At 37.6% G+C, this 288,358-nt stretch overlaps 6 protein-coding genes and 2 long non-coding RNA genes across 16 annotated transcripts; 2 read left to right on the plus strand and 6 right to left on the minus strand.

Annotated features, from left to right (window-relative positions):
• Nucleotides 1-22,288: 22,288 nt before the first annotated feature.
• On the minus strand, nt 22,289-59,772 carry mao (monoamine oxidase). The gene is given in 16 exon segments (XM_048193386.1): nt 22,289-24,417; nt 24,532-24,594; nt 26,084-26,195; nt 26,311-26,338; nt 26,341-26,407; nt 26,487-26,544; nt 26,637-26,690; nt 26,799-26,895; nt 27,875-28,034; nt 29,706-29,855; nt 31,484-31,625; nt 31,714-31,805; nt 33,347-33,451; nt 40,324-40,461; nt 42,201-42,295; nt 59,621-59,772. Coding segments are annotated over 16 exon segments (1,614 nt in total). The 5' UTR covers nt 59,718-59,772; the 3' UTR covers nt 22,289-24,261.
• Nucleotides 59,773-64,700: 4,928 nt separating this feature from the next.
• Nucleotides 64,701-73,855, plus strand: LOC125270125. Of its 2 annotated transcripts, XR_007185258.1 has the most exons (5): nt 64,701-64,836; nt 64,972-65,045; nt 65,438-65,488; nt 67,406-67,676; nt 73,721-73,855. It is a non-coding gene; the product is annotated as an uncharacterized LOC125270125 (long non-coding RNA). The 2 variants fall into 2 exon arrangements; XR_007185259.1 differs by lacking the exons at nt 64,701-64,836; nt 64,972-65,045 and adding an exon at nt 65,200-65,344.
• On the minus strand, nt 66,186-73,960 carry LOC125270124 (norrin cystine knot growth factor NDP). Its single transcript, XM_048193387.1, has 2 exons — nt 73,615-73,960; nt 66,186-67,660 (listed from the first exon to the last, which is right to left on the minus strand). Exons 1-2 carry the CDS (start codon nt 73,804-73,806, stop codon nt 67,436-67,438), a joined length of 417 nt encoding a protein of 138 aa, XP_048049344.1. The 5' UTR covers nt 73,807-73,960; the 3' UTR covers nt 66,186-67,435.
• Nucleotides 73,961-85,848: 11,888 nt separating this feature from the next.
• Nucleotides 85,849-97,008, minus strand: efhc2 (EF-hand domain (C-terminal) containing 2). Of its 2 annotated transcripts, none has more exons than XM_048193396.1 (15): nt 96,890-97,008; nt 96,357-96,545; nt 96,114-96,264; nt 95,797-96,020; nt 95,477-95,728; nt 94,145-94,252; nt 93,853-93,991; nt 92,543-92,708; nt 91,455-91,597; nt 91,173-91,369; nt 90,866-90,999; nt 89,344-89,538; nt 87,693-87,785; nt 87,496-87,598; nt 85,849-86,050 (listed from the first exon to the last, which is right to left on the minus strand). In XM_048193396.1, exons 1-15 carry the CDS (start codon nt 96,929-96,931, stop codon nt 85,940-85,942), a joined length of 2,247 nt encoding a protein of 748 aa, XP_048049353.1. In that variant the 5' UTR covers nt 96,932-97,008; the 3' UTR covers nt 85,849-85,939. The 2 variants fall into 2 exon arrangements, with proteins under 2 accessions (XP_048049353.1, XP_048049352.1); XM_048193395.1 differs by lacking the exon at nt 85,849-86,050 and adding an exon at nt 87,121-87,386.
• Nucleotides 97,009-97,577: 569 nt separating this feature from the next.
• On the minus strand, nt 97,578-99,656 carry fundc1 (FUN14 domain containing 1). 2 transcript variants are annotated; one of them, XM_048193399.1, is made up of 5 exons: nt 99,519-99,656; nt 98,777-98,939; nt 98,595-98,670; nt 98,363-98,491; nt 97,578-98,181 (listed from the first exon to the last, which is right to left on the minus strand). In XM_048193399.1, the coding sequence occupies exons 1-5, from the start codon at nt 99,535-99,537 to the stop codon at nt 98,104-98,106; spliced, it is 465 nt and encodes a 154-aa protein (XP_048049356.1). In that variant the 5' UTR covers nt 99,538-99,656; the 3' UTR covers nt 97,578-98,103. The 2 variants fall into 2 exon arrangements, with proteins under 2 accessions (XP_048049356.1, XP_048049355.1); XM_048193398.1 differs by lacking the exon at nt 99,519-99,656 and adding an exon at nt 99,034-99,054 and having other exon boundaries at nt 98,777-98,955.
• A 564-nt stretch (nt 99,657-100,220) lies between these two features.
• Nucleotides 100,221-163,118, plus strand: kdm6a (lysine (K)-specific demethylase 6A). 6 transcript variants are annotated; one of them, XM_048193390.1, is made up of 31 exons: nt 100,221-100,721; nt 100,859-100,922; nt 109,921-110,029; nt 110,112-110,161; nt 112,708-112,766; nt 115,304-115,348; nt 124,320-124,440; nt 137,601-137,655; nt 138,143-138,177; nt 140,323-140,416; nt 142,032-142,158; nt 143,797-143,895; nt 144,960-145,179; nt 145,474-145,608; nt 148,069-148,206; nt 148,295-148,372; nt 148,477-148,581; nt 148,756-149,142; nt 149,402-150,174; nt 155,487-155,616; nt 155,888-155,993; nt 157,514-157,719; nt 158,600-158,661; nt 158,749-158,823; nt 159,691-159,839; nt 159,954-160,068; nt 160,184-160,371; nt 161,039-161,180; nt 161,307-161,433; nt 161,854-162,024; nt 162,134-163,118. In XM_048193390.1, the coding sequence occupies exons 1-31, from the start codon at nt 100,564-100,566 to the stop codon at nt 162,164-162,166; spliced, it is 4,356 nt and encodes a 1,451-aa protein (XP_048049347.1). In that variant the 5' UTR covers nt 100,221-100,563; the 3' UTR covers nt 162,167-163,118. The 6 variants fall into 6 exon arrangements, with proteins under 6 accessions (XP_048049347.1, XP_048049349.1, XP_048049345.1 ...); XM_048193388.1 differs by having other exon boundaries at nt 100,222-100,721; nt 148,066-148,206; XM_048193392.1 differs by lacking the exon at nt 115,304-115,348.
• A 1,810-nt stretch (nt 163,119-164,928) lies between these two features.
• dipk2b (divergent protein kinase domain 2B) lies at nt 164,929-174,154 on the minus strand. The gene is made up of 5 exons (XM_048193397.1): nt 173,810-174,154; nt 172,259-172,523; nt 168,291-168,464; nt 167,627-167,915; nt 164,929-165,412 (listed from the first exon to the last, which is right to left on the minus strand). The coding sequence occupies exons 1-5, from the start codon at nt 173,989-173,991 to the stop codon at nt 165,066-165,068; spliced, it is 1,257 nt and encodes a 418-aa protein (XP_048049354.1). The 5' UTR covers nt 173,992-174,154; the 3' UTR covers nt 164,929-165,065.
• Nucleotides 174,155-193,327: 19,173 nt separating this feature from the next.
• LOC125270131 lies at nt 193,328-207,302 on the minus strand. Its single transcript, XR_007185260.1, has 3 exons — nt 205,447-207,302; nt 198,120-198,185; nt 193,328-194,159 (listed from the first exon to the last, which is right to left on the minus strand). It is a non-coding gene; the product is annotated as an uncharacterized LOC125270131 (long non-coding RNA).
• Between the last annotated feature and the right edge of the window lie 81,056 nt (nt 207,303-288,358).

The raw sequence follows: 288,358 nt of genomic DNA on the forward strand, positions 1-288,358 counted from the left end.
TGCTTTCTATTTCAAGTACTCTCACCAGTAGAGTGTCACCAGTAAAAGACCTTGTCACAGTAAATAGCATCATTAGTTAAGGCAGAGAACTTGAGATTTGAATGTGCTTAGAGCTGTCAATGGGCACACAGCAGATCTACACTGCTGACATTTCACACCTGCTGCTTTAATAAGTTCTAGCACAATGGTACCTGCAAATACATTATACTTATACTGCCCATGTTAGTATTCTCAACCTCACTGCAAACAATGAAGATTGCTGAATTAGACAGCCATAATTTGTCTTCTTAATTGTAATTTGCTGGAGCAGCAATGTGTGAGTGAGGAGAACTGTTTTAAGGTAGAGATTTTATAGTTTTATTGTTGGTAACCTGAGTAAGATTGATTATCATTAGGCAAATACCATTATCATGAAGGCAGTACAACAGCTTGTGTTAAAGGGACTTTTATATCATCTAGACTAGAGTCAAAAAACCCTTTTAAAGTAGTTAAAATACTACACTACAAACAAGAGTAGCTAACTACACTAATCAGGGTATCTTCCGTTCATTCATGTTTTGATTTGATATTGAAATCAGAAAAATGAGAAAACCGCAAATTTTTTCGTTTTTCATTTTTAAAATGAAAACGAAAAAACAAAAAATTGGCTTGATTTTTCTTTTTTCGTTCTGGGGTAGGAAACAAATAAGCAGTTTGAAAATTCGATCTCTACATGTGGGCGGGAATGAAACGCCTCTTTCCGCTGATTGGTCAACCAGACATCAAACCATGTCATCATCAGTTGTTCATCGGTTCAGCTCAACAGAATAAAAGTCCCTCGCTCTATAGCTGTACAGATTCTTAACGAGTTTACTCTACATTTAATCTCGTTCTATTGAAATATTAATTTACTTTGCTGCTGCACACAATTACCCCCATTCTACAACTTTAGCACACTGTCTGTTTTATTGAAGTGACCAACTATAAAAATCTAGCGAAGCTGCTCAAAGCACTGGGCAGCGAATGTATAGGCATACATTGAATTAAAAAGTGCAAATCAGTAGCCGATGTAAATATGCAGCAGTCATAACTTTTGTTTTAGACAACACCCTGAGTTTTGGACATGGGATGAATTTGAAATATGACAGATATGAAAATATATTACATGTTTACATTAGTTCATCAAAGCGGTGCTATAGAGAGATGGACTTAAAATGTGAATTGGATGATTTGATGACGGAGGTGAACTCGTTTATGCCAATTTGAAATAGGCTATCACACATTTAAAAAAAGTAAAATAAATAAAGGGAAAAATGTTAAAACGGTGTTAAATTTTATTCAATTATATTTTATCAGTATTAGGCTATATATCAAAACCCTGAAATAACACTAACAGTAATGAGATAAAGAGTATTTTTATAGCCTATTTATTGTCATCTGTCTGTGTCAGAAATTAACTGTAATTGATTTAATTGATTTTCAGGGGATTTTGGGATTTTTTCCTAATCTTATTAAATATGTATGCTTTCTTTTATGTTAAGTTCTTAAATTTAGTCAATTAAATTAGAATAATATGACGCTATAGGTTGTTACCAATTAAATCAGTATCAACCAACGGGCTTGCAGAGGTGGCAAAGAAGCACCACCTGCAGTTGCTTTTAGATTTATGAGTTAGATTGCTCAGAGAGGGCAGTATATGTGTAGGAATTACAGTTGCATAATGTAATGATATTAATGTTTTACACATCATTTTGAATACAGAAAATTTTAAATGACAAAATGAAACGATAATTGGATTATGAAATTAATGTTGCCAGTAGGTGTCAGCAAGTCATTGTGTTAATGATTGAGTCATTTATTTAAGCGATTCGTTCAAAACGCTGATTCATTCAAGAATATATCAGTTGGATCTCTATAATCTTTTGGACCATTGAATCACTCAGTCAACTGATTTGTTCAAAGACTCTGATTCATTCAGGAATGAAGCACTGCTCTGTACGCTAGGAGTCAGTCAGACAACGGTTCTGATCTGCATTGGAAGTTTAGTCGGCAGAGAAATTAAAACACCGGTTTGTGTGACATTCATTAATACTCAGTATTAATAAATAATGAAATAAACTCAGAATATTGCCTTAAACAAAAGTTATAACTTTAAGAAAAGGAAAAAATAGCATCTTGCCTATTATATATATATATATATATACACAAGGATAACTGAATATTTGACATTTGACATGTCCTACACTTCTCTATGAAAAAAAAAAAATAGAAACAAAATAGAATAGGCATAATATTCATAGCCCCTCTATCATTTCATATCCATCCCATGTTGTCTAAAACAAAAGACATTTTTACACTCAATGTTTCAAACTTGTAGGCTGGGGGTAGTTGTGTGAGGCTGCAAAGTAAATTAATATTTATGAGATAAACTAATATTTCTCATGATGAATTAATGTCTACACAGAATTAAGCCCCGACTCGAACGATTTGTGTCAAGCCATTCACTAGTATGGCTATTTGATGAGAAAGAGATTAAATGTAGAGTAAACGCGTACCGCTGAATCCGTACAGCTGTAGAGCGGGGGACTTTTATTCTGTTGAGCGGAACCGATGAACAACTGATGACGACATGGTTTGACATCTGGTTGACCAATCAGCGGAAAGAGGCGTTTCATTCCCGCCCACATGTAGAGATCGAATTTTCAAACTGCTTATTTGTTTCCAACCCCAGAACGAAAAAAAAAAAATAAAGCCAGTTTTTTGTTTTTTCGTTTTCATTTTAAAAATGAAAAATTAAAAAATGTGCGGTTTTCTCATTTTTCTGATTTCAATATCAAATCAAAACATGAATGAACGGAAGATACCCTGATTTACACTGAAACAAACTACACTGATGCTATTAAATGAACAAATGGAATTACTCTGACTGCTTCAAGCATAAAACTTTAAAAATAGAATAGATATGTCACAATCCCGTTGCTCTCTTGTGTTTTTCAGGACTTTTATGTTGAAGTGTATTCTCGGTTCTTATTGTTTCTGAGTTCATTCCTGTGTCCTTTGGCCATGTTTGTAGTTTTCCCTGTTGATTAACCTTCCCCAGGTGTGTCTTGTGACTTGTTATCTTGTTTAGCTTGTTTGCCCCTGTGTTTAAATACCCTTGTGTTTCATGTTTCAGTTGTTTTTTGCCAGTTGTTTTCTTTTCATGTTCAGCTGTCACAGTCTTTGGATGTTGTTCCTGTTTCTGGTCTGGAATTTCTGTGTGGATGATCTTTGTTTGTGTTTGCAAATAAACTGTGCTTCATTCTTGGTCCTTCTTGTCCCTTCGCAACCGTGTCAGAAACAATAAGAACAGAGAATACACTTCAAAATAAAAGTCCTTACAAAACACAAGACATAAAAACACAGCATCGGGATCATGACTGTTTAACTAATATTCCACTATTAAAAAGACATGTCCCGTAGGAGTAACTTTTTTTTAACCTTTTCATTGACATTGACACTAGAATGAATCGGACTGTCCAGACATATCGTGAGAGACTGCCGTTTAGGATGAACAAATGTATTAGTTGATTGCTTTTAAACAATAGCTAAACAAACAATATGATAATATTGAGCAATGTCACATTTTAGACACAATATCCAATGAAGCTAAAGCAGGAACAACCGTTGAAAAGAAACGGTTGAATGGTGTACTGCTTGTCGCCACCTACTGGCGGATCCATGTAATTTGCAGTAAGACTCACTGATATAAGAGCAAGAAAAACCTTATGCTTACTTGGGGTTAAAAATGAGCTAGGGTTGATAATAATAATAATAAAAAAAGCTGCTAAACGATTCAGTCTGGACCTGAAGCTACTTTACTGACCCTCAAGTTTTAATTTTGTGGACTCAAGATGGAAATATTTTATTTCCATCTTAAGGATTAAGAACAGTGTGCACATGTAATATGGGCTCTTCTGGGTGAGAAAAATGCAAAGAAAATAAATTGTTCATCCACTTACAATGATAATCTTCAGATCTCTTACTGTAGAGCAAGAGGAACAGTTGGTGAGGCTGCAGAGATTTCCTCTAGTCACTGAGCTGTGACTGAACTCAAGATTCAGAACCCAGCATGAAGACACCAACTGTTCTGGATCTGTGTAAAATGCAGAGCTGTAGTCGACTGTCTTTTGGGTTTATTTCATTACATTACAAAACTCCTCTTCTAGGTCTGTGTTTGGATTTCATAACGGATACCTATATACCTTAGTGACAATTAAATAGGCAGAAAGCTAAATTAAGCATTTTTTATTATACATTCTATAGATTCTTTCGCTTTTTTAAAAAAAGTATATTTTTATTTTACTTTTTTTATGTTTATTTATTAATAATACACAGTAGGTTATTTACATTTACTTTGAAATGGGTAAACATTGAACTTTAAGCATGCATTTTTTCCCCTCATGATCAATAAATAAATAAATAAAGCAAACAAGCTGTTTCAGGGCTACTCCTTCAACTGTTAGGATCATATCACAATTTACACGCATTTCCTCATAAGCCTGCTTTTCCATGATAAGCTGATGGGCGAGGGAGGAATAGACATGCTAGGCTGTTCATGTGGGAGAACGATTTAATAATATTACCTTTCTGAGGTAATTATGATATGTTCTGAATCAACCCTCCATCAGAAGTGAGCAGTTATTAGCATTATCAGCTATAGTGTCAAACATTTACCCACTTGTCCTACTAAATACAAGACAGCTGTAATCATGCTCTCTGGCACTCCAGGGAATGATTTACAATCATAATATATCAACATGAGATGGAGTGCTGGCCTGGGTAATGCAAAGTGATTATTTCTATAACTTGCGTAAATAGACCTACATAAATGCATAATGTACAACTAAATTTTTCATTGCGGAATGAAAACCTATCTCTTTTAAATGAATAAATAGGCTACTAAAATAAATGGTTACTGAATTTTTTGATTGTAGCCATTGCTTAATACAAGGCAATGAAGTCATAAAACTTCCCTACTACCTGACAGATCACTGGAAAAGGTGTCCTAAATCACACCTGTTTCTTTGACAGCATCCGCGTCCTAACCCTGCGGTCATGACCATAGACATAATAAATACATAGACGCCTCATTGGCTACTTTGGACCATTGCTGCAATGTGTCAATGTGTCAACCTGAATGACACACACCAGAAGCGCTCTCTTGATCCCAGTTCTTTCAGCGCGCGATCAGTTCCCCTTGCATCTGAATGGTCAGTTGCACATAGTTTTACAAAATGTCATTACATTGTGTGGAGTATTTCATGTAAATACAGTCGGTTATAACGTATGGCTTCAGTGGACGTAAACAGGTGGGTGAAAATCGGATATGTGTCAGTATATTACATCCATGAGTCTTAAAGGGACAGTAGCCTAATTAAATATTTGTCTGTCATTAATGTTAATCAATGTTAATCAAATGTTAATCTTTGGGGGAGTCCCCCCTAACAGAGTATAGAACCCAAGAGGCGACACTCTGATAATTTTTGGGTAACAGCCACTAGATGGTGCTCCGGTAGAGCGGCCGCCATTATGGGCTGAAAATACTAACTGGAGCTGGACCATTGAATCCTTCACATCTTACGCACCCAAAATCGGTGAATTTCACTGCCAAATCAGAAGCGCAATAGAACAGTTTTTTAAATTAAGTCACCAGTAAATTGTATGGCTCCTACAGTAAATGTTGTATTGTCTTATATATGTTTTATTTTACCAGTTGTCCAACCATTCATCCATCTGAGGTAACATAGCCTACTTTATTGAGTATTTCCATTTTATGCAACTTTACACATTTATTAATAGTAAATTAATAATTAATAAATTTAATATCATCATGTTTGCAGCGAACAATATATTTCAGACCTAGTGGAGTAATAATAGTAGGTCTGAATTGATTTTGTACGTTTTAATGGATCATGCTACAACATAATGATCTTATAATACATGATGCATTGCTGTGTCCGTTATCCCATAATTCTCACTTTTGCTTTTACTTTAAAGGGCATTAGATAACACTGCAAAATCAAGCTGTTTTATTCATATATTTATTATTCCCAGTTTTTCTGATGCATGTCCTTAATTTAATTCCATATGTTGGTAATAATTCAGTGTTTATAAGCCTTATAAAGAATTTAACCCAAACTGACTGGGTTTCGCAAAGGTTTTGTGAAAAAAAGTGGAAAATAAACTGTTAAAAGGATTTGATGATCACTAGTGATAGTATTTTATTCTGTGTTGTCATCATTCAGGTTGGATTTCAGCTTTTTAATTTTTAACAAAGCAGCTGATATTGCCATAGAAACTAGTGGACTGCCGACTCGCTTTCACCCCAAAATGGCGGAAACGCAGGGCTGCTGCTGGGCGCTGGTGTTTCAGTGGAACTTTCTGTTGACTGTCGCTTCTTGTTAGTGTATATTCTTTGGCTGAGCCCGCAAGTTTGCGAGCTACGCAGAAGACTTTACCCGGCAGTCAAAGCGGCATTACATCACAAAAGTGCAGACTCAGAAGAAGACCTTGAGGGTTTAGGGTGCCATTTGGGATTCAGCCGATATGATTCAAGATTTCAAGTGCTTGTTATGCTTGCTATGGGTTGCCTTGTGGATCCTGTGGAATTTGTCATGTAATATATATTTTAATCAGTCTGTAATATACATGATTAGCAGTTTTCAGTGAGAGCGGTTTTACCAAACGCAGCAGAAACAGAGAGCAAGGACTTTATCGTTCATCACGATCACTGCTGGCTAGGAGAAAAACTAATTTAATTAAACTGAAATAGACACATTTGATAGTTGTGTGTGTGTGTGTGTGTGTGTGTGTGTGTGTGTGTGTGTGTGTGTGTGCAAACATTCCACTAGGTTGAAAACTAGTTAACCAGAGCTGCTCTTGTTGTCATTCGGCATTCATGTTTCTTTCTCAGTGCTTCTGCTAGCTGCCTCCTTTGGTTACTCTCACTCAAATTTGACAGTCAAATATCTCCAGTAAGGAAATCAAGATGTTGGATAGGTGGAGTCTGAGAAATCATTAATTTTCATCGCTTCAACAGTAGCCAACTTAATATGATTAAAGAAAGACATGATCTTTTTTGCCTTATTTATCAGAGCAAAAGTTCTTGTTTTTATCTTTTATGGAAACTAAACTTGTTAAACCCAGCATGGAGACCACAGCCATTCTGGAGCTGAGATGGAGAGATGTAGTCCACAAACTTTTGGTTTTGTTTCATGACAAGCTAAGAAGAATGGAAACGGATACAGTCCTCCTTGAACCAGGCCCTTACGAATTAATTTCATTGGACATCGTGCTCATTTATTAATATTAAATTGTTTCTTTGGCTTGAATAAAATCACTATAGAACTGCCTCCTCTGCAGTATTTTAATCCCCACTCCGAACAATTTTTAGACTATCAGGAATATTGAGTGCTCTGCAAATATTACTTCCCACTCTAAAATCCCATGACTGAGTCAGGCTATTAGACTCTGTAAACTTGTATTGCTCTGACATTGTCAGCATGTTCAGCTGGTGAACTTTGCAGACACTCTTTTATTCACTCTTGTCTCAGCTGAATTATTTTAATCACTGTAGAGTTCAAGGTGCTCTATTTACCAAAAGAAATGTTTCCATGGAATAGATGCAAATCAACAAAAGTCACAGTTGCTAGAGGTGCAATACCATAGCAACGGTGGACCCTTTTTTGGAACAAGAAGTAATTCGTAGAATAAACTGCTATGGCATGGGAGATCATAGAAAATATAAGACAAATCAATAACAAATACATCTAAAGTCATTGTATAATTGACACACTAACAGCACACCTAGAAAAATAGAAAACTGACCTGTTTAAAAGGAGAAAGAACAATTTCTTGTGGCAATATGGCAATGAACATCACTCAGTAATATCAATGAATTGTGCACTTCTGTTTGTCCTTTGACATAGAAACCCATCAGCAGAAAACCAATTATCCACCCACTGATATGCTGATGCTAATGACTGAGAAGTAAATGAGACAGTCTGACACATAACCCATACTGATTGATGTTGATCATTTTTCTCTGATGATCAGAAGGGTCTCACCTACTGCTAGATCTAATTCAGGCTAAAAACATCTGACTAATGGAGCGGGACGTAATTGCTTCCAAATGAAAAGCACTACCACAGGCCATTCACATTAGAAGTCAAAAGACCTGAAATTGTTTATTAAGACAATGTTTAATGCCTAATGATATGCATATATACATTATTGTATTTGCATGTTCTTCCATTTTGCAGCACTGTATGTTTTCTTTAAGGAGGATTTTCACTGCTCTTCTCTTTCATTTTCAATGTTTTGAGCCTCTGCTACTCTGCTTTATTGTTTGCTGGAGATTATTTTCCTCCAGAGCATTTCTGTTTCTCCAACTCCTTTTTCACTTTGATTACTTGTGTTTCTTTGTGCATCTGCATCGTTCAGACCAGTCCAATCCTCCGGGTAATGTCACTATTTGTTCATTTAGATTCATCCACTCTATTTCAAAAATGTTCATTTTTTTAAGGATGCTTGACCCTTCATGAGTATTCTGTTTGATGTTGCAGTGAAACTGTTTCGGTTCATCGTGTGGATATCCCTGGAATGGTTTAACAGAGAGTGCAGATCAAACTTCATTTCACTCTCTTTCCTGAGGGTGCACAGCACATTTACAATGAGATTTGTTCTGTGGATGTATCCTGCTCTCTTCTGGGCTCTTCTCAAAGAGTCCTCAATATATGCTGATGAAAAACAATCTGAGAGGGGCATTTAGCATGAAATTGCCACAGTTGTCAGATAGCAGAGGGCAAAATGTGACATGGTCTGGGTGCTGTACACATTTGCATGAGCCCTGACTAGAGCTTGAAACACAACACATCATTTCATGACTGATTGAGAAACAAGTGATCAATGTCATGTTTTATGGGTGTGGAATGGATGGGCTTAGAAGGCCTACATCATGTTATGATACCAACTTCAATATGAGTTTGTGGTTTAATTCACACAAAAAACAAGCAATCTAGCTGACCTTGGATATCATAACATGATGTAGGCCTTCTGCAAGGTGCTGGAAACATTGCTCAGATTTTTTGGTCTTGAAATGATAGCATCACCAGTTGCTGCAGATTTGTCAGCAGCACAGCCATGATGCAAATCTCCCATAACACCACATCCCAAAAGTGCTCTGTTGGATTGATCTGGTGATTTTGGAGGCCATTTGAGTTTAGTGAACTCATTGTCATGTTCAAGAAACCAGTTTGAGGCTACGTCCACACGAAGCCGGAGCTTACCCTAAACTGATCTTTTTTTTCCTCGTCTCAAAAAATATCTGTGTCCACACGAAACCACTGAAACGACTCAAAATGATGTAGTATACATGCCAGACCATTATGCGGCGCTGTAATTCTGTCACAGAAATGCAATTAAAGCAGCGAAGAAGACTTGGAGCATGCGTATAAACCTTGCGCGCTGAATACAAACTATATCAAAGCTCAGTAGCTTCTGCAGCACAAACACAAGCATCTATAGTCTGCTATTGCTGTTGTTGGTGCTGTTTTGTGGTGTTAGCGCGTCTGACTAGGGTCGACACGTGGGGTGATGATGACATCATCGTTTCAGAAAATATACCACACGCAAAGACGGCGTTTTCAAATTTTTCCACTCTGGGACATGTCTTCAAAAAATATCGGTTTCACCTTTCGAAAACGCCGTATCCGCGTGGACGAAACGCCTATCCGATAAAAAATTTGTGCGTATTCACAGAAACGCGTCTCCGTGTGGACGGGGCCTGAGATGATTTGAGCTTTGTGACATGGCGTGTTATCCTGCTGGATGTAGCCATCAGAAGATGGGTACACTGTGATCATAAAGGGGCCCAAAGTGTGCCAAAAAATATCCCAAAAGATGTCAATATGTTGATACAAGGCAGGATGGATCCATGCTTTCATGTTGTTTACACTCAATTCTGACCCTACCATCCGAATGTCACAGCAGAAATTGAGATGCATCAGACCAGGCAACACTTTTCCAATCTTGTATTGTCCAATTTTGGTGAGCCCCTACAAATTGTAGCCTCAGATTCCTGTTCTTAGCTGACAGGAGTGGCACCCGGTGTGGTGTGGTCTTCTGCTGTTGTAGCACATCTGCTTCAAGGTTCAACATATTGTGCGTTCATAGATGCTCTTCTGCAGACCTCGGTTGTAACAAGTGTTTTTTTTAAATAAAGTGTTGCCTTTCTGTCAGCTCAAATAAAGTCTGGCCATTCTCCTCTGAACTCTGACATCAACAAGGCATTTTCACCCAAAGAACTGCCACTCACTGGATATTTTCTGTTTTTTGGACCATTCTCTGTAAACCCTAGAGATGGTTGTGCTTGAAAATCCCAGTAGATCAGCACTTGCTGAAACACTCAAACCAGCCTGCCTGGCACCAACAAACATGCCACATTCACAGTCACTTACATCACCTTTCCTCCCACTTTGATGCTCAGTTTGAACTTCAGCAGATTGTCTTGACCATGGGTGCATCAGCTCCCTACTTCAGTATTCAGGGCACTGCTCAGGGAGTTTGCCGTTTTAAAGGCTGTCTCAATTGCCAAATCCTTGCAGTGCACAAAAACGTTTGCTCCCTTAAATAGTCTCACAATTCACCATGTAAGGGTGCAACAATGTGTGGTCCCTCTGGTTCGTACTTGCTTGCTCCAAGCGAGACACGAACCCAGGCCCGTCCGTATGGGAGTTGGGCGCTCTAACAAGGAGGCTAAAGAGCGCAGTCTCTAGCATCAGTCGCTAGAGTACCTATTGAGTTCAGGGGAGTGAGGCTTACATGCACAGCTCCCATCAGCCTACGTCTGTTACAGATGCTCACTATGTTCCCAAAACAAAAATCACGGTAAATGTAACAATCAAAGTATTTGTACATAAATACCAGCGGTGACGTTGTACAACAAGAACTTTGTCATGTCATCAGAAGTCTCCCAATGTGTAGTGAGTGAGGGTCCTTACCACTCTTACCAGTGCCCAAATTCGTGTATACAATATACTGATTCACGACCTAAACCAGCAAGCAATAGCCACACTTTCACCGTCTCGGTTAAATATAGATCCGATAGTATTGGTTTCATTTCTTTGACATGTTCTATGCTATTTGAAGCCCACTTATAGTCAGAACTGATTCATTAGTTTTTGGCCAGGCAGCACATGAGATTGTTGATATCTCATCATGTTTGCAATGTCAATAATATCTACAAGATAAGTGTCCTTTCATGACATGGTCGATCTGCAGTCACGATTTAGCTATTAAACAGCTATTAGGCGGCTATTAGACTTCTTTTAAATGCAAAATTGCTTGCTGGGAGGGAGCTAGGGAGCTGATTGAGATGCATGTCTACATGCCTAAATACATTGGGTTGCTGCCATGTGATTGGCTGATTAGATATTTGCATTCTCGAGCAGCTGAAAACGGGTAGCCTACCTAATAAAGTGGCCGGTGAGTGTATAACTGCGTTTTGGCATAGCTAGCGAGATCCGCTTTGAAATGATGATCACAGACAACCATCAGATTTATCTGCGCAGAAAGCTGGCTTAAAAGAAAAAGAAAAGAATAAGAAACACTTCCTTTGCAAGTAACTTGCGATTTTGTGTTTCACCCACAGATGTCAGTATAAATACAATAGCTACCCTTTTTGTTTTAGATTTTTTATTCATGTTGATATTGATACTTGTATGTAAAAGCTCTGTTCTATTTGCAATTGACTGTTTTTAACTAAATCTGTTTTAGTATTACACTTCCATTTAATTGTTTTCTTTGCTTTCAATGTTTGCATGTGAATGTGATTTCTTGTTCAGATTCCTATGGCCTGCTAGTTTGACAGATTCTGGCAACATCGTTATTCATTTAGTTGAACACTCAGGATGACAGTCCAGGAAAGAACTAAGAATCAATGTTCAGCTGTCTGCCCTCATGCTGTGCTTGTGATTAACTCCTCACTGGTGCTGTATTCACACATCTCTATCTGTCTTGTCTCGTCTAAACTCCCACTCATGGCTCACATCTGTCTGTGATCCACTTAAGACTTTCTCAAACATATGTGAAATGGACACCCAATGAATGGCTGTACAGTTTTCACCTGTGGACATGTTCAAACCAGTAGTGTGCGGTGGTGTTTTAAACTGAGGAGTCAAAGTCCTCCAATTTTTTTTATATCAAATGTAAATTTATGTCTCTGTTACACTTAATTTTCCTGGTTAAATAAACATTACATAAAAAGAGAGATGAAATACAATTCTGTTTTGTATTTTTACACTAGGCTATGTAATGTTCTATTAAAGTAAATATAATCAAGTTTTTTATGCATTTTTACATTTATTCCAAAATAACTAAAGGCAATAATTTGAACAATTTAATTTATATAAACAATATATATTAGTTATGAACTAATGTTCAGCTTTTCTTTTAATAGTCATCTTATTTTCAGCAGTCATCAAGCTTGTACGCCCTGGTCACAGACCCAGACATGAAAATGTAGCCTACCAAGTTGATTGCTCACTAAAAACCAAAGACTGTAGATATAGAAAGACGGTTCACTCCTATTAGTTATGAATGGGAGAAACGCCTTCTAAATAAAAGAGCCAATCATTGATTGATAAAGTCGTTGCGTCACTGCAGAAGCGGGTCCGGTTCCTATATAACCTGAGACTTGCGCATAGGTCTGCACATGTGCACTGGCTAGTATAGCCCGAAAAATAAGCTTTTTTATTGCTAATTGAGCATAAGAAACAACATTTATGGGACTGTTCATGTCAGATTTTGTTGCTGATTTGTTGATTTGTTATTTAATTGTGAGTTCGTCAAGCAGTTTTTGAGATTATAGGATTCCCCCAATTAGATATATAGGACTTGGTCTTGGATGCCTGAAATAGCTGCCTGGAGGCATTGCAAATATGGCCGCCAAGTGAACAGACTTTCCTTGAAAGGGACTTATCTAAAAACCAACACAGTCATGTTTTCAGGCCAATTCAAGTTTGATTATTAAAGTGGTGATATCTTATTAGCTAAATATCTGAGTTGTTTACTTACTTTTTAATTAGTCTTCCCATTAACGGCATCATTGTCTTCATTCAGGCCGATTTGAGAACACGCATGAAAACGAGGATTTTATCACATGAACCAATCATATTCAATCACAACCGAACATATCCAGTCATAGCACAATAGAGGCATTGCCTCCTCTCAAGTGACTTTCCCCCATTCATTCTCAATTATTCCCATAAAACCCATCGCTCGCTTTAGGGGGTCTGTTTAAAGTCAATGGGCTCAGGAGAGGCAAGCCTCCAGCTGTAACTCTACCTGCAGGTGTCGCTGTTAGACAGTGTTACTTTATAAAAACAAGTGACTTTTCCACTTTTTAATGCCACATTTAATGTAATTTTTGCATTGTTTTATTTTTGTCCTTTTATTTTCTCATCCACTTTTGTTTCTCTCACCCAGACACTGCCTCCTTTGCCTCTGAGGAAACACCTCTGGTTCAAATCCAGGAGCTAGCACTTTTAATTTTCAAATGAGCCAGAAAAATCATTTTTCAGTGGGGGAAAACAATGATGACATTATCCGGCTAATATGGTGACATAAAAGCCATTATTTCATTTAAAGGGATAGTTCACCCAAAAATGAAAATTTGATGTTTATCTGAACGCAGTTGGACATAGTGGTGTATTAAAGGTAAAAAATGATATAAATACTGTACGTTTTCTCACACAAACTGATCATTTAGTGTCTTAGGACATCAATGTGTCGTCACGAGCCGCAGGGTTTAATTTGGATTTGTCTATGCATATTTTTTGACTCTTATAAATTGTGTTACCATTCACTCGCATTATAAGACTGACAGACGGCAACGGTTGGAGTTAAAAATCATTATTTGTGTTCTACTGAAGAAACAAAGTCACCTACATCTTGGATGCCCTGGGGGTAAGCAGATAAACATCAAATTTTCATTTTTGGGTGAACTATCCCTTTAAGAGACACCATTGCTGCTTAGTCTTGCTCAATGAGTTACAAGCCTTTTAAAAAAATATAAATAAATGAGCAGGTACTGTGCCTTCTTCACTGCTTGCTGCTTTTTGTACACTTTATTCTAAAGCGGCACCGTTTGTCTGTTCTGTGGCACTACTGACCCTTTCCCCAGTGGTTTCGCGCAGTGCCTGTGCTTCTGTTTTCTTTATTATAGACCTCACATTCTCATTATGGGCCAAATTATTAGCAGGTCACATCTGAACTCCTTTGTTTGCTTTTTTCATTCAGAATCACTCTGGAGACTCCAGATTTGAATAGACTTCATTAGTCCAACAATAATGTGTCTTAAAGCAAGCTGCAGCATGTCTCCAGTGGAATGGACTGTACAATATTGAATCAAAGGCCCTGTTCTGTACACCCGATATTTTTTAAAGGTGCCGTAGAACGTCTTTTCAAAAGATGTAATATAATTATAAGGTGTCCCCTGAATGTGTCTGTGAAGTTTCAGCTCAAAATACCCCATAGATTTTTTTTAATTAATTTTTTTAACTGCCTATTTTGGGGCATCATTAACTATTAACATAACAAAATCTATTAACAAAATCTAAATTTTGTGTCTTTTACTCCATATCTCTCCATGGATAAAAAAATATTGATGACACTTCCTGCACCATCAATTTTCCCTCCTACTAATGCCAAGCGCTGTCACTCACAAAGCCCCAAAATTACTTTTCCCTTTTGTTACATTTCAGAACAATATTTTTCAAGCACAGCTCAGGAAGAAAATGCAACCAAATGAGGATTTAAAAAAAAACTGCCTCTTTGAAACTTTTCAGTTAAAGTTGGATTGGATTTATGACACATGTTTGATCTTACTATTTGAGTGAATGAAAACTGTGGCAGGCTGCGAGAATGAAAAACACAGGAAATGAAACTTAGACATTTATTGGTACAGACTGCTGCATTTACATTATAGATGTCTCTTTCATTCTATACTCAATGAAAATAATTCATACACAGATGGTGTCATGTATGTTGCAGGGTATGTATGGATAATTTAGGAGCCGTTGAAATGATGGATTGAACCACAACATTTAGACGTAATATCCTCCATTTATCTCAGCAACCAGTGCACAGTTTGATCCAACAGCAGATGGTAAATGTCACAATTTTCAGCATTGGGACAATTAGACAGCACTCTTAAGGTTCTGAATATTCACTTGGCATAAATTAAGAAATAGCATAACCCACACACGCGTACACACACAAACAGAGGATTCATGTTCAAGGAGACTTGTGATTCATCTGGGAGATCTACAGCTCAGGCTTTTGTGGAAGATTATATGATAATTTGAATGTCGGAGGCACATTTTCAATTCTTTTGTCAATCAGGACATGAGATGCATTAAAAATGAACAGTCTTAATTTAGTCAGACTCTGGTTTGTGGTCTTTCATAGTACTAAATTAATTTCACTTTCTAAATAAAATCAATCCACTGAATGTACAATTGAATTTTAATAAACCTAGAATGGCCTACAGTTGCTCAATTATTCAGCAAATAAATAATACATAACTTGATGGTGGCAGGATTTAGATACGCTTCAGTTATGTAAACCCTCAAAGATCACTCAACTTCAAAAGTTTTCAAACTTTAAAAGCCCTCTAATATGAGGTTCCATTTGTGCCAAAAATGAGTTGACTGGTTTGTACTATACATTTGTCCTTGTCTACTGTCATTGCCTACTTTTTCAGATAAATTATGTTGATATGTATGTTCTCTCTGTCAAATTGTTCTGCTGTCCTTACTGTCATCTTTCTTTGTTGTCCTTACAATAGTCTTGTTCTGTCATCTTCTTCTGTTGTTTTTCTCTGTCTTTACTGTCGTCTTCTTCTGTCATCTTCTTGTTCTCATATGAAGAGAAGAGTGAAAGTCCCCATGTATCTCATAAGATACTTCAGAAAAGTGCACATTTTCTGAGTATAATGCCTAATAAAGTAATTTTTTTAAGCGCAAAGCTGCTTTGTTCTCAGTGAGAACCTGGGAAACCGTTATATTTCTGCCGTTCCATAAGTGCCACCTACTTGTCAGAGAGTGAATAATATATAGATAGATAGATAGATAGATAGATAGATAGATAGATAGATAGATAGATAGATAGATAAAATTATATATGGGTGTTTCTGCAACTACGGGCACTTTTGACTGTCCCATTTTTAAAAAAAATCAACCTCTATGAATTTACATTTTAACCATCACAGTCTGTAATACATATAAAAATGTACACAAAATTGAATGTAGTCGTTAAGATTTTAATCTGGAACATGTTTATTTTTTTGTTTTTCGGGTCATCTTCTTACAAATGGTCCTTACCGCAACATTACAATAACGTTCATTTTATACATTTTACTTTATTAATTTCTAAAAAAATGTAATATATTTAAATAGCTTTTTCAAATTTTATGCAGTTTTGTAAATACTAATGTAAAAAAATAATATACAAAATAGGGAATTTCATGTTTTTTTCTATGCCATGTAAAAAAATTACAGTAACCTTAGATGTCAATTGTTTCCATACACACAAAATATAACATATTTAACTTTTTATGACAGATGTTGAAATTTCAATGTGTAACTCATTTCAACTTAAGTGTTAAAATATTTTTTTGCAAATGAAACTGTAAAAAAAAATAGAAATAGGGCAGTGCTGCGGTAATGACATCTTGTGTCGGTAAGGACACAATGTTAAAGTGCCACGAAATCAAAAACAGGCTACTGTAGAGACCAACAATGAAAGAAACAAACAAAAAGAAATTAACAGACATTGCATGTGTAAGATAGTAGCAGTTTTGTAGTAAATAACACTTTTAATGAACTATTTTAACTCTTTCAACTGCTTCGGAAATTAACTGCATCTCTTTTAACTGCATCTCACCACAACGTTACATTTTTGTACCATACCGAGTTATTTCTCATTTCAGACTGAGAAGTAATCTCATTGTAATATTTAGGCTTTTGGTACATGTACAGGTAACTAATTAAAACGAGAACAGAGTTCCTTCCAAACTGAGTCAGTAAGCTTCATGTGTCTTGCTGTCACTGGTTGTGGTTCTGGCACAAGCCCAACAACATTCTCATGAGTGTACCAGATCACATCATCCTTCATTGGCCAGAAAAACCTATTGGCCCCAACCCTGTGCATTGTTTTGACCAAAGCACAACTTTGAGTATCAACATCTTGGATGATGCCTGGATATGGGTCATTGTCATACACAACGACACACCATTTACCAATCAGCCCCTCGTTGACATCAGAAATGGTTTTTATCGCCATGGGAGACAGTTTTTATCTGCCCACTTTCCTTTCTCTTTTTGTAGCGCTCTTTTTCCTTCTGCAGATAGTCTGCATATCTCTCTGGGTCTTTTTTCATTTCCTCTCTGCATTTTTTTTATCGTATTGTTGATGAATTTGGTCTCATCTAGGGTTAAACAATGGCATGTTAATATATATACTAATATATATACTTCAGTACTAATAATATACTGAATATTTGTAATTTAATATACAGTAAGCATTGAATTTGTCTGTACCGCAACACAAGGTCTTTACCGCAACACCTAAATTTGCTGCGGTAAAGACATGTTGCGGTAATGACATTTTGGCTAATATTTTAGCTAATTGCAGCTAGCAAGGCCTACTACACTAGTTTTAACTCTTAGCATCTTAATATACATGAATTTAACAGTAATATACATTTATTTTTAAAATTTAGTTCAAAATACACAATTATTAAGCTGAATGGTAAGGACGCACAATAAATACTATGTAGAAAAGATGAGGCTTACCTTAATTTTTTGGCATCTTCTGAGTGAAGTAGTGTGGTGGCCCAGTCTGTCAGCAATGTGATCATGTGATAATTTCTGTTTCCATAGAAACTAGACTTGTTTGTGTTTGATAAAATTTCATAATAAAAGCTTTTCTTCATTGTCGCGGTAAGGACTCAAAAGTGTGGGACAGGCACATTTAGTTAAAAAAATCATAAAAGTGATCAGTAAATAATACAAAGAATTTTAAGATGATTTAAATTAATCTGTATATTCAACAATTCCATTTGAAATAATGTCAAATTGTAATTAAATTAGCTTATTTTATGTATCTCAACATTGAGACCACAGGTGTGGGACATTAACAAAAATGGTGTTTTGAGCTATAAATGCTTCATAATATTATATTAAATCACATTAATTAGTAATCATATTTTTTGTCAAGGTGTGTAATGGCAATGAGAATATATTTATAAAGCATCACATGACAAATTTTAACATAAATCTAAAATTTCACTGCTGGGACTTAAAAGTGCCCGTAGTTGCAGAAACACCCATATACATGAATGAATGGAATTATTTTGTATACTTTGGCATTTCCTCAGTATAATGCCTAATAAAGTAGTGTTTTTAAGTGCAAAGCTGCTTTCTTCTCAGTGATAACCTGGGAAACCGCTATATTTCTGCTGTTCCGTATATGTATTTATATGCATGAATTAATGGAATTATTTTGTTTACTTTGGCAGATGGGCCTAAGACTTTTATTTTGTTTTCTGTTTTTATATCACATTACGGCCAAACGCATTTAAAAACAGACAACAGAACAAGACGACAGTAAAGACGACAGAAGAAGACTACAGGAGAACAGAACAATTTGACATAAACAGAGAACATATCGCGCAAGTTGAAAAATCTGAACTTTGGCGAATTTCCGCGCCGCATTAACCAATCAGGAGCTTGCTCTAGTAGTGACGTGACGTAGCGAGCTGAGGCAGAAATTCGAAACAACAATGGAGGACAAAATCATCGTCGCTATACATCTTCATATATTTATAGAAACAGAAATAAAAAGGATCGTGTTTGAAAGAAAGTGAGTGAGAAGGTCGGACAATCTGATAAGTTGTAAAAAACGGTCTTTACTCAATTTGAGCTATATATATATATATATATATATATATATATATATATATATATATATACACACACACACACATATTAAGACTACAAGCCAACTAAAGACGACCAATTTAGCTCATTCGCTGTAATTTACAATTATTTCCCCACTGACAAGTTGTGTTTATGCAGAGGAAGTGTGCAGAAAGCAGTGGGAGAGTCTGGGACACATAAAGGAGCGGGAGAGCCCCTCTCATGACGCGAATTTGCGTCTGTTGTGAAGGGATTTTCACGCGCGAATGAAGCGAGTAAACTCAAAATGTTCAAGCGTCCAACTACGCGCGAATAGCGCGATTTATTCGCGCAAGTCGCGTCTGGTGTGAACGCAGCATGAGACAGGGATGGGTAACTTCAGTGCTGGAGGGCCATTGTCCTGCAGAGTTTAGCTCCAACACTGATAAAATCTCACCTGCCCTTTAGCTTTCTAGTTACTCTGAAGACCTTGATTAGCTTATTCAGGTGGGTTTGGGTTTGGGTTGGAGCTAAACTCTGCATAACAGTGGCGTCCAGAACCAAAGTTGCCCATCCCTGCTCTAAGATATCAGAGAAACAAATCAGCATCTCACCACCTTTCATTAATATTTTATGATCAACTCTCAAGAGTGGTTTGTATTATTTGTATTCCTCTGAGCATATTATATAGCACAGCCTTATGCCTTAATAAAGATTAGCATGAACACTAAATTCATATAAGGACCCCTGGTCATCTCTAAATTTTAGTCTTCAGGGATAAATTCTTACTCCTTTTATGTGGGATTTGCTCTCCCACGTTTGATGATGTTTGGTGATGCAGCTTTTGTTCTTTTTCTCCTCTTTGGTCTGGAGGAGAGTCTTATCCAGTGCTTATCGCACAAATTTATTCGTATCCCCCCCCTCTCTGCACTTCAGCCCATTTTCAGCATCTACAACTTCAAAGTATAATTTGGCGATATGATATCCCAGCATCCCTTATCTCTACACAACACTGATGCTTCTTTTGAACATTTAGCTGGAATGTTGAGAGACATTGTTGGGAGTGACGATGAAGCATAACATTTGGCAGATTCACAAGTTGACATCTCGTTTCCAATTTCTCGCTGTGTTCTCATAGAGCAAATAGTGTTGGGGTTGCTAATCATTCATAAAATGCGAATTGGCATTTACCTTGCCGTTGTTTAAAGACAAATAAGAAAAATGACACTCTCAACTCAGCAATGGCATTTTTTTCAGCACTTGCTCAGTAAGTTTTTTTTATGATGAACACACATGCGATTGTTTTATTTTCTGAGACATTTTCTACCAAAATTATGAGATCACTGTATGTTTAATATTTTGAATACTCTGTTAAAAATATGTTGCTTTTGTTTGTTTTTTGTGCATTTTTAACAGAGTATTCAAAAGGCCTACATAGGCCCAGTTTCACAGACAGGGCTTAGCCTAAGCCTGGATTAGGCCTTAGTTCAATTAGGGCATTTAAGTAGCTTTTATAAATGTTCACAAAAAACAAAAACAAAAAAACATTATGCATCTTGAGACAAAATGAAATATTTTAAGATTTAAGTTTTAAGATAAGTTACTTTAAGTTAAAACAGCTCAAACATGCATTTTAGTCTAGCTTTTTTAGCTTTTTTTTAAGCTTTTTTTTTTTGCATTTTTAGACTAGCTTAAGCCTTGTCTGTGAAACTGGGGGATAGATAGATAGACAGATGCTTGGATAATGAAACTGAAACACTAGCCAATATAGAGGTTATAGGCCTATATGTGCATGGCCTGGTGCAGAGCAATAGCACAGCTGTACATAAAATATTGCAATCCACACAACACAATGGGAGACAGAGTTCAAAAGAGGACAAATTGTTGGTGCGCATCTCGCTGGCTCATCTGTGACCGGGACAGCAAGTCTTTGTGGTGTATAGAGAGAGCTATGGTATCCAGGTAATGTCAGCATACCACGTAGGATGAATCACATCCAATGGCAGTAACTGTTAATGCCAAGAGCAAGCTGTCTGAAAGGGATGTCCAGGTACTAACCCAGACTATCCAAAAAACAAAACAAAACCACAGCTGGAATTAAATGTGGACCTCGAGTCCTCAACTCTACTGTTTCCACCAAAACTGTTCATTGGGAGCTCCACAGAGTCAATGTTCATGGTCGGGCTGCTATAGCCAAACATTTAGTAACTCGTGAGTTGTGCCAATGCAAAATCTTAGTTTCACTGGCACCAACAGTGCAAATCTCGGGCTGTGGACAATGTGAAACATGTGGGCTACTGATGAGTCCACTTTCACTGTCTTTCCCAGATCCGTGGGAGTTACGTTGTGGAGAAGCCCCAAAGAGGCTTAAAGGGATAGTTCACCCAAAAATGAAAATTCAAAAGTGATACACAGGAGTGGATCAGTTATAGTTGGGCAGCAATATCATGGCATTTTCTACTTTGCTTGATGGGCACATCTCTGCCAAGGACGACTGAACCATTCTGAAGGACCATGTGCATCTGGTTCAAACGTTGTACCTTGAAGGATGTGCAGTGTATCAGCATGATAATGCACCAATACACACAGCAAGACTTGTGACAGAATGGTTCGATGAACATGAAAGTGAAGTTGAACATCTTCCATAGCCTGCACGGTCATTAGATCTAACTATTTTTGAGCCGCTATTTTGAAGGAGCAAGTCAGAAAAATGTTTCCTCCAACAGCATCACATTGTGGCCTGTCCAATGTTCTGGAAGAGGCCCTCTGGCCTCTGTGCAGGACTTGTATCCCAAAACAAATTGATGCTTTATTGGCCACAAAATGAGGCTCTACACCATGCTAAAAATGATTGTGGTCTAAAACTAGGTGTTTCAGTTTCACTGTCCAACCCCTGTAGGTATAACTATTATGGTTACATCTTTGGTACACGGGCACCCCTAATGGTTAAACCAAGTGCTGAACCTCTTAAAAGCCATATTATTTCTTTTCTGACATCTTTTTCCATCGATCAGCTGTTTTTTTCCTCTGGCATTTAATTTTGAAATAATGTATATAAATTGAAAATCATAGAAAGACAAAAGATCAATGAAAAAAAGAACAAGTTGTACTTCCATGTTCCCTAAGGAACTTAAATGAGTGGCTGAGTCAGTCCATGCCCTGCTGCGGCTGAAATGAGCTCTCTTCTGCTGGAAGACCCACATCTGTTTTCTCCCATGAAGGAGGACGTCACGCTAATCAGGAAGCTTGTGACTCAGATGAGGATTTTGCATGCAGACAGATCACAAAGGAACGGCATACTCAGGGACTGGTGGTAAATCACACTTTTATTATCAGCTTAGTCGTTGAATTTGTACAAAGAGATCAAATAATGCAATTACAAGACTAGACCATTGGACATTTTGATACGCACACAAAACCAGACAAAGGGGCCTGTTCGTAGCATGGCAGCTATTCAAACCGGAACAGACGATGACAGATTGGGTAAACAGGGCCATGTTATGTGGTCTCGGAAAAGCATTAGCAGCACACAAACACAGAGGCACAATTCACTAGCACACCAGGTGGCGGAGTTACAGCAACTACAACATGTCAGGACAAAAGAGTCACCACATCGTTACTAAGTTCACAGTTGACCAACCAAGATGAGCTGTAGGTCATGGATAGTAAGCTTTCTTATCCAACATTATAATCAACAGTCAAGAGCGGCTTTGCCTCTGATTCTGTCAGTCCTGAATCATCAGTGGCTTCTTCAGGAAGCTGTAGTGATTGTACAGCATGCTGGGGGCTAGAGCAGCACACAGTGAGTCTTTAAATGTTTCTTCGATGCAGATTTATCAACCAAAGATCTTCACAGACTTCTGAGAAGAAATTCTGGTTATGACTGTGTGAAAAGAGCTTGTTTTTAGAAACCATCACCTAAAGCAGCCAGTGACCGACCCAGACTGGAGGAGCGCATCAGCACAGAGGCACTTGAGAAATGAGGAATACTACATCAGATTAAGGCACCACAAACAACAGTTACAATATATCTTTGGAACAACAAAATTTACACACTTCAGTTTTACACACAATACATTTTATTTTCAAATCTGTCTGTTTTGGGCAGCATTACCTCCTTTTCAGTTAATTGCAACTTTAGATGACGAAATATTCTTTTGCATTTCATGGTAAATTGTACTTATTTTAAATTTTTATAGAAATTTACCATGAAATGCAAAAGAATATTTAATTGGAATATAATGAATACATAATATTATAATTGTTCAGGAAACAATATTGCACAGGTTACTGCTACAAAGGTGAGGGAGGGACGCTTTCCACTTACATGTGTCTATCAATCAAGTTGGTGGATTGAAAAAAACCCTCATTAAACCATTTAGATAAACTGGGAAAGCCTTTATATTTGTTTAAAAATAAAACATTTAATTACATTTTAATATTTTTTTTACTATTATTAATATATGGGATTCTTAGAGGATTGTTAAACAATGGATAGTTGCATGCCAAAAATTCATATTTCAAGTATACACTGTTCTGTTACATAAAAAAAAAAAAAAAAAATCTAATATGTAAAAGTACATTCAAATGCTTTCATATGTTTCAATCAGAAACAATCAATCACAGCAGCTTTTAGAAATTACATTAAACACTGGGACATCCTTCAAATCAGCTCTCTATGACTGATTAACTTCACGTCATTATACTACCAGACACAAAGACAGTCTGTACTAATTGTCATTTGACATTGTCATGGCATGTTGAGAATCGAGAGTAAATATGAACAGCCTCTGCTTCTCTCACGAATGATATAGTGAATTGTGCTGAAGCTATTATAGCTTCTGTGTTGTGATGTAGAGAAGATATTCTCTGTCATAGAGTACAACAAAATGCATTGCTAAATGCTAATCTAATCTCTGTAGTTACTTCAATATTTTGGAAGGTTAATTAATGAGTTCCTGAGAACAGCACCTGAAATTAGCAGAGGTAATCAATAAGACTGGTGATAAACACACACATACACACGCAATGAAAGGTTGTGGAATGTTACCTAATTTGTGAACTCTTTGACAGGGTGATTTCCACATTAACAATTAGTAGCTACTCATTATGCCATTAAAATCACTTGGTTAATTTTAAACAATGACAGAGCAATTGTGTGTCAAATCTCAGCTAAGTAACTCAGCCACATACCCAGGCAGTTGTGGCTGTGATTAGATGACTGAACGCCACAATCACAAGGCCAGGTCACGGAGAACAGGGTGTGAAAGTGGGAGGGGCTTTAGCTACGTGGGAGGAGCCCCTTTTTGAAGGCGACCACTCCTGCCGCTGTGGCCAGAGCCAGGAAGGAAGACACACCCATAAACGTGAGGAATCCTCCAACCGATGGCAAGTTTCTTTCCCAAAATGTGGTGACAAACGGCCGGGCTGGGACATCCTGAAGAAAGGGTTCAGAGTGGTGTTTGTTTAAGATCCAAAACAGGCCTTTTTTTTTAAAAATTTGTGGCATCAATGAAAATGTTTCTTTAAATTCAAAAGTACAAATTCATACCAGTGATTCAGGCTCTGATTGCCAGATCTGACTCGCATGGAGTTTTCCCATTGCATACAAAATCTGGAAGAAAGAAGCATATAGTAAGCTATTTTGAGTTTTTCCCTTCGAGTAACAGATGCTAATATGCAAAACCAGGCATAAACATACATTAACATTTACATTTAAGTAGGGCTGTGCGATTAATCGTAATTGATTTTCGATTTCGGCTTCCAACGTTAATGAAAACAAGATAATCGAGGATAAGCAATTACTGTGTTCCGTCCAGTGCACATCCTTTCCTTCACAGCGGTGCGCTTTCGTTCCTCCCTAAAAGCCTCAACTTAACATTCAAATCAGCCAAATTGGCGAGAGTTGTAAAATGCAGTCTACAGTCGCTAAACTGCTGGACATTTTTGATATTAAACAGTGTTATTAAAAGCGCATTAAGCCGCAAAAGAGACATTGTTCCCCAGGCAGCTTATTGTGCTTATATATTTTGGGGCATCATTAAATATGAGCCGATTCAGGCTGCGGCCCCTTTAAATGCTTACGCTCCCCGCCCACGGAGCTCACACTTGCCTTTAACAGCATAAACAAAGTTCACACAGCTAATATAACCCTCAAAATTGTTCTTTACAAAGTGTTCGTCATGCAGCATGTCTAATCATGTAAGTATGGTATTTATTTTGATGTTTACATTTGATTCTGAATGAATTTGATGGTTCTCCGTGGCTAAAGCTAACATTACACACTGTTGGAGAGATTTATAAAGAATGAAGTTGTGTTTATGGATTATACAGACTGCAAGTGTTTAATAATGAAAATAACTACAGTCTTGTCTCCATGAATACAGTAAGAAACGATGGTAACTTTAACCACATTTAACAGTACATTAGCAACATGCTAACGAAACATTTAGAAAGACAATTTACAAATATCACTAAAAATATCATGTAATCATGGATCATGTCAGTTATTATTGCTCCATCTGCCATTTTTCGCTATTGTTCTTGCTTGCTTACCTAGTCTGATGATTCAGCTGTGCACAGATCCAGACATCCTGCCCTTGTCTAATGCTTGAACATGGGCTGGCATATGCAAATATTGGGGGCGTACATATTAATGATCCCGACTGTTACGTAACAGTCGGTGTTATGTTGAGATTCGCCTGTTCGTCTGAGGTCTTTTAAACAAATGAGATTTATATAAGAAGGAGGAAACAACGGTGTTGGAGACTCACTGTATGCCATTTCCATGTACTGAACTCTTGTTATTCAACTATGCCAAGATGAATTCAATTTTTAATTCTAGGGCACCTTTAATAGACACAATAAAATCTAGAAGTAATAAAAGAAGTCAACACAATATTTATGGATAATAAAGTTTTGTTGATGAATGTGTAGAACACAGTGTGATTCATAATGAGCATGCTAATGAAAGTCAATAAACATGACGAGAGCAGTTTCGTTTCCTGCTTTGACATGTCATGTTGAAACAGGAAGTTTAGGCAGAACAATTTTTAAACACGTCTTGGATCTCAGTAACTAAACCCTAACGGCTAAGAACCTACCTCTCTAGTGGCTCTCTCGCCTGCCTGCACAGCCCCCTCCATGTAACCGCTCCACTCTGTGGCCGTTTCAGTTCCTGCAAAGTACAGCCTGCCCACCGGCTCCCGCAGGACCCTGAAATGGAGAGAAACATCTTCTCATATTGATTTCTGCTCTAGTTTACTCAACAAAAGCAGGCTAGTACAATGCTGAATCAGAGATGCTCCATCTGGAGGTACTGTACACTAACCTGCCATACTGTGTCATGATTCCAGGGGAAAGTAGGCGGTGTAGCAGCCACCAGAGTATTCCTCCTCACACCAGTTTTTCTCCTCGTAGTGCACAGGCTGAGAAAGAGACCGCCATGAAAAGTTAGCATCAAAAAATGATGAGACTAAAGGATGATTTCTGGTCATGGAGACTCACATGTAGTGCTTCCTCTGAGCCGAGCACACGAGAATAAATCTCACAGATCCTTCTCTTTCTAAAAATGATTGACAACATTCCGGTAAGAAAAAACACGGTTTCAAAGTATAGTGAGATTTTGTATTAATATGAAAACAAAGACACTTCTACCTCTCATCTTTCGTCAGGCCTGCTAGTTTCCTAGATTTTCGTGCCAGGATGAAACTGTAAAAGAGAAAGAACCAGCTTACTGTTCTGTCACCTCAGGCATCTCACTTATTTTGTGAGTAGTTTACGTTCATCCTGCAACAGAAAGCTCATCGCTTTATTTACCCCATTATAGCAGGCACAGACCCATCAGGCTTAGTGTCGTCAAGCGTGAGACCAATAGGCGCGTCCTCCTCCTCGATCACCATGCTGCCACAGAATCCTGAAAAAAACAAAACAGCCATGTGTAGCCAGTGTCATTTTAGTATTATTTAAATACAATTCTATCTTTAATTTATACTTAGTTTTAGTAATTTTAGCACTTCAACTTACTGTTATTTCAGTAGGTTGCCAAGTCAACATTTTAACAGTTTTTCATCTAAAATTATATTTTTTATTTTAGCTTTATTTCATATAAAGAAAATTATTATTTTTTATATATAATTTTACGTTTTAAAACTGTGTGTAGCCACTTTGTTTTTAAGGGCGTGTTCACACTTGGCAAGTTTTGTTCAATTAAAACGAACTCAGGTGCGATTGCCCTGTTAGTGCGGTTCATTTGATTAAGTGTGAATGCTGCCATCCAAACCCTGGTGCGCACCAAACAAGTGGATCGAGGGCCCTGAAAAGGTCAGCTTCCAAACAAACTCTGGTGCGGTTTGACTGAAATATGAACGCAACCAAAATTAATGAACCAAAAACACCCCAAAAAGGACAGAATGCTGAAGCATACCTGTTTTTTTCTCAGGAGCTACGCTGCCCATTACAGTTCGGTATAGGTGTCAGATGTCAGTTGTCTCCTTGCAGCACATCTTTGTTTGTGTGCAACGGAGGAATTCTTGCCACTGTTTTGACTTCTTTACACATTTAGTAAACTCACTTAGCTGGTCAAAATGCCATCATATATATGCACATACAACAAGCACATTTAGCCCAGAACACAGCATTTTTTTGGACGTTCATTAAGTTCCGTCGCAATATATATATATATATATATATATATATATATATATATATATTTTTTTTTTTTGTATCTTTAGGTTCGGTCTTAAAAATGACAGTTTGAATTCTAAGCGAACCAGGGCTAAATGTATTATTTTCTTTTTTTGGTTCAGACCAAAAGAACCGAACTGCAAGTGTGAACACTCTTAAATGGCTTTTAAGTGATTTAATTTAATGGAAAATAGGCAAGAGGTACAGACCCTTCTTCCTCCAGAAATTTTCTTTGTAGTACACCATGCATTTGATGACTGAGCCCATAGGCACTCTATGAATGAGTTGGTTCCTCAGAGGGGGCAGTTCAGGGTTAAAATGGATCTTCAAGTTCAGCCCGGGTGGTATGGCAAGTATGACATATTTGGCCTACAAGAACAGAGAAAAAGAGAAAAGCCATTAAAAAAGACCAATTTTTACAAATACAAGTGATTTCACATAGTTTACTGTTAAAAGGACTGTTGAAGTTATGGGTGGCAGGATCAAACCCCATAAACCATCAACGACGTTCTTAAAGTCGACATGAAATGGAAGTTGTGATAGTCTTTTCTTCCCTATTGTGTAACGTATATCCGATTGAAACGTCTTCTCGAACAAGAAAAATTTAGGGCGGGACTTGATTTAGTCCATCCAGAATTAATTGGATGTTTGTGGTTTGCTATTGCTGTGATGTAATGTGAATGACAGGTTGTCCCGCCCTCACACCAGTAAACACATAATCAGAGAAGAGATGCCGTTACAAAATGGACAAATAAATAAATAATGGGCAAATAATAATAATAATAAGAATAATAATAATGTGCACGGACAATAAACTGCAACATTCAATGAAAAAATAAGAAGCGTCAATTTTGATTTCATGGTGACTTTAAAGCTGCTTTAGGTGATTTGGGTGCTGTAGGCTTTTACTGTGTTTTTGAGCAGATAAATGCAGACTTGGTGAGCATAAGAAACTTATTTTAAACATTAAAAAAACCTTACCACCCCAACATTTTGAACTGTAGTGTATAATCAATCAGTTTTAGATATAAGGACATATTGTTGAATATAGTCGTTCCAGCGTCCCCCCACTGTTCCTCCCCAGAGGGTTAAGCAGCTCTACAGCAGCCTTTAATAAGCTTTCAGCTCAGGAAAGAGGATGTGGCCAGGACAGGGGGATGAAGAGCGGCTTACTGATAACAATCCACCAAGCTTACACACACATGCATTGTGATACATACTTCAAAGTAGGACATTTGTCCTTCAAATTAGCCGATTTAGCATGAAATGTAAAATACTGCCTATTTAGAAGAAGCTTCATCACTGGTTACTGAACTCATAGACTAACATACTATGCTACTACCATTTGTGCAGTAAGTATATTGTGTGTATTATGCACAAAATAAGGGGTGACCTACTACTGAAATGTATTTGAGTTGATCTTCCATTTCCATGTGACGAATTTGATCGGACCGCCAAAGTTAAGACATTTTACACAACTTTAAATTAAGTTTTTATACACACAGTTCGGGGTCTGTAAGAGTTTTGTGCTTGAAAAAATTGTGCTCACCAATGCTGGATTTATTTTGATACAGTAAAAACAGTAACATTGTGAAATTTTATTAAAATTAAAAATTTTCCAATTTAATGTATTTTAAAATTGTATTTATTCACGTGATGGCATAGCTACATTTTCAGCAGCCATTACTCCAATCTTCAGCATCACATGATCTTTCAGAAATCATTCTAATATGCTGATTTTGTGCTCAGGAAACATTTATTATTATTATCAATGTTGAAAATGGTTGTGCTGCTTAATATTTTGGTGTCAATTTTGATAAAATTGTAACATTATAAATGTCTTTACTGATATTTTTATCAAATGATTGCATCCTTTCCATTATTGTTTCCTAGACAACAACTGGACATGTGACATCAGCGTAGCATGCTACTGTTTGAAATTTTGCATAATGCATTCTTTCACATAGCTCGTTATACCGTGTATTATGCAGTAATCATTATGCTAATAGTCCATTCCAAATGTTTTGTGCACCTTCTCACCTTGTATGTCTCCTCATTAACTGTTCTGACTTCCACCAGGTCTCCAGTCTGGTCAATGCTGTAGACGGCTCTGCCCAGCTTCACACGGTCACCCAGCTCCCTCGCCATCGACTCACTGATTTGATTGGCACCTCCGGCAAACTTGCGCTCCTGTCATATGTGGCAGCAGAAAATAGTTTTCCAGACTTAACAAAAATATCTCACACATGCATCATACTAAAGTGAAAGTGCACTCTTGTTAGATATAGGTATGATTAGTTTAATAGTCATATACATAAACATTCACATTACGACATGCAACTGTAGTTCTTTAATCCACCAATAGGTGTCTCTATGTCTCAGAGATAGAATGATGGCAGAGTTGTATAATACTGTCCACCATGCACATACCTTATCAGACACATTAGTAATATAAAAAAGTGTAAATAGAACAGTAACAGGCAGACCATGACAGTTTATTAACAATGCCATCCCATTTCTTTAATAAGAAAAGTTCAAATGACAGTTTGTTATTAACTTAAAGAAAACTGTCATTTGGTTTATTTGTGTACCATCAAATGACACATTTGCTAGGAGGCTCCTGCTATATATGTGACCCAGATACAGTGGCCACTATTTCGGTATGTTACATAATCAGTTCTGTGAATGGGGACGGCACAAGGTAGTCTCTCTTGAGAAGTATATATAAGTATGTACTATAATGAACTTACTTAAAGAGTAAAATTCATCTTCATATGAGATTAGTGGCTTGACTGAAAAAATACTGCGAATACATTATGACTGGTGGAGAAGGATTGAAAATTGTTTTTTTGGTCAGTGCTGTTTTACCAATATTCAATATTTAATTTAATATTGGGTCTACAAACAGACCAATTTTAACAATATGTACATATATGTAGCTTAACAAATTAAAATTATTATAAATCAATTCAATTATAAGTATTTCATAAATACTCATATTTAAATCCTATTTCTAAAATATTATAATTATTTAAATGAATAACAATAGTATTAATAATAATAACAACAATAATAAATTACTATAAAATAAAATTAAAATAATGACAAAAAAAAAAGGTTTGGAATAGCAGTTATTGGATATTTAAACAAATATTCGTATCTGTCATCAAAAACATTGGATGATCCCTAGTGGTCTAGAAGAAATTAGAAGAAATATGAGAAATAAAAGCATCAACCAATCATTGATGTCTAACCTGGCATTATGCGTCATTTAAATATGAATATGCATAGTGAATATTTCCTTTGTACTCTGTACAGAAAAACATTTCTCTTTCTTCCACAGAAAGTCAGCTTTTTGCCTTCCAACTAGACCCATTTTGAGAGCTGTGGTTAGCTAAATTAGGGGTAAAGACTAAATGGTGACAGTGACTATTGGACTTGGCAGGAACATTAGATTGAACAGCCACTGCTTGATTTATATCACTATTTCTAACACCTGCTTTCCTGAACTGCCAATATTTCTAAAAAGACACTGTGGTGTGAGGACGCTAAAGCCCCCATCTCTCACTCGCTTACCCTGTCTTTCTCCCGCTCTCCCACAGAGAATGGTAATTATACTGTAAACACAAGAGCTGGTGCGGTGAAAAAGCCAAAGAGATGCACAAAAACATGCTGTGCAAAACATGGATGTCAGGGGGTTCATATGTCTGGTGTATAATTAACACTGCTCTTTAACAGAGAATTAGCCAACTGTAATAACATAGTATCCAAACTACGCAACAGGCCTACAGCTTCTATGAGCTACAGTAAAAACTTACCTGGCCTCCATTGGTGGTAGAGAAGATTCTCATGGTGCCTCCGCACTGCTTGACGTACCAAAGGAACCACAGAGCAGACACCTCATGGGGCTCGGAGGTTACGTTCACATTGACGAACAGAGTTGCAAAGCGGCGAGCGGCCCTGAAAGCAATACGTTGGTTAAAGTATATGCCATCAACAACCAATATGCCACAACAATACTTGATTTTAATTGGTCCCTTCTCTGTACCTGGTCCAGCAAATCTTGTCAAAGAGTTGCTTCATGGTCATCTTGTCCCACTCTTCGGCATGAGGGGCCCTCCATGGAGCTTCTTTAGGTATCTAAAGTGCATATTTGCTATCAGGCACTCTGACTGTTCATTTACTTTTAATAATTGATTCTGGTTCCATTAACAATACTTATAGTAAGAAACAAATGTTTAAGAAAAATGCATTTTCATTTGCCAAATGACGAGATAATTAAAAATGTAAAAATTTATAACACTTCTTGGGAAATGTGTTCACATTTTTTTCATAGTTTGTTTAGAGGAGACAAATCCTTTAAAAAAAGCATTAAACAATACTATTATTTAATTAATTTATTCATTATTTATAAAATACAACTGAAAATGCACAATTTTCTAAACCAATTTAGGTCTAAGCTATAAGTTATATGTGTTTTATTCACCAGAATGGACTCATTTTTTTGGAAAGGACTACACTGATCATGCTGTATGTATTGGATTGACTAAAAAGAACCAACTCAGAGTCATTCGTTCAGAAACTGGACTACTCTCCTTGCGCCGTGTGTATTCAATTTACGACACATTAGTGTCATTCATTTGGGGAATCAAACTACACTGGTCACTTTGTTTGTTTGATTCATTTAAAGGGGTCATCAAAAATCAAAATTTTCCTTTATCTTTTGACATATAAAATCTTTGTATCATTAAAACATCCTCCTCACTATAAAATGGGACTCCAAAAATGGATCTGAATTGTGGGATCTGTGACATTACATGGGCAAATAGTACATTTGCATATGACTGTCTCAAGAGCAAGATATCAGGCTTGTTCGAGATGCATCGGCACTGCGCAGACCGATTGGCGTATGGCATCAAAAAGTAACGCTAGAGCAATTTGAGAGCAGACGACTCCTTATGCTTTTGAATCGCTCTCAAGGTACTTTGATGTTATATGCCGATCGGTCTGCGCAGCGCCGATGCATCTCGAACAAGCCAATTAACAAACAGTTTTACATCACACCCTAGGCTCCGCCCACTTGCGTCCAGTCACTTAATGGCTGACACCTCTCTGAGTGTCATGAAACCGTCTACATTGGATAAAGTATACACATGCCCGTTCAATTTCGGACTTACTTCATATGCTTGAGTCGGCTGACAACAGGACAAAATGTAAGAGTAAAGTAGCGTTCGCTTTGATACATACTGTTTAAAAACTGCTGGTTTATGTCTCTGTACAGACTTCAGATTCCAGTGTCAGGAACATGTGGATGCTTTATTTTTAATGGCGTCTCGGAAAGCGAAGGAGGATTATATGTTTGTTCGGAGCATTTGATTGCAGATTGATTTGGACTGCACTGGTTTTGCTGTACGTGGTTTCACTAAAAAGTCATTAGTGTCATTCTTTCAGAAATCAGACTACACTGGTCACCCGTATCTGTTTGATTCACCACTAAGAACCAACTCATGAGAGTAATTGGTTCAAGAATCAGATCACATGTGTTGCATTGTATGTATTTGAGTCACTAAAAATATTTACATATTAGAGCCATTCATTCGGGAAGCAAACTACCCTGTTTGTATTCTGTTCTGTAATGTAGATTTAGTATGGGGCCGGTTCTGATTAAAAATGGCCTTTACCTCCATTCCCATCTTGTCCATTGTCCTCCAGAGGTTGTTGTAGTCCATGTAGGCGAAAGGGTTCCACATTGGAGGGAAAGGCCCTTTGAATGGATATGACTTCCCCTGGGAAACAAGAAACAATGTCTGTAAAAAAAACATACTACCTTATCACCAAATAATGAAAATTGTAATTATGATTTTGTCATTGTTGACGTAATGTCTTTATCATAGCCATCATGACCTCATTATCATTAGAAGTGTAAGCAGTCTGGAATGGAAAACGGTCTTCGTTGCCTAAAATATACGTAACTGCATCTTGCCTGGCTTGGAATCAAATAAGTCAATGGGGGGCCTCTGTTCACAGCCTTTACAGTTTGCATTAATACAACCAGAAGATCAGAAACAACTTGACCTTATCAAGTCTCAGTAAGATTTTATGATTTTCACATAAAAAAGTGACAATCTTCTTCATTAAGAGCAGGACAAAGACATATGCTCATTTAGAGAACATACAATAATGAAAAAGTACCTATAAATAACGCTAATACAATAAAAAGGAAATTCATAATCACAGATAATGACAATATTAGCCTTTGGCAAACAGCAGCTATATGACACAAGCTGTTCACACATCGCTTGCTTCCCACAGTAGTGGAAACGCTTAGTCAGTATGATCATTCTCTGCGGCTGGCCAATAGGGTAACTATATGCAGACATTACTTCATACCTGGATTGCTCTGTTGCTGTGGGGCTCTTAAATAAGCACCGTTGGGCTGATTGATTAATGTTTGACTACACTTCTTCAACATTAAGCCATTAATGATTGCTAAACCCATAATTAAAATGAAGTCCCTGATCTAGAGTGACAGTCAAAATTGTACTAAAGGATGTTGCGACATTGAATGAAGCAACCTAGTCAAAACTGCTGACAAAATCAAAGACCTGTCACCTAGAAGTATTCTCACGCACCCCTGGGTTTGATGTCCAGTGTTCACTTCCGAGCAATTTGTCCTTTGTCATAATGACTCGTGCATTTTCAGCGCACCGTTTTGGAAAACCCTGTTATTTTATTGCTCGCAGAAAACATCAGATGGGAACCAGAGTGGTTTTTGAGCAGTACTAGAATGCACTTAATAGGACAGTTAAACGGTTGAACACTTCAAATGGCAAACCACGGCAAAACATTTGTCAGCAACGCAGGGATGCCATGCTCCTTTTGTTTTGAGCGGCCACCATGGTAGTTCTGGCACACCTGGCGCCCTAGACAAGATAAAACATGACCAAAAAAAACAAAAAAAGAAAAATATGACAGTTTTGGTAGTTTTCATTTAGCATTCTATGGTTCAAATCTAGCTTATTATATAAAATTAAAAAAGGCAACTTGACAATTTTGTAATCTATATTATCAATGCTTAATTCTACATTTACATTGATGTTTTTTGCTAGAGGTACCTAAAGCATCTCCCATTGCATTCAAGGTATACATTTATACAGTTTTTGAGCAACAGGAATGATCAAATATACTTTTTTCCCCATTTAAAATACACATCTGAGGGGGCACATGCATGACGTTTCTCTAGCAATTGAACCTATCTTTCTTACTATAATGGTCTCTGTGGCCTGAGGCTGGGTTTTTAAAAAAAAAAAAGCATATGCATATTGCTCTTTTATAATTTATGACCTTTTAATGTGACTTAGCCAATTGCATTCTGAGCCAACTAACACTACAGGAAAATATGTTCAGCTAAATAAGGCACCATGACATTTCCATATCATTTGTGAGGCTGCCAGACCAATGCAGGAGAGGACACTAGATCGCTCAGCATCCAGCAACAGGTCTGTTCCCATAGCGACGGAATTGAGGTAGAGAGATGGAGTGCATCTTTTATGATATCCTTTCAGCCAGAGCAGAACCTAAGCCTCTCTACTATCACTAACCTCATACTGCTATATATCAACATTGCCGCCCACCACGTCAGTCTCGGTTACAAGCAATGAGATGAGACCACATCCTGTCCAACGCAAATGTATCATCTACTGCATCAAGTAACATTCTGTTTGCCTGTATGTTACAGTATAGACATTTTGTGCACTTGTGCACAATGTTTAGCATTTTTTGCAATGATATTGGCCCTGATACAGATAAGCTGATAATTATTTTCATTTTATGGCCGATATTCAAATTCTATAGATTTTTTCTAAATAATAAAATAAAATAAAAAATTTAAATCTAAACTGAAATAAAATTAAAATGATACATGTGAATTTAAGCATCACATTTTAATGTAAAGTACGAAAAAATAGTTATAGTACAAAGATTATTAGTGCTTTAAAGATTAACTTTAAGTGAGCGTTAAATGACGCCCAAACTAATGTCAAAGTAAATACAGGAAAAATGTGCATGAACAATTAAATATCCAATATATGTCTAATTCAACCAATAAAATATGAAAAAAAAAAAAAAACATCTAATATCGATAACCGATATATTCTCCATTCCTAGGATACTGCAATTATTTTTGCAAGTCCGTTTGGTGCTGCTAATTGTGTAGAAATTACACACTGCACCTTAAAATGTGGAAATAAAAACCTTTATGTAAAACTTGAGGCATATATTACATGTGACTATAATTAACTGCAATAGTAGCATTAGCATTGCTCAGAAACCACCAATGTAAATACACAGTAATGCAAACACTGTAAATTACTAGTATTAGTATTCATTTTTAACAACACTGCCTTTGCTGCTCATGGACCGAGGCAGAGGAAACTGGGTCTGGCCTTTAGGATTACATAGAAAAGCTGATTACACGGGCGCCTTGGCTGCACGCTCACCTTAATTATAAAATGGTCTGCTCATTGTAAGACCCTTATTGGCTAATACTTGCTTAAGGCCAATACGTGATTGCTGAGTAACAGGTGATACTATAAAAGCAGTTGTAAAACTTTCAACAAATCGTGCAGACGCAGATGTGACTGACTACGTGAGGGACTGATAAAACTACCCTATGAGCCTCTTTCATAATACTACACACAGTTCAGCCAAAGCAGAAAGTCTTTTGATAACACCCTGGATGAATTCAAAAGTCCACTGTCCTTAAAGTCAACCGAGCCGAGATAGTGAGAGCTAGTAATTCATTTTAAAGCATAGTTGTGTTAGTGAACCAACACGATTATGGTTCGGTCACATTAGCAAAATTCCTGCAGTTTCTGCAAAATTTCTTAATTGTCGATAGTGTAGCGATGTATGACACAGACACAGAAGTCTCTTTCAATGCAAGTGGCTTTCTATTGGTCAACACAGCAAATCTGCAAAAAAGCTTTATGAACGTCACATGAACATACAGGAAAACGGGTCTCACTGGAGAAAGTGTTAAAGTCGGAGAAAGTGTTAACGGCAGCACGAACTGATAACGTTATCTATTGGCTTTTAAGATGATCAGCTAACCTAACTAGTCCTTTTTATTGTTGCCATTTAAATATCTAAATGTTAGTGAGAAGAACAAATAAAAAAAACTTTTAGATATCTATCTGTATATGCGATGGACATTGGTTATGCTCATCTTTGCTCGCTCCTTTGAAGGTATCTTGAGTAAAACAGCTCTATATTTAAAGGTTCTCTAAGCAATCCTGGGTGGAGTAACTTCCTGTTGACGTTCTTAGTGTTGTCAAACAAAACAGAGGCTAGCTAGACCCTCTCTCCTCCTCCTCCTCCTCCTCCCCTCCCATCCGTGCTTCCTGAAACAGTCATGAACGCTCATTTAAAATCATTCTTGTCGGTTATTGGCTGGAGCATGTTTATTATGATTCATGGTCCAGGCTGCACCAGTTTGTTTTTGTTGCCGTTTTTGGAGCTTGTGGCGACTACAGAGACTGCGTTTTTTTACAGTGTGTTCAGGGGACAGGCAGCTAGCGGATAGTGAGTTGATGTTTGCTGTATGTGACAAAAAATGTTTTGGCCTAAAAAGTGTGACATCGCTTAAAGGACCTTTAATGAAGCACATACAAAAGATCTGAACCGAAAGCAGTGCGACCCATTTTACAGAATACGGAAGTTTGTAGCACATAACTTCTTAATCGGTTGCAAAATTGTGGAAATTTTTCACCTCCACGCAAAATTCCTGATCTTATGGATTCCTATTAAAATGATTTTGGCTGCAAGTGCCTTTCTATTAGTCAACACAGCAAATCTGCAAATAAGCTTTATGAACGTCACATGAACATACAGGAAAACAGGTCTCACTGGAGAAAGTGTTAAAGTCGGAGAAAGTGTTAATGGCAAAATTCCTGATCTTTTGGATTCCTATTAAAATGATTTTGGCTGCAAAAATTCATCGAATGATGGCAAATGTGACCGCACCTTTAGCTAGAAAATTTACAGTGGTTTACTAATTAGTGGGTTGACCAACAGTAAAAACCTTTGTGTCTCTGAGAGGGAAACGCCCCTGATCCCAAATACACAGCCAGACATCAGGGTGTGAGAACGTGAGAGAGAGAGAGAGGCAGAGAGAAAGACTGCGTGTCCCCTCAATCCTGATAGCGATAGTCTTTTGATGAGGAGTGCTGCCATGGTAACCCACAGGGATGCTCCGATCAGGAGATAATGGCATGAGGAGAGAGGGGAAGGCTCCTTCAGAACATACACAAACACACATCATCATTAATCATTAGGACAGACACATTCACGTTCATTCTATTTAAATCAAAACACGTACAAAGAAGCAGCCTGTAGCAAGACAGACCATAACGGTATTGGTTGAAATGTAGCACAGCTCCGAGCCTCTCCTTTATTTTCAAATAGCATCATTGTGCCTCTGAACAGCAGCTCTCTTACAGATGCTGATGCATTCTTCACAAATGAAGCCTTGAAATCAATCAGATATGCCTACATGTGTTCATAGTCTCTTCTTGGTGTCTTTTTCTGCATTAGTGCCTTTGGGTATATTCTGTCAAAACCTGTTACGGAACACCTGGCTTGACACTGACAATGATTGCGCGGTCAAACTGCACAAACCAAGGAACACCAACCAAGGATCATTTTCAAAAATATAAAATTCTGTCATAATTTACTCACCTTCATGTTCTTTTGTCGAACACATAAGGTGAATTTCTGAAATATATACTACAGTTCAAAAGTTCGGGGTCAGTAATTAAAAAAAAATAATAATAATAATATTTTTATTCAGTAAGGATGCATAAATTGATGTTACAAAGGATTTCCATTTCATAAATGCTGTTATTTTTTAATATCTATTTAGTTCCACAAAAAAATTAAGCAGAACCATTTTCAACATTGATAAGAAATGTTTCTTGAACACTAAGTCAGCATATCAGAATGGTTAGAATAGAATAAAACAATTTAGATGAAAACAATTAGACAGATTAAACAAAGATGTTTCTATAAATTATAATCATATTAATATCAATTTTATTAATAATAATCTAACAGTATTACTGTTTTTATTTTTGATCAAATAAATGCAGCCTTTTTGAGCATAAGAAGCTTTTTTAAAAACATTTTAAAATCTTACCCAAACTTTCAAATGGTGTTTCTTGCCCACTCTTTTCAATATAAAAGATATCATAAAAATGTCTTCTGTAAGCCTTCTTAAGTCATAAAACAGTACAACAGTGTATGAAAATCTTGAGAAAAGTAGCTATGTCTGACTCTTTCGTTCTGATGTGTTCAATGAATCGTTATATTCAGTTCACTCAGACTCAACTCACTGATTCAGTGATGTCACCACAGATAACAGACCACTGAAGCAACACAAGCTATCATATTACTTGCATTATGGAATAAGGTGTTTCAGTTATTTGGCCCCCTTTTATGATATTATCTGTTGTTTTTGCAACTTTTCGAAGCTTGAAAACTCCATTCATTGTGATTCTGCATTCTGAAAAAAAAAAAGAAAAAAAAAAAGTTCTACTATTGAGTTCAACGGACGAAAAAAAAAGAAAAGAAGTAATACCGGTTTTTCATTTTTGGGTAAACTATTCTTTTAATGAGATTCTACTACTTCCACATTCTTTATTTTTAATATTGAGAGGATTTAAGATATTGAGACCGAAAGCAAAGTTAAAGTTTCAGATCTTATAAATACCGTACTTAGCATCAACCAAATGTTTACAGTGATAATGTATAGATAAAGAGATGTGATAGTATGGTGTTACACAGTTAACTATTGTGCTAGGCAAAGTGAAGGATTATGGGAAACATGCCAAAGGGCCTTTTCCATGGCAACTGCAATCCGTTTCCATCCTGACATGATCTACAATGAACACTCCAATGAAGCCTCACCATGACCTTTCCCTTTGTGCACACCGCCTTCCTGAGCATGTGTGAGCTTGTCGGTTTGCCGGTCTCCATCTCAAGAAGCTCTTTGATTTAGCTCGAAAACTTTAAAACCACCTCATGTGTTTGTCTTATGAAATATGACCACAGAAAGCAGTAAAGCTCACATGATAAACAGCAGTTCTAAGAATCCAGTGATTTATCCTGGTTATAGCAGGGTCAGAGCGGAGAAGACACTGAATCTACAGCCAAATCTAATAAGGTCATGCAGCGTGCATGTGCTAAGGGCAGTGATGCGTCTACTCAAATTGGATATGGGGCAGGAGGAGGGGAGGCTGGTGTCTTGAGTTCCGCCCTTCTTACCCACTCCAAGCATCTGAAACCATATTACAGACTTCCTTCAGGCAGCGATTAGCATCTCCAGGCTTGAGCACAGCACACTAATGTGAAGGAGGGATTCTGCATTCAGCCCTGTTCAGCTGAGCGCACTGGGCCTAGCTCTGACTTCCTGTGCATTAAGACATGAGTGTGCTCAAACAAAAGGCTGTATTATTAGCAGAAGCTCTGCCCTGAGGCTCTGAAGAGAGCTGGATTTTGTAGCAGGGGAAAAATCTTGTTTTAAATTTTGTAGCTGTTTTTCTTTGGATTTGGTAATTAGTCTAAGCTGCTACATGTGTAGTACGCCTTCACTGAAGTTTACCTTCACATAGTGAACCAGAGACTCCTCCTCGTTGACTTTGTATGTTTTCACCCCATACTCTTTGGCTATCCTCAGGATGCGGTTTTGAGTGGGCCCAATGTACGCTCCTCCCAGATCCACCCATTTGGTCTCCTTATTCTGAAAGCACACAAAATTTGTGCAGATTGACAATGAAATTGTTATTAAAAGCCACACCAAGAGCAAAGTAAGAAAAAAAAAAAAGGAAGTGGTATAATATGTATGCAGAGACAGCATATTCCTTTCCATGCCTAGCCAACGTCCCACTAGCCAACTTGAAACTCGATTTTGATTGTTTCGCCCTTCTGTCGACACACTCGCCGTGGTGGCAAGCATCTGACTTGACAGGAATGACTCCGTCATTGAAGTTCGTGAATGAAAATCGAGTGAAAAAAATCATCTAGTGGGACGCCAGCCTATGGGACAAAAGAAAGATGCGACTAAGAGTGAGCAATATCGACTAAATCCTGATATTTTTGGGATTTTGTTGATAGCAATAAGCTGAGTGTGTTTTTGTGCAGGTACCTTGGTTGATTAAGGGATGTCATAGACAGCTGACTTCCAAAACTTTTCATTTTCTTCATATTCTGCACAGCGGCTAGTTTGCAGCAGTGACAGAAATGAACATTTCTGTTAAGGCGCAATATTTGCCCCCTTATATTGACTTCCTGAGGCCTTTTACCTTTAAAAGGGCATTCTTCTTTGATGTATGCAACACCTTTATGTCAAATTCTTACATTTAATCATTACATTCAATTATAATAAAAAGGCACTTTAGGGCTTTTTTTCATTGCAGAAATGGCATAGAAGCTGCATCTGAAGTGGCATTTAGATGTATTTACAGACTGCTGAATGCAGCTCAGAGGTGGCATAAATTGCAATATCAATTACATAAATGTTTTAAAGGTCCCGTTCTTCGTGATCCCATATTTCAAACTTTAGTTAGTGTGTAATGTTGTTGTTAGAGTATAAATAAAATCTGTAAAATTTTAAAGCTCAAAGTTCAATGCCAAGCGAGATATTTTATTTAACAGAAGTCGCCTACATCGAACGGCCAGTTTGGACTACATCCCTCTACTTCCTTCTTTAATGACGTCACTAAAACAGTTTTTTGACTAACCTGCGCCCACAGGAATACACAAGAGTTGCGTTTGTAGAGTGTGTTTGTTGCCATGTCGTCGAAACGCTGTTATTTTCATCCCGCAGTCCAATCACAGGGTCTGATTCCGGCTCAAATTGATAGGGTAAAATTAAAGACATGTTTACAATAACACTGAGCGCGTGCATCTCCACGTTATGGTAAGAGGCGTGACCTTTCCGGGCAAGGAGCGCTCAGAGCTGTCGAATCACAACACAGGAACCGCTGGCACAATCAGAACTCGTTACGTATTTCTGAAGGAGGGACTTCATAGAACAAGGAAGTCATCAGCCCGTTTTTATGACAGTGGAAACAGCGGTATACAGATAAGTAAATTATGTGAAAAATACTGTGTTTTTTTACACGCGAAACATGAGCACATGTTTATTGCACACTATAAACACAATCAAAGCTTCAAAAAACCACGAAAAACGGGACCTTTAAAAATACACTTTTGAATATTGAAATATGACCTAAAAATGAAATTATTTTTCTAATAGGCAACATCACAGTAAATGTGTGGAGTGAGTTTTGTTTGGTTTTTCCAAAGTGAGTGACAATGTTAGCTCGCACATACAGTACGACCTTAATGTAGGCAAAACTTATCGCACACCCCTAGTTGTGACTGGTCAACAGACCCACGTTCCGTAAAAGCAGACCGTGTGTGCTGCAATGAAGTAATTTCATTTGTTTCAGAATTTCGATGAGTTGAGTATCTTACCTGAACAGTGAAGGTTCTTCCACCAACACGGTTCCTGGCTTCCAGGAGGACAGGATTCAGGCCGCTTTCCACCAACAGCTTGGCAGCACTCAGACCTGTCAATTGGGAGTGTAGAAATGTAGAGTTTAAGATTTTAGTAGACATATGCTCCAATATTTACTATACTTATTTTTAGCGAGGAGACGACAGGAAATGATGAGGAGAGAGAGGCAAAAGAATCTGAACTTGTGTCACCAGCATGAGCACAGCTCAGCACTTTGGCTAACCGCTAAGCTTCAAAAACCTTGGGAAAACTTTATGCTGGAAGCTATTACAGTCCTTATAATATTAAAGATTGTTCCTGTCTTGACAACATAGTTCCTTTCTGACTGCATTGCTACTATTGTCACTGGCTTTCTATTGTGTGTGAACTTATGAATGGCCTTCTAAAAATAAAATCTACATCTTTTAACCTCTTCTGTGTGAACAATATTAATAGTTTGTATATCATTTGTCTCAACCTACAATGGGAAGGAGCTTTGGTAAAATTTTTGGTAAAATTAGTCAAATGAACCTGAGAGTGCTATATTCATATTAGCAGTTTTGGGTAAGTTACTCTAAAAACGTAATTGAATAAAAGTATTGGGTAGGATCAAGGATGTAGAATATGGTCATGCAGAATAAGGCATTAATATGTGCTTAATATCCTATTAATGTTCATGCTAATAACCAACTAGTTAATAGTGAGAATTGGACCCTAAACTAAAGTGTTTCCATTATTCTTATTAGGTATTTAAAGAGAGAATAATACATAAAAACTTTAAATTTTGATGTTAAATCAACTATTGTATAATATATAATTGTTCTACAGTCTAAACACAGTATTTAGTTCAATTACATCAGAAGTAACTGTAATTAAATTACAGAAAAAATAAGAGTAATCCCTTTACTTTTTCAAGGGGATAGTAATTAAATTGCACTAATTACTTAGTAACTAGTTACACCCAACACTGCATATTAGTAACCAAAAGTATGATCAAATAAGCCAATAAGCATTTAATGAACACGCAAGGAGTGTGTGAAACTTTGTGAATAGTGTGCGTTTCCAATTCTGTGGAAATCTGTAGGGCTTAACAACAATGTTTTAATGCAGATCTGGTTTGGCCTGTAGTTGTTTTTTGCTCTGCCAACATTTCCCAGGAACTGCCACACACATGATTAAAAAAAATAATGTATCTTATGCTCACCAAGGCTGCATTTATGTGATCAAAAATACAGTAAAAACAGTAATATTGTGAAATATTATTAAAATTTAAAAGCAACTGTTTTCTATTTTCTTATATTTTTAAGTCACCCGGTGACATATTTAATCAGACCAATCTCACAATAACAGTGTTCAGTCCATCACAGAAAGCCAAATGTTAAAGTTTCAAGAAATATAAACAAATGTTCATGATCAAAAAAGTAATACATAGTGAAAACACAGCACTGGGCCTATAGTGCAAATTACATCAACTGGCTTGAAACTCTGTCAGATTAAGGCCTTATTATTGAAGCATTTGTGTAATGGTAAATGAAAAAGAAAAAAAATCTTCACAGATTCTAAGATGTCCCTTGAGGAAAAACATTAGTAAAAAAACAGTTATATTATCTTTGCATCTTCCTTGTAACCACTGGATTCCTGTTAAACCCCTGAGGCGGTGTAGTGATTTTGGTGTCAGAGCAATAAACTCACAACTGGAAGAACTAGGTTCCCTTTAAGAAAAAAAAAAGAAAAGTAAATTCACAGAAGTTTCCTTTCTCCACACACACACACACACACACACACACACACACACACACACACACACACACACACACACACACACACACACACACACACAAGCACTTCCTCTCCTTTCAGAGGAAGTAAAACGGCTCCTGTGAGTTTCTGATGATGAGGACATTTCTAGGACATTTCTAGAGTGCCCTCAGCTACACTAAAAGTAGCATATAAATAATTGTTTGACAACTTGTTTTCAAAATTTATATTGTTAATTAATAATAAATATATTTAATTTTTATTTATAGGCCTTTTGTCCCCAGGACAACCAATATGTGATTATAAAAACTGCATATAAAATAATTACACAACATTTAGATAAAAGCAGTTTAAACCGTTTCAGTTGGAGTATAGTACATTGCAGTGGCATGTCAAACATAAAAAATAAATAAATACACGAATAGGACCTAATAACCTATTTTTTAAATGCTGTGTGGTTACAGCCACAGAGATTTGACAATGCAGCAGAGGACATCTGAGGCAAAAGCACGACCTTGGAAGCTTATATAACACTACAAACTGCTTTTGATATGTGGAGAAAGTGGCAAACACCCAGACAAACAGCTTACCCAAACACCCAGGACAAACATCTGAAACACTCTCCATGATTTGGCTTCTGTGGCCGGTAGTGACCCATATCATGCACTGCTGCTAACACTCGCAGCAGCACAGATACAAAAGAAACTGCAGAGGCTTACAAAACCTGGCCACAGCTGTGAAGCCTGATATCTGACAGCTTTGAAACGATTGTTTTACTAAATGACGTTTTGGTTGAGCCACAGAGCTAGAAAGAAATCGAATATAAAAACCTCTAAGGCTTTGTTCACACTACACACAAATGCAATTTGGTTTTCAAATCTCATATTTAGAACTTACTGTCCATTTTGCAAGTGACGAAATCTGATCTGTTTGTTCAGACAGCGTAGTCAATATTACTATAGATATGTGTCAGCACGATGTCAAGAGAGTCTCATACAACAACAGTGTGAGCTGTCAGTGTGAAAGAAGAGGATGAAAAATAGACATTTTGTTTCTGCTCATGTCATCCCATCTATCATGACATCCCACCTTGATGCTGAACTCACATGGTGAAATTTTACACATTCATGCATATACGGTGTTCAAAAACACGCACTACATAGTGAATGTCACATAGTTCACTAGGGACCAGATTTCATAAACAGGGCAAACTAGCATTAAAAACGCTGATGGGAGTGGAAATTTTTCAGGTGATCTACTGACAACGCGCAAATTAAATTATATGTCAGGTGCAAAATCGGTAAAGACGTTTTCATTGGGCGGTAAATAATAGAGCAAATACCACTGAATTGACCACCACAAACCTTACACAGTAAAATTCCTAGAGTTAAATCAACTCTGCTCAGAGTACATATGGTCCCTCTCTAAATAGTGTTAAAGTAACACTGAAGCAGAGTTAAAGTTAATGAGATAATGAAGCAATTAATAAGGCTGTGACTGAAGTCAGTTACAGTTCTTGTGTTTCTCTTTTCTTCAGTGATTCTGCTTGTTAACAGCAGGTGTTCATCACTAATTCACAATCATCACTTCATTAATTGTTTAATTATCTCATTAACTTTAACTCTGCTTCAGTGTTATTTTAACACTATTTAGAGAGGAACCATATCTGAGCAGAGTTGATTTAACTCTGGAGATTTTGCTGTGTAGTAAATCACATTGCATGATATATTTAAATACTCTGCCCATTTAGCGGTCTGAAAGGAAAACTCCCACAAATGCCTATGCAATAAGGCCAGGCACAAAACAAACTTTTCATCGCTAATTTCTCACTGCGTGTCTTCAGTAAATCCTGAATTTTTAATCGCAAAAGAGGGTTTGAGCTGACACAAGCTGCTAGTAAATCTGTCCCTATATGAGGAAAAGGTAAGCAAAATTAATGTATTTGGACACAGCTCTGGACATTATTACAAACTTTGCATGATGTAACATATGTATCCAAAATAAGGAAACAAAAAAGCACATGAATTTCCAGCATTCAGACTAAAAGAAGTCTGGTTTGCATCAGGTTTGTAAACACTGGATTTTAATGCATTTTTGGTGCTCAGACTACCAAAAAACATAGGTAAGTTGAACACAGCAAAAAAAAAAAAAAAAATTGCTGCCCTTCTGAACAAAGCGGAGACACAATACGACAAATAAGCTCACAGACAGATATGCTGCAGTGAAACCTGATTAGTTAACCAGGTGGCATGAGTAGGCGGTATACAAGTCTCATCCCATAGATATGGAAGATGGAATCAAGAACAAATTAAACAAAACCTCATATTTCACACGTGTCTGCAATTACCGGCCTATCTGATGCTATTATATCAAGGACAGTGCAAACAAAGTCATACACACTCATAAACACACAGATCCGAAAGCTCTGTGATGTGTATAAAATATTATATGATCCATATGTGGTGTTTTTTTCTGTTTGTAACTGCTTGGCTGAACTGAAAATATTCTTTTAACATAAATAGCTCTTGTGAGAGAAAGATCGGTCTCACACGTTTGAGAAGGCTGGCTCACAAGCATGTATTTTCTTCTTTCAGGGACTTAAAATGGTCAGGAAAAGATGGAAAAACACTTGAAGTTGGCAGAAACACAATAGTAGCTGTGGTCTTTGTCATTCGAGTGCAGCACTGAAGGGACCACACTGACTGAACTCAGCCACTGCCAAGTAAACACACACAAGTGAATACAAAAATGAAGCTCGCGGTTTGCTAAAAACAACATGTTTACAATAAATACTGGAGACGTTAAGGGTAAAAGCACAATAAACATCCCAGTGTGGTCAAGCTCAAGAAAGTTAGTTTGACTTTCATTAGCTCACAATTGTAGCCTTTCTCACAGGGCACATTCTTGTGTTGTGTCTGCTAAATATTGGAATTGTTGGTCTTTGTACACATGCATTTGGTTACATGTTTTTTGGTCATGTTTTTTCTCTCAGTGGGGGCTCACATCTGTGCAAATGTATCAGTCATTCAACTGTCTCAGAGTTGGACATCCTGCCAGTTTATATATTGATTCAAGTACTTTTGGCATTCTAGTACTCCTCCACCCTTATTCTTCAAGCCCAACTTCCAGCCTTCACTTCATCACGTCTTCTGTTCATTGTTTACACACTGTGCAAACTTCTTAAATAACACAAATCAATGGTTTTTCTATAGTCTTCATGAACACCATCACCTTTTGCACAAGTATGATGAAAAAATGACAACTGCCAGATCACATGAAAGTGAGTAAATGATAGAAGAATTACAATTTTTGGATGAACTATACTTTTAGACTGATTATCAAGTTGCAGTTACTCAGACATTTTTTATATTTTTTACTCATAGGTGCAGAACACTCGAGTTCATTTATGTAAGTGAGGATAGCAAAATAAAGTAAACTATGACATATTATTCCCAAAAATTGTTCATACAGTGGACTACCAGTAAAACTGATAAAAATTTGGAACCAAAAATTATTCAGACACTTTGATCAGACCATGTTTTGCTTAAGTGTTATTTGACATAATTAAGATTATTTTTTTCTAACAGTTTAACTCTGAGATCTTATCATTTTTTAAACTATAGTGAATAAACTGTATTTCACGAGTTTGTGTGCCCATATAATCTTAGCGTAAGTGGTAAACAGATTTGGCTTGCTGTCTGCTATAGAGGGGCTCGGAAAGAATATCCTACTCGAGCTCCGATTGCCCCCCTATAACAGGCAAAAATAAGTACAAAAGGAGGAGAAGGGGAGGGATGCCAAAAGAACTAACAACAGGAAGAGGTAAGATGCTGGTTTTATACCTCGGTATTAATTGGAAGATTAGATGGGCGTACTCCTCCCGAAATTACATTTATTAACTTCACTAATAAATGGAATGGTGAAAGGGTGTCTGAATACATTTTGGTTTGACTGTATAAGCAAAAAGAACAAATTTTGGTCAAAAATACAGTGGAAATACACACAATTAACTTTGAGCGGTCAATCTTGTTAAAATTCGCCAAGCCAAATAAGCTTAAAAGATCATCCCTTCAATCACGATACTGCTACTGAAACACAGTCTTCTGTGAAATAAGCCAAGAACTAATAAATACCAAAGACTAGCTTTGATGCCAAATAATACAGAAATAATGAACGAGTCTACAATGACAGAAATTACATAAGTAGGGGCCAAAAGTGATGTCTGGAGGAAATGTTTGTTTTTAATGACCCTACAATTTCGATTAAGCCATCAAAAAATGGGGGAAATATTTTATATGTTTTAATTATTTTAAATATAAGCGTAGAACAAAACACTAAACTTGGTTATAGTATTTAACTGACAAAATTATTTGGCAAAAAAGGCAAACTACAGCTACAGATTTTACTTTACTATGCAAAAAAAAAAAAAAAAAAAAAAAAAAAAAAACTTACAGGTAATAGCATACATTTACTACAACATAACCAGTTATTAATATTTCATTGTTCTCTCTTGTTTTTGCATGCGTTTATAATTTCTTTGTATGACAGCCTGCACAATTTGGCATGGTTCATTGTGTTATCACAAATAAAACAATTGACTCCAAGCACAACTACTGTAATATGCTTACAACAATTTTAACAAATAATATTTAAATAAAGAGTGAAGATGATAATTTTCCTAGGCCAGACATCACTTTTGGGAAATACAGTACCTAGCTACTATTTTATTATAAATGCCTCTTAATAAAACTGAACTTTGATGTACATCCTGGCTTTACAAAGCCACATAAAGCAAAACTAATTCAAAGCATGCAACAGAATAACATCCACCACAGAACGGGAGAAATGACCTCAATGGGACTGTCAAACCACTGAAGAAAAGGTCAAACTTTCTTTGAAGAGAATTCTGGGAGATCAAAGAGCTTGTCTCTGACTGGAAAACTAGCTACGCTCTCTCTTTTCTTCCATTCTTTGCTTTTCCACCCATTCCATTTTGTATTTTCCCATCCATTTAATTTCTTCATCTTAAAATGTTGCATCTAAACTAAACAATACGATGTCAAAATCAAAACAGAGTGAAATTTATACATTTGAATTAACTTTTTTTTTTAATAAATACATTTAAACACCCAGATGATCTTCTGTGGATATGGGAAATGTTGCAAGTAATAACAAGCTCCGGTAGGAGAAATATATCTATTCTAATGGTGATATTTTACAAGCAGTGCTTAATTTTTTTGTGCTATAATTGAGGATCTAGGGAACAACATGCAACTGTGTTAGGCTTTGTTCGAAAAACTTCCTCTGACCTTGTTCAAGAGACCTCGCTGATTATGATAAAACAACATATTTAGGATTCACTTCCTTTGTTGGCACCAGTTCAGGGGGCCATTTACGGGGAAACAAGAGTCTGAGGGTGGATTGGGTTTCCAAGGCAACAGTACATATAAAGATGCAGTCGCTTAGCAAAGGTAAATCTACACCAATTACCTCCCTGTATTCACTGGGAACAAGAATCTGCTGTGCACTCTTGCTCTAAATGACATGACATAACAAGGTTAGGGTTTTCAATAAGACAACAAACTAAAGGTTAAGACAGTAAATCACACATATCAGTTTATAGGCCTGATCTGGATCTTATGCAGCACATCAATTTGTTCTGTAAGAATAGGGTGACACTCTTCACCTATTGCACAAATATGAGATGCTGCTATTGACCACCAAACCATCCACACTTAACTAAAATGAGCACTAAAACTAATTTTAAGGCCAAATGTTATTGTTTTATTTATTTACAAAATGTTTAATTATAAAATTTGAATCCATATTTAAATCTAGGACTAAATATGTAACCTAAGTGCATACATGCAACATTCATGGGCAATGCAAACAAGTAATAAGAAAATCTGACATATTTGTGTTATTTACTGTGCATTTATGTTCGTAAAATTGGCAAGAGAATTTGCATCAATGTCACATTAATAGTTATAACAATTAACCTGTAACTGTATAAGCATCAAGATGTCTTTTCCAAAACAGGCCGGGATTAGTTTACAACTCAGTTTGAAAGGTCAGGTCTAAAACTATATCAGATTACAAAACGCCCTGTATTAATACCACAATCTAAACCTAATTGCTTTGTTTGCACTCTAACCACCCCTGATTAAACCTGATATTACAGACCAAGAAGAATCACATTTAAGAGGCTATGTCTGTCAGCTGTGGTGGTAATTGCACAATCACATTATCGCAACACATTAACACTGACCAAGCCGTAAATTGGAGGTGACACGGGCCACCTTTAAGTCTGTGGTTCATCCCTCAAGGAATTTCTCACTTAAAATGCTAATGTCAGCTTGAGCAAGCAGCTCATTCATCAATTATCCCACAAGACAAAAGTAACCAGTACTTTAAGGGGAAAAAAGGTAGGAATGGACTGATATAACAATTCTATCCAATACTGATAAACAGATAAATATGTTCATGTTATTCCAGTAACAATAAATGTTCAATATGGAAACTCTTGTACTATCTTGTCAAAATAAATTAAAGCTAAAGTGAATTTTGGCATCCCAACATTATAATGTACAGCATGAAAATGATAATTATAATAAAGAATAAACATCCTTAGATGAGCTAAAAATTATATTTAACATCTTTATTAAAATTAGTGTTTTTTAATAATTCTTTATTTAAAAATCTGTAATACTGTCTGATAACCAGTATTGTACTGCTATATTGTGCATCCCTAATTAAATAAAAATAAAGAAATGTACAACTCAATGACTGACCCTACAAGGATACTTTAAAGGCACAATAAGTAGTTTTTCGCCGCTAGAGGTCGCCTATTCAAAAAAAAAGGCATAGCTTGATGATGCCGAGATTAAGCACGGAATCATGGGAGATGTTGTCTTTACCTCATAGCCGGTGGAAAAGAATTGGGACAGGACTCGGGCAGAAATCATGTTCATGGATGAGATTATTAATTTACTGTAGTATGAAGCAGAGCAGGGCTGAGTGATGATGGGGGAGTGGAACGAGGCCTCTGGAGCGATTGCTAATGAGAGACGAGTGCGACAAACGGCTTGAGAGCAGCGGAACTTTTATTATGCCGCAGTCGCTTCTTCCGGTCAAGCGTATGTGGGGTAATGCAGCGCTGCTTTATCATATTAGATACATTTGAGTGTATTGAAAATGATGTTATAACATTACTCTGTGCGTTCACTCGGCGGCTGCTATGAGACACTTGTTGCACACTGTAAGATAGATTGATATTAGAATATCATATTAATAAATGCTGGATGGCGTGTGTTGATAAATGGCATGCAATTAATTTTAAAACATATTGTATGATGGAGAAAATTGCTGTATCACTGTTAAGACTAACAGTGTTGAACTATATAACAATGATTAGTTTTCTGTCTATAAATGTATCCAAGCAGTTGTTCCCTTGTCTAATAAAACATGTAATATATTAAAGTGTCTTTGGAAATATCGCAGGTTATGATATCATCGATAGGCTGGTTAAAATTGCTTATTTCTCTGGATTTAAACATTCTTGGAAACATCTAAGATAATATGAGTACACAAGTCAACAAAATATCTAACACTGCTCTAGTGGTTTATTGGATATTTTAATCCAAAAATCTTATATATTGTGCCTTTAACAGCATTACAGAGATACTTGAAAATATCATACACTGCATAAAACAAATTTTTTAATCAGTATTTTTGTATCGTTGTCCAGCACAAATCTAAATAGCCTTAAAATGGGATAAATTAGCAGTATTATAATAACAAAGTGATTTGAAATGATCCCCAGCTGTACAGCTGTAACATGCTTGGACCATGCAATCCATTTTTCTGTCCTTTTTAAAGCATGCTCAATCCATTTATATAGTTTAAATATGCACCAAGACAATCCAATAAAAACAAAAGCAGGTTTTCTTGAATTTAATGTGGCAAAGAATCACTTGAAAAAAAAAAAAAAAAACATGTACGTGACTGCGAGCACAGTTCATGATGCTTCATGCTCTTCTACAAGCAATTGCTTTCTCCAATATGCCACAACATTGACGTTTGGATGCATTATTGAAAAGCAATTACAAAGAGATCAGCGAAATGGCATGTTCTCCTGGCAACCCCAAGGACAGTTGTTCGTCTAAGAGAGGAACAGAGCAGTATTATCTTAAGTTGCATAACGAAGCCAGTCAAGCTGGAGTCAGGCTCGGCATGGCTCAGTTGGGGAAAAAAAAACCCCAATGACGTTTGTTTACACAAGCTAAGAGGACACGGCAAAAAGGCATCAGAGTATTTCCCTAGCAGTCTAAAAGCATTATGCAGACATATTTTTCCATGTTCAGATGTTTGTTTTACCACTATCAAAGCACTGATTATAAATGCATCAAAATGTGTTGAGCTCTAAAAATCAATGTTTGCAATTGTGTTTACATTGATCTTCAGACAGCCACAGCTGCATTTATTACTGGAATAAACATTGTTTTCTTTATTTATATCAGGAGTTAGAAGATTAACCTCGGTAGACTTGAACTTGATAAATGGTGCATACTGACGTCTTTCCGCGTTTTAAACAACATTCCTTCTGATGTTCATTCATGTTTATTTGATGCTATAAATTAACTAGTAGGAAGAGATGATCGGTTCAGTGTCCTCTTTGCTCCGCGATGTATTTTTTCCCCTCTGTGTGGCTTGACAGCACCATGGCTTGTCGGACGAAGCAACAGTAACTAAGGGGGCGGGTCTTTGCGAAGGGTCAATTGTAAGGATTTTTTTTTTCCCACCGTAAAACGAATAGTGCAGACAAAACTGTAAGGCCTAGAGACTTGAAACTCAGCCAGATGATAGGTCTCAATTTGGGGAAAGGTTGACAGAGTATGACCCCAATCGGCCAATAGGTGGCGCTACAGCAATCAAAAGTTCAAAATCGCTAATAACTCATAGACCGTTTGTCATAGTGTCTCAAGTGTCCTATATCATTGTAATCCTTGGCTCAAGACGAACAAAACTTACATCTCCGATTTTATTTCCGACTGAGAAAAGTTTCTGCCATTTTGAATTTTGTCCAAAACCTACTTTTGTGTCTGCTAGTCCTAGGTTTTTCACCCGATCGGAAACAAACAGGTGCAGAAATGTTCTCTGGAGTCTGAATATCAATAATTATCAAACAAAGTTTAAATTTTGATTCATGGTCGCAAAAGGGGCGCCAAAACATACGATGAGGGTGGAGCCACTTTTACTAAAATGGCTATAACTCAAGAACGAAATCAGATATTTGCACCAAACTCGGTACACATGTGTAGGGGCTCAATCTTTGGTTATGATAAAAAAATTGTGTCCATTGGACACTAGGTGGCCTATAACTTGAAAAAAACATGAAAACAGCCATAACTATGCAACCGTTAGTCCGATCAACTTGAAATTTGGCATGCAGTGTCTTGGCCCAAGGGTGCATGACAGTCTATGAGGACATTGGCGTATCTCAAAAAACATGGCCGCCGTCGGCCAATTAAGTTTGAGCACCTATTAGACAAGGTTAATGGAGGCCGATCACAACGATACCAGACTTGCCCAGTTTTGGCTTATGGTTTGTGCAACATTGTGATTTAGCACTTAAAAAAATATCTTCGAAACCGTTAGTCCGATCGAGACGAAACCAGCATAGGAAACATAGAACCTAAGTTGGTTAACTAGATGTCACTGCCCAAATGTCAAAATTTTGATAGGAAGTGGCAAAAAAATCAAATCAAAGTCGCTCATGGGTCATTATTATTCTCTCATATATATGTATAAGTATCTATAACTTCAAAATAAAATGAGATATTTTCACCAAAATTAACACGCATATGTATGGGCACACTCTGAGGACACCCCAAAAAAGTGATGGGGATTGGGCAATAGGTGGCGCTATAACCGTCAAAAAACCTTTAAAAACCATGTTTTTCCTTACTAAATTGCCTGTATTGGCTGTAAATGGTCTTTTCCATCTATGATCTAAGTGCTTACATGCTTGCTAAATAAAATATAATACCTTTTTCTGTGCTTAAAGGCCTTAAATGATTGAACAATTTAATGAAGTTTTGAATGGTAGTATACATCTTTGCAAATCCATCATTACAAAAACACACTTAAACAGGTATATGCAATATGTATCAATAAGTATAAAACACACACTGTTAAAGTGGCCTATTCTGACACACCATAAAAATGGCCTGTGATTCTACATGTTTCCTGTATTTTCTGGCTGACTTCCAAAGTAGGAATGCCGAAGTTCTTTAGCAAGAGCAGGGCACTCACCAGGAAGCGTCAGTGTCAACAGCCTCGGCAATTAGATGTGGAATTCCTGCCTTTCACTTGTACACCCCATGAGAGCTGCTGCTGAGACCTACTAGAGCTCTGAGCAAAACAACTCCCTAATGCTTTTGTTATTTCAAACACTTCTCAGTCTGTTCAATTGTCAAACTATTTCTGACAGCTATTTGTACATGTAAGCACATAAAGGTAAAGAAATTATATAAAAATTTTTTTTACTTTCTCAGTTTGATATGCACATTTAGTATAATCTCTGTGGTGTTATCACAGAATCATTCCAACACATTAAAACTGAACTGGCTCAACCAATGGTAGGAGCTTGGGGGCTGGACTATTTAGGCACTTTTCCATCGTCGGGCTGAATTGTTCTAAGAATAGTAAGGAACGGTTCCAGTTATAGCTTGGTTCGGCAAGGCACGATCACAAACCACTGGTAGAATGCGTGAAGTGACATCGCCACTCAGGATTGGTCACATGTCTGTTGCATGGTTACCAGTTTCTCTGTAGCTGGACAGGCGGGCTATTTAACTGAAGTAAACATAAGTTAATAATAGAAATATCTGATCATCCTCCATAAAGTGGTCGCTATTTACATCTCATACCATCTGTAAACTCTTGCATTGCCAAGGCAATGATTGACACATTTGTATTACATTCTAAAGAGCTATGTTATCAGCCCCACAGTGGAAATTTAAATATAAAGGGACGGTTAAGCAATGAGAATGGTTTGGCCGGATGAAGCGGAAAAGTGGCTTTTGTTTTTCCGACCAATGACAGTGAGAGGGAAAAATTAGAACAAACCCCAAAATGTAAGCAAACTTTGCAATGTTACTCGCTCCTCACAATTTATGCAACGGACTTGAAGAGAGGTGCGCTATGACTTTTCGTAGCAGTTTTTGACTGATTTGCGATTTTTATTTTAAAATGGCCAAAAAATCCAATAAACTTAAATTAAATATGGTTTGAGACTCTCCTTTAGAGACCAAATGTAACAGAGACATGGGCTCTTTTGTTTCGGGCAAGAAATTATCCACCTGGCAACACCCTAGCAACCAGAACACCTTAACAACCAAATGGCAACATCCTAGCAACCATCTAAAACATTCTATTATCATGACAGCAAAGGAATCATATTATCATCCTAAAACATCCTATTATCATGACCTTTTCCACAGGAAAGTGCCACCTATATTTTAGAAAATATAGTTTATTATTAGGGATGTAACGATACCCTCATGTCACGATACTGAACTCATGATACGATATTACTGTGATACTTCAAGACATGGTAAAAGGTTAACAAAAAATTAACTATTGTTAATAATAAAATAAATTTTGTATTACATTGGGGGTGGAAATGAATAGGCTTAGACTTGGTGCTAGTAACTCAATGCACAGGAAAATATTGATACCAGAATAAAAATATTCATGATTCTGAAGCTGAAAATGCAGAAAAATAGTGCACTATGTCCTTGACTACGTATATTTGAAATAATGTAGGCCACTTTTTACTTGTAACACAAGACATTTGGCATTATCAGGAACCACAAATATCCCCCATTGCATTATTATACATTATATTCAGCATTATATATAGTAGTTTAATGTAGTACTGACACTAAAATTCTGTAAAGTTGAATTTTTTCTCACAAAGTAATTTCATTTTGGGTGAACTATACACAAAACATATTGTCACTATCCACGACACATATTGCTGCATTTTTGTATTGCGATATATTGTGACACGATATATTGTTACACCCCTATTAATTACCCAATTCTGTTTGACACTAGTGGTACGGAAATTACATTTTACATTTAAGAATTTAGGAAATGCTTTTATCCAAAACGATTTGAACATTGCATTTAAGTTATACATTTTATCAGAGCATACATTCCCTGGGAATCAAACCCATGACCTTGGCGTTCCTAGCGCCATGCTTTACTCTTTCAGCTACAGGAAATGACACACATTTCACATTTAAATAATAAATAAGGAATAAATGTAAACTGTACAAGAGTGACAATTTACTTCAGTTGCTGACATGAAACAATAAAGTCACAGGTTTAAATGTGTCATTTCCATTGTTTAGCTGAAAGGCTTCAGTTGTCTCTCCTCTATGTCAAGCACAGCCCCTGTGGCACTAGACAACAGACACAAATACACATTTGCTGTCACATGTTCTAGGATCCTGGGGAGCATAAAAATGAGTTGTCAGTTTTGTTTACCACTTCTGCCAAAGTGCTGTCTCCTTGAGCACCTCCAGTGGCTTTGCAAACAGTAATTGGATTTACAGGGAGTGCTGGGTCGTTATTAAAATGTCCCTAAAGCAACCCATTTTGAGGTTTGGTTAGAATAAGAAACTCTGATTTCCTTCAAAGGCCAACAGGTGAAAAACATCTGCATATTATTCAACAACCAATGTATCCAACCATCTTTTGTCTCTTTATACTCCATGTGCCAAATTCACTCAGTCCTGGATCCTAAATTGCAATGAAAAAAAGTGCAATACTGTACAAATCAGATCATGCATATCATGAAACATAACGTATGCCACTGCAGGAATTGCACTGCAAATTTTGACCTTGAATGTGTAACTAGCCTCACGCTACGGATGACGTGCAATATTGCACACATGCACGAATGACAAATGTTTTATAGACTCAAAAGTGCAGTCTGTTTAGCATTGACTGCTAGAAACTTGGCAGAGAATCAAAGTTCTGATGCTGATAAAAGGTTTTATAGCAATGGATTGGGTGATACTGGGTCCATGGTGCACCATGTGTTGCATAATAGTGACTGATTACATTCATTAACTTTTTTCAAGCAAAGTAGTATGACTGGCACACCAGTGGCACACCTCTGTTTTTTTAAACAAAGTTAGACAGTTTTTTTTTTTAAGTAAGAGCGGGTGTGTCCATTTGCAGCTTAAATGTGTGAGGCTTTCAGTTATTTCAGCTGTACAAAAACTGGAATTTGTTATAATTTTTTTTTAATTTATCATCGTAATCATAAACACTGATTTGTACCACAAATATTTTTATTGTTTACTGCACTTGTTATTCTTCTAGTTTTATCTAAAAAAAAAATTACCTTAATCAGAAGTCTTGCATATTCACAGAAAATAGCTTACTTCCATGTAACAAAATAAAGTGGTCATCCTGAGTTAGTAAACTGTACACCACTTTGCAAACAGAAACTTTAATATCCTTCAAATCAGATTTAACAACATAGACTAAAACATCTGACTTGAGTCTGTGGTCCTCTTGCATATACTAAATCAATTACAAAACCGCCTGTATGAGGAGAAATAATGTTTCCAGCAGGTTATCAGAAGGACATCTTGACCCTGTTTTGCTCGATTCTATTTCCAAGAATGTCGCTCTAGCACAAGCAATATTTCCTTCAGTGTGGACTCCCTCTGAGTTGGGTTTAAATGGTCAAGTCTATATATTATAATGCATATTCACTGTGGGAACAAGTCAGTTTACACGACAGGAAAGGAATTTCCTGTTAGGTTATAACTGTAAGGACACTGTGCTATGCTTTCACACCACTCTACACAAAATAGGTCACCCAACACACGCTAGGACTGACTAAAAAAGAATACTATCACGTAGTATTTTCTAATCAATTCTGCATCCTATTGTAGTGCAATATATTAATAAATCTCTCTACAATCTCTGTAAAATAAACTTGTGTTAAAACACTGATATCTCCACTAGAGCCAATGCACATTATTCTTATCACTGGGGTTTTTTTTTTGTGATACCAAAGTGTTAGACAGGTTTAGGCTTTTCACTCTACACTTATTCCAGAGTTAACGTCTTATTTAAACCTGAGCTGCATAAAAATACTTCAAAACAACGTTTCACACTTCCAATTTTGAAAGGGTTAACACTATACGCTATGAAGCCCTGCACCAAGGCATTGCAAGTATGTGCATGCGAGTACTGCAGTGTGTCTGGATAGCTGACGCATGTTTAAGGAATTTTCTTTAGAGTCTGTTTAGATTTAAATTTATATTAATATACAAGGGAAAGTGTATGTTTTAGGTCCACCATATTCTTTTTGACAGTTTTAAACAAATTTTTTTGCATTCTCTAGTTAATTTTAAATGGTCTTGCAGTGTGCAAAAAATATTTTTTTAAAGAACATATTTTTTTATATATTTAATCTTATATGAGGCAATAAAATCTGCTTGCATAATAATTATGAAATAATAAAATAGTTTTAAACTGAGTATACAATGTCATGGATACCAGGATAGGCTCAGCCATATGACCCTTCAGAGGTTGTAAGGACGTTAGACACAATGTCATACAACAAGACATGTAAACTACCAATCAGCAGTATGAAACAAACAAAAAACTAGTGTTAAATATGTTCTTAGCTTAATAATTTCAAGTGTAAAAATGCCTATATTTTGAGAACCTGTTGCATCTAACGACTATTATTACTAAAGTAAATATATGGACATTTAATATTGATTTGAGTTATTCTGTTAAAATTATTCTCACACATGGATGAGTGAACAGTTCTACAACATTGCTGGTCATTATTCAGAAATATTTAATGAATGCAGTGACTGACCAATCAGACTCAAGTATTCCAGAAAGCCATGTAATAAGGATGGGTAGTTGACACTGAAAACTGGGTGTCTAATGTTATGTAGTTTGACACAATTCATCTAAAATTATTAATAAAAGTTACATTTTTCTATCACTATTATACATGCAGTGTGCATTACGGTACAAATAATAGATTATTTATCCTTTTCAAAAATGTATCTGTCATGTTGCAGGACCTTTTTAAATAAACAAACCAGTGAAGGTAGACGTGATTTAAAACTAAAATCTTGATGTTGAGTTTAAAAAAAGTTCACTGGCATGTTATATAGCAAACACACAGATACACTGTTGCATGACACTTAACGGTCTCTGCCTCTGGCGTTATGAATATGAAATAGCTAATCATGTCACGGAAGTGAAAGAGCAAGCTCAGGTGACATCGGGAACAAATCCACTTTAAGTCAGCAGAACTAACAGTGTCCTATTTAAAACGTTAATATGCATGATTGTTTTTAAACGCAGCTGTAATACAGTGTTGTTATAAGGCGTCTAAGCGTCTTAGGAAATGGAATAGTCGTTCAGCACGGGTCAGTCGCGCGCCTATTACTCAATAACGATGATCAGAACTGTGCATTACTATCATCAGCCAGTAATCTTCATTCATACAAAGTTTCTTTAAGAGCCCGTTAATTGCAATGAGATTATATGAAGTTTTATGCGCTATTTCGATGACACTAACCTGAGATGCCTCCGCCAATCACAATCACGTCGTATGCGTTCGCGGTCATGGTGCTGTTCGTCTCACTGGCGCTCAGAGCAGAAGAGCCGCTCCGCATCTGTGTTCAAAGCATTCTGAGCCCCGCCCCCGCCTCCTATCAGTGGGAATGACAGATTGGAAGAGCACTGGGGTAAATGCACCGAAGCGCCCTTCTACATATGTAATTAGTTCGAAGGTCACCGTAATTTTGCCAAAACATGTTCCTGGATCAACATATTTTGTTGATCCTGGAACAACGTTCCTGTCCGAAAATGTAGTCCTATCCCTGCCCCTAAACTTAAAGAATTAGTCCACTTTCAAATAAAAATTCCTGATAATTTACTCACCCCCATGTCATCCAAGATGTTCATGTAGTTGACTTCAATGGCCTCCAAACGGTTGAAGGTCAAATTACAGTTTCATTGCAGTTTTAAAGGGTTTTAAACAATACCAGACGAGGAATAAGGGTCTTATCTAGCAAAACCATTGGTAATTTTAGAAAAAAATATAACTGTATATGCTTTATAAACACAAGTGATCGCCTTGCACATGCCTCCACTTTCTGTATTCTTCAAAAAGCTTACGCTGTCTGTCCTACGCCTTCCCTATTCAACTTACGGAACGAATGTGGCGCCAGTTCCGTTTTTTCCGTAAGTACAATAGGGAAGGCGTAGGACATACAGTGTGAGCTTTTTGAAGAATACGGAAAGCGGAATGGTGGAAGCACTTGCAAGGCGATCACTTGTGTTTATAAAGCATATACAGTTGTATTTTTTTCGAAAATTACCAATGGTTTTGCTAGATAAGACCCTTATTCCTCCTCTGGTATTGTTTAAAACCCTTTAAAACTGCAATGAAACTGTAATTTGACCTTCAACCGTTTAGAGACCATTGAAGTCCACTATAAGGATAATAATCCTGGAATGTTTTCATCAAAAACCTTAATTTCTTTTCGACTGAAGAAAGAAAGACAAGAACATCTTGGATGACATGGGGGTGAGTAAATTATCAGGAAATTTAAATTTGAAAATGAATTAATCCTTTAACTCTACACATATCACTAAAATCAGAGATAAATGATAGGTGAATAACAGTGATCTAAAAAATCACCTAACCCTAGTTGTAAGCCTAAACATGACATAAACTGTAGACTTGTCCCTCAAATCTGATTGGTTGATTGGAATGTTGTTGCAGGATCATCAAAGATGTTGATCCAGGATCATATTGTATTTGGTAAAATCGCATTCACCTGAGTGGGAACAGGAGCATGTTGACATTTTTACAGTACAAAATTATTGTGCAAATAAATATTTATAAAATAACACCATCAATCCCTGTAAATATATGAATATTTGGTTCTACAATTGCAATAAAAGAATGTATAAAAGTATTGTAATATATATATATATATATATATATATATATATATATATATATATATATATATATATATATATATATATTTTTTTTTTTTTTTTTTTTTTTTAACAAATTATAGAATATTATTATTTAAATAATATTAAAGCCATAAGGCCCAAGAATCAGTGGTTTACAGTGAATTTAGAACAGCTAAGGGGGTTGTTAGGAAGTGGAGTGGAGTGCCTAAAGTGTGAAGTGGAGTGTGAAGTGCAGTGACAAAAAAACCCCCAAACTGTTCTAAAGTCAATGTAAACCACTGTAAACACTGTAAACCACGGAGCTTATTGCTTTTATAAAACGGTTACCACACAATTCATATATTAAAGGCAAAATATGTGCATTAATGTTACTTTTTTAAAGAGATAGGAGATGCACTTGAATGCCCGAGAGGTGTTTCAAAGATAGCCGCCGAGTGAATTGACTTGTCTTAAATGGACTTTGGTGACAGTAATGTTCTTGGGTGTAATGCCTTATCTGATGGAGCTCCAAAAATCTGATGGAGACTGGAACTGTTTCTCATGCGCTGTTTTATTTATTTACACAACACATTATATTTTCTCACGCACATACATCTGCTTATCTCTCAGCAAATTACAGTAGGCTATTGTAAACCAGAACAGTTTTTGACATAGCGCACGTTCGCCCAAGAAGCATCATTAAACAGTAAAGGCATCTTTACACAAAATTCAGAGCAGAGACAGAGCCGCTTTAGAGCAGCCTTAATTCGGCTGTGTAAAGATGCCTGAACTCGAACATACAGTACCACACCTGAAAAAAAAACATTAAATAATATTCCCTCTGCACTTCGGAAACTAGGTGGATTGTGTGGATTACTGTTATTAATGCGTTTTTGGATTGTTCTGCTGAGGAAACACTGCAAAAATAAATTTGTAGACAAAAAACTCCAGCCAGCATGAGCTGTGGAAAATTATAAGTGATCTAGGAGCTTTATACAGTTTATTTATTTATTTTTACTACTGAAACACGGCAAGTCTATCCATCGCAGCGCTCAGGCAGTGGCGCAGTAAAACCAAAGTCCCTTTAAGACAAGGCATTTCGGCCATCTTTGAAACGACTCTTGGGCATCCTGGGCATCCATGCAGCTCCTATCTCTTTGAATGGGGAAACATCAAATTCTCTAAAGCTGTTTGCCAAGCTTTCGATTAAATTTCATATTTGAAATCACCAATGAAATCTGAAAACAACTGTCTCATAATTTTTTTTCCAAACGCTCGAATCATGACAAAAAAACTATTTTTTAGGCTGGGTCAAGCTAATGCGCATGCGCAGACCTAAATGCGCGTCTGACTGTTTCTATACAAACCAGAGCTTCTAGCGGCCGCTGCAGTGACGCGATGACTATACCAGTCGGCGATTGGCTCTTATTTTGAAGGCGGGACTTATTTCGCCGTATTGCGCGTTACACTTTATCCCATTCAAAACAATTCAAACCTGAGTTTGCTGTCTTTTTCGCCGAGTTTACAGTCTTGTAAACATGTTCATGCGTTATATGATGTAAAACACAAAGCTTACTTCATTCGTGTGCAGCAATGGATGACACGAGGCTTTTATTTATTTATTTTTATTTATTTTACGTTTATATATGTGAGTGTTGTAACTTACACCTTGCATGTTAACAAACTTTCAAGGCTATCAAGTTTAACAACGACCAATTATAAAAACAAATTTATAGCTGTCTTTGTAAAGAAATGCTCACTTTATATGCAGCTTTGAGCCGCTGCTGTGACGCTGTACAAACGCTTCCAGTGTGAATACTCGCGCGTCTCTGCAGCTGCAGTTCACGCTAACGCGCTGCTGCCGCTTGCGGTGTGAACCCGGCCTTACAGTTTTTGGCTGAGGGTGAGTTCACCTGGAGTCAGCAGAAGCGGGATTTTTGCGGTTAGAAGCGGGCTGTTGAATTTCTCGACGTGGCGGTGCCGGTGTCGCTCAGCGCGGTGTTTCTCTCAGTAGATTTCAGAGAACAGAGAAAAATGGAAAACCCGGGGTGGATCTGAAGCCGATTGGGAAAGAAAAGCTCTGTCGCTCCGCTCCACTATATTGTATTTCATTCCGTGTGTTGTTCTGTGTCCAGTAAAACAAGCGGCTTTGGTTTTGTTTCCATTGGCAGAAAAGTATGCGAATAAGATGGCTATTTTTTTTAACCTGAAATGTAAGTTAACGTTACTTGATATTAAATCCTTTTTTATAGAACTTTGTCTATCCGCTAAGATACAAATGGCCATTTACAGTGTGCAAACAAATCTACCTAGCAACAATGTGAACGCTGAAACAATAGCTATTAAATTAATATTAATATACTGACGTCCTCTGAGGTAATATTCACTACAATGAAAGTAGCCTTGGTTAGCATTTACCCGGATGAGTGGTCTGACAAATGGGTTCAGCGGTTCAGCGTAGTATTGACAAGACTTCCAGATCACATCATTAGGGATATGTTATGAGACACTTTACAGATTTACTTGAACACTTATTAATATTTTAGGCTCCTTCGAAGGGTTCAAGAGGCTCGGGTTCCGGGCTATGTTGTATAAAATGCAGTGAATGTACTGAAACTCTGTTATTGTGAGCAATGACATTTCCATTTCAATTTACTTCTAAATTAATGATGCAGTTTAGGTGTCCTAGCAGAGTAACCACAGGTGTAGACGTTTGCCAACTCCGCCAGGTGTCCTGTATACTTTTTTATCTTTAAAACCTATATATATATATATATATATATATATATATATATATATATATATATATATATATATATATATATATATATATATAAAAACAATTTTAATTTTCTTGAAAGTGTATATTAGCCTACTTGGTTTGTTATTTTGTTGTGTACCCTAATGTTTTTTTTTTTAAAGTGTTGTTTTGCATGCACTGTATCTGATAGAGTTTGCTGCCATCTGGTGGATGTAGTCATGTAGGTCGTGCCTGTACTCACATTGCTTTGGGCTGTGAGACATATATCTTCTTTAAAGCTCACTCACTACAGGATGAGCCGGTCAGGCCATACATTATAATGTCTATAATGAACATCTAATCCAAATCCATTGTTGATCTTATTTGAGTAAGCAAGTTACCAATACCTAACACAAGCACGTCTCTCTGTCCTCTTTAGGGCTGGGGGGCACACTATATATAAAAGACTAGGCCTGGTTTCACAGACAGAGCTTAGATTGAGCCAGGAGTAGGCCATAATTTAATTAGGACTTTTAAGTTGCTTTTATAAATGTGCCTTAGAAGAAAACATTACTGATGTGCATCTTGAGACAAAACAATGGCACTGACATTATATATGTCAGAGCAAGTTGTTTTCAGTTAAGATAGCTCAAACATACATTTTAGTCTGGGACTGTGCTTAAGCCTTGTCTGTGAAACCGGGCTTAAGATATTATACATATATTAGTGTCCTATATCCCACTTCTTCTGCCTTTCACTGAAATGTTAAAATGTCACTAAAAGGTCTGTGGTTACCATTACTTGGAGAAAGTTTCATGTTTTATTCTGTAAAATGTAATTACCTCAAGGTTGTGAATTTACTGTATGTGCTTGATGAATTGGACAGCCACAGCAAGGTTACATCTTAAACTATGCAGTGGTTTCTGAATTCATGTTCAAATTATGTTATAGAAGAAAACATGAAAATCTCTCCAAGTATTGTCACAACCACAGATCTTATTTTACTTGTAAGTTGAAAACCAATATCCTCCGTTTCAGGGACCTCATAATTCTGCCACCTCCTATTTGAAAATAACATCAGGGTGAGTAAATGACAGAATTTTCATTTTTTAGGTAAACTGTCTCTTTAAGACTTGGGATATAGTGTAGGGTTCAATGTGGACTGTGGTGCTGTTGTCATTTTTGGACCTTGATACCCATATATGCTTTCATTGTAGAGAAAAGACCTGCATTAACATTCATGAACAAGTATCTCTTTTTGTGTCCATGGACTAAGGAAAACGACTTAAAGGTGAGTAAATAATGACAGTATTTTCATTTTGGTTTAAATATTTCTTTGAAGGGAATGTAAAAAAGGACAGAAACGGTCCTGATACTGTCGGCCACAAGAGGGCGTAGTTGCCACATTATTCATAGCGTGCAACAGTGCAAAAGAAGATGTCGACGAAATAAATTGGCGTTATTTTAGGCTATACTTCTAGTCATCATATCATAGATTAAATGTACATAATAATAAAAAAAAAAAAACGTTTTGTTGGCGACAAACATTCCAACAACATTGTTCAAATAGGATGTTTATAGCTGAATGAGGTGCAAATCCTTTTACAACCAAATTTTTTTGATATGCAGTTTTTTTTTTTTTTTTTTGCTTTTGGTGAAATAATTATTTTTCTGTTTTTACAGAATTTTATTGCACAGTAGCAGTCCAGTGAAGGAGGATTGTTTCAAAGAAGAGTGAGTAGTAAAAACATAGGCTGATATTGGCTTCAGTTTAATGAAGTTAGCGGAGAAAATATTGGTATCTTATGAGAGATCAAAAGGATATTGCAGTCAGAGGGGATTTAATGATCACAATAGAGCAATGCTGTTGGGCTTCGTCTTTTAGTCATGGAATCTTTGTGACTTGCTCTTTTACAACATTTTTGGCAGGAACAAACTTACCTTTTTGTGTTTTAGATGGTTAAATGTGTTTTTTCCCCACTCAATTGGACACCACACAAGAAGAAAAAGTCAAACTCTTTGGCCAAAATTGGGACTGTATTCAATTAATACTAATCAGGTGGTGTAGTTAACCCCATTCTGTTTGAATCACTTGTCGGTTTTGCTTGAATTATAACTTGCTTGAGAGAAGATAAAGGCAGACACGTGTACAACACCTGGAATGTTCTGTTAGAATTAATGGAAGGTCAGAGAACAACATGATGTGTCATTTAGTTAGGTGCCTCGACTGCAGCCGATCCTGTAGGGAGATGTCTTAGGGCAGCCATAAAAATTACAGAGAACTCAACTGACAGCTATTATGTGGACTGTCTGTCATGCTGTCAAATTAGCCATTAAGTTAATTATAGCCCCACTCAAAGTCACATTGTATCGAGGAGCCAAAGTATGTGTAACAAGACAGCTAGCACAAGGCAGCCAGTCAGTCTTTAAAAACAAAAGGGTACTGTTTATTAGATTCATGTGCAGAGCCCAAAAAGCTGTCATGTTTGTAGTGGAGTACAAACCTGTCCAGCAAGCAAATTGTCATAATTTCCCAGCGGTACAATTTCAGCAGTTTGTAGAGGGTGAATTTATTTCCACAGACTTGAGAAATTTGAGGAACAATACATTTGCTTTCATTTTTTTATATATGGTATTTGTCATTTACTGTACAATTCCACAATGCAAACATCATAGTTATTATAACTGTACGTGATTAGCTTGACAACTTGCTGCTATTATGTGTCATGAGCCATTGCGCGACTTTGACGATGAAATAAACAGACTTAACGCTGACATTTTCCACATACAGTCTGGCATGGTAGATGGCTGTGAACCCCACAGGAAAAACCTGTAGGAGATTTACGAAGTCTAAAATTGGCAATATGATTTTTACAAGAGTATTTTTCATTGTTCAAATATTAAGCCGGTATAATGAAGCAAAAATGTGTGCCGGAACATGTGGGCAATTCCAGAGACCTTAAAGGGATAGTTCACCACCATCTCTTGTTGTTCCAAACCTGTTTTTCTTCTGTAGAATGCAAAATGCATTTTGTTTTGTCTATACAATTACAGTCAGTGGGCTCCAGTGTTGTTTTGGACTCCACTGACTTTCGTTGAATAAAATAGTTAAAACAATATTTTGTGTTCTGCAGAAGAAATAAAGTCATTCGGATTTGGACGTGTTTTTTATTATTATTATTTTTTGGTTGAACTATCCATTTAAATTCTATCCTAGTCATAAATCAAACTTTTATAGTTACCACTTGCATTGTCTATGCAAAAAATCCAGTCTTCTGTCCTGGTCTGTGTTTCAAATCTCTCAGATATTGTAAAACAGTCCGCCAAAGTGACTCCCCCTCAGCTTCATCAAATTTCTCTCAAGATTTACAGTGTTGTTGTCGGCATCCGCTATTTTACACGCGCGGTGATCAAAACAATGGAATGCAATAAAAGTAAATTGACTGGCTGAGCGCATGCGCAGGTGCGACGGGCGGGCCGACATCTGGAAATCCGAGTGTATGGGCCGTTTTACATGTGATGTGATTCTTCTTGAAGTCTTGATGGGTTGTTGGCAACATTTGTTGCAGTGCTAATGAATCGTATAATGGTTGCTCTGAATCATCAGTAATAAAGTGTACTTTCAATTTTTTTTTTTTAAATGTGTTTCAGCCAGAGGGTCTTTCTCCATGGCAAATTTATTCAGCTGCACTCCTCGCAGCTGCACGCAAGGATGTAACGGTAAGTAGCGGTTATCCGTGTCCCGCCCGAGCATCGCAGACGTACTGCCTTCAGTTTGGAGGTGTGTGGACGGCAGCAGAAACACGTGCTTTTGAAAGGCTGCTTCAGGACGGAGCTGAAAGAGATCAGCGGGTCTGAGCGGGACGTGTGGCTGCAGTGACCCTCACAACGAGCCAAGAGGACCATCTGTAGAGCAAAAAAGGTTCATTTAGTTCCATGTTTGAGTAAAAGGGTGTCACTGTCTTTCTCTTGTCACACATTAATTAATGTGTCTATCTATCTATCTATCTATCTATATATATATATATATAATTTTTTTTATTAGCTATAACTGTTTAGCACAAGTTCAAAGTTCAAAGCATGAATTTATATAACATATATAAATAAAAAAACGCGATACTTGCATATATCATGTATCTATCATATATCATATCTATCAAAGATATACATCTAATTGTCTGCCAAACTGTCTAACTATTTTCTGTCTGTCAGTCTATCTGTACAGTATGTATCTGTCTAACTGTTTATCTGTCTGTCTGTATGTCTCAAGGTTCCTATGCACTATGGAAAAGTATGGAATTTGATTTGAGTAATTTCCAGATCTGGATCAAGTGGCAACATCCCCCATTTCTCTTGAAGCCAATACAGAAGTGACTTAGGGTGTACTCACAATAGGCACGGTTGCCTTGAACCAAGACGGAGCGTGATTGTCCCCAATCCCCCGCTGGCCTGCACTCACATTGCATTTAACGTTCCGGGCCGAAGCACGCTTATGTCATATACGATGCAACTTTTTGTGTGGAAGAAAACAGGAAGAAATGCACTTTCACTAAGAATACTGCCTTATATTTATCATTTATGCCGCGCAGCAATTTTCACTTGCACGTAGCTTTACTCGCAAACTACAATTCCTGTTCATCAATAAGGTGAGAAGCAGACCCGTTATAAACCCAAATACGCTCAAATTAATTACATGAATTGAAAAGTGTACTATCGGAGTAATAATAAAGATGTTTGTCATCGTAATGATGACGTTAGCGCACACAAAAGTAGTAGCTGTTCCGTGCTCAGGCACGGTTAGCGCTCACATTGCATGCAAACCGTGCTCGAGCCCAACCGAACCGCGCTCTGGCCCACCTCTTCCAAGCGGGCCAGGGACGGCTAAACGAACCGTGCCAGGGCACGGAACGAAGCGCTCACACTTGTCAAACGAACCGGGCTTTGAGGGTCAAACGATCTCGGGCACAGTTCAGAGCGCCTACTGTGAGTATACCCTTAAACTGCATTCATCGACTGGCCGCTAGGGACAGGCTCCAAAAGAGAGCAGAATCTCATTGAGCCCCATGTTAAAATGCCCAACTTTACAGAAGAAAAAAAATATGTTTACAGCGTGGTACAAATTGTGGTTTTGGTCTATACAGCTAATTTTACCCTTCATGACAACTGTGAGGGGGGTGATTTTTTTGTATTTTTATAACTCATCTATTTAAATTATATTAAGCCTTAAAGTTCTGCATAATTAAGGGCGCGGCCGATTGAGTGACAGGTGGATTGCCGCTGCTGTCACCACTAGCCGTTTGTCTGCTGCTGTCACGTCACCTCAGCTCCACCCACGTCCCACCTCCTTGCCCATTTTCCATTATACGGAAGTGACGCGCTGCCAAGATGTTAACGGCCGGCTTTAGGCTTCAAAAATGCTCTTCAGAAACCTACGGGTGACGTCACAGACACTACGTCCATATTTTTTTTTACAGTCTATGGTCTGGATAAGTAAATATTTGTGTTTTAAGACTATTGCCCCTATTCAGTTTTCTAAGAAATAAAATTAAGATATTCTATCTATCTATCTGTCTGTCCGTCCGTCTCCTTCTGTAAAATGTTTATATAGGTATATATTGTAATATTTTAGTTGGATGATGCCATACAACATTTTTTGGTAACACTTTAGTTTAGGGTCCAATTCTCACTATTAACTAGTTGCTTATTAGTATGCATATTACTAGGATATTGGCTGTTTATTATTACTCATAAAGCACATATTAATGCCTTAATCTGCATGACCATATTCTACATCCCTTAATCCTACCCAGTACCTAAACCTGTGAACTCATTTAAAGAAATTATTTTCAGTCTTCTTTTCTGTAGTCCCAAATTGAATACATCAACAGAAAGATTTTCTGACTAAGTAGTTTCACCAGTAGGCAGAGCACCTTCATTGTCTACACAAATATTTTTTGTTATTATAAAGCAAGAGTCCTGTTCCATCCCTAATTTGAACCCTGTGTCAGGACTAAGATAAGCTTCCTGAGAAAGTTTGCAGTGTTGAACAAAGAAAGCTTGTGTACTCTCTCACTTTGACCTTGCACCTGCATGGTGATGGGAGTGTGGTTGATCTCTCCCAGACCTGGATGCTCAGGCTACTTGACTCCCCCAAATACCTCAATCTCACAAATTTGCCTCATCTGCTTTGTGAGGATTGTTGTGTGACAGATGAAAGGCTTTGCACTTCGCAGGACCGATTTATAGGGGTCAGTGATCCACCTGGCTACATCGCTGGAGTTCACTGGCTGATAAAGAGAGATTCGCTCATCAAGAAAATCCCCCTTTGAAAAGCTCTGTCCTACATAAGAGTTCTCTCATAATTAAAGGTTAATGAGTGATGCTCATCTGCAATGATAGACACAAACGTGACCCAGTTCAATGGTCTACTGATTCGGAATATGAGGTGCTGGCCAGACCGCGGGCCGCCACATTCCTGAACACTCCGTAAATGGACTCCTATGTCATGTTGTCTTTCAGCTGCATAGTGTTAGCGGAGTGTCACCCCCATTATAAAGAACACTAGCCTGTCTGAGGCCAAAAAGCACCCGATATGCATCACTCATGGTCCGACATCCATGAATGAAGCGGCATTGACTTGCTGCTTTTAGCTGATGTCATTATTAATGTCACCTGAAACTGTAGGCATACGGCCATGTTCGTAAAACAATCGGAGGATAGATGTGGGGGATTTCAGAGGGGGGGTGCAGTGGAGGTGTGTGGCCACAGAAGATGAATATCCAAGGAAATATGGCAAGGTGACAAAAGCTGGGCAGCAGATGTAAGCTCTTCTTCCCCTCTATATTTATCTCAGAGTGACTGCGCAGGTGGATCCTATTGTGTAGCACTGCTGAAATTTGCATGGAAGCAACAGCCATCCTCATAACTAATGCAATGTGTAATAAGCTTCTTTAAAGGTGACTGAGTTGAGCTTAATCCATTGTGCTGCTTTTAGACATGGGCCTGTGTACATGCCGAGGTCTGTCAATCAGAACCTGATGGGTTAGTTGTTTGATACAAAATGGTCTGGCAACTTGTACTGACATATCTTAAAATATGTCAGTGCCATTGTTTTATCTCAAGATGCACACCAGAAATATTTTTTTTTTTCAAGTGTACATTTATAAAAGTTACTTAAATATCCTAATTGAACTAAGGCCTAATCCTGGCTTAGGCTAAGCCCTGTCTGTGAAACCGGGCCATAGAGTTTCAAGAATGCAGTCCAACAACACAGTTTGTATCTCTCTTATTGTCTGGATTTGTTTTGAAATATTAACTTGGTTATTGAACTGTTGTATAAAAGCAATATCACACAATTTTTTTGTGAGTGGTACTACACTGGTTGCAATGAATGTGTTTGATTCACTAAATAGAACTGGCTCATAAGAGTCATTTGTTCATGAATCTGACTAGTTGCTCTGGCTGTTTTTGATTCACTAAAAGGGATATTTGTTCGTGAATCATACTAGGCAGGCTGTATGATATTAAGTGCAGTCCCCAAGGACAATGTAGGTACACTACATTTGTTGTATCTTATTTCATTGAAATTCAGACTGCAAACTCACATAAAATATGACAGCTGCTTTATAACTGATGGTCCTTCGTGAACGATTTGTTCATTGTGTCTGTCACTGGCTTAGGACTCGGGAGGTTATTTTTCTCATAATTTATCGTTGGCTAGGGTATATTATAATAATTTTCCTAATTTGGAATATCTGGATCGGATGTTGATTGCATGTTTAGGGAATATAACATCCTATCATCAAATGGACAATATGACTTGGAAAAAAAGATTAGGTAATTTTGCTGAATAAAGTTCATAGATAAAGACTGTAAACGGATGAGAACAATCCATTCTTCCCATCACCAGTGACTGATTTGAGTACAAGCAGTGTGCCACTGAAAACGGTGCAGGCAACATAAAGGATAGCTCTTGGGATTTTAGGAATCTATAGAGATGCAGATTATGATTAATTGGAATATCAGTATTTTTTACCAAGCCCTATTCACTAATTCGTGTCTGGAAGCAATCATGTATGCAGTGCCTGTTTTAATTACTTTAGAGAGATTCAGCTGCTTTATTTGGATCCTTGAAATAAACCATTCCATTTTCTACTCACTGCTTTTGGATAATCAGGTTGTTTGTCTGGTAATTAGAACATACAGTTTGTGTAATACTTGTAGAATGAAGATTTTTAGCTCCAGCACAGGTGGCTGACTAGCTCATCTTCAGTTTATTGGAAGTTGGATATTTGTTAACACAGCCCAGCTGGGTTTGTAAGAGCGAGTGCCTGAGAAACTCAATTCACGATATACAGATCATAAGAGGCTGTTCTTCTGGGGTACAGGTGAATCAGAGCATCTGGAACTCATCCCACAGTTTATTATCGATGGCTTATTTTGAGGGGATGTATCTGAGGCACTCTATTGTTTCGATAACCAAAAAATGACTCAGGCATAGCACTGTGTGGAGCCCTGGAACTGTGCCACCTCCAGACATTTTATGCACCTCATGAGTGCTTATTTCTGGCGAGGCTTTAGGCCGCACAGGCAGGCAGTGTTCCTTGCCAAGGTGTCAAAGTAGTTAAAGGTAGAGGTCATTAGACAAGCCGTCCATGCTATCTGATTCAATAAATGAAAACAAGGTTTCTTCTCAGCCTTGGGTTCTAATTATGAGGGACATCCCTGGGGTCAGTATTTAAATGTAAAAACGTCTAAAGCATCAGGAGACTTGATTTTTTTTTTTTTTCAAGCAGCTTGTTAGCAGAAAAGTTGTGGGTGTAGAGAGTGTATCGTCTTACAAGAAGACCTGACCTCCCAAACCATTTTTGTAATTCAATAAGCAACATGGGAGCTCAAATTTTGTATACTTTTCACTTGAATTTTAATAAGGTTTTTTTTTTTTTTTTGGAAAATAAGACCACAAGAACTCTTTCATACTGATATGTGACAAAAAATGTGTAACAATAATCTGAAATCAAGTCGCCATTGGTGCAATACGGGAAAGCTTTATGTGTGTCCATATGCGGTGTCATCAAATATCATCTTGTGCATGCTAGTGTTTCTTAACATTGTTATTTAATTATTATTTACATACTATTATAGTATTTGTTAAGATTTGTTTGGCTTTTATTTTTATATTTTCAGTTTTCTTAACAATTTTAGGTTTATATATTTCTGTATAGCCTTTTTTTGGTTTTAGTAATTTTAGTACGTCAACATATTTTAGTTAGTTGCCAACATTTTTTCATTTTTCATTCAAGTTTTTCATTATATTTACTGTATATTTCCAGCTTTATTTCAATTACAGAAAACTCTCTTAATAGTTTTCATTATAGTTAACGATAACAACACTGCAGAACAAAATGACACTAAACGCAACAACAACAGCACAAGTTGTTGATTTTAACTCTTTTGACTCTTTTTAATGATTACGCCATTCTTTTTAATAAGTCAAAAAGATTTGCAGCTTTTTAATCGCTTGTGTGTTAGCGGTTCGATTCAGACTTGCGTAGTCAATTGATTGTTCAGAGCCTGTTCTGAGTTCACAACTGACTCCCTCACGGAATTGTGAATCATTGTTCAGTCACTGCATAAGTTATTGTTTAGATATGATGGATTGTTGTATAAATGAATAAAGGCATTCTAAATTTTACAAAGAATATTACTGGATACCAACTTCTTTGTTTGACATTTTGGAACAAACAGGCAGAAATATTCTTATATTCTTGGGGGGGGGGGGGGGGACTTTTAACATATTTATATGACACAAATACAATCAGGATCACTAGAGTGACCGCATACTAATTTTGTGTTCTTACCTTTGAATTGCATTTGTAGATAGGATGTGTGATGGTCTCAACAAAATGATGTCTCATACACCTGTCAGGATCACTGTCCCCTAAGTGTCCACTCTCTGCCTTACAGGTGACACCCTGCAGGATAGTCAGCAGAGGACATGTGACCAGAAGAAGTAGAATCCCAGGCTGGCCCAAAACGACTGAGTTCCTCATATTGTCCACAACTTCCACAGGTAAAACAAAAGAAAGCTTGACTGTCTCCTACAGCAGACAATGAAGAGGTCTCCACTGTGTTGTTGATGCCACATACGTGAACCGAAACGTGTAGTGAGCGTTCTCTTTAAACTCAGCCATCCCCTTGAGTGGCCTGGATGTATCTGTGGGTAAATAAAGGAACCATGGTTAGCGCAGGATGCAAGCTGCAGAAAAGACACCCACCTGAGAGCGCAAGATCAGGTAATGTTTCGCTTGTTACGCCCTGTTAGTGGAGCTGTTTAAGTTGTTATTGGAGGGACTGGGCAGGTGAGGTAAGGTGCAGAGTAAGGGAGAGTGGGAGTTTGTCTGCGTGAGAACCCGTCAGTGACAGATGACCCGAGACAGACGTCTGTTGTGCCTCTGCCAGCTGGTTAAGGTGATTGCTGCCATGTTTCCAGCCAGGAATAAGTGGGTTGTGATGTATGAGGAGTTCTGGCAGACCGCTGTACTGTTATTCTAACAATCCCAACACTGAAAAAACATGGTGTTTTTATTACACAGTGAAGAAACCTAATATATTAATAAACAGCCTGGAGCAAATTTCCCTAGAAATGAATTTTTCATAAAAAGAAATAAGTCTCCGCTCAAGTTCTCTCATGACAGTGAAACAATTGCCAACTTAGGTACACATACACTTATTTTTTCATGAGCTTAGTGCTTTACAGTCCTCATGACAATGTTTCGTGTGCGGCAGTTAAATTCACTGAGCCACGACTGCTAAAAGGTTTGGTGTAATGAGAGGGAGAAGGAGTAGCAGAGCCCTTAGGGTAACCGACTCCAAAAACCTGGATCAGACGGAGAGGAAATTATCATTCACTAAAACAATGTCTTGCATTATGTCTAAACCTCTTTCAAATTTTATTTCGAAAGCCGCAATTGCTCCGAAATCGCAAACACATCAGGCTAATTTAAAACTTTCTTCTTGTGTTTTTCTTACCAGAGCGACTCATTTAACTTTAGCATTCCTCGTGTAAGGATTTTAGGTATCAATTTGCCTGTTTAAATAAATACTCCCTGAAATGTTTAACTGCACCGGAGAGCATGTGTTGCTGGGTTTACACAAGCACACATCACAGTCTGTTCTTAACTCGGATGCTTCGGATACATTTATTTAATATCGGCATACCAGCCGCCGTCTTCATCATCATCCTTGTGCCCAGGCACGACTGTTGACATTCAAACCTGGTCGAGAGAGCGTCTGCCGTACTAATCTGTAGTCACTGTAATGGGCCTTAACAATGCAGTGTAGACACCCCAGCTCAAAAGATAACTACAGATCCAATTTAGTTCATAAACAATGAGACGGTGACCTCATGGCGCAACCATCCATGGCAGCTTCACCAGTTAAAGGCTTCTAGTGCTGTAAGGGCAGTTGTGGGTGTATTGCTCCCCAGTATTCAGTGTAAGGTAATGTTGACCAATACAGCGTCCACACCTGCTTCAGCCTGTAGATTTATAAAGCCCAGTGTGTCTACAAACACAGAAGGACTTACAATCCTCTCCATCTGAGATGACGTTCCACCACATCTGTCCACCTTTGACCCGAGGAAATGTTTCCCTCTCTGGCTTCCTATCTCCTTTTTCAATTTGTAAACTAAAATTTTTGAGTTTATAGACTAGGAAAATTAGCTTTGACATGCTAGCATCTGACCTTGCAACTATCTGATGCAAGCTGTACTCGAATGTTTCCTTTAATTAGATTTTTTTTTAAAAACTTGTTTTTCTCAGCATAGACATTTTTGGAGGTGTCTAAACTTAAGTGTTTAATCCAAATATTTTTCCCTCCACAGTATGATTTATTATAAAACATCTAAAAATGAAAGTCCCTGGGAAAGTCGGTTCACTCAGTGGCCATATTTGCAATTAATGACTCCAGGCAGCTATATCAGGCATACAAGACCAACCTCTGTCTGTTTGAATGGGGAAATACCAAAATCTCAAAAACTATATTAAAAAAAACCCCATTTCAAATCAGCAACAAAATCTGACATGAAATGTCTCATTATGTTGTTTTTTATGCTTAAATGACTTTATAAAGACGTATATTCGGTCAAGCCAATGCATATGTGCAGTCCTAAGCACGAGTATCAGGACAACTGGAGCTTCAAATGGCAGCTGGGATAAATTTACCAATTGGTGATTGGCTCTGTTATTTCAAAGGCAGGATTTTTGACATACTTTGCATTGTGGTTTCTTCCATGCATAAGTAATATGCATGAACCATATTGGTATATATACAGCTTTTGCATTTACTCACTCTCATGTCACTCCAAGCTGATATGGTTTTCTTTGTGCAGAACACAAAAGAAGATTTTGAAGAATGAAAAAAGTGTTTTTGTCCATACAATAAAAGTCAGTGTTGTTTTGAGCCCAGTGACTTTTGTTGTTTGGATAAAAGCAGTTAAAACATTCTTCAATATATCTTCTTTTCAGTTTTGTAGAAGAAAGTCATTTGAATGACATGAGGGTGAGTAAATGATTTTGAGTGAACTATCCTTCAAATATTTCCAAGTTGCAAGATGCAAAACAGGGTATTTTTCAAATTCACTATCTGCCAAATATTATCCCACAGGAAGAAAAAAACTATAAACAAATTTAAGAGGAAGGCAGGAGCCAGGACTGGGTGAGACATGCCAGAATCCCGTTGCACTAGACTCTCAGACCCAGACTGCTCGCCTAGGGACTGTGTCCTAACCGGGAGTCCCGTCAGTGGCTATGACGCCACTTAGGGAGCAGACCCCTGGAATGAACTGTCCCTAGGCACAGCACTGGTGGTTGTGGAAATAGAGTATAGATTATTTGATCGTGGCTGATCCTCTCAGGCCATAGCAAGGCTGGAGAGGGGCCTCGCCGTCTGCACCACTAGGACTGTGAAATTCCTGACATTCAAAAGCAGCCACAGGTTAGGCAGGAGTCGTTGCACACTATTCAGTGTTGCTTCTCACTTTATCAAAGTGTCTATTTCATTTAGAGATTATAAAATGCCATGGGAACACCATGAGCTTTTCATGTCAGGGCATCTTCACATGGTGGTTGTTCTTTGCAGACACTGAAAGAACTCAGGGGATCATGGGTAGGCTCTTGATATCTCAGTCTCTGTCTCCTGTTCTAACCCTTGCTGCTGTTTCTGCTGAAGATAAAGCACAGACTGTCATTTTAAGGGCTTGGATTATGTGGATTGAGACAATTGAATCCACATTATTAGTTATAGCTTCCCCAACATTGTTGTGTAGAAATAGGCTTATTTGAAGTTAGAGCTCAATTTTTAAAGTAATCCATGTCAAAGTTGTCTAATCCCTTCAAAACAAACTATGCTGAGAAAATAATTGTATTGGGAGTACATTTAATCATAACGATTAAGCAATAATGTTGTATAAAAGCAATAATAATACTGCTGTTCAATGAACAAAATGTTAATAGTGAGTATCTTATTTTAGACACAATATTGGATATTAGAAAATACTTCTCAGAGCAACACACAGTAGTCACATTCCGGAATTATTCAGTTTTTTTGAGCGAATCGATTGAGTAAGTGATTCAATGACTCATTTATAAAGCCACTAGCTGGGTCTGAAATATGCTGGGTACTCAAACTGTCAAAGTATGTACTTCGCGGCTGTTAAAAAAATTACATTCTATTATGTAGCATATATAGTATGAATGAAATCCGAATGTACTACATCCGCCATGTTGTCTTTTTCATGTGACTTCCACGGTCAGTTGCATGGCTTCACTGCCATTCACAATTAGTAAAGTGTCCATCAGAGATGTAGGTAGTAGGTCATCCGGGTACTTTCAACCTACTGTTTTATGAATACTATGAATTTGGACTACTCTTTTCACATATGTTTATTTATTTATTTATGTATTTTTTGCCAACTAGTAGGGAAGTACTATATTCGTTCCTGAATGAATCAGCATTTTGAACGAATTGGTACAATAAATGACTCAGCGACCTTGTCAAGCATTACTTGTCACCACTTACTGGCATAACCATGTAACGTGTAGAAAGAGTCATGTTGTATAATTATAATATATATTATAATTAATCTATTATAATAAAGTATATTTGTTGGTTATACAAAAAAAAAAAAATAGGTTCATGTTCTCTGTGAATCAATCAGATTTCATTCCGTTGGATAGATTAAAATAAAAAAAAAGGATATCAAATATCAAAACTTCAGAAGGGTCTGACAGCAGCTGAGTCCACAGTTGTTGAGTGAGGCGTGTGGTCGCTTAGTATTTGCCAATAAGCAGAATTGTCTTCTCAGTCACATTGACATGCCCAAACCCCCTCCTCCGGCGAAGGGGTTACGTCACTGTTTTCTGCTTGTTTAGCACCCTATTGTTTGACCGGCTTTTAATAAACCAAAGGGCAGATTCCTGCAGGGATCACCCCGCAGCCCTCCTCCCATGCCCATCTGCAACCCAAGCAGCATGCCAGGGGCACTGCCACCACACGCAGACGCCAGTAACCCGCGTCTCCAGAGCTAAACCCCACACTAAATATATCCCCTGTGATAAAGATAAGACAAACACAATGGATTTGAACGTAGCTTGTTGCCAATAGCCAGGGCACCATGTGAGCCATTGCTAAACTAATGTTAGCTTTACATTTAGCTTCTCAGAAAAGCGCCGGTCTGATTGGAATGCTAAAGGATGAAAGGGTCTGCGCATAGCAAAGCTGTGGTGGGGTTTCCAGCTAAATTAATTAGAGACCCTGATATGTTGTCCTGTTAACCTTCCCGCTTTAATGTGATGTGCAAATTGATGGCTGTCGTCATCTTCTGAAAATACCTCAGGCTTTAAAAGGCACAATATGTAATTTTTTGCCACTAGAGATCGCTCATTCAAAACAAAGGCGTAGCTTGATGACGCCTTGATTTTGTGGAATTATGGGAGCTGTTTTTATGTCTGCAGCCAGTGGAAAAGAATCCGATGAGACTCGGGCAGAAATCATATTTATTGATGAGCTAATGTATTAAAGATTTATTAGCATTACTGTAGTATGAAGCAGTGTGTGGCTGAAAGACGTTGGAGTGGAACGAGGCTGCTGGAGCGATTGCTAATGAGAAACAAGCGCGACACACGGCTCAAGAGCAGCGGAACTTTTATTATGCCGCAGACGAGCGCTTCCACTACTTCCGGTCATGTGTAAGTGGGATAATGCAGCACTGTTTTATCATATTAGATACTTTTGTTTATTGAAAGTTGTTATAATACTACTCTGTGCATTCGCCCCGCCAGCTACTATGAGACACTTGTTGCACACTGCAGTAAGCTAGATCAATATTAGGCATGGTAAAACATGGTACTCACTGTAAATCAAGAAAACAAGATTTAAACAATAAGACTAACAGTGTTGAGCTATATAACGATGATTTTTTTTCTGTCGATGAATGTGTCGAAACAGTTGCTCACCTGTCTAATAAAACACATATATAAAATAAAATAAAACCGGGGGTAACACGGGTATGATGTCATTGATAGGCGACGCAGTGACACGGTCCTTGTCCTGGTTAAAATTGCTTATTTCTCTGGATTTAAACATTCTTGGAAACATCTGGGGTAATGTAAGTACACAAGTCAACAAAATATATAACACTGCTCTAGTGGTTTTTGGATATTTTAATCCAAAAATCTTACATATTGTGCCTTTAATACTTAAGTCGTCAAAGGACTATTGCATAGTATTTGATTATGAATGAGTTGCACACATAAAACTGGTTGACATTGCCAGCTTTTACATTTAACATCTCGGGGGAAGTGTGTTCTAGCTCACCTCTTCCTTGAGCTCAATCCTCAGAATATCTATGATTTCTCTGGCTTAGCTGCTTGTCTTGCACAGACAGGGACCAAATTCTCAATATAATGCTGATGACGTACCTTAGCAACCGATCTCCCTCAGCACACATTAGGTGAGCCTCATCATATTTAACATAGCCGTCTTACTTCGGCTATGAGTCACTCTGAGAAAAATCACTACGTATTTGATCTAATCTAATTAATATGCACCGTCACTCTGAACTAAGAAACATCAGATAAAAACTGGACTCTTGCATTTGTGAGGTCGATTTTCTTTAGTTTGCTTGTCAATTCTGGCTAAGAAATCACATATATATATATATATATATATATATATATATATATATATATATATATATATATATATATATATATATAAATTTATGTAATAAATATAAATTGTATACTTAGTAATGTATGCGCTGCTAAAACAACAAACAGTAAAACACAAATGTACAGTGGTAACCTTGCAACCAGTAAAAAGTAACTCTGATGACCTGGTCACCTTTACAACGCTGGTGGTCTTACCTTCTGCCTGGTGCTGTTTAACCTGCAATATCCAATCCCAGCTGGCTCCTCTAGGACAGAAATGAAATTTCTTAAGCAACAATTGCCTTTAGATCTCTCCCTCTCCCTCATCCACTTGCTCTCTCCCCTCTCTCTGTTTCTCTTTTACTCTCTCTCACGCATGCCGATTGTGTGTGAGCTCTGATTCCTTCCCCTCCCTCTCAGCTCCCCTCCCCTCCGCTTCGACATTCACACCCCCTCTTTTATTGAGGAATCACATGGAAAAGGGAAAAGGATGGATGATGTACATCTTGGGATGGTTGTCAGATGTGGAACGTGACAAAGCAGTCGTATATCACCTTAGGGACACACACATACTCGCCCCCAGATGCCACACCGACAAGCAAATGGGAATTCCAGCGAAATCAGAGGACTTGACCAAAAGTCTGGCCCTCCTTTATGAGGTCCAGGTTATAAAACTGTTAGCGGAGTTAGTTTACTTAAAAACAATTGGTCTGCAGGGTTTCTTGCTGTATTCCATGAGACTTGGGAGGTGTAACTCAATTCAGCTGGAAGCTATTTTGAAGTATGTATGTAGTTATATGTTGCAGGAAAATGGAAAACCAAAAAAAAAAAAAAAACTATTTTCTCTACATCGAGAACAGTTACAAAGGGGTAACGACAATTGCTGTATTAAATTCACATCTTTATACACTAGCGTGAGTCTTGAAATTCTTACAAAATGCGAAGAAATAGCATTCAAATGCAAAGCACATAACTCTATTCTTGGAATATAAAATAAAAAACAGATGTGCAATTATGAGTTCCCAATGAACGCATAATTGCTATTTCACATCTCCTACATGGAGAGAATCCAGCAAACATTTCTGTTTTTCTCAAAGTTTTGTCTTCCTGTGGCCAAAAAATGTCCCTTAAAGATCATGGTGAAGGAGGCAGTTGAAATTAAATTACTGCAAATATTGGCACTAGAGGGAGAAAAATTTGAGATATGGACTTCATCCGAAAGGGAATTGAGGGTTTGTGGCTTGACAATATCTGATTGTCAGATCTTACCAATTTTATCCAGCGGTTTCCATGATGTGAAGTTTAGGAGGGGAAAAAAACTATTTAAAAACAACTCAGTTTGAAGCTTCTCACATACACCTAGAAATGAACTTTGCAAATAAAGAAAAACAGCAAATGACTAACATACAATCTTACAAAAGAAATGCAGCAAAAAATGTGATTATCATCATGCAAAGTTGCAATCCTCTTGAGAAATAAAGGCTGTGCTAAAAACTCAGGAGGTCAAAAGTTGACTCAACATAAATTACCTGCAAGACTTGGTGTGACCTCACAAATGTTCTCACCTTCTATCTGTTGACCCCTTGACAGCACCATCATTAACAACCAGCAACTCCTGTTCACACACTGCAAATCTGAATTGAAGTAGATTAGCACAATGCTAATCCAAAGTGGGCTGATCATGACAACAGGGTTGAGTTACATGGTACTAGCTGGGTATTTTAGTGAGGCGCACATATACACATGCATACAGTAAAAATAAATCATTTCTCTGAATCGTTTCTATGACTGCAAGACAAATGAAGACTGCCGTTGACCTGGTCTGTCAGCGAGAGCAAAATAGCCTTAACAGAGATTTCCTCCAAAAGCTTCCCATCCTGGAAGTGAGCCCTTCTCATGTCCATCATATTTTTATTGTATCCAGGAGCATCTGTAGTCTTTCAACACTCAACTATTCTTTCAACTTCCGTTTTGCAATTTGATGTGGCACAAGTATCATATCAAGTGATTTATTTGTCTGCAAATACGCTATTATTGTATTCAAACCTTTTTACCGATGAACTGAAATTTACTAGAAGGACAAAAGGGGGTGAGTTTTTCGAAAGACATTGTGTTTGCCTGCCTTGATGTCTTCTTACATGACAGTATTTATCCATGGATTTCATCCACAGATTCATATCTGTCTCCCTGTCAACTGAAATTGGCTTTTTTTTTACCCACAAGATAGTTATAAAGCAGCTTGTCAAGTGAGGAACACAAAGTGAGCCAAAGTTTTCAAGCTCAGGATTTGATCATGAAGTCTCATTTCAAGCTACATGACAAAAAGGTCTCGTAATTTTGGGTGATTTATATTGAAACAATGCATGCTGTCGCACTGTCTTCCAGAAATGAGCTCCGTCGGGATTGCTGACCTGGATGAAAATAGTCCATAGTCCTAATTTACAGCCAGCGTAGAAAAACTTGTCTTCCTCTAGCTATTTAAAACAATACTTGCCAAAGACAACCTTGCAATGATCACTGTACCAGGTTTGGCAGGGAAAAACGCATACCTAGTACTAAAGTAAGTACTTTGCAAGGAAATAACAGGAAAATACAGATATAGAATTCAAGCTTGATTAAGATTTCTGTATGAATTAGTCAAGAGAGTGCAGTAAAAAAAAGAAGAGCATCTAAAGGCAAAACAGAGGAGAATTTAACTGTATCCCTATGTGTACCTGAGGCAGCAACTGGCCTCCTAAAAAAGACTTAATTCTGGCTGTTTACTATGCCTGTGCCAATTTCTGTGAGCATTGTCAAGTCTCTGTAGCTGAGGAAAGGACAAGGCAAAATGACCGTCCACTGAGTTTCTGCAGCTATTAAATGTATTAAATGAAATATACAGTATACTTTTTTCTATTAAATGTAAACCCATCTGAAAAATAAGAAGGACAATCTCATTTAATTGTGTTGTCTTTTGTAGGCAGTTGCTGTAAGTGATATGTACTCTTAGATGAAACTACATTTTTGAAGTGAAAGATTAGCACTCAACATACTCAGTTAAAGAAGTCACCGCTCCTCACAGATCAGATGCTATTAAAAAAAGTAATTTTGTCCACTGCCATTTCAGACTAAGTAATGAGATGGGTCACATGGGTGTAGTTTTTACGAGGAGATAATTAAAATTTTATGAGGTTCTCTTGTTCACTGTGAACCCAAAGGAGTCATGTATTAAAGCTGATATTGTGCGTACATTTTTTTTATTAGTAATGTTAAAAGGATTTTAATATGAAATAGTAAGACTGCAACAAAAACTGGCAGAATTTCTTTTTTGTTGGAAGCCAGTGAAATTTTATATTCTTAAAGCTGAAGTGTGTAATTTGTGGATCACTACTGTTTCCAAATGCAAAACGACTGATTTCAGACAGCTTTCTCTAAACACTCCCCGTCTGCCATTGGTCAGTTAAACAAGTAGCCCCACCCCAATGTATGCCATTGGTTGAGGGGCTGTTGCTGCGTCTGGCTGCTCGGTGCCCAAACAAACAAGAATGTTTTTTGACAATTTTTGGAGAAACTAACCTACAAATGGCATACTTATTGTCTCTTCATATTAATTTCAGATGTATGTATTTTAACAAAATACATAAACACTGTAATGTTCTACAATATCTACCATGGTTTACTTACCCTCATGCCGTTCCACACCCGTAAGACCTTCGTTCATCTTCAGAACACAAATTAAGCTATTTTTGTTGAAATCCGATGGTTCCGTGAGGCCTGCATTCACAGCAATGACATTTCCTCTCTCAAGATCCATAAAGGTACTAAAAACATATTTAAATCAGTTCATGTGAGTACAGTGGTTCAATATAAATGTTATAAAACCGAGAATATTTTTGGTGCGCTATATAACGATTTATATAGTGATGGCCGATTTCAAAACACTGCTTCAGGAAGCTTCGGAGCGTTATGAATCAGCGTGTCGAATCATGATTCGGATTGCGTGTCAAACCGCCAAACTGCTGAAATCACGTGACTTTGGCGGTCCGAACCTCTGATTCGACACAAAAGATTCATAACGCTCCTAAGCTTCAGTGTTTTGAAATCGGCCATCACTATAATAGTCGTTATTTTGTTTTTTTGGGCACCAAAAATATTCTCGTCGCATTATAATATTAATATTGAACCACTGTACTCACATGAACTGATTTAAATATGTTCAATGGATCTTGAGAGAGAAAATGTCATTGCTGGCAATGCAGGCCTCACTTAGCCATCGGATATAATCAAAAATATCTTGTGTGGAACAGCACGAGGGTGAGTAATAAATTACATTTTTGGGTAAACAAACCCTTTAAATCTGTTGGTTCAGATCTTTCTCTTCAGTAGTAAGTTATTTTGGACAAGAAAGTATTTGCTAACGAATTAACTAAAGCAATATGACTGGCTTTGACTACAATACAATAATTAGAATGTTTAGCAACCACCAATAGACCTTTAAAAAGTTCATTGGAGATCTTTTGCACCAGAGACTTTTATTACATTTTCCTGTACAGAAACTTAGGGAGTCTCGACTAGAGACTGAATAAACATCAGTTAAACAAGAGCCAGGAAACATTAAAACGGTGAACGGCTCTGAAAGGCTGTGTAAAGCCTGTAGCGGGTGATCCATAGGTTCTTACTACACTTACCTTAGTTTGCTTTGGGTGAATTGTCCCTCTAAATGTTGCACTGTAAGTTTATTAATAATTTCTACTAACATTGTACATCTCAATAATTTGTAGTCTAGGGGCTCCGTAGACTTACTATGCCACAAAAATGACTTAAAGTGCGGTCACACTTACCCTTGGTTGCGGACAAAATTCAGTTATTTCAAAAGGAATCCAGGAGCTCGGGAGTTTGGCGTGGTTTTCATGCTTATAGTTATTTTAGTTGAGCACCTGTATTAAATAAACGTATATGCTTAAACATGATCTACATGTATTCATTTACCAGACTTTGTTTTACACACATTATCTGGCAATTTCTTGTAGTTGCCTGACACACATTAACATTTACACTAAAAATACAATGTGGTCACATGATTTTTGACTACTTCAGAATGTGGTTTGAGAGTGATCAGATCCCAAAACAATTTGGACCCAATTTTATACCTGTATTTAATGCTGACCACAGAAATGGATGTTAATACCAGATGTAAGCGGGGTCATTGTTGCATTCTAGGATGTCAAAGTGTGGCCTCATTCCCCATTCACTGGAGCCAGGCTAAATATGTCCTAGATGCGTCAGCCTTTGTGTTTCAGACAGAAGCCTGCTAACTCATGAGGCTAATATTTTAGTAAGTGTGAAAGCTAGGAATGAAGACTTGATAATACCGGTGTGATGTAATGCACTTCTTCTGTCTTGGCCAGGAACTGAGGCCTTGAACGCAAAAGCTCTGATTACAGACATGCTCAACCTGTCTTTTTATATACAGCATTAGCATTTATCAATTGCATAATGTGCCAAATCAAAGTGTGAACAGTCAGTGGAAAGGAAAGCGTTTAATGGTATCATTTTTACCATTAATCGCTTTCCTTTAGCTAAATCATGAAAAGGCTTTTGGGAAATATGAATTTGGGTACTGTATAGTGGGCAGTTATTTTCCCTCGTATAGCAATGGCATGTTGTCATATTATATTGACGGCTTTATCCACACAATCACAGCAAATGTGCATGTCTGTTTGCCTGTATATGAAATATGGTTTGATTTAGCAGCTCGTATTTTTAACTGCTCCGCGCTTGGTCCCAAGGCACATTAGGCACTTCCAAACAGCTCTCATTCCAGCATGTTTTTGATTTTAAGTCAAATAAAAATACACATAAATGGTATTATGACATTCATGCAGCAAAGCAGAAACAACAACGTGCAACAATGTGAATTTAATCAGTGCAATACACAAACTTGAGCAGATTTCTCGACTTTTCTCATGTTATTGAGGATCCCATCAGGCCGTTCTCAGCTGTCATTAATGTTTGTGGCGCTGCCAAAGACATCCTCCAGCAAGAGTGAGTAGTTGATGGTTTTAACTGCAGGGTCTGCAGCTTCTCCCCTCCAGTCTACGTCAAGCTAAAAACAACAGCAAGGCAGGGTTTGAGAAACAGTTTGCAGAGTTTCCTGGAGCACATGTGTTTAGCTGGCACTCTCATTTCATGTCTCTCCAAATTAAGGCGCACTGAGAGATAGATTTATCAGGCTGGATTGACTTTTCCACATGGTAAATGTCTTGTACTAGCTATTTAAAAATGTATGACAAATGTTTAACGACTTTGCGTGCTTCAGTAAATCAGACCCGTAATCATCTTTTAAAAAGAATTGCAGCAGATAAGATTTTTATTGCTCAATATGTTAAGGTGACCAGATTTTTGAAATGAAAACCGGGGACATTTCTAGTTCAGCAGTCTATATATCATTGAAATATCCAATGTAATTATCAATTAATTCAAAAAGGGGGACAGTTTTGTGTGTTTTGACCATGGTAAATGTAGTACTGCGATAAAATATGGTATATCATACTCTGACATACTACCATAAATTAGTGTAGTCATCAACACGCACGTATGAACTGTAATAACGGTTTAGAGTAACTCGCAGCATCCGCGTTCTCCACAAACTAATGCTTGTCAGTGAAATGATACCAGCAATGTTTTTTATTGTCATCTAAACCTAAAACTACTGAAATTGAGCTAAAATAAAATATAAATAAAAGATGAAAACATAAACAAGAATTATAAATGTTGCCTTGGCAACTAACTGAAATAAAATAAATTTAAGTACTAAACATGAAAACATGGCTCTGTTCACTAGACGAGAACGATTAGACTGATCAATCGATCCTTACATTTTCAGTGTGGCACTGAAGGCGCATATTCTTCTTTCTTTCATACTAAGAAGTGTTTGATATATGCAGGGTAATTTACCATTGTGATGGCTGCTAGTTCAACGAGGGCCACAGGAAATGGCTGGAAACTGGCAAATTTAACAGTCAATAAACAACATGAAATGAGCTATGAGAAATGAACGAGCAAAGCAAAAAAACAAAAAAAAACCAGAATGCTTGCTTCTCATCGTATCGCTATGTATGCTTCTGCAAGCCCTGATAAAATAGAAAAGACAGCAGAGAGAAACTACAGAGACGATTCAACTGCTAACTCCCCCTGCTGGTCAGAAAAGACCCTGTAGAACTGCAAGTCTTGTCGTTGTGAGTCAGTGAGCAGATGGTTCTGCTTAGGTTCCAAGCAGGCATGCTAAATTACTGTGCTGTAATAAAAGCTCCACTTCAGAGTAGTTGTTGAGTGGGTTTTTCCCAAGGCTGATTTACTTGAGATGAGGCTTGGAGGTGCTCAAAGCTTGTGGGGCCCACGGCCTGGACCCTGACACAAACACTCTCATGTGCATGTGGCGGCTTTAGCAAACGACAGACAATGACGTCTCAAAGTATGTGTTTGGTGACAGAACAAATGGACTATTTTTCTTGATAGTAATCATTGCATCCAGACCACGTTCAAACTCACCTTCACGGTGACATCTGGAAGCACAGCAGGGGCGGGGTTTTCTCTCCAGTTGATACCTGATAGGAAGGCGTGATAGTCAATCTTCTCAGACTCGTCTTGAAACCTGGATGTGAACATGAGAGATGCAGGAAATATGGATGCGTTGTGTTGAAATGTTTCATGGATAATAAATGGGAGTTTTGCTCTGTTGACCCTACTTCTCAAAAAGGGCTCGTAGTAGGTCATCAGAAAGGGGCAGTCGGAAGGCTTTACAGATGATCCGTGCCTCTTTAGAAGAGAGGTGTCCAGATCTACAGCACAATTTGTGTGAACAGAAATGAGAAAAAAAGATAAATGAGCAACTTATGTGAGAAAATTCTTTAATAAACATATAATTTAATATAGATGCAGACGCACACACTACCATTTCACTACGTTTACCGTTATTGAAAAACATCTTTTATGCTCACCAAGGTTGCATTTATTTGATCAAAAATAAAGTAAAAACAGTAATGTTGATAAATGTGATGAACAGATTTAAAAGAACAGCATTTATTTGAAATATTAATAATTTTCTAACATTAGAAATGTCTTTACTGTCTCTTTTGATCAGTTTAATGCATCCTTGCTGAATAAAAGTATTAGTTTCTTTAAAAAAAAATAATGAATATGGTTCATATTATAAAATATAAGAGTATATAATCGATTAGAAAATTATAATACAGTCTTATGGAATTCATGATAGACAGCTGCAGACGTTCTAGGTTCATTATTTTCAGAACATTTTGAACATCTTAAAATAACTAAACTTTCCACAGGGTGACATAAACAGGACAAGCACGTTGACCTGTCGGCATTCTTCCTCATCTATTTCCTCTGCCTGCAACATGCCACAGGTCTTCATCTGTTTCCAATGCTACACTTGAACCGCTGGAACTAATCGCACCCCCTCAATCTAAGGCAGATTGATGGTTATTCTACCTCACTGTGATTGTTAGAGGTCCACATCAGTGCCTGCATGAGAGTGTATGTCCTTAAGGAAAAGTGGGGAATGGTTTTGTGGTTCTGTATGAATGCATGTTTATGTCAATGTTAATTTCATATTATAAACATTTGATCATATGCATATAGTGCTACAGAGTGTATATGCACAAGGAAATATACAGTAAACTAGGACAAAGTCAACATGCTAATTTATGAGATTGTTTAAACACGGGTGTATATTTTAGAAATCTAGTATTTAAATCTGGAAACATGTAAAACAAAAAACATTCTGAAGTAAAATGCATTGTAAATAATTAGGATAGACTATTTTGAGGTCATTAGTAAAATTTGATTCAAATTGTTATGCAGGTAAAATATATTTTATTTTAAAATGAAAAAAAAAAAAAAAACAATAAAGAAGTGGTGGTCTCAGACTTTTAGAAAAAGAATTTGTTTTAATTTACATTACATTGTTTTAATTTACATTACAGCTACATTTTAATGTGTTATCAATGGTATGGGAAGAAAGCCAAAGAATTGACATATTTGATATATTACTTTGTTTCCTTTCCTTAAAAGAAGAACTGAATGCACAAAAAATGCATCCCATTTTGAAACTAAACACATATGCAGAAAAATCTAAATTTAAAATTCATCACGCTATCCCACTAATAAACCATGAGAATAAATATTGTCTCTAAGAACCCTATTTGCAGAATTGCATGAAATTCATAAAAATAATTATCAAAATTACATATATTATTATTAATATATGTATTTAATATTTATTTTATTAATATTATATTAATATTTATTTTAAAAAGTTAAGATTTGAGACTGAAATTGAAAGATGATTACAAGAAATAAACCCTGATAAAGCTCTACCTGTCCCGGTCCTCATGTGTGAAAGCACGGATCATATCTGAGAAGTTCTCAAAGTTTTTCTTCTTTAGCTGATCCTGAGCCACAGCAAGCATGAGGCCCACGTCCACCTCTGGCTGTTCCTGCACTGAATAATTGCGACCCAGCGTCATGATCTCGTGTTCAGACAACTGAATGTCCATATCTGCCAACAGAGTCCTGTAAAGAACACAATCATGAATTTAAGTTTGTGTGCAATGTCAGTCTAAATATTTTACTCATTACTTTTAAAGGGTTAGTTCACCCAAAAATGAAAATTCTGTCATTTATTACTCACCCTCATGCCGTTCCACACCCGTAAGACCTTCGTTAATCTTCGGAACACAAATTAAATCCGATGGCTCAGTGAGGCCTCCATAGCCAGCAATGACATTTCCTCTCTCAAGATCCATTAATGTACTAAAAACATATTTAAATCAGTTCATGTGAGTACAGTGGTTCAATACTAATATTATAAAGCGACGAGAATATTTTTGGTGCGCCAAAAAAACAAAATAACGACTTATTTAGTGATGGCCGATTTCAAAACACTGCTTCAGAAAGCTTCGGATTCGGATCGCGTGTCAAACTGCCAAACTGCTGAAATCACGTGACTTTGGCGCTCTGAACAGCTGATTCGACACACTGATTCATTTGTGCTCCGAAGCTTCCTGAAGCAGTGTTTTGAAATCGACCATCACTATATAAGTCGTTATTTTGTTTTTTTTGGCGCACCAAAAATATTCTCGTTGTTTATAATATTAATATTGAACCACTGTACTCACATGAACCGATTTAAATATGTTTTTAGTACCTTTATGGATCTTGAGAGAGGAAATGTCATTGCTCCCTATGCAGGCCTCATGGAGCCATCGGTTTTCAACAAAAATATCTTAATTTGTGTTCCGAAGATTAACGAAGGTCTTACGGGTGTGGAACGGCATGAGGGTAAGTAATAAATGACAGAATTTTCATTTTTGGGTGAACTAACCCTTTAAGGCCAATTCACACTGCATCGACAGACGCCAACCAAAGGCACATTTGTTGAGTCCTGTCAAATCATTGTGTTACTGCTGTCAGCATCTGTTGGCATTGTTCGGCACTTGTTTTTGCCGATTGAACATGTTGCATCTTTGTTTGTTGGGTCTTGAAATGTCTGAGAAGTGATGTAGACCTACTGTAATCTGATGTAGACCTACTGTGGAGTGTGATTTAGCCTTTACTGCTTCTATTCGACAATATTTCTATGACAGAAGTCAGTGCTTCTTATAGTCTTGCAGGAACAACGTTTTTTTGTTTTCCCCCAAAAAAAGTTTTTCCCCAATCAGCCATGACTGCGACAGGACATTTTGCCAGTCAGTTCTATTTAAGCAGGTAATCCCACCCACAAAACACAAAATCAGTGATATTGGTCCAAAATCTCACTCAGTATAACTGTATTTTATATAGCAGGCTAGAAAAGGGTGTTATGTACCTTTTATTTGTGTTTTTTTGGCCGGCTCCTTACCTGAATGACTCATATGGAATGAAGCCAGTGCTGCTTGGGTCACTCATCATGAAGTACTGTTTTACTTTCTTCTGCTGTTCCTCACTGATGGATTTTACCTTGCTGATAATGGTGCCAATATTGGCCTTGGGGAACTGAGTAATTGAGAAACATAAGGGCTTTCAATGAAGTTTCTGTGTAGAAACATATATCTTGGCACAGCTTAGCAAAAAAGTTGGATGATTTGTTCATTAAAGACTAATTTAAGTTAATGAAAATAGGTTGTGGAAAAGAGAAAAGACAAAAAAAGTTTTGTTTTGTGTGTTACCTCATCAGCATGCTGCTCCATATAGTTGAATGTAAATTCATCAGCATCCAGCAGCTGGAATGGCTGACTGTTCAGATCCAGTCGAGCTCCCACATACAAATCCTGAGCTGTGAAATACTCAGACATCTCACTCTTAAACAGCTCCTGTCCTGGCTTCTTCACTCGACCTCTCTCTAAGAACTTACCCCCAATCACACCTTAAACACAAGAACAATGGAATAACATTAGGCAGAATCTTCATTATGGTTTTTTCAGATCTGAATTTAAACAGGACGGCAGTACCTGAGTTTCTCTGAGGAGGTTCAAAGACTGCTATGGTGTCATCACTGAGGTAGACGCATATGATAAAAACACGTTCCTTGTCGATAGGACTGTCAGTCAACATTTTCCCCACAAATCTCAACACATTGCTCACCAGACCTTGCCTAAAGTTGAGGGGAAAAAAAGCTAATTTATCCCCAAACTTTTGAACTGTGATCAGTTAAAAACTGATTGCTATTCACTAGTCTTTTAACTTTTTCCATTCCCAAATCTATGTGCATCCTAACTACAAACAGCTAATGTGGGCATCAGCCACAGCCTGCACGGATGAGCTCATTGGTGACCTGTTTGCTCACCATCTTCATCTTGACAGCCTTATAGACTAAACAGACTAAATTGCATCTGACATACTTGTGCCAAGCATTTTTATATGCTCATTATACTAATGGACTCTCTAAGTTCACTAGAAAGTCTGAAGATCTGTCCTCTTTCCAACTTGTAATGACTATTCTTTAAATATTTATTCACCAGCCGACAAGATCAAGATGGGTCTTGGTTTCTTACTTACATTCAAGATGTTTCCTTGCTTATTCGCTGTGGGTTTAGTCCTGTCACTTAGCTGCTTTGAGGTTATTACTATCTATAAAAGAATCCTTTATTTAGAAGAGCTTTGTTTTTCTCTTCAAACTCAATGCCTGCCAATGTATGACAATATATTGTCCAAAGCAAATTGAGCAAGAGAATAATTCGCAGCATGATACTGGTTCTGGGATTATATTTGGAAGTGAAGCACTGTGAAAACAATGTACAATAATAAACTGACTTGCAAAAGCGAGTTTTACATCGGAAGTATCATGAGATTGTGTTTGAGCCTCTGATTATTTATAAAGGCATATGTTCATCCACTTCCTAGTGCTGAACTGCAAAGAGCTGCACTTAACTGATGAAGGATGACTTTAGTAGGACAGACAAGGGTCTAAACTCTTCTGTCAAAATGATCAGAAAGCAGTTAGGGTCTGACATGTTGTTTTGATATATTATTAATGGTTTTAAATGGAAGGCAAGCATATACTCTGCACGTCCTAAGGGAGAATATCACTGCTGGTTACCTGTCTTTCTCCATAAGCTTCCTGAAATCTTTCTGTGGAGGTTTAGGCAGCAAACCCTGACAGGAGCAGAGCGAATCTTCCTCAGATCCAAATCCAGTGTAGGGTGGCACCTGTTTGGCTGGTTTAGGAGGGGGCGGGGCCTTGTATGAGACAGGTGTGAAGTCCTCTATGAAGCCACACAGAAAGAAAACATCAAAAACATCTCCCACACACACACTTTTGCAGACATAAGCATGAAACGCCGGAAGTGAGGCCGTACTGAGTTGCGTTTAGCCATATGAATTCAATCTGTAACCTCTTAACCTCTTAAAATGAACAAGTGCTTCATCAGAGCCTGTGTCAACCCGGCTCCATTAGGCTCATGTGTAACTAATGCTATGATCTCTTCAGTCGGCATAACGCCACGGCAGACAGATGCACGCGCACCCGTATTGTGTTACTGTTGGCACAGAGCTCGTGTGCTTCTCATGTCCCGGCTTTTGAAGATAAAGAGGCCAGGCTGGCCATTGCTCATATCCGCTGTCCAAAAACTGAGTCACCTTGAGGTGTCAATCAGTTCTGCTTCTTTAGTCTTCTGCTGTTCAATGAGTGTTATTCCGACAGTTATTCACAGGGATGAAAGCACACCGGGGAGCATTAGTCTTTCATAGAGACATGGGATTTACGACAGGAAGACTTTGAAAATAATGAACAGCTTGTCAGACCACACAGATGAGATGCGTGCTGAGAATGAGGGGTTGAGGTATGTAAATTTGCTTTTTACTTCACTGCAAAAAGCAATAGAGCACAAGAAGCACTTTGTAGAGAGTTTGTTTGTAGCAAACACAATAAATATTAGTTCATTGTAGCTTCAGAGTTACAGATGAAACTCAATACTGACATCATGTGGTCATTGACAGCATCCTGAAAATAGACCTCCCTCTGAAAATCTCCAAAACTAATAATGATAATAATAATATTAACAACAATCCATCCATTCTCCAAACCATTTGTCCTATGTAGGGTCGTGGAAATGCTAATAATAATTACTATTCCTGTGGCACTACATATGACAAACTAATAATAATTATTGTTAGATATTGTTATTATTATTAAATATTTATATTTTACACTAAAAAATAATATTGTAAATAATAAAATGAAAAATGGCTATCTATATACTCCTTTGACTCTAAGGAATTAGATTATTTTCATTGACACAAACCTATTACAAATATGATAGATTAATCAATATAAACATTAGGCCAGTATCTCAACATATATAAAAGCATAAATACTACTTCATCCCCTTGAGTCATGATGTAACTCACCAACACCATATTTGGAGCGATAATACTCTTTAGTGAAGTTGTCACAGTCACATAATATGACCCTACGACCCCACACGTTAATGACGCCTCCAATGGTCAGGTCACAGTCTTTATAGAATTCTTCATCTACTGCTCCAGTCTGTAAAATGTCAAGGAGACATTGACATACTAGGCCCTTAAAACTGAAACAATTGGCTACTAAACTAATTAAAAATGGTATTTATAAAAAAAACTGATAATGTGAATTTCCTAGGGTGTTCACAAAGTGGACTATTTTTTAATCAGTACTTACTTTGAGGCTATCTAAAATGTAGCGTCCTCCTTGTCCAACTGGTCCAAATACATTGAGGACTGTACGGTCTGTTATTTCTCCAGGCTGACGTTTGGGAATAGGAGCATTCTGTTTGGCAGAATTAAGAGAAAATAATTGCACTGGGGGATTCCTGCAAACCTTTTCAGATGACATTTAGTGAAAGGCAACAGAATGTTTGACAAAACAACATGACAACAGAAAGAAAAAAAAACCCTGAACAAATCCTTCCTTTATAATGAATTTAGACTGGAAAACAAAAGCAGCGAGGAAACTGAAAAGTGCTTTAGGGAAGTTGGATGTTCTTTCAGCCCTGTCAGTCTGGATAAAAGCTTGGCATGGAAGATGGAGAAATTTGTCCAAGCAAAAGAGGAGAGAGGAACTGATAACCACTTAGTCTCGTCTAAAGGTCGAACAAACAGTAAAGACTCATTTTCATTTAATTTCACATTTTTTCAAACACAGCCATTGAAATCATCACCTCTGTAGCTTTAGTATTTTTATCATTTGTATTACATACAAATTCATTTCTTGTTTAAGTTTAAACCTTATGCTTATACAATACCGTTCATATGCTTGGGGTCTTATACTTTTTTTTTTATGTTTTTGAAAGAAGTCTCTTATACTCACTAATGTTGAATTGATCAAAATACAGTAAGATTTTGTGAAATATTGCAATTTAAAATAACTGTTTTCTATTTTAATATATTTTAAATATATAATTTTCTAAATGTGTAATTGTAATTTATTCCTGTGATGGCAAAGATGGAAATTTTCAGTGGCCATTATACCAGCCTTCAGTGTCACATGATCCTTCAGGAATCATTCTAATATGCTGATTTGGTACTTATGAAACATTTCTTATTGTTAATATTGAAAACAGTTATATTTTGGTGGAAACTTTTTTCAGGATGTGTTCAAGTCGGCATGAAATGGATGTTGTGATCTTTTCTTCCCTATTGTAATGTATATTCGAGTATAAAGACTTCATCGAACGAAAAAATTTAGGACATGACTTGATTTTGTCCATTTGGATTGAATCAGATCGTTGTGTTTTTCTATTGCTGTGTGAGTGACAGGTTGCCCTGCCCTCATTCCAAAAAACACTTCATCAGAGGATGGGTTGCAACAGGGAGGGTAAGTTAAGGATATTAAAGATTACACGGGCACATGAATTTTTAAGATAATAATGTGCAAGGATAAATACTACAATATTTCATTGAAAACAAGATTTGTCAATTTTGATTCATGGTTACTTTAATATACTAAGGATATGTTAAGAAAATCTTTTTTGCTGTGCTGTTTTTTACTAACCTTGGGAAGCTTGCCCCTGTGCAGAAATTTTGGGATAGCATCTCGACCGGAGTTTGGAGGGACAACTTCGTAAATTTCCATGGTGTCATCTGCCAGGAAGTAATGCAAGATCAGCTCTCTGGGGTCTCCAAACATGCTCTCAGTATCATCCCAGCAGCAATAGAAGCGCAGGACTTTGCGGTCATGTTCCAAAAACTGCTTTAGGGTATCCAATCTTTCATACGGCCGCAGTGGCTTCATGTTCTCCTCCATCTGTGTGGGGGGAAAGAAATATATAATATTGAAGTATTGATATGTGTGTTTAGACATGTGGTGCTTACCTCTTGTCGAAGGGTGGTATAGGGATCTGCTGGTGCGGAAGCAGGAGGGTTTATGCGCACCCCCATTTTTATCAAGAAGTTACGTGTGAAGGGGTCACAGTCCGTAATCATAAAGGTCCTGGAATAGAGCACTATTTCCTGATTGATGTTAAAATGGTGCACATTGTAGAAGCGATCATCGTTAGGAGCTGGGAGAGGAATACGGTGGCGCCGAATCAGGGTTCCTACAATGGAAGGAGAACAGCTGGATTTAAACAGGATGTTTTTACTGGTTTCTAATTAATCAGAATGCTATATGTTTGATTTTGATAGTTTACCCTGTGGGATCCCGCTGTTTTTGAGTTCTGGCTCTACTACTTGTATAGTGTCATCCTCCAGGTAGAAGTAAATCTTGCACTTTCTAACTCTATATTTTTCTTCCCTCCTCTGAGGTACAGTTTCTTGGAAATAAGCATCAAAACAAAGGACCTTCAGGTAAGAAAATAGTGAGGGGAAATTAATATACTTAGTACAGGATTGAGTAAAAAGGTATATTATATTCCCTCATAATGATGACAAACCTGTTTGTTAAAGGCAACCCATGCCGGAGCATCACTGCCTTCTCTCTTTGGAAAAAGTGAATATTTGGGTCTTGTGCTCTGCCCCAGAAGCAGTTCTCCTCCAATGCCTGGCTTCTCTGCCCCAACCATCATGGCTACTCCATTTGAATAATCAAAATGCTGGGATTTGTGAAATTTGTCTCTTCCAAGCTGGAAAATGGTTAATAGAAAATAAAATGTACAATCATTTCTTGAAAATCCTGCACTTCCACACTTCAGCATCTGTTTCCATCAATTTAACCTGTTACTTGTTCTGTCGTTTTTACTCTATTGTATGAGGTTTCAATTTTCTTCATCAGCAATTAATGGTTGAGAGATATATATATATATATATAGCTTACACATAACAGTTACATATACATACACACACACACACACACGCAAGTTTTCAAAAGTAAACCGCTCTAGTCGCTAACATAGCTAACAACACAGACAACTTTTATTAACAATATATTTTTCCTCAACACAGACAAACCATTTGAATAGATACTCACATTTCTGTTGACTGAATTTCCAGGCAGCATCGGTAACGCCATTATTACAAGCAAGCGATAATGTAGTATTTCCTCAGTGCAGTGGAAGTGGTTGCCAAGGTAATAACTTGTTTGCAAATATCATTGCTAGGCAACGAACACAGATCACGTGATAATACATTGTTTCTTCTCTTCATCTTGTAATTATAAGGTTCTATCTGATATTTATTATCTGTTAATCTATTATGTTTTCCGTTTAAAAATACATTAATCATATTTCCGGTATCTCTGCAAGAAAGGGCAATTTTGAATATCACCGTCTCCATTTATAACGCTAAACATGCATTAACAAATTATCAAATAATTAAGTCAGAAATTATTAATACATTTATTTGAGCTAATGACATACAGTACTACTTCTCACTCTCTTCAGCCAAGTTTTTGTGTTGACATGATCTGTTTATTGTCTGCATGACCAATTTCTCATAAATTTACTCACCCTGGAAAAAAAGTCTGTTGGGTAAAAGAATTTCATGCTTTTGTCTTCTATAAATATATACCAACTATAAAGATACATCAAATTGATTTAAAACTCAAGTTTAGATTTTTTTCCTTGCACCACTGGAGAACAACCAGATTAAATTAAAAGCAACAGGACAGGTGCTCTTAAAACTAGAAAACAAAACAGTAAGTGTGAATAGACAGTAAATAACCAGAAAGACATTAGTTTTATTATTTCCACAAACATGTTATTGGTGGATTAGACTATATATTAATAAAATACATCACAAAAGTAAAACTTTAAAAAAACAAAACAATGCATGCTTCTTCACAAGTAGATATTAAGGAAATTATACAACTCAAATAATGTACTGTCAAAAACAAAATACAGTAAGAAACACTTTAGTAGTTGTACATGTAACAAACTTCATGTTGATGTCTTACTGATTAACAATAAGCAAAATAAAATTAAAAACAACATAATAAAAACCACACCACCCATTTTCTATAAAGTTATTGGCACAAGATACATCTCTCTTTCCTTCGGGTTGTTTAGGCTATATACAGTTAAGAGAAATATGTTCAGAACAATAGTTCAGCAAATGTCCATTGCACTGACTGCTTCTGACAATACATCATGTTCCAGAGCTGTATCGCTGTGATACTGAAATAAGGGAGAATATTACTGTGCAAACTACTTATATCAGTGGCAATACAGTAGATCCAGGTTTCATTTAAGATGCCAGACCCAGCAGAAATCCTCCAACAAATCCACCTGAGATAACAATATTCCTCTTCACAAATTCTGTAGACTGTGTAGGACAAAAACACCATTTACAGAATGCAAGTTATATTATATAGTAAGAAGTTGCTGAAGCATTCTGTGCATGCACTAAATGATAATACAAAGTGGTATTTTTAGATTTAGATTGTTTTGTTTTTTTGTATACACTAGTACATGATTATATGACGAAAATATGACAAAATACCTACCTCTTCTATAAAAGAATTGAGCTCAGGGGCTGCTTTGTTTGCATTTTTCTTCAAATGCTTTTTAGCTTTATTAACATCCTTTTCCACTTTCCTCCAGTCAACCTGCACATAGCCACTGTGGTTGGCAATCTGAAATAAGAAAAGATATTTTCCCCCCATAGGTAAGATGACATTAAAGCCTAATCTTTAAAATGGCTTGGCTATATGATGCATGCATTTTAATAACCCATACTTGTAACAAAAGAAATCCCCCTCCAACAGCAGTAGCCATAATTTTTCCAACTCTCTGAAAGAGATATCCAGCACACCTAGAGGACAAAGATCTTTGAGTGGACATACTAATTTATGCATTTATTCAGTTATTTCATACATGTAGAACAACATAAAATATTGGTAGTCTATATTAATACTAACCATCCTGTCACTCCACCCATCATGATCTGTGAAGCCACAGAATACTTTTCTGCAATGGGTCCTGTACTGTTCCCAAAAACACGACTCCACCATTGATGCCTCCTAGCATAATCTGTGATGTTAACCACCTCATACAATTCATCTTCACTCTCTGCATCTACATCTGAAAGCAACAGAAACTGTCATTAAACGTGAATATAGTAATTGTACATTCACAGAGTTCAAAATCACAAAACATTAATGCAAGTGAAATGCACCTTCATATAATTAATTAGGATGTTTTGCATTGGAAAACAATAGGCATATAGATTATTCATGGATTTCCACCAAAGCAGCAATTGTAGGCCCACAACCTGTTTTACCTCCTTTATTAATTTAGATTAACCCTCTTATGTTCTCGAACCATGAGCACGAACCATTCTTTAAGTATTTTATCACTGCTAATAGCTCCAACTTCACCATATTATATTGAAATGCATAACCCGAGAGTAAAGGCACGTTAGAGGATATTTTAAAAGCATTCACCGACGTGCAATTACAAAGACACGAATGAAAATCAAAACAGTCAGGTTGAATCGTCCACGATTTAGTTACATGATCCGTACTGCTGACATAATAAGCGAACATAATGCTACTTCATTGAAAACACTTGTAGTCTTGTTGCATATAACCCATGTGGTTAAATAAAAACGTTGTCAATCAAGACTATTCATTAAAATGTTTGGTTGGCCGATTTATTTACCTTCACCGCGATCCGCCATTTTATGAGGCTGCGTTCACTGTTCGCAACCGCTGCAGCTCTACGCAAAATCCTACGTAATTTACGTGACCCATACGATTGCCTGTATGTGTTAATCTCAAAATACTTTGCAAACTGTTTAGTGTAATTTTAGAATATAAAATATTGTTTAACTAAGAGTTATTTCCATATTGCCTAAAAAGGCTTTATTTTATATGATAAGAAACACTATAACGAATAATAATAATCTTAATAAATTCCACAATTTGTCTATAAGGTTATTGGGTGTATATATATATATATGCCTATTCGGGGATTTTTAAGAAAGAAAGAAAGAACAGGACATGATGATAATTTATGGGATATAATATGATGGTATTTATTATCTGAAAATGAGACATTACAGCATTAAAAATAAATCACAGAACTGCAAATATCCTTAAAATACAATACAATACTGTACAGCGTATATATACATAAAATCGTAGTAGCAACGTTCTCGTTACATCCTCAAAACCCAGAGTTTTCAAACAGACAGATGCTTGAACCAATAATGCGTTTTAAGATGGTGTTACGTAATCATAATAAATCCAGATGAGCCAATCGCAGCAGGCAAAGGTACGGCGTAAAGTTGAGGGGTTTGTTATTTACCCTCCCCCTTGAAAGTTTATGTGAAAAAAAGGATCCCAAGACAAGGCCGATCACGTGGTCCTGATGGAAAGCAGTGATTGGCCAAAACCACAGAGAAGGCGTTCCGACGGCGGCGGCGTGGGTTCGCTTGAGTGACACAATTATAACAAGTTTGAGCTGGCGACTAGGGGGAAGTTTGAGACATTACTAAATAACAATTTACCGTTAAACCTTGCATTGCTCATTCTGCATGCATTTTGGTGTACCTGCTACCTGCGACTCATTTATGTCGAGGACAATGTGAAAAAGGGGGTGTTCAGAGGAAATTATTTTCCGTCTATTCATTTTTGCGTTTCGATCTACGCAAAAAGGTGCTTGGCTTGCGGTGCGTAAATATTTTCGCTGGAGTTTTTTGTCTATGAAATCGTGCGGAGTGTCGGTGGCCGCTGTAGCTCGCGCTGCTGCTGCTGCTGGTGATGAGGAAAAGAAAATGGCGGCGGGAAAAGCGAGTGAAACCGAGGAGGACTTTCCGAAGCTTACGCCGCAAGAACGGGAGCGCTTAGCCAGCATAGACAGGTCAGTTAAAATCCCTTTACCTGCACCGATGACCCTCCGTGCATTTTTATGAGCCTGCCCCGCATGTTGAAGCGGTGCAAATGAATGCGGTGTAGGTAAAGTAACACGGAACCGCCTGTGTTGTCCTCTATTTGCAGTACACTATTTGGATTTCAGAGGCTTCATGAAGATGGCGCCAGAACGAAGGCCTTGCTGTTAAAGGTATGAGTGTATGACACTGATGGGGATCTATAGACATATTAGGCACATAACTCTTCTAAACATATAAGGGAAATTTAAGTCTGCACAGTATAATCATATTGCACAGAAAGAAATGCATTGTATTGATACAGTACACTATGCAATGACACTTAAGGGGTTCTAATATAGACATAAACATATAACTTACTTTAATAATCAGCAGCCATATATAGTCAGAATATGTGCATATTGCAGAGACAAACATTGTATTGTACAGAAAGATGCAGTGTACGTGACACTTCTATGATGCTTTAAACAGATATCTATAATGTAACAAGACAGAGAAGATATATACACAGTATTACACGTTGTACTACAGTTATAATATACAGAGATAAATAAATATGAACTGTAATATCGACCAGCGCTATAAAGTTGGATATAGTGCATTTGACTCCACCCGCATATACAGTAATACTCACGTAAAGCAATATACCATAATATTAAAGCTGCGTGATTGTTAATATCGTTGCAAAATTATATTATTGCTTGGCTATAATCTGCTAAATGCGACTAGATATTATAATCATTACCATCATGACTTGTAAATCTGCTCGTATTAAAACACTGTACAATTAAAATTGACTTGATAGGCTGCTCTGTGCAGGTCAGCGATACGGATCTGTAGTTGAGCCCTTCAGTTAATATTTTAAATATTAATCTGCCTTAAAAGTAATCATAGAGTTGCTAAACTACATTAGTTTGGGTGCTGACTTTGTCGAGTTCTTGCGCATTTAAACTGCAGTCAGACTTTCTTCATTTTGTGCTTTGTTTTGATCTCACCATCCGAGGAATAGACTGTTGATTAGATTTATTTTTGTAAGTCTTTATTATTGCATGAAATGATTTCACTGTTTTAGTTAAAGCTTTTTTCGCTTGTTCCCCCATTGTCACTGTTGCTCTGAAATGTGGTAATGAAGAGTTGAGGGCAATTATTTGCATCCATTTGAATATTAGTTAAACTGTCGATGTTTTTTGTTTTTGAATAAATTGATTGTCTTGATCATAGAGTATTGTGTCTTAATAGCTTTATATTGAGCCAGAAGATGCATCTGTCGTTAAACCCTCTCTGTAAGTTTAGCTAGCCGAGCTGTTCATACTCGGTTAGGCCAGAGTTGTGAATTATTGAACTTATTTGCAGATCTTAGCCCAGTCTGTTGGCTATTGTAGTGTTTCGAGATAACTGGGATGGTTAAGCTCTAAAACCACCAGTGTTTCACCCGGCAGTGACTAGATGTTAGCTGGTTAGCATGATGCTAACCAACTGTAACTGCATGAGGTGAGGTGAAAGCTACTTGGCTCTTATCAGTCTTATCTCAGCAGTCAGTCTTTCAGTAAAGTTAGCCAGTTGCTTACGAGCACTTGTATGTGGTTTAACAATGCATTTTGCAGATAATGGAGTTTTTAATTTGGCCAGTTAACTTGGGTTTCTTTTCTAGGTTGCATGACTTTTCCAGCATATTTGCAAGTAGCATTTGTTGCAGACAGTGCTTCAGTGCTGGATAATTTGTCACTTTTAATGAATTATGTTTTATTTATATATGTGGCTGTTGCATATGGACAAAATATTTGTATTTTTAAACATTTCATTGTCATTTTGCAGTACCCTTAAAGTAAACATGAATTGCAATAAAGTTTAAGATTTAAGTGATAATAATGAAAAAAAAGAGAGAAAAATTCTGTGCACTCAATTTTAATCCCAAGTATGGATGTGAGCTTGTAAACAAAACTGTGCTGTAAGATAATGAGATTAATAGGATGCATTTATTATTCATAGATATTGATATTTACCGGCCTTAAGAAATGCCATAAATAATTGTTGCTGATGATAGAACATCTTAAAGGGTTAGTTCACCCAAAAATTTAAATTCTGTCATCATTTACTCACCCTAATATCGCTCCAAACCCGTAAGACTTTCATTCATCTTCCAAACACAAGTGAAGACATTTTAAAGGTGCCGTAGAATGTCTTTTTAAAAGATGTAATATAAGTCTAAGGTGTCCCCTGAATGTGTCTGTGACGTTTCAGCTCAAAATACCCCATAGATTTTTTTATAAATTTTTTTAACTGCTTATTTTGGGGCATTATTAAATATGAGCTCATTTAGGCTGCGGCCCCTTTAAATGCTTACGCTCCCTGCCCACGGAGCTCGTGCTTGCCTTTAACAGCATAAACAAAGTTCACACAGCTAATATAACCCTCAAAATTGTTCTTTACAAAGTGTTTGTCATGCAGCATGTCTAATCGCCTAAGTATGGTATTTATTTGGATGTTTACATTTGATTCTGAATGAGTTTGAGGTTATGCTCCGTGGCTAAAGCTAACATTACACACTGTTGGAGAGATTTATAAAGAATGAAGTTGTTTATGAATTATACAGACTGCAAGTGTTTAAAAAATGAAAATAATGACAGTCTTGTCTCCGTGAATACAGTAAGAAACGATGGTAACTTTAACCACATTTAACGGTACATTAGCAACTTGCTAACGAAACATTTAGACAAAGACAATTTACAAATATCACTAAAAATATCATGTAATCATAGATCATGTCAGTTATTATTGCTCCATCTGCCATTTTTCGCTATTGTTCTTGCTTGCTTACCTAGTCTGATGATTCAGCTGTGCTCATCCAGACGTCCTGCTCTTGTCTAATGCTTGAACATGAGCTGGCATATGCAAATATTGGGGGCATACACCCCGACTGTTACGTAACAGTCGGTGTTATGTTGAAATTCGCCTGTTTTTTTGGAGGTCTTTTTAAACAAATGAGATTTATATAGGAAGGAGGAAACAATGGTGTTTGAGACTCACTGTATGTCATTTCCATGTACTGAACTCTTGTTATTTAACTATGCTAAGATAAATTCAATTTTTAATTCTAGGGCACCTTTAAAGAATTCTGAGAGATTTCTGTCCCTCTATTGACAGTCCACACAACTACCACTTTGATGCTTCAAAAAGTTCATGAAAAGATTGTGAAACTAATCCATATAAATTGAGCAGTTTAGTCCACATTTTCTCAAGAGGCACGATCGCTTTATGATGAACAGATTTAATTTAGGCTTTTATTCACATATACACATTCATCAATGCACACATCAGATGGTAAACGGAAGCTCAAGCATGCTTGCTTGATGTGCGAGAACCAATGAGGTTCATTCTTGGGCTTCCGCAAGAACCAATTATGTTTGTTCTCACGTGTCAAGCAAGTACGGTTGAGCTTCTGTTTGTTCGCTGATCACTGATTTTATCAATGATAATGCCACTTTTTGAATGATTTTTTTTTTTCCTGCTGATGAATGATAAAAACATTGACAGCAAATCAGAATCCAACAGACTTTAAAGAACTCTAGTATTTAAAGTGCAGCACAGGCTTATAATAAACAGAATATGGTTGTGCATCGGTGTGGATGCTTTATAGTTATTGTTGTAGTTATTGTTCTTGGTGTGAACAGGCCTTAACAATGGTTATCTGTGATGTTTCGCATTAAATCTTTTGCAGCAGACCCATTTCTACAGTTCCATGTAGACTGTTTTGTTTTCGACATTTTCCTTTGTAAATCATCTGGATTTTTCCCAGGAGATGGACAGGTGGAATGCTTAATTACTATCTCTGCAATGGGCCAGATATTTTGAGGTTATGGTGGCTCTGAAAAGAATGAGACGATTAATTTAGAAATAGACGTGCACATCCCCCTGTCACACAGCTCAGCGCTGATGTGCTGTCGGTGAGCGCTGTTTGCTGTCTGTCTTCGTCTTTGCAACTCTTCCCATGTCTGTCAAACTGTGGTGTCCCAGATATAGGTCTCTTCAAAAACCAGAGTGCAGCGGTTAAATGAATGCTTCCTTTTAGTTTCACCAAAACATGTATTAATATGTTTAACATTAGCACTATCATAAGTTATTTTGGTTCCTCGATATTGCCTGTCTAAAAAGAAAATGTTTGCACAATATATTTTCTGGTAGAAAATGTTTATTATTTAAATGAACAACAGAATTTTCTCATTGTCTTATCTTTGTAAACAAGCAAACGATCATTTGCTATGTCATAAAGCATGTGTTAGTCAGTGTATTTAGCTTGTGTGTGTGTGTGTGTGTGTGGCAATTTCATAATCTCCAGCTTAATGCAAGTTTTAGCAATTTAACACCAAGTAACGCACCTGTTTACAAACTAAAACCTCAGTGTTCTGAACTGCTTGTGTCATAGAAAATAACCAGTGTATTTAACCTTTTCTGTAAACTTCAGATCTGTTCAGCTCGGGTGATGTTTTAGGTGTATCAGAGCTTTAAAGTGTAATGATGGGGGACAGGCAAACAAGACCACTAGTTGAATATTGTGTGCTGCATTAGTATATTTACAATAGTGGCTCCTTCTGTACTTCTATGTTGCTTTGTCTTTCCAGCATTCTACCAAAGCATAACAAGTCTTTAGCTGCATTAGTCATTCATTTGCCACATTTAATTTGGAGTTAAGCTTGATGTTATGAAGTAAATGTTATACCTTATATAACATGTTAGTACATTTTAAAGTTGGGGTTAATTTTTTTTATTTTTATAAAGACTGAGACATTGGTTTACGCTTACATGACATTGCAGTTACTCACAATCACAAAAGTTTATTATTTGCATGCCTTCAAAAGCCTTGCCGGTTAAACATTTTTAGCCGCAGGCTGTTCTGACAAGCTTTTCTGAGCGTGCACACCTGAAGCGCACATACTAAAAGCCTGTCAAACAGCGCGTACTAAACAGCGAGTACTAAACTAAAGTTATCTCTCGCGTCATGTTTCGCTTAAATTGTCAAATACACACAAGGTTTACATAAGCACAGTCATGTATATTAGATCTGGGCTGGATTTCCCAAAACCTTCTTAACTCTACGTTGTTCTTAAATTATACCTTAAGCTGTACCTTAATGTTAATACGTGTTTCCCGAAACGTTCTTAGTTAAGTATACCTTCTGTAAGTCATGCTTTCGTAAGGTTGGTCTGGACCACTCTTAACTATACCTTATCACTGTTGACAGTCAATACGAATATAATTCTGAAGCTGCAATATGCCCAGTGTTCGTTTAGGATTATGGCAAAGGATAAAATGCAAAGATTCAAATGTGCTTCAGCGCTGATCCAGAGACAGACGCGTGCTCCGCGCTTGTCATGCATCACAACTTTTCTGTGTTTTTAACCTCATCAGGTTTATTTTAGGTTTCAGACATTTAAATACACATTTGAGTTAAATAGGCTACTGCATAAAAAAGACATTTATAGTTTAAAATCAAATTCCATACATTGTCTATGGAAGCTGCAACAATAACCCTTTCAATTATATAAATTGACGAAGTGTTTTATTCATATCAGATACACATTGTATATGAAACAAAGTTTACTCTTCTTCTCCCAGTTCACCGACCACATACTTTAATGTATTTTGGGGAAGATTTCGTAAATCTGACAGCTCTGAATTGCCGTGCAAATTTATCGCGTGACAAAACACATTCCACATATTTTACAATCGGAATATATCATAAAATTCATGATCTAGTTAACAAGTTTGTGAATATTTTGAATAAAAAAAGAAAAAAAAACCCAGATATAAACGCGACACCTACATGTCTGTCAGCTGCATGACGCATCTCCAAGGAATTAAAACTTTGTTCTAAATTAACGGTCGCCTTAAAGGTCCCGTTTTTCGTGGTTTTTTGAAGCTTTGATTGTGTTTATAGTGTGCAATATAACATGTGTTCATGTTTCGCGTGTAAAAAAACACAGTATTTTTCACATAATTTACTTATCTGTATACCGCTGTTTCCACTGTCATAAAAACGGGCTGATGACTTCCTTGTTCTATGAAAAAATAGAACAAGAAATATGTAACGAGTTCTGATTGTGCCAGCTGTTCCTGTGTTGTGATTTGACAGCAGCTTAGCGAACCCAGAGCCATAGAGAGCGCACCTTGCCCGGAAAGGTCACGCCTCTTACAATAACGTGTGCTGCACATAGTTTTACATGTGGATTATTGTGGTGTCGTGCCGAATGAACACAAAAGACAATAATTCCCGAGAGACTGAACTCTTTAATCTCCACAAGCAGCGACAGAAAATGTACAACGTTAGCACTCACTCAGAAGAGTACCTCATACGGAAAACAGCCATATACATAAACATAGTCCCCTCTTGTGGCCATTATGTGCACTGCAGTCCAACATTAACTATTGCAGTAAGGATACCACAATTATAATTTTCGGGAACCGAGTTAAACATAAATTGTGACCATTGATCTCTAAGTACAGCGTCCCTGGGAAGGCCAAACAAAGTTGATTGGACTGCGGGATGAAAATAACAGCGTTTCGACGACATGGCGACAAACACACTCTACAAACCCAAACGCAACTCTTGCTTTTCTCCGTGGGAGAGCAACAAGACCACGCCCCCTTTTTTGTGTATTCCTGTGGGTGGAGGTTAGTCAAAAAACTGTTTTAGTGACGTCATTAAAGAAGGAAGTAAAGGGATGTAGTCCAAACTGGCCGTTCGATGTAGGCGACTTCTGTTAAATAAAATATCTCGCTTGGCATTGAACTTTGAGCTTTAAAATTTTACAGATTTTATTTATACTCTAACAGCAACATTACACACTAACTAAAGTTTGAAACATGGGATCATGAAGAACGGGACCTTTAAACTCGTGGTGATGGGGGCTCCGCGCCCCCAGAATATAGATAAATTACAATATAGATTTAGTTTGCAATTTGGATTACTTTTATAACATCCCATGAGTCCTGATAAATGCAATTTCTACTTCTGAAGTGCTACTTTTTATAAAGAACACTGATTTCTCACATAATGCAGTGAAGCAGCCTCTGTACAGAGTGAATTTCTCAAGCCATCGATATCAACCAAATCAGCACCAACGCCATGGAAAGCACCTGGTAACGTCACACTTAAGAAGATATACCTTAAGCAACCTCCTAAGGGAGAGTTCAGGGAAGAAATGGTATATCTTCAGTTAAGCCTAGAAATGGTATATCATCAGTTAAGGTCTACCTTTAGAGTCTTCGTAGCTCGCTAAGAGACAACGTTATCGGGAATCCAGCCCTGTGCATGAGGTCTTAAAGTGACAGCAGCCTAATAAACCCATTGGCGCTTGTCATTAATTTCACTCAAACAACAAAAGGCAAAGAGAAAGATCACTTACTGCTGTTCACTGAATAACTTCAGTAGCTTTAATAAGAATCAGTGAATACATAATTTATACAGTGTTGTCTATGTCAGTGGCTCCCAAACCTGTCCTTGCTGTCTCTACTAATGAGCACATGAGTTGAATCAGGTGTGATATATGCGGGAGACATACAAAATGTGCAGGGCTGGGGGTCTTCCGGGACAGGTTTGGGAACCACTGGTCTATATAATTGTTTTATTTTTACTTTTTTCTTTTTTTTACAAGTTTATTCAATTTCTTACTTGAATACTACTGTTTAATACAACAGATTGTGAAAGAATAAAGCAAAGTTTTATTTTATTTGTATATTATTGTATTTGTAATGTGCATCTTTGTTCTTATTTTTTTTAAAGGGTTAGTTCACCCAAAAATGAAAATGATGTCATTAATGACTCACCCTCATGTCGTTCCAAACCCGTAAGACCTCCGTTCATCTTCGGAACACAGTTTAAGATATTTTAGATTTAGTCCGAGAGCTTTCTGTCCCTCCATTGAAAATGTATGTGCAGTATACTGTCCATGTCCAGAAAGGTAATAAAAACATCATCAAAGTAGTCCATGTGACATCAGTGGGTTAGTTAGAAGTTTTTGAAGCATCTAAAATACATTTTGGTCCAAAAATAACAAAAACTACAACTTTATTCAGTATTGTATTTTCTTCCGGGTCTGTTGTTCATCCGGGTTCACGACTCGGGTTCAGTGAACCGCAGCGCAGTGCTGACGTAAGGCGCTGCTGACGTGTTATCTGGTGCGCCAGAGTTTCGTTTACCGTCTGAGGGAGACTCACGCTGTATTCAAGCTATTTTTTTTAAATGGTGTGTATTCAAGCTATTTTTTAAAATGGTGCATAAGTGTGCATGTCGCGGATGTCCTAATCGCCAAAAACAACGACGTAAAAGTGCATTACCAACGCCGACAGATGAAAGGATTCAATGGAATCGATTCAGTGGAATCAATTCAATGGAATCAATTCAATGGAAAGGATTCCGGAAGAGAAGACAATGCTGAATAAAGTCGCATTTTTTATTATTTTTGCACCAAAATCTATATAAGATGCTTCAAAAACTTCTAACTAACCCACTGATGTCACATGGACTACTTTGATGATGTTTTTATTACCTTTCTGGACATGGACAGTATACTGCACATACATTTTCAATGGAGGGACTGAAAGCTCTTGGACTAAATCTAAAATATCTTAAACTGTGTTCCGAAGATGAACGGAGGTCTTACAGGTTTGGAATGACATGAGGGTGAGTCATTAATGACATAATTTTCATTTTTGGGTGAACTAACCCTTTAATAACAAACATAAAATAATGAAATAGAGATTTTCATCTTCGCCCACACCTACTTTGGCCTAAATGGTCTGTCATTCTTTTATATTTTGTTACCTTATAAGACTACATTAGGAAATTAGTTTGGCTGTACTGCTCAGTTGCAAAATAGTAAAACCAATATGAGAACATTGTGACGGATCTGTCATGAATCTGACACTCATTCGAACTGTTTACATTCACTTAGGATATAAATTACTGTTTATGTAGCACATAAACTAAAAGCCTAAACTTTAAAACTGTAGTGTATGGCTGCTGTTAAATTAGAAAACATGTTAAATAATACAGACATTAGGCTACAGAATATTTCATAATGTGTGCTGAGATGTATGGTTGGATTGAGTATTAGACTGTTTAAATGCAACTACCCGTTATACATGATGGTTACATACATGTTCACTTCACAGGCTGTTCGCTGCTATGACATCTACATCTTAAAAGCTGAAGGGAAAGTGGAGCCAGAGGTGTTTTGCCAGTTAGGGCACTTCAACCTTTTACTGGAAGATTATTCTAAAGGTGAGTTCTGACTTGAGGAATATGTATTTTATACATTATAAAACATGATAATCAGTCTTAATCTCTTTTGTTTTTTCTTCAGCATTATCTGCATACCAGAGATACTACAGTTTACAGTCAGACTACTGGAAGGTGAGAGATGCTTGATTCTCATTGATTGGACACTGGCACAGTTTACATTTTCTGTTAAATCCATCCAACAAATAGACGGTGCTAAATACGCGTGTTAAGAGGGTGTAGTGTATTTTGGAAATTCATTTTGATCCGATCTCAGACATGTGGTCATGGGTGCATTTGGCAACATTGCATATGTCTAATGCATCACTGATAATATTGAATGCCGGTGTGCTTGTATAGAGCGTAAACGTGTCAAACAAGGGATTTACACTTGAAGTAAGCTAAGTAATAACAATGATATAATAAAAATTTAAAACAAGTACATGCACAAGACTGGGACCATTTTTAGTAGGGCCATTTGCGTTTGGGTTCCTGTAATAGTTGTTAATTCCGGGTGTCTGTTATTAGTGAAAGCAATTCAGTTTGATGTGTCTGGCTAGGTGTAGCTGTCTGTAAGAAGGTTTTTGAATGTGGAATTAGATCCTGGGGGAGTGTCAGTAATGCCCTCTGACAGTTCTGGGTTTCGAACACCGTTTTCTCCTTGAGCAAGAGTGACGTTCTTGGCTGTGAAATTTCTATGGCAGGGCAAACTTTCACCATTGATGGAGTGCTTTTGACTTCAGATACGGCTGTCGACCGTAGAAGTGTCATCTCTCACATATCAGGCGCTAAGCCTCAGCATACGGCTAATAGAAGCTGATTTCCAGCACAGATGGACTGAACGTTCTTTTGTGAGTTTCTTACCGTTTTTACTATAAATTGCATTTTTGCTTTGGCACTATTTAGCTTGGACGGCTGAATGGAAAATTTGCCAATGGAAACATTGCAGAGCGCAGCTGTGGAAGTTGAAGTTTTTCCTTTCCTTCTCCTTCTGTTTAGGAGTCAGAATAATTTTTAGCTTTTAGAGTCAGGGCCGGTTCTAAATTTGTACCTGCGCTGAAGGGGTTAAGGGCGCTGTCTCAGCAGTCAGACAGCTGTGTATGATTTGTTCAGGTGTGAGGAGCGGCCGTGTGCAGTACTGTCAGCCTGTCAGAGTGATACACCATGCGCTTTGCAGTCGGTTCTTCTCTGGCACTCTTTTTCCTTGCATGTCCTAACTTCACACTGCTGTCTTTTTAGAATGTGAATTAGTGTGTGCTGTCATACCGGTTGTTGAAACCCCAGGTCATTGTTGCCTTCCTGACTGGATTTGAACAGAGCAGGACTTTAGTTAGTTTTGCATTCAGCTAAAATGCAAAACCTGGCTTGCACTTTCAAGACAGTCTTGTTATTTGAAGAAAAATGAATAATGTCTAACATCAGTGATCACAAATGAAGCTGCACCAAATGCATGAGAGAGTGTTTCTGGGGGATCAGTTTCAGTCTCACCTACTCAATTTGCTTCACCTCATAGAAGTGGCTCTGACCACACTTAGAAATGAGTCAGAGTTTGTTTACACAACTTGTAAGTGAACTTAAAATGATGAATTACAAGTAAACAAAATAATAATAAAGAATAAATTAAATGCACTTTTCTTGTAAAACTCCCGCTCCTCCTTACATGCATTTCACATTATGTATTTATTTTGTATTTTTGTAAAATTTCCTCTAGCTTAAACAGTAGAGCATGGTGTGAGCAACGCCAAGGTCATGAGTTCGACTCTGAGAGGATGCACAAACTGATTAAAAACGTTTACCTTGAATGCAAAGTCGCTTTATATAAAAGCATTTGTCATATACGTAAATGTAAGGTTTTATCTTTGCTATATATATATTTTTTTTTTTTTTTTTTTTATTTTTTTTTTTTTTTTGCAGTTCTTGCAACAGACTAAAATATACATTGTCATCCACTGCATTGTCATAAGATAAGGGCAAGAGGTCAGGATTTAAATTTTTTTTTAATTGTGGTCATAATTTATTTATTTTTTTAAAGTGTTTAATGTAGTTGTGGATGTCTATCCACTTCAGAAATGTCTCTTCTTTCAGTGCTTTAAAAGTAGAAAATTCACAAGAAAGGCTGCTTTTCGAATTAGTCACACCGGTTTTGTGGTTTGTGCTGCATATACAGGCAGCATGAAACTCACTTCGTCCTTTTTTATTTGTGTGTCCATACAGCCCAGTTCTATTTTACTTATTTAAATTTCTCTTCGACAACTTGCCATCTAGTTTCATCATCTAGCGAAAGTTCATTTGTGGGGAAGATAAGCCACAGTGACTTTCAGTTTGAGTAACACCTTGCCTCTAAGCGCAGATAAGAGGTTAAGACACAAATAATGTTTCATTGATCCATATTGTCTTTCGCATTCCGTTATGTAAATATGACCTTTTGTGGTTGCGGGAGATGAAGACTTTGCCACTTATTTAGTTTAACACATGCTCATTAGCAGCAGCCGTTACTATTCCCCGCTGAGCGCAGATGTGTCAGACTGCTGTGAGGGTAAACCATCTTTACTCAATGCTTAAGGTGCCATCCTTTTATCAGAGTAATTTTGCAGATTAATTCAACTATGATGAATTGATGATTAGTTTGTTTTCTCAAGTTTCTAACACAGCTTTTTTTTTTTTTTTTTTTTCTTCCCCAGAATGCTGCCTTTTTATATGGCCTTGGTTTGGTTTACTTCCATTACAATGCTTTTCAGTGGTAAGTACACAATTTGAGTGTGTTCTGTGATGCATTTGTTTTCTTATGCATTCCATCATTTTTCATCTGTTACATAGTTAAAATATCATCCCTAACAGCATTTTTCATGACCTGAAGCATGATGCTGATGCTTTCTCCGCATACATACTGTTTTTAAATTCTGTATTTTATCCTCCCCTTACTTGTCCTGTTTTTGTTTTTTTGTTTGTTTTTTTTTACATTTTTTTAAGTACATTGAGCCTTTTATCTTTTTGTGTTGTTATAGACTGTAGAATATATGTGTAATGTTTTTCTGTCATTGACTAACAGAAGTGTTGTTTTTTAGACATTATCTCTTCTTGGGTTTTGTAAAGTAGTGCTATGCAAATAAATTGATTTAAAATTATATTTGCAATGTGTGATTAAACCACAGAATGTTGCAGATTAAATACATGGTCTTTATGCACTTTTTGTGGTCCAGATTAAAGGGGCTTTCCGTTTGTTTGTAGTCTACTACAAATACAAGTTTGTTTGTGTGTGTGTGTGTGTGTGTGTGTGTGTGTGTGTGTGTGTGTATGTGGGGGCTGTTTTTCAGTGTTTTTAGAGTGGCTTCCAATATGGACATGATCCACAGACTCTCTCAGGCAGTGATCTAAGTTTGGTTCACTTTAAAGAGCCAGTTATGGTTATAAGTTAAGCCTACAACAATTGTTTGCATTCATTGCTTTGCGTTTGTGTGTCTGTGTTGTTCTGCAAGTACACAGCCAAAACTGTAGTTGGCAGTGTGGGTTACAGCAGCATAGTGCAAGCAGAAGACAACCTTTGTTTACTTCTGTGTATACGTTGCTAGAGAAGTGGCAACAATGTTGTCAAATAGACAGCTACTTTTGTTTTAACTGCAGTTAATAAACATTTAGTGTAATTCTCTTTTAAATCTGTTATTGTTGGACATTGTATATGTATTAACAAAGCTATTATGGACGTTTTGATCACTTGATTCATTTATGGTTTATGACCACCTCTGTCTTCGCTTCTTTCATTTGAAGCTTAAAATTGCAACACTCTTGGCACAAGGTGCTGAAAAACTGCAATGGATAGACATTATTTTAAGTGCAACATTCAATTCTGACCAATAATCATAAAACAGGGTAAGGATTATTTTTAAAACATACATTGCAGTATGTATTACACATGGACAAATTCGCTCATTTAATGTTATATAAGGTTTTTTTCCAATGGCGATTTTCTTGAATGAGATTAATGCCTCATGTTTTTTTTTGTTCAGTGCAGTTGTCTATACTTTGTTAGTTTATGCAGGGTTTTTTTGTATAAATCCTCAAATATTGAGGATTTATACAAAAGTAAATATTATAGGGGGTAACATACGTTTTGTATCTCGATACTTCACGATACGATTCATTTGAACAAAATGAAACTGAAATTCAAACAAGATTTATTAAAAAAACAATAATTAACAACAAATATTTTCCTTGTTGTACATACAAGACCAATAAAATAAATAAATATAAAATTTTAATAAAAACCTCTGTATTCAAATTCAGTTGAACAGTTGAACATGTTAAATTTTGAACTTAGAATTTGAATAGGGGCCGTTCACAATCGCGCTAAAAGCGCGTGGAAGGCGCGGCTACCGCTTCTCCTTCTTTCCAAAGCGCTTGCGCTCCTGTGGCGTCGGTCGTTGCATGCACATGAACTGAGCTTCCAAGAGGCAGGATGTTTCTGCAAAGGATAAATGATTTCTAGCCCTTGCATTGTTTTACTACGAGATATATTGATGGAGATGATATAAAAACCAATGTAAGCTATGATGCTATGAAGCTGTTGGAGCTTTTATGTTTTGACATGCCATATTTTATTCTTGTGCAACATTCGCTTGCGGCATTCTGACCAATAATCATAAAATTGCAGGGTCGCGGCAGGATTGATTTTTAAAACATACATTGCAGTATGTATTAAACATGGACAATATCTGTCGCGTCATTATAATGTTGGATATATAGGTTTTTTTACAATGGCGATTTTCTTGAATGAGATTAATGCCTCATGTTTTTTGTTGCACTGCGGTCAGTGCAGTTGTGCAAGAGACTATACTTTGTTATGTGTGCCCGAAACACTTTATGCTGATTGAGACACACCATCTACGATAAATCGTTACACCCCTTTTTGTATAAATCCTCAAATATTGAGGATTTATACAAAAGTAAATGATTATACTGTCTCTAGTCAGGTGAATTTTAGATTACATTTGAGATCTGCCAATCATTATTGTGTTCAGCTGGTGATCTTGTACCATCACTGGATGGAGGTCCAGGTCTTGAAAGATAATGGGAAAAGCATCACACTCCCTCATTCATGAATCAGTCAAGTTTTTTTTTTTTTTTTTTTCCTCAAATAGCTTTTTAAGGTCAATTTTATATATATATATTATTGTACCGTCTATGAAATTATATAGGATATTAGTATTGATTTGGCAAATGTATGTACAGATGGTATGTTGTGATATTTACTACTGGAGGTCCCCTCTTTTCTTGTCTTAGGGCAGTGCAGCGCACCCCCTCAGATGCCCATTCTGGACAGAGAAGGTAGGCATACCATGTTGGTTTTGTAAGGGTATGCCTCAGACATGCTCTGTAGATTTGTTCAGCTTGGTCTAGCAGCAGGAATTGCGTTAACTTGGCATACGTGGTAGTACATTGATGTGTATATTGGATGATAAAAGGAATGTTGAAAGCTGATGGAAATCTGCATCTTTAAAGGTGAAGTATGTGAGGTTTTTTTATGTTAAAATTAGGCGTGTCAATGTTAACACTAACGTATGGGATACATTCGAAATAAATAAATATAAATAATTTAATGCAAATAAATTACTGAAGCACATGAAATTGCGTCATTAATGTAATTTACGTCATGCAGTTACATGATCTTAGAAGTCGGGAGTTTATCACACTGAGCATCTACAATGGTGCAAAAACCTGTAACCCTGGTAAACCAGCGTCTTGCTAGTAAAGTTTTGATGGATAAGAATTGTAATCAAGGTAAAGAAGACTATTGCGGTGTCATACAGTAAGCACGCATAAATCCGTTAAATTGATGTGTAAACGGTGTATGTGCACTCTTGATGAATCGATCGCATAATGTATTTATGCACAGACACATTTCAGTACATTCATGTTTCCACACACATTCAGGATAATGTTTTGATTTGTCATGTGTTATGTTGTTGTGTTTAATATTTCTGAATGGATCCTTGTACTCTAGTAGGTATATGCAGTCAGGTGAAGGCGGTTGGTTTAGCTGTTTTTGTTTTTTGTTTTTTTGGGCATGTCAGTGTGGACCTGTTCGGTATCACAACTTGGCTTGTCTAAAATGTAGACAAGCTCTTTGCTGTTGAACTGTACAAAAGTTATAATCTGTTAACGTACCTAGTTAAAATAGATTCTCTTAAAGGTGCTCTAAGTGATGTCATGCGTTTTTAGGCCAAACATTTTTTGTCACATACAGCAAACATCTCCTCACTATCCGCTAGCTTCCTGTCCCCTGAACACACTGTAAAAAAACGCGGTCTCTGTAGTTGCCACAAGCTCCGAAAACGGCAATAAAAACAAACTGGTGCAGCCTGGACCACAAAACATAATAAACATGCTCCAGCCAATAACCGACAAGAATGATTTTAAATGCGTGTTCATGATTGTTTCAGGAAGCACGGAGGGGAGGAGGAGGAGGAGGAGGAGGGAGGGTCTAGCTAGCCTCTGTTTTGTTTGACAACACTTCGAACGTCAACAGGAAGTTACTCCACCCAGGATCACTTAGAGCACCTTTAACCCAGTTTATTGTTCATTGACTACTATTAGTATGCCATTCATGGGTTTATCTCCATAAGTGTAAACATTGAGCCCCCAGGAACATTCAAAACATTGAGAGCGGTCCGCTCAGATCTGTCAAATCTCTTTCCAGCTCAAACTATAGTGAGGGTTTGGGGCATGGCTACTGTAGCAGGTGGAGCCAGAGGGAGTTGAGCTGCTGTCGAACCAGGGCTGGGTTACATGGGAAAAGGCATTCAGCTTCGGTTAAAGACGTGCATGCCAAAATTCATTCCATTTAAACTAGGGCTGCACGATATATCGCATGAGATTGTCACGCGCATTTCGTCAGTAAAGCCGGTTCCCTGATTACCGCTAAATCTCCATCACCTGCTTTCAAATGTTGCGCCATTTAATAGACAGAGCCGTAGATCACTGAAAAGCCACGCAATATCGCGTTCATATCGCAGATGAATCGCCTTCGATAATGAACGCGATATTGCGTGGCTTTTCAGTGATCTACGGCTCTGTGTATTAAATGGCGCTCCATTTGAAAGCAGGTGATGTCGATTTAGCGGTAATCAGGGAACCGGCTTTACTGACGAAATGCGCGTGACAATCTCATGCGATATATCGTGCAGCCCTAATTTAAACCTTCAAAGATTAAACGGGTCATGAACACATCAAAGCGAATGGGGCATTGAGATGAAACATGCTACAGTGGACACTTCAGTATCATACAGCATCATCATGCACCCGTTCAAAAAGACAAATGTACCAGTATATAGACTTTACTTTGTGTCCAGTGTAAAATGTGCCCAGTGCAGATATGTTAGATGGGTGTAAGCGGGATTTAAAAGCACGAATGTCAAGTTTGAATATTGTTAAAGGTTTTACATTAATTATTCTGTAAGTGAAATGATCTTTAATGCTGTCTACATAGTCATTTTTAATTAGGGATTACTTTTTTAAGGGTGGGTGAACCTCATGGTTATTCTTTACCGATGTAATTTCTGTAGGTCAAGTTTATGTAAAAAGTGCTTTATATATGCTGACTATAGCTTTGCACAGGCAAGGTTAATGTTGGTTAGTGTCATGCTAACATTCCTTTTAGTTGTCTTTTATGACTGCATGTAGCTTTCAGGTCCCTGAATCAATTACTCATTGAAAGTCTGAACAGCTTTGTCACGTTTTTGTCCTGTAGGTCATATTGTCTGTTACTTAAATCATTAATTTCAGTGTGCAGTGACTGTAGAGCACATGACCCAGTCACCACTTCTTGCATGCTAGTAGCTGATGAGGTAATCTTGCCTTTCGATTCCAGAGCAGGAAACTTAGATGACCTGCTTCCCATTTTCTCTCTCATTCTTGCCCACTCACTCAGTGTTGGGGAATTTCCTTTCTGAGACAGGCTCGGTGAATAAACTTGATTGCAGTCATTCAGGAGTCTTCAAGGTCAGAGAGGTTGAGAGACAAGGAGATGTGTAGGCAGTAGGGCTGTGCAATTAATCGCAATCACAAAACAGTCGCGATTTGAACACATGCGATTACTAAACCGCATAAGGCTGCGATTTTATTTATGAATTTATTTATATTTTAATTTGGAATACTGCAACATTCTTGTGCACGTTTAAGATGTTAACCAATCAGAGCTCACTCAGAAATTACGACAAAGCTGAGCGGGAGAACAGAATAGGCGTACGGGAGGAAAGATCATAAAATATGGATGCAGGTCAGAATACAATTATTTGGTGCCAAACAGAAATTCAACATCAGTCATTTGGGAGTATTTTGGATTCAAGAGAGGATGTGTGAGAGAGCAAGGTAATTTGCAAAGACCTGTGAAATGATTATTGCAAGAAACAGGGCAATACAACAAACCTGTTCCAACACTTAAAACAGCGCCATCATAAACTGATCAATGCATGTCGACAATGTCCATCGACACTAACAAAATCACACCTCAAAGCCAGACTGAACCGACCGAACAAGTATCCATCGTTCAAGCATTTGCAAGCGTCAAGCATTTGCAAGCGTCACGCCTTATGAAAAAGGATCAAAACAGCACAATAAAATTACCGACGCGATCACCTATCATAAAGACATGGTGCCTGTGTACATCGTCAGTAAAGATGGCTTCCTAAGACTAATACACTCGACAAAAGATACCAGCTGTTATCTCGCACTCATTTCACATGAGTTGTTATTCCCGAAATGTATGAGAAATGTAAGGCGGGCGTTGAAATACGAGCTTAAGCAGGTGAAATACTACGCCGCGATGTGGTCCAGCAGAACGATGGAGCCGTATACGAGTTTAACGGTCCATTATATTAATAACAACTTTGAAATAAAAAGTTGATGCTTGCAAACAGCATACTTTCCAGGAGATCATACTGGAGAAAATATGAATTACTAGTTTTTATTTATTGTTATGACTGGAGTTTAGGTTAGTTGATCTTTATTTATTTTGTTTTCTGTTTTTAAGACACAATTACAGTTTTGTTTATCACTGCGCTGTAGTATGCATAAGTTTATAATTGCGGTATTATGCATGAGGAAGTATCACTTCTCTCACCTCGGTCTGTTGTCATTCAGAGACATATCGTTGGTGTTCGTTTCCTCAGTGCTACAACACAATGCGTTTTCCTGAGACGCGACCAGAGCAGAGGTTTGTGTGCATGTGGATTGTTTTGCTGAAATCTACCAGCACAAATGGAAAATATGTTCGCGTGAGATCGCATTACAGCGGATAATTCAAATGTCACAAAAGTGCTGTTCATCACCTCTGCCTGCTCTAGCTGCGTTCAAACATGCAAGCCATATATGTTTCCTTCAGCACAGCAGAACATGTGTTTGTATTTTGCTCGCGATGTGGTCAGAACTGGAGTTTGAATACGAACGCATGAAAAATACGATTGTTTTTATGATATACAGGCGGAGCGCGCATATGATCGGTTTCAGCGCGGAGCTCCGTGATGAGTTTAATAACACATAGCTCATACAGAGTAAAGTATCCGTGTTTAAAGTTTTTATTTCACACATTCTCCTGCACCAAACATTAACCAGCACGGTGTAGTTATGCACACATATTTCATCAAGTCGTCTTCAAATGAATTATATGTGCAAACTGGACACTGATACAGTGGTGTAGCCTATCTGAACGCGACAACACGATTATTCTGATAGACAAAAGACTGATTTTGAGTGCAGTGCTCGTAAACGTAATCAAAGTAGCCTATTATTAGCCCTTTCGCATTTCTCCCTTGTGCTTGTGAGCTTGTTGTCATTTTTCTCCGTGCTCACATCTTAATATTCATTATTTTGTATAATGAGTATGCTCTATGTCTGTGCTTCATTGGTTGTTCTCTCCCCTCTTCCCCCCCCCCCTCTCTACACTCCCACTTTTCCAGAGCTTTACACGCCCATTTTAACAGAGTTTTTCCAGCTCAGAGGTGTGAACGACCAGGGTAAAACAGGGGTTTCATGACCCTTTAAATCTCAAGACCAGTCTTTTAGTCTATGCTGTTTTCTGTTCATGCATAAACAAAACTTCACTAAACATTTGTAGCGTGCATGCCATCCAGTATCTGCAGTAAGCGTTGTGCTTTAAATATGAAACAATGTTTCAATTTTCAAATTCTGTTTTTTTTTTTTTTTTTTTTTTTTTTTTTTTTAAAAACATGAAATTCAAAGAATAAATATTGTTTTGGCACTCTTTAATATGGTGTGACCGATCACTCGCTGTAGCCGCATCAGTTCAAGCGGAAGCACAAAACAAGCATGCATGAACTCTTCTTCTTTCTTTACTATTAGTTATAGCACTAAATAAACATGAATGAAGGTATGTTGAAACATAAAGAATGACTTATTGAATTGTATACCGTCTTATGTAATCTATCAAACAGTGTTTCAACCGCAGAAAAACTTCAGTAAAACAGCTTGTAAAACAATGTCCCATAACGTTACACTTACCTCTGGAAAGCCATTTAATGTCCATATCCCATTAGTTGGCTAAATAACTCTAGAAAGCAGCATTTTGCTAAATATACTTTGCTTTTCATTTATTTCTTTAGCCCACAATAAAGTTAAAAAATTATTAAAGACAAGTGAACAGTCAGTAATAAATTAACAAATACACTAATTACAAATGTAGATAAATGCATGATTAAAAAAAAAAGTTACAAATAAAGTAAGCTCTGACAGTAGTATTCAGGTACAGAAATGTAATCATAAATCTAAAATAATGCTATAGTGTATAAAATAAATATAAAATAATCTTTCTTAAAGATGTTTTGTTGTTTAATTGTTGTTTAAGGATACACATTCAATTTCTTTCTTGTTTGCATTCATTTAAGACATAACCAACTGTGTTTACAAGAATACTTGAGACCGGTATTTAAAATTTTTGTGTATGTATCCGTTCAAGCGCAAGGAGATGTGAAAGAGTAATCAGTTTGGTGTTCACAATTCTGAAACACACCTCTCTGTGTGTGCGTGCCTCTCTCTTTGTGTGCACAGATAACGGTGCACAGGTACTGAATCAAGTTCTCTTTTGCCTCTTCTTGTGCTTGAATGGAATAAAATTACTTGAATGTGTAAATTGTCAAGACAGAACATGTGCAAATTATAAACTTTCACTCGATAATGGTTAAACTTAGCAAGTAATTAATCCGCAAATCACATGCATGCCAAATCACAAATGAATTGCAATCTGTTGCACCCCTATTAGAAACAAAATTCTATTAAAAAGTTGATAGAAAAACTGCTTTATGTGCAATTAAATTTTTTTGTTAAACTCAGTTTTGAGTGCTGATTATTAAATAAATTTGATTTCACTAATTAATTAGGCTATTAAATTTAATTTTTGTTTTCTAAAAATTAAAAATTTGGCGTTTATGATATTAATGCAATTACACAAAAAAATGCAGTAATGTAATTTTAAAATAAGGGAGAAAAAAATCTGTTTTCGTTTTTGGCCAAGGGTGTCCTGAATTATTGGTTTTGGCCCAGAATTTTCATATGAGTGCATCACTATTGCCTCGTTTCCACTGAGCGGTACGGTTCGGTTCGGTACAGTTCGGTACGGTTCGGAGCGGTACACCTTGATCAGGCTTGCGTTTCCACCGCCAACAGTACCCTTACTTGATAGGCGTGGTGTAGCCGGAAAATAGTGATCGACGTCATTCTCGCGCGAAGAAGAAAACGATATAGTAAACAACAATGGAGGACATACTACAGCAGATCTTGTTCTTGCTTCTCGGCTTGAGGCTGTCTGTCACAAAAAGAAGACGAGCTTTGCATTCGGCGTTTCAGAATACCAAGATCGCAAAGTTCACACGTCCATGCAGCAGCACCTACCAGCAAGCGGAGGAGAAAACCCGCGTAATTTAAAAACTATTTTACTGTGTCATGAAATGTTTTAAAAGTTTTTCAGGCGAGAATGTAGTTGTTTAAATTTCAAATCTGTGGTTAATTTATAAAGATAGCGCCTATTTGAAAATTTGATCTGACGTTGTCGGAGTTGTGAGATCCAGGCGATCACCGGGTGCTCGGTGCTCATGTATCCAGCCGAGAGCAGCTGTACCTCGGCTAGTCCTTCTGACATTCGCCGCTGGCTCTGATGTCTCTGTAATGGTTAAAAACAAGATATCATTCATCTTGTGTATAACGGGCATTCTTTGGTCTCATGAATTTATAATTTGTTCCCGGGCAAATCGTTTTGGCTGAGGGGAAAGTGAAGTTTTACAACTTTATATATTTATTTAACTTTACCGTTGTAGTGCGCTGTAGCCTACGTTTGACTGAATTGTTTGCTTGTCTTTATTTCTTATTGTATAGCTTCTCATATTTTATTTATAATGGTTATTATTGATAATTAAAACTGATGTTTAACAAAAAGAGAAGGTTGTTTTGTCTCATTTCATTTTATTATAGGCTACATACAGTGAAGATAATCAGAGTACATATGCACATATTGCCTGAACCACACATTAATAGGTTTCTTTTTTTTTTTTTAATAAAAACGAAAAGAGGCAGGGTTGTGTTTTATATTTTGTTTTGTTATATAGCCTACATGAAGTGAAGATAATTAATGCACGCGTTGTCTGAACCACATTTGTGTGTGGCGCCTCTTGTGTTGTCATTCCCCTTGTAGCACGCGCAAGTGACGATTCTCTGTCAACCAATCAACGTTCTGCAGAGTGTAGCTCCACCCTTTTGGTACTGTACTGTTATGCTTGGTACCCCAACGAAAGGGTCCCAAAAAAGTGGTACGGTACGGTTCGGAATTAGGGTACCATTCACAACTTTTGACAATGGAAACGGAAAAAAATGCGTACCGTACCGAACCGTACCGTACCGTACCGCTCAGTGGAAACGAGGCATATGTAAAACAATGGAAATAGGTTTTGATTTATTTTAACTAGAATTTAGCATTTAGTTCTATCAAACAAATTTGAATTTGTCAGCAATAGCTGCAATGCTGCTTTTAAACCATTTCAGTACAAATGCTTAAATAATCAGATATGTATTGAACAAGGAGTCAAGATTTTGCTGTATAACCCTTGTTAGCCCCTACTATTTTTCTTTATTGATGGCCAGTCACAAATAGCTGGGCATTCTAAAAAACGATGTTAAATGTTTTTCAAGCAATTTATTGCTAATATTTTGTTGTACTATATTAGATAAATTATCAGTGCCTGACTTTTTTAGTGGCCACTTAAATGCATGAAATGGGCGTTAAAATGGACTGCCTTTCATGTCACTGCTCAATCAGCATTGTCATGATGTCGTTTATTGATTAATCACATAACATTTACAGTTGATGTGAATTGTCTCTGTATAAATTGTCCAAAACGAATTGCCCATATGCAAAGATGGAACATTTGAAATGGCAAACCTCTGTGGGTTCTTGCCACTGAGCTGAAAAAGCTTTTTTTCAGTTTGAAATAACAAACCTGTCAGTTTCGATAAACAATGGGCTCAGATTGGCTTGTTTTTTTTTTTTGTTTTTTTTTTTTTGTTTAATGAAGCCAGTCATACTAATTGATCTAATGGGCACTTGTATTGCATATTTATTGATCTTTTTAATTGCCTGCCATAAAGTCATATAGCTGCAGCTCATGTGAGAGTAATGCAATTCACAGGGAATAAAGAAATGATGATGAAGCTTTCGTTCTGTCATGCAGCAGAGCTCTCACGCACTGCAGTGCTCTGCAGAGAGCAGAAAAGACTGTTTGGAGGGCAAAGGAGGAGGGGGGATTGGGGCCATTGAGTTTATTGGGCCGTGGCTCAGTAAAAACACCCTCTGTTTGCCTGAGCAGACACTGTATAAGCAAGCAAAGCCCACTGCTGTGAGCCGACCACGTGTTGCAATATCTGTCAGAGGCGGAGATCATGTGTTATGGTTCTGTGTGTGTGTGTGTGGTACTCTATTGCAAATTTGAATGTCATACACGCATATATAGAGAGAGACGGGTTACAACAGGGTCAACCATGCAGCACAAGTGTTTCACTAGTCTTTCAGTGATGCTTTTGCTGCTAGCTTTTCCTTTTAAAGCACATGGACCATGCAATTTTGCTTTTTGCTGCTTTTTATGCAAATCATTCATTTCACATTTTAATTCTTAAATAGTTTTTTTTTTTTTTCTTTGAATTCTACTTTAATCATTAATTAGTCATTAATCACATTGTATACAAAAATTAATTTAGGATGTTCCTCCTAAGTTTCTTTTGTTGTTTTTGTCTTTCGCAGGGCGATAAAGGCATTTCAGGAGGTGCTTTACATTGACCCCAGCTTCTCAAGAGCCAAGGAGATCCATTTACGACTCGGCCTGATGTTTAAAGTCAACACAGAATATGAGTCAAGCCTCAAGGTATGTCTGTTAACAGCTCTGCCCTCCCTCTCTATATTACATTTATGCATTTTGCAGACGCATTTATCCAAAGCGACCTTTATTTACATTTTATCAATACTTGCATTCCCTGGGAATCGAACCCATGACCTTGGCATTTCTAGCACCATGCTCTACTGTTGGAGCTGAAGTACAGTCTCTAAATATGTATTTTATAATTCTGGCAGGGATGTGATTTTTCCATATTTATACCAATTTCAGTATTTTCCACCCTGAAAAAAAATACGACCCACGTCATGTGATGTAATTATATAAATTTATAGTCTGATGCGCTTCATATTTCAGAGTACTGTAACAGCACTGTTTTTTCAGTTTGGATTCACAGTAAATGCTATTTGGCAAGTGCTATGTGTTTGAGTAGCTTATAATTGCATTTGGGAACCCAACATTCATTATAAGAATCATATGGAAATAATACCAAATGTTTTTAAATCAAGAAAGCTTGTTGAATTGCACTTCTTTGTTTTAATGGCTTGCATTTTTATGGGCTGAAATTCAACATGGTTGTATATTTAAGCTGTGAATATTTGAATTCCAAACATTTCTAGGGCTGGTCCGAATACCTTTTTTTTTTTTTTTTTTTTTTTTTTTTTGAGCTTCGAAGCTTTGGTAGTAATCCACACCGAATATTTGAAGCTTCGGAAGGAGGGGGCTGAACATATTCTTCTCTCTAATAAAGGCAGTGTAACTAGTAGAAATATGGTGTGGCCCCTTTTAAGAGCTGTGCGCTCCTGGTTGAACTGTCTGCGTTGTATGTGTGACTCGAGCACCACATGTATGTGGGTTATTTCTGTTTTTCTGTTGCTCATTTAAAGTTATTTTCTTTAAGTAACACTGTGGAGGGCATAACATTTGTCTGTCTGTCTGCCTGTTTGCATTTGATTGTCAAGAACCGTTCATCCAACCGAGAATGGACACTGCACTAGTGATACAAAACACAGGTCTGTTAAGAGCAATACTTTTAATAAGGTAGCCTAACATTTTTCTGACAAATCACAAATCAGAAATTATCAGCACAGTAATTACTGACACAGTAAAGGGTAGGCTATTTAAAGGTGCCATCGAATTGAAAATTGAATTTACCTCGGCATAGTTGAATAACAAGAGTTTAGTACATGGAAATGACATACAGTGAGTCTCAAACACCATTGTTTCCTCCTTCTTATATAAATCTCATTTGTTTAAAAGACCTCCGAAGAACAGGCGAATCTCAACATAACACAGACTGTTACGGTGTTACAGTCGGGATCATTAGTATGTATGCCCCCAATATTTGCATATGCCAGCCCATGATCAAGGCATTACACAAGGGCAGCCAGTATTAACGTTTGGATCTGTGCACAGCTGAATCATCAGACTAGGTAAGCAAGCAAGAACAACAGCGAAAAATGGCAGATGGAGCGATTAATAACTGACATGATTCATGATAACATGATATTTTTAGTGATATTTGTAAATTGTCTTTCTAAATGTTTTGTTAGCATGTTGCTAATGTACTGTTAAATGTGGTTAAAGTTACCATTGTTTATTACTGTATTCACGGAGACAAGAGCTGTTGCTATTTTCATTTTTAAACACTTGCAGTGTGTATAATTCATAAACACAACTTCATTCTTTATAAATCTCTCCAACAGTGTAGCATTAGCCGTTAGCCACGGAGCATACTATCAAATTCATTCAGAATCAAATGTAAACATCCAAATAAATACTATACTTATGCGATTAGACATGCTGCATGACGAACACTTTGTAAAGATCCATTTGAGGGTTATATTAGCTGTGTGAACTTTGTTTATGCAGTAATAGAGTCGAGAGCTCGGGAGGGGGCGGAGAGCCCGCGATTTTAAAGGGGCCGCAGCCTGAATCGGCACATTTCTAATTATGCCTCAAAATTAATAAAAAAAAAATATAAGGGGTATTTTGCGCTGCAACTTCACAGACACATTCAGGGGACACTTTAGACTTATATTACATCTTGTAAAAAAACGTTCCATGGCACCTTTAAATAAAAGAAGAATGAAAAATAAATGTCAAAGCAACGCAGCTTAACCCAAAATACAAGCTCAGGCTTGTGCTTCTGTCCATACGAGCTCATGCAGTTGTGTGCTCTAGACAGATAATACTCCAGTTGCAGGGAACACTTTAGTAGGCTAAGAAGCTGCAAACATATTTATTAAGTATAACAATTGGGTTCCTTCAACTGTCCATCCAATTAAAAATGGCTAGGCTATATAAGATAATTGTAAAAAAAAAAAAAAAGTATTGTATTTCACCATATTTTATATATATTTTATATATTTTTTAAATATATTCAAGCGCGAATGAGAATCGTTTCTCAAAGGGGGATGCTGGGTGTGTGAAAAGAGAAAAAAAAAAAAGATTATTCGAATCCCCCACTGAATGAATATTCAAATAATCGGGTTCAGCCCTAAACATTTCACACACATTTTCATTATTAAAAAATCAATCATAAAAAATCATATATATTTATCTCTGTTTATTTTCCTTAACTTTATATCGTGGCGCTGTGCTGCAGTACTGGGGGTTCCCTCAATACGTCATACTCCAGGATTCCCCTGCTGCCAGGACATTTAAAACGCTTAAAGTGCTAAATGGTCTAATACAGTGATATAAAAGACTATATAAAAAAACTCGCACCTTATTGTGGATGTACGCCATACTAAATAGGCTACAGGCAAGCAGATGGACTCAGAATATGAAAATAACAGGCAAAGGCTAAGCGTTTCCCAATGAAATACTGGCATAAAGTTGGCTTGATGTTGGACGTTCAATATTTGCAAATTTAGAGACCGTCTCTAAAGTTACATACGATATTGGTACACGTTTCCAACTTCAATAGCATTGAAGAACAGTGGTATTCAGATAAGTAATAGCCTACAACAGAAATTTAATAAAGTAATCAAATGTAAAATAGTACTGCCTCCTCTTTCTCAACTGTTTACATTTACTTAAGACATAACCAACTGGGTTTACGAGGATACTCGTCAAAATAGCATTGTTGTGTGTAGGCTATTTGACCATTTAGGCGTGTATCCAAATCCCACAGTATACTTTGCTTATGTGCTTTCCATCGTGACTTAATGCACTTTTAGTAACACTGTTTAATATCAAGCACATCCCGCAGTTTAGCAACAGTAGACTGCATTTTACCACACTCACTTATTGGGGTGATTTGGATGTCAAGTTTGGCTTAGGGAAAAAACGAAAGCTCACCGCTGTGAAGGAAAGGATGGTATGCTGGACGGAATGCAGCAGCGGCACAATAAAAGTTTTATGCCGATTGTCTTATTTTCATAATCATTGAAAGTCGAAATCGAAAAATTGATTACGATTAATCGCACAGCCCTAGTAGTCAGGTTTTCTTTCCTTTTTTTTTTTTTTTAATATAAAAAGCTTATCACATGCCTGTTCTGGATTTTCAGACACAAATGTTTAATTAATTCCATCCATGTACATTTCAGGCTGTATATTGTCATTTTTACTTCTGTTTTTAATAATATAACTTTATTTACAGTGCAAGTCATTGATTTTTAAGGGGCTCTAAGAACTGTATTTTATTAACAGGCTTAATACAAGACACTGGCCTTCTGAATGTGCTTTTAAATATTGCGATGTTGGTAGTTTAGTTCAGACTCTTAGCATTATCGGCAGCTCATTGGTCAGGGATAGAATGCAAATGTTTTCGCTTTGAGACAGCAGGCCTCATTATACAACATTTTTGAAGCACACCTTTTACAGTTTGCCTTGTAGCAGTATGACAACTGTTCTAAACAGATGAACTTGGATATACATTGCTGTTGTCATTTCTGTGGGTAGATTTTTTTTTTTCCTGTTATGCAAAGGATGCTTATAATGCAAATATAGATTTCATCTGCTTTACATGTTTGTGAAGGGTGTTGAAAAATTAAATATAACTTTGCACTGAAGCTGCTTATTTGTATTAAGTTATTATATATCTATAATAAATAAATGTATTAGTTATTTATATATTTAAAGTCCTCCTATAGTCAATAATTGTATGCCTTAAAACATCTTTGATCACCAAAATTACACATTTAAACATTTTTTCCTGTGAGAAAAAAATTCTTAATGCCTTAAAATAGCTTGAATGTAACTCTACACCCTTGCCTCATTTTAATATACACGGATCTATGAATATGATAGTTAGCCCCGCCTCCACTCACTCGCACAAGCTCAGACAAGATCCACTCGGTCAACTTACTGAGGTAAAAGCTGTACAATGGTATTGTGTCAGACACGTAACGGTAATTAATATGATTAGTGTTTTGTTTGACTATGTTATCAAACAGCTAATAATGTGTTGCTAATGTTACATAAACCATGTTCACATTTACGAGTCAGAAAGCTGCCTTATTAGGGCTGGATGATTAATTGAAAAGTAATCAAAACCAAAATTCAGAACCTCTAACCGACGTAATTTTCCCATGTCGGTTATTTAGTTTTTTTTAATCCTGTTCATACTTTCCCCTTAAAAACATACTACCGCGTATGTAGCCGTCCGTCAGTGGCATAAAAGCAACACGGAGGTGAACGCCGGTTCAACATACAGTGATGGTGCGTGAGCAGTGAGCCTTGCGTCACTTCACTAAACTTTGTCTGTTGTATTTGTTTTAAGATTTGCCAGTTTGGACATTCAGGCGATTTTAGACGACTGGATGTATGCTATTTCGAGCTACCGTGTCGCACAGCTGCATTGTGGCACGAGCACTCATACAAACAGTAGCTGCGCAAAACGTGAAGATTGCGCACACTGAGAGGAGCAGAAACCAGTTGTCAGCGCTGTCCTGTGATTTATCACTAAAGTAGCTTAGAAACTCAAAAGTTATTATAGCATATATTTTTCTATTTTTGAAAGAACTATTTACAACCCACAGATTCACAATTAATAGAGAGACGGTATGACTAATTCACACAAGCAATCACTCTCATTACATACTGGTACTGTGCTAATTTATCTCTATCTGATTTACAACAAGCAAAAATCTGTAAGAAATTTTACAAACCATAGATAAAATAACTGCTGAAAGTGAGCTGTTATGTCAGATCAATTTTTCAATAGGAAAAAATATCCCACCTTTAATAGCCAATCATATTTACAACACAAACACAAACAAAATAATAATTTATTAATCGTAATCGAGGTAAAATGTTCAATTAATCAAGGTTTTGATTTTAGGCCATAATCGTCCAGCCCTATGCCTTATAACAATCAGTATTCTTAGAAATGCTTTGAAAAACATCAGTGGAGGAAGACATATAGTACATCATAACATCGTAATATGCATCATACAGCCGCCATATTGCTAAATCTAGCCGATTTTTCATATCAACAGAAAAAATATACCTGTACTCCCTTGTGCGGTCAGTTAATGATATGCTAAAGCCTGCTGGCATTTTGACGTGATTGGTTACGAGGTAGTTTGTGATGTCAGAAACACCAGCGATTTCAAACCGCGGGTTTGTCTTTGGTTTACTGCAGTTTTAAAAAGAAAATACTCAGCATGCTGTTGACTTATGAATTTGCACGTTTTGTCCTAAAGCATGTTAAAAACACCAGATCGATATATGAACAAGATGAATAACTTGATTTTCACCACAGGGGGACTTTATATTGTAGCAAATAGGCTATGTGCATGTGGTATTAGGAGTCTTCCACATGGGTTTTATTGCAGTGAAATAATTTATCGATTATTAATTTTAATGGCAAATATAGAGATTGTAAGTGTATTACTTTAAACTTATTTTTTTTAAAGGAAAAAGTTTCATCTAATTTCTTTTATAATCTTTAACATGCCAGAAATGCTAAATGTTTAACTTGTTGTTGAACCTGGAACATTTTTTTTAATATTCGCTTAATATTTATTTGTCCTCTTTTATATTGTAGAAATGTTTATTTATTGGTTGTTTGTTTGTACTAGGTTGATTAGCAGGCTTATAATTAGCTCTGCCAGTCTCTTGGCTTCTACTCTGGTCAGGGATTACAGTGCTGCAGGGTGTTTTTGGCAGACTGTAACTGTTTTGTAGGTCACTTGAGTCACCAGTGAGTCTTGACCTATGTTATGTGATTTTGTTCAGCTTTGTTCACGGTCTTAACTGTAAATACACTGGCATAGTCTTTTTACTTATTTGTGTGTTATTGCTTTTTTGCTTTGTTTTTGAACAATTTTATTTTCCTTTTATGAATCTTTTGAATTTTACTGTCCTTTTATGAATCTTTTATTGACACCACCAAGGGCAGGGGAAAAAGCGATTTTTATATCTCTGCATGTTCTTCTAGTGTGAATGTATGCATGCTGAGTAACCATCTGGGCTAAAGGGAAGACAACCTCTGTGCAGAGGATTTGATTTTTGAGCTTATTGACTTCCTCCTCTTTTTGAAAATGTTTCCCTTGTTCCCAACCTCTCTTCTTGATCCCACTTCATGGTCTTAAGGGCACCAGCTGAAGCTCTGAGCATTCAGTGCTATTAAAAACGGAGAATGCAGCTGTCGGCTTTGCGAAACTGTTAACCATCACTTCAAGTGGATATCTGGTGATTTTTGATATTATTGTGTGCTGGCTGTTTTTTCAATCTCATGAGTTTTATGACATCTAGTCTTCTGTCGGACATAACTGTAAACGTTGCACAAATTCGACTGATTTGGTTGTTTTACTTGTCAGTCAGTCTCTTCCTGTTCAAGTAGGAGGTTCTTAGTCTGTCAGAGTCTGAAGGTGTGGAATGCAATGCATTAGACATCCTCAACCATCTCTTACTCTTCAGTGTATTATGAGCCAGAGCAAGCAAGCGAGTGAGTGCTAATAAGTCGCAAGAACTGCATGTGCAGCACGTCCTCCCTCTGCTCTGGGGAAGGGGTGGCAGGGGCTGCTTGCCAGCCAGCTGAATGCTCTCCGGCTCCCTGTGTGTCCCACTTATGGGGAACAAAGCGGCAGCTCTGAGGGCAGGCAGTAGTGCTCTCTTTATGGTCCCCGCACTCTGTGCACTCTCTCCTGTGCGGCCCTGTACTTCTCGAGCGTAACACTCTGGTAAGTGTCTACCGTAGGATTATGGCTGCATTTTAAAATGTTATATCTGTAGCATTATGCATCGTAATTCTGTTGTAAAACCACCATGCTTTGTTTCCTGCAGCGTCATCCCTTTTGACATCGCATTTGACAGAGATGGACTTGATACTCCGCTATCAGCATTTAAAAGTTTGATCACTGTTCAGGATAGTAGTCAATGAGTAGTTAATTTACATTTATGCATAGTTATTTGTGGGATTTTTATTTTTTGCTTCTTAGTTGCATGTAGAGATGTGCAGTATACCTGTGTTTCTGTTTCTTGTTTCAATATCTAATATTAGAAGCAAATCATAATAGGCTTATTATTTACTTGTTACAAAAGTTTAACCTTTATATTGGCCATAACTAAAATTGTTTATCGTCTATTGCATAATGATCATCAGTCCAAATTTCTATATTTGAATATCCCTAGTTTTATTGCGTACTGAACTTATTCAATCCTCATGGCTAAAATTAGGTTACTGCAGGTTCTTCATAATGGAGAGAGGATCTGGTAATTCATTCAAGTAGATCAAGAATGCGCACTGACTGACTAGACCAGCCTAAAAAAGTCAATTTTACTTGTATGCTTGTAAGGGGTTTGGGGGGGGAAAAGTTTGGGGACCATAAGATTTTTTTTGAAAGAAGTCCCATATGCTTACCAATGCTGCATTTATCTGATCAAAAATACAGTAAAATATTATGAAATATAATAACTTAAGATGACTGTTTTCTATTTTAATATAAATTTTAAATGTAATTTATTTATGTTATGGCAAATCTGAATTTTCAGCATTATTACACCAGAGCTTCACGTTCGCGTTTGAGCGTTAAGCTTAAGTTCGCAGTGGACTCGCACCGTTAATGAGGTGCATGTCTGGAGAAAGGGAGAACGCGCTGGAGCTGAAAGGGCTTGAATGAAGCACGTTTGGCATTAGATAAAACTACTAGAGGCTGTAATATCATTACCACAAACATTCCTCAGTGCTTGTGTTGTGATGTGCACCGATGTTTTGACGCGCTGCGCGGGATCACAATGCCCGGCTTAACATCGTGATGTCTGTCAGCCGTCGGCGATGGCATCGTCTATCGGCCCAACCCTAACTGTGATACTTTTTTTTTTTTATTATTATTACTATGAAGTTCAAAAGAATGGCATATATTTGAAATGGAAGTCTTTTGTAACACATATGGGTTGCTGTTATTGCATGGGTTGCTGTTATTTCACTGTTTCTTAACATAAACCTTGTTTGTTTTTTTTGTTTTTTTGTTTTTTTCAATAAGTCGTCCTGAAAGCATGTTGGTTTCATTGAACTGTTGTAATGCCTGCTGATGTGATGCACTGAATAGTCTACCTCTTCTGTTTTTTGTTATTTCTCTATTTACTCCTGTCCCTCTGTCCCGATTTCCTGCAGAGAGCGGGAGTGCGAAAGCTTACGGCAGTCGTACGGCAGGAGAGAGCAGCGTGTCATCTCTCAGCTGCTGCCGCTGCTCTCTTGAATAGTAATCAGTATTAGAGAGAGAGACACACTGGTAATCCTTCTGCATTATCTACTTGCCAGTCGAGAGCCATAGAGAGAGAGAGAGCAAACGTGTAGGAAGCAGTTGGTCAATGGAGACCAGCTCAGCACAAAGGGCTCGCTATGGTCAGTAATCCGTGTTTTTGTTTGCTGGAGGATGTCTGTATGAAGCAGATAGGTGTGTGTTTGTATGTTTTCCTTGTTTCGACTGACAGCAGTGATGATTCGTTGGCATGTAAGTGTTGGGATTGTTAAATGTTTTACTTTGAATGGTGATTCATAGCAAAATTCTCTATTAGATACACCATTTTATCTTTCCATTATTGTAAAATATGAATTTGATGTCTCTGTTGGTTATTTCCTGTTAATTTAACTTCAGTGATTGTATTATACTGGACATGCAGGCTGTAAATGTGGATTGTTGGAAGTCTTAAGTCCTTTTGTAATCTGTCTCTGAGGTCTGTATGCTGGACATCAGATTCATGACATTGTAATGCATGGCCACGTTCCTCAGTTGTTGCTATGCAGGTGGATGTGTTTCCTCTAGGTACCTCTGTGTTAGGACAGGTTTCAGTGCTTTATTTAATAAGGACCAGAGGCTTTGCTTTTGGGCTGGTTTCTTGGTGACCTGAACAGCTGGTAGTTATTCATGTCAAAGGGTTTGTGATTAGTGTTGTGATCATGCTGCTCACAGAGGGCGTTTCTATGCCCTTAATATACAACAGTAGCTGAATGATGACTGCAAGATTACATCCTCTTGACCTTGCCGTGTTTTCTCTCTTAAACAGAATAATTTGGTAGCTATATATGTGTTAACCATATAAAATAATGGTAGTATAATAATGGCTACCATTTTTTCCCACTTTCACATTACCGTAATGCATCATGCATTTTTTTTTTCTTCTAATTTTTGGAAAATATTGTAATATTTTAAATTCAAATAAGCATAAATGAAAAACTGTACAATCATATTATAATTGTATATATAAAATTATGGTAACACTTTACAGTAAGGTCTCATTTGTTAACATTAGTTAATGCATTAACTGACACAAATTGACAATGGGCAATATATTTTTACAGCATTTATTAAAGGTCCCATTCTTCGTGATCCCATGTTTCCAACTTTAGTTAGTGTGTAATGTTGTTGTTAGAGTATAAATAAAATCTGTAAAATTTTAAAGCTCAAAGTTCAATGCCAAGCGAGATATTTTATTTAACAGAAATAGCCTACAATGAACGGCCTGTTTGGACTACATCCCTCTACTTCCTTCTTTAATGACGTCACTAAAACTGTGTTTTGACTAACCTCCGCCCACAGGAATACACAAAAAAGGGGGCGTGGTCTTGTTGCGCTCCCACGGAGAAGAGCAAGAGTTGCGTTTGTAAAGTGTGTTTGTCGCCATGTCGTCGAAACGCTGTTATTTTCATCCCGCAGTCCAATCACCTTTGTTTGGCCTTCCCAGGGACGCTGTACTTAGAAATCAGTGGTTACAATTTATGTTTAACTCGGTTCCCGAAAATTATAATCCACATGTTAAACTATGTGCAGCACATTTTACTGAGGACAGCTTCCTCAATCTCAGTCAGTTTAATGCCGGATTCGCACAAAGATTATTTTTGAAAGATGGAGCAGTTCCCTCTTTGTCTGGAGAAGGCGTTGTTTGTGGACCACAACCGGTAAGTGCATTTTATTATTTACGTTGGTGCGTTTAACAGTTTCTTTAACTTATCACACAAAGGGCAACGCTGTTTAGCTTTGTTAACTAGATGGCAATTGAAACTTATCCGACCAAAACTTTTAAAAAGTGTAGTAATTCAACCGGACACCATCGATTGTTGGTGTTTGTTATGATCAGTTTAAATTATTTGTTGATTATATCTGTTGTTTACTGTTTAACCACATGCTGGTTTAGCTGCAGCCACGCGAATCATTGTTCTATGTTTAGGCCTATGTAACGTTACCTACTGTAAATAAACAGCTTACCATTGTGACACATCCTGTAAAAGACGTGTTTGCACAGGTTCTACTCGATCCTCTTCATCTATGTTCTCCGGGTCTGATTCCGGCTCAAATTGATAGGGTAAAATTAAAGACATGTTTACAATAACACTGAGCGCATGCATCTCCCCGTTATGGTAAGAGGCGTGACCTTTCCGGGCAAGGAGCGCTAAGCTGCTGTCGAATCACAACACAGGAACCGCTGGCACAATCAGAACTCGTTACGTATTTCTGAAGGAGGGACTTCATAGAACAAGGAAGTCATCAGCCCGTTTTTATGACAGTGGAAACAGTGGTATACAGATAAGTAAATTATGTGAAAAATACTGTGTTTTTTTACACGCGAAACATGAACACATGTTATATTGCACACTATAAACACAATCAAAGCTTCAAAAAACCACGAAGAACGGGACCTTTAACTTTTGTTAATGCTCAAAAAATTGTTCGTTAGTTCACGGTGCACTAACTAATGTTAATAGATATATTATGTTATATATATGTTAATAGATATATTTTGATCTTAAATGTATTAGTAAATGTTGAAAGTAGCATTAACTAAGATCGTTAAATGCTGTACAAGTATTGTTCGTTTTTAGTTCATGTTAACTAATGTAGTCAGGGCTCGACAATAAGGACTGCCCAATGGCCCGGGGTTAGCGTGAAAGACTCGATCGGGCCAGTGCTGCATCTTCACAGAAGTTGATCATTTAAGCCTTGCCAAATTAAATATTCAAGCGCACAAAGATGCAAAAGTACCCGTGTCTGTCAGTTTGGTATTCGCACACTATGTAATAAGTTTTGTCTGCTCGAGTATCATCGTAAACACAGTCGGTTATGTCTTAAGTGAACGTAAACTTGAGATATCCGTGCAAACAAACGACACACGTCAGCTTAACACAGAAAGAATAAAAGCATAGTTACTTTTTTATCCATTGTTCTTTGAATTTCCGGTCTACGTCACTGTCTTCTGTGTATCAGAATAATTCCTCATGTCATCGCGTTCGTGGTCAGACGTACGGCTGGATTAGTGTCCCTATTTGCAAACATATTTCATTTGAAGAAGACTTGCTTAAATATATGCGCATACACGGTACTGGTTCATGTTTAGAGCACTGGAGTATGTAAAGGCCGGAACACACCAAGCCGACGAACTAGTGGCGACGAAAGCAGACTGCGGGGTTGGCTCATGTCGGCAGCGTCTGTGTCCAAAGTTGCCCTGACACACCATACCAACGCTCGACAGCCGACGGCCAAGTAGCACGTCCATTCTGCGCCTGCGTAAGATGAAATGCCTTTCCGAACCAGCAGGTGGCAGTAGCTGAACAGCCAATCAGAATGATCAGATGGACCGACGAGCTCCGACGCCGATTCAACATTTCGAATCAGCCGAAAAAAGCCGATGAGGACCAACTTCAGCCGACGGTGCGGAACACACTGAGAAAACTTAGTCGGCTGACGAACAAAAACTGCCCGACAGCCGACCATCGGCTTGGTGTGTTCCTGCCTTAAAATATGTCCATAACTTGAAACATGCTTACTCCAATCCGTAAATGATCTTTGATCTGGGTTACGAGCGTTGTTAAACTCATTGCGGCATTCTGCACAGAAACCGCTCTCATGTGCTCTCATGTCTGTACTGTGCAATGAATCTCTTATGTCTTGTTTATACTTTGGTTATGATGAAATGATTTGTGAGCATGCAGAACTTGCACTCGCACAAACTTTTGAGTGTATTCTCACTAACTTAAACGCCTCTGATTGGCCATTGCATTCACATTCTCAAACAAGTTTGTGATTGGCTACAATGCTCAATGCTGCTAAAACTTTCATGCACTTCACAGAGCGCTCTGTCACCTATTACAGCGTACCGGATTGACCCGGTGCTTGGTACTACCGGTACTGAAGACAGACTGGTTATTTTGACCGGTTTTGTAAGATTCATCCATAAAAATTAAGAGAACGTTTGCAAAAAAAAAAACTGCAGTTATTTAACACAGCTGGGGTTCATAAGTTTATGGCCAGTTTCCAAATGTCCAATGATCATTGTCTCACTAGATGTGGAGTCATGGGATAGTTTGATGGATGGAATTGTGATTGAGGTTGTTTTGGGAAAACAGTGATCGATGCATGTCCTGACTTTCTGTCTCTATTTCGTAATTACATTTTATAATGATGTAGCTGTAGTCAGTCGAATGTGTTTTTTATGGCATTATAACAATGGTGGTTTGTGTTATTATTCCCATATGGCTCGTTCCATACTGTTAGATGCAGCAGATTTATTTTTGGACATGCAACTGCATTGGTTGGAAAAGAAACAGCACTGTAATTGTAGCCAATTTCATTGTATTCTTTATGGGATGGATTATGATGTTGGTATTGTTTTTGGATATAAAAATTATTTGGGCATATCCAACAGTAGGACTTCAGAATGACAGTTTGGAGAATAAAAATACCCAATTTCTATGAGTGTTACTAAGTATATCCAATCTAATCAAACTTCACCTTGTCTTGCAGCATTTTCAACTGGCATTGATTGACTCCACACCCTGCACTTTGTCCAAAGCTGAAAGTAAGTACCCTTCTGAGCTATGTTCATTTTTATTAAATATCCTTTTATTTGCCACTTACATTCAGTCACATTATGCATGAGGGCTTTTTTAGCAGTGAAGACAAAGTGTTGTCTCCTTGATTGAGGATTTCAAAGGAAAAAGGTCGGCACGTCTTTGCGGAGTCTTTCCTCAATTAGATTTTTCCTCTCACCGTCTCCATCCTCCCTGAGACTCCAGTTGCCAGGGAAACAGCATGACTAAATTCAGCCGTGTGTTGCCTTGCATACGGGCAGTAATGACATGCTTGAAGTGCACAAAGGGCAAGCTAATATTCTTCCTTCCCGGTGTCTGTACACCCATAAGCTTATTAATGCTCAAGCAGAAACAGTGAAGACAAAGAACGCTGGTTTTATTTTTATTTTTTTTGCCTGATATCAGATTTGGATGCACTGATTCTATCAGAAAAGGATTTCCAGTATTGATGAGTTCCTCTTTTTGCCTCCACAGTTCAGTTCCACATCGCTCATGTATATGAAATTCAGGTGAGTGTTCCCCTTTTTGTAACGTTTTATTAAAAGGTGCAGTTTCACTGACATTCATGTTTTGGGATATAATTTTCTATCTGTCCTGTATGTTAAAAGACTACAACAGTGACTGTTTGCTCTGACAGAGACCTTGATTCCTGGAGTAATTTCCCATCTATAGACCTTTTAATCAGAGTTGATGCCATATTTAGTTTGAAGGAAATGAAGACAAGGCTATGAGGGAGATACAGAGTGTTAAATCTGTGGCAACAAATATTAGGATGGAAAAAATTTAAAAGAAAAATCATTACAATTACATTCAAACTTTTTTTTTTATCATCCAAAATGGTGTATTGTATTAAATTGACCATGGTTCATTTCATGAATCCAGATGTTTGAAGAACCGTATGTTGTTCAATACAAACACTATTGAAGAGAGAGAAAAAAGGAAATATGGTTTCAGTTACATCTTGATTTTTTTTAATTTTTTTTTTAAATAACATTTTAATGTAGTAATGTAGTTATTATAATCTTAACCCTTATTAATAAAAAAAAAATATTAATGTAATATGTTTTAAGTAATCCACAGCCCCATGCTTGAGAATCACTGTTTTAATGTAATAGTTTAGCACATATTTATAACACATGTAACACAGTATCAGATTTTATATTATGACCATTTCTTTGGGGCAGTCGTGGCCTAATGGTTAGAGAGTCAGCCTGGTAACCCAAAGGTTGTGGGTTTGATTCTCAATACTGGCAGGAAATGATGCTGCCCGCACTGCTCAGGGTGTGTGTCCACGGTTTGCAGTGTGTGTGTGTGTTCGCTACTCACTACTCCTAATGTGTGTGCACTGGATGGTTAAAATGCAGAGGACAAATTTTGAGTATGGATTACTATACTTGGCCTTGACATGTCAATTTCACTTTTCACTTTCAATTTTCTATTGTTTTCTTCTTGGTTTTTTTTTTTTATCAAAATTGAAAACACATGCCATAAAGCAAGGGTGGTGATCTCCGGTCCTGAAAAGCCACTGTCCTGCGGAGTTCAGCTCCAACACTGATTAAAAACTCACCTGCCTGACCTTGATTAGCTTGGTCAAGTGTGTTTGTTTAGGGCTGAAGCAAAACTCTGCAGGACTGTGGCTCTCCAAGACCAACTTTCGCCACCTCTGCCATAAAGCATTGCAAATGTAACCAAATCCTACAAGTCCTACTTGCCGTTATCACCGTTTTTATGCTAAAATCGGCTTCTCTGATTAGTAAATCGTGCGACTTCTACTTCACTTGGATTTTGGCAGTTTAAATATGATTTTAAAAACTCCCAGCACCCTGCTGTTGTGATCTAAAGGCATTGTAAATGACTGATTGTAAAGGAAGCAGGCCCTAGTGTTGTTGGTCCTGGGGTTTTCTCCTGAAAAACTCATGATTGATGGATTTGCTTCTAGGGTGCAACCTTGACGGGTTGTGTGAACAGCCGACCAGTCACCGCACTGCCCTCCTATTTTTGCTTCAAATTACCTTTTAGTTATCTCTGTTATGACTGACAGACTCTTGTCACACAGTCAGTCCTCTCTATTCAACTCTGATAGTTCTTATCCACCTGGTCTTATATTGAATACAATTGTATTAAATCTCATACAGATTTTTAAACTTTGCTATGAGCAATGACTGCTGCATTAACCAGCCAACCAACACCCATGTTTTACAATGGGTTAATTTTATTGTCCACCACACACAGAGGAGATTGCTTTCATGTTGTTAGACCCATGTGTGTTTGGAGTCGTGTTGCTCCAGTTGGTCCACTATGGTGGTCAACCATCAGCTCCAACAAAGATCTGTGTCAAGGTCGCTAAGAAAAACAAACACTTATTCTGAGAGGGCTTCTCAAGTTACACTGATACAGAGAATGTCTGTGTTTGTCTGACTTGTTAAGTCTCGTCTGGCCTGGACTGACCCTCCCCCCGCGTCTGTCTGTGTGTTTGTCTGTCTCCTCCTGCGTCCCTGTGTCTGGCCTGGTCAGTGTCCAGTGTATTTCCTCTCTTCCTGAGACCGTACATTGTGGTCAGTCTGACGAGGCCCTTTGTGTTAAACCAGAGGGGCCATAAAAGCGCCGACCCTTTTGTCTGTTAAAACATCTCTCCTCTCTCTGTTTGTCTGCAGAAGAAATACCGCATCGCAAAGGAAGCTTACGAGAGTCTGTTACAAACAGAGAATCTCCCTGCACAGGTGAAGGCAACTACGCTCCAACAATTAGGTGAGTGTGTTTTACTTGCTTCCTGCTTCACAAGGTTCTCACAGTAATGGACTACCTGGGAATATCAGGGAATTTGAGATTTGCATGCCTGGAAAAGTCATGTAAGATAATATATTAAAGTCATGGAAAAGCCATGATTTCTGTCATCAGATATTTTTCTAGTTATGCTCTGCTATTAAATATTTCATCAACTGCAAATTACTCTTAAGTGAGTGCAGTGTTCATAAAATGATTTTAAAAATCCATATTCAGTAATTACAAACTGCTGGGAAAGTTACGGAAATTCATTGGTCAATATGTAAGGGAACTAGGGCTTTATTTTCAATAGTATGTTTCTTATGTATATTTGTTGTTTTGCTGTTATTTTGAGCTAGTCAAAGAATGAAATCTGCAGTTATTCTGCACAGATTTTATACAAAATCTGGATTTGAATGTGGTAAAAGCAAGACTGAGAAAATTACAGTCTTGTTAGTAATGTTAAACAACTGTTTAAAAAGTATGTAAATGGCTGGTATTTAAATTTTTGGAATTCTGCACAGCTGTCTGTGAAATTCAGCAACCTCGATTTTGATTTTGTGTAATGAGGCTTATTTTAAAATATCTGTAAAACCTTTAAAGTAAGAATATGGCAGGGTTTTGAATAACCTTTTGGTTTAGATAATTGTTCATCATAATACATTAGTGTTCAGACAATCCACACTAAGGTATTGCATCATGCTGTCTCCCCAAAAGATGTTAGTGGTGTTCTCAATAACACCATCCCCAAATGTACTGTCCAGGTTTTCTCAAATGTGTCCCAGTTCTCCGGGGTGTGCAAATTTGCCAGATGCAAGTGCTAATGTTAAATGTGCAAATTGCTTTTGGGATGCTGTTGTGTGGTTAGAAATCTGAGTTAAGGCCATTCTGTAAACTGGCACCAATGAGCAAAGCACTCCAGGATGGGACTGTCTGTAAGGTACTTACTTTTGGGTTGAAAGCATCAATAAGTAATAGAATATTAATTTAAATAATTGGTGCAGTGGTGAGTTGTGAATCCTCAAACACCAGCTCCTCGTCAAGCTTCTTTCTTTTACAAGTCCAAAAAGAAAGCAAGAAAAAAACAAAAAAAAAACAGCTGCCATAAAACCATTGCCACGTTGCCCCTGCAATTGTCGGCAATGGTCTGGTTGCTGTAGTAACGGGTCCCGGGTGCAGGCGCTTGCCACAGGTGTTAAGAGCTCGGCTGGGATCAGTGCCTAGGAGAAGCCAGGCCACATGGGGGAAGTTCTTTGTCTGCACACTGTCTCGTTCTTCTTAACAACCTCTGGCTGGGTGGGAATTGAGAGGAGAGGGGCTGTTTGGACAGAGCCATATCTTCTGGGAACATTTGAAGCTGCTGGTGGTAGAAGAAACCACCCCCCGATCCTACCAACTCAGCCTTATCTCCCCACCCAACCCTGAAGACAACAAGCACAAACCATTTGCTCCTTTATTAAGCGCCAGTGTAACAGCCTCCACAGCACACACTGTGGCTTAGTGTTGGGGTAGAGAGTGTTTGGTTATTGATGGTGTTCCAGTTGTTTTGTTGAGAATGCAGTTTTTGATTTAATCCTCATGTTTCCCATCGTTCCCTCAGGCTGGATGCATCACACAGTCGAACAGTTGGGAGATAAAGCCAACAAGAACAGCTATGCTATTCAGTGTCTGCAGAAGTCCCTAGAAGCAGACCCCAATTCGGGACAGTCTTGGTACTTCCTGGGCAGGTAAGCAAAGAAATTTATGTCTTGTAGTATGTCATGTCTGATTTAAAATTAAATTCCTCTTCCACAGATTAGTGTTTTTTTTTTGTGTGTGTGACATTAATCAGAATATTAGTTTTTTGTTGTCTGATATTTGACCAAACTTTTTTGCTTGTGTCCTGAAGTAATCATGCCTAATTATTAGGGCTGTGAATTTAACGTGTTAATTAGATTAATTAATTATGGAAAAAACAATGCGTTAAAATTTAACACATTTAACGCACTTGCCCCGCCCCCAGACCTACATTGGTCATCTGACATTTCATACAGTTGACTGATGATGAATATGATGCAGGGCAACAGCTTACTGCATAATATAGCCTATAGAATACAGTTAGAATGTCCATAAAATTCAAGATATGAAAGGCGCAAGGTGATGGATTTGAAGCCTTTGAAGCGTACAACAACACCAGTAAGATCAGAACATTCACTAGTAAATTCAATTGTGCTTTCGTGCTTTGGCTGGCAACTATTCAGTGTTTTCAACCACATAAAGTTTATTTTAGTTTCAGACATTTAAATAGACATTAAATAGGCTACTAGCCAAAAATACATTTTGTTAAATTCACACTGATATTTATGGAAAGTGATAATAATATGCTAATTCCTTCTTCAATTAAAATCTGACAAAGTGTTTTATATCAGATGCACATTGTGCACTATATTTGAGAGCGTGTGAGTTTTGTGGAGAGATTCGTGCTGCAAGTTACATTTGATGCGCTCTCGACATGCGTCATAAAAAAATGCCATAGTAACTGCCTCAAGTAAACTATCAAAATGAAAAGAATGTCACATCTGAATGCTGCAGTTTTTTTTTTTTATTGGTTAAAATGAATGGAGAATATCTCATGTTTTTCCATGGGTGTTCAGCACCTATATAGCCTAACAAGTTGGTGAATATTTTGAATAAAAAAGTAAAAATGAAATAAGTGATGCATCTGTCATACAGCGCTATTGTGTCAGCGTTACACGTCGTTTGTGAATTAATTTAATAAACTTAGTAACCTAGCTTTCTTGTTAACCTTCAGTAAATTAACTTCTCTAAGAAAATTATTCATAAAACATCGATTGACCATATGTTTACTTTCAATTTAATATTTTCATATTGATAAAAAAAAGAAATAAAAAAAAAAATCAACATAGTTCCACTAAAATTAAAATTCAATCATTTACTTAACCTCATGGTCCAAAAGTTTGTGTAGCCTAATAAATTCTATGTTGAATCAAATAAAATATTTTTTTTTCTTCCTTTCTTATTCATTAATTTTTGTAATGTCTATTTGATGCTTTACAAAATATTGACTTACAAATTATCTTTTGGGAAATAATTTCTCAGCCAAATTTAATGTACAATAATTTGAATAATAATTCAATAATTATTTAATAAAACAAGTCCCTTTTTAGTTACTGATGCTCAAACTGTAGAGCAACGCATGAAGCGCTTAAATGTAATTATTAAAACTGGTATAATTTGCTTTGGATATAAGTGTGTCAAATGAATAAACATATAATTAGTAATTTAAGTAATTATCTCAAATGTAAAGTCTACACCTCATGTGCTTTAAAGTGTCTGGATTTGATTTGTCTATGCTTGTAATGCAGGTGCTACTCAAGTATTGGGAAGGTCCAAGATGCGTTCATATCTTACCGACAGTCTATTGATAAGTCTGAGGCCAGTGCAGACACATGGTGCTCAATTGGGTAAGCTTTTAATGATCATTGTTTATTAGGTTAACACTGCCAAAGCTCATGTGAAAGATATGAACTGTTGTTTGATACTGTTAAGGCCCCAATATACTTCAAGCAAAATCGAAGAACGCACTGATGTGGGGTCATTTCGAACAAAATCAGGCCAAAGCGGAGTTCATTTTGGGAGTTTGAAAGCTTGCCAAAGCGACGTTTGCAGTAAAGTTTATGGCTGGTAAACACCTTTTGTACTGTATATATAACGTGACGTGACTAGTGTTGTCAAAAGTACAGAAATTTTAAAAACATGACACTGTGAGTGCTGCTGAGCAGATTCGTAAACGCCTCTGATTGGCCATTGTGCTCATCAAATATGTCTGTGATTGGCTACAATGATCAACGCTTCAAAAACATGTTGTAAATAGACATCAGTGACGCTCCTCCCTGAGTGCTTACACAGATGCACACAGGAGCGTTTGAACGCAAGCGTCTATCAGTGGACCGCTGATAGACATCTTCTTTCAAAAGCTTCCTCTCCCGCTTTCAAAACGCTTTCAAATTCAAACACTTCCGTGTGCTTTCAAACACTCCCATGCTTTGATCATTGTAGCCAATCACAGACATATCGGATGAGCGTGTGAACACAACAGATGAGAAAGTCTAATCTTCTCAACAGTCCTCAAAGTGTCACATTTTTAAAATTTCAGTACCGACTTGGTACCAAAGTGACTTTACTAGAGTGCCGAATTGCATAGCTCGTGCAAACACATCCACGTTAATATGATGTTTTTATTGTGCTTTATTAAAAAAATGCTTGCTGTTTTGTTGTGTTTATTTTGTTATTGAGAGGAAAGCACGCAGCACATATTTACATATTCATCTAAACGGGGCAGCATCGGATGTTAGCTAACAGTATACTGCTGGTTATGTATTTCGAACTTCGTTTTTCCCCTAAGCAAAGAACAAAACAGAACTTCACCGTGAGTATATCGGGGCCTTTACGTGATCATGTGGCAGCTAGTTAGGAACCGGTTTGTTTTGCTTTTCTTTTTTGACCCCTCTTCTCTGCTGTGCTGCAGTGTGTTGTACCAGCAGCAGAACCAGCCGATGGATGCACTGCAGGCATATATCTGTGCAGTGCAGCTGGACCACAGCCATGCGGCTGCCTGGATGGACCTGGGCACGCTGTACGAGTCCTGCAACCAGCCGCAGGATGCCATCAAGTGCTACATCAATGCCACGTGCAGCAAGTCCTGCAGTAACATCCCAGCTTTAACCGCTCGCATTAAATGCCTCCAGGTAGAGAGAGTGCTTGCACGTGACATTATCAGGAGAGGAAATGTACACGTTTCATTTTAACATGGCTGTCATTTTTGTTACTTTTTTTTCTTTTTGAAAACAAATTGTGTACATTGTTCGTTTTTTGAGTTACTTCTTGTTTGAGTTGAATCACGTCCCTGTGTCTGACATACTATACACCGAGAATGAAATGAGTGTCATTTTCATCTGTGATTTGATGCATACCACCATTGCATTGACTCAAGCTTAGCCGAATCCGACATTGAACATGTTTTCTGCGCAATCTTTTTCTAGGCTCAGTTGTGTAATCTTCAGCAAGGTAGTTTACCAAGTAAAAGTAAAATGCTCCCTAGTATTGAGGAGGCGTGGAGCCTACCAATCCCAGCAGAGCTCACCTCCAGACAGGGAGCGCTCAACACAACACAACAGGTGAGAACAGATCAGCTAGACAAGCCAGTAGAAACTATTACACCATCTAATGGTTTAGACTTATAAAAATGTTGTTAGTGGTAGCTTGGATATTGTGGCGTTTTAAAGGAATTTTTTTGGGTTCAGTACAGGTTGAGTTTGATGTCATTTATGGCATTATGTTTCAATTTAAACTTTTTATTATTTTTAAAAAGTAAATGTTGCTGTTAAAATAGTTCAAATTTTGGGATTAGTAAAAAATTATTTTTATTTTATTTATTCACCAAGGATGCATTGACTTTATCAAAAGAGACAGTAAAGACATTTATAGTGTTACAAAAGTTTTATGTTTCATATAAAATCTGTTGTTTTAAGCTTTCTATTCATCAAAAATCATGGAAAAAATTTATGTTTCTACAAAAATATTAAGCAGCACAACCATTTTCAACATTTATAATAATCAATGTTTCTTGATCGTATTAGAATTAGAGATGTTCCGATACCCCTTTTCCATTCCCGATACCGATTCCGATACCTGAGCTCAGGGTATCGGCCGATACCGAGTACCGATCCGATACCTGGGTGTGTGTATATATATATATATATATATATATATATATATATATATATATATATATATATATATATATATATATATTACTAGCCCTGTATGATTTGATAGAATTATTTATGGTGTGCTTCAGACTTATCCCTTAATAAAACAAGAACAAAAACATACAGTGAACTAGAGTATTTTTATTATCTGACATACATTTGTCAGTTATATTATTTATTTATTTTAAGTGAAAAAGAACTTCAAATGCAGCCACAAATCTAACACTGTAAACTGAAAAAGTTATATTAGTTTTACAATATAACTATAAAAACAGTGCAACAAATAAATCTAGGAATATAATTATATAAGAAAATAATCTCTTTAAAACTTGAAGTCCAGAAACAATTTTGTTTAATAAAAATCTCACATTTTCGACGACTGACAGCAGCTGGTCATCCAGAACAATAAACCCGACAATTTTGTCGGTTATCTTTATTTGTCTTTTGAAAACTTTTCTCTTTGTTTGAATGAAGCTGGCACGCCTCATCCTTCTCCATCTTAAGCGCGTCAAACGCCCGAATCACTCAATTCGCACCGCGTCATTCACGCGAATCGCGCCGCAGGGAGTCAATTTGCGTCTTTGCATTGACTTAACATGTAAATCACTCGCGCTTATCGCTTCATTCGCGTCTGGTGTGAACGCAGCATTAGCCTTGTGTAACCATCGTGTTGCGCGGGGTGACGCGTCTTCAAATGCTTTATTAAGTTATTTGTGTTAAAGTTGCCAATACTTGTGCCACTCGAAATTGCAGCATTGCATATGAGACATGTCGCCGTTTCAGTGGTTGCTTGTGGCAACGCAGCACAACTTCCTGTGTTTGCATTGTGAGCCGCGAAGAATAATTGATTTCCGATTTGCTGCGTTAAGCAAAGATAGCGGGCACAACTAGGTGTTGTTTAAGAAAATGGTATCGGATCGGTACGTGAGTTTAAATACCGATGCCAGAAGTTTTTGTGGTATCGGTGGTATTTCCGATACTAGTATCGGAATCGGAACAACCCTAATTAGAATGATTCCGAACATTTAAGGAGCTTGTGACACTGAAGGACTGGAGTAATGGGTGCTGAAAAATTCAGCTTTGCTATTACAGGGATAAATTACATTTATTTTTTTTTATATATAAAAAAACATTTCTTTAAAATTTATAACAATATTTGACAATACTACTGTTTTTACAATAAAGAGACTTCTTTTAAACCCTTAAAAATAAATCTTACTGACCACAAACTTTTGAACAGTAGTGTATGACTGTACATTTGAGACCGTTGAATCAATAGAGGCACATAATAATGTTTATAATGCTCAATGAGATGTATAAATAAATAATAGCAATCTCCACAGATCTGTTACGTAACAAATGCAGTCATTGAGCTTAGCTTGTATTGAACCTATAACATTCCTTTAATGAAACATCAAAATGTGTGGTAAGGCCTGACTTCATGATTAAGTACCACTAAAAGGTCCTTAATTTCCAGTCATGCAGAACAATGTTGTTAACATTGATTCTGGAGAATAATCTTAAACTGCTAAGGTTTAAAGTTATTTCCTCTAGTTCATTAGATCATAGCACTCATCAGCACACATCATCCTTTGTTTCAACGTATTTGTCACTAATTTTGGAAAGCCATTTAAATCTTCAAAAATGTCATATATTTAACTGATATAATTGAGAGTGAGAAAGGTGGCATAAACTTTCTCGTCTGCCTTTTTGCTTATTGTCTTAGGGAGTGGTTTGACACTGACAATAATCAATACCAAAGTTTCAAACAGTGGTGCAAAACAAACAAAAAAACATTTGGGTTACTTTAGTGAAATGTTTGTGCAGTTGTCCTAGCTGCAATTCTTTATCTGTTGCCTATAGCAGACCACCTGCAAAGCTCATCAGAGCAATGAAGCCCAGTCCCAAATCCCAGGCCAGTCTCTTCCTCCTCATATGCTCTCTGACCAGACAGATGACCAGTCCAGCCCAGCCAAAAGAAAGAGGATCGCTAGTCCAGCCAGGGTACTGAGGGACAGCATTTTAGTTTGTTTAATCTATTACAACTGACAGGACATTTTTGATTTATGATTTTTTTTCGTCTCGCCATCAGAGTTCACCTGATTCCTGGGCAAATGATCCAGGTCATCATCAAGTCCCCAACTGGAGTTTAACCCCACAGAAACTTCAGGTCGGCAGATTCATATTTTATATCTGTAAACTGCTGCATGTGAATGATTTATGTATTTTTTAGAACTGGTGCTAAACTATTTATTGTGTGGTTTGTTTCCACAGCTTCTGGAACAGTTACGGACCAACAGGGCCAATCTAAAGCCAATGCAGTTGCAGATGCTGGAACAGTTGGAAAAGCAGCTCAGTCAAATGCAACAGAATCAGCAGGTATGGATCATTTATAGTGGCACAAAGCAGACTCCAAACTTTGAGAAAGGCTAGAGGTAGCGTTTGTAAAAGTGAAATCATGATTGTCCCCTCTCTAGCCTTCATCTCTTTATTTTACTGAGATTTTATTATTGATGAAGGGGCCTTGCCTAACACTCTTGCTCTCCCCAACAGATGAGGCTGAATTCTATGGGTCAGATACGACCCAATGTGTCCAACGGTCCTGTAGCCGACTCCTCACTGCCTATGAAATCTAATTCCACATCGTCCCCTCACCATCCACACATCGCTCTTTCTCGCACACCCTCTGGCCACTCACGATGCGCTGCTCAGCCAATAGCCAACGGACCTGTCCCTGCAAGCCCCACCCCATGCAGCACGGCTGGAAACCTGGGTAACACAGATGCCGTCTCTGTGGGCAATAATCACCTCCCAGGATTGAGGAGCAACGGAAACGTGCCTTACTTGCGGCAAAACGCACTACCTCAGAACTGCACAACCCCCACCAGCAGCAGCATGGATGATGAACCGTGGAAAAGCCAACACATCAACTCCACTCAGGTAAGATTAAATATCCTAGCCGATATAATAAAATAAAAATATTTTTATGGAAACAGTGATACTTTTTTCAGGATTCTTTGAATAGATAGTTCAAAAGAAATAAAAAATTGAAATTTTTGTGCAGTAATGTAAAAGTTTTAATCAATTTAAAGTATCCTTGCTTAATAGAAGTATTAATCTTACTGACCTCAAACAGTACAGTATGAAAAGTTGAATAACATGCACTCCTTAATCTAGCATTTCCTTATTCTTTTTGCAGGGGCTTCAGAAAAGTCCAGGTTCGTATTCCGCAGGTCCTAACAGTGAGCAGCCTTTCTCTTCCGCTGGAACTTCCCAGCCTACCCCGGCAGCCGGCACTGGCGTTCCAAATCAGGTCGGACGTTCGGCCACAGCCAGCGACACGTTAGCGCAGGAGGCCAGTCACAATCACCTCCCCTCCCCTAGCTCCCCTCACTCTGCTACCTCAGGTGGACAGCAAGGCATGGTGCACACCAAAGAGAGCAAGCCTTCAGGAAACGGGCATTCCGCGGGGACGCCTAACAGCACTGCCACTGCAGAAGGACTGCCTAATCACGTCCATCAGGGCCAGGCAGACGCTGCTGGGGCGAAACCCTGCTCACCAGGTGTACTTAGTTCAGACAATCCTCAGCTCTCTGCCTTGTTGATTGGAAAAGCCAATGATAGTAATAATAGTAATGGCGGTGGGTTGGCGGCTGCCGGCACAAAGGTTAACAACGTTCACCCGAGTCTGCACCCAGGGCTTAAGGCGCAGGAAAACTCAGTGGCCTCCTCTCCGTGTTCTGCCATGTCCACGGCCACACCATCACCCAAATCTGCAGACCATCACAGCACTCAGAACAGTGTTAACAGCCTTAACAGCCCCACACTCAATGGCAAAGGTCTGGAGGACTCTCAGAGCCCCCTGAAGGTGGCATCTCCGCTGGTTTGTCGGAAACCGTCGCCTCCCTCGTTCGCCCCGTGGTCCTCTGTCTCCATCTACCCCAGCTCCAGTGATGTGCTCAAAGCATGCAGGTAAGTGACTTCTTCCTGTATGCAGCTAGTTGTCAGAATTCTAGGTAGATATTTTCTTTTTCACTGCTGCTGTTTTTTTTATTTTTTTGTTTGTTTGTTTGCTTGTTTGTTTGTTTTTTGTTATTATTGATGTCTTCAGCCACCTGAGCAGGATTACCTTTTTTCTTGCTTGCATGCAAATGACACACCCATACCACATCCTCACTCTCTATGGTCTAATACAGAGGTTTTCAAAGTGTGTGACAAGAGCATGTCAGGGGAGGCGCAGAGTAGGGCAGGGTGATATGGCAGACAAATCGATAGTGATTATCTGTATGGAAATATATTTGTGCAGCGCAGAACTGAATACGATAGAGCTGCAAAGAAACATTGAATGAGAAGAAGAACTGGTGTGCTTAATGATGAGTTATTAAAAGGACAATAAAAACCGTGAAAGAGAACTGAATTCAGTTGATCTGGGAAATGCTAATATTAGCCTGCTAGCATTGAAAGCATACGATCCCACACCCCTGCAAATCACCCTCCAAAACACATGAACACGCACACAACTGCTCTCTGCAACGTGTCACAAGAGACGGTGTTAAACTACCTCTTGTCTCAAAGCACGTCACTTTACAATAATAATGAATGTAAACAACTTAGAGAGCTTGTAGCTAGTGCTGAGCGGTTTGACCAAAAATCTGTATCTGTTTTTCTGATGGTTTCACAGTATACACGGTATATCACTGTTATATATAAGTAGGCTACATTTTTACTGTGCAGTTTCTGTAATTTCAACGAAGACCTTTGAGTTTGTGTTTTAATAAATGGTGTTATTATTATTATGATTATTATCTCTTTTAATCGAAGTACACTTGATTGTACAATAGTAGGCTATATTTCTGTTATTTCAAGTTATACAGAACTTTTATTTTGACATGGTCGTGAAGACCTTTGACTTCCTGGGTATATGATTCGACAAATGTCGATAGCTTTCTCAAACGGTAAAATGTTCATAAAGTGACTCTAAGAGCAGCTCTGCAGAAGAAGTTCATGTATAGTGAGTGAGACAGCAGACACTGAAAAGGCAGACGCAAGCGTCACGCGTGCTTCAGTATGTGTAGTAGTAGACGAAAATGCAGCGCTCATTTATAAAGGCTTCACATTTCAATAGCAGTCATTTTTAGCATTAATGTTCACAGACAGTAGTCCGTATCGATGTCTGATTAATTGTACAGCCCTACTTTTGATTTATTCATCCAAAAATTGCCAAATTCTGTGACATTCCACTTTATACAGTAAATTCTTGTGACTGGATTCCGTGATTTCATCCGTGTTTTCTGCATCACGGAAATCAATTGGCTCTACGTGGTATTTGCAGTATTAAGAGAGTTAGTTTTGTGAGCTATTTATTGTTGTGTTATAAAGTTGTTTCCATTAGTGTAAGAAGGGTATGCAGTTAATAGAAGTCTGAACTCTACATAGTGCTTCATGGCCATTGAATAGATACAGCAGCTGTTTCTGCTACACACCTGTATTGCGGTTTTTGAAAAATACATATCGGCCTCAAAATTGAAACTGGTATACCATATGAACCGGGAGACTTGCATCAGTATAACAAAAAATGATCCTGTAGAGAATCACCTATTGCACCTTTAATATTAATCATTAGGGGTGGAACGGTTCCGATTACTCACGGTTCGGTTTTTATCACGGTTTTAGGGTCACGGTTTCGGTACGACTATAGACGGTATGACTAATTCACACACGCAATCACGCAATACATACTAGTACTGTGCTAATTATCTGTATCTGATTTACAATGAGCAGAAATCTGAAATAAATGTTAGGAACCATAGAAAAAATAACTGCTGAAAGTGAGCTGTTATGTCAGATCACTTTTTCAATAGGAAAAAATATCCCACCTTTAAAGGTGCCCTAGAACCCTTTTTCACAAAATGTAATGTAAGTCTAAGGTGTCCCCTGAATGTGTCTGTGAAGTTTCAGCTCCAAGTACCCCATAGATTTTTTTTTTTATTATTCAATTTTTTCACTGCCTATTTTGGGGCATAATTAAATATGCGTCGATTCAGCGCACATCCCCTTTAAATGCTCACGCTACCCCGCCCCCAAGCTCGCAACTCTACAATACATTGCATAAACAAAGTTCACACAGCTAATATAACCCTCAAAATGGATCTTTACAAAGTGTTCGTCATGCAGCATATCAGATCTTGTAAGTATTGTATTTATTTGGATGTTTACATTTGATTCTGAATGAGTTTGATGGTGCTCCGTGGCTAACGGCTAATGCTACACTGTTGGAGAGATTTATAAAGAATGAAGTTGTGTTTATGCATTATACAGACTGCAAGTGTTTAATAATGAAAATAACTACGGCTCCAGTCTCCGTGAATACAGTAAGAAACGATGGTATCTTTAACCACATTTAACAGTACATTAGCAATATGCTAACGGAACATTTAGAAAGACAATTCACAAATATCACTAAAAATATCATGATATCATGGATCATGTCAGTTATTATTGCTCCATCTGCCATTTTTCGCTATTGTCCTTGCTTACCTGCATAACGTCTGATGATTCAGCTGTGCACAGATCCAGATGTTAATACTGCCTTGTCTAATGCCTTGAACGTGGGCTGGCATATGCAAAAGTTGGGGGCGTACATATTAATGATCCCGACTGTTGCGTCACAGTCGGTGTTATGTTGAGATCCGCCTGTTCTTCGAAGGTCTTCTAAACAAATTAGATTTACATAAAAAGGAGGAAACAATGGTGTTTGAGACTCACTGTATGTCATTTCCATGTACAGAACTCTATTTAACTATGCCGAGGTAAATTTAATTTTCAATTCTAGGGCACCTTTAATAGTAAATCATATTTACAGTACAAACCTTGTAAGTGAACTATGAGGGCAAAAAACAAAACAACAAAAACTAGAAACAAAATAATCATTCATTAATCGTAATCGAGGTAAAATGTTCAATTAATCAAGGTTTTGATTTTAGGTCATAATCGTCCAGCCCTACTTTACAAGTTTTTCAGCAATCTAACAGTAGCTTTCAGGTACATAAATTGAATAAAGTAATCAAATATAAAATAAAAACTGCATATAAACTTCTTTGAATAATTAAATAAAGATGAAACATTGTTACAAAAGCTATTCAGTCAAGAGTGATTTCTTCGTCTTTTGTCGTTTGAGTAATATTAGACTGCTGTCCATTTTAAGATACAATTCAAAGATCCAGTACACTGATACACATGCGTTGTCTGTCTCGTTTTTCTCTTAAGACATTACCTACTATGTTTGTTAGGATACTCTCTAAGATGGGCATGTTGACATCATTTTTGTGTGAATTTGTCCGTTTAGGTGCAACCCACTGTCTTTGACTTTGGAAACTCCTGGTCTAATACAAATCCATCCTAGTTGATTTAGTTTAAACCTGCCGTACAATGATTGTTCAGGTTGATTTGATGTATTGTTGAGAATTATGCATTAAATAGAATTGCAATGGTGTTTAGCTGTTTATTATTTTGAAGGTAGTGGAAATATTGCTTTTTTGAGTAAAAAACTGCAATATTTTGTCATTGTATAAGCTTTGATGGAAGCGGAAATAAGATGTGTCTGACCCGGAAGATATCTGCTCAAAACTAGATGTTGGGGATGTCTGTTAAATGTACAGCTGTGTGGTTGACTCCAGGATGGTGTGATTGCTTTCAATATACGGCCAATAGAGTAGTTATATACATTACAGTTCAAAAGTTTGTATTCAGTATTTTTTTTTTTTTTTTTTTTTTTTAATTAAAATTAATACTTTTATTCGGCAAGGATGCATTAAATTGATCAAAAGTGTAAAGGCAATCTTACAAAATAAGAAAAATTTGTTACAAAATTTATAATAAATGCTGTTCTTTTATTGGAAAATAATGTATCACAATTTCAGAAATATTATGCATGTAACTATTTTTAATATTGATAATAAATGTTTCTTGAGAACCAAATCCACATATTATATTGATTTCTGAAGGATTATGGGACACTGAAGACTGGAGTAATGGCTTCTGAAAATTTGGCTTTGCTTTCATAGCAATAAATTACTTTTTTTTTTTTTTTTTTTTTTTTTTTTTTCCCTGAATGCCCAGTGTTTTTGCTGTCCATTTAATATACATTTGTTAAGTCATCTAGAGCCTAGTAATAAGCAAAACCAATAAATTCCTGCTTGCAAAAAAATATTTTTAGTGTAATGCCTCACCATGTCAAAATGAGCTATTCTATCATTAAAAATTACATTAAAAGTGCTGCAATCCCAATAACGCAGAGACTAAGCAGAAAAAAATTTCAGGATTGTGTCAAACTTTTCACAAGCACCAAGGTTCCTCTTCCAAACAAAAACCAGTGTAACTATGCTCCATCCTCACAACTGTAATTATTTAGAGAAATTTTAGTTACTGAATTTTTAACCCTCTGCCGTGTTGTATAAAGTGGGACATTTCCTACACTGTTTGTTTTGACTGGAATGGCTGTTGATGGCCTCCATCTCTAGTGATCTGGTTTGTGGCTCCATCTGTGTCTAGAAAGCAGCAGCACATGTGCTGACCCTTTGTCCCTGTCATGTTGACAGGAATACATCAGAAATTACTGTCTCCACTGCAACATGCAGTATATCAAATGAGATTTTTTAATTCTATTAAAATTATATAAAATTATTGGTAACGTTTTACAATAAGGTTTCATTTGTTAACATTAGTTAATGTATTAAAGGATTAGTCCACTTTCAAATAAAAATCTCCTGATAATTTACTCACCCCCATGTCATCCAAGATGTTCATGTCCTTCTTTCTTCAGTCGAAAAGAAATAAAGGTTTTTGATGAAAACATTCCAGGATTATTCTCCTTATAGTGTACTTCAATGGACTCCAAACGGTTGAAGGTCAAAATTACAGTTTCAGTGCAGCTTTAAAGGGCTTTAAACGATGCCAGACAAGGAATAAATGACTAAATATGAGCAATACATGTTACAGTATTTATTAATCTGTAATGTTAATAAAAATACAGCTGTTCATTCATGTTGGATTTTTTTTTTTATTCCAATGTATTAGTAAATGTTGAAATAACATTAACAAAGATTAATAAATGCTGTAGAGGTACAGTTAAAAATTTGTTTAACTAATGTAGTTAACTAATGAAACCTTTTATTGTAAAGTGTTACATGTATATTATATTATATTATATTATATTATATTATAAATGATATTATATGGCCATCTGAAAATGTGCTAATAAATATTTCATGAAAATTATTTTGCAGAAACCTGGGGAAAAATGGTGTGTCCAATAACAGCATCTTACTGGACAAGTGTCCCCCTCCGCGGTTACCACCACCACCCTTCCCTCCTCTGCCAAAGGACAAGCTCAATCCTCCCACCCCTAGTATTTATGTAAGTAAACATCATCGACGTCTGACACGGTGCAGCCTGGATGCTCCTCATCAACTCTTTCTAGTATTCCTGCCGGCATGCTATTTACAAGGCAAAGTATTTGGCAAGAAAATTCCAGTTGCACTGATTGAAAGCACTTTGTTGCCATGGGAAATAAATTAAGTAAACCTTATTTAACCTTAATTTATGCTTGCTTTATTACACCCTTTTTTTTTAAATTCCACGCCGTTATTTTCTTGTCACCTAAACCTACTTTTTAAAACCTTGACAGTTGGAGAACAAGAGGGACGCTTTCTTTCCGCCGCTACACCAGTTCTGCACAAACGCAGCCAACCCCGTTACAGTGATCCGTGGCCTGGCTGGAGCGCTCAAGCTAGGTGAGTGTGTTTCTGAGCGCTTGTGCACATTTGAGTGCTTGCCAAAGCACTGCGTACATGTGTGAGCATTGAGCTCTGGTTTTTTTTTTTTTGTTTTTTTTTGTTTTTTGGATTTTGCTGTGTATTAGCACCTTTGTTTAAATTGAGTGCTCAGTCATTTGCAGAAGTACAACAGTCGGGAGACATTTAACTAGCACTGCTACAGACAGTGAGTTTTGGCACACATTTCAAGATGACTTGGCTGCAAATGACAACAGCACCATCTGCATGCTGAAAGTGTCATTACATGAAGGCATCCCCACCACAGAAAAAAAACAGCAGTTGCAGGATTTTTCTTAAATGGACTTTTTATGTACCTGCTCTGCAAACCTCTTAAATGACATAATGGGAATATATAATTTTCCTTTGAGAGAGTCTCTAATGGTCAACTTTCTGCAGAAAGTAGAAGTACGTTAGGGAAAAATTTAATTCTGACTGACGTGTGCATGTTACACTGTTATGTATATCTCATCATTTGGCTGTTTGGAAAATTTGGGCCATTTGGACAAAATTTGTACTCTAATTTAACATTCATGCTAAATGGCATTTTTATTGTATAGCAAAAAAGTAGTTTTTCCTCTTTTTTTTCTTTTTTCTTTTTTTCCTCCTTACATACAGCCCAATCTGTGTGTAAGGGTTTGAAACCTAAACATGTTTCATGTTTAAGGAAAAAAAAAAAAAAGGTCTGGTCTCTTTTCCCCCCAATTTTTCTTGTTATTGCTATGTTTTTGCAGCATTTTTAAATTAGATGGAAACAATGGCACATTAGCTGATTTTTCACTGTTGGGCCGAACGGTTCTAAGAAAGGAACGCAGGGAACAGTTATATTTCCACTTAAGCTTGGTTCGGCAAGGCACGATTACAAACCGTTATCGCTGTGGAATTCTTAGCATGGTTGTCTAACCGTGCTGAACCAAGCTGGTAGAATATGTGTAGTGATGTAAACACTCAGGATTCGTCACTTGTCTGTTGCCCGGTCTCTCTGTGGCTGGCAAAGATCGCTATTTGTGCAATGTGTAAACAAGTTAATAATAAAATTAAAATAAATATCTTATCCTCTATATCGCATTTAAATCCATACATCTGTAAACTCTTGGGTTACTAAGAAAACAACTGAAGCATTTGTATTCCATTCCAAAGAGCGCCGTTATCAGCCCCACAGTGGAAAATGAATTGGGCTGGATCGGCACGGAATGGAATGGTTAAGCAACGAGAATGGTTTGGCCCAATGGTGGAAAAGTGGCTTTTCTCTCCAAAACCATGGCTTTACATAAATTAAAAATGGAATTCCCTTTTGGTAATTGAAATGTACATCATTATTATTATTATTAATGCTAAATTTCGTATCTAAACTTCTTCATTATGACCTCTCAAAGACTGCAGTATACTCTCTTGATAATTTCAAAGAGCTTGTGATCTGACACTTTGATGTTCCTGGAAATAATTTAATATATAGGTTTCTCTCCACTTCTTTATGTCAGACCTAGGATTGTTCTCCACCAAGACTCTGGTGGAGGCCAACCCAGAGCACCTGGTGGAGGTGAGGACTCAGTTATCTCAGCCCACTGATGAGAATTGGGATGTGACGGGCAGCAGAAAGATGTGGCGTTGTGAGAGCAGCCGGTCTCACACCACCATTGCCAGATATGCTCAGTACCAGGCCTCGTCTTTCCAGGAATCGTTGCGGGTGAGTCGTCATCATTCCAAAAAAATGTGTAGTCTTAGATAAACATGTACATTAGATAAATATTTCATTAGTGTCATCAGTTTGACGTGCCTTCAAGGATTAATTCACTTTCAAATGAAAATTACCCCAAGCCAGGTGTATATGACTTTCTTCTTTCTGATGAACACAATCGGAGAAATACTAATAAATATCCTGACGCATCTGAGCTTTATAATGGCAGGGAGCGGGATCAATGAGTATGAGCTGAAGAAAGTGCCTCCATCCAGATCCATCCATCATAAACGGTTAGGCCTTCTGAAGCGATGCTTTTTCCGTAAGTTGAATAGGGAAGGTGTAGGACGTAGCGTTAGCTTTTTGAACTGCGAGAGTTTTACACTTAATTCGTAAGTAGAATACGGAAGGTGGTCATATACACCTAGAATGGTTTGTGGATGAGTAAAGTTTGGGGTAATTTTCATTTGAAAGTGAACTAGTCGTTTCAGATACCCTGGTCGTCATAATCATTTATTCATCATTCTACTTGAAAATAATGCCCAGAATCTTGCGCTCTTGATTGTGCGTTCGCTCTGAACTGGAGCCAGTATGTCAACAATCTACGTTTCCTCCTCATGCTAAAAGTTTGAGTGTGTGAGTTTTTCTGTCACTATCATGCCATTTGGGAGTTTAATTTCACTGAGATTGTTGACAGAGGTGCATTAGCAGCTTCTGAGGCAGGCCAAAAACTCAAGAAGTGTTTGGTCTCTGTTATCTCTGTTATATGATCACAAAAGACCGTGAACTCTATTGATACTGAGATACAGTTCATGATTGGTGCTTTGGTTTCTAATGGTTCCTTTTCACATTGTTTTTTTGTTTATTTGTTTTTGTTTTTATCCAACAGGAGGAAAATGAAAAGAAAGGGCAGAAAGACCACTCAGACACAGAATCTGCTCCATCAGAAAAGTATTCCTTGTTCCATTAAAGCCTAAATGTTTTAAGCACTTTTGACAGAACCATAGTCTTTGACTGGATCCTGCATTTGTGTTTCAGTGTGTTACGGAGAAGAAGAGGTCCCTTTAAGCACATCAAATTTGGGACGAACATTGACTTGTCAGATGAGAAAAAGTAAGTGGTTACTGATTTTGTTCCTTCTCCTGAGCGATTCTTTATTCAACCACCTAACATGAAATACAAAAGTTGCAGACCTGCTTGTATGCATCAGAAGTCCCAAACTCATTGTAAAGTCACAACTTGTTGAATAAAATGTATTTGGAGAAATAACATTTGCTTGTAAAATATCAGATTTAAATGTAAATGTGATATAATCCATTATATATAATGTGCTAATTTGGTACTTGAGAAATGTTTCTTCTTATTACTTTTGTTTTTAAATATGAAAAACTTTTCTTATTGGTAGAAAATGATTGTGCTGCTTCATAAAGTGTGGAAACAGCAGTACAGTGTCTTTTTCTGTTCATGGCGTGTTGAGTACACTTGCATTTCTTGTACATTTTGGCACTTGCCATTTATTTGTAATAGAACTAATTACTATAATTTGTAACATTATAAATATCCTTACAGTAATTCTTGACAAGTTTAATGCATTCTAGGATAAGTCATCTGAAATAACTATAATCTGGCAATAAAAACTTAAATCTTAAACGCTTTTGATTCTCTAATGGTCAAACATTCTTAGGCCACTTAAGTTCATGAATTGCAGTGATTTTTACCATGATGAAAAGGCACTCTGCTTCATGTTGTGCTTAACACTCTTTAACGGTAATAAAATCACTTTAATGCATGCCTCATGTGGTTTAGTGCTTCATCGAGAAACTCTTGAGAGTTTCGTTGTAGTCTGAAGGAGGATTGTGTGAGAATTAAATGGATCTTTATAGACCTCTTGCAGCGTTCAGACAGACTCATAGAGTTGTGATGGAACAGGAAGACATATTAGGTCATTGCATCTGACCTCTCCACCCTGTGGCTTTGCAGGTGGAAGCTGCAGCTGGCTGAGTTGAGTAAGCTGCCTGCCTTCGCGCGGGTGGTGTCTGCAGGGAATCTGCTCAGTCATGTGGGCCATACCATTCTCGGCATGAACACAGTCCAGCTCTATATGAAGGTCCCAGGCAGCAGGACACCAGGTCAGTTTATTGGCACGCGAGCACATAAACATCTCGCTGTGCTTTTACTGAGGCAGGACTCTCAAATACAGACATTGAAAGTGATTAAGTGAAGATGTTTCTTTGCCCATTTAGGTCATCAAGAAAATAACAACTTCTGCTCTGTCAACATTAACATTGGCCCTGGAGATTGTGAATGGTTCGCCGTTCCTGAGCCATACTGGGGTGTCATGAATGATTTCTGTGAAAGGTGAGCGGAGACACACATGCATGAATTTGTGGAATCGTTATGCTAAAACGAGCATGTCTCTATATACTAGACCTATCTTGCACATTCACTGATCAACGTGTTCTTTGTTATGCAGGAATAATATTAATTACCTAATGGGCTCATGGTGGCCAAATCTAGAGGACTTGTATGAGGCCAATGTTCCAGTGTATCGCTTTATCCAGCGACCAGGTGACCTGGTCTGGCTCAATACAGGCACTGTGCATTGGGTTCAGGCTATTGGCTGGTGCAACAACATTGCTTGGAATGTAGGACCACTCACTGGTAAATTTGTCAAGTTGCTTATCACTGCTGTTGGACCACCAGATCTGTTTTCAAACCTAATGAGCTGTATAAAAGCCATACCACATAAATATTTTCTTATATAGGTGTTTTTTTTTATTATTATTTTTATTTTTTTTATTGTATGTGTGTATATATATTATCATAGATTTTTGTCTTAGATGGTGGTAAAACACAAAGTTTATCTTGGTGCAGTACTCTATTTTAAACAAGAACACATGAATATTGGATGAAATAGTTTTTCATGCTTTTAAGTGGTTAATGAAATATATTTATAGTCAACATTTCTCTGGGCTTTTGTCTGCCATCTTGGATGCTTTTTTTCTTGACATTTTGCATTTTGGGATCAGCTTATCAATGAAGGATACATGCAGTGCCGACTTAAAATTTGGATGAAATTAGGTATCTTATGAAGCAGAATATTTTTGCTGCCTGCATTTTAGCTTTCAAGTCTGGAGTGTGCCTATAATGCCTTAAATTCTGTATATTTTCTATTTAATTAAAAAGACCATGAAAAAAATAAAAAAATAAATACTGTCTTGGTAGGCAGCTCGCTTGGTTTTAGAACAGATATGCATATAAATTTTGAAGAAAGTGTTCTATTTGTTAACTAAACAAATGATCTTAATTGTTATCCATCTTTCTGCAGTGCATCAGTACAAATTAGCTGTGGAACGCTACGAGTGGAACAAACTCCAGTGTGTCAAATCCATCGTTCCCATGATTCACCTTTCTTGGAACATGGCCAGGAACATCAAAGTGTCAGACCACAAGCTCTTTGAGATGATCAAGTGAGTCTACTTCACCACATTTTACAGTTGTGGTTCTTTTAGTGGTCCCGATGATGCAGTTTATTGTGACTGAAATCTCAAGCAGCTTAATGGAAATGTTAACTGTAGTTTGTTCTTCCTCCTCAGGTACTGTTTGTTGAGGACACTAAAGCAGTGTCAGATGCTGAGGGAGGCTCTTATAGCTGCTGGCAAAGAGCTAGTTTGGCATGGAAGGACCAAGGACGAACCTGCTCACTACTGTAGCATCTGTGAGGTGGGTATTATTTATTAATGTTTTCTAGATTTTAAATGTTTATGTTTTGAATAATATGTAAAGGTAGACTAAGTGAAACTGTTTTACTTCTAAAGAAACTCAGATGTTTTGGCAAACGTTTATAATTATGTAATTGAAAAATGAAATCGGATCGCAAGCTTGTTAATCAATCTAATCAAATCGTGAAATTTGAGTCATTGCCCAGCCCTAATGTAAACTGAATCTAAATTTCAATAGGTGAACGTTACAGTTCATGTCGATTAAACTTTGTCTTGATACTTGACTTTTCTAGTTAAAAACAGTTAGGAATTTTTTTATATTTTAGTTCATTTCAATTCTCCTACTTTCCCATTTTCATTTGATTTGGGTCTTTTCTTTTTTTTCTTTTTAGTTAATTGATCTGTTCCATTGCTTTCCCAGGTTGAGGTCTTTGATCTGCTGTTTGTCACCAGTGAGAGCAACTCACGGAAGACGTACGTGGTGCACTGCCAGGGCTGCGCTCGGAGATGCAGCCCTAACCTTGAGAACTTTGTGGTTTTAGAGCAGTACAAAATAGAGGACATCATGCAAGTGTATGACCACTTCACATTAGTAAGTCTCAAAGCCTTTATGTTGACCTCATCTAGATGAATCTCTGTATGATTAATGGTCCCAGGTAGCAAGCACCGAGCATGGTAATGTCCTCTCGCTCTCTCCACAGGCCCCACCCCTGCCCTCCTCGTCCTCATCTTGACGTTAACATTAACGGTTCTTCGGATAACACCCTGGAACGCAACGCATCCCTTTCTGATATTCAGGAGACCTGACCCAGTTCCACACCACTGGTTTCTGTAGCAAACCCCACGAGGCTGCTGGTTCTAAGCTGTTTGTCTATGCAACCTTGCCAAGTATGGAGTTTCGGCCCACTGGAGTGAAGTGGGATCGTCTCCATCTTCAGGACTGTTTCAGCTTGTTCAGCCCCACTTTTCTTTGAAACACAAACTACAAATAGACTAATTGCTGAGGAAAAAAATGGTTTTGTGTATATACCACAAATGTCAAAATCACTCAAAACTACTGACTCTTCCTTTTTACTGTTGCTTTAATAATTTTTTTTTGTTGTTGTTTTTTTCCTTCCTTTTGTGTTCTTCTGTACTTCATGTACGGGCTGATACACGATTTTCTTTGAATCTTATTTCCTCTTAAATACTACCGTAGCTGGGCTTTTTTGTTCAACATTTTCTGGAGGTAACAAAAAAGAGAAATTTGTAATGTGAATTTTTTTTTTCTTTTTTTTTAATTTTAAATTAGTTTTGCCTCTTTTTCTTAAAGAAAAAGTTAAGTTGGGGGGAGGGGGGGGGATAGCCAAGTCACAAAGAAAAATGGGTTGCACATAGACTAAGGAATAAACTTTAATTTGTTTTTTGTTTTTTTTGTGTTATATTTCTAATCTTGTAAATTTACACTATTTATAAATATTTATTGCTTGAAAATATTTGTTGATGGAATGCTGTTATTTTTTTCCAGAGTTCCTGCCATTAAATTTTATGGAGTAATGTCATTTTGAACATTTCTCTTTTTACATTTTCTATACATGAATAAAACTGCTTAGCAAGCATTGTACAGAAACATGAAGATTGATATGGTTTATGGGTTACTAATCAGAGTTGTCTTTGTAATTAAAATATTCTCCTTTTGTGATGAAATTCCTTGTCTCAGGTGTGAATTATAATATTTTGATTTTTTTTTTTTTTTTTTTTTTTTTTTGCATAATATTGTTTGCTGGCTATGATTTGATAAGATAAACATTATTTATTAGATATATACTGGTGAAGTTACACAATCCATTTTGTACTTGTGAACTTTAAGTGCTTTATTTCGTAGTGCCTAGAAGATACTAACAGTTTCGGGTTGTATCTGTGAATTTTACACAGTCAGCTATGGGCCTTAAAGGATTAGTCCACTTTTAAATACACTTTTCCTGATAAATTTACTCACCCCCATGTCATCCTAGATGTTCATGTCTTTCTTTCGTCAGTCGAAAAGAAATGAAGGTTTTTGAGAAAAACATTCCAGGATTATTCTCCTTACAGTGGATTTCAATGGCTACCAACAGGTTGAAGGTCAAAATTACAGTTTCAGTGCAGCTTCAAGGGCTTTAAACGATACCAGACGAGGAATAAGGGTCTTATCTAGCGAATCGATCGGTCATTTTCGAAATAAATACAACCGTTTATGCTTTATAAACAAAATATCGCCTTGAGCGTACTTTCCGCTTCCGCATTCTTCATAACGCTTACGCTGAATATCCTACACCTTCCCTATTAAAGTTACGGAAAAAAATTAAACTGGCGCCGCGTTCGTTCCATAACTTGAATAGGGAAGGCGTAGAACATTCAGCATAAGCGTTATGAAGAATGCGGAAGCGGAAAGTACGTTCAAGGCGATATTTTGTTTATAAAGCATAAACGGTTGTATTTTTTTTCGAAAATGACCGATCGATTCGCTAGATAAGACCCTTATTCCTCGTCTGGTATCGTTTAAAGCCCTTGAAGCTGCACTGAAACTGTAATTTTGACCTTCAATCTGTTGGTAGCCATTGAAATCCACTGTAAGGAGAAAAATCCTGGAATGTTTTCGTAAAAACCTTCATTTCTTTTCGACTGACGAAAGAAAGACATGAACATCTTGGATGACATGGGGGTGAGTAAATTTATCAGGAAAAGTGTATTTAAAAGTGGACTAATCCTTTAAAGAGATACTCCACCCAAAAATGAAAATTCTGTTTTCATTTATTCACCCTAATGTCATTCCAAACCTGCATGACTTTCTTCTGTGAAACACCAAACAAAATGGGAGCCCAATGACTTCCATTGTGTGGGGAAAAAAAAAAAAAAAAAAAAAAAAAAAATATATATATATATATATATATATATAATATAGTAATATTCTGTTACATAGAAGAAAAGAATGCCATACAGATTTGTAAACATGAGGGTGGGTAAATGACAGAATCTTAATTTTGGGGTGAATTATCCCTTAAATGGTTAGTTACTCGTGTTGTTCCAAACCTGTAAGACTTTCGTTCATCTTCGGAATACAAACTAAAACTAATCCATATTGAGCGGTTTAGTCCAATTTTTTTGAAGAGACATGATCGATTTATATGATGAACAGATTTAATTTAGTCTTTTATTCACATAAAAACATTCATCAACTCACACATCAGTTATGGTAAACTTCTGTTTGCTTGACGTGAGAAAGGTTCATTCTTGTGTGCAGGCATGTTTGAGCTGCAAAAGGTTTGTTCTCGCACGTCTTTCAGGTTCGGTTGAGCTTCTGTTTAGGTTTGCTGATCAATGTTTATATGGGAGTAAAAGCTTAAATTAAATCTGTTCATCATAAAATGTGATTGAGTCTCTTCATAAAATTTGGACTAAACCACTCAATTTATATGGATTAGTTTTATGATCTCTTCATGAATTTTTGAAGCGTCAAAGTGGTAGTTGCGTAGCTGTCTATGGAGGGACAGATCTTCATTTGTGTTCTGATGATGAACGAAAGTCTTACAGGTTTGGAATGACATGAGGGTGAGTGATTAATGACAGAATTTTAATTTTGGGGTGAACTAACCCTTTGTCAATAGCTGTGATCTAGAACTTGTCACTATAGAGGCATTCAGGATACCTGTATCCATAGAGAGCGCTGCATGGCCTTAGTGTCTGTAAAATGTTTTTTAAGCTTTGGATGGCAGTGATTATTCTTTGGTCAGACTGAGATTGGTCTGCGCAGATGGCGAGCTCATCGACTGCTGCTCTGGGAAGCTGGCCTGACTGCACATCATTAGGGATGAGCAGTTTGTTAAGGACATGTTTGCATAATAAGATGAAACTCTGTGTGGCTCGGACAGTCTCACATGGGGGTGGTCTCATACAAGATCCGCTCAGACAGGAGAAGACATCAAGGTGTTCTGGTAGCAAGTCTTCATCAGGAGGATGTCCTGCCAGAAGGATTATTTGATTAGAGGTATAGAACAGCAACGGATTTGGTTAATCAAGAATGATCACTGTCCAGTAAAGAATGCTTGCATCATGAATGATTAAAAAACACCTGTTTATGTATTTTAATTCTCCATCAACTTTCACAAAATGGTTGCTAATCATCCTGGGGTCCACTTAAAATTACATAATTTAAAAGAAAAAAAGTCTCATATGCTCACCTTTTTTATGATACATTTTAAAATGTAATTTATTGCTGATTGCAAAGTTGAATTTTCAGCAGCCATTATTCCAGTCTTCAGTGACACCTGATCCTTCTCATTAAGTCATTCTGTGTGTATACACCACGTTCCATATTATTATGCAAGTGACATATCAGTAAGATTTCAGTACAATAAACATTCAGATTTTAGTTGTTCTAAGAAAATGTTTGTTTGTTTATTTATCCATGTCTTTTTAGATAACTGGTTTCAATCTCAGGCAAAATAATTTGCCAGGTCTGTGGAAACCCTACTTAGATTATTAAACAAGTCACAGTTCTCATGCAATATGGGGAGGAAGAAAGATCTTTCTGAAGATGAAAAGCATGAAATGGTGCAACGTTGTGCAAAATACATGAAAACAACTAATATTGTGTGAAAACTGAATGGAGATTATCGAATTATAAGATTTGTGAGTGATTTAGAGCACAGCAGAACTCAGTCAGATAAAGGCTTATTAATGAAAGTTCCTGTCAAAAAAAATTTAATTGTATTAAAAGGGCAGCTATAAAAAAAGCCAGTGTTGAGCAGAAAACTGGTATTTGAAGTTTCTGGTGTCTCTGGAGTCTCAAGAAGCTCTCCATGCAGGCTGGCAGTTGTGCGTAAAGATGCATTTTAGCTACCACTAACCAAACCTCACAAATAGAAACAGTGGGTTTAGAAATACATACTCAGACTCATTTTTAAATAGTTTTATTCACTGACTAATGCCGTACTACAATGGATGGATTTCTGGATGGTTGGTGAATGGCCACCACGTTCCAACAAGACTGCGACATCAGCAAGGAGCTGGTGGGTGATGTTTTGGGCTGGAATATTGGGAAGTGCCTTCTGAAATGCAATGTACTATGCACTATCCCGTGCTGCAAGAAACACAGCAATAAAACTGTTTGAAAATGTATTTCTACACCCACTGTAAATGTTTCTCTTTGTGAGGTTTGGTTTGGAGTGGCTGAAATGCATCTTTACGCACAACTGCCAGCCTGCATGGAGAGCTTCTTGAGACTCCAGAGACACCAGCAGCTTCAAATACCTGTTTGCTGCTCAACACTGGCTTTTTTATAGCTGCCCTTTTAATTTTCATTAATAAGCCTTTATCTGACCGAGTTTTGCTGTGCTCTAAATCACTCACAAATCTTATGATAATTTGATAATCTTCTGATAATTTGATTCAGTTTTCACACAATATTTGTTGTTTTCATGCCTTTTGCACAACATTGGACCATTTCATGCTTTTCATCTTCAGAAAGATCTTTCTTCCTCCTCATATTGCATGAGAACTGTGACTTGCTTAATAATCTAAGTAGGGTTTCCATAGACCTGGCAAATTATTTTGTCTGAGATTGATACCAGTTATCTAAAAAGACATGGATAAATAAACAAACAAACAAACATTTTCTTAGAAAAACTAAAATCTTAATGTTTACTTGCATAATAATTTGGAACGCGGTATATATATATATATATATATATATATATATATATATATATGCTGATCTGGTGCTAAAGAAACATTTCTTATAATCAATCAATGTTGAAAGTATTTTTGTGAAAACTGACACATTTTTGTGAATGCTTTGTACCAGTATACATTTATTTACTTTTATTTTTGATCAATTCAGTGTGTCTGAATAAAAGTATTAATTTGTTTAAAAAAGAAAAATCTTACTGCCCCCAAACTTTTGAATGTTTGTGTATAAAGTGAAACCCAGCAAATAAAAAAAAAAGCATTCATATATAAATATAAAGCGCTAGTAAGAATAAAATAAACCTATTCATATGCACATATTTACAAAACTGTTTGAAGGAATATGTAGTTTTTGTTTGCCTTATTGGTGGAAAGCTTATTCCAAGTGGCAGACAGCTCTTTTTTCATTAGGTTCGTCTGTGTACATGGTAAAAGGAATATTTTACCGCAGAAAGCTATTTACAGGTAACCTGTAACTGAAAACTGACCTTCCTGCAAGTCAATGATCCCTATGGTACTGGCATCCACAATGAAGAGCCTGCTATCATCCAAGGTGCCAAACATGTCCTCTGAGACACTGGTGTAAAAGAGGCTGAACTGGAGGCTGTTGGAGCTCAGGCTCTGGGTGATGTGAAGGAGCTGGTAGGCGATGTCTGCGCGGCGCTCTAATGGAGAGGAAAACAGGCTCCTGAGGGGTCTGCTCCCTGCACACACCATCATCCTTCCACAGGAGCCGTGGTAGCGGAGGAAGGGCCAGCCCTCAGTGCCTGGAAACATCTGTAGGCAGAAAAGTAAAAAGTAGGGCTCAAAACAGGAAGCGAGGGATCTTGAGCGGGCACTGCCAATGTGTGTTATTTCTCATTTTCTTTATATATAGAGGTAGACAGCCCCTCTTCCTGTGTTTGGAAACAATGTTATTGAAAGGTCTCAGATGCTGCCCCTTTCCCTTGAAAGGCTGTGCTCACTAAATTCTATGAAATAATCATGTTTACATTCCGATTTCTGCTTTTATCCAAATCGATTTGCATTGCATTTTTAAAGTATGTATTTTGATCAGATCAGCATTCCCTGGGAATCGAACCCATGATGTTGCTAGCACCATGCTCAAAATCATGAGCCATGCTAATCATGTTGGCCCACTTATCATTATACCTGCAGTATAAGGGGTTGTTGATTAACAGCCAGAGTGTAAAGAAGTCTGAGTTTGTCCTTTTCACTGAAGTGCTTCATCTGCATGCTGCCCACATCAGTCACTTCGAAGTAGCGTCGCACAATGCGGTCCAGCAACCTCTGAGATGGGCAGCGCAGCATCGGGGTGACCAGACCCTATAGAGAAAGAGTTCTGATAAATTATACTCATTATAAGCAGTCAAATGTGACATATAAGATTGGGCTTGTTTGACACTGTAGACTTTGTGAACGGAAACACTTTTTACATTTTATCTATCTATCTATCTATCTATCTATCTATCTATCTATCTATCTATCTATCTATCTATCTATCTATCTATCTATCTATCTATCTATCTATCTATCTATCTATCTATCTATCTATCTATCTATCTATCTATCTATCCATATAAAATTTCTGTGGTGAAGAACATTTTAACATTTTTTGAATAAGCAAAATGGCAGCATAACTGAAAGGTTTAATCTGACCATAGAACATTTGAAAAGTAACTGACACTACTGGAACTTCAAACAGGATGAAACAAAAAAAGAGTTTTTTGTCAGCAAACACTCAAGATGGGTGTGGTGCACACAGGGATAAAAAGTACCCCACAATGTACAATTAAATAAACTGCTGTATCTTTAATGTTATGGGCCTAATTTTCGGCTGGAAATCCTGGACATCTTGTTCACATGGCATTATGGATTCTAACAATTGCCAACAGATAAAAAAATCAAAACCTGACTGTCCCTGGTAGACATCATATAATGGGCCAAGGTTGGATCTTCCAACAGGACAATGATCCAAAACAAACATCAAAACCAAAACAAAAATGGGTCATTGAGCACAAAACCAAGCTTCTGCCATGGCCATCCCAGTCCCCTGACCTGAACACTAAAGAAAATGAGTGGAAGGCTGACAAAACACCTGACAAGTTCACCAGTTAACGGTGAACTTGTCAGGTGTTTTCCAAACTCATCAGGCACTATAGGTGAAGACCCAGAGCTGTTATCTTGGCAAAAGGAGGTTGCAAAAAGTAGGCTATTGAATAAAAGAGTATGATTAATTGTGAGTAATGTGTATTAGAGAAAATAATTTATTTCATAATGAGATTTTTCCATCAATAAATAAAAAATAAATCTTTTAAAATAAAAGATCAAAAAGATTAATGATGCACAGCCTTCTTTGATCATATTTACCAAGGGTATGAATAATTTTGAGCACAACTGTATGTATATATATATAATTTTTTTAAGTATAATATATATTTTGTGACGCGTGTCCCGAGCACTCATCAGCGTCGCCCTGGGAACAAAGAGGAATCACCTGTTCACCCTCATCACCAGCAGACCGGTCACAGGTGTTCCAAATCTGCCGCTCCCTATAAAAGCAGCACGCGCTTGCAACATGGTGAGAACTACTCTCCATGAGACGTGCAACTAACCCTTGTCTATTCTCCCGTTTCCAGAGTCAAGCGTGTGACCGGTCTGCCCAACCACAGGAGCACCCCAGGGGACACCTTCTCACAGCCACGGAGATTGAAGGAACACCACGTCACCTTACTGCACAACCTACACTGAGTTTTCTTAATAAAATCCACACTCCGGGGACTTTCACCGCAACCCACTTGTCGTGTGTTTCTTCACCCCGCCACTATATATATATATATATATAACATACTGATCAGGCATAACATTATGACCACCTTCCTAATATTGTGTTGGTCCCCTCTTTGCTGCCAGAACAGCCCTAACCTGTCGAAGCATGAACTCCACTAGACCCCTGAGGTTGTGCTGTGGTATCTGCACCAAGATGTTAGCAGCAGATCCTTTAAGTCCTGCAAGTTGCGAGGTGGAGCCTCCATGGATCGGACTTATTTGTTCAGCAGATCCCACAGATGCTCGATTGGATTGAGATCTGGGGAATTTGGAGGCACCTCAAACTGGTTCAGGAATGGTTTGAGGAGCAGGGCGCATTATCCTGCTAAAAGAGGTCACAGCCACCAGGGAATACCGCTTCCATGAAAGGGTATACATGGTCTGCAACAATGCTTATATAGGTTTTACATGTCAAAGTAACATCCACATGGATGTCAGGACCCAAGGATTCCCAGCAGAACATTGACCAAAGCATCACACTGCCTCCGCCGGCTTGCCTTCTTCCCATAGCATCCTGGTGCCATGTGTTCCCCAGGTAAGCGACACACACACACCTGGCCATCCACGTGATATAAAACAAAACGTGATTCACCTTCTTCCATTGCTCCGTGGTCCAGTTCTGATGCTCACGTGCCCACTGTTGCTGCTTTCAGCGGTGGACAGGGGTCAGCATGGGCACCCTGACTGGTCTGCAGCTATGCAGTCCCATACGCAACAAACTGTTATGCACTGTGTATTCTGACACCTTTCTATCAGAACAAGCATTAACTTCTTGAGCAATTTGAGTTCGTCTGTTGGATCGGACCACACAGGCCAGCCTTCGTTCCCCTCGTGCATCAATGAGCCTTGGCCGCCCATGACCCTGTCGCCGGTTCACCACTGTTCCTTCCTTGGACCACTTTTGATAGATACTGACCACTGCAGACTGGGAACACCCCACAAGAGCTGCAGTTTTAGAGACGCTCTGACCCAGTCGTCTAGCCATCACAATTTGGCCCTTGTCAAACTCGCTCAAATCCTTACGCTTGCCCATTTTTCCTGCTTCTAACACATCAACTTTCAGGACAAAATGTTCACTTGCTGCCTAATATATCCCAGATGCTCTGATGAAGAGATAATCAGTGTTATTCAATTCACCTGGCAGTGGTCATAAGTGGGTTTAGTGGGGAAATTTAAAATAAATGAGGGAAAGTCACGTGAGAGGAGGCAATTCCCCCATCGTGTTATGATTGGTTATGATTGGATATGATTGGTTATTATTGGATATGATTGATTTGTGCGATAAACCCCGCCTCTTGTTTCCGTTCGTGTTCTTGAATCGGCCTGAATCGAAGGCGAGATGATGCCGTTAATGGAAGACTAATTAAAAAGTTAGTAAACAACTCAGCCACAGATATCACTGCTTTATGTTGTCAAAGCCAAACTTGAAGTGGCCTGAAAACATGATGACTGTGGGGGTTTTAGTGAGCAATCAGCTTGGTGAAATTAAAGGTTGGCCTACAGCTTTGTCTGTGACAGTTCGTACAAGCTTGATGACTGCTGAAAATAAGGTAACTATTAAAATGAGAAGCTGAACATTAGTAAAATTGTTACTGCCTTTAGTTATTATTTTGGAATGAATCTCATAATGCTTGAAAACATTAACTTGATGAAAGTTATACTTGGTTTTAATAAATAGATCATTACATAGTGTAAAAATACAAAATAGAATTGTACTTGGTACTCTTTTTTTATGTAATGTTTAATCAGGAAAATTAAGTGTAACAGGGGCATTCATTTTATATATATAGCGTTATATATATATAACATTTTAGGACTTTGCCTCCTCATTTTAAACACCATATTACACCATAAAACACCATGCTATATTTTTGGTTTAGACTAATCTGAGTCTGAGACAAGGGTACAACCATAAAATCTATACATAAAGAGCCAATTAAAAAAGTTTCCAAGACAGTTTTAATGTGACCTTCATTTATTAAAAAGAATAAAGTTGAAATCTGGAACATAAATGTGCCAAAAGTTGGAGAAACACCTCTAAAACATATTTTGTCTGTCTGTCTGTTTAAAGTTTATATACAAAGACAAAAGTACACTTGTTACCTTCATCCTCACCAAAGCTTTTCTTTAATAAACATTAACAATGGAAAAAAAAAACACCTTATAAGTGCTAAATTGGCACCTCCTAGTTTTCAAATTAATAACGCTTTGAAATTTAATTGTTTAGACCTTAAATTCTGAGCCACTGCTGACCTCAAATAGACATCAGAATACAGAGACCAAATGCAGACCTTCACCATGCTGGGAAGCAGTATGTTGGAGCGAACCCAACTTTGGAAGCGTGAAGTGGCCCTGAGGACGGCTTCAATGCTGCAGGATTTCCCTTTGCCTGCTGAGGTGCAAATGCTATTGTCTGATATCTCGTGCAGGTGAGGAGACATCAATTGGGACAGCACCACAGGTCTCCAGCCCGCTGTGCTGTCTGTATAGTTTCCCTCATATGAGCGCACATCTGCTGAGGAGAGATTAGACTGAGCCGTCAGCCATCTTTCAAACCTGCGGTGAAATAATCAGTGTCCATGTTAGCTTCCTGTTTTTGGTTTTACTGCTCATGCTCATTTAGATCAATGATTAGATCAAACTGCACATTTTGCAGACAGTTTTGTTGTTGGAAAAGGTACCTTTCTAGTGCTGTTTTATTTTCCAATAGGCGTTCAATGCCCCTTTTTTTGCCTCAGTACTTTTATATACTCATATACAAGCAGAAATAGAGAAATTTGATGAAGTATGTTTTCTCTTGCAAATTGAGTTTTGTACCTTAATACAGTATATTAGGCCTATATTAGATCAGTGAGGATATGCAACTGATTTTACTTTTTAAAATCAGATGAGCTACATAACAGAACATCTTTGCTTCAATGAAAATATTTGTATTTGGACATTTGTATAGGCGTATAATTTTTTTTCGGGGGAAATGTGTTCACATAGAGGTTTTGGGCCAATGTGAATAAATCTAGATTTAAATTCAAAGAGACAAGATAGTCTAGGCTATGCCTGACCATTTTATTCTTATCCAAAACAAGGGGATGTGAATATTATGGAGTGCAAAACACTCTCATGTAATGTTTGTTTTATTCATACTGGAAGCCAGAGGGCGCCCTAGTGCAGAACGTCCACAAGTGAGACTCATAGAAGTCATTACACTTATGACATTCCAGGAAATCCCTTATATGGTCAAAGGCATCCAGCTGTTGCTGTAGCTGAATAAAAAGCAGAAATGTTTTACCTGATGAAACGTGAAGACAATAAACACATGATTGTGAAAATATATGTTTTTATGAGTTTGTCAAGCCACCTTGGGGTATTTTCATAACAATAAAGTAAATAAATAATGCAGTGCTATTTGACATAGCCTTTAGAAACTATAAAATTTCCTGCCTTATTCCGTGATGTTTTTTTTTCATTGTATAAATTCCATGATGACTTAATGCAAACGTGTTTGCAGTACAAAAACCAATCATTAAATTGTCATAAGGAAATAATAGGAAAATATTATACACATTAGTCATTATTATTTAGCAGTGTATTTGATTTCTTGGCCAATTAAAAGCAAGATATAAGAAAAAATAAAACCTGTCTATTAGACAAAAGTCAGAAAAAAATGGTATTACACTTGACATTTCTGTCCCCGTCACTTCTGAAATGATGGCTACACTCTTGGACATTTGGATACTTTGTTCCAAGGATCCTTTAATACTCTAGTATGAATATCTCAAACATTTTTTTTTTTTTAACTTGACAGAAATGTATTCTCTGCATAAATTGGAAATATCCAAGTTTACCTTATTTCATCCTTGAAAAACTTCTTGCAAATGGATGTTCCAATGCAGGCATTGCATTTATCCAAACCTAGGAGGATCCTTCTGAAGTCACGGGATTTCTCTTGGGGTGCTGGTGAGGGGTCTGGAGTACCAAGAGCCAGTATGAGGTACAACGTCCAGACCTCTGACCATATCCCTGCCATCACTATATCATAAACCCCAGAATCACAGCACCATAGTGGCAGCCCAGTATGGTTAAAACCCCTGCAGCCTTAACATGAGCACACCAGCACATTAAACAATCAACTGGCACCTCTTCAGTGTTAACCGTATCTGTTATATCCCCACCAAACTCTTTACTTAGACAGGAAGCACATGGAGAACAAAGATAACCCTTGTCGTCATGGTGATACTTCCTCCTGCATACAGCCTAATTTCAACGCTGTACATACAAACCCTGTCACACTCACTGAGTTCTTCTGAAATTGTGATTTTAATCCATTTTATGTAGCCTATATTATCGATTGTACCAGCACAACTTGATTAATCCAATATTACATTTTACAGATTACATTATAACGTTAACAGAAATTGATGTGAGAAGAAAAAAACGTTAAAAATAATAACATCAAAAAATATTGCAAGACATAATTTTGTTAATATTTAAATAATGAAGCTTAACTGAGTGTTGTTGGACTATACTTAAGCTTACTATTTCTGCAGTATGACAGACAGTGTTTTTGTAAGGTAGGCTACTACTAAGAAAAGTTTTCAGACAGGCTTCCAGGGAACAATAACATCACGTGATCTAGAACAAATTCAAGAGAAGCAAATATTTAATGTCTGCAGTGCTTTTTTCTCAGTACAAAGGAATCATAATTTGAAACAATAAAATGACACTTGAATTCTCATGAATTTGTTTGACAGGTGAATTAATTTACTTCTTCTAACCACTCCAACTACATATGAGTGGGATAAAATATGCAAAGTGACCAGAGCAAAGGTTTATCGTTGGTCAAATGGTCTATATAAAAAAAAGCCCAGCCAATAGCCTATTGCACCTTTTCTTCGGAGAAACTGTGACACAAAGCGGGCAATAGATGTCAGTCGTGAGACTTAAAAGACAGCATTTGAAAGTGAAAGAATTAAAGTTTATTCCTGTCGCGTTAGTCACGCGCGTGATTCATAGTGCATGTTAAAACTGCTTGTGTATTTAATTGCGCTGATTCACAGCTGGAGAACACGAGAGATTATTTAAGATAAAAGGAAAATATCAATATGTGGGAGTAAATTCTGGAAGTTTTCTTTGGTCTACTCATCCGACCACAGGAAAACATGGTTAAATTATTGTAGGAAGCGGAGTACATTTAACAGTCTCTTATTCAAGTCTGTGTGTCAACGATGAATCATTTTCTGAAAAAAAAAATACTTTTTTATGAATGGCGGTGATATTGTTTATTGCCCTATCAAAATAAATAATGTATTAGACAATAGGCTACGTTGTAAAATAGTTTAGCTATTGACCTGGGCTACTTTTAGTTTTTTGCTTTTCCATTTTCGGGATTTGTTTCTAATTGTGCGTACTGAATGATGCTATTCATTACAGTCATTTAACTGACGGTCCAGTGATTTGCAGTTCACTTATAGGCTACCTATAGCACCATTCCCCTATCATAGCCTACTTCGACCCTTGTAGGGTTCTGTTACCAGCCTGCGTTGGTTAGACTGCGTTATTGTAAGGCATATAAAAATGAAAAAATGAATGAATAAACCATTATTTTGTACTTTACTTAACCTAGAAGTGAAGTAAAGTAAAGCAGTGACCTGCGCTGCACTGAGAGTGAACGGCTCGCGACTCTATATATAGGGGACACAAATAGCCTAGTCCCCTCTATTTGACTCACCGTGTATTAATCATCAGTGTTTCAGTCGAGTCCCGGGACGAGCGGAAACGGAGTTTATTGACTAAGTGACTAAACCCAATCTTACTAAAACGGTTGCACTTGCAAGCTTTCCTATTACAAATAAAAACCTCATGATTGCATAAGAAAAAAGAGCCGATTTTATTGTAGAAAATTAAGCTCACATCATAGATCAATTCTTAATAATTACACAGCCTATATTTTAATGTTAGGACACATTTACAAACCCATTGTAAACATAGTTATAAAATAATTAATTAATTAATATAGCATATATCAGTGGTATGGTTGATGAATATGTGGTACTATTGTAAATGTCACGTTTTTTAGCACAATAATCCTCTTTAAAAGAATGACCTTGCCTACATCCGTGACTTCGGGAATGGACTTGTCCGTTATTATGGCCCTGAGCACAAAATTCCCCCAAATACCAGCTGCGTTAGTGTTCATGCTGATGATCTTACTCATGTGTGGCATCAGATTATATTTATGCTATTATGTCAAAGTGCACATGTTATCATAAACCAAAACGGATTGTTCTGTAAATCTTTGCTGCTAGGGATAGCATACGGATTACTATGCATACTGTAAGGCAGTCATTTAAAACTATTTCTAGAAAAACAATGTGATGAGGATTTGAGGTTGGAGTTTAAGATCAATGTAGCCTAATTTAAATGCAAAATAATTAATACTATATTTTAATACCTTGAAGTAAATACCAATGCTTGCCAGAATTTGTAGGCTTTGATTTTGGTGTAAAATGCCCAATCATATAGTCGCTTTGCCTTTGTTATGGCAATCACAAGCCTTCTTTTCTTTGGGCTGCTCGAGACAATCAACACAACGCGGCTTCCGTATTTAAAGTGAAAAACAAAGTTTGAATGGATGTCATTAAGTGGTTCGGACTGGATTAAAGGCAGAATCCTGTGGAGAAGTAAAAGGTATTTTCAATCCAGGTTATTCCACTCTGAGACACTGTAAAAAGAACATTGTGGTTTGTCGACATCAAAACCACGCGATGGCGGTGTTTACAACTCCAACTGAATTTAGACAATTCAGACAGCTGTACAAACACGGAGCAACATGCGAATTTTCTTTGAAAACTTTGGAAATTATTCATCACGATGATATTGCAATTTAATTGTTTGGAGCAATATTAGAATGAAGCACAGCGCGTTAGGCTACATTATAATAGCATAGCTATGTTTTACATTAAAATTAATTAAAAAAAAATGTAAAATATAGCCTATAACCCTTATTTATTTAATTGCACTTCTCTTCAACGTGTGATTCCTCATTCAGGAGTAAACCGGCAGGAAGGTTTGGTGGATGAAATGTCAATGTTAACCTGAGGGAAAAAATTCAAACAGCTCAAAACGTTGTAGCCTAAACCTAAAAGATGGAGATTTGTTTGTGACATGCTCTTACATCACTTTTTTAAAATACATTGACTCTCTGGTAACTTCGATAGCTATATGCTTTTCTAGCACTCGTATTCAGAAGATAATAAGGGTTAATTGCCTCAATATGCACTGAAAACGTCTCACTGTAAATTCGTTTATGAAAGTCAATTATTGTGTGCACGCGCTGTTGAAAGTTTCCACTGTTATAATGCAGGAGACAAAAGATACAGTTCATTTCATTAAACACACACCTTTTGTGACAACGTGCCCCAGTAGTGTGCAGTGTGTGCACATTAAAGTTGCCTTTAAATGAAATTTTTAAAGAAATTTGAACAGTAAAGCAAAAATGAAACAGAAATGTAACACACAAAAATAATATGAAACCCTTATTATATGACAAATACTGTATTCATGTAATTGATAAATAAAATTATAACATTTAAGAGAATTTTCCCAGGCCTGACATTTAGAAAAACTCACTTGTCCTGAGAACACAGTTCAGTCTCTTGTTAAAATATTAATTTGTTTACTCAACAGTAAAATTTGATGACATTTAAATTTTAGTTTAAAGGACAAAAATATTGTCATTTAATGGGGATTTGAACTTTTTAGTTGATACAAAACCACTAGAGACAAACATGATGATATAACCCTTGAGACAACATCCTTTTTAAAAACTAAACCCATAAACTAAGACTGCAGGACAAAATGAATTAGTTTTGCAGTAGCTGCTATGCACAAAAACTGCATTGACAGTGTCCCAGTCTGAAGCAAGTTCAACTCAAATTCCTAGTGTAAATATAAGTATGTTTAGGAACACATATAAAAACTGTTATGTCTGTCTGGATTGATGCGTCAGCTACGAGGAATCAGATCTGTAGGGTGACGGTTGCAGCCACGAGTTAAATGCTGGGGTTTGTAGGAGGGTTTGGGTTGCGGTAGCCTACATGGTGAATGAATCAGCATGGCAATGTTGGCATGCAGACAGAACACCTTCAGGGTCCCTGTGGGCTCCAGTGTGGTCTCAACCGCTCCTGATCCGGTCCACACGCTCTCGACCAGCCCTGACGGATCTGTCTTCAGTGAGGTAGAGTGAGAGAGCCCATATTTGTCCGCTCTCTTCCTACAACACTTGGCTCCCTGTATGAGTCATTTCTTTTTCACTCGTTCTAGAATACCCCCTGAGTAGAGTTCAAGGAAAACGAAAGCTTCAAGTTTTACACAGAGAGAAATGAATTAGAGCAGAATTCCTTTATGACTTTTAAGCTTTAGTGAGTGGAGTTCATGATGGTCCAGGTACTTGTGACTCTGTGTTCTTGTGTCAGTGGAAAACTAAATGTTTTCTCTACATCATTTATTAAGTAATCAGTTTGGGTTTGAGGCTGGTAATGACATCACTGGGACAATCCGGCTGTGGCTGATCCCCTATGTCGGCGTCACTCATCTGATGATTACCGTTGTCTTTTATGGCTGTGCTGTTATGTGTCAACAAAGCAGAGAGGAAAGATCCTGCTTCTAACAAGTGACACCTGCAGAAATGACGTACCATTTGACCAGGGTGTGTGTTTGTCAGGCGTAAAGGGACTGTTTGTTTACTCGTGTGACACGCGTTTTGTTAGCAAAACTTTCCCTTCCTTGCTTTATATTACAGTTAAGCAATTACTCAAATGACTTACATGATTATTCGTTGTTCGGCAGCCATGCTTGATGCTGTATTTGCAGAAGTGCAACAGGTTTTCCATCAGTCTATGGAATTCCCCTTGCACTGTCTATCGCACATAGATGGATGTGTTATCTATTGTTGTATGTTATATATATATATATATATATATATATATATATATATATATATATATATTTACAACATATTTTAGTATAAAAGTAAAATTGCAACAAAAAAAAGTAGTAAATGTAATTGTAGAAATAATAATAATAAAAAAAAACAATAAAATACAAGCTATTAAATTCTTAATAAAAACTAATATCTGATAAATATTTTCTGTGCTGCTGTTCAAAAGTTTTGGGTGACTAAGATTTTTGATAACTGTTAGGGTCCAATTCTAATGAAATGTTTTTGAAAAAAGTCTCTTATGCTCACCAAGGCAGCATTTATTTGATAAAAATATTTGATAAAAACTTTTCTTATTATTATCAATGTTGAAAACAGTTGTGATGGTTAATATCTTTGTGGATTCTGCGATACAATTTTTTCCAGCTTTGTTTTATTAAAATAAAGGGTAACACTTTACAATAAGGTCTCATTTATTAACATTAGTTAATGCATTAAATAACATGATGAGCAATACATTTGTTACAGAATTTATTAATCTTTGTTAACGTTAGTTAATAAAAATCCAGCTGTTCATTGTTTGTTTATGTTAGTTCACAGTGCATTAACTAATGTTAACAAATACAACATTTGATTTCCATAATGTATTAATAAATGCTGTAAAAGTATTGTTCATTCTTAGTTCATGTAGTACTTAACTAATGTTAACTAATAAAACCTTATTATTGTGTGTTATTATATTATATATAATACATATGATATATGGTCTTGATTTAAATCTGCTTATAATTATATATATATATATATATATATGTTTATATAAGCAGATTTAATTCAGGCCCATATATCACATGCATTCTGAGTCATTTATTTTGAGCATGCCTGTGTTTTATTTCCATGTAGGTTTATTCATCTCTACGTTTGAGACCGGAGTGGACTCATTGCCTGCTCACTTCTTCCATGTTCCGTCCCTTTAACATTTTAAATGTGGGGAGGGGAGGGAGGACAGATCAGTTTGTGGAGGAAGCACTGTCATATCCAGGAGGAAGTATGACTCAGCCCGTGTTGCATTTTTCAGGGCTGATTCAGCTTTGCCAAGGAAATGGGGTCTTCAAAGTAGTTCGAGCGCCAAGAAAGTGACACCGATTTTTGTGGTCAAATTGTGCCGGGTGGCGTATAGCAGTCGTCGCAGTGTCAGTCCAGCGAAGCTGTTAATGGCTGCTGAGGAACAGAGCTGTCACTTTTGTGGAGCTGAGCATCTGAAAGCCTGCGTTGAGAAGAGATAAACGGAGAAAGACAGAGACTATTCACCCTGGTTCCCTGAAATTCCCCCCATGCCCTCTCTCGCTTTCCTCTTCCTCATCAGCTCTCGTGTTTCAATGCTTTAGCGTTGCATTTAACTCTTCAGAGCCCAAACTGTTTCAACAATTGATTATAATAAGAAATATTTCTTGAGCACAAAATCAGCATAGAATGATAGAAGAATCAGCTGTGTCATTACAATAATAAACTACATTTTAAAATATATTCAGATATAAAACAGTTATTTTAAATTGTAATAATATTTCACAGTTTTACTGATTTGATCAATTAAATGCAGCCTTTGTAAGCATAAGAGACTTTAAAAATCATTTAAAAAATATTACTGACCCCAAACTTTTGTATATATAAGATAGATAGTATATATAAATAATAAATACAATGGTTTGTCTATGAAGAAAGGTTATTTTGCATTCAGTACAAGTACAATGCATATAAAAAATGAATGTTACTGCCAATACTTGATCCTGCCGGCACCTGCTACAGATGTGTTTCATCTCACATGGCATAAACCTTCAACAGATCATTTTAGCAATGGAACGATATTTCCTTTTGGGAAGTGTTTTACTGTCTCAAAGCCTGGCATCCATAAATGTGTGGAAGGGGGAGATGTTTTCCCAAGAGATTAACCCTTAGGATATCCCCTGCACTGGAAAACAGGCTCTCAGCTGATTCGCACACAAAAACACGCACACACTTATCCAGAAGTATGTGTTGTAATGCTGTAATGCAGGGTAGTCGCTAGGCAACAGTCTTACTCTTAAGCTACTCGAAACAAAAGGACACACTCAAAATCTTGCTGTGTGCCGAGTTGTAGAGGATCTTCAAATAAAGGAGAGTGAGAAGCTCTAAATCACAGATTCAGCTTCAGTCGAGCTTTCAGTGGAGCAGCCGTTAAAGGGGTAGTTCATCCCAAAAATGAAAATTCTGTCATCATTTACTACCTTCATGTCGTTCCAAACCTGTATGACTTCCTTTCTTCAGTCAAACACAATACAAGATATTAATTACAACATTCATACTGCTGTTTTCCGAACAGTTGACTGTATGGAAAAGGTTTGGAATGACACAAGGTTGAGTTAATTATGACCAGAATTTGGTTTTTGTGTGAACTATCCTTTTTGTGAACTACCTTAGTTAATTTTAACATCAGGTGCTTTTTAGCATAATTAGATAAACGAGTGCACCAAAAGGGAGATAGATAGCAAGCCTATAGATGGTAAAAGAGAGAGAGAAACTTGTAATCCCTGTACGGTGGCCTCCTGTCATGTGGTGTTCATTTCTGTCATGCCTTCTTCCTCTTTTTCATCTATCAATGATGGCTTCTCTCCCCTCCTCCTCATATTGCACAACAGTTTCCTTTCTACAGGGCTCAGGGTATGAATGAAAACCTAACCCGTGTCACATGCCACTGGCTGGGGTCAGATGCTCCCTGACTGCTGAGTTGTGCTGCCTTGCCAGATCTTATTGTGGACAGCTAGACTACTGTCCTGCACTACAGGGCATCAGGGACCGCACCAGGGTCATGTGGTCAGACTCAGCTACAGCAATGAGCAAGAGCACTGCACAGTTGACAGCCAGATGTTACCTTTCGTAGTGTCTGCTACTGTGGGACTTTATACTCACGCTCATATTGTCTACTCTAAGACAATGTGATGTTATTTTTACTCTATGTACATTCTTAAAAATTTTCTTTTTGTGTTCACACTCACAGAAAAAAAGGTACACTAGGGTGGTACCCTTTCAAAAGGTACACCTTTTTATACCTAAAAAGTGCATATTAGTACCTAAATGGAAAGTAAAGGGGCAGTTGTGGCCTAATGGTTAGAGAGTAGGAATTGTAACCCGAAGGTTGTGGATTTGAGTCTCAGTACCGGCGGGAAATGTAGGTGGGGGGAGTGAAAGAACAGTGCTCTCTTCCACTCTCATTACCCACAACTGAGGTGCCCTTACTCCTTTTTGGTTTTTACCAAACTTTTGAACGGGGTTATTTTAATAAATTCAGCTTTTTTTTTTTTTTGTCTTGTGGACTATAAGTAAACATCTTTTATGTGAAATATCTTACTCAGATAAAATAACATGCATCTTTTTTTTAAAGTAAGCATATTTATAGGCTTTTTGTGCCTTTATTTGGAGAGGACAGTAGAGAGCAGACAGGAAAGCATTGGGCAGAGAGAGGGGGGTAGGATCGGCAAAGGCCTCGAGACAGGAATCAAACTCGTGTCGCCGTGAATGCATTTGCGCCATATTTTGTCGCACTAACCACTAGGCTATTGGCACGACCAAAACAAAACAAAACAAAACAAAACAAAACAAAACAAAACAAAACAAAAAACAAAAAACAAAACAAAACAAAACAAAACAAAACAAAACAAAACAAAACAAAACAAAACAAAACAAAACAAAACACATGCAATTTGTATGATCTCTCTTATTTTGTTAAAATTATTTACATTTTCACAGATTCTGCAAAGGGGTTCACATACTTTTTTTTATGCAATTGTATATAAAGTTTATGAACACCAATTTTTGCACAAATAAAATAAATCAGAAAGCAAATATAGTATAGGTACATCATTCTGCATTGTTTCCTTTTGGAGAATTTACTTATTTATTTTATGTGCAAAATTTGCATCTTGAATGTTGAAATGGTTATGAAATGCAGGCACTGCTAATTCATATATAAACTAGTAGCATTCATGCAAGTTCCTAATATACTCATCTTTTTAAAATGTTTTTTTGTAAGCATAAAAAAAATCTCAAATACAGAAGGATAAGTCAACACTCAAACTGTAGGCTTTTTATTACATTAAATGGACAATCAATTGATACACCATGTTGAGGCTCAGCATAGCAAGGCAGTGATGTCACAGAGACACGAGGACATGCTGCTATATTAAAAGACAGTTAACCCTTGACTGTTGACCTCTTCTCAGATGTATAGCAGCTCCTGTGTGTACACATTTTCACATCCATCAGCTTAACCTGCAGGGTCACGTTGTATTTTTAGTAAACTATTTAGAAAATGTTCATGGGAAAGATGTTTGCAGTCATCATCATGTATGGGCTTTTCTTGCACTTTGGGATGTAGAATGAATGTATGAAAATATTGGAGTCAACTGTGCCAACTAAGAGGAGAAGGATGCCCACAACTGTCTGCAGTCCAAATCACTAATGCATGCAGTGATCTTCTATCTTGTGATTCATGTTTGTCTGTTTAACTTCTCCTTCATTCCAGCGGCAGGATGCAGTGTGGAATGTGCACACCTTGGATCATGACAGAAAGAGAGAGAGAGGGAAGGAAGGAAAGGAGGGAAAGAGGAAGTGAAGCACATCCGCCGCACACATTTGGGCTTAGGGGATCTTCTTCCTTGGCTGCTGGTCTACATGTGGAAAGGACCAGGATGCTCGTTGACAAATCACACTGCAGTTTTGGTCAGTACTGACCTCAATCCTTTGAACTGTAGTGTATATATTCACATTAACCTAAAGAAATAAATGTTGTAAAAATTGTTCATTCTTCGCTCGTAATCTAATGCATTAACTAATATCCAACACAAACAACAAAAAACATCAAAAATCATGAGGCAAATTTGACTAGTTTTATTTGGTTCTTGAAGTTTTAGTTAGTTTCGTACATTTTTGCGTTTCGTACATTTTGATTCTTCAACCATGAGCAATACATTTGTTCCTGTATTTGTTAATCTTCGCTAACATTAGTTAATGAAAATACAGTTGTTTATTGTTTGTTCATGTTAGTTCACAGTGCATTAACTAATGTTAACAAGATTTTAATAATGTATTAGTAAATGTTGAAATTAACATTAACAAAGATTAATAAATGCTGTAGAAGTGCAGTTCATTATTAGTTCATGTTAACTAATGTTAATTAATGAACCTTATTGTAAAGTGTTACCAAAGTTTTATACATCAAATTCATTTTAACACAGCTGCAGTAGTACATTTTTCTTCAATTTTGTCAATAATAACCTTGGAAGCAACAAACAAAGTGTGTGTATTTTTAATCTGATGGACGACTGGTCCATGTCATGTCGGCACTGGACCCACAGTCAGACACCGTTTCGACCCTGGGCTCCTTCATACGTGTCTTGCTCTCGGTGTGGTCTCATGTATACTCTTAACACATTCCCACCCTCCACCTTCTTCCCACCCAGTCTGCCGTGGTCATGAGACTAGCCCATGTGTGTATTGTACACTCTGCGTGATAGCCAGCGTTGCCTACTGCAGGATAAATGTATAAACCCCTACAGCAGGACAAGACTTGCAGCGTGTTGATGGAGTGTATCATGTTGTTAAAGTTTCACAGGTACTTAGTACTGAGTAATGCAGACAGAATGCGTTCCCACCCACACAGGGGGCCGCCAGAGATGCTAAACGGTCACACCAAACCCGTAGCACAGCCGTTAGGTGCAGGTATGAGTCATATCAGGGTTTGGAAGACAGCAGTATGGAGATTTGGTACTGGATAGGCAACTTCCGGCTCTCACAAGTTTCTGTTATCATTCAAAGCAAATTATCTGCATCACATGTCACGAATGTACCATTAAAGGAACAGTATAACCAAAAAAATACATATATTTACTCACCCTTTTGTAGTTTCAAACCTGTATGACTTTTTCTTCTTCTGTGGAACAACAAAAGTGCTTTTTAAAAAAAATGTTTTGTTCATACAATTAAATTGACTTTCACTGTATGAACAAAAAATTCAAATATCCTTTCCCTTTAATGCATTATGCAGCATGAACTAACAATAAACAATACTTTTACAGCATTTATCAATCTAGGTTAATGTTTTACATATAATAATATATTTTTAACAATTCAAGCTGTATAAATTACACAAAAAAAATTAAGCCTTTTTTAAGAATTACAAATTTCATTTGTATAGTAAAATAATCCTTACATATTATTCATATTATGGATTAAGAATTTAAAACGAGTAAAAAAACAAACAAAAAAACTACAGCTTAATAAAACATTTTGAATAAATCTTAGTGGAACAAGGGAATGGAAATTCAGTTTATGCGATTCGTATTTATAAATCTGAAAATAATTAAAATGTTTAAATTTATAAATACCAACCACATAAACGAAATGATCCATTTCCTTGTTGTTTGATTAATACAAAAAAGTTTAATAAGCTCTATTTTTTTTTTCATTATAAATAATTAATCCATAATAATTTTATTATACTACACAATAAGGGTTGATATATATATATATATATATATATATATATATATATATATATATATATATAGTAAAATAATCTGTATATATCTATTACATATTATACAGGGAGTCAGAATTATAGGCAATTATTTTCTGATCATATTTTTTTCCCAAGCACATTTTACCAATTCCAATCCACATCAATCTTAATAACTACTATTAAGTTTTTAATCATTTATAAGTGATTTATTGTTCATGAAGGCTGGAAATGAAAAATGCCTTATATTCAGGTGTGCAGAATTATTAGGCAAGTTTTCTTTTAAGGCAAAATGAGCCAAAAAAAATTTAACTCAGACTGAAAAGTCAAAAATTATTAAATACTCATGAGAAGGACGCAATACTAATGCATACTAGAAATTGCAAAGTTAAAGCATGACCAAGGGACAGCAAAATGCTCATTGGGTCAGCGGGGTCAGACAAAAACAGTGGAAAAGAAAAGACACATGTTAACTGCAAAATAATTAAGAATTAAGGTGAAGAATTAAGTGTGAAACCATCAGGACCCTTTAGTCTCCAGGCCACCATTTTCCAAATGCAACCTACCTGGAGTTCCAGAAGTGCAAGGTGCAGGATTCAGAGACTTAGGTTAGCTAAAGAATCCTAAAAAATGACCTGCACTTGATAAGATCAAAGCTAAGTGTTGTGAAATACATGAAATGGGTTTAAAGGGCTTTAGACAGACAGCTTGAGAATGACTCCTGATGGACAAGCACCATCCTCTTGTACCACTGTTTGAAGAATTTATCCAAACTGGAGTAAGGTGTTTGAGTTCACTTTTATCCATCTCTTTCCTGAAATGTTGTTTGCAGAGATGGACTAAAAATATCTTCCAAAACTCACTGCCAATTCTGGAAGATAAATTCTTCAAACAGTGGTACAAGAATGTGGTGCTGGTCCTTAGGAGTCACTCTCAAGCTGTCTGTTTAAAGCCTTTAAAACCCAGTTTCATGTATTATAAACTTAGCTTGTGATTCTTTAATCGGGTCATTTTTTAGGATTCTTTATAACCTAAGTTTGAGATCCTGAGACCTCACACTTCTGGAGACTCCAGGTAGGTTAGTTCTGGAAAATGGTGGCGCTGGAATAAGGGTTCCTGATGTTTCACACTTAATTCTTCACCTTAATTCTTAATTATTTTGCATAACATGTGTCTTTTCTTTTCCACCTGTTTTTGTCTACCCCGCTGACCCAATGAGCATTTTGCTGTCCCTTGGTATGCTTTACTTTGCAATTTCTATATATATATTGCGTCCTTCTCTGTATTTAATATTTTTGACTTTTAGTCTATATCTCTTTTTTGGCTATTTTGCCTGTAAAAGAAAACTTGCCTATATCTATCTGTATATATATATATATATATATATATATATATATATATATATATATATATATATATATATATATATATATATATATTGTAATTGTAACACTTTACAATAAGGTGTCATTTCTTAACATTATTTAATGCATTAAAGGGGACCTATGCAAAATTCACTTTTACACACACAGTAAAATTCACTTTTTACACACTTTCACAATACCACAGTGTGTGTAAACAACCACACTATAATGGTAAACATCCACCCAATACTTTTTTATAATCCCCATAATAAATCATTATCAATCAACGCGTTGTTTCATATTTCGCCCTATTGCTACTCCTACGTAAGAGTAGGGAAACCCTGCCCATGACTGGTGACGATCTGCCCTGTTATCATAGACACCGCCCTGAGTGAGAAACACAGAGTCCGGCATTTCTGTTTACTCACTAGAGATATACAATGTCTGTGCCAAAAAAAAAAAAAAAGACAAATGTTCTGTTGTTGGATGTACCAACGAACATACAAGGCTCCATAGACCGCCATCTGAGTCACTGAGGACACCGTGGTTGAAGTTATTACTCAAGGGTGAATCAGTACAAACTGTTCGTGATCCTCTCCGGAGTGATACTGGTCATGGCAAAATGGGAGAGCACACACTTTATTACATATAAAGTTTATTAAGCACCCCCAAAAAGGGATAAGGTCTGTATATATTTGTTTACTGTTAGTTGTAACAAGTGTTTTGTGTAATTCGCTGTGTATGTTGATAATAATACAATGGAGAGAGAGTTTATAGATAAATGACTTTAATGCGCACTTTGTGTACTGTTTTATTAAGCTCTTATGGTGATTTTCTAGAGTGAAAACGTTCGCTTCATGTTTTGTGTGATGTACAATAAACTTCATAAAACTCAGTAAAGATGTGACCATCATTCAGACGGGGTCCGCTACAACAGGCTTGTAAGTTATACTAATAGTGGATAAAGGCAAGATGACAACATGAGTTATAATAACCAATAAAAATGCAATTAAACTGAACTATACCTGTTCTTTCTCCATGTAGCATATATTCTCTGGCTCATAGGCATCATTTTCAGACTCCAGTTCTATGGAGAGTTTCTGACATTATTAGTGCGTGAGATTGTTCTGTCACCTCGCACCTGCTCTTGAAGCTCCGGAGCAGCAGCTCATTTGCATTTAAAGGAACACAAAAACAGCGCGTTTTTGCTCAACCCCAAAAAGTGCCAATTTCAACATCTTGTAAAAAATTGTCTGTGAGATATTTTGAGCTAAAACTTCACATAAACACTCTGGGGACATTAGAGGCTTATTTTACATCTCTTAAAAAGGGGCATAATAGGTCCCCTTTAACTAACATAAACAATGTTAGTTAATAAAAATGTTCATGTTTGGGTTAGTTCACAGTGAATTAACTAATGTTAACAGATGACTTTTGATTTAAAAAATGTAAATGTTGAGATTAATAAATGCTGTAGAATTATTCTCAGTTCATGTTAATGTAGTTAACTAATGATAACAAATGAAACATTATTGTAAAGTGTTGCCATATTAATGTATTAGCAGCTGAGAGTTAACAATTAACAAAAGTATAATTATAAATTAAAATTAACCTAGATTAATAAACACTGTAAAAATGTCCTTTATTAGTTCCTGCTGCACGATTTATCGCACAGTACGAAAAATAACATTGAACTTAAACGCGATTATCGCTTAAACGTGATTCTTAGTGCGACTATGAAATTGCAAAAACTGTGATTTTTTTTTTATGCGCAGCTTGAAGTATGGAGTATGGCTCCAAATGCTAATCCATCTGAAAGCACTGCAAGTTTGAGTCGCTTATAATGTACATTTATTAACATCTTGTCCAACAAAAGACAACGTTTTTACTCCAAACTCACTTCATAATGACAGTTGAGCATCCTTCTGTGAGATGATGTGGCTGTTTACACAGAATAAGGCAGTTTTGTGTTTATTAGTCATGTTTAATTAATCAAAGTGCTTCAATCTTCTGTTTATTCAGCTACAGAGATATGACATGTGTTATCTTCTTCTGAGGCAGGGCATATTTAGAGTTTCTGAGCAAGAGCGCCGTCTGCCTTTCAGATGGAGAAGCATTTACTACTGATCACAGAGCCGTACAGCTCTGACAAGCTGCGCATTAAACAATCGCAGCCTTTGCCAAATCACGTGCGGTTTAATCACGATAAATCGTGCAGCCCTACGTGATACTTACGGCCAGTTTCACAGACAAGGCTTAAGATAGTCCCGGACTAAAATGCATGTTGAGCTGTTTTAACTGAAAGCAACTTGTACTGACATATCTTATGTCAGTGACATTGTTTTGTCTCAAGATGCACACCAGTAATGTTTTCTTCAAAGGCATGTTTATAAAAGCTACTTGAATGTCCTAATTGAACTAAGACCTAATCCTGGCTTAATCTAAGCGCTGTCTGTGAAACCAGGCCATTAAGTATTAAGTATATAATACATTAAGTATTACCTATTGTTAATAAATTGAACCTTATTATAAAGTATTACTGATTAAATTCATGCAATGTTTATTATGCAATATCAAAACTTAAGTGGTGTCTTAAGGGAAATTGTTTGCTTTTGAACAACAACCTTTGGGAGTATTAACACACTTTTTAATAAAAAGGATTTATTTGCCTATATAATTATTGGCTCATCTTCCAGAGCATTTGGAGAGAGGCAGTTTTCGCACCAAGCGCTCTCCGTCCAGAAATATTCACAGTCGAGACAAGGCCTCGTCTCCATGGCACCCGAGCGAGCAGATGGAATGGAGTCTATGCAGCTAAGTGAAATGCAGAAACTTTCGTCAGTTTCTAATCTGCCCTTGGCACTGAGGTCCGCATAAGCTGCGCTGATATTAAGAGATTCTCTAAGAGTCACTCAGGTATTAAGGAAAAAATACAATGCTCCTGCGAGCACTCTTTTAATGTTGGATTTTATTATCAAATGCATTTGTGCGCCAAAGAAAATTTCCACAGTGCCTTTTAATGCCTTGTGCAAAGACACATCCAAGCGCTCAAACTAATAGCCCCATATAAACGACATTTCAGGTGCATGCTTAGAATCCCCTGCTTTGCCTTGTGTTTTATATGTAGCGTCTCATATTGTATTGCATTACAATCAAATATTATAATGCAATACAAGGACTGTGGGAGGTAGAGTGAATATCTATAATGCATTTGAATAGATCTACTCTTGTGTGAGGTGTGAAAAGGTCAGGACTGACTGAGATTAATGTCGCTTTATGACCTTTGCAGGTTATCTGGGTATTACACCGCATTAAAATCAACTACAGTGTGGTGTGTGTGTGTGTGTGTTGGCCATAGTCTCAACCTTAGACGTCACTCCCACGGACCGTGGGCTGAACGTCTGATGCATATGGCACACTTAACTGGAAACACTTCAGGATTTTCGACGTCTTCATCTGGTTGGTTGAATTCTACATGATGTCCGGGTGACGTGTATGTCTTGTTTTTTACCGGTCCGCCTGGAAACAAATGCCATGATGCCAAACCCCCTTGTGGAAGAAGAACGCTGTCCTGTTTACAACTGTGACAATGAGCGCTTACCGGGATCAACTAAAGGCTGGATTTTCAAACGTACGTGAAGTTTGCATTGTTGCAATAAACTTGCACAGCGTTCTAGAATAAATAATTTATTAGATACACACCGGTCTGTTACTGTAGGGACATCAACTTTACATTTTCACGCCCCTAAACATTACACTAAAAAACGGACTGTGATTGGTTGCGTTTACATGTCAGTCAAACGTCCTCTGGCCAATGAAAGCTGCAATAGAGTCCCGACCTTCTGCCGTCAGTCTGAAGGTCTGGCTTCAGGAGACTATGTGGGCCATGACTTCATATCTGATTCATGGCGAGAGAAAGTAAAATGAGAGGCGTTTACTTAGTGTCGGAAAACTGCATGCGATGTTGACGGCAACGCAGCTCGTCATGCAGATATCCTGAATGAATGACGTAAGTGCCGTCAGTCAGTCCTCACCCCACACTGCACCCTTCACCTTTGACCCATTAAAGAGAAGCGCAGTCCGAGGTGAGTCATCGGGATAGCCAGATAAACGCGTGGACGGTTCTCTGCGGTTAATCTTCCCCTATCACTCCTTGCAGTTACCCAAGGGAAGCCCTGACAGAGCATCAATTATCATTCCACACAAGCCTAACCATGGCCCTGGAGGACCCCCGCTGATGTCATCACACAGCTTTTGCCGCACAAGATATCAAACGAGCGATTTACTTCCATTACACGCTATTCAGAGGTTTACATTACTGGAATACTTTCACCCTGGCCACTTTCCCCTCTAGAAATGTTTCTCATTGCTGCAAATGATTGGATAACTGCAACGTCAGAGTTTTAGCTCACAAAGAACAGAAGTGTTCTTGTCTGGGAAGAAGAAAGCAGTGCCCATTTAAGATTTGTGATTTAATAACTGTTAGTTAGCAGATACCAGACTTCCTGTAGCGCAACAGGTGTTAGAAATGCCATGGGTTTGATTCAGAAGGGAAACAAAGTGATAAACGTCTGCCAAATGCATAAATGTAAAGTAGAGCAAAAACATGCTTTTGTTTAATTCTTTTTTTTATTATTATTAATAGTCATATTTTTTTGTATTTTAACTCAAATGTAACCATAGTCAGACATTTTAATCACCGTGAAACGGTTTCGTCCCTCGTCTGAGGGGTGTGAATTTAGCGCTTCATGAAGAGCATACAGTCACATGATGGCTGTCTGTTGGGGTGAGCAGACAGATGGGAAGTGGCTGTTCCTGGAGCAGCTCGAGTGTGTTCTCCCTGTTCCTGTTGTTTTATTGAAGTGATTCCAGTATCCGCCGGCTAGGCTATGGGCTGCAGTATAGAGCGCATACAGAGGCTCATGACCACCTGCCTCCATATTCCTGTTGTACAAACAGTAGTGCAAGGGGAAATGGCACCATTGGAAACACCTGTGCCCGACTACCATAATGGCCCACTGCAGTAAGACCCCCCTCCTCTTTCATTTCTCTCTTCATTCTTCAGTGCTGCCTAAAAGTCACTTTAGGCTTTGAGCATGTGATGTTACACTGTGATAAATATCAATAACAATATGTGATGTTGCACTTTTAAAATAAATTAGGGCTATTAAAATAAAATAAATTATAAAATAATTAAATGCAAAATATATATTTTAAATATACTATCTACACTTTCCTGGAGCTTTGTGAACAGGGTGCAGCTCTGAGATTTCTGTTCTTTGACCCAAGAGGTGACTTTTAGCTCCTGTATTGGTCAAATAACTTTGCAAATTTCTAGGTCAGATTTTCTCATTTTGAACTCTGAAAAACAAAACGCGTTGTGTTTCAGCTTTCTGGCTCACAATATGGATGGAAGTGAAAGTCTCAAAGTCTGAGTGCGACTGCACCTTAACACTGACCTAAACAGGTGCCAAAATGACGTGCGACAGGACATTCTGTTCAGGACATTCAGGACATTCTGTCCCGCTTGGTAGCCTCGCCCACTGTGAAATCTCATTGGTCCAAAATCTCACTCATTTTCACTTCTGCACTATAGTTTACTGTTGAAATTTGTCATTGTGAATATGCTTTTGTATAATAATTGTTTAATATAGCAAAATTTTGCATTGTGAATTGTTTGTGGTGTCCCTTTTGATAAAAGCATTTACTAAATATTTAACTACATTAAACAACAAACATCCTCTGATTGGGCAAATTTGCATTCAGTGTAAACAAACAAATTGTCTGTTGCTGGAAACCTGGTTGTTTCAAACCCAAAGGGACAACAAAAGGAATTTCAAAGGCTCCGGAACCTTTTAAATGTAGTTCTCTTAGAAGCTTATTAGAACCTAATCGAGTGCTATTTGGAGCATTAGAGATATTTTGTTCTATGAAATTGCATTATAATGCAGTGTCATAAACTCACTTACTTATTTTTATAATATGCAGTAATATGTAAAACGCTGGCAGCGGGCATTCGCTGCTGTATGAATGCATTACGAAAAGACACATAACACAAAGTGAGGACTGTGAGAGATGTGCTACAGCATTCCTGCAAGGCATTTCTGTCAATATTGCAGTCAGATTGTGTGAAGTCTTAATGAACTGAGTTCTCTGAGGGCTTCAGGCTTTCTTCAGTTCTTCATTAGTTCTTCTATGCTACGAATCCCTGAAGACATAGTGGTACGCAATATAGAAAGATGTCAGATTGTGATTTTATATTCTGTGAATGCTGAATTTTTCTCCCAACTTTCATTGTGTGTGTGTGTTGTGGGTGGGTGTATTCAGACGCAGATGGGTAATAGTGATAAGAAGCTCTTCTGGGTGTATGGCAGAAATATCTTGGATGCCTTTTTAATCCCTGGTGAAATTTGACAGTCTGTCATTGGATGGAATCTGTGCAGCCCTGCGAATATCAAGCTGAACCCATGGTAAGAATAAACACGAAGAGAAATAATTGGACACATCAGAGTTTGTATACTTTTAGTACTTTTATTTTACTCTCATAGTAGGAATATGTCTTTTTCAAACATGCATAATGACTAAAAGACTCACCTATTCAATTTCTGAGCAGAGCAGAATTTTTCTACTGGCCTGAAACCCAGCAGACAATGTAGCTGTAGATTGTACCACACAGAAATCTACATTGTATGCCAGGTTCATGACAGCACAAAAGAATTCATCCTTCGCTTTCCAAATCTGATGCGATTCAGCATGTCTGCGCATTTAACTCTCATTATTTGTCAGCCTTCAGCAACTCAAAAACATTTTCACAAAGACAGCCCCTTGTGACAGGCAAAACACAAAGGGAATGTGACATGTCGCCTTGTCCTTTGTTACCTAATCACTTAAACCGAATCTTCAGCAGTCAAACAAGAAACAATGTCTCATTCCTTCCGTTCAAAGACATCTGAAATGGTTTCTCGAGGCTTTTAGCTATGCTGTGAGAGTTCACTCACCTTGATCAAATTGTTTTAGGGGAAAAAACCCACAATGAACAAGGCTAAAAGTGCAAAAACAGCGCCGATTCGGTCTGGTCAAAGAGACAGACTGTTATGACAAGGGCCCTCTTTAACGTCCATGAAAGAGCGAGTCCTATTCTGACAGGATGAAGCACACATTGTGATAACATACCACACAATCTAAAAGGAATGTGCCAACAGGAAGCAGAAAATGCCATCAGAGACCCAGTAGCCAGATGTAGCTGCTGATTGCAACACAGGATCTACACTGACTACTGAGCACCTCATGAGCACCCTAAAAAGCCACCGGCAGCGGTCGTCCACTCGAGCCGTCCTCAGCGCCTGAGGAAGACAGAGAAAGAGAATGGTTAGACAACCCCAAATCAAAGTGTCTGCAGCTTCGGAGAATGACAACAGCCCTCCTTTATGCTCATAGCACAGAGACAGGCAGCACCGGGGAGGGGGAGCTAATCTCCCGATGGGCATTTTTAAGCATAGCCAGGGCCGGATTTATGCATAGGCATTCTAGGCATGTGCCTATGCTTGCACGTCTAGGGGGGGCCCAATTACAATGAGGAAAAATAATGTATGTTTTTAATTTTTTATTTCACTTTAATGGTAAAACAATGTAAGAAAATTCGACCTAAATTTTAAATACTAGGCAGAAACATCGTATCTCCATATTTCATAATTTCCCCCCCCACAAATCATTACTATTGGTCACCCTTTACGTCTTTTAACGTATTAAAAAAGAGTTTATGACTAAACCTCGTATCTCCATTGTATTCTCAAACTTTTGGTCTCATGCAGTTGGGACTGTCTCTGCTTGTTTGCAAGGGTAAATAAAGAACTGGTTGTTGGAATAAGTACAGCATTTACTTTACTCAAGAAACTCTCTCTATATAAAAAGGCTAATGTTTTATGTGTTTAGGAGCAAAGAAGTCTGTTTTAGTCTTGCATTTGTTATTGAGTCACAGCCAATACTTTAAGTCTTGAATTGTCTGTGCGAAGCACTTCATCTTTTATAGCATGAGATTTTGGACAAATTACAGAAAAACTAAGCACCCACACAGCTACAATAAACTTTATAACCTGCAAGTTGATGAAAACGTAATTCGATGCACTTAATTGCCTTAGGAGGGTCTGTTTTAATGGTGGACAAAACACGTATGTCCGACATTCACTGGTCAAAAACTCTGTTTGAGCTTGATTTTGTTAGAATGTTAATAATATAATGACACATGCAAGTGTCTGACCATATAAAGCCACAATATCATCTAATTATTTAAAAAATACAGTTTTTCATTTTGGATTTTCAAGGTTTCCTCCCATCAGCGACAATATATAGTTTAGTATGTAAGCTACCACTTGGGGGGTATATTTTGCCTATGTCACAATATGAGGTAAATCTGGCCCTGAGCATAGCGTTAACACTCTTGCAAATATTTCTTTCCCCATTAGCCTGGAGGCAAGACGGCAGGAAGGCAGACAGATAGAGGCCTGAACCAGACTGAACCAGACCTGCATTGTGCATTTTTCTCATAACAAACAGCGACATTAACCTTTTTTCTGACCTGTTAATATTATGAAAATGTAAGCCTGGTTTTGCGACTACTCCCCGAATCCACTAAGTGGTTTGGCAAGCATAAGTCCGCCTCAGTCAGAGCACTCAATTCAAGTCTTATTAATTAGAAGTGGGTGCTTGTTAGCTGCCCAAGGTGCACTTTGATTGGGTCGTCATCTAATTAAATCATCCTCAGCTAGATAAACAAAAGAGAGTGACTCACATAGTGCTGAATACATCCTGTTGACAAGGATGCTGAGAGCGTCAGGCAATTTATGTACGAGTTTATTGTATTGGTTAACAATAAAGTATAATCATTCTCTGTTTGACTGACAGGAGCACGCACAGATGATATGCTGTATGGCTGTCTTTGCACCCTCCTGTAAAGGCTCCAGCTCTGCATACCTGAGACCTTGTGACTGTATTGATCAAACATACTTCGACCAGCTGATGGTCACTTGACTCTAATTTTTCTCTATTAGGGAGTTCATTCCTAACCTGAATTCCAATGCTCTGTCCCTGCTCGCTGTCAACGTTCAGCCCTCTTTAAGCAGTCTGACTAGACCGTGGGACAGCGGCAGCATGAGGTCTGAGAACTACTGATGGTTTTTATAGAACAAGAGACAGTGAATTGACTGAACTGTCTGGTTGATTTCAGAATGGTAAAAGGATGGATATTTGGGGGTAAATCATACAAGAGGGAACCTTGCCTGCAAAAAAATACCATGTTATTCCATCAAGTTCCTCTGAGAACCATATAAATAGCACAGTAAAATAATGGAATATGGGTAAAAGAATACCAATAAGAGTGTCTACAGTAAAGAAAGTTTGGGGTAAGCGAGTGATCATTATTTCCAAAAAAAAAAAATGTAAATGCTTTTTTTGAGTGGGTAGGGGGGAGGGATTTCACACCACATGACTTTTTACATCCTAAAAACAACCCTAAGAATATCAAAATTAATTTTAATTACATTTAAAAAATCAATCAGCAAGGATCCATTAAATTGATACAGCAAAGATGCATTACATCAAAAGTGACGGTAAAGACTTTTTGAAAAACATTTTTTACAAAAGATTCTTATTTAAAATAAATGGTGTTCTTTTGAGTATACACAACAACACAACTGTTTACAACATTTATAATAAGAAGATATGTTTTTTGAGCAGCAAATCATCATATTAGAATGATTCCTGAAGGATCATTTGACACTGAAGACTGGAGTAATGGCTGCTGAAAATTCAGCTTTGCCATCACAGGTATAAATTACTTTTTTTTAGCATTTATTAAAATAGAAAACAGTTATTTTAAATTGTAATATTTCACAATATTATGGTTTATTTTATTTTATTTATTTTAAGTTAAATTTTTGGCCTTTTGCCTTAGAACAGTGTAAAGGCGACAGGAAGCAACGGGAGGAGAGATGGGAACAGGATCGGGAAACAGCCTCGAGCCGGGACTCAATCTCAGGTTGTCTGTGCCTACTGCGCTATATGTTGGAGAACTGTCCACAACCTATGGCTCCGACATAACAGTCTATTTGCGATCAAATAAATGCAGCCTTGGTGAACATAAGAGACTTCTTTTAAAAAATATCTAAATCTTAAAGACAGATAAAAATAAAAAATGTGTGTCACACCATTGACCCATATATCAAAGTACAACAAGATACTATCACTGTACCATGGTACGGCCACAGTACTCTTTTGTAAGTGAGTCTTTATGAAACAGTTAAGGCCATTTAGTGAACAGTGAACTGTCATGTGAGAGTGGCCTTAATAGAATGGTACTGGTAGAATGGATCTCTGTGTTGTTGTGCCTTGTAAACGTGGGCTTAGTTTATGTTAAGCTAAAGTTATGATTATGCGGTTTAAATGAAAAACTGACTGTCTGACTGACCTTGTTGACTGTAAAGTGCTTTGGATTCTAGGGTTTAAAACTTCTGTCAAAATTTGCTGTTTCATTTCCAGAGTGACAGCTGATGTTGACAGCTATATTGTTTCATTCTATTCCGTTTACATCTTCATTGTATTTTTTTCCTGGCAGCACTAACAACGGGCTATGAAATTAAATGCATGAACGGACACTTTGTATAGACGTGAATCACAAAAGCAATGCTTTAAGCAAACTAAACAATTCATGTGATGAAGTTACAAATATACATGCATCTACCACCCCATTAAGCCTTCTTAATTTGCTTCGCGCTACAAAAGGGTGGGGGAGCGTGCCGTGAGGCTCTCGAGGGAGGTATGTGCTTCCTGCTGCAACACTATTGTCTGCCCCTAAGGAGAAGCCCCAGCCCGCGACTTCACATGAATGACCTGTAAACATTAGGAGAATTCCGGCACATTCCATTCATAACCTTCCACAGTCACTGCTCAGCCCAAGGGCCTGCTAGTCAGCACATAAGACACGGCTTGTGTTGTAGATACTAAAGTTCTGAGCTAAGGTTCGTTTCAAAGTGCTGCGGCAGACATTTCTGCACATTTCAGATTAAATGTGATGGCAAGTTAAAGTGTAATAGCTTTGCAGAATGTGGAAGCCCGATTTTGTATGTAAAATTTCTATTCTATTTGAACGCTTTGTGCTGACAACTTAAAATGTGTTAGACTGAGTTTATTTGATCACATTTATCATTATATATTTCTGCATCCAAAAGGCTGAAGATACTGAAAAAGAAAAGGATATTTGCTGCTATATTAAATGACATATAAACAATCAAATATAAGCATGTGCTCACCTAAATTGAAATGAAGACGTGGAGCATCGTGTGATCTGAATAGACTAAGAGCCAGTCTGAATAACCCTGTAAGAAAAATGAGGAAAAAAACTTAGATGCATGACCATGATAATCCAAAAGCAGATACAACTAATTATTTGAATTAAACACATATAAACATATCTAAAATGCCATGTAAGTCCTCTGATATTAATAAAAATGTATCTTCAGCGGGACCCAAACCAACATAGGCCCCTTACTGAAAGAGTGAGGCAAACTCTAACCCACACCGGGCTTTTCATTGAGCACTCAAACGAAAGGCTTTAACTGTTTTCTTTTCCCCCAGCGGACTAAAGGATGAGATGATACTACCTTTGTATAAGTAAAATAAAAAATATGTGAGAAGGTCCTAAAAAGCCCCAGCTGTAGACCTCTCGCTTATGACTCCTGCGCGGCACCTTATAACAGCACTTTCCATGCTTTTGAATTTTTTTGTTAGTGATCAAAGAGAGAAATGCACAAAGCGTGACAGGTAAATTCATGATGTTTCTTAAAAAGCGAGGGCCTTTAGGTGGCCTTATGAACAGACATCAAAGTTAGGATTCGTCCAAGCCTTGAGGGGAACTCCAGAGCGATATTTCAAGAAGAGAGAATGATTTCTCTCTCGGCTCCGTAATGAAAACTGAATCAAATAGCAAATGTGATTTATATAGTGCCGCTTTTGATGAAAAATGTTCAGCAACATTAATGATAATGATCAATCATCTCTAATGAAGACGTTCACTGCAGGCAGAGCCCAGATCACAGCAGGCTTTGTGTTTATTGATGCGGATCCAGATACCGGAGCAGGTCCAAAACCAGAACTGATGAGCCTCTACTTGTACTACTCACTATTTACAAGACGTGGGCCAGGGCTGTCTTTTAGGGGGAGGCTGAAGATTGGAGGGGAGGAGAAAGGGAAGAGAGGAAGCTGCCAGCGTAACCTCCCTGAGCTGGGCTATTCCTGGAGCACCAGCAAGTTTCAGTTGATGTGGGTTTCCTCCTGGCTGCCTGGGAGATGACTGGCCTGACCACATCCAGATTTTGAGAGGAGCAGCAGCCGAGCCCCTGACCAGAATGCTGTCAACGTGGTCGGTCACCAAACAGGAACTGAATCATTACCCACAGCAGCCCTGAGCGCAGGAGGAAGGAGGGGAACCCAGGCAAGTGTTCAAGAGGGTGTACTGTATTGTGTGTGTGTGTGTGTGAGTGTTTCTATTTGTACATGCCAGTGTATTTGTAGGAGAGCACAAGCAAATCAATATGTGATGAATGATTCATACCTCATAGAATCACTATTGTTCTAGTCAGACACCACTGAGGACTACTTCGTTGAACTGGAAATTTCCGAGGTACACATTATCACTTATAAGACTGTCTAGTCTACTAACAGAACTATTTTTGATCTTTGAGGTGATGTGTCTGACAGCCGACGCTCATGGCTTCAGTCAAAAAATCAATTTTCTACAGAAGGCTCTGGCTGTGTTTTGTCCTCGCCGCCTTTGACCTCCTACCTACATGAGGCAATGCTTCTAAAGAAGTCTGGACTGCTTTCTGTCAATACCAGCTGTTTGCTATGAACGTGGTCGTATTGAAAACAAGCAGTGAATGGGCCTCGGCTTCATTCAAAACAAAAAAAGATATCGCTTTCATGAAGAGGTGGTCTCCTGTCACTGAGAAAGCGGGAGAGTTGGTTTTAAAGTCTAATTCGATTTAGAGTAAGTAGTCGTGGCGTACCAGGCTTGATGAGGGATTGCATCTGAGTAGCCCAGTGTTGATAATCAACCTCGATAGGGTTTTGGTGATACGATCGTATGTGGAGAGTTTGGCCCCAGCTCCGTGAAAGGTGTAAGGGAGATTCATTTCGTTTCCCCTAAGCCCACTTGCCCCTCATGAGGGGAGGGAAAAAGCAGATCCCTGCTTTCTACCAACTTTCTACGAATGTAATTCCATTAGCCTGACAGATAGATCAGATAAGGGTGCTCGATCTGCCTTCAGGAGGGTGAACGTAATTGGTTCCGACCGGCTTTTAAAACGTTGCTAACCAGAGAGAGACCGGATCAGAGACAGAGGCTCCATTTCCCTGAAGAGTTCAGGGAAGGTGAGAGGTTTCTGCCATGCTGCCATTGTGCTGGGAGTTCCCCTTTTTGCCAAGACCTGACCGACTCCAGAGCCGGGAAGTCCATTTGCTTTTATAAGCTTGTAATGTGTGTCCCATTAGATTGAAGCCCTACAGATGGGTCAGGTTTGAAGTGAAAGGCGATCCCTTAGCACTCTAACCGAGGAGGACGGTTTAGTCTCACGCCAAACTAGCATATACACGAAAAGCCGCACGCACACGCTTTCCTGCCATTCTGAGACCAGCTACTGGAAGCTCTGAACTGGACTCTCGGCTTTCGTTGAGGAGAAGCGAGAGACTCTTTCCAGAGGGCTGTATTGATGGGAAAGAGCTGGCACATAACAGAGCCTGCAGTCCCTTTACAAGGCCTTGGCAGAAGCGCAGGCTCGAGCGAGAAGGGAGAGAAAGATTGAGAGAGAATAAAGGAGTCTGGCCCACAGCACACCCACTCACACGCTGGCCTGGAGAGCAAAAGCCTTCTATTCCCCAGCACGAACAACTCCCAGTGCTGCCCTGGGCTCGGTCCCACTCTCGAAGCACACTGAAGCGTATAGCATTACACCTAAATGAGGGCCGATAAATTCTTCTCCATTAGGGCAACACAACACTCTTAAAATAGCTATAATACACGCTCTGTTTGAGAGTGCACTAACCCTGCTGCTGATATGCGAACCCCGGAGCACCGGTCACATAGGCCGTAAAGAGTTTGGATGCAGGTTTTCCAGGGCACGAAGCTGGGCTGCTCTGGGTTCCTGCTTTACATGCTGCAAGTGCTCCAGCTTTTCTAGAAGTTCTGTTATTAAAGCCATTTCAGAACAGGATCACACAGAAAGTTCAATACTGCCAAAACAATGAACACATCAAGACTTGAATTTTGCAATGCAGCACCACAAAATGTCCACCACATTTTTTTTTTTTTAAAATGACACCAAATTATACGTATATATTATATTTTATATGTATAATATACTGAGAACATCAAAACAGTATATAAATTACATTTCTATACGTGCCATTTCAAACATTAGTTATTAATAACATCTAATGTGTGTATTTATGGGTAATTTATACTGAAAAATGACATTCATTATTAAAAATAGATACAATAGATACTTTTTGATACAGTTTTTCTTGTTATAAGGTTTTAAAGAAAAAATGTGGTGCTGAATGGCAAAGTTACATATAACTACATAAAATCTATACTATATATATATATATATATATATATATATATATATATATATATATATATATATGAATAGATAAAATTCTGGATTTAACTGGCATTTTCAGTTTAATTCTGGATGCTGCACAACCTTGCTAAGTATAGTTTGCATGTAGCTGTGAGCAATCAGCTACCTGCTTTATAATTTAATCTGATTGGACACTGGAAATACAGAATAAGAAAAAGAGAGAGAGGACACGTTGTGATCACCACTGATTCTCATTTTCCATGACGTGTTGCCGCACGTACTACACTCGTCGCTTATTGGAATTCAATGCACTGCCTGCACTCTGCCCAGGTGGGGAAACACTGCCCATATATGGGCACAGTTACACAAAGCATTGGGTGTGTGTGTGTGTGTGTGTGTGTTGTGCCGTTACCTGAGCATGTACGTCACACACACACCTTCTCTCTGTCTGCCTCCCTCTACTGCGTTTTCTTGCAACTTTCATTACATCAGCAGTAGGGAGGCATAGACATAGAGCTGGGAACAAAAGCAAAGTCTCTTACGGGAAATCTGCCTTATGAAGACCAGATTTTGAGCTTGAGACAGAATTGTGCTGTCGTTAAAATAGATAAGCACAAGAGATGCAGAGTAAGAACGCTTACATAACCTGACAAAACTGACCCTGTGGCACATTTACGGCAGGTATGTCAAGGTTGTGTTGCGCACAGTAACATAAAAGTTGCCAATACACACCCATGAAAACGAAAGCACTCCACATGGGTGGAACGTGCCAGCGGCTCCCCACACCAGTCACTCCCACCACTCCCTCTACAGGGAGTGTAAGTCTGACAATTCTTCCTCTAAAAAGCCACCTGATGATTCACAACTGCCACTGAAACTATAACTGTTTAAAAAAGCACGACCCACAAATCAGAACAGCATCATCATTTTGATTTTAGGCTCGACTTCAGCCTTGATTCCTAATGAGACAGCATTTGTGCAAAAGGCTTCTTGATAAACTAACACTTTATCATCTCATCTAAATACCTTGTGGGCATTGCATATTTATATGATAAACCCGGGTCTTTCACGAGGACCACACTGGTGACTATCATGACAAAATTCCTGCCTCGCAACCAGTGTTGGGGAAAGTTCTTTTTTAAAAGTAATGCTTTAAAATATTATAATTATACTATATAGTTATTCCCTAAAAACGTTTTACTTTACTTTTACTTTTTATGGAAAGTACTGCGTTATGTTACTTTTTCTCATCTGGGCTGGGCTGTTTGTTTGTTTTTATAACAACAAAAAAGTTCTATTTTTGGCAAATGTAAAGTCCCTTTCACACCAAAAGTGAAATGAATAAGAATAACCATCATGTTCACACAGTGCACACAATGCCTCTGCAGTCCCGATTTCTCTCAACACGTGGACAGGAGAGGTGTCAGTCAATAAATGGGAAAACAAAGTAACTTGCGTTACTTGTTTGAAAAAGTAACTCAGATATTTTGTTGTAAATTTAAAAGTAATGCGCTATTTTACTAGTTCCTTCAAAAAAAGTAATCTGATTACGTAACACAAGTTACTTGTAATGTGTTACCCACAACACAGCTCACAACACAATGAAATAAAAGCTTGAAGGGATAGTTCACCCAAAAATTAAAAGTCTGTCTTCATTTATATTCCAAAATATATGCATTTCTTTCTACTGAGGAAAACAAAAGATCTAACATATTTTGAAAAATGTCTTAAAGGTTGTTTTTCATTATATACGACCAAAAACATTCTCCAAAACATCTTCTTTTGTGTTCTTCAGAAAAAAAGAAAGACATACAGGGTTGGAACGACATGAGGGTGAGTAAATGACAGCATAATTGTCATTTTTGGGTGAACTATCTCTTTAAGCCAAACTTCCTTGGGTGGGCATGAGAACTCACCTGCTGTGAGCTGGACTAGAGGGAGTGGTAGATGTTGTATAGTTTTAGAAACACAAAGACACAGAGGACGCGTGAGCATGTTGGTGGGCGTAGGTTCTGCTGCCGCACCCATCTGCAAGCGCGGGGGGTCAATGTGTGACCGGCACATTCCTTTGGCTGTATGAGGCGTCAGTCTCGCATGCACATGCACACACGCCCTCTCCACACCCAACGCCCAACATCCTCCGACTTCACTTCCTGTCAGGGCTTCACATGGTGGCAGGTAGCCTTGAGATCTAATTTTAGGGTATCTATTGTTTGCAGTAGTTTCCGGAAGGCGCCTGTGTATAGTCGGCAATAAAATAATTAGGTTAGTCTAAGGTGACGGTTTAAGGGACTTTAACTGCACTTCCTGTGTCTGCAGCACACTAGAGAGGCTGTGTGAGAGAGTTAGTGGCATGCTATGGAGATCCACAGTATAAAATGAAATTCAGTCTTCTACTTTAGATTACTGTTAAAAATGTTAATAATTATATAGTATATAAGTATATTTTAAGTATGTTATACTATAAGTATATTTTAATAATGTAATATTTTATAATTTACAAGAAATTTATTTTAGAAAAAAATATATAATATAATATAAACACACTACTGTTCAAAAGTTTGGGGTCGATACAATTTTTGTAAAGTTTTTGTAAAGTAAAGTCTTCTTAATTTTCAGCAACCATTTCTCCAGTTTTCAGTGTCACATGATCCTTCAGAAATCATTCTAATATGCTAATTTGCTGCTACAGAAACATTTCTTAATATGCTTAATATTTTTGTGGAAACCATCATATTTTTTGTTTTCTGGATTCTTTGATCAGCATTTATTTAAAATGGTAAACTTTTGTAATATTATAAATGTCTTAACTTACACTTTTGATCAATTGAATGCATCCTTGTTGAATAAAAGTATTAATTTCTTAAAAATAAATATTACTGACCCAAAACTTTTGAAAGGTAATGTATATAAATTAATATTTTAAAATAAAAATTATTAATTTTATACTAATATTTTTAACAACAACAAAAAAAAATCAGACTCAAAGTCAGAAGCTCAACTCAACTCCATTGAAGGTCATTCACTTACAGTGGATCCTGAAGGACAACAGCTGGGCAGAGGGCCGAATCTACTGTGTCTCTATTCTGATTGGCTATTCACTAAGATAAACATACTGTATGCAGCAGTTTTTTGTTCTATGTACTCACACACAACCATACAAATATCACCAAAAAATGATCTACACATGAACAAACACTCTGCCTTTATTGCCCAATATTGCAACAACAGCTGGTCAAGAAGGTAAATCTAAACACCGGTGATTCCACCCACCGGCTGGCCACTAGTGGGCCGGCCGGCAAACCAGAGAATGTGTCCTCTGATTACCCAAGAGCAGCCGGCCAATCAGAAGTGATACTCACACGCTCCATTCATAAGAAACAGCATTGTGTAGGGTACTCTCTATAAATTCTTCCTCCTTCTGTGCTCGCTAGCCGTAGCCCCAACAGACCGCTCTCTCATTGGTGGAACGTAACAACCGCTCTCCCAAGGGAAACCCCCAAAATATGTTCTCAGCCTCCAAAAGGCACATTGACAATTCTTTCTCAAAAAGGTCCTGCATGTTGTATCTGGAGAACAGCTACTAGAATTAGCCAAAAACAGCGTTTCAAAACATTAGCATCGGTGATAAAGCGGAGATATTTTCCATATCAGCTCGACAATTTGTTTCGGTTAGGTTAAAAACAACAATTTTCCTCAGTTAAGATCCATCATGTGACACAGATAGAAAATGAAAGCACATGGCAGTTCTGTCCACACACACACACACACACACACACACACACACACACACACACACACACACACACACACACATATATATATTCTCAAACACTGTAATTGTAAGAATACATTGCCTATGTCCCCAATTTCAGTCTATGAATTTCTCTGTCTAGTTATCGAAAACCTGCAAACAATTTCTCAGTTTTAAAGCACACCATATGATATCCATTAGTACCAAGAGCTCTCTGTCTTTTTTCCCCACTCATTGACTTACTCTGTCTGGGTGAAAAGAGTATTTCCTGATGGCTGAGCGCTGCCTGCATGTGCGGGGTCCCCGACTTCCCCCTTCGTCCAGCCTCTTCAGGAGCAGCAAATTCAGAGAGAGAGAGTGAGAGCTCCTTTAACGTCTCTGAACTGCTGGAAAATAAAACAAATCTCTACTCAGCTCAATATTATCAGTCTTCTCCATACGAGTTCCCAGGCTCCAACACTCTCGGTCTGTCTCTCCCTCCTGCCTCTGTCCCTTTTTTTCTCTCTCTCTCTCTTTCCACTCGCATTCTTTAGCGACTAATCAGTAACACTCTTAAAGCGATAGAGACAGAGGAAGTGTGCCGTAGACTCTGAAAGTGCTTCCCCGTTTCAGCGGAGACCGAATAATATCATTATCACTGTCACTGAATTTAAACTCTCTACCGCCCCCTCCCACTCTCTCTCTATCTGCCCGTCTTTCTCTCTCTCTCTCTCCCTCTAAACAGTCAGTCATACACTGGAGACGGATTGCCAGAGTACTTATAGTGTCAGGTCGAGGGGCTGAGCGATTTGCCCGCAGCCTATCAGTGTTCAGGGTAGTGTCCTGTTTCAATGCTGCTGTGAATTGAGAGGTTAGAGAGAGGACACCCATTCAGAAAAAAAGAAGGGGGAGAGCGAAAGGGAGGAAGGGAGAGAGAGAAAAGCCGGCAGTCACGGTGAAAAACGCCTAGGCTGTGCCTCGGATCTTTAGGAGCAGGAAACTCCCCTACTTATGTGACCGAGGAACGTTAGTTAGTGTCTTTCAGTGAAGAATTCGCTCCCGTTCTACCAAGCAGTCTAAACACTTTTCTGAACGGGTCCACCATTGTCAAACACGCACATGCCGTTTATGACGACATAAAACAAACCTCATCTCTCGATAGCCTCAACAAACTGATATTAAGTATAAGAGTCAAATTAAAATCAATACAGCTGGATAAATCAGTTTTTAATATTAGAAGTTAGTATTAAAACAATTTTATCACTCCAAACAACTTACATATATATATATTTATTTTATATACTAATATTAGGTCCTTGCTTTCAAATTCAAATGTCTCCCTGTTAACTTTTTCAGGATAATTTATGGAAATGTGCTAAAAATGAAAAGATTGGTGTTTTTGATCCAGTTCCAGCATCTCAGGAGCGCTGCCACAACTCACCATGTCTCATCTTCGTCATAAACCCCTAACTCACCATCTTGGAGAAAGTACCTGAATTCTCATCAACTCTGGGAAACCCAACACCACAGAGGGACACTTGGCTGTTTAATATTTCAGAGCGTCACCTTTCCAGTGAAATAAAAGACAGACGTAAAGAAAGAGATATGCAGAGGGGTGGAAGAAATGACAACTCTACCTGCCCATCTCTCTCTCCACAGCCATATGGAACTAGGGCACCACTGAAACTTCTTTTAAACTGCCATATTTTAGTTGTTAGTCACGTAAGAATAGTGAGTCATCTCCGTGTGCCGTGGACCGCGCCGCGTGGAAGCTCGCACAAGCCCTGTATTTTACCCCCGCCGACTGAGAAACACAGCGCAGCTCTGTGCTTCCCTACAGCCCTCCTTACAATACACAAACAGCGGCCGGTCAGCTAGAGCTGCCGCCCCTCTGACGACCCACCGGCTCTTCAACCACCGCTGATTTTACAGGATGCTTAAATGAGGCGAAAACTGGGACTATAAGTCTCCTATGTGACTCAGAGAAACATGTCTTAGTCATGCTATTCAATGAGAAAGATTCAAATTAAAGGTTTGAAGATTGTCACAATATTCTTTTCTCTTCAAGTCTGAGACCACAATGAAAATTTGCCATATAAAAATATAATTTAAACCTGTAATATATTTAAAATATATTGAGTATTATATTATATTAAAAGATTTACAAGTCACTAATTAAACAAGCAAACTTATGACACTGGTGACAAAAGGTCAGATTATAATTAATATTTTTTAACAGAAAAATGTAATAAAAAGAAAAAGAAGAATATTTCATTAGCAGCTTCAGACTTTTACCCACAACTTTATGTTTATTTAATATATAGATCTTATATAAATCTCTTGGAATTACAAATATCTGTGATTTTAGACATTATGTAGGTCACAAAAGTTGTATAAATCATTTGCCTTTACTCTATGTATCTCCCTCCTATGTTCTCCATGTCTTTCCAGCAATCTGTACACATTCAGAACTTGTTCAAGCTCCCGCTGTGTCAGTCTGTATGGTGAAACTGAGCTTGACCACAGTACAGACAGCGTGTGTTCCAATAGAAGGGAGGAGGTGACGATGAATCACACATTGTAACGCGTCAACATGCCGCTTTGCCGTTTTTCCTTTTTTTTTTTGCAAACGATTTAACTCACTCTCATACATTTTGTTGTCAGTGGGTTGAGAGCTTATGACTCAGGAACATTACAGTGTAACCACAGGGCAAGCAGGGGCGATTGTTGTTGCAACCATGTGCTTCCCAGTCCTTTCATTTGGAAGAGGAATTTGAAAATGGTGTTCCTAATTTTAAATGCCTCCTTAGATATTAGATAAACTGAACTATTTAAATTTAAAAAAAAAAGGGGGGATGTGAAACATGCTGTATTTTGGCTCACGCAACCTGCTTAATTGAACAGAATTACATTTAAAAACTAAATAAATACTGATGTATTCTGTATTTGTCATATCAGTGTAAAAGCAGTGTAATGTAACATATTTCTTTTGTTGAAGTTTAAATATCAAATAATAAAAATGACCTGATAAAACAATAACTAAGTGATACTGAACCATAAAATTCTGTCATTTTATTCATATTTATTTTTTACTACAGTGTAGTTTGAAGCTTTGAAAACCAACTCTCTTTATGATTCATTCTTTTTCTCTGTTTCTTTCTGCTATTGTAGAAATTAACCAAAAACAAAACAAAACACGACAAGCTAATTCTGAATCAAAAATACAAACAAACCAAGATTAATTTTAAACCAAAGTGCCAACCATTTAAAAAAAAAAAAAAAAATTTAAAATTTTATAACAATTTTCTAAAAAATTTATTTAAACAAAAGGCACTATTTTAAAATGTTTTGTGAATCCTAGTCATCTGGCATTACATACATTCGAGTTGGGGGGCTTCTATCTATAAGCACATAATGATGACAACAACGACAGCTCCATACCGGAACACAGAAATAGCTTCACATTGCTGTGGTGTAAAAGGTGTGAGCTATAGCTGCCAACACCACCATAAATGTAAAGATGAAAGACTCGTCCAGCCTGCCAAAATTGCCCTCAGCAACCTCACTGGAACCTGATAAACTACGACCTGACACAAGACAGGGGTCAAGCAGATTTAGAAGGAATGCAAGACCGGCATTATTCATGAGCCCAATGGCTCATGGCCCAATCAATTTTGTAACTAATTGCTCCAAAACAACCTACAATTCCCACTTTAAAAAACGAAATTAAACTCAAAGAAACACTGACACTCTTGTCTCACTGCAAAGAGATTACTGTTTTCCTCTTTTTCTATGCACAAGTAAGCATTAAACATCACCTGCAAAACAAGCAGCTCCATCTCAGCAGGTTAAAAGTGACCCATGCTGTAATCAGACTCATCCAGGGTGGTTTGCACAACAGGTACAGCAGCTGCCAACATCAGGTGACCACATCAATCCAGAGGCAGCAGATATGTGTGTGCTCTCATGTGTGTAAATGAACTGAAATCACATGAGTGTGCTCGGCTCGCTTGAGCCACACTGGAATTCGGTTGAGAGACGTCAGGGTGACGTGCTGCCGCCTCCCACTCGCGTCTCCTCAAGCACAGTTTCGTGGCTTGTGAGCATGCCTGCCGGGTCCCGCCACCCCGGTCTCTGCCAGTCTGGCCCCGGGCACTGGATGGCTATATTAGGTGGCTGTCGGCAGGCAGAAGAAAAAAATGCAGGGACACAGCTGTGATGTCATTGTCATGCCACCGAGGCATGACTTCATGCGTCTTATCGGCTGCAGATAGCACTGCATGCTTGTGTTATATTCTGCCACATGCATTCACACGCTCTTCCTCCATCACTTCACCAGCATGCAGACGCAGCTTTTAAAAAGGCATAAGACCGTGCACCCAGATACCTTGTAACCATGCCAACCATCTGTTTGACATACTGTAGCTGACAAGACAATGAGGGATTGAGCCGGTGAGTGGAGGCGAATCTGACCCTGATCCAGGAATGTGAAACATTCCTATTGAGGAAACGAACAGTCTATTAATGATTAGCCTTACAACTGTGGTTATAATTGCCTGACACTTTGTGACTGTTGGAGATGCCTCATAGAACAACGGGACCTTTCTGCATATGTGCAGGCTATCTTCATTTTTCACTTCAGACTTACTGAGTGGCTAATATGAAACACGATGGTTGAGGAAATCTATCATGTGACTGATTTATTTAAGTATGCGATGGAAGTGCTCGTAAACTTCTGTTCTTGGACTGAATCACAAAACTGCACTGTACTGAATGTGATTTGCTAGAAAGAGTTAGAAAGAGTTGTTTTACTAAAACAACATATAACACAAGTCTGATAAAAACAAAAAAGATAAAGTGAACGGTGTAGTCTGATTCCCAAACGAATGAATCTTATAAGCTGGTTGCATAAATGCTTAGACTAGATTTACAAGTTAGTCATCTATTTTTTTTTTTTTTTTTTTTTAAGAATGGTGGTCTATAATTTGAACGTGAAAAATAAGACTGATTACCCCTTGGCTAACTGCTAGTTAGTAAGATAGTTCTTATGACACAGTATTAACATAGAGGCTAAGTTTATCTAATTGGCCCCTGGTTTGAAACGGCATGACGTATCGTGCTGAACTGACTTGATCAGAGTGACTACTGAATCAACATCTGACTCACTTACTGAACTGCAGGTTGTCATTATTTTCAGCATTTTTTGGTATTTGAAATCTTTTGTACAATTATAGATGTCTTTACTTAAACTTTTGATCAATTTGCTGAATAAATGTATTAATTTCCTTAAAAAACTTACTGACACTAATAATAAATATTAGGAATATTTCTTAATTTACTGCAAAAACAAAATTCTTTTAGAAACATTACTAAACATTATTATACTTGTTTCAATTAATGAACATAAAGAAACCTCACCCTAAGGAACAATAAGGATGCCTTTCCTTTTGTGAGTCAATCTCCTAATAAGTACGATGTTATGCCTTTCCTGTCACATTTGCAGGGGTCTGGGTGGATGCTAGGTGGGACACCGTGAGATACGGTAAAAGGAGCCTGACCGGCTCCATCTCCACCCCTTGGCTGGCCCTTTAAAAGTTGTCAGATGAAAAGCAGCGGAGATTGTTGCTTTCCCACTCTCTCTCTCTCTCTCTCTAGCATTCTTCTGTCCTCGCCCCCCTCAACACCCACGTCTTTTTCTCTCCTCCTCAGCTGCCCACACACTCCCTGCTCACGCTCACACTGACACACACCCAGGACCCTCGTTCCCCCAGCCTGCCGCCTCTGGTTGTCCCTATAAACTCAGGATGCGGGACCCCCGCCTTGCGCCACAGTGACCCCATCCGCTCTGGTCCACGCTTCCCCCTTGCGTATATCCTGTGAGTGGGCTGGCCCACCAGTGAGAGAGAGAGAGAGAGAGAGAGAGTGTGAAAGGAGAGGAGAGCCATCGCTTCCCTTTTCCGTCCCCCTCTCCTGAGCCAGCGCTTCGAGCGAACGAGAGTGACCAGAGGCGCAGCGGCAGACGCCCTCATCCTGGAAGTTCCGAACACGTTCTTTTGAAACATTCCATTCCACGCCAAGAAGGGTTTCCTGCTCTCACGCCCAGCCCCCCACCCCTCCTGCGCTCAGCCTCCCCCAGCCCAGACAAGGGCTCTTTCAGGGCTTCCTGGAGTACCACCTTCAATTATCTCAAGGCCAGAGAGAAAGTGCTGATGTTATACAATGCTGATAAAGTTCCCCTCAATGCATTCCTCGCAAAGGCAGAGTGGCGTAATCAAAGGCGGGACTGATTACTCTGGCTCGGGATCACGCTGGACAACGGCAGGGGTGACAGAGAAAAGGAAGACTCAGAGAGAGAGAGAGATAAAGAGAATAAGAACTGGGGAAAGAGAGTAACCTTGGACTGGAAGATTGAGCAGAACAAGACAGCCAACGGGAGTGAGTGAGGGAGGGAAGACATGACATTAAAGAAAGCATGAGAGAGAGTTGGGGCTCTTCTCCAGCTGTTTACAGGGCTACGGGTCAGCAGAGTTCATTTCCTCCAGAGCACACACATCTTTATCTGGCTCATCTGCTGACGGAGCTGATAGGAGCCTGGGGGACTCTAAGGGTGTCTACCACAGTCTCAGCCTGTGTCCCTTTGTCTTTAATTTAAGAGGGGCGCACAGTCCGCCATCACACATCCCCTGCAGACTTCCTGGTGCTACTGTATTGTCCGCCTTTGCCCTCGCGTGTGATTCAGGGTAAAAACGGACTCTGATCCATAGCGAGTCTCTGTCTGTGTTATGACTGACAACATACAATGGTTTTTACATACATTGGGTTAAATGTAATCATCTCACAGAATTTACTGTCTCAAGTCAAGGTTTTGGAAGATAGCCTTGACTTATTGCAATGATTACAACTATTTTATCGCCATGGTACATTCAAATATCATTTCTGATAAATGATGACTTTATCTTTTGAATCAAAGATTACCAGGGACACATAAACCTCAGGGGGCATTTATAGACTCCATGAAATCAAAATTGGAGTTTCAAGGCTTTTTGCTCATGTCTATGAGCATTAAAGGGACAGTTCCCCCAAAAATGAAAATTCTGTCATCATTCACTCACCCTCAAGTAGTTCCAAACCTGTATGAGTTTCTTTGTTCTGCTGAACACAAAGGAAGATATTTGGAAGAATTTCAGTAACCAAACAGATCTTGCCCCCCATTTACTACCATAGTAGGATAAATTCTTACTAGTTACTGACATTCTTCCAAATATCTTCCATTGTGTTCAGCAAAACAAAGGAACTAATACATATACTTGAGGGTGAGTAAATGATGACAGAATTTTCATTTTTAGGTGAACTATCCCTTTAAAGCCATCTATATGATAGCGTATTTACAACTGTTCACAAAATGAATATTTAGTAGATGAATATGCATATAAAATGTAATAACTAATTGTCATTATTATATTATCTCTTCACTTCCTTTCATTTTAGGTAAAAATAAAAAAACAAAAAAACTAAATGAAAATAATATTTTCAAGTTGTCAGTGTGTGTGGAAGAAACATTAGCACATATAGCCTATGAAAACACCAGATGTCGACTTCTACAACAGCGATGAGTCAAAAGCAACACATTTCTGGTTTGGTGTTGATGGAGGGCTACCTAAGCCTTACTGATGGAGCTGACCGAAAAAGTTTCGAGTTGATCTTTAATTGATTAATGTACTGATGCTGATCATGCATACTGTATGAAGGAATAGGGACTTCACAGCCTTGTCAGGGAAACAAAAGTCTTCTGTCTAAACAACGACGTATAAATAAGGACTAAAAGAGAGTGAATACAATAATCTTTGACATATGACTCACAGCACTGCATCATTCATGTGTAATACTACTCTCTTGAAAGAACACAAAAAGATGCTAGTCACAGGTTGAGTAGAGGGGATGATGTGTCATCGGTTAGATGAAAATAAATAAATGAATCGATTATTCAGCTGCATATCATTAACATCCACAGCCAGTCTTACAACACATTAGAGGTGAAGGAGAGGTGGAAGACAAGAGAGAGGAGAGGAGAGGAGAGGAGAGGAGAGGAGAGGAGAGGAGAGGAGAGGAGAGGAGAGGAGAGGAGAGGAGTTGCCCCTGTGTGGGTCTGAACAAGGATGAGTCACAAGTTTTCTGCCCACTCAAACACCCACACAAAAACCAGAGAGTGGGTGTGAAAACGCTGGGCTCGGAGCCTACGGGCTTTACACTTAGAGAAAGAAGGAGAGAGATGATCGCTCTGTCTCTCTTTTTCACTTTCTCTACTCCTCTGCACACATACACCTCTTCTACCCACGAGCTGAGCCCACATCGAGGGAGCATTTTACGATGTCATCTCCTCAGATCTAAAGAACCACGGCACTCAGGATAATGTGTGGGCTATTATCCTCTATACGTTAGTGCCGTGTGCGTGTTAAATACTAAATCTTTTCAGAGGATACACAAGTTTTTCTTTTTGCAAAGATCTGAAACAATTGACCACATTTCTTTTCAACACCACCTCCTGCCGCGCGCTGATCTCACTCTTCGCACAGACCCTGCATGAAGTCTGGCACCTGCCAATCATCACCTTGCAGACCTAAACTTTCAAGAGTCTGGCGATTTCAAAAAATTCCACTGCAGCTCGCTCACCCTCAGGAAAGGCACTAAGGAGAAAATGTTGAACCTACCGGCAGAGTCTGTCCTGTTTCAGGAATCATCATCTGAGGCACTACAGGAAAATGAGAAGGAGAAGAAAGTGTGTTATAATAAGCATCATAATCTCGATCATGCTAATATTAAAAGTGTACATAACACTTTCAAAACCGTTCCAGCCATCATGGACCAAGATTATGTTGTATAACATGTCCAATTCAAATTAAACCCTTCAGTTGAAACGGACCAGCTAGATGACACTCAAGTGAGACAGATTGCTCATTAGAATATTTCACATTTGCGTGTGGGCGATCACCAACAGCCATTCTTCATCACAACTCAAATAATCTCCAGAGATGATGAACGCTTCACTTGGAAAACTATCTCAAATCACATAAACAATCACGTCATTTCTTCCCTTTAATAATTATGCATTTTATATTAATTATAACCCCTGTAACAGTGAACTGTACACCAAGGATAAATGATTTAAAATACTATTGTGTAATTTAACATGAAAATGTGGCAATTATACAGCCGTTGCTATAAAAGGGAAGCTCTTTTAAGGCACTTTGAGGTACTTAACTGAAATATACTGTGGTATGAATCATTCACATCCTTATCATTATGCCAATTGAGGTACTGGATCCATTAACAGCACTTTTGAGGGCGAAAAGAAAAAGAATTAAAAAAAAATTTCCCTGACATCTCTGACAGCACAAAGAAGACTGTTAATGCACTACTTTGTAACTGATCAGACGCACCATTTGCCGAAAACTGAAATTACATTTTGACATAGGTTTACTGAGAAATAATCCAATTTCTCCTGTGCAGCAGTGTAGAATTCAACACATAAGACACAGCCTTTTACTCTACGCAAAGTAAGCTCAAAAGCAGATTAATTAAAACAAAAAAAACAGCAATATGTGAACAAGACGAGATCAGGTGCAGAAAAATGCTGCCTGTCAGCATACAGTTATTGTTACCGATAAGCTGCAGCCATATTTTACAATATCAGGAACAATCAAATTTAGATATGGCCAATAGGATGGGATTCATTTGACTGCTTGTACATAAGGTTTCCTCTGATCACCCTATGCACATTAATATCACAGTGTGTCTCGTGTGTGCCCCCTGATGGAAAATATTTGCAACAAAAAAGTACAAATTCACACTAAACAGGTATTTTAAGATGATTAAACTAATGATTTGTAGGTGCATGATACAATTTTCTGACAGATAAAAAAAAAAAAAAGAAAAAAGGTGGACATCAAATGAAATGATTAAGTAATTAAAGATGCAAAAAGCATTTTATACTCAGAGCATTAATGGCTCAATAATTGATTTAGTATTACATTTACCACTAGTACAGTATTTGATAATAAAAACAGAGCTTTTGCTCCCAATCCCTCCAGTTAGGGTGTGCGTAATTGGGGGCGAAGAGGGGTGCAGGGGTGAGCGGGTTCCTTGATTCCATGTACATAACATGTCCACTTGCAGGCGTCCGGCCACTGCACTTCATCTTTCTAGGCAGTGGTGTTATCCTTGTCATTTGGGGGAAAAAAAGAGGAAAGGGGAAATGTGTCCCCCCTTGTTTCCCCTCTCTAAACGCGCCCCTCTCTTATTCCCCAACTCAATTCTTTCAGTCCCCCCGGGGCAACAGCATTCCAAAACACACACAAGAATTTCCTTTTCTTCAGTTCACAAACCCTCCCCTCCAACCTCACTTCAAGAAGAGGAAAAAAAAGATACATCACCCTCAAACAAATGGTCCTTACACTAAATAACAAAAATAAAGAAATAAAACGTCTGTGCAACTTATGGCAAGTCATTAAACCACTTTTTTCACAGTCTTTTTCTCTCTATAAAATGCATTTGTCATATACCACACACACACACACACACACACACTGTAGCTACAGCATGCTCTCTGTGTGCCTCGTGCATGCGGTATTCTAAGTTCGAGATTTTAAGCACAAAGCAACATGAATGCAGGAGGCAGCAAAAACAAGTATTCTTTTTAAATTAATTATCACATATATCATATTTGTGCCATTAATGCTATAGTTTGGCCACATGCTACTCGAAAGAAAAAAGATTAACCAAATGCCGAACAATGCATCTGAAGCACACACAATATGCAGCTTATGGCACAATATAATAAAACAGACACAGGACGCACCTTTTGTTTGACTTCGCTGCAATCTTCCTCCGTGCTCCATCACCGCTAATAGCGGACAATCTGTTTCTGCGTCCAGAAAAAAAGAAAAGAAAGAAAGAACGGTATGAAAAAATGAGCTCAGGTCGACAAAATGAAACTAGGACTCCGTTGCAAATGCAGAACACTTCATGTTCATCGTCGCATGTTTCATTCATCTGATTGTCATTTCCTTTTCCCTTGCGCCGGCTGCCTTTTCACGTTGTGCATTAACATACCGAATGGCTTGGAAATGCCACTGCTACCCCATTCACATGAACGCTGCTGACTTCACCACTAACCAGCATTCAGTTCAGAAATCCCCCTCTGCCGGGGCCGTCCCTAAGCGCGCGGACATAACGGGGATATAACGCACTGCACGCAGGCATATAATATATATGTACACGATTTGAGGAAACTCCTAAGTCAAAAATAGACCTTTGCGCAAAAAAGGCGAAAGTTATAAGCTGAGATGACATCATAACTTACATGTTTCTGAGAACAGAAAGGGGTAAAACAGCTGCGTCCTCATAACTCTAATTTGTAGGCAGATGATAAAGATTTCAACAGTAAATTCAGAGGGGAATTTGTCAGTACATTGTGTTGTTCTTCATGTCGTACGTTTAAAAATAAGGCCCGAAGCCACTGGATAGGCTACTTTTCTAAAAGGTTTTTAATATTCAACAACAAAACTTCTGTGAACAGTGTACGAATTATTCAGTGACTTTCGGGGATTTAAGGACTTCCTGTGAGTAATTTTCGCTGCGCAAATCTGCTGAGGTTCGTCTCGCGCCTCTTACGCAGTTAGTCAACTGTCTGCTAGCCTGTCTTAAATTAGTTTATTTAAAATTAGGCTACTTTATTACTTTATCTACTTTTTAAAACAAAATATTTTTGTGATATATATAAAAGTATGATGTAATAATAAAAATGTAGGCTACTTGTTTTTGTCGACTTAACGGAGCCAAACAGAACGCTCTCAAACTCTGTTGTTATGGTTACCAGCTCAGGCGAACGCGACTTCTATTTAATAAGTGCACTTTCACTAACTTGTAGTCAAACTTTTGAGATAATGAAATGTTTTTTTTCTTCTTCTTCTTCTTCTTCTTTAAATCCTGTGATTCACAACCTTTTTGTCTGGTATTCCATATATCGCCAACAGTTTAGTTTAAATAACATGGATGGGAATCAGTGTTTTAAAGAACCCATTAACCTACGCTAAGAACATATAATCTAACCTCAGGAGTTTCTTCAGTCTCCAAAGACCATGCAGAGACAACACAAGAAACATAGTGAAAATGGTTCTTGATACGATGAAGTTCCTATTGTTCTGCAAGGAACCATTAAATAACCTTTAAGATATTATCAGAATCTTTATTACTGTTCGGAAGTTTTTAAGTGCCATACTGACACAAGCTGAAGAATGTTTATCTCAGTAAAATTAGTTTAGAGACTTTAATCCAATTGAGGAGGAAGTTAACACTCGGGGCTTTCAATTGACTCACATTTAATCAAAATTAATTTGAAATAAGCCTTTCATGTGTATTTAGGTGCTTTATAATAGGCTTACATTCCTGTGGATTCTGCAATGTGTTCATTGAAGATTATTGTGTTTAATTATTAAGTGAACACTGAATGGTATAGTTTAGAAATCAGTTCCTCATCTGGAGTCTAAGGAAATTGTGTCTTAACTTCAAAATCTATATCCTAAAGGATACAAGAGAATTTAAGAGCTGATTAATGGCAATGGAAATGTAAAAAGCCTCCATTCCTAACACAATTTCAACTGCAGTGCATGATGCTTAAATTTGCATGTTGAGTAATATGAATGCGATCACTCATATGAGTACTTTTGTTGGTGGACACCGATATGGGAAACCACTGAGCTTTGTGTACAAGCTGGTTCCCCCTTTGCTTTCCCTCCCGCTCTCGACAACAGAGTTGTTTTTACAGTAGACACCCGGGGTTTCACCAGAGAGTAAGAGCAGGAAAGAAGTACAATGGGAGTTCACCTAACTGACCACATCGTCTCATTCACAACAGAGACCATGATCTCTCTTCTTCAATCCTTGTCCCGAATGCAGAAAGGATGCATGGGGGAAATACAACAGCTGTGGGAGGTGCCCAATGATTTACATAAAATTTCCAAAGTGCCAGATTGGCATATGATGAAATGTCTCGTTTTTTCCATTCTCTCTCACACTTTCGCAGACAGCATCTCAGAGAAAGCTTTCAAGGGAAGGATGAGCAGATGATGAACTTGGGGAATTTTGCACAATCAATCATTTGACAGGGTTTCAGAAACACTTTTCTATGGGTGGATTCTTGTTTAATAGATATCCAAATAGCTAACAAAATGTGCACACAAAATTACATTTTGCAATGAAGAAAGGTGGAACTGAATGCACTAATCCATATAGAATTAGATCAAGCTTCAATACATAAATCAGTTTTGAAATGAGAAATGTGACAAATTTTTATTAAATGGAAAGACTTCTTGGAAATGACTATTAATGATTTTCCGCTGAAATTAAGATTAATCTCATTTGTAGCTAACGTATATTGTTTCGTTCTAATCAGTGTGAGCACATCTGCACACAGAAAAATATGAAAACATAACCTGCGCAGCATGTCTCTTCAGTCCTGCTCTCACACACAGCACAGTATGAGCCTTTACTGGTATGGAAACATTTTAAATATCAGTTTCACAGCTGCTTCAGCCAAATAAGACACAAGCGACAGACAAAGAGTGAGAACAAAACTGGTGATAATTTAGTTGTTGTATACTAAAGTTAATTAGTGCACTTTCAAATAATCAGACTTTTAAAAAAAATTATATCTGATAAATGGAGCTGAAGAAGGATACTTCTTTTTTTTTTCTAACACTTAAATACAAATAGCCCACTGCAGCTAAAAATGTATCTTTTTACAAATATATTTCTTGTTTTCACAGACAAACTCTTGAGAAGCAACTAATCGTTTTACAATATATAAAAAAAGCGCGATTTGATTCTTCAGTTCTATCATGATCAATAACGCCTTGGCAACATTTGTATTTTAATTTCAGGTTTTAATTGGTTTCAATTTCAGGACTGACCTCTTCAAATGACCAAGTGGTTCAAGAACAAATGCAGATATACAGCAGCCAGACTGCAAAAGTACAGTTGCATGTTTTAACAAAGTGTTCCATTTCATGGCACAAACTGTGAATAAATCAAAGAAACGGAACACCTTTCACTTGACCAACTGACATATATCTATAAATTATTGGGAAAAGCTTTTCTAGTTAATGAGAAGTAAAGTCTATACGCAGAATTATGCCAGCTGTAATATTTGGCAGTGAATACCCTTGTGGATCAAGTGAAATCCACTGGCAAATACAATTCCCCCCCCCCCACACTTGCAGCACATGATAATGATTCAGTGCTATACTATTTATGAATAGCATGATATGGAAGAATGCAGATTTAAAATCAAAGAAGCATTTTAAGATCTAGATATATTGTCTCTATGGTTGTGCTCGGCTTAAGATGCAGACAATGGAAACAATACCTGAATGCATTCTCTCAGTCTCAAGTACCTTTAATCATCTGCGGCTTCAGTCGGCTGTGGCTGGAATTTGTTTAACCATAGTCTAAAGGACATGCTGCTTTTGTTTAGTTAGACCAGATATATTGTAATGAATAACCGCTCCTGTTATATGCAGTTCATATGTCACTATTCTTCATCATAAAGCACCATGTTGCATGTGATTTCTACATTCTTTGATATTGGATTCTCAGGTACAAGTCTGTGGAGGATTGATTTCCTATACATGTACATACAATAAAAAAAAGTAGCAAAAATCCTGGTGAATCAACAAGGATCTCACATTCCTAAACGCAAAGACATCTTAAAGGAATTCAGCTGAACTTTCACCTCTTTCCTCATTCAGTCAACTACAGAATTGATTTCCAATGTAGACAAACATACTCTTCTTAAATGAATTTTTAGGTCAAACAGTCTTCAAAAAGGGATATGAAATGTTTAGATATGAGTTATTCTTGAGTGTATGAACAATTAATATATAGGATCAACTAATTCAGTTCTTTCCTTTGACAGTGTTGTTGAAATACCAGTAAATCAATTCAGAAAGATTGAATCATTCAGTCCTTATCGCTAACTGAATCGATTCTGAGTCACTGTACACAGTTTAAAATAAAGAACAGATTTGGCAGTACTAAAAAAATGAATCTACAGTGAACAAAAAAAAAAGTTTTATTGCATCTATAATTGTTACATTTATATGTCATAGGTTTGCTTTTGCGTCCTCAAGAGGTGCAGCCTGCAGAGATTTTTCTAGTGAACGTGTAGTGTGCGAGTGAGTTGGTACTCGCTAAGTCTACACTCTAAAAAATGCTGGGTTGTTTCAACCCAAATTTGGGTCAAATATGGACAAACCCAACCAGTGGTTTAAAAATGCAATTTAAAAATTGAACCCAATGGTTGGGTTTGTCCATTTTGTACCCAAATTTGGTTTGAAACAACCCAGCATTTTTAGAGTGCATACACTCGACTTTGAATGTAAAAGCCACTCGCAAGCAGCACATCCATAGAAACGTCCCTCTTTGTTTGTCATTTGTAAGGACGGAATGAGACCACCTCTCAGACCACACACCATTTAAATTCATCGGTGCATTAATCAGTGAACTGGAAATGAAAAATATCGCCAACCCTGTGGGGAAACGACAGCAAGACACTTCACGCTCCCAGTAGACAGTGCGATTCTAACAGCACCACAGGTGGGTCTCTTTGTATCCCCTCCCGGTTGTGCCCCATTTTGGGAAAGCCCCTCGGCGGCAGACAGCAACCGTCTCCAGCTGAACCTGAAATACAAGCCCGAGCGCTGGATTTTCCCACTGCAGCGAGGGGGGATTGATTCCCAGGGATCCGTCTGAGCTAAACCCTCTTAAATGTCCCCCTGGCTTTTGTCTCCACGTTTCAGCTGAAATTCACAGCATTCATTGAGCACCGCTTCAGAGAGCACAGGAATGCTTCGGGTTTGACAGGCACCTCTGCCTTCTGCAAATGTATGCTTTTGGTGGAATATTTCACATACGCACACTTCACTTGTACACACACACACACACACACACACACACACTTGGTCACCCACACACATCGAGCTACACCCTCCCACACAAATACCTATATCCAAACACCCACACACACTCATGTGCTCCTGAGTGCACATGCACAGGGCACACACACATATCCACCCACACACATGCTCCAACACAATAAGTTTCTCATGATAGCTCTGATCTGGTTTCGTACGGAATGGGATACAACACAAACAAATACGCCAGATAATGGCATTAGCCGAGCTCTCGCTGGCAAGTTTAAGCAGTTTGGGAAGAATCAGATAGGTGTGCACGATCCATTTATCTCTCTTTAACTGCGGAGAACAAAGAGAAAAGCTGCATTTCTGTCCTTTGCATTCCATTCTAGCAGAGACACTCTCTCAGCGCAGAGAAAACAATTACAGATCCCAGTCTTTCAACAGCCCAGAGGATCCACTCTCACTGCAGAGCGCTGCAAACAGTGAGGTGCCTCTTTTCTTTTCATGAGGAGTTGAAATTGACCACATTTTTAGCATTAAAGAAAACTTTACATCACTGTAGAAACTCTTAATACATTTAGATAATATAGATCAACTCTTGAGCATTACTTTTGCACAAAAAGTTTAAGTTTATCTTCAAAAGAATCTTACCTGCACACATGGCACAGTGTGATTTGTGTCTTCCTTTTTCTTGTCACTCCATTTCCTCCAGTGCTCATGTGCCTGTGACTGACTGCAGTATCCTGTTAAGATCTGCTGTTCTATGTGTGTGTGTGTGTGTGTGTGTGTGTGTGTGTGTGTGTGTGTGTTTGAGGCTGAGCTTTTGCCGTTCTCTGCGAGTGTCACTCTGGAAGTGTTGTATCCACAGCCTGCCTTGGGTTTAACTACATTGCATCTCTCCACCCCCATGGCTGCATGGTAAGCGTGTGTGAGCAGGGAAGGTTTCCTGCCTACACGGCTCTGTAAGTCGGCCCCCAGCACACCCCCCCCACCACACACACACACATTCACTGCCTACTTTAAAATACCGTCACCTGACCAGCCTACCACAGTCAGCCCACACATAGTTCAGATTTTTCCTCTTTTTTTTCGTTTTTTTTTTTTTTTTGCTTCAGTTTTTCATATCTCAGTTATGGTAATGTGAAAAAACAGTCATGAAAATCACCAAAATGATCAATGAAAAAGCACAAAAAGTTGGTATACTGTTGCTCTCTTTACCAACAAGAGGTATTTTCTAGCAAGAAACTCTTCATCAGGCACAATCAGACTGATTAATTTTGTGAAAAATAGTGCGCTGTGTTTTTGTGCTTTTTTATGTGAGAAACATTTACAATGTACATTGTGATGTCTTGATATTGTATCCCTTAAAACTAAATTTTTAATTCTGAATTAAGCATCTTTTCAAAATATATTTTTTAATTTCTATTAATACATAATTTCAATTATAAAATTTCTACACTCTAAAAAATGCTGGGTTAGAAACAACCCAAGTTAGGCTGAAAATGGCCAAACCCAGCAACTGGGTTGTTTTAACCCAACCTGCTGGGTAGTTTTATATAACTCAGCTATTGTTTAAAAATAACTGTATTGCTTGCTTAAAATGAACCAAAAGTATGTTAGCCATTAACATTTACTAATATGTTTAATAAATGAACATTTATTAATAAGTTTAATGAATAATAATTAAACAATAAACATTTATTAAATTGCTTATTAATAAATGTTCACCTTTTAATTATTATTATTGTTGCCTCTAGTAATTATGTATCTGATTTTTAATTTCCAGCCTATTTTGGGTTCATTTTAAGCCAGCCATATAGTAATTTTTAAACAATAGTTGGGTTAAATAAAACTGCCCAGCACACTGGGCAAACATTTAACCCAACCACTGGGTTTGTCAATTTTCAACCCAACTTGGGTTGTTTTTAACCTAGCATTTTTTAGAGTGTATTATTTGTTAAAATAAGCATTTTAAATATAAATATAACATTGTTTTTTACAACATAGTTATCTAAATATTGTTTATAACCTTTTGTTTATGCAATATAGCTTTTGGCTTTTTTTCTCCCCCAAGCTGCTGTTTCTTACAAATAATGTTTTGAGACATGATCCGGTTAGCATTTGTCATCTGAGGGAGAAAAAAAAGGAAATTGTAATTCATGACCTCACAATACTAACACTGTTATTGGATTGATTACTCACTCCATTAAATAATAAATAGGTCACCTCAAAATGTGTACTGTTTTCCATGTGCATCTCATCTAACCAGTCCTTCAACACTCATAGACGCTTTTAAAAGTGCCAGGACTCAATGAAATGTCAGTGTACGGAAAACATATGCCTTTGTTGAGAACACAATCAGAGATCAAACAGCTGTTGAGGCGACACAAAAAAACAAATATGGATACATGGCCCCAAACATATCAATCAGTATTTCCATCAGCTCTGAAATATTACAATGGAGCAGTTTATTACTCTATGTGGAGGGTAGGAGCTATATGGTGTTTTTTATTCCCATTTCTGGGAAGATATATTAGAGTTAAACTCTCCATGTCCTTACCCTTTTAAAACTAACCAGCATCAAAGAGGTCATAAAATATGAACTTGTCTATTTGAGAGACCATATAGACAACAAGTGCTCTATTAGAACCAGACACCGCAGTTATACAGCTTTACCGTCACTGCTGTGCATTAAGCTGAAGTGGGTGTGCACGGTTCAATTTGTGATTACTTTCCCGAGCTGGTAATTGGACTATTTTAGAGAGTGAGACTGAAAGAATATTCCTATGCATTCAGGTAATATGACTATGGACAAGAGGAAGGAATTATGCGTGGGCAGAGCACACATTCTGTCAATATGCAGATACAATTTATAGACACTAATGGAAAAGAATGAGGCTTATCTCCATTAAATACCTGCTGGTGCCTAAAACATTCAACTTCAGTTGGGTTTGTACCATTTTTTAGTCAAAATATCTAAAAACAAGATACATACATGCATACTTACATACATATGTAACCTAATCTCTTTATTTCTCTTTTTCTTTCTCCATTTAAATAACGAAGATTCACAAGCTATAAGACACTTAAATGTATGATTGTGTTGATGAGAAATCAAAGATTTAAAGTGGTCATGACATTTTTCTCAGAAACAATTCTTAGAACAAACATATAATCCTCCGTCGCGATCCACTTGTTCCTGACGCTGGTATCCTTCTGAAGTCTCTACAGAAATGTGCAACTTTACACTTCCATTTACTCTTCCATTTGTCATCTTGTCGACAAACTCAATCACGTGGAGAACGTCAGAAAGTGACAGGTATCTGTATACTTTATCCAGTGTAGACAGCTTCATTATAATGTGTTTTATTTGCTTTTGACACGACAAGAAGCTTGCATCCGGTGTAGGCAAGTGTCAGCCATTAAGCGACTGAATGACAGTGGGCGTGGCTTATTGTGCAATGATGTAAACCTAATCATCGATGTCTTGCTCTGGAGGCAGTCATATGCAAATGTATTTGCATGTGTGACATCACAAATCCCACAATATCAAAAAGAGCAGTTTATGGAGCTTGATTAAATAAATGCTTTGTTTATAATGAGGAGGACATTTTAAGCCATAGAAGAACCTTTCAGTCATCAGTTCTTAAAAGAACCTTTATTTTTTTAGCGTGAAGAACATTTTAATATTCTAAAAAGCTCCATTATAAAGACCTTTGTGTACAGCTAAAAGATTCCATGGATATTAAAGGTTCTTCATGGAACGATCAATGCCATTAAAGAACCTTTATTTTTTTAGCGTGAAGAACATTTTAATATTCTAAAAAGCTCCATTATAAAGACCTTTGTGTACAGCTAAAAGATTCCATGGATATTAAAGGTTCTTCATGGAACGATCAATGCCATTAAAGAACCTTTATTTTTAAGAGTGAATATTAACCACCAATATCTATGAGAGTGAAAGTTTACTGAGCTGTCTAAAGAATTAATTCGTTTTTTGAAGTCATTGTTTCTATGCATGCAAACAAGAGGCTGATGATTTGTTTCCTTGTGTCAGTGTGTTCTTCAAAAAAGTTACATTAATGAAATAATGCACAGCCGTAGTAGACTGTCAACAGTTTATGTACAAGAAGGCACGTACATTCATTAAACAGACAGTGAGATCTGAAAGCTTGTTATCTTTCATAATTGACAGGCGTGGTCTCTTGGAAACAAAAACACTCACATATTCAGTTGAGTTAGTTCTCATCACATATAAGTGCAAAGACCCCACCCCTACACCCTCACCACAGTTTCCCGACAATTCTCTCCCACCTTAAACGAGATTTTACCCACAGAAAGAGTTCATCAACTAACCCTGTTCTCACAGACACATGGGTCACTGGGTTCTTTCTCATTCAGGGTGTCCAGTCTTGAAATTTCCATCCTGCTGTTTAAAGTGAATTTACCAGGGAACAACACAGATTCATGCTGTGGAAACCTGAGATACCTGCAAGCACCCATATGCACTTCATAAAATACAAGGAGGACCCATGGAATGATAATGACTGGAGTAATTGATGAAATTGTTGCTTTGCATGCAGTAACGACCAAGAGTCATTCACAATCAAGAACTTTTTAAGTACCTGCATAAAGTTCTTCAGCTCATGTTGCCCTTGTGCTGGTTCCACTGGTTTTTTAGAAAACATAGATACATTTCTCTCTTTTTTTCTTGAAAAAGACAATTGCCAGGAAGATGAATTGATTTTCTTTGCAAAACTTTGCAGTCATCTTCAAGTTAGGTACTTTTTCATAGGTGGGATGTGGACAGACACAGTGGGAATACCCTCTGGACTCTCTGCTCAGAAGACGATTACCGTAACAAGGCAGCATTATCTTTGCTTTCAAAAAAATCTTTAAAGGGATAGTTCACACAAAAATGAAAACTCTGTCATCATTTACTCACCCTCACGGCGTTCTAAAACTGTATGACTTCTTTCTTCTGTGGAACATAAAAGAAGATATTAAGAAGATATTATGGAAGCAAACATTTTTCAAAATATCTTCCTTTGCATTCCCCAGAAAAAAGTAAGTCATGTTTGGATTTTTTTTTTCATCCCTTAAACTTAAAATAAGTTTTATTAGTTTACAAACAAACAAAATATAGTTTTTATGATAATTATGAGTCATTGGAACAGATATATGTAGTAAGTTTCTTGGACATTTCATGAACCGTGTGATGATAAATAATACATCTGAAATATTAGGTGCCACAACTTGAAACACTGATACTGAATGTGGCTTTGAACACTGAAAGATCATTTATACTCCTCCATCAACAATTTCAGGTAAAAGACAGAAGACAGACTTTCATCATGGAATGCATGCGAGCCATTTTGTGCAGGTATCTAAATTATTTTCATTCAGAGCCACCAAGGACTGATGAGCTATTTCAAGATAATTCCAACTCACATTCTATTTTTAGTCATTCTTTATTTAACCTCATCTTGTCTGTATAATTAAACATTAGAGGAAATGCTGATTTAGTGTTATTCCTGCATCTGGAGCCAGTTAGAATTTCTTTGACACTAGTTAAATAATTATAATTTATATCAAGGATAACATATTAAGAAACACTGAATATTTTCCTTTAAATTAAAGTATAAGAAGATAAATAAAAGATTATGTATGGTATGTTAGGTGGAGGAGGACATGCTGTTCTCGTTTTGATGTAGAAGGGAGTTTCCCTTGTAATTTCACAGCAATGAAAACAAAAAGAGACATTGGTAATTCATAACAGGGTGCTTATTCGTACTTACATGGAAATTATTCAAATTCAAATTTATAACATTAGGGATGTGTTGATTTAGGTTTGAAGTTGCTTTATGATCTGATTATTTATGGAAGGCTACATCTCAATGAACGTGACTTTCAATTCAGAGCGTATGCCTGGTACCAGTAACATTTTGGTGTTAACATGATGCTAAGTTGATGTTGTGATAGCATAACAACATACATATATATTGGTTTAAATATTCTATTTTAATTTTAATATTTGTCAAGAAATATCAGATCTGAACCATTTGCTGGTACTTTGATGGACCAGGCAGACGGTACCGAAGTCACTATCAAAGAATCACAACATGAGCAGTGAAGTGCCACATCGTGAGCCAATGTGGTTCGCTTATGCCTCAACGGATGTTGTTGGCTAACAACTGGACAGGAAGAGGAATAGAAATTCTTACTTTTTGAAAAGAAGTTCAACACAAGTACTGCATTCTGGGAAATTAAGTGTTCTTTCACAGTTAATTGATTGGATACTATGAAATTAAAACTAAACTATTTTGTATAGATAGGCATTTCAAACATCTATCCATCCAATTATCCATCCATCCAATTATCTAATTATCCAATTATTCAATTACCCAATTATCCGATTACCCAATTACCCTTCGATCCATTCATCAATCCAATTATCCAATTATCCATCTATCCATTCATCAATCCAATTATCCAATTATCCATCTATCCATTCATCAATCCAATTATACAATTATCCATCCATCCATCTAATTACCCAATTATTCAATTACCCAATTATCTGATTACCCAATTACCCTTCGATCCATTCATCAATCCAATTATCCGATTACCCAATTACCCTTCGATCCATTCATCAATCCAATTATCCAATTATCCATCCATCCATCCATCCATCCATCCATCCATCCATCTAATTATCCATTTATCCAATTATCCATCCATCCATCCATATGAGTATCCATCCAATATCAATCCATCCAAATGATTATCTATCTGATTATCCATCCAATATCCATCTGATTATCCATCTATCCATTCATCAATCCAATTATCCAATTATCCAATTATCCATCCATCCATCCAATTATCCAATTATCCATCCATCCATCCATATGATTAACCATCCAATATCAATCCATCTAAACGATTATCTATCTGATTATCCATCTATCCATTCAATCCTATTATCCAATTATTCATCCATCCATCCAATTATCCATCCAATATCCATCCAAACAATTATCTATTCGATTATGCATCCAATAGCCATCTGATTATCCATCTATTCATTCATCAATCCAATTATCCATCCATCCAATATCCATCCATCCATATGATTATCTATCCAATTATCCATCCAATATCTATCCAATTATTCATCAATTTCCATCCATCCAATCACCCATTCATCCATCCATCCATCCTGATAGCATAACAACATACATAAATATTGGTTTAAATAGTCTATTTTAATTAGATATTAATTAGAATATTTGTCAAGAAATATCAGATCTGAACCATTTGCTGGTATTTTGATGGACCAGGCAGATGGTACTGATGTCACTATCAAGGAATCACAACATGAGCAGTGAAGTGCCACATCGTGAGCCAATGTGGTTCGCTTATGCCTCAACGGATGTTGTTGGCTAACAACTGGGTTCACTGCAATTTTGCCAAGTAAGACATGTTCCTGGATCAACATCTTTGTTGATCCTGGAACAACATTCCAATCAACCAATCAGATTTGAGGGACAGGTTTACCGTTTATGTCAAGTTTAGGCTTGTAACCAGGGTTAGGTGTTTCTACATCAGTGTTATTCACATATCTTTCCCCTCTGAGTTTAGGGATAAGTTATGGGTAGGATTAGGTTTAGGGGTAGGAATAGGGTTAAGACTAAATTTTCAGACTGGAATGTTGTTCCAGGATCAACAAAATATGTTGATCCAGGAACATGTCTCACTTGGCAAAATCACGGTGACCAACAACTGGACAGGAAGAGGAATAGAAATTCTTACTTTCTGAAAAGAAGATCAACACAAGTACTGCATTCTGGGATATTAAGTGTTCTTTCACAGTTAATTGATTGGATACTATGTAATATATAAACTAAACAATTTTGTATAGGTAGGCATTTCAAACATCTATCCATCCATCCATCCATTCAATCATCATTCATCCATCTGATTATCCATCCAATTATCTATCCATCCATTCATACTTTTTAACTGCATCCTGTCTGCTACTTCAATGCAAAATCAGAAATTCAATTGGAATTCAATTTGAATGGAGCACAATCCATTCAGTCAAAGCAATCACACGTCTGAAGGCCACTGCTGCATTGGCACCCACTGATGGCCAGCGCATATCTTGTTCCTTCTCTGCCAACGGGTGGTTTGCAGCTAAAAAGTTTCCCTGAAAAATTCAAGGAAGCAAAGGCCTTTATCAGTACACTTTGTCATTACTACTGTATATAGCCTAAGATTCTGTACTTCTAAGAATATGCAAATATAAAATTCTGATGGCAGACTGATTATGACTATTACTGCTATCTGATTATGAGTGCTGCACAAGCAAAGCACATCAAAATTATTCTTCCATAATTGGGACTGCTTGAAACTAAATGACTGCCAACCTAACATTTAGCACTTAGACAAGAGGTGTCAACAGGGCACTATAAGATGGATTTGCTAAAATTATAAAGTTTACAGGTGACCTTTTTGAACACATTGACCAAAGTTGAGACATGTCTTGGTAAAGTGATTTATTTTGAGCTGTAACGAGTGGGCAGGAGGAAATTATCATTTAGCAAATTGTATTTGAGTCATAATTATCAATATTAAATGGCTATGAGGTATGGGACAATAACTGCAAATAAATTTAATGTAAATCTTGATTACAACTCAATCCATTTCATTTTGGTGTTAACATGATGCTAAGTTGATGTTGTGATAGCATAACAACATACATAAATATTGGTTTAAATAGTCTATTTTAATTAGAATATTTGTCAAGAAATATCAGATCTGAACCATTTGCTGGTACTTTGATGGACCAGGCAGACGGCACCGACGTAACTATCAAAGAATCACAACGTGAGCAGTGAAGTGCCACATCGTGAGCCAAAGTGGTTCGCTTATGCCTCAACGGATGTTGTTGGTTAACAACTGGACAGGAAGAGGAATAGAAATTCTTACTTTCTGAAAAGAAGTTCAACACAAGTACTGCATTCTGGGAAATTATGTGTTCTTTTACACAGTTAATTGATTGGATACTATGAAATATGTAAACTAAGCAATTTTGTATAGGTAGGCATTTCAAACATCTATCCATCCAATTATCCATCCATCCATTCAATTATCCAGTTACCCGTCCATCCAATTATATAATTATCCAACCAATTATACAATTATCCCTCCATCCAATTATTCACCCATCCAAATATCCATTCATTCAATTATCCAATTATCCATCCATCCAATTATCTATCCAATTATCATCCATCTGATTATCCATCTAATCATCCATCCATCCATCCATCCATCCATCTATCCAATTATCTATCCAACCACCCATCTATCCATCCATCCAATCATCCAACCAATCATCCATCCACCATCCATCCATCCATCCATCCAATCATCCATTATGCCTATAAACCTTCAAACTTCAAGGCTTTTTAAAACTTTTTAACTGCATCCTGTCTGCTACTTCAATGCAAAATTTAATTGGAATTCAATTTGAATGGAGCACAACCCATTCAGTCAAAGCAATCACACGTCTGAAGGCCCATCATGTCTGAAGGCCACTACTGCATTGGCACCCACTGATGGCCAGTGCATATCTTGTTCCTTCTCTGGCAATAGGGGGTTTGCAGCTAAAAAGTTTCCCTGCAAAATTCAAGGAAGCAAAGGCCTTTATCAGTACACTTTGTCATTACTACTGTATATAGCCTAAGATTCTGTACTTCTGAGAATATGCAAATATAAAATTCTGATGGCAGACTGATTATGACTATTACTGCTACTATCTATTACTATCTGATTATGAGTGCTGCACAAGCAAAGCACATCAAAATTGTTCCTTGATAAATGGGACTGCTTGAAATTAAATGACTGCCAACCTAACATTTAGCACTTAGACAAGAGGTGTCAACAGGGCACTATAACAGCTGGATTTGCTAAAATTATCAAGTTTACAGGTGACCTTTTTGAACACATTGACCAAGGTTGAGACATGTCTTGGTAAAGCGATTTATTTTGAGCTGTGACGAGTGGGCAGGAGGAAATTATCATTTAGCAAAACGTATTTGAGTCATAATTATCAATAATAAATGACTTGCTATGAGGTATGGGAAAAACTGCAAATAAATGTAATGTAACTCTTGGTAATGTACTGCACTAGCATTAGTACACCAAGGGATCAAATGAGGCATCATGATATTGAAGGTGGAGTGACTTTTGTTTTACCCTTGTTTGCATAAGTTATTGTTTGTAGCTGTTGGCATCTGGTGGGAGGACCGCACCAAACCACTTCCTGAAATGTTTAACGTCTGGCAAAACCAAAGTGAGAATCGTAGATAAGGAGCAAATAAACACACCTCTTGAGCAAGGAGACAGTCCAGGTACAAACACTGTGCAGTAGGGGTGGGCTTAGCTGTTCCCCCATCCAAATCCAGTTCCTCTTGCAAAACAGTCATTTACTCACAAAGGAATTGTGTCATGAACCATGCACAAAAAACTTTGGGGATTCTCTACCAAGGTAATTCCCGAAATAGCCCACAAGGGCTCTTCAAAGGCTGACTGGACATGCAGACAGGTAATTTAGATCAAGACGTTAAGGAATGTGAGTGGGAGTCACTCTTCAGCAGTGCAATATTCACAAACTGACAATTATGAGCATACCTAGATAGTCAAATCTCCCATTCTGCATGTTTGGCTGCATTACATCGACTACTGCACTTGTCATAACAAGTAAGAACAGGACACCCTGCTGGAGGAACGGCTCCTAAGCTTTTAGGTGAGGGTAACTCGCGCGGGTAACACAAATAGTTTAACATTTATTTTAAAATTAATAAAAGAAAGAAACTACTGTTGAAAAGTTTGGGGTCAGAAAGAAGTTATTCTAATGCTCACCAAGGCTGCATTTACTTGATCAAAATGGCAATAAGAACATACAATTTAAAATAACTGTTTTCTATCTTAATATTTTTTAAAATTTAATTTATTCCTGTGATGGCAAAGCTAAATTTGCATCATCATTACTCCAGTCTTCTTCAGTGTCACATGATCCTTCAGAAATCCTTCTAATATGCTGACTTGGTGCTCAAGAAACATTTCTAATTGTTGTCAATGTTGAAAACAGTTGCACTGCTTAATATTTTTCTGGAAACCATAAAATATTTTTCAGAATTGATTAATAGACAGTTCAATAGAACAGAATTAGTATGAAAGAGTAATCTTTTGTGACATTATAAATGCCTACTCCCATTTCAATAATAATACAATACAATAATATGTAACTACAATAATACAGTAAAAAGCATTTTGTGTAGCTTTTGTTACTACTGCAGTAATTGCCTTTTTTGGCTTTTAACAGCCACAATTAGTCAAATTCTCAATAAACAGGTGTAGCAGGTGTTAATTGTGGTCTCAGACATGGATGTGTACAGTATCTTTATTTTCACTGAGGGATCACACTGGTATTGATTTGGACATCAATAAAAGTTGTAATATATACACTAGTGTAGTTGTTGGACAGTGTCACTTTAGAAAAACTCACAAAAACAATGACCTAAAAAAACAAAAGGTAGCATTGTACAATGTTCCCTTTCAAGGGAACTTGCCCTGCATCCAAAGCGCTTTGGGAACGTTTCTGTGTGATTGCGCTGTGAAGCACATGTGAAATCAGTCCAATGGCGTGACGGAACGTCATGACCAGAAAACTATAAAAGCACTCCTGAACCAAACAGTGTTAGCCTCTGTGTCTTCAGCAAGTGCTCTGTGAGTATAATGGCAAGCAAACAGCAGTTTGAATCATGTGTTCCTCCCTGCACTCACTACACTACGAGTGGGGATACACACGATTTATGTGTTGTTTGCTGGGAGTGGAGCATGTACGTCAACTCTCACTGGGACTGAAGGCTGATTTCTACTTCTGCGTCGTACCTACGCCGGAGCCTCTACACCGTAGGCTATGCGTCTGTTTTCATTTATACTTCTGCGTCATTGTCCGCGTCGACGTGCATGCAGACCACTAGTAGGCAGTGTCCGCGGTCTTGTTAAGTTTCAAGGCAAAAGCCGAAGAAGAAGCAGCTTGTCAGGCAGAAAAGTGGCAAATATGTAATAATATGACTTTTTGTTGAATGTGTCTCCTGAAACAGAGCATTTTTTCATTCCTTTGGAAGTTGAAAACGCTCGCTTTTCTCCAATTGCTCCGCGCCAGTTTTTTGACCTGAGGTAGGGGTTCTAGCAGAACAAACACAGCTCTTGCGGTCCGCGTAGAATTGACACGTTGTTACGTTTTTGAAGAGGTGCACGTCAGGCTACGTCGTAGGCTATGGTGTACCCTTGACACAGAAGTATAAATCAGCCTTCACATTGGCCACGTACACACTGCAGCTAAATTCGGTTGTCAGTTCACCTTTTAGTGCTTAATCTCGTTCTGTACACACACAGTTCAGTAAAATACGGGAGTGACAACCGTATTAACTCCCGAAAAATAGCTACAGGTAGTGACAACCGCATTTACAGAAATTCAATGCAGTGTGTACGGAACCGAACTGAGCAACTAGTTGTTAATGACGTTTACGTGCACCGGTGTAACGTGTCTCTCTTTTATACGCGGCGAATCTCAGGGAAAGCACAAGCCTATCCAAATGCTTTATGCTAAAAATCGCGATTCTGCTCACTTTAATAACTCCATAAACCCGTTTGCTTTATGAGACGAGCTTAAACAACAAGCCCAAAAAGCTTATAATGAGTGACCATGGCAACACAGAATGAGTGCCGCGCGCTGTGTGAAACTGTCTATACAAGCATAAACAAAACACGACGCCTCCGTCGACTGTGTTTAGTTAAATTGCTGAAAATAACGAGTGTTTTGTCACTTTAATATTACTTTGGTCACGATAACGGATACCAAACAGGAGAGACGCTAGAACGTCGCTATGGTTTCCAAGCTGTCAATCATCGCATTTTCGAGAGTGAGTCGTGTTCCGTACACACATGTAATGATAATTTAGAGGATTCACTCCCGCATTTAAATGCGGTTGTCACTCCTAAAACTTACAGTATGTGCGTGGCCATTGTTCATTCATAAAAATGTCCAGATGTGTAAAGAAAAGCATGCACTATCAGGAGTTTTTAGCTCTGCTCTTGTTGGCTTTATTCTCGAGGGAATAAAAGTCTAATGCAAGGCTCGGATCTCTTGTTTGCCAAGGCAGCGCGCAGATTACTGGTCTGCAATAATATAGTGGCTCGGATCTCGCGTTTGCCGAGGCAGCGCGTGGATTACGGTCTGCAATAAAGATCTATGCCCGCGCGTAGATTACGTGCCTGTAATTTATATATATATATTCGGAGGGAACTGAGCAGACGGGATTTTCCCTTTCTCTCTTGTCCCTATCGCTTGCCAACTATCACAAGCTATAATTCTTTTTGCATTCTAATAGTATATTCAGTCTGTCATTCAGCTTCTTGTCTGTTTGTTTTCTGGCTGCATTTAATTAAAAAATTAAATGAAATATTATCTGCTTTGAAAAGTGTATGTCTGTATGAAAATACTGTATCCAGCCTCTCATCCAGACCATTTTCACTTGTCTGGTTGATATGGCTGCATTTAATTTTTGAGGAATTAAATGGTAAATACTTTTCAGAAGTTAGATGTCTGTGTTAATACATTATATTCAGCCTTTCATCCAGACTGTTTTTACTTGTCTGTTTGATATCTGGCTACATTAAATTCCGAGGAATTTAAAAAAGAAAAAAAGAAAAAGGTGAACGTTGCCACCTGAACTCCCCCACAGAGAGACTGGGGATCGGGTGGGCGCTCACAGCCGAAGTCTTTTCTTGATAGGCCAGATCTGAGGACTGTCCTTATCGCTCAGAGGGCCCGACGCCAGATGTGCTGGGCTTCTGAGGGCAGTCCCCTCTGGGTTGAGTCAGATTACACCTCATTATACGGTGCCCGTCTCCTCTCCATGCCCTCAGGGGGCCGTTCTGCCAACCCTGCCACCTCGTGTGCTTCAGGGCGCAGCAGTCCTCAGCGAACAAATGTCTCAGTGTGTCTCTAGGATGTTCGCTCCCTCTGAGGAGGGTCTCAGAGGGGCCAGTTCAGTTGTTCCCTGCCAGTTCGCCACTTCAGGGCACAGAGCTGGTCGCTCGTGTAACACTAGAAGCCAGTCTCGAGACTTAGTGGCGATCCCCTCCGGGGCAAGCCAGTGTTCACCTCATTACACGGTGCCCATCTCTCCTTGGTGCTCTCAGGGAGCTGTTCTGCCAACCCTGCCACCTCATGTACTTCAGGGTGCAGCGGTTCTCAGTAAACATATGTCTCAGTGTCCCCGCTGAAACGTAGCGGCTCTACGACATTCGCTCCCTGTGAGGAGGGTTTCAGAGGGGCCAGTTCGGTTGTTCCCTGCTGGTTCAGGGTACCAAGTTGGCCACTCGTCTTATACCAGAGAACAGTCTTGAGAGACTGGTTTCCTTAATAGATGTTTGGTAGCGTGGAAACTTCTACCAAATATATCTCAATGGGTCCTGCAGACAGTAGAAAAAGGGTACAGCATTTCATTTATATTCATCGGCATGAAGTGAGGCAGTAATTATTGCCAGAATACCTCGTTCCCATTCTGGCAAAATTGTCCCCTATTAGAGCAAGAAACCATGCATGACTGCTATTATGATGCAAATGAAAGAATCAGTCAAACAGATTCTAAAGTGAATTTGTAATATTCTATAATATTGCTCTCCAGTTCTGGAACCATTACCCAGAGTTCTATTGTCTCTGCACAGGTGAACTGATAGGGGACGAAATTGACTGTGACACTTCTGATGATGTAGCTGGTTTGGAAACACAACTGTCAATCAATCAGAGAGAAACTGTTAGGCAAATGAGGTGCTCAAAAACAAATATACTTATTTAAATAATGCATCATTTTCAGCCAAAAGCTATGGTAAGTGTCTCCACAAGTTTGAAACTGAAATAGACAGCAACTTCATAGTGTATCTTGGAGGATATTTTGACCAAAACCAGCATCAGTAAGTATGCAGCCAGTTATAAAAATACAAAAGGGTTTCGCCCTCCCAGGTTCAGAGGGGTTCTGTCCACAGTGGTAAACCCTGAGCAGGCTCTGGTCATGGAACAGGAGGTACAGGCTCTTCTGCAAAAGGAGGCAATAGAACGGGTCCCTCCCTCCCAGCAGGGAGTCAGGGTTTTACAGCCGGTACTTCATAGTTTCAAAGAAGGATGGAGGGTTGCTTCCCTTTTTAGATCTAAGGTATATCATTGTCAAGTAGCTCAATTTCAAAATGCTCACTTTGAGACAAATCATGTAACAAATCAGCTCTGAGGACTGGTTTGTCACGATAGATCTAAAAGATGCATACTTCTATTTTTCCATCCTTCCTAAACACAGCAAGTTCTTGAGGTTCGCTTTCAGGGGCGAAGCATACCAGTATCGGGTTCTTCCATTCAGTCTAGCTTTATCTCCCTGCACGTTCACAAAATGCATGGATGCAGCTCTGGCTCCTTTGTAACTCCAGGGCATTCGCGTGTTGAATTACATCAACGACTGGCTCATTCTGGCACAGTAAGAACAGTTAGCAGTTCAGCATCGAGATGCTGTTCTCGCTCACATGAAAATGTTGGGGTTGAGGCTAAACGGCAAGAAGAATGTTTGATCTCCAGTACAGAGAACAACTTTTCTAGGCGTAGTATGGGATTCAACTACGATGCAGGCACATCTATCTCCTGCTCGAGTAGATTCGATTCTCCATAAACAAGTTAAAGCTAGGCCAGTCACTCACTGTAAAACAATTTCAAAGACTGTTGGATCTGATGGCAGCTGCATCCAATGGGATACCTTTTGGCCTGCTGTACATGAGACCCTTACAGTGGTGGCTCAAAACCAAGGGGTTCTCCCCAAGAGGAAACCCGTTTCGCATGATCACACGGCGATGCCTTCGTGCCTGTGTCATGTGGAAAAAACATTGGTTTCTTTCCCAAGGGCCAGTGTTGGGAGCTCCTTTTCATTGCGTAATGCTTACGACGGATGGGTCTCTCACCGGCTGGGGGCGATCATGAGTGGTCATTCAGCTCAGGGTCTGTGGTGGGGCCATCATCTTTTGTGGCATATAAACCAGCTGGAGATGAGGGCTGTGTTCTTGGCACTCATATATGAATCGTCCCATATCGTCTCTCATAATCGTCTCATGGTCTCATATATAAACCATCAAGGGGGTCTGTGCTCGTGCCGAATTTTTGCCGATTGGCACACCAGATCCTCTTTTGGGCCCAGGGGTAACTGTTGTCATTTAGAGCAGTTTACATCCCAGGGCGTTTGAACCAGGGAGCAGACATCCTGTTGAGGCAGGGGCTGAGGCCTCGTGGAGTGGAGACTTCACCCCGAGGTGGTGGAGCTCCTGTGGGAAGCACTTTGAAAGTGGAAGTGGATCTGTTTGCGTCTCAAGAGACTACTCACTGTCCAATGTTTTACTCCCTCATGTATCCAAGCCCCTCTGGGATTGGATGAGATGGTACAGATGTGGCCGAAATTGCGCCTGTGCATTTTTTCCCCGATTTCTCTGCTCCCGGGAGTTCTGGAGGGAGTATGCCGGGACGGGGTCCGTCTTTTGCTAGTAGCCCCATTCTGGCCGGGCTGAGTATGGTTCTTGGACCTAGTGTCTCTCCTCGATGGCTCTCAGTGGGAGATTCCGGTCAGGTGGGGGGTTCACTTCTTGAACCCCGGCCGGAGTTATGGAAACTGTGGGCTTGGCCTCTGAGGGGGCCCAGCTCGTAGGTTCAGGTCTCTCAACCGAGGTTGTAGAGAAAATACTCCATTCCAGAGCTCCCTCCTCGAGGAGGCTGTATGCCCTAAAGTGGAATGTTTTCACTTCATGGTGCAGGAGTCGCATGCTGGACCCAGCTAACTGCCCAGTTGGTCAGTACTGGAGTTCTTCCAAGACGGGGGCTATCCCCGTCCACCTTGAAGGTGTATGTGGTGGCCATAGCTGCTTACCACACTCCTAAATGGTACTCAATTGGCACTCTGAAGGACCAGGAGAAACAAATTCTGCTCTGCCCAGTTAGGGCCTTAGATGCTTACATCCACAAAGCTGCCCTGTGGTGTAAATCAGATCAATTATTTGTGTGTTTGGGGTCCCCGCGGAAAGGGTACCCTGCTTCTAAGCAGACTTTGAGTAAGTGGATAGTTGAGGCTATATCACTTGCTTATGAGTCAGCCAGCCAACCTTCACCTGTTATGGTCCGAGCTCACTCAACTGGGGAGTATGGCTGCTTCTAAGGTTTTGCTTTCGGAAGTGTGTGATGCGGCAGGTTAGTCCTCGCTGCACACGTTTGTCAGGTTTTATAACCTGGACTTAGCCTCGATCCCGGGGTCAGGGGTGCTCTCAACAAGTGTGCGCGACACGATTTCACGCAGACAGGCACTTGTTACTATGGCAGCATGGCTATATCGTTCCCGTCAAGTTCCGTCATGCCATTGGACTGATTTCACATGTGCTTCACGACACAATCACGCAGAGGCGTTCCCAAAGCACTTTGGACTTTATCCTCAAGTTGCCCCTCTTTTGTATAGATGGTAATGAAATCGAAAGACTAACACCTGTGTTTGTTTTGATAGTATTTCATTTCTTACATTTAGAATATATCTCAATTTGATATTACTGTAAAAATGTTGCAAATTGCTGTCTTATTTCAGAATTGTATTGTGCTAGGTTTTGAACTTAAATTTAACAATTTAAAAGTATGTTAGCATGTGCAAATTAGCCTGTAGGTACAGAGAATTTTGGTGGTGGTTGTGTCTGAGTGGGAAAAGAACATGTAATTTGAAAGATGTAGTCACTGAATATATTTTGTGCCAAATCAATGGAAAATGATCCAGAGTTTAACACTTTTGTGCTCACTGTAAGAAAAGTTTTGACTTGAGTATTGAGAAATGGGTTCTAGCGACTGTAAAAAAAAAACTGTAATATAAGAATAGATATATCAGACTATGCCCATGCTGGCCTTGCAATTTAAAAAAAAAAGGTAGTTTTGTCTTTCTTTAATTTGGGGTCAGGATGAGGTTACAGATCAAATACTTTTCTTTGGAATGCCGCTTTCCCACATGAGGACTCATTGTTTGCTCATGCCTGCTATCTGCCATTCTCTGGATCACCCTTTCTTATAGCACGATCTATGACTGTGCCAATTCCACGTTTTTCCTTTGGGTATAATTTACGTGGGATTCCCCGTATCTGCTCTGAAACATCCCACTGCTGTTATGCACGTCTCCCCCATGTTGCCTCTTCCCAGGTCTGAGTCAGTACAGATGAAGCTTCCTGTGCTGTGACTCACTGAACATAGTGATCTACACTACTCAAAATACAAAGCTTGGCTAGTCCAATCAGCTGAGAAGATCCGGGACAGAAGGAAAAACTTCCTTAGAAATGTGGAGACCTTATAATATACTGTAAGACCATATGACATGACTGGGTTGCAGGGTTATGGTATGTGGCTGCAGTGCTTAGTATAAACCTGGATCCACACAAGAAACATGTTCAGATGCACATGGCACAATCTATTTATCTGTTCCATCATGCTTGTAATGGTGTAATTTTGTTTTGATAAGCTATATCAAGGACATTCCTAAGGAGGAAAGTCAGGGATAATTAAGAAGTGTTTTCACACATCTTAAAACATAACGACATTGGTAATGAGAAATGGGATATCAAGTTTCATAGACATAAAAATATTAACAGTTCATATTCCACAGTCAATGGCTGAAAAAATGTGTAAAGTAAAGGCCATTGGGATTTAATGAGAACAGCAAATGTGAGAAGAACATGGTAATTCTGACATACACGTTTTACACATTCATCAATACTCTGAAACCAGCATGTATGGTGTGAAGGAACACTGGGTACAGTCCAAGTGTCTTGTGCACTGTGAAGTGGACTTCACAAGGTGTTCAGCCATCTTAAAGGGTTAGGGTACACAAAAAGTATTCTCATCGCTTCAAAGCATTAAGGTTGAACCACTGTAGTCACATGGACTATTTTAAAAGGTTAGTTCACCCAAAAATGAAAATAATGTCATCACCCTCACGCCGTTCCACACCCGTAAGACCTTCGTTAATCTTTGGAACGCAAATTAAGATATTTTTGTTGAAATCTGATGGCTCAGTGAGGCCTCCATAGACAGCAATGACATTTCCTCTCTCAAGATCCATAAAGGTACTAAAAACATATTTAAATCAGTTCATGTGAGTACAGTGGTTCAATATTAATATTATAAAGCGACGAGAATATTTTTGGTGCACCAAAAAAACAAAATAACGACTTATATAGTGATATAGCTGATTTCAAAACACTGCTTCATGAAGCTTCGGAGCGTTATGAATCAGTGTGTCGAATCAGCAGTTCAGAGTGCCAAAGTCACGTGATTTCAGCAGTTTGGCGGTTTGACGCGATCCGAATCATGATTCGACACGCTGATTCATAACGCTCCAAAGCTTCATGAAGCTTCATGAAAACGGCCATCATTACAATGACAATATCTAGTGATGGGCGATTTCAAAACACTGCTTCATGAAGCTTCGAAGCTTTACGAATCATTTGTTTCGAATCAGTGGTTCAGAGCGCATATCAAACTGCCAAAGTCATGTGAACTATTGAAGTTTGAAAACATTTATGATGTAACGAAGCCTCGTTTACTGAAAACATGTGATTTTGGCGCTCTGAACCACTGATTCGAAACAAATGATTCATAAAGCTTCGAAGCTTCATGAAGCAGTGTTTTGGAATGACATGAGGGTGAGTAATTAAAGGGTTAGTTCACCCAAAAATGAAAATAATGTCATGTATTACTCACCCTCATGTCATTCTACAGCCATAAGACCTTCGTTCATCTTCAGAACACAAATTAAGATATTGTTGATGAAATCTGATGGCTCAGTGAGGCCTCCATAGACAGCAATGCCATTCAAACTCTCGAGGTCTATTAAGGTACTAAAAACATATTTGAAACAGTTCATGTGAGTTCTATCTTAATATTATAAAGTGACAAGAATCCTTTTTGTTAGCCAAAAAAAATAAATAAAGACTAACAATATCTATATGGGCCGATTTCAAATTCTAATGCATTATTCTTAACAACCATATTGCAAAGTTTTACTGAAAAAAAAAAACCCAGTATATTAAAATAACTAATCATGATTAATCTAATTTTATTTGCAGTTTAATTTTAATGAAATATAATGTATAATGCATAATGTATATTCAATTATATTGCTTTGGATATGATCATTATTAATATTATTAAAGGCACAATAAAAATACTGGGTGAAAACCAGACTCACCAAATAGCACAAATATTTTGCTACATGTTTTACAAAAAATATATAGCCAGGGTATATTATATATACACACACATATAAACTATATTTTACATTAGAATACAATACACTTTATTCTATGCACAAATTGTATTAAATATTCTATGCACAAACTGTATGTATTAAATAGATTTAAAATATGAATAAATCAGTTTATATTATCATCAAACTCAAAACCCCTGTCATTGAAGCAAACTTCTGCAGATATCCCCTACTCAGCATAGCAGTGAGCACTATGTAGGGAGCTTGTGAATCGGATCACAGCTACTTTAAATACACAAACCTCCCTCTCTCCCTCCTTCTGTGGCTGAGGAGCATTACTGCCGGGACAATCTGTGTCAACCCTCGTGCCTGATTATGAACATGTGCCATTGTTATTGTGGAGAAGTTGCACCGGGGGTGACCTTTCCCTTCGATGTTCATGTGTGTTTGTGAGTGGGGGTTTGCAGGGTTGTTAGGTGGGCTGTCAGTCACAGAGGGGAAGTGAAGAGAGGGACGTGGGTGGATGGGGGCGGGTAAGTAGGTGGTGGCTGCTGCAGGAAGCCACTGCAAATGTGTATGTTTACGCTTGAACACGCCAGCATGTTTGTTTGGGGTCAAAGAGAATCCGTGATACGCATGTGGAACAATTAATGCAAGTATCACCCATGATGGAGTAGGCATGGCCTGCATTTACGCCCACAGGAGACCACTTATAGCCAGAGAGTTGTGCTTTAAATATGTGAGAATCTCTGCAAATCTGCATAATAACTCAACAGTTACATTATAAATGTTATCATTTATTTACCAACATAACATTAAGAGTTCAGTTAGCATGGTTTTAAACAGTAAATTTCAATACTAAATCTATTTATATAAAGTAATAATATTAATTTTATTAAATTAATTATATTAATTAATAAATACTTTTATTCAGCAATGATGCATTAAATTGATCAAAATCGACAGTAAAGCTGTTTTTAATATTGCAAAAGTTTTTTTTTTTATTAAAGAATAATGAAAAACATATTAAGCAGCACAACCGTTTTCAACATTGATAATAATCAGAAATGTTTCTTCAAATTCAACATATTAGAATTATTTCTGAAGGATCATGTGACACTGAAGACTGCAATGAAAATTCTGCTTGGCCTTTACAGGAATACTAAAATATATTTAAAGCTGCTGTCCGTAACTTTTTTTGGATAAAAATGACCAGATTCAATTTTTTAACAAGTACATAACCAGACAGGGTTCAAAACTATCTCCTTACCTTAGCCCGATTCACAACGGTAATAGCTTGTAATAATGTTTTATAATTTGGGTGGTACTGGTGGGTCTTTGTGGGAAATTCGAGTTTATCTCTGTTGGTTTATGCGTCATTGCGTCACGTCTTTTTACATAAAGAACAAGTTCCAGCTAGTAGGCTACATCACATGTGAGGCGGATCATTTATAGCCTTTTCTCACAGCAGCTGCAATATTTAATCATTGGATGGCGGATTGTATTGAATGACAAATTAACGTTAGAGATTAGACTGTACAGAAATTGAAATGTACAGGTAACTCTAATACACACTAATACACATACTGTAGTCACGCAATGCTGATGTTGTTAACATTAACAATTTGAAAACAAAATATAACAATTATAATAATTTGCACGGTTTAAAGTGATCCGAGCTAAGCGATCATTAGATTTAATCACCATTGGTAGCGTGATTTATTGTAATGGTATTTTTTCCTCAGTTGGTCAGAACAAAAGTGGCAGATATGTTACTTACTTGTTCAGATGACATTTTCCAGTGAAAATTCTTACTTTGGTCATACTTCAAGACTACAATCTGTGATTCCGAAGTACAGTATCCACACTGGTGTGGTGACTAACAGCAAACATTAGATTCATCCACAGTGAGGAGTTGTGCCAATGCTGAGGAGCAGTGCTGATGTTTTTACTTTATTTTTAATCAAATAAATACAGCCTTGTTGAGCATAAAAAAATTGAAAAATCTTATCAGCCCCAAACTTTTGAACAGTAGCGTGTATTAATACCTTCATCCATGGAAACCAGATAACTCACAAACAAGATCACACTGGAAAAAAAAAACATACAAACAGATATGTCATGTCACTAAGGCAAAGATATGTGCACTTTGTTAAGTAAATTCCTATCTAAATTTAATTGCTAAAAAAAAAAGAGAGAGAGAGAGACCAAACAAAAGCTTAAACCAGATAATTAGTCTTCAAACATTTTGTGATAGACAAATGAAATGTCATCACATATATCCCTGGCTCTAAGTATCATAGAGTTTCTTGACTACAGCTTGCTCTCCCTGATACTCCACCCAGAACTCATCCCGTACCAGATGAGAAAGACCACAGGCTGACAGTGCCTCATCTCCTCAGTGGGAGTGCTGGTGGTAAGCAAATGACAGAGGAGGAGGTAGCATTGACGGAGGTCACCCCACACAACCAGGCCTATAACCCACACATAGCACAGTGCCATGGCCTTTCAGCCGTGGCTCCAGAGATGCTGCAAAACCTCACAGTACAGCCCAAACACTCAGTAGGATGAAAGTCAGTGGAACTTCTGGTACACGCCAATGTGACACCCACGTGCAGACTGGAAACCACAATTATTACTCAGAAAAATTGAAAAAAAAAGAAAGAAGAAGAAATGGTTTTGACGTGGGGTAGCCAGAAAAGTAAAAAAAAGAAAAAGAAAAAAGCAGTAGACAGCGGAGACAGTCCTGCCTTTATTTTGAGAGAAATGTTAGTTTGTGTTGTCAGCATTTCAGATGATATATTTTTGTGCTGGATACTATAGGGTGCTATAAAACAAGCAGGTGGCTGACAAATGTCCCGCACTAATGAGGCAAGGCTCTCTGGTGCTCACAAGCTTAGACTGCAGCAGCGTCACAACGGCACAGTAGGACAATTGAACGAGCTGGCAAAACTCACCTGGCACGCTGCAGCCCATTGCTAGCTCTGTCATTGAGAGGTCACCAAATAGTAGAGAGTGCCAAAGGACACTGTGAGAGTCTGGCCCCCTTGCTTGTGGCTTTTAATGTCTCCTGGTGGAAAAAATACTGATGTCAGTGAAAATTTAGCTTACCAGCTTGTACCAAGAAAGCATATAAAAATGCACAGTTCAGCCAGTATGATGATGGATAAGAGCTCTCATATTATATCAGGCAACTTATTCTTCACCAGTTTAAGTTTGCTGTCCATGTAAAAAAGCATTAAAGGAAAACCAACCAAGCTTTTTCCAAAAATATAAAATAGGACTTTTCACACTTGAAATAGTTAACCCTTGGTCATTCTAAATGGCAGGTAAACTGAATCCTGGGTTATCTTGCTTCACGTTTCACACTGCTCATAACTTACCTGGGGTTAACAATTACTCCTGGGTATTCATAAACTGACATAGTACATTCCTAAACCCTGAGTTAACGTTCTTATTTGCATATTTGCGGTGTCAGTGTCATTGATTGGATAAACACAGACCTGTTTACATAGCTCTAGCATTGCGCATCCCCATATTGCTGACTGTACTATCGAGTTTATACTGAATGGACATTTCGGACTATAAAGGTAAGAATGAAACTGTCTCTTTTTCACTCATTGTTGCGTTTTCTGTCAGCATTTGACATTTTCCCTCTCAAACGTTGTTTAATGCGCAGTGTTTCAGTGACTGTCTAAAGCATTTGAATATGAGGCACGATATTGGTTATCCGTTGCTAAGCATCTAGTTAGGGGGTGTCCAATCCTGCTCCTGCAAAGTTTAGCTCCAACCCCAATTAAACACACCTGAAACAGCTAATCAAGGTCTTACAAGGCATGCTAGAAACTTCCAGGCAGGTGTGTTGAGTCAAGTTGGAGCTAAACTCTGCAGGACATTGGCCCTCCAGGACCGAGTTTGGACACCCCTGATCTAGCTGTAACATTCTAACACCTCATCGTTTCACACTGTACAAGTTTGGCACCACAATGTGGGGTTAACACTGCAAAAGCAGTGCTAACCCTGCTCCAGTGCAGGGTTTCATAACCCCAGGTAAAAAACGGTGCTAACTCCGCTTCTAAATTACAAGTGTGAAACGTTCCTTTACCCGGGATTAAAAGCAGTGTAAAAGCCTTTTTACCCAGTGTATTAATAGGGTCCGGAACTCTCTAAAAATATTGCTTATTTTTTAAACAGATGGTCAGTGAAACCTACTTAATCTTTAAAAAATAAAGAAAATATTATAAAGGTAATTTAATTTTCTATTAATTGTCCGTGGCTATAGGTTCCCCAAAATCTGAGACTAATTTGAGTCTAAATACAGTTTAAAACTGATTTGTGTGATTTTTCTATAGCAACAATCAAACAAACAAAGTGTTGCAAATTTGGCCAACCAACTCAGTAGGGAGTGTAATTACTGCTAAACTTATATTTCTCGTAAATTAAAGAAAAATAGTGATTTGCTTGATCGTCTTTTTCTTACAATAACTTAGGAACAGGTTTGTAAAAACTGAGAAAATAGAATGATATTATTTAGCCTACTTGTCTTTCCTCCATTCTATAGAAAGAGTCCTAATTGACCCTTCGCAAAGACCCGCCCCCCTTAGTTACTGTTGCTTTGTCTGACAAGCCATGGCGCTGTCACGCCACACAGAGCGAAAAATACATCGCGGAGCAAAGAGGACTGACAACACGTCGACAGACAAGACAGAGCAGGTTACTTATGATATGAAACAAAGTCCCAGCTTTCAAATTGTGTATTTTTTTCAGAAATTCAGATTGAAAGAAACGTTTTGTGGCTCTTTAATGTGTCATGACAGATTGCTGTAGCGCCTCAGCTCAAACGTCTCGTGAACCGATCATCTCTTCCTACTAGTTAATTTATAGCATCAAATAAACATGAATGAACATGAGAAGGAATGTTGTTTCAAACACGGAAAGACGTCAGTATGCACCATTTTTCAAGTTCAAGTCCATCGAGGTTAATCTTCTAACCCCTGACTGCTTTGTCAGACAAAATGGCGGATTCAGCGTTATGATTGGTTAGATCACTTGTCAATCAAATTCCCGGCGAAGGGTCAATTATGGTGCTTCTTGGGTGTCATAATTTTAGGGAATTTAAGGATTTTTTTCAACGAGAGGGGATTGGGGGTGATGATATGTAGTTACAAGGTTGCATACAAAGCTAAAAATTACAATTAAAACAAGTTTTTACTACTATTAATTTAATATAAATTCAAATCTAGCGTAGCGTCAGTTCTGGCAGGTCACGTCAGTCAAGCTTGCATCAGCTGACTCCCAGGTGACTTGCGTCTACCTATAGGAATACGACGCCTATTACGGCATCTATATATAAGCTCCTCCGTATTATCAGCAGCTATTGCATTTCTCAGGAGCAAATTACCCTCCTCCATCCCCAGCTCCTCCTTATTATTTCCCCTGAATCAGACTAATTCTCGAAAAATGTGTATGTTAAATCATGACATTTAATGATATCTGCATGTTGGTCCTGTTCTGTTTACCCTGGGGGGTTTATTGCTGCTCTCCCTGCTCTTATCCATGCTAGGCTGCATGGATGCACAGGGAGTTCTTGCCCAGAACAGAACCATACCGCCAATACAAACTCTATGCATTATCTATCATATTTGACGATAGTGGTCCTGACAGAACATATTGTCCATTGTCTATACTGGTGGAATGTGACACCACACAAAAGATGTCAAAAGATGGATGAAACCCAAGAGGACCAAATACAAAGAAACCTTCAGCATGAGTGAAACCTTCAGGTTTTGATGTATTCACCTATATTTCAAGGTTCAAACAAACTGGTGCAGTCATGTAAACACAAAAGATGTTTCTTCCATTAATAGGTCGATAAGAAGTAATACTTTCATTTTCAATCAAAGAGAGTTTTATACAAGGCTAACTTATGAACCAAATCATTCAAATGAGAAATGTTTTGATTCCAAAAATAATTGCATTCTTCTTGTTTTCTGTCGCTAAAGCACTACAAATGTCTATAATTGCATTATTTTTTACTGCAAATCATGGCTAATACATAGCGTGGAATTAAAACGATTCATTTAAGTTCTCCCTGATTTCCCTCTCTGAAAACAGTGAAATTCCACAGCTTTGGTGGAATGTTCTCAGTGCCCCTTTGGAGCAGGGATTTGGCAGGAGGGACTCTAATAGCTAACAGTGGATTTACATTCTTTGTTGAACATAATGGGGGAGCCAGAGGGGCCGTGAGCCAGGAGGGAGCTGCCCCACTGCGATTCCTCCTGTGAAAACAGCAACCCCGTCACTCACCGCACAAGTACCTCATTATCATCCACAGTCAGTTGTAAGTAAATCACTCCAGTGCGCTGCAGCAGAGGCAAGCGCCCTGACCGACATGTTCAATGCAAATCATACATACAAAAATTTCAGCAGCAGAGGTTTCAGAGCGGGTAGGACATAATACAAAACATAAGACAAACACTTCTGGTTTCCAAGCAACAGAGCCACTCTGAACGAACCCTGAGGGAGGTTTTTCAATGTTTCGGGGTTCATCTCGAGGAATTTCCTTGTGGTATTTGACTCCTCTGACCTCTTTCAAAAGGTCTGGATTTGCGTACCTTGGGAAAGCAGAAATGTTTCACCCGAGGTTCATTTAAAGTACCATCAAACTTGTTATCTGTTGCAATGATTTATTGCGGCATCTGTCTTTGTCACAGAACCGTGAGTGTTGACCTAATGGCTGTTTCATAAACATGGCGCTCATTTGATGTGAGCAGTTGGAGTGATTTATGCATCTCACAGGCACCACAAGTAAGTTTGTGTTAATGCTGTGCTGCTGTGCTGCTGTGCTACTGACCGAGTTTATAATAAACATCTCCGACATATGCTGCTTAATATTTTACAGGAGGGAGACAGTTTGAGTACTTTGTGCAGAAGAACAGGATGTCATCGTCTAATGGCTTCTGAAGTCGGCAATAAAAGTCACTTTTTAATTGGCCTGTTATGATTGCCATTCTAAGAAATCAAATCTACACACATACAAAAAGAATTACTTAAACTTGTTACACAAGTCATTTGGTACATTAAACTGTTCTAGGTTTTCCTACATTAAATATGATTCAAATACTCATATTAGCAAAAAGTTATGGATAAGTTCCAGTTAAGAATGCTGAGAATACAGGACTAAAAATATGTTCACATATTTGTTTATAAATTTTCTCAAGACTGTTTCAGACATTTTCATGTGCTCAGTAGGTTTTTGAAAAATATACAGTTGCATGAAAAAAGTGTGGGAACCACTTGCAGAATCTGTGAAAATGTGAATAATTTTAACAAAATAAGAGAGATCATACAAAATGCATGTTATTTTTTATTTAGTACTGTCCTGAATAAGATATTTTACATAAAAGATGTTTACATATAGTGCACAAGACAAAATAATAGCTGAATTTATTAAAATAAACCCATTCATAAGTTTGGGAACCATTGATTCTTAATACTGTGTGTGGTTACCTGGATGATCTACCACTGTTTTTTTGTTTTGTTTTGTTTTTTTTGTTTTTTTTGTGATGGTTGTTCATGAGTCCCTTGTTTGTTCTGCCCAATGTTCTTCAGAGAAATCCTCCAGGTCCTGCATATTCTTCAGTTTTCCAGGATATTTTGCATATTTGAACCCTTTCCAGCAGTGACTGTATGATTCTCAGATCCATCTTTTCACACTGAGGACAATTGAGGGATTCAAACACAACTACTTAAAAAGGTTCAAACATTCACTGATGCTCCAGAAGGAAACACCATCGATGCATTAAGAGTTGGGGGGTGAAAACTTATGAACAGGAAGTACAATTGTTCTTATTTTTCATTTAGTACTGCCCTTCGGAAGCAACAGAAGATACTTGCATGTTTCCCAGAAGACAAATTAAGTACAATTTACCTTGATCTTCAAATTCAAAAAAATTTCAAGTGTTCGAGTCCCTCAAAGTGTTTGAGTCCCTCAATTGTCCTCAGTGTGAAAAGATGGATCACAAAATCACTTTCAAGCTTGAAAAAAGTCTCCTGTTTTGGTCCTTAGTAGCACTTCAATGATCCAAGAGACTGCCTGTTTAAAAATGGATTTTGTCACCCCACAGAACTATAAAATAATTGGAATAATTGGCGTTCAAAACACAAATTTATAACTGGACTCCTTTGTGAAAGCGGAATTGTATTTTTGTATCCTTGTAGATGTCATTTTAATATACGTTTTTGTACTGTATATCTAGCAAGAAAAAATTTAACATAATTCAAACAGATAGTATTATGTTCGTAAATCTGTTTGCTGTCCAACCAAATGCTAAAGATTTACTAAGGTAATACCTGTTAGGATTGGTATGAATGCATTTTGCCATCTTACTGCCATTTAAACCAGTCAATATATGAAATGGCTGCTGTTTACTTTCTAGAATTTTCTGTATAACTTTAAGTGCTAATAAATTGCATTGTGCCACCTCAAAATAATAATATGTCTGGATATACTGAACTTGTGACAGTAGTGGAATATGACGGGGCAGAATGTCACACAACAGAATGCCTGCTGGTCTACTTGTTCTTAAGGTTATGGCATCCTGTAATTTGTACTCAATAATATGAGTAATAATATTCACAATAATATTCACAATATATATTTTTATAAATATATAAATATTGTCATACTCTTTTACAATATTTAATATTTTTTAAGATAAAAGAATGAATTCTGAATTGAAATACTAAAGCGTATTATATTTGTATAATCGTGGGGAACATGGCAGTGGCACCTCTAGGTAATTTTTGCAGCACTTCATCTTTGGGTGAAATATTTCTTTAAAGAATTTAAATTAACCAAAGTATTGTTCAGCTCAGTGCCACAGCCAGACTATGGGTAACAGCCACTCGGCTTTAGAAAGACTAAGAGATTAATTTGATGGATCTTTCAGCAGAGCACTTTAGTCTATAGCACCCTGACATACGTCTCCTCCCTCCAGCCAAGTGTTCTTCGCACATTTCCTTTCATTTCCTGATTGAGGCCTTCCGCCTGCACTCAGTCGCACTACCTGTCACACGTTCAATTATTGCCAGCCACCCCGAACATTAGATCTGCTCTTTGCCTTAAATATGAAAGAAAAAAAAGCTCATTTATGTCACATTTACTTCTGCTCGAACATCAGAGTGGCTGCACGTGGAGGGCAAATGTAGGCTTTTGAAGGCAGCTCCAAGTACGTCAAACAATCTGTGAGACAACATTTAGAAATTTGCTCTCTTGTCTTATGTGAAATTTCAGTTTCAAAAGTATGTGCAACATAACCAGCTTGTGGCCATTTCGCTCCTGATTTTCGGCGAGCGTGTGATGCACTCGCACACGCGCGCGCATCGCGGGGGTGTTCGCTGAATCGCTGAGTACCGAATTGAAATGCACTCAGTGGATTAGTGCTATTTGAGAGAGGAGTGCCTCTCCGAGGGGCTGAATGTGCCGCAGGAAAACTGACCTGCGCCCATCACGATTAAAGCCGCCCAGTTTGTTATGCAACAGCTCTACAAGTGCAGTCAGACAACTCCTACAGCTGTTTCATGCAGGAGTCACGACTCAAATGTGTAGGCTCTCCATTACCTTTTGTCCGCTACCAGCACTGATTTTTCACAGACTGCCGCTGCGACCCATTGTAGCCCTCCTCCACCCCCACACACTGGATTGTGAGCCCCCGTTTTGGAGTGTTTCAAATGGAGATGGAGGTGGTGGGGTGACCCCTCGACAGAGTGTGGGAAGCCCGTTTAGGCACCGAAGGGCTGATTAAGCCTTCCACATCCCCTGTTGTGCTCCACTGTGATGTAACACCTTCTCCTAGACGAATGTGGTGCACAAAAGCTTCAGAAACCCTGATGGATATAATAGGAGAAAACATTCAGTATGTGAGTGTTGGAGATGAGAAACGAAGGGTGATGAATAAATATGAAGCCAGCCTCCGTCGCTCAATTCATCCCCATCTGGATGGACCAGGAAAGCGACATACGAAGGCTCCCCAGTTCCATTCGTCTCTTTGTCTTTGCACTCTGCGCCGATGGTCGAGTGTATGCTGGCGTCTATGTATGCATGCATGTGTGGGTGTTTGGTAATGTGATTCTGCAGCACCATTATCCTAACACTCCCTTTTACAGAGCCGAGCAAGCCTATGGCGTCACCTGTCTAATGATCCAAAAGGTTCTGTGCCATACATGATTTGTCCTTGATGGTACCTCAAATTCTTATTAAAGAGGGAATGGAGATAATAAGAAAAAAGTTCTTCTTTTTGGAGATTACTCCGGGTTCTTTTACGACTTAATATCTGTGAGCAGCATTCAAATTTGTTCACTTGGTCTGAGAAATGCATTTGAAAAGACAAAGGTCTGTTTTAAAATGACACTAATGCAGCACTCAAAATTCAGCGCAACTAAAGCACATTTGGAATATTCAGAGTATTTAAACATAGGGATTCACCAATATTAAAATTCAAAACAGATTTTTTTCATGTCATGGCTGATAACTAATAAATGGCAGATATTAAAGTTTTATACTATTTTGTCTAAATAAATTAAAAAATAAAATACTAAAAACCAACCGTTTTAAATGCTACAAGTAAATTTAGTCATCACACTGTTATAATGTACAGTGTGAAAAGGGTTATTCATTTTGAGATTTGCTAAAGATTACTTTTACAATGATAATAAATGTGTGTTTTTAAAGATTCAGTTGAGTGTTAGATCAAGGCAATCTAATCTAAAGGTAAAGATGAACATGCACAATTAAATATTGATAAATTAAAAAAAAACATCTCTAATATCGGCTCATAATTGATATGATAGATATATATATTGTGTAGCGATATTTAAATGTTGTGGTAACAATGGTAGAATTACTCAAACTATTATAATCACATTCTTTTGTTCACCAGTTTTTCCACTTCCAGCTGGTGCAAGGAGCTCGTGAAGGGGATGCGTCTGAACATCTCTCTTATCAGTCTCACAGCGGCTCAATCTCTTCAAGTCAGCAGGCCAGGAAACTGCAAAAAGATGCCCGAGTTCCTCTTAATTATTTTCAATGTCTTGTTTCATACCCTTTCAAGGGTAGCTGCTTGCTTTTTTGTGCATCCCACTAGCTACACACTTCCATGCTCAAGGGATGTCTTATTATTAGAGAACAATATAGTCTAAACAATAGCATCTTACTGTTGATTGCCACACAAAATAGTTTTGACTCACACCTCAGTGTGTAAAAATGAACAGAAAACTAGTTTACAGCAATACACTAACAGTGGAAGCCTTGCAGGCAATTTGGCTGGAATTAAAAAAAAGCTTATCTGTTAAAGGGGACCTATTATGCCCCTTTTTACAAGATGTAATATAAGTCTCAGGTGTCCCCAGAATGTGTCTGTGAAGGTTCAGCTCAAAATACCCCACAGATCATTTATTAAAACATGTTGTATATGCCCATTTTTGAGTGGAAGGAAAAACATGCTGCTTTCGTGCATGTCTTTAAATGCAAATGAGCTGCTGCTCCCCGCACCGCTTTCCAGAAGAGGGCGGAGCCTGTACAACTCGTGCCTCGGATACTCTGCCAAAAACTAACAAAATATCTGTTTGGTTTTGATTATCATCTCTATCGTGGCCACACTCACGTGACATTGCAGTTCTTCATCATCATGAAAGTTTTTATTTGCATGCATTTTAAAGCCATAATCAATTTCTGATATATGGTTTTCTGAGCACACACATCCGAAGCAGATGGCGCGAGTGTTATACTAATTTCTCTTTCAAGTCTTATTGCACTTAAACTGTCAAATACACACCAGGTTATGTCAAAAACACACAAAGTTCACAAACATAGTCGGTTATGTCTGTGGACATCAATAGTAGGGAAAGAAATCGCATGTATCTGTGTATTAAAGTGACAGCAGCATAATATACTGCTGTATATGCTGTTAATACGAATCAAACAACAAAAGGAACTGCTCTTGATTGAATAACTTTTGTAGCTTTAATAAGAATACGTTTCTTACTTGAATGCTGCTGTTAAATGCTCTGGCGAGGAGCTGAGCTAATAGGGCAGACACTACTTATGATTTATAGGGATTAAAAAAATTAATTATGGGGTGAATTTTTCCATTATAGGGTGGTTGTTTACACACGCCGCCAACTCATTTATTTTCAAACACCAGGTAAAAGTGAATTTTGCATAATAGGTCCCCTTTAAAGCACTAACAGGATTTGTTTTATTAAAAATAATATCTGTGGAATTCTGTCAAATCGTTCTTACCTACTGTGCTTACTGCATTGTCACATACCTCCCATGTCTCTCCCTGTTATGTGCGCACTACTAAATAACAGACAATGTTGGCAAGTAATTCCTGACAACAGGTTTCATGCTAACACATGAAATGTTTTATGTTTTATGGTTATACTTTCAACCAGTGTTGTTGTTGCACATTAAACATTATTCAACATGCTGCCCGCTTTGCTCTTAGGGTTCTATTGTAAGCACATATTGTGAACATCCATTGTTTCACAGAATGAGGGACAAGACTAAATTACTGTAATCAACAGTATGCCACAGATTCTGTCCACAGCGATTCCATTTTAAATAATCAAGAATATCCCTTTAAGTACATTTAAGTCTCACGGCTTTACTAACTAACTACTACTAACTACTTACTAACTAACTAAATGTTGGATTGTGACGTGGTGGGCTGTGCACATGCAAAGGATATATACTGTAGCTGGTGGCTCGAAGCTCCAATCTGAGACATGAAAAGGCAAAAAAGCCCCAAAATAAAATACTTTTAAAAATATATATATAAATAACACATAAAAATTATGAAAATTAATTAGATGATAAAATAGATTGATGAACATTACCATTCCCTGTGTGTAAGCATTAGTGTTAAAGTCCACTAACAAAAGCAATTCTATTTATAAAATTTATTTTTATAAATTCTAACATGGCAACACTAATCTGCAACTGCGAGGCAACGGGCTCTTCAGACTAACTTCACATTTTATGTTTATTAATCACATTAAAGGCTGCTTCCCACTGAGCCAACAGTAGCAGTATTTAAGAGATAATGCAAAGGACTAATTAATTTAGAGAACAATATCTGTTCATTGTCAATTATTAATAACAGACTTTTAAGCGTTCTGCCCAGCAAATGACAGCATCTCTATTTAAACCAGGGGCCAGTTTCATAAACATAGTCATTATTTTAAAGGTGCCCTCGAATGAAAAATTGAATTTATCTTGGCATTGTTAAAAAACAAGTGTTCAGTACATGGAAATGACATACAGTGAGTCTCAAACTCCATTGTTTCCTCCTTTTTATATAAATCTCGTTTATTTAAAAGACCTCAGAAGAACAGGCAAATCTCAACATAACACCGACTGTTACGTAACAGTCGGGGTGTACGCCCCAATATTTGCATATGCCAGCCCACGTTTCCAACATTATAAAGGGCATTGGACAAGGGCAGAACGTCTGGATGTGCAGAGCTGAATCATCAGACTAGGTAAGCAAGCAAGAACAATAGCGAAAAATGGCAGATGGAGCAATAATAACTGACATGATCCATGATATCATGATATTTTTAGTGATATTTGTAAACTGTCTTTCTAAATGTTTCGTTAGCATGTTGCTAATGTACTGTTAAATGTGGTTAAAGTTACCATCATTTCTTACTGTATTCACGGAGACAAGAGAGCCGTCGCTATATTCATTTTTAAACACTTGCAGTCTGTATAATGCATAAACACAACTTCATTCTTGATAAATCTCTCCAACAGAGTAGCATTAGCCGTTAGCCACGGAGCATAGCCTCAAACTCATTCAAAATCAGAAGTAAACAATATAACAGTATACAATACTCACATAATCTGACGCATGCATGCCGCATGCATGACGAACACTTTGTAAAGATCCATTTTGAGGGTTATATTAGCTGTGTAAACTTTGTTAAGGCACTGTTCAAGGCAAGCGCAAGCTCTGTGGGCGTGGACCACGGGATTGAAAGGGGCCGCAGCATAAAATCGGCGCGTTTATAATGATGCCCCAAAATAGGCAGTTAAAAAAAATTAATAAAAAAAAATCTATGGGGTATTTTGATCTGAGACTTCACAGACACATTCAGGGGACACCTTAGACTTATATTACATCTTTTTAAAACATAATCTAGGGCACCTTTAAGACTATGTCTATGTAATCTAAGGTTTAGTTCACCAAAAAATGAAATTTCTGTCATTAATTACTCACCCTCGTGTCGTTCCACACCCGTAAGACCTTCATTCAACTTTAGAACACAAATTAAGATATTTTTGATGAAACCTGAGAGGTTTCTGATTTTTCTTCCCTGTCAGTCTCTTAAGCTGTTTACGTTGTAGTGCAGGGCTTCTGGGTTCTACGTCAGAATGCCGCTCATTATTGGCCGATGCTGTTCACATGAGACAGCACGAGACATGCATGGGATGCTGTCGGCCAATAATGAGTCACCGTTCTGATGTAGGACCCGAAAGTGCTGTACTGTCTCTACAATGTAAACAGCTTAGGAGACTGACAGGGAAGAGAAGAAATTATTGAATAAAGTCATTATTTTTGTTTTTGCGCACAAAAAGTATTCTCATCGCTTCATAACATTAAGTTTGACTGTAGTCACGTGGACTATTTTAAAAATGTCTTTACTGCTTTTCTGTATCTTGAATGTGGTAATTACGTTGCTTCCTCTTGGGGATCATAAACCTCTTGGATTGCATCAAAAATATCTTAATTTGTGTTCCGAAGACAAATGAAGGTCTTATAGGTGTGACACTAGGGTGAGTAATTAATGACTTAAATTTCATTTTTGGGTGAACTAACCCTTTAAGTACTGGTATGACCAACTAGCAGTTAGCCAAGGGGCAATCAGTCTTACTTTTTATGATCAAATTAGACCAATCTACGTCTTTAAGTAGCTGACTTAAAACAGTTATAAACAGTCTTAAAGAAAAAAATGTGAAGTGTAACTTGTAAGACTAGTCTGAGCAGTTTATGCAATCGGCCCTGTGGTCTATTAAATCTTGAAAAGATGTGTATACCTACAGTATATATCACTGGTATTTCGCCATGAACATATACTAACACAGGAACATGAACCAACAGGATTGTTATCATTTTTTTGTACTGTTTGCCTTGAATGAACTTGTGGGTTGGTATGATTTGGTCACACATGCTTAAGGGGCTGGAAGATTCACTGAGTGACAGTGAAAGGGAACAATAAGACCTTAAGAAAGCAAAACTAAACCTAAACCAAATATACATATGCATACGCTTAGAATAGATGTAACAGATTGTGCAGGGAAAAAAAGGTTTTAGGAGGCAGCGTTAAAGTAATTGTAATATTGTAAACTTTTACAGTGAAACTTCCTCGCTGCTTTGTCTAGCTGCTTAATGTTCTCATCTTCTCACACAGATCTGTGGCTTCAAACAAGATCAACCTGGGGGGCCAGTCTGGAGAGAGTACCTTTAGATCAGGTGTCTCTGAAGCCATTAACTAAGGGTCAAGTAGAATTTTAAATAAAAGCATTCTGGAGCCTAACGTAGACACCTTGGCCCTGTGTGGCGTTGTACACACATCGCTTCCCACATAAATTACACAAAGGCACGATCACCCTCTCACTTCCTCTGTTTACCCAGCACTTAGTGATGAATGACCATTAGTCTGCTTCCTTTTTAAAGGCCCTGCGGGGAACTTTGCCGATCAGGGTCAGAGGAGCTTGACACATTATCAGATCAATGCTCTGAGTCCTAAAAGTGATGATCTGCCTTCACTCTTCGCATAGACATTGAATTAATTCCACACAATGCATTAATGCAACTGAATATATCACGCAGCAGTCCACCATTTGTAGCAGCTGGAGATATACAATGTCTGCACCACATAAACATTGCAAATGTTCTGTTATTTGATGTACCAAAAACATAGCAGTCTCCATATTCTCTCTGCATCTGAGCCACCGATGACACCGTGGTTGGATTTCAACTATGAAGGAAATGTGCTGAAGAAAGTCGGTAAAGTGTTATATATTTGCGCAAATCATTTTACGCCGGACTGCTTCACAAATGAGGGTCAGTTCAATGCTGGATTTACACAAAAGATTAACATGACGGTACATGCTATTCGATGAGTTGAATCAACTCCACAACAACTACATAAATGTATCCACTAACCATTCAGAAATATCCAGTTGCATTCTAAAAGTTGTAATTTCTTCCTGAGTCTCTCCATTAGTGTCCGACTCCGGTTTGAACAATGTAAGGCTGAACACAGTTACTGACAATCAACATTTTAGCTACGTGAGATTCTCCAGCTTTGTTGTTGTTGAGTATCCAAAGCGCAAGCTGTTAAAGCTCCGCCCTCTTCTGGAAAGGGGGACGGGAGCAGCAGCTCATTTACATTTAAAGGGACGCACACAAAAACAGCGTGTTTTTGCTCACAGTCAAATAGGGGCAAATTTGACAAGATATAATAAATGATCTGTGGGGTATTTTGAGCTGAAACTTCACAGGCACATTCTGGGGACACCAGAGACTTATATTACATCTTGTGAAAAGGGGCATAATTGGTTCCCTTTGATAAATCATTAACAAACATTATATAATGCTTAATGGATCATTAGTTAATATGTATTCAAATAGTTAAGGATGATAATATGCTTGTTCATGTTTACTAATGAACTTATTAAACATTATATAATGATTAACAGATCATTATTTAAATGTAAATTATAATGCTTACAAACGTCATTTCGATTCATATGATTATGCACTTCTTCAAAATCTACAAATGTCATTAAACTTCAGTTCATATACAGTATGACTTAATACACTTTACATTTACAAATGTACAAATGCAAAAAGGAGTTTGGTAGCTATAAGTGATCTGGATGTTCAACAGAAAATTGAACAAAAGAATAACTGGTCCCACTTTGTTGTTCGGAACAGCAAACAGGGGTCAGTTTGATTACTATAACACTGTTCAAACCGTTTACATTGTTTTGATAAATTAACAAGTATTTTCTTGAAAAATTGATTTGTTTTCTCCTGTTGATGTATGATTCAAGGAATATCCTGTTTAAGGCTATAGTATACTACGTGTTGAGGCAATAAATTTGTAATTTGCATCCAAATTACAATCGTGTCATGTTTTTAGCATTTAGCTAAACTTAACTAACCACACTTTACATAAGCGTTGTAAAAATCCAATGCTCATAAAGGTACTAAATGATTAATAGTAAACATTTACAAATGATGAAAAGTTTAAGTGTTTAATAAGCTTTTAATCATTGTATAATTTCTTTTAAAATCATTTGTGGATTTAAAAAAAAAAAAATGCATGATCACATGAATTCAAATTTTAATGACATTTGTAAGCATTTCAATTTACATTAAATAATGACCTGTTAATCATTATGTAATGTTTAATACATTTTTTAAATATTAACAAGCATATTTATATCTCTTAGCTATTTGAATATATATTAACTAATGATCCATTAAGCATTATATAATGTTTGTTAATGAATATTAATTATATTATTAATGAAGCTTTTAATCATTGTAAATCATGTCGAAATCATTTGTAGATTTTTAAAAGTGCATGATCATATGAAATGGAATGTAATGTTTTATAAATGTAACAATATGTAATGTTTAATACGTTCATTAGTAAACATGAACAAGCAACATTATCTCATGCTTCTATGTGAATATATATTTTAACTAATGATCTGTTAAGCATTATATAATGTTTGTTAATGATTTATTAATGAAAGTTATTATAAAGTGTTACCCAATATAATGTGCATATATATTGAAAGTTATTCAGTAGAGTTGTACATATAGTTAGCATATATTTGGCACTTTCCACAAATTGGGTACAAATTAGGAGCTGAAACATGCACTTGTCAATACTTTTTATTTATTTCTCAACAAATGGTCAAAGGAGGTGCTTAACCTTTAGAAAATGTTAATGTCAGCCTCAGGAGGTTGTACATTTTGATAACCTGTATTATGTTTATTCATTCTATAGGAGGTACAAACCTTTTACTAAAATTCAGGACATAAATTACTCCAACAATTTTTAAAATTGTAAAACATTAAGTAAACATGAAACTAAATAAAAGCTAAAACAAAACTATGCCAGAATGGGCAAGCTATTTTAGTTCCAAATGCTGGTTTGTAGTTAATTTTCTCATAAATTAAATAAAAATGTTTGCTTGATTTTTTTTTATTTATTTATTTTTTATTCAAGAACTAACAGTTTAATAGTTGATCTTGACTAATATGGTGAAAACAACATTTGTAAATAAATAAATAACGAATTAAGATGATTTACTTGTCTGTAGAATACTGTAGGGAAGTGCCATATTCTTCGAAAGTGCCACACATGATACTTATATTAAAATAATTATTAAAAAAAAATAGTAATGATGCTGAATCAAAACCACAGGTGCATTAGTCTATCAGTGAATTTAGTTGCCTGGACTACGGACATTTGGATGTAACTTGGCAAAGAATGAGAGAGAAAGAGAGAGCGAGCAAGAGAGAGGCGTCATCTCTCTGCCTCTTCACCAGCTGCTCGGTGCAGCCCGGCTCTCCTCTCCAGGACTCAGAGAAGTGGGCTGCATTGGCGCAGATAGGCTGAGGAGGGTCAGGGGGGTCCTCTCCAGGGACAGCTGTGGGGGGTGGGGGCTGTGGAGTGGGCTAGAGTGCTTGAAGCAAGGTGGGAAGTTCAACTGCAGAAAAGTAATTCCACCGAGACAGGCAGAAAAAACAAAGACAATAGATTTGTTTTTTTGCACTTTCTCTCTCCTTTGCACCACCTATTCTCTCTCGCTCTCTTTGAATTTTTTTATTTCAGAAGTTAACATGTTAATATTCCTTAAGTGCAATAACAGTAAACAAATTTGGCTTGCAATAGAAGAGACTTGACACAAGCTCTAAATTTCCCTCTGACTTCTTGATTAATTAGTGGAAGTTAATGAAAGTGATAAAAAAATATTAGACAAAGGTGGAGTTTGAATTGCACAGGAGTCACAGAAGTGAAGAAAACGTCTGCTTGTTTATCTTCACACTGTGATTCCGAGGATTAGATAAACATCCTCACAATTTTTCATATAAACCTCAGGGTTTTTTTTTTTTTTTCATTTTTACTTGTAAGGACATTTCAAAAAATGATAAGTAGGTGAAGGGGGGAAAGGATAAGAAAATGTTGCAAGACAAATTCAAACTCGCACCAACCACTCTCACTATATATATATTGATCAATATTACTGATCTGCCTGCATTGATACCATTGTATGAGAACTGAACTGGGGTGCATTTACCAAAAGCATTGTTAGCCAACTATGTTCGCAAGTTCCATTGAAATGTGTTGGTAATGATGTAACGGGAAACGCACACCTGGACGATGACATCACGGTTTTCTCCAGAGCTGCAGTATAGATAAATGAAGTAAATTAATAACTAATGATTTTTACAATGGAAATGAATCAATACTGAACTTACTTGAGCTGGACAATGAGACTATTTTCTTCTAGAGCTGCTCTACAGCCAAAACAAACTTTGTTACATAATTATCACTGCTATCACTGTAAAGCTGCTTTGAAGCAATCTGCATTGCAAAAAGCGCTATATAAATAAAGGTGGCTTTACTTGAATTTAACTAGTTGCTCAGCTCAGGCCATTATTCTAACATACACTACCCTTGTGATTGAGGTTTTATATTTTAGTACTGATACGGTTGGATACAAACCCCTTCAGACAGTCGGTCGGAACTGTATAATGAGATCTAATTTGAAGACTTCACCCCAGACTCCAGAATCTCATTAAAGCGTTTACTGAAGGCAAAGTTGTGGTTTTTATGCACACATAACTTCAGGATGCTGCAGACAAACGTGAGATGAAGTGGATTATTTCTGAGTTTGCTCAGAGCACCTGCTCCACTTCCTGATGGCATGTGATGCATAAGATGGTGACGTTGCAAATGTTGATTGGTCACATGAAGAAAGATAAAGAAGCCTTTTGAACAACCATTCAAAAATTAAAATGTATTATTTAATTTGATTATATGATTTGAAAACATTACATTGCTTTAAAAAATATTTCATATAAATGTTTCTTTTTTAAGAACTTTTCTATTCATCAAAAATCCTTAAAAAATGTATCACTGTTTCCACAAAAATAAAGCAGCACAACTGTTTTGACAATATTGCACAACATTGATAATAAGAAGAAATGTTTCTTGAGTACCAAATCATATTGGAATGATTTCTGAAGGATCATGTGACACTGAAGACTGGAGTAATCAGCTTTGCCATCACAGGAATAAATTACATTTTAAAATATATCAGTGTAGACATTTTTATTTTTAATTGTAACAATATTTCACAATATTACCATTTTTACTGTATTTTTGATCAAATAAATCTTGTCAAACATAAAAAACTTATTTAAAAAAAAAAAAATCTTACAGACCCCAAAGTTTTGAACGGTAGTGTACAATACATGACCACCCCCCCAAAAAAAAGGAAAAAAAAGAAGAAGAAAAAACACAAAGTAGTTCTTACTTCATATCTTGTAAAGGAAGGAACATTAGAAAGAAGTTCTGACATAAGCTCATAAAACAAAATTTATATCTTAAATACCCTATAAATTATGGATTATATCTAATGGTTCTGAATGTTATTTGAAGCTTGTGTGTGAACTGCGGATGAGAGCACTGAAGAGTCGGTAACACTTTGGAATGGGGAACATATATTCACTATAAATGACTTTGCTTTAATAAACTCTTAATTTACTGCTTATTAAAGGTGCCCTAGATTCAAAAATTGAATTTACCTCGGCATAGTTAAATAACAAGAGTTCAGTACATGGAAAAGACATACAGTGAGTCTCAAACTCCATTGTTTCCTCCTTCTTATATAAATCTCATTTGTTTAAAAGACCTCAGAAGAACAGGCGAATCTCAACATAACACCGACTGTTACGTAACAATCGGGGTGTACGCCCCCAATATTTGCATATGCCAGCCCATGTTCCCAACATTATGAAAGGCATTAGACAAGGGCAGAATGTCTGGATCTGTGCACAGCCGAATCAACAGACTAGGTAAGCAAGGAAGGACAATAGCAAAAAATGGCAGATGGAGCGATAATAACTGACATGATTCATGATATCATGATATTTTTAGTGATATTTGTAAATTGTCTTTCTAAATGTTTCGTTAGCATGTTGCTAATGTACTGTTAAATGTGGTTAAAGTTACCATCGTTTCTTACTGTATTCACGGAGACAAGAGCCGTCGCTATTTTCATTTTTAAACACTTGCAGTCTGTATAATTCATAAACACAACTTCATTCTTTATAAATCTCTCCAACAGTGTAGCATTAGCCGTTAGCCACGGAGCACAGCCTCAAACTCATTCAAAATCAATGTAAACATCAAAATAAACACTGTACTTACGCTATTAGACATGCTGCATGATGAACACTTTGTAAAGATCCATTTTGAGGGTTATATTAGCTGTTTGAACTTTTTTTATGTTGTTTAAGGCAAGCGCGAGCTCTTGGGGCGTGGAGCACGAAAATTAAAGGGCCACACACCCTGAATCGGCTCATTTCTAATTATGCCTCAAAATAGGCAGTTAAAAAAATGAATAAAAAAAAAACTATGGGGTATTTTGAGCTGAAACTTCACAGACACATTCAGAGGACACCTTAGACTTATATTACATCTTTTAAAAAAAAGTACTAAGGCACCTTTAATAATTAGTAGGTAGTTGCTGTAGTGTTTAAGTTTAGGTATGAGGTAGGATTTAGAATATGGTCATGCAGAATAAGGCATTAATGTGTGCTTTATAAGTACTAATAAACAGCCAGTGTGCAAGCTAATAAGCAACTAGTTAAAAGTAAGAATTGTTCCCCATACTAAAGTGTCATACTTGGACATAAATTAGTCGATGACATGGTCTTTCTCTGGTGAGCCCAGGTGGTCCAATGCAATCTGTGACGGTTGAAGTCATTTCATGACCCATGTCATTGTGTCACCTGTATGTTTGTGACATTGCTGGCAAAGAGCAGGACAATTCAAGTGTTTTAAACCTCAGCGAAGACAGAGTAAACTCGAATGCTGAGGGAACATGATATCATACGTTTGCTATGATACTGGACAACATTTGACAGTTGGGAAAAAAATATCAATTCAAAAGTAACAGCTGAACCTCAGCATGAAAAACCAGAAAGAAAGAAACAATCCCCCATGAGGAGAGATGGTTTGCACTTCCTACAGTGGGTAAAAAGGGTTTTCCTTTTTCTGAAAGATCCTGCTAATTTGTCTTGGAGGATTATATAGACATGGCAGAGTGCTGACAGACGTTTTTCGCCTGCATCCCGCTTGCTTTCTCTTCACTCTTGGCCTTGATGGCGGGAGGTCTGTCTGCGGGAGGTTTCTAGGCTGTGACAAACGGGGCTCCCTGTTAATTCAGTCATTCAATAACAGCAAATCCACAGCACATGTACACCTGCGCAACCTGAGATGGGGCACCTTTTGAGACGAGGCATCAAACTCGGCCGCACGCTCTGTCTTATTGCATTCCAGTGGGAATGAGAGGCTTTGTCCGGCTAAAGAGGGACACTCGTTTACAATGTAGCTGAAGGCAACGGCTCTTGAAAAGATAAAATGCTCACTCGTGCATCACAGACGCAGGTTGCTTGATTACAGTAGGATTGTACCTTAAATGTCTCATTTTGTAAAAAAAAACTGGCAGTGGTAGTCGACTTTAACGTTTAAAATTACATGCAACAAGCATCAGTCAGTGCAAAAGGGAGGAAAGTCCAAGTCTCTGCCGACATGTAAAAATACATCAATGCCGTTGACACATTCTAAATTCTGGGGGCAACATGTAGCAACAAAGAACACCTGGGTGAATCATACAGAGAGAAATTGGTCTGACATTTCACAATGATGAGCTAACAGCTCTTGATAAGTGAAAAGCTTTCGCATACATTAGCGCTCGTGTCAACCCTTTCTACTTCAGACACCGCTGAGGGCGATGAGTCACACCGAGACCCTTATGCGAGTCTGCCTCGATAATGCTTAGAGGTCAGACCATCATGACCATTTTCTACTGTTTACTAAAGGCCACCAACTTTTCCTGTCAGGTGTTGTAGCCTGAAGCAGCCATCAAAAATCACTTTTTGAGGTTTGGATGTATTGTTCTTCAAAGGGAAATATTATTGCTCTGAACTACAAAAAACAAACTATTAAAATTAACATGAATCAAAAATGGACACTATTTACTGTCTTTATGCAGTTTCTTGGTGAGCTATTCATTTGTACACATTAAAAATGCTGCCTTCATATCCTTGTAATCATTTTCTTTGAGACATTTTTTGTTTTGTTTTTTGTTTCTGATGTCATGAAATAAGGAACAAGTATGTATATACACATATACATATCTACATACCCACACACACACACACACTGATCTTTGGGGGTTTGGGGTCAGTAAGATTTGGAATAGATGGAAAGAAAATAATATTTTTATTCAGCAAGGATCCATTTAATGACAGTAAAGACATTTATAATGTAACAAATTTCAAATAAAAGTTTTCTTTTAACTTTCATCAAAGCATATCAAAAAACGCATGAATAAATATTAAGCAGCACAACTGTTTTCAACATTGATCATGATAAAAAATGTTTCTTGAGCACCAAATCAGCATATTAAAGAGCGATTCGAAAGCAGTCGGATGAGTCAGCCAGCGCAGCATCTCAAGAGCAGCTGCTCGAGCTCTGATGACGACACAGCTGTTTCACGATTGGCCGGATTCACCGCATGACAGCGATCACATGTGTTTTGTGTTTGTTCTGAAAACTTCAGTTCCACTAATGCTCACAAATCTGTATTTTTATGTAGTCGCAGTGTTATATTGTGTCATGTTTATCAAAATAAAACTGATAAAAAACAGAGACCACACTACATTAGTATCTAAATAATATATGCTTATGTTGAACTTTATTCTTGTAAAACAGATGCTGTAAGCAGTAGCCTACATAAAGTATAGAATGTCTCTGAAACATCAGTGTATTAGTCAAATATTGCATTTATTTCACTTCAGTTCTCCGTTTTCAGCTCCTCCCCGCCTGCATGCGGCTACGCTCGCTGATCGGTTGCATCCAGCCGCAGCCGATGTCAAACACACCTAATCTCTGTTCTTCGTCAGCACGAAAGTTAATATTATATGCATGCATTTAAACAGTTTAAACTTCTGATATATGATTTTCTGAGGACACACATCCGAAGCACGCACACAGAAACTAGCTATCAGACAGCATGTCCTGTGAGTATTAAACCGATTTCTCTTACACGTTTTACTGCGCTTAAAGCAACACCATGGAACATTTGCTCACGGTTCCATGTGGTTGATAAGTGCAATTGTCTGTTACCAGTGTCATCAATACTGTCGCTGTATAAGCTTCCCCGTGGGCAGTGCAATACACGTGAATTTGTTGAACTGACGGCGAAGGCAGAAACTTTGTTTGGAATCCATGTCCACTGACCAGGTAAAGTAGCCCATGTTACACTATGTTCTACAAATATCATTACATAGTTTTATTTATTGTTACTCCAGAACTGAAAAGTACAATAACAAAAGAACGGTAGTATGTTAGCCTAGTTTTTTTGCTTGCATAGTTCATATGTAGCATTGTTTGAGATTTGCAAATTAGATAGTTTCATCTTATAGTTAGCTGTTGGCTAACTCCACCCAGGCTACGGGTAAAATATGTGACGTAAGCAGGTCGCACTCTTCCGCTGGCGGAGCTGTGTGTACCGACCCGAACACGAAACTTGCAGAGTGTGGTTGTAGCCGCTAGGAGGTTGCTCAGGTAGCAGCGGCAGTAGAATTCATCCAGTTAAGAGTTGTTCGACCACTGAAATAATTTTAGAGACATTATTTTAAATTTGAAAAACTAGTGTTGCTTTAAAGGTGCCCTAGATTCAAAAATGTAATTTACCTTGGCATAGTTAAATAACAAGAGTTCAGTACATGGAAAAGACATACAGTGAGTCTCAATTGTTTCCTCCTTCTTATATAAATCTCATTTGTTTAAAAGACCTCCAGAAAACAGGCAAATCTCACTGTTACGCATTCTTGGGCACCTTTAAAAATCTTACAGACCCCAAAGTTTTGAACGGTAGTGTACAATACATGTTACGTAACAGTCGGGGTGTACGCCCCCAATATTTGCAAATGCCAGCCCATGTTCCCAACATTATGAAAGGCATTACACAAGGGCAGCCAGTATTAACGTCTGGATGTGCAGAGCTGAATCAACAGACTAGGTAAGCAAGCAAGGACAATAGCAAAAAATGGCAGATGGAGCAATAATAACTGACATGATTCATGATATCATGATATTTTTAGTGATATTTGTGAATTGTCTTTCTAAATGTTTCGTTAGCATGTTGCTAATGTACTGTTAAATGTGGTTAAAGTTACCATCGTTTCTTACTGTATTCATGGAGACAAGAGCCGTCGCTATTTTCATTTTTAAACACTTGCAGTCTGTATAATTCATAAACACAACTTCATTCTTTATAAATCTCTCCAACAGTGTAGCATTAGCCGTTAGCCACGGAGCATAGCCTCAAACTCATTCAGAATCAATGTAAACATCAAAATAAACACTGTACTTACGCGATTAGACATGCTGCATGACGAACACTTTGTAGAGATCCATTTTGAGGGTTATATTAGCTGTGTAAACTTTGTTTATGCTGTTTAAGGCAAGCGCAAGCTCTTGGGGCGTGGAGCACGAGAATTAAAGGGCCACACACCCTGAATCGGCTCATTTCTAATCATGCCCCAAAATAGGCAGTTAAAAAAATGAATTAAAAAAATCTATGGGGTATTTTGAGCTGAAACTTCAAAGACACATTCAGGGGACACCTTAGACTTATAATACATCTTTTTAAAAAAAGTTCTAGGGCACCTTTAATATGAAACAAACAACAAAAGTAAAATCACTCACTGCTCTTTATTAATTAACTTTAGTATTTTATAAATTTTTCACAATATTACTGTTTATCAAATAAAGCAGACTTGTTGAGCATAAGAGACTTCTTTCAAAAACATTTTAAAAATCGTACCGACCACAAACATTTTGGCAAAATACATTCCATTATGCAATGCCCACTTTTCATGATCGAAACAAATACTGATGAATAAAACCAAGTCCATCCTACATTTCTGCTCACTTAATATCCCATTTAACTCAGAAATATGACAGATTATTGGGATAAAATGTGCTGCGAATATTCAAGCTAATTTTAATACAAACATATATGCCTTCAGGATTTTCATACTGTAAACATTTTAATACTATCAATATACTTCAACACCGTCTGACCTTATTGTGTTTGCAATGCAAGACTACATTTACATTTATTAATTTACAAAGCAACTCACAGTGCATTAAAGGTGTGCATATTTTAATTATTATGTGCACTGGAACTGGATCCCCTGCTCTACCAACTGAGCTACAGGAAATATAATATATATCTGTGTTTGACAGATGCATATCTCATATATCTTAGAAACATTCTTGTGCATTTCACAAAAGACTGTTTAAAATTGCAAAACAAAGAATGAAAAAAAAATAACATGAAATCCCCATTTTTATGGAAAATATGATTAAACAAACTGAGTGATAGACAAAGTAGGCATATTTCCTTTCAGCATTGTCCTCAGAGGTCAGGCCTCACATCAGTTCAGCCCCAGTCATTTTTCCCATCACTCACTCACATTTCAAAAACTGAAAGTGCTCATCTCTGGACATCCCAGAGTGGCCCCAGAGAAGTAGTACATCATGTCTCATCTGCACTATGTGGGTGAAGGGACAGAACAGACAATCTCACTTTCCTGGAAACTAAGACACTATTGATGTCACACTTGTATACTGTGGCAAGTATGCTATAAAAACAGACAAAGCATTGAACACAAACTTATGATATTTGCTGGGTTTCTCTGATTAAACAAAGGACTTTCTACTGCATCACACAAAAAAGTACCATGGGTCTTTGGATAATATCATGATGGCAATATCATGGTATATACGGTACCATGTGTGTGTGTGTGTGTGTGTGTGTGTGTGTGTGTGTGTACTGTAAGGGTTGTGTGTCCATTTACAGAGAAAATGAAAAAAACTAATTCTTCAAATAAGCATCCTGTTTTAAGAAGTATTTCTGTACTTTTTCCAAAGGTTCAAGGCCTGTTAGGGCCTACACATTAAGATTTTAAAAAAGGTCAAAGTGATCTGAGGTTTAACCTTTGCTGGTGTTTTGATGTGATTGCAGTTTAAGTTGCATGTGGGATTGGGAAATTCTGAATGTGGATTTTTTACAAACACTTGTCCTCTCACTTTCTCTCTCGTAATTCAGAAACAAACAGTCAAACACAGTGAAAGCCTATTGGGAGACAAGGCACCCTAGTAACCATGGCCGTTGCTAGGGTAACAGCGGAGAAATGGAGGGTGGCGAGTAGGTGTCCAAAGAGTCCTCATCATTTACATGATGAGCTCAATAAGACTGAATGACATAATGTCAGCTTTTCATTGAAATATTACTCTAAAATAAATAAAGTAAACAAAAATATAATATTATTGTTGGTAAAATATGGTTTTATTATCATGTTTAAAGCAATACCATATTCACAATCATGCTGTGGTTCAGCTGTAGACAAAGAGTCTTTCATATGACAATTGTATACACAAAAAGTAAATATCAACTTTATAATATAATGTATGGTTAAAATAAAAGAAGTAAAAATCAATATTGGTATCATTCAATATTTGAATAATATCAGTCTAAAATCTGTTTTCTGACTTGTGATGCATGCAGCCTGGAATTAAACCAAGTTCATTCGTTGACCAGAGGAGAACTGGCTTGCTTAGTTGGGGACACTTAAAGGGTTAGTTCACCCAAAAAATTAAATTAATGTCATTTATTACTCACCCTCATGTTGTTCTACACACGTAAGGCCTTCATTCATCTTCGAAACACAAATTAAGATATTTTGATTAAATCCAATGGCTCAGTAAGGCCTGCATTCACAGCAATGACATTTCCCAAGATCCAGAAAGCTACTAAAAACATATTTAAAACAGTTCATGTGAGTACAGTGGTTATATGTTAATATTATAAAGCGACGAGAATACTTTTTGTGAGCCAAAAAAAACCAAAATAACGACTTTTCAACAATATAGTGATGGGCGATTTCAAAACACTGCTTCAGAGTTTTACGAATTGAATCAGTGACTCAGAGCGCCAAAGTCATGTGATTTCAGCAGTTTAGCCGTTTAATAGGAGATCCGAATCACTGATTCGATTCGTCACTGAATCACTGAAGTATTCTCTTATGGCAAAACTGCCATAAGCTTCCAGAGAAAAAAAACTGTGTATTTTTTCTTGGTACATTTGTCACTGGTTACTCACTAAATTTATCACTTTATCTCTTATTTTCATACAGATATTCCTGGCAGTGCATGCACATGTTTACATATAGATTTGGTGTACATTTATCTCACCTCACAGTGCACTGTTATAAAGGACTCCATCATGCGAGTGTGAAAGGATCTGAGGACCCGAGTACAGCCTGTGCTTTTTACATGATGAATACTGAAAGGCTGTACGACTCCTCTAAGACTAGAGTGACAGGGAGGTGAGAGGCACATCTACATGTGTCGGTGTGTCTAAGTGTGTCACTCTTTAATAGCGGTTGTGTGGGCTGCCGTACATTTTTCTTGCCTTATTCACAGGACTCGTGTGGGCGGTTAATTCGTGTTTGTATTCCGCAGGTTTACCTTAGGGGGGAAACGTTTTATTATACACTCTCTTTGAAATCGATGACTAATTGCTTTCTTTTTTCCCTCTCTCTCTCTCAGACATAGTCCATTTCTAGATGGCACATTTTCTTGGGTATGGGGGTGAGAAGGGTGGGGGGGTGGACGTCTCAAGGTGAGTAGAGCAGACGGTGAATTGAGCCGGAGAAGAGGTGCCCGAGCAGATCTTTGTTTCTTTGTGTGGATTCTTCCAGTTCTTCGCTATTGGAGAGAAGACAGGCAAGAGGCTAGAGCTCCAAAGTGATGTGCAAACACAGGGGTTGAGTCATTGCAAGAATTTGCATACAAGTGCTTGCAAATAAACTGACAATTCATGGCCAGATATGTAGTAAAGGCAATCAGAGGTCCAACAATGAATCAAACAATGAATGAAATTAAGGTCAGCAAAATCAATTAAAGAAGAGCTGACATCATAAAGATGAAAACTGGATTTTAACCTGTCATAATTTACTCACTCTTATTTCATTTCAAACTTGTAGTACCTGTAACATGCAGTTAAAAAATATCCTGATAGTTTAATGTAACTGAATGTGGACTGGGACTATGAGAAGCCAAAGAAATACAAATGAAGTGCCATAATAGTATCATAAAAGTGGTTCATACTACTTGGGCACAATATTCTAAGTCTTCTGAGGTTATATGATAAGCTTTGTGTGAGGAACAGACCATAAAGCCCACTGATGATCTTGATATCTGGCCTGGTTCTCGTTGGTATGTTGACAAAAGTTCAAAATAACTAATTGAACAAATAACTTATTCATTGAAAAGATCTGACTCAAAGACCAATTCATTCTCAAATTGGTCATTTGTGACAGAATTGGTCTTTTGAGTCAGATCTTTTCAATGAATCAGTGATTCATTCAAAGGATTTGTTCACAGTCTCAATGATCTAGTCACAGCAGTTAACTGCTCACTGGAGCAGAAAATGATCACTGAACTCTAAGAAAGCTATGGTATGGCTTCGGAAAACTTACATCTGAATATAGCACATAGATGACTTTTCTAATACTTTTATAGTTATTGTTTTGTCATTTTGGAGCAAGACAGTCCCAGTCCACATTTCTTTCTTTTTTTTTTTACTAGAAAGATTCACCTTTTGTATTTTAACAGAAGAAAATCAGATGGGTTTGAAATTAAATGAGGGTGAGTAAATGAAAAATATGTTCACATTTAATTGGGTGAATCAATACTTTCTCATGTCTCCACTTACTAACTTGATATCACATTTTTTTGCTAAAAAAAGCATCTGCTTTTCTATGTGAGACACAATGAACAGCATCCTTCCAGAATATAAAAACAAACAAATAGTAAGAATCCATACATAAGAGCTTTTTCCTATGAGTAACACCAAACAAAATGAAGCTTAACAAGCTGCAGGAAATTACAAGACTCCATCCAAAGCAAATAATCTAGAATCATTCAAAATGCATTCACAAAGTCCAAATGAATCGTGCATATCAAAGTTGTCAAAATGTATGAATGATTGTGCCTATAATTATGTTCTTGCTGCATGAATTTCCCTGCTTCTTATTTCAAATGATTGGGCTGGGAAAATAAAAATATGTTAAATGTGACAGAGTAAAAGCTGAATTTGGCACATTCCAGACGGATGTGTCTATCATAACCCAACCATGTATTGGTTAAATTTGCTCTTATTTTTGGCACTTAAAAACAGAGCTTTTTCCTTAAAGACCTCTTGTGGTGAAAATCAAGCTTTTCACATTATTTGTGTGTCTATGTTGTGTTTTTAATATGCTTTAAGACAAACCATGTGCAAATTCATAAGTCAACAGTATTTTCTCCTTAACACTGCAGTGAACCAAAGACAGTCTCAAAAACGTGGTTTGAAATCGCTGGTGTTTCTGGCATCATAAACTACTTTCACGTCAGTGTGTGATCATCAATGAGTGGACCTCTGAACTGGTGTGAGTGAGTGGAGGTGGGGCTAATCTGCATATTCATAGAACTGCGTATACTAAATGAGGCAAGGGTGTAGAGTTACATTCAAGCTATTTTAAGGCATGAAGAAATTTGTTTTCAAGGACAAAAATGTTTAAATATGTCATTTTGGTGATCAAAGATAAGTTTAAAAGGATAAAATTATTGCATACTTTTGCATAATTTGCATACTTCCTTGCTATAGGTGAAAAACAGTATGTGACAAAAGAAGTATGTCCAAAATCACAAATAAAAGATTAGGCCAAAAAGTACCTGGATATTAAAGCACAAACGATAAACACTTTAAAGGATTGGTTCACTTTCAAATCAAAATTACCCCAAGCTCTACTCACCCTCAAGCCATCCTATGTGTATATGACTTTCTTTTTTCTGATGAACACAATCGGAGATATATTAAATGGTTAGTTCACCCAAAAATGAAAATTATGTCATTAATGACTCACCCTTATGTCGTTCCAAACCCGTAAGACCTCCGTTCATCTTCGGAGCACAGTTTAAGATATTTTAGATTTAGTCGGAGAGCTTTCTGTCCCTCCATTGAAAATGTATGTACGGTAGACTGTCCATGTCCAGAAAGGTAATAAAAACATCATCAAAGTAGTCCATGTGACATCAGTGGGTTAGTTAGAAGTTTTTGAAGCATCGAAAATACATTTTGGTCCAAAAATAACAAAAACTACGACTTTATTCAGCATTGTCTTCTCTTCCGGAATCCTTTCCATTGAATTGATTCCATTGAATTGATTCCATTGAATCCTTTCATCTGTCGGCGTTGGTAATGCACTTTTACATCGTTGTTTTTGGCGATTAGGACATCCGCGACATTCACACTTACGCACCATTATAAAAAAATACAGCAATACCAAAATACAAACAATGTAGAATAGCTTGAATACAGCGTGCGTCTCCCTCAGACTGTAAACGAAGCTCGGGCGCACCGGATAACACGTCAGCAGCATCACTGCGGAGTCGTGAACCAAAATTGACTACAGACCAGGAAGAGAAGACAATGCTGACTAAAGTCGTAGTTTTTGTTATTTTTGGACCAAAATTTATTTTAGATGCTTCAAAAACTTCTAACTAACCCACTAATGTCACATGGACTACTTTGATGATGTTTTTATTACCTTTCTGAACATGGACAGTCTACCGTACATACATTTTCAATGGAGGGACTGAAAGCTCTCGGACTAAACCTAAAATATCTTAAACTGTGTTCCGAAGATGAACGGAGGTCTTACAGGTTTGGAACGACATGAGGGTGAGTCATTAATGACATAATTTTATATATAATTTAATAATAAATATCCTTACGCATCCAAGCTTTATAATGGCAGTGAGCGGGATCAACAAGTATGAGCTGAAGAAAATGCCTCTATCCACATCCATTCATCATAAACGTGTACTCCACACGGCTCCAAAGGGTTAATAAAGGCCTTCTGAAGCTAAGCGTTTATTTAAAAAAAAAAGAAAAAAAGTTATGAAGTAAAATATGTAGCTTCCACCAGACCGCCTTCCGTATTCTATTTACGAAGAAAGTGTAAAACTCTCGCAATTCAAAACGCTTTGTCCTACGCCTTCCCTATTCAACTAACAGAAAAAGTGTGACGCCAGTTCCGTGTATTTTATTAATATTAATATTTATTAATATTTCTCCGTTTGTATTCATCAGAAAGAAGAAAGTCACATACACCTAGGATGGCTTGAGAGTGAGTACCTGACGCTGGTAGGTTACATGATAATGACAACAGGGCGAATGTAGCATGTCCAGATTACATTTATACTACACATATATACTATATAGAACATTCTTTTTTTAGCGCTTACAAAGCACACAAGATATACAAGAAAAGTACCTACTCAAGAGAGTATGTGTATTTCGGACGCAGCTGAAATCTAAAGAAAGATGGCATAAAATGAAAATGGCAAGGAATGTGTGACCAAAGCTGTTTTTAAATGTACAAAGTTATTTTAATACCTTTTAAATGCCATTAATGTAAGTTCTAACACATGCATGCTAGTGTAAAAAGTGTTTCAACATGGTGAAATTCATCAGAGGTCTACACAAATACAGTATAACAGTGTTCATAAGACATAATCAACACGTGTTAGCATGTTAGCATGTTAGCTTCTTCACACACAATAATACAAATTTGGCGTTGCAAGTGGTATAAATTAACATTCATGAACTAACATGAAATAAAAATAGTATATTTGTAAATTAACATTAACCTACATTAATAAATTCTGTATAAAAACTTTATTCATTGTTATTTCAAACACCTAAATCTTATTGTAAAGCATTACCTAACCACCAATAGGTTGTTGTTTTCGGGAAACAAATGAAAGTAGACATTTGACATAACTGTTTTTTCACACCACCACAAGCCCATCTTTTAATTTGACACAATATATGACACAATCACAAATAAACAAAAACTCAAAGTCTGTGCCAAAGGCTAGAGGCCAAAACTAAACCCACAAGTGTTTTGGTCTTTGATGGCAGGCTGGCATGTGAATAACTCGATAGTTTCAAAGGTGACGCTGATGTATGACGTACATTTGTCAGTAACCTAGAGGTCAGCGAATCAGCCTGTGTGTTTGTTTATGTGAAGGGGCAGGGGGGATACCACACAGAGATTAGACCAGTGCCTTCACATGACTAAAATCTTTCTCGAAGACAAGCCAGCAGCATCATAGGCTTCTATAACTAACCAACAGCGGTGAACAAAAACAACACAAAGCTAGGAGCCATTCAGATTTGCTGAATAATAGTGAGGTTTAACACACTGCGAATAAGGAAGCAAAACAAAGTGGTGTGTGAGAGACGGCCAAATGAAAGAGGGAGGGAGTGGTTTCTTCATAGCGGTTCAACCACAGTCCATCTCAGCCGAAGATAATATGACCTATTCTGCAAGAGGGACGTCAAAGGCCTTTGACACGTTCAGAACTGTTTGCTTTAGTGTGGGCTGAGTGACGTCCAATGTTATCAAGCCTTTTTCCCCATCAATTAAAACGTTTCAGCTGATGGTCAACTGCCTCATCATACGCCTCCCATAAAGGTCTCGTGTTGCCTCAGAAATCTCCTTCCCCGTGCCGATTTTTTATATCACAAACGGTACAAACTATTTTCAAAAATGCCACAACATTTGGGTAGTTTTACAAGGCAAAAATAAATGTCTGCATGACATAGTTGTGGTGGCTTTTTCCTAAGACATGGCATGCTAAACACATGCAGAGGGGAGAACATTGGGTGTGCAGACCACAGAATTGACGACAGAAAACACAACTGGCAAGTCATGAAACACTGTTATACACATTTTATCATTCAATACAACTGCAGAATGATAATGCAGGTGCAGGTTATATTTTGCACAAAATTAATGGGTGACTGCTAAACAATGAACAATTAATTGAAAGGCTGAACACAGTTCAACGCACTCAGTTAAAGGCTTTAAACGGAATATTAGATTTAATAACCACTGTGGTCTCTGGAACCATATCTGGTAGGTCGAAAATACTGCTGTAACAGAACAAAGTGATTCCACTCATTTCAGGATGCCAGACTGTCAAAATAAGCACATCTTCCTTGAGAAGCAGCTAGCATCCAACTAATGAGCGGAAGGCTTAAGGTGCGGTCACAGCAGACTTTGAGCTCTGTTCACTTACAATACGCGTGCAAATGTGGGAGAGCGGAAACACAAGCACGTGAAGTTGTTTCATCTTCCGCTGTGTATCAAAGTTCAAGTTTGCTGATCTCTAACCTAATGAAATGACTTTTGACAAATAGAGCATATAAACATCTTATCTCTTGGCTCAATACAAAGAATACAAGCTTTGAAGCCACATGACTTGCAATGTTGTTATTTTATTAATCTATTATGCACTACTGTTTTTTTTTTTTTTTCAAAAGAAATTAATACTTTTATTCAGTAAATATGCATTAAAGGTGCCCTAGAATTATTAAATAACAAGAGTTCAGTACATGGAAATGACATACAGTGAGTCTCAAACTCCATTGTTTCCTCCTTCTTATATAAATCTCATTTGTTTAAAAGACCTCTGAAGAACAGGCGAATCTCAACATAACACCGACTGTGACGCAACAGTCGTAATAATTAATATGTACGCCCCCAATATTTGCATATGCCAGCCCATGTTCAAGCATTAGACAAGGCAGTATTAACGTCTGGATCTGTGCAGAGCTGAATCATCAGACTAGGTAAGCAAGCAAGAATAGTGAAGAATGGCAGATGGAGCAATAACAACTGACATAATTCATGATATCATGATATTTTTAGTGATATTTGTAAACTGTCTTTCTAAACGTTTTGTTAGCATGTACTGTTAAATGTGGTTAAAGTTACCATTGTTTCTTACTGTATTTACGGAGACAAGAGCCGTCATTATTTTCATTATTAAACACTTGCAGTCTGTATAATTCATAAACACAACTTCATTCTTTATAAATCTCTCCAACAGTGTAGCATTAGCCGTTAGCCACGGAGCACTATCAAACTCATTCAGAATCAATGTAAACATCCAAATAAATACAATACTCACATAATCCGATGTATGCATGCAGCATGCATGACGAACACTTTGTAAAGATCCATTTTGAGGGTTATATTAGTTGTGTGAACTTTGTTTATGCAATGATAGAGTCGAGAGCTCGGGAAGGGGCGGAGAGCGCGTGCAATTAAAGGGGCCGCAGCCTGAATCGGCGCATTTCTAATTATGCCCCAAAATAGGCAGTTAAAAAAATTTATTAAAAAAAAATCTATGGGGTATTTTGAGCGGAAACTTCACAGACACATTCAGGGGACACCTTAGGCTTATATTACATCTTGTAAAAAAACGTTCGATGGCACCTTTAAATTGAGCAAAACTGACAGTAAAGCCATTTATAATGTTACAAAAAATATCTATTCATCAAAGGATCAAACAATTGTTTGTTGTTTAGAGAATTACAACATATCACATTGTCCACATTCATTGCTGTTTCTGAAGTAATTTTGAATGTTCAAAGCCTAGCATGATCAGCATTTATATCAGTAGTGCGTGTCGGATCAATCAATATGGATATGTACTGTAAAACCTTCTACACAAGCATCTATCTAGAGAGAGTATAACATCTGATAAATTCCCATGAGCATACCTGAACTGACAAAAGCATTAGTAAGTGATTAGATACTTTTTAAATCAATAACTTTATTTAAATTAATTGTTCATCGCAGAATTCCAAAGGCTCTAAATACTTGATTCTCACAATTCTAACTGATTGAGCACAATGAGTAAGTCTAAAACTTTCCTGACCTAATTCAAGAAGATAAGATAACGGTTAATAGAACATTGTCATATGTAGTACAGATATCTTCAACACAAGGAAAGAAAAAAAAAAGAAGCAGAACACTGGTCAAACATATTGTTGAAAAAAAAACTGCTACTAATTTATATAAAAAGCTTATCATAGTCATGAAATAAATTTTTGGAAGTTGTTTTATTTGCAATCATTGCATCATTATGCATTAATGTAACGTACCATTAGCAGGTCATTTTATTATCAAAAAAAAAAAAAAAAGAAAAGAAAAAAAAACAACACTGACAAAGTCTATCTTTCTCAAATTAAATAATGTTACATCATCTGTGATACAAAAGAAAAAACGGCTTAGAATCGCGCACTGAGCAGAATGTGTGAAGATGCAAAATGAAAAAATAATAAATAAATAAATCACGGCCAACATCACACCTGCCATGTTGGCCATGGTTTTATTCCCTGCCTACAGTCAGCAAGCATTCTTTCTAAACACCAGCTGAGGCCTTCGATGGTAAAGGGATACTTGTATAACATGTGACGTTTGCTACTCACTGCACAGTTTCTAGGCTACTCTCTGCACAGTACTGTGATCTCATCACACCACCAATGGCGTGTGAGGGCTGCTGGGATCCCAGCTGATCAGATCAGGACAGACCGATAAAACCATGCCACGTTTAGTCAGAAAAAAAAAAAAAAAGATTTTGCCGCAAGTGTTTCATGTGCCCCTAATCAAATGGTTTCGAAGGGCATGGAGGAAAACATAACTCAGATAAGACCATCCCCTGCCCTTTTATTTGGCTAGTCAGGAGGTTGCTTTATCAGGTCGGCCAACTTTGAAACATTTTATAAGGCCATAAATGTGTAAAACAGGTATTTGAATATTATAGAAGCCAGCCCACGCACTCACACCTTTCTTATATTGGTTTTGGATTCTTCGACTGAAGTCTCAAAAGTTTGTGAAACCTAAATTTAATAAGCTATACTGACATGAAAGTATGCAGGTATTGCATTATTGTTTGAATTTTTATGATACAGGTCATTTTTGCAGGTGAACATTTAAATAACTCCAGCTGTTTATTGTTAAAGAAGAGAAAGTGGGAAAAAAATGTTTGCAAAACCCATCATTTTACAGATGATAAAAGAGATCAAATGGGCCAAGGTTACTCGAGTGCCTAGCAACAATGTTCATTTAAAGTACACGATTTAAAAAATTCAGAGAAGCGAGTTGTTTTGTTACCGCACCATTGACATCAGTGGGCTTTCACAAGCTGATGTGACATAATCAGACTGTAAAACTGGAAAGGGCACAAAATGTCATTGACCCCACAGAAAAACCACTGCACAGAGCCAAAACAAAGAAAATGCCAACAGCGCAAAACATAGTTCAAACCAACATGATAAGAGCATAGTATGTAAAGGATCACTCTCAAGGGCTCATTTAATTTGAATGGTTTCAAACTCATTTTTTTTTTTTACACATACAATTAGTAGGCCTTAAATTTCCTCAAGTAAACTAGGAAAATGTGAGGAGAGTAAACCTAATGTTTTTTCAGACACGGAAATTAGCCTACTTGAAAAATGTTTCTTGAATTCGGTGGCCTTCTTAGCATGGCTGTCCTGTACTCATCTCCTCTCACCTGGCCTTACTCATCATCACGAAAGTCGAGGGCTTCATGTGAAAAGCTGTGACATCTTAACGACATCAATCAGCCGAGGGAACGAAGAGGGTGGCTAAAGTAGATGCTCTTGACCTGAGGTAGGCAGTGTGTGTGGGCTTGTCTAATAAGCACACACTCCTGGCTCCTCAAAGTATGTCATCCACACAGGTCTGAGTTGAGAATAGGGCAGGTTAATGAGGACTGGCTGAGAGCTGCATGCGGCACTCTGCTGGATTATGCACCGGTTTGACTGTACTGGCTGATGCCTGCTCGTAGCCGCAGTTGCAGAGTCTGAGTTTAGGTTCTGCACGTGGGTTTGACAAAATGACAGAAAGCATCACGTGGATTTATCAAACTTAGTCTCAGACAGCGCACCCAGAGACCACCCACAGTTCTATGGCCATCTGATGCATACCGCAGTGCACACAAAAGGGGCTGAAATTGCAACTTCTGATTTGCTGATCACCTCACCACACATCATGTGACAAATTACTTGGGAGCTGCAGAAAAGAAACGAACTGACAACCGCGATTGGTAACACTTTAGAATACTGATCCTTCATTAATGAATAACTACACAGGAACAAATGAATAATGCATTATTAACACTCTAGTAACTACTATTAACTAACAAGAAACTCTGATTAATGTATTAGTAAGTAATAGTGCTCAGCTGAAGGTGGTAGCTCACTATTAACTAATCAGTAACTACTGTTTTTTCATTCCTCCCAGAGAACTACTAAGAACTACTATATACAGGTTCATAATTAACATGAATGATGCATAATGTATAATTAATTCTAAAGTAAAGGCCTTGATAACCCACTAGTAATGACTGAAGTATTACTAAATACTTAAGAAGGAATTACTAATTATTTGGATCAGTATTCTAAAGTGAAAAGCATGATACTGTAACTCTCTAGTAACTACTGAAGTCATTGTAAACTTTTGAGGTTTTTGTATGTTTTTGTACAGTAATTCCTTATGATATATTTGGTAACACTTAAGTAATTATTAGTGGGTTACCATGATCTTCACTTTAGAATACTGATCCAAATAAGAAGTAGCTACTTTAGAGTTATATAGTAACTCTTGAGTTATTACTATCCAATACTTTACAAAAACCTCAAAAGTTTACAATGGCTTCAGTAGTTACTAGAAAGTTATCATGTTTTTCACTTTAGAATACTGATCAAAATAATTAGTAATTCCTTCTTAAGTATTTGGTAATACTTCAGTCAGTACTAGTGGGTTACCATGACCTTCACTTTAGAATTAATTATACATTATGCATTATTCACATTAATTACGAACATGTATATAGCAGTTCTTAGTAGTTCTCTGGGAGGTATGAAAAAAACAGTAGTTACTGATTAGTTAATAGTGAACTACCACCTTCAACTGAGCACTATTACTTACTAATTCATTCATCAGAGTTACTTGTTAGTTAATAGTAGTTACTAGAGTGTTATTAATGCATTACTCATTTGTTCCTGTGTAGTTATTCATTAATGAAGGATCAGTATTCTAAAGTGTTACCCCGCGATTGGCCGATCACAAAAACGCAAACAGCCACAAGGCTTTCGCTAATGACTATCCTGAGCTGTAAAGTCAATGGCAGCGGACAGAAAAAAAAAATATTTTCACACTTCTAAGAACCCTCAAAATGTTTATTAGAAATCAATCAATCAGTCAGTCAATCAAACAGGCATCAGTACAACATCTACACAATATAATGACATACATATACTTTTGAATGGCAGTCAATGGAGAAAGACGCATTTTGGGTACTTAAAGGGTAGTTCACCCAAAAGTGAAAATTCTGTCATCATTTACTAACAAAAATAATAATAATAATAATTTAACTCAGCACACATCCATTAATGTCTAAACCGCTGGACACAAAAGTGAGTAGACCCAAAAATGTCCAAATTGGGCCCAAAGTGTCAATATTTTGTGTGGCCACCATTATTTTCCAGCACTGCCTTAACCCTCTTGGGTATGGAGTTCACCAGAGCTTCACAGGTTGCCACTGGAGTCCTCTTCCACTCCTCCATGACGACATCATTGAGCTGGTGGATGTTAGAGACCTTCCGTTTGAAGATGCCTCACAGATGCTCAATAGGGTTTAGGTACCCTCATCTTCTTTAGCAAGGCAGTGGTCATCTTGGAAGTGTGTTTGAGGTCATTATCATGTTGGAATACTGCCCTGTGGCCCAGTCTCTAAAGGGAGGAGATCATGCTCTGCTTCATCATGCTACATGGTTCCAGTAATCCATGTCCTTAGTCTGCTTGTCTTCAGCAAACTGTTTGAAGAAGAGGTTTCCTTCTGGGACGACAGCCATGCAGACCAATTTGATGCAGTGTGCCGCGTATGGTCTGAGCACTGACAGGCTGACCCCCCGGTTGTATTAAGTGAACAGAAACAGTTTGGAGAATATCAGATGTATATCAGTGTATTGTATCTGTGTATTGTTAGAGAAATGCTTACTTAATGCATTACAATTTAACTAAATTAGATTTTAGTTGACTAAATCTACTGTTGATTTAGTCGATTAAAATCTTTTGATATTTGGTCGACTAAAACTAGACTAAAACTAAAACAATTTCCGATGACTAAAATATGACTAAAACTAAATGGCATTTTAGTCAAAAGACTATGACTAAAACTAAATCAAAATTTGCTGCTGCTGCTGCTGAGCAAGTACAGGACTTGCTACTGCCAATACATACACGACACACTGCGGCGAGCAAGTAAGACAAGCTGCTGTACAATATAGCGTACATGAATTACCCATAGCAGATCTATATAGGTGGAACTGGGGAAGGTGTAGGGTTTCTGAAAGCGCGCTGCACTGCTATGCTACTCATGTATTTGAAGATTGAGCATGTAAGCTCATTGGCTGCTAATACAGCAGGAACCAATCATCTGTGTCCTATAGATAATGTGATTATGAGGAAGTTGAGTTAAAGGTGCCCTAGAACTTCTTTTTAAAAGATGTAATATAAGTCTAAGGTGTCCCCTGAATGTGTCTGTGAAGTTTCAGCTCAAAATACCCCATAGATTTTTTTTAATTAATTTTTTTTAACTGCCTATTTTGGGGCATCATTAACTATGTATATATTAGGGGTGTAACAATACATCGATATAGATCGATACATCGAACTAATGTCTAACGATCCGATGCATCGATGCAATGCGTAAAAAATCGATACCTGTGGGCTATTTATAGAGGCACCTTTGTTTTAACAGTTTCCACATTTTCACACAATATCAGTCTATGCATTATCGCCAACACGTGCATTCTCGTTTAAACTAACTTTCAGAACTTGTGAAAGACACTAGGGACAGTAGATGGAACTGTCACTGGCTGATCGGGCCAGTGCTCAATCTTCACGAAAGTTTATAATTTGCTTGTGTTTAAAGCCTTGCAAAAAGCAGTGCGCACACATCTCAAACAGTGTCCGTTAGATCACAACACTGGAGAATAGAGTGCTATGAATCGTTCTTCACAGACACAGTAACTGAAATTAAAACTGTTAAAAGAATATGATCAATAAACTGCCGCATAAGAGCGCCACGCGCTGTTACTCTGTGTTGCTTCAAGCACATCATTTTGCACACGGGATGCGCATAAGTGCTTTGTGCCGCTCTGTATTGGAGCCTTTATAATAAATTTGCACAATGAAAGAATATTAATAGCCTGTCTTGTTTTGTCCTACCTATAATATTTTGTTGCTTCATTAAAAACCTGTGCTATACATTTAAAAGAAATGTCTTTTAATTATGTGTGTGTGTGTATGTATTCCTTGTTTATCAGTTTTTTGACATTGCACATTTTAGCACAGGACTAAAATACTTTCTTGACTGTTGTCATGTCATAAGCTGTCATTAGATTACTGTGTGAAATTTTTATTTGTGGATGACCCAATCAGGGTTCAGGATGTGAAATTTTGAAATAAATGTTTGTTATATATTTTGTGAGTTAATAAAAAATTAACTGGTTGTGTAAAATAGCTCAAAATATCGAAATATTAATTGAATCGAATCGTATCGTAATCGTAGCGCAGAACTTTTTGAGGTATCGGAAAATATCGAATCGCTGGCTATGAGAATCGATATTGTATCGAATCGTGATGAACTGTCCGATTTACACCCCTAGTATATATAGGTTATATATAGGTTGCGGCCCCTTTAATTCTCATGCTCCCCCTTCGCCGGAGCTCGCGCTTGCCTTGAACAGCATAAACACGGTTTACACAGTTAATATAACCCTCAAAATGGAGCTTTACAAGATGTTCATCATGCATGCTGCTTGCATACATCGGATCATGTAAGTATAGTATTTATTTGGATGTTTACATTTGATTCTGAATGAGTTTGAGGCTATGCTGCATGGCTAAAGCTAACATTACACACTTTTGGAGAGATTTATAAAGAATGAAGTTGTGTTTATGTATTATACAGACTGCAAGTGTTAAAAATGAAAATAGCGACAGCTCTCTTGTCTCCGTGAATACAGTAATAAATGATGGTAACTTTAACCACATTTAACAGTACATTAGCAACATGCTAACGAAACATTTAGAAAGACAATTCACAAATATCACTAAAAATATCATGTTATCATGGATCACGTCAGTTATTATTGCTCCATCTGCCATTTTTCGCTATTGTTCTTGCTTGCTTACCTAGTCTGATTATTCATCTGTGCACATCCAGATGTTCTGCCCTTGTCTAATGGCTTGAACATGAGCTGGCATATGCAAATATTGGGGGCGTACACCCCAACTGTTATGTAACAGTCTGTGTTATGTTGAGATTCGCCTGTTCTTCGGAGGTCTTTTAAACAAATGAGATTTACAAAAGAAGGAGGAAACAATGGAGTTTGAAACTCAGTGTATGTCTTTTGCATGTACTGAACTCTTGTTATTCAACTATGCCAATATAAATTCAATATTTAATTCTAGGGCACCTTTAAAGGACCTGTTAGCCTGCGCAAAAGTTTCATGAGAAAACTTTGTGTGTGTGTATATATATATATATATATATATATATATATATATATATATATATATATATAAAAAACAATTATTTTTAACCTTCAATCTGTCTCTGTCTGAAATTATCTGTTTTTAAGGGGCAGCTCATCAAAGCTTGTCAGTAAACTGCCACTGTTATGATTGGCTAATGTCATTGCATAGGAAACAGTATAAAACACCCACTAGCTATTGCATGCAAGTAAGTGTTTTAAAAACATTAGTCTGTAAAGATATGCAAACAAGCTATTTAAACTGGACTCGTCAAAGCAAACGTTCTTTCACTCTTTATTTGTCCTCTTGTCGACAGACTCAAGTGTTTTGAATACGTCACAAAGTGAATGGGCATCTGTATACTGTGTCCAGTGCAGACAGTGTCAGTGATTGTAATGGGTTCTATTTGCTTTTGACGTGATGCAGCGCTCACATCCAGTGTAGGCAAATGTCAGCTGTTAAGCGACTGAATGCCAGTTTGGGGGGGGGGGTTATGATGCTATTATGTAAAACTGATGTTTTGCTCTGGAGGCAGTCATATGCAAATGTGTTTGCCCGTGTGATATCACAAATCCCGCAATATCAAATATGCTTTGTTTATAATGAGGAGGATGTTTTAAGCTCTGAAACTTGCAGGATGTTTTAATGGGTCAAATACCTCTTATATGTCAAATTGTATTTTTCATGTCATGACTGCTTTCAACAAAAAAAAAAGAAATTATTTGAATTTCAAATTTTACAAGAATTACAGAATTTTTTTCAATATTCATGAGAAATTTTATTTGAAAGTATTCTTATATGAAATTTATAAGAACATAAATATGAGAATTATCAGTATTAACAATTAGATTTAATTCAATGAGTTCCATACAGCCTGTTATTGTGGCATCATCAATTTAAGATTTACTTGTCCACAAACAATAAAAACAAAAACTGTGGTTGGTCATATAATGCCGCTCACACAGTCTCTTCCTGTCTAACAGTTTCTTCCTGTCTAAGGAGGTGATTTTTGACCGCAAAAAGCTACAAAGTGGACTAAACATCATGTCATTGGTCAAAAGTCTGGCTGAGCACTATATCAAACAAATGTGAAATTCAAAAACATTAAAGGGTTTTTGTAACTTTAAATAGCATAAGACAGGGAATTTTCTGTGCTGTATTATAAAGTCACATAATTTAATTTAATTTAATTTAATTTTTTATGGCAAAGGAAGTAGTGTATTCTGCATACTGCATGTGCACAGATATGTGCGTGCATGTGTGTTTAAGTATGTGAGAGTACTGGGCACGAAGTTACGCCCCACAGTCCTGTTCCCACAACTGGGTTGGGCAAGGCAGGGAGGATAAAACAAGAACCACAAAAGCCCTCAGGAATGCACTTCCACTAGGACTGGGAAACAAATCTGTTTAATTCAGGCATCAGAGTGAAATGTGCATTTATCTGAATGCATGCATTTGAATGTAAGAATTAATACATTAAGGATGAAAATCATCATAGTAAACTGTTGACAGGTTGCAATGCAACAATATACAATATAAAAGCAAGAATTTAAGAATGAATTCTCTTATTGAATCTTCTCAGCTGTCTGCAATAACCAAACACAAGGTGCTGAATGTTGCAAAAATAGAGCATTTTGAGGCAGCAGCAAATAGAAATCATCTAAAGCTGTTTGCCAGTGGTGCCTGAAAAAAAAAAAAAAAAATCTTAAAATATAAAAGAAATCCAAGCATATCCTGGCAACCACAGAACTCAGAATGAAGAGAAGACCTTGGCATTTCTCTTCACATACCTCATTTCATTCAAAGCTGTCCATCTCCATCCCTTATCTGGGAAGGAATTAGCTTCCAAGACCGTTTCATTGTTTCCCACACAAGCATTGTGAGCTTAATAACGCGTGGGTGTAGTTTCGATCAGTCAGGTAGGTCAGGTTTCTGTTAACGTGACTGCATACCTTTGAGCCATATCGGCACACACAATGATCTGTGGAATTCTTGGCATGCCCGTCATGGTCGCAAAGACAGCAGTTTAGAGAGCAAACAGTGCTGACCCCCTTGTTTCAATCTGGTTTCTGCATTTGTGCAGCGAGTCACAGGTCAAAGCGTTCAGGATTCACAAACTGCTGAAACACTTCAATATTTATTTCATTATCATCAATATTATCTCATGCATTTGTACAAACCTAGACAGGAGAATGTATGGAGCGACTGATCTGACGTTCTCTAGTTTGAATGTGTGTATGCTAGAGACCACCTGATATTTTTCCAATCTTTAATAAGACAGTGGAAGAAGTTTTGCAGATGCACAATTCTTGATGTTAAACAATTACGCAAATAATGCCTGCCATACAAAGTTTGGTTAATTAGTTATCATGCTGCTGCCATTGCTTTATACAAATATTTCTGAAATTCTATGGATTTAAAATATGACCCCATTTAACTTAAAATAAACTTATTTTGTTGTCATTGCAACATCTGTATAAAGTGGCGTGATCACTAAAGTCGATGTAAAAAATTGTAATCAGCTCATATGATTGATGCCACTATGGCTTAAACCACAGACGCAATAGACCCAAAGTCATTTGTGACCCTGGACCACTAAAACCAGTCATAAGGGTCAATATTTGGCCGAGATACAACTATTTGAAAATCTGGAATCTGAGGGTGCAAAAAAATTTAAATATTGAGAAAATCACCTTTAAAGTTGTTCAAATGAAGTCATTAGCAATGCATATCCACTCACAAAAATACATTTTTTGAGATATATATGTAGAAATTTACAAAATAATTTTCATGGAATATAATCTTTACTTAATATCCTAATGATTTTTGGCATAAAAGAAAAATCGATAATTTTGACCCATACAATGTATTGCTGACTACTGCTACAAATATACCTGTGCGACATATGACTGGTTCTGTGGTCCAGGGCCACATTTGTTTCAGATTAAGAGCCAGACATGGATTGCAAATGCAGATTTTCATATTCAATATTTCCACATTTAAATATTTTAACTTGTGTGACTACACAATATGTAACCATGCTGAAACATTCTAATCAAAATGATGTGTGAGAGGTGAGAATCATTTTTTGTCTTTCCCTTTAAATTTAAAACAAACTACTTGCAACGTCTGTAGAATGTAGAACTTTATAAATATTTACACCATTTAACACTGCAGCCTTGGGCAAAAGTAGTGGCAGTCATTTGCTTTATAGAATTTCATTCATTATTAATTCATTCCAACACGGTCAATAAGATGAGGATAAATACACTTACTGTCCTGATTCTGTACAGGAGATGAAAAGCAAAACATCACAGTTTGTTTGGATAGTTCTTTAAGAACACAATAGGAGGCGAATTGCGACAGTCACATTCTGAGGTAATAACTGATATTAAAGTAGTGGTAACTTTGACTTCTCCAGCAAATGCTGCCAATTTGCCTCTTCTTTTAGGTGTTTTCAGTTGCTGTGTTGCAGTGTTTGTCTGCAGAATAAATTGATTTTACAAAAGCTAATTCATCCTACTATTACCAGAGGCCAAAGAAAATAAAAGCTAAGTGGAATCTAATCAACTGCCATTAAAGGAGAATCAGTCTGAATGTGTGCAGAGATATTCCACAGCTGCTGATGTCCCTGACAGAGAGGAATAGATAGAATGCCCTTCATGCTAACAATGCACACCGTCTGCCTGTTCTCTTCCACTGCGAGCGTGGAAATGTCACACACTTCTCCTAAAGACACAGCTGAGGGAGATGGTCAGCATCCAGCAGCTCTCATTTTATGGCACACGCTTGCAGCAATGCTCACTTTCACCGTCATGCTGTCATCCACCTGAAGCAGGAAGATCTTTTACAGAAGGAAGAAATAAAT

Source organism: Megalobrama amblycephala, linkage group LG6 (assembly GCF_018812025.1).
Source record: "Megalobrama amblycephala isolate DHTTF-2021 linkage group LG6, ASM1881202v1, whole genome shotgun sequence".
Lineage (NCBI taxonomy): Eukaryota > Metazoa > Chordata > Actinopteri > Cypriniformes > Xenocyprididae > Megalobrama > Megalobrama amblycephala.

Coding starts and splice junctions, on each gene's coding strand:
- LOC125270124 (XM_048193387.1), bottom strand. CDS start 73,806: ATGAGGAACTCAGTCGTTTTGGGCCAGCCTGGGATTCTACTTCTTCTG. Junction 67,661..73,614: donor TCTACAAATGCAATTCAAAG/GTAAGAACACAA, acceptor TTTGCTCTACAG/ATGGTCCTCTTGGCTCGTTG.
- efhc2 (XM_048193395.1), bottom strand. CDS start 96,931: ATGGCGTTACCGATGCTGCCTGGAAATTCAGTCAACAGAAAT. Junction 93,992..94,144: donor ACATTTTAGATAGCCTCAAA/GTAAGTACTGAT, acceptor GACATTTTACAG/ACTGGAGCAGTAGATGAAGA. Junction 91,598..92,542: donor AAGCTTATGGAGAAAGACAG/GTAACCAGCAGT, acceptor CCTCAACTTTAG/GCAAGGTCTGGTGAGCAATG.
- fundc1 (XM_048193398.1), bottom strand. Junction 98,671..98,776: donor ATGGGTGGAGTGACAGGATG/GTTAGTATTAAT, acceptor TTTGTCCTCTAG/GTGTGCTGGATATCTCTTTC. Junction 98,492..98,594: donor GGGGATTTCTTTTGTTACAA/GTATGGGTTATT, acceptor TTCTTATTTCAG/ATTGCCAACCACAGTGGCTA.
- kdm6a (XM_048193388.1), top strand. CDS start 100,564: ATGAAATCGTGCGGAGTGTCGGTGGCCGCTGTAGCTCGCGCTGCTGCT. Junction 142,159..143,796: donor TCTTGGTACTTCCTGGGCAG/GTAAGCAAAGAA, acceptor CTTGTAATGCAG/GTGCTACTCAAGTATTGGGA. Junction 148,373..148,476: donor TAACCCCACAGAAACTTCAG/GTCGGCAGATTC, acceptor TTGTTTCCACAG/CTTCTGGAACAGTTACGGAC.
- dipk2b (XM_048193397.1), bottom strand. CDS start 173,991: ATGGCAGGGATATGGTCAGAGGTCTGGACGTTGTACCTCATACTGGCT. Junction 167,916..168,290: donor AACAACCCCTTATACTGCAG/GTATAATGATAA, acceptor TTCTGCCTACAG/ATGTTTCCAGGCACTGAGGG. Junction 165,413..167,626: donor GATCATTGACTTGCAGGAAG/GTCAGTTTTCAG, acceptor TCCTTCTGGCAG/GACATCCTCCTGATGAAGAC.